The sequence below is a fragment of the Taurulus bubalis genome (genome assembly GCF_910589615.1).
Source record: "Taurulus bubalis genome assembly, chromosome: 2".
NCBI classification, from domain to species: Eukaryota; Metazoa; Chordata; class Actinopteri; order Perciformes; family Cottidae; genus Taurulus; species Taurulus bubalis.
The window spans coordinates 41,878,681-42,092,469 of record NC_136590.1 but is presented as its reverse complement, the minus strand read 5'-3'; the positions used below and the strand labels follow the sequence as shown (position 1 = coordinate 42,092,469).

Sequence of the window (213,789 nt, the reverse complement as noted above, 5' to 3'; positions counted from 1 at the left end):
GCTCCCAACTTACTGATAGTGACACAGCAGACACAGCTCCGACAAAAAGGTTGTGATCATTTGTACTAATGCACAAAGTGTGTGCTATAATCCAGTTGCATTCACTATTACAAAAAATAAAAATGTTTAGGCTAGACAATTCAAATCAAAATGACAGCTGCCACAATTTCCCAAAGTTTTACTCCAGTGCAAAAAAATATATACAAAAAGAGGCAATACGTTTTCCAAACCGAAGCCAGTGTTACCGCTTTTATTTAAAAAGACTTCTCCAGATTCAGATTATGTTTCTTTTGCTAAACCAATCTCTCCCCTCCTAATAAAAATGAAATATCCCTGCGGGTCTCCGTTTACAGCACCGTCCTCTCCGCTAGCAACGTCTCCGATCTGCCGAAATACTCGCCTCCCAAACGTGGACGTTCTCACTTCCTACCAAGTATACCTCAGAGCACAGGACACGAGACCACACGGCCAGCAGGATCAGCCAGCAGGACACACTCGCCTCTTACCATCTCTTTCGTCGGCTTTGCGTTCCACTCGCTTCCCTTATATTCTTCTCTCATATACACTTTTTTAGCTGTACATACGTTGAGTTAATTCAGTTCACTTACACAAGGATAATTCCGTCGCAAAATTGCTTTCCTCGGCCTTCTGAAGGAATTTCACTGCATGTCATTTCTTATTGAATAGATTCACACATTTGCATTTCAAACACCTATGACGAACCACTAACGCGGCGATTCACTTACTTTCCATTACTCTATAAAAATCATCCAATTGCTCCAATCAGCTGCTCCGTCTTCAGCTTCTCATCCCTCATATAACGGTTTGCACTGGAGGAAAACCTCCATTTTACTCCCACGTGTGTGTCCGCTTCTTCACATCGCCACTTCTTCTACTTTAGGTAGTGTAGAGGGTTCAGAAAGAACTATAGTTATGCCAAAAACTATTCAATTAAAAAATATATATAAAAAACAACCATACGTAGTGGAGGGTAAGATTGTGTGCCATAGTATATTATAGTATTTTCTTCATACATATTAGGGGGCATCAAAAACAATGGCCTCGTTCGGCCTTAATGGAGCTTCTGATTGGTTGCCTGCTTCACTTGTGTCTATTTTTTATTTCTACTTATATATATATATATATGTTTTGTTATTTTATTTGTTTGTGCGTGCTTATGTAAGTACCCGCCTCTTTGTATTTTGTCTCTTTATGTGAAATGCTGAGAGGTTAAGAACCCGTTAAGAACTGGGTTTGTGGCATTGAGGGAGACAAAGTGAGCCAAACGCACTTTTGTTTACATGTTTTACTTTGAAAGACTCGATTCAATTTGTCAAACTGACATTGAACCATGGTCGCTAAAGGGGCAAAAAAAAAATTGGGATGAGTACAGGAAGTGCCATAACATCAGAAACGCAACTATATCACCCACTGCACATGCAGCAGCTCAGTCATATTTTAGATTCGGGTGTGTACTGTAACAGTTGTATTGCTGTTTTTCCAGTTTTGCTCAAAAGGTGCTGAAATTCTTCAGAAGTTGTATTCATTTATAGACGTTACTGTAACATATCTCGGGTTCCTGATACGAACAGAAAGCAGTGTCCATGTTCTTCTAAAGTGTGTCTGGAGTGGCATTGCTCATGACTTTTAATGCATTTATTTACTTGTGTGATTTTTATTTTTTATTTATTGTGATTTCAAGCAGATTCCAACTCCAACTTAGTTTTCTATAATCCACCAAATTCTCATTGACTGAACTCGGTTGCTTGATTAAGATATTTCCACAATGAATGCTGTATCAAGATATTTAAAAACCTCTGACCTCTCCTCTCATATTTGATATTTAGAATGCAGGAGAAGTGAAGAAGAGATGTGATGGGATCTATTTACATAAACACACTATCACACATTCATAGCACTGACTCACGGCCATATCCAGCCCACTGGAATCCAGTTGATGAAGTCATCACACACACACATTGGGGTTGCTTTAGTAAAAAAAAAAAAAACAGCCTTTTTAGTAAAGAAGCTAGTGCCTTGAAGATGGAATTATGATGTCTGCAATCGTTGAGCATCTGGTCGCCAACAGTAAAGAATGTGTTGATATGACGCACTTATTGTGGAAACAACTTTTATTCAACTGAATTTAATGTCAACATCTCTATGTATGGCATAAGAACCGTGATGTCGCAGGCTCTCTGGTGCGTAATGTTCCCCAAGACAAATATGGAACTGTACTGTGGTGCTTTTGATTATCATTGGTTTTATGCCATTTATAGAGCGTATTATGAGTTGAAAGACCGTTGAAAGACCTCGGACCCGCTAGAGGTTACAGAGGACGTGACGGTTAAGACACGGTAGCACATGGCCCCAATAACTACTAGAATTACTTTATTTACATCGCTTAGAAGTTAACAACATATTGGTGACTTCCTCCAATACGAGCAGAACATTGCTGAAAAACAATCTCAAAGCAATCTCTCTTTTCTACCAATGAGTTTTCAGAGTGGAATAAATATGATTAAATGTCCTCAACTTCCTTAAAATTGTTTAAATTAAGAATTTAAAACAAAAATAACCGTATTAACATTAAGGACAGTATCAACATATTATCCCAATATACATACCAATAATATAGTTTTTTGCTGTTGAGGAATTAACTTTATGAATTAGCTTTATGAGTAAATTGCATATATTGTATCTGTGAAACCCTCACCGGTGCAGAACAGAACAGCTGTGGGGAAAAGACCTAAATAAACACAAGATTAACTATTGAAATGTGTAAATACAATTAGTCTATATCTTGTAAAATGTAAAAAAAAAGAAATAAGAAATCGAATATTTTAATAAAATTGGGCAATAATATGCATGCAGAAACAGAAATCAATCTGAACGATATACCCATTAATTTGAATATGAATGAGTTCCTCTAGGCGAGGCTGTGAGTTGACCCTCTGAGCTCAGTGGAGGTTTAGGTCAGTGGAAATAAACGGCGAGCCCCCAAAATGATACAACAACCCAAATGGAGCACTGACGTGCATCATGGGATTTACTTTTTATGTTTCTGTTTGAATGTAGAGAGCACAAACACCTTGAGTACGCCAACAAAGCCCCAAAGCCCTCGAGCTAAATGGAGGGGGGGGTCCCTTTGTCTGCAGGTGTTACCAAGGGCTTCAATGGGGCCTGTAAGCGAGGACGGTGTGAGCTGGATGGACGAGAGCCCTGAACAGTCAGAACCACTGTATACCTCTTCATGCGTCACTCAGAAACATGTACATAGTGTATAGTGGAAGATATTCTTTGCATGGTATGACATATTTGAATGCTACTGACAAAAAAGGGGAATCGCTACTTCCAGAGCAAACAGTCTGCCGTTGTTATGTGTAAGAAAAGCAGCACTCTGTTTGGTCCCGAAGATTAAAACCCAACTCAATGGAAGAGCGTTGCTCAGCTGGACGTTAAGGAGAGCAGAGAGGCTGTTAAGAGGATCAAATAATGGGGAAACTACTCAGTAAAAGCAGCTGAAGGGGAGACACTGCAGAGGACGGGCTACTAATTTAACTAATTGCTACCAACATGAAACTTATTCAGTATATTACTTACATCAAGACAATTATTTTTCTCTATTGCAAGTTTTCTGAAATGTTATGTTTAAATAAGCAAATGAGACATTTTCTAAATTCAGGTTGCTTGTTTTATTTTGTTAACAAATTAAAGTCAAAGGTTTTCACAGAGAGAATTTTGAATATATCCATCACCCTCAACACATCAGAAAGTACTGTCAACAGCCATAAAAAAATCTATTTCAGCCATGTTAACGTTATAAAATGTTCAATAAATCAGGCTATAAATCATATATGTAAAGGTAAAAACCTTCAGAATATAAATAGGAATGAATCTGGGAAGTGTGGCGTGTGAAAGTGCTGCTGAATGTATTCTGGCTCATTAGAAACATCCTTTAATTACATTAACTACAGGTTACAAGGTACACAAATGATTACATAGAGACAAGTTATGTAGTTTTATCAACTGTTAGGTTCAAATATACAAATGAAGCGTTATTTAAATGTTTATTTTGGACGTTTTCTTCCCACTAGTCTGACAGAAGACATGTCGTGGAAGCAAAATAGACCAAAATCTCTCAATTGACCAGCGCATGGAAAACAATGTTTTTTACCAAGAGTGTCTCCCCTGCAGCAAAAGCATTAACATGCAACAAAAGAACCTGCGATCACTTTCAGTGGATTGGAAGCTGCAACACCCAAACAGAGTCAGGATGATGGGTGATGAGGACGTGTAGAGGTGCTCTTTCACTGCTTCTGTGATGTCTATCACTCACATTGATATTTGTAAAGTACGTTTTAGGTGAGCGGGACCTCACACACTGTTAGTCTGGACTAAAAAGAAGCCAAGTCGAGTCCTGTGGTCCAACTGCAGTCTGACTGGAGTCCAGTACATGAGATCTTCTTTTGTACCGTAATGAGGTCACTCTTAGACGCACACGTATACTGTAGCTTTGTCAGAGATAACAGCGACAGACAACTGTACAAGACATAGTTATGTTTGTGGTGACTGAAGAAAACACTTTTTTTGTTTTATCACTCATTAAAAAAATAGTTTATTAGGAATATCTCAGTACTGTATCACACCTGAGCCGAGGAGAAGCGGACGTTCTGCTCTGGCTTCACATACTTTAGATGCACTGAGAGAGACTCATCTCTGGTGCTAACGCGTGCTGCACAGTTTTAGTTGTCACCACATTGTAACCATATTCAGTTGCTCTTGAAACCTCTCTGAGCTCACTGCATCTGATGCCTAAAACTGCCAAATATTATTTATTTTTATTTATTTTTTAGCCCGAACAAGCAACTAATGTGTGTGTTGTGAAATGGGCTTTAGTCATATCACTGAGATCCATGAGATTTCTGTAAATAAATAGACATATTGCCAGCGGACACACTCACGATGTTCTTCAACTGCAAATTGATACAACGTAATATGTCACACAAAAAAAAATGTTCCTCTGCCATTCAAATGAAATGACAGCTCGGAGGCCGGTAAAATAAATTAATAACAATAAACAACCTGATTGTCAGAAAAAGATGGAGACCTTAATCTAATGTAAACGTGATAAGGGAGGAGAATTGAGCTATGAGGTATCTTTTCTCCAAATTTGAGTGTACAAATAGGCATTACATTTGAGATTTTACGAAAAAACTACAACATTTTCTTACTCTGTGTAAATAATATCTCAAATAGGCTTACCTTGTCATATATCTATTTTTTGTAGAAGAAAATATGATGCACATTCAACCCTATTGAAGACTGCTTCAGTGACACAGTAACAGACCCATCACTATCTTCTAAATGCTAGAATTTAGTTCAAGAATTTAATATCCTAGAGGCAGGAAATATAGATATATAAAAAGATATAAATATATTGTCATGGAACCAAAACGGTTATATATATATATATATATATATATATATATATATATATATATATATATATATATATATATATATATATATATATATAGGGACAGTACTTGTTTTCAAGAATGTATAAGTCTATATTCTATTATTTTTATATCCATTTGTTGCTCTTTATGTAGCAATCACACAAAGTAGAGAAAATGCGTTTTTTAGCCTGTGTGCAAAACAAAAGAGAATGGTGCACCAACAGCATCACTGTGCTGTGTATCTCACCGTCCATCACACAGAAACCGGTGCAGCAGACTAGTTATTATAGCAAATATGTCCATTTGGTGTGAATAGCAAATGTAATTGTTGCATTATTTGTGGGCCATCTTCTTACCTTTGCTACCTAGTCTATATATATATATATATATATATATATATATATATATATATATATATATCTATATACATTATTATTTTTATTTTTCTATCACCAGGCTGGCTTCTGCAGTTACACATTCATCTTAAAAAAGAAAATTATAATTATGATCTTTTTTGGCATGAAAGACTGGCGAGACTCTCTTTCCCTACTATGGTGCTCCCTTGCGATGTGCATCACAGCAGAGCACACGATCATAAATGTGTAATCCACAGATAGAAACCTCTATATTTACAGTATGTGTGTAACAGGGCGGAGGCTTTATGTTGCTGCTTTGAACTGACGTAAAGGGGTCCACATGTTTGTTGTAAGACGGGAGCACGTGTGAGCTAATGCTAACGCTAACGTTTCTCCCAGACATTCAACTCAGTGCTGTACATTGCCAAAAAACAAAAAAAAAAAACACGTCATATACATTCTGACAACTGGTGCTATTTAAACACATCTGTGGTGCTTCTTTTCTCTTTTTTTTAAGTTGGATGTTTCCTTGCTTCAGACAAAATGTAGCTACACAATTCTGTACTGTACTGTACTGTATGGTCAGCGTTCGAATTTAGATGGTTTGCTTTGACTGCTCGCTGTTTCAGGGAATACACAGATCGGACGGGGTTGACATTTTAGAGTGGCGGATTTAAAAAGCAAGGAAGTCGAAACAGGGCAGTTCATTCAGATACACGTGTCATGACGGTTGAGTTTACAAGTCTCTTGTTCCTTTTTCTTCTATTCTTTTTCTTCTGATCTTGCTTCAGTCCGATATATTGGTGGCTGCAAATAGTGTCCACACTTTGTGTTTGGTGCTGAGTGAACAGATATGCTCACCATGACTTTTGATACGGTATTTCATCCGAGACATTCAGCTCCCTCTCTAGTCTTTCTATCAGGTCTGGACAACATGCTAACCCAGATGCCCTTCTATTGAACAGAAGACGCAACATCATCAACCAGTTCTTCTGCGACCGAGCTGCTCCAAATCCCACCACTAGGGGGAGGTTGCCGCTTTTTTACGGGGCCTGTAGTGTTACGATGTTCGTAGACCGGAGGGAGCATTGAAATATAGTCTCTTGAAGATGTGTAAAAGTAGTGAACGCTCACATTTTTTGGAGCCTCTGTCCATGAAAAACGTCATGTTTCATCACAAAATGCAATATGTCTTCTATTCATTGTTGTGTCTTCCTGAGATGTGTAGAACTGGTTTGAGTTTCAGACTTTTTTCTTTTCATGACTCCTCTGGTAAACCACAAAACAAGCGTGTGAGCGTGTTCACTGTTCGTTACAGGCGTAGACAACTCAGTACCTCAAATTGTCTCTTCATGGAAAACTTCAGTCCAGATATGTAACCATTCAGTTTATTTTCTTCTTCACCATCTCGGAGAAGTCAGTACACATGATGCTTTTTTTTAAATATTTGTTGGCACAAACACTAACAAGAATGTATGGCTATTGTAATTCCTGCTCACTCCCACTCTTTCTAAAGTTGAAGCTTTTCAAGCAAACAGTTGTTTTTTTTGTATTTCAAATGTCTTGGTATGCTTGTTGTAGTTGTATATTCATAATGGTGTATATTACATCAGTTTTTATTTATTAAAATGTTTAAATTTTCTAAGATGACTGTTCTTGTTATTGAGCAAAGTAGCCTCCATCATTGAGAGACACAGAGAGGTGTTTACGCAGCACTGTGTTAAAGAGCCATATCAGTGTTTTTCTTTTCACGATAGTTTCAGGCAGCTAGTGATTTCCATTCATTGCATATGTCTACATAGAAAATACAAATATCTAAAACACAACATCAAGATCTGCAAAGTTGTTCTCATCACTAAATTATCAATTATTCAGAAGTGTGTATTTTAAAGAGTGTATAAATACTATATGTTGTAATACAGTGCAGTGCGTACAGCTGTGATATGTGCTCAAAGTAAAAAGTATATAATTTGGAACGAAGTTTTGAAAACAAATGCCACGTTTACACAACATCCACATTTTGTATAACTGTAATATGAAATGCTAGATTATAGACTATTAGCCTCACGTTGTGCAATGAAGGTTACATCTGTTAACAAAGATATCTTGTGTGGTTGATAATAATAATAATAATAATAATAATAATAATAATCCAAGTTTATTATATAGCACTTATTAAAACCAGCAGCAGATACAAACTTCCGGTTCTGGGCCTGCAATCCCAGTCAAGTTAGACACATTACATTATTATTCTTACAAAAGAGTTGTGTGTATTAATGCTGAAATAATGTCATAAATTACTCAACAGCATGTGTAGCGAATGTCATTGGGGAAAAACTACATCAACCACAATGCCCAGTCGACGATGACGTCAGAGGAAAAACACCTCCCACTGTGATTGGTTGATGTGCTCCTGCTGCACGGCTGAAGGTGAAGTGGGTGCCAGTGTGTGTGACTCTCACAGTCCAGAATGTCATCCAGTGGACTTTTAACCATGCGCACGCACTTATGCAAACGCCTGGTAAGTGATAGCGTGTAATAAAATACGTTGTTTGTCTGTTTTAGTCCTGCAGAGGAGCGCTGTAGCCACGGCCTGTGGCTCACTTCGAGCAGCTCAGCTAACCTGTTCGGGTCGCCCTTGACCAAAGTAGTGAACACACCTGAGAAGTCAAAATGGCTCGAGTGTTCTCATGGCAACGTTTTAACAGCAAAGTGTATTTCTCTACAAAGTAAATGTATTAACAATTAAAGCAACAATAAAGCTAGCTTAAGCGAGTATTAAAACAACAACAAAAGAGCCGAAAGTTGCTATTTTTAACGGGCGACGGGCACAAGTTTGACCGACACGACCCCGGGCTTCCGTAGCTTCTTCTTCTTCTTCTTCTAGAAGTTTAACGGCGGTTGGCTCCGTAGCTTTTTTAGCCGGTGCTCCGTGCTTTAAGTGAGCTAACGCCAGCTGCTGGCGTGCGCCCTTGTTGTTAGCAATAGCTAACGTGTTTCTCACGCTTCTCTCGCGGTACTTGGGACAGCAGACTTGACTGGGAAGTTGTGATAAAACTTGGGAACGCTCGCGTGACTATAAGAAAGGTGCTTTATTCCCATCTTTGTCCTGCCCTTGTAGGCTCACAAGTACCTGTCGAGAACCTACACGTCTCGACCCTCGCTCAATGTGAGTACAGCACCTGACATATTATAACCTCGTCACATTTAAATGTTTGGACTGCAGACTTAATAATGCAAACTTAATAATGCAGACTTAATAATGCAGACTTAATAATGCATGGTTTCAGGAAGTCGTCATCGTCAGTGCGGTCCGCACTCCAATGGGCTCCTTCAGAGGCAGCCTGGCAGCGGTACCAGCCACCAGACTGGGCTCCATTGCCATTGAGGGAGCCGTCGACAAAGCAGGTATGTTCAGATAGAAACTGTTCTCCTTCATTGAGGCCACTGCACCGGCTGTATGCAAGCATGGAGGAGCTAATACACCAGGTGAAACAGATCCCCTGTATGCATGAGTACATGAGTATGTGTACAGAGCGCTGCATCAAAAGGGAGAGAACTGTGTGTGTATATTTAGTGAGTTGACCTTGTGTTCCTTGTGTGTGTGTAGGAATCGCTCCAGAGGAGGTGAAGGAAGTCTACATGGGCAACGTGCTTCAGGCGGGAGAAGGGCAGGCCCCCACAAGACAAGCCTTGCTGGGAGCAGGTATCGCCCTCGTTCCAAAGATTTGCATCGCAGCAAATTATCAAAGAAATGTCTTTGCAAATCGGAAAAGGATTGCACTTAAAGCAGGATCGTCATGGCGTTTGCCTGTCGGAGCTGTATATCGTCTTTTAATGGAAACGTATCGTGATGGAATCATGAATGAGATATTGCGATTGACAATTACATCGTCGTAATTATGAATATGCGTATACTGATTCTAATTTCTCTAGAAATCCTTCTGCACTAAAACTCCTGATAAAATCTGAAAAATACTCAGTACTTTTCCTTTGTCAAGTATTTGATTCACAGAAGAGTATCCATAAACATGTGGTTATTTCATTTAGACTATTGATTTATAAAATGACCGGAAAACATGCTACACCTCGATTTATCGTTATCAAGATATGAAATTACCTATATTGGGAGAGAAGATTGAGACCATCCCTATCTGTGAGCAGCTAATGAGTTCTGGTTGTCTTTAAATTCCTCACTTGAATGCTGCCCTTCATGTATGGCCAAGGCAACAATATATTACATTTAAAACCTTGCAGCTCAAAGGTGTCACAAGGTTTATCTCCAGCAGTTTAGAGAGACCTTGTATATCATTGTTGATATAAAAGATTAAAGTACGGTTGAAAGCTAATGTGACTGTTCACTCTGAATAATATCATACCATTATGAAATATACAGTTCTCATGTGCCAGACTGACGGGCAAATGCATAACTGAGTGAAGGTCAAGATAATGTTAGTGTTATTTATACATTTTATGCCAATACAAATACGTCTGTTTGTACCTTCAGGCTTGACACTCGGCACTCCAGCAACCACCATCAACAAAGTCTGTGCCTCCGGGATGAAGGCCATCATGATGGCAGCCCAGAGCCTCATGTGTGGACACCAGGTAGCGTCACATTGAATACGCGCTCGCTCGAATGAAAATATAAACACAAATCTCATGGCAAGATCCAGGAAAGCTTTGTTCTCCATAAGCTGCGATAACTTGCACGCTGTTACAGTGTTGTCATCATAGACGGCACAGCTTTCAGTTCAATTCGGTTATGAGAACAAAAGCTGCTTCTGCATATAAGTGTCTGTGTGATCTAAGGACGTGATGGTGGCAGGAGGCATGGAGAGCATGTCCAACGTACCTTACGTGATGACCAGAGATACCCCGACCTACGGAGGAGTGAGGATGGAAGACCTCATTGTCAAGGATGGACTCACTGACGTCTACAACAAATTCCACATGGTAACTATCAGGCTCCTGTTTAATTTCACCATGTCAATGGCATATATATTTACTCTTCTTGGAGATGTCGTTTGAATTGAATGCATTGGAAAAAAAATAAAAATAAGTATATGAAGTGAATCTTACTTGCATTTCTGGTTGAAAAAGAAAAGTTTGGTTTAGATGTAATGCAGGAGGTGACCATGGAAACCAATGAAAAAATAGTGTATAAGTAAAGGAGGCCAGTTTCATTTGGATTTTATTTGAATTATTTTATTGGGAATCGTTGTTCAAAACTATATTTTTGCTTATATATTCAATTATTTTCTTGTATATTTACATGAGACATTTGTGAAAATGTATTTGTGAGTTATATATTTTAAAATGTAAATGAATGATGTGTATATTCTACCCTCATAGCTGCCACATAAATGTGTGTGGAACAAAATATCTGTAATTAAATGCATTGTGTGTTTACGGCGCGCGAGGTGGAGGAGGATCTATACATCTTTACGTGTTAATATTGATTTTTTTCATCACTGAAATTTGATGTGTAGTTTGGTCGGTTTCAAGTTTGATCTGTTTTTCTGTTGCTTTGGCCTCGCTGTCTTTAACAGGGCAACTGTGCAGAGAACACAGCCAAGAAAAGCGGCATCACCAGGGAGGAGCAGGACGCCTACGCCATCGGCTCGTACAGCCGCAGCAAAGCGGCCTACGAGTCCGGCGTGCTGGCCAAGGAGATCGTGCCGGTCAGCATCCCCCAGAGAGGTACAGCGAGTTGGTCTAGGGCCGGTGAACGTTGGACGTTTACTAAATATAGCAACGCGTAGCTGACGTGGATACGGCTTTGCAGGAAAACCTAATGTGGTCGTGTCCGAGGATGAAGAGTGGAGGCGGGTCGACTTCAGCAAAGTTCCCAAACTGAGGGCCGTGTTCCAGAAAGAGAATGGTAACAATGCTCGTTGTCTTTGCTTATTTCTGTTTTGCACATTTGTAATTGTCGTGCTACTCATTAACAGAACCGTTGGGACTCACTCAGGTCCTCAGTAATGGGAACCCACAGAACACAGTTTTGTTTGAAGTTCAATTCACGTATTATTTATGACGCACACAGTACAAATAAAACGAGGTGCGACCGGTATTGTTAGACAACAGCTTCCTCAACACGTCACTATAAGATGGCTGGCTTTGGTCAATGGCTTTTTACAATGGGAAGTTAATCTCTGCTTTATGCACATTTACAAACATCCTTTTTGTTCCAATCAGAGGCTCATAACTCTTTACAAAGGGCTTTTTATAAGGAAGTCATGTCTCTTCCGTTATCTTCTATGATTCTGTCGTTTATGGTATTACTTTTCCATTAATGTCAGTTCAGGTGCTGTACATAAAACACAAACACAGTTATTCTCCAGCTCTGAGCTTAGCCCAATTAGCTCAGAGTAGACAAATACCACATATAAATCTTTAAAAAAAAAAAAAAAAAAAACACACAATTCTGCTCCAGATATCCTCATTCGGCTCCGAGTCTTATCTTAACACTAGGCCCTGTAAACTTTCTCGTAACCATCTCCCGGAGGAATTTCACTCACACACAGACATCCAGGACGTGCTCTGGAATTACGCTTTATGATCTTCAACCAATCTCAAAGCAGTTTAATTTATTTATCACTTATGATCTATGTATAATGTCAGCGGACTAAAAACAATAGTTTTATCCACAATTATGCCACAATCCAATCAGAATTAAATGAATTAAAGCACATTACAATTTACACTAGTGGGGTTCAATAACATGACTACTGAGTGGCACGTCAGTCTTACGGTGATTTTCACAGTGGTACTTTACGCATGAAACAATCTGAACACAATGCTTAATATTACGCATTATTATTATAAAACATTTTCCCTCCACAATGTACATTTTGCTCTTCAGGCACAGTGACGGCGGCCAATGCCAGCACGCTGAACGACGGAGCAGCCGCTCTCGTTTTAATGACGGCAGATGCTGCGAAGAGACTCAACGTCACTCCACTGGCCAGGATTGTCTGTAAGCTTTACACACACACACACACACACACACACACACACACACACACACACACACACACACACACACACCTGTTCTAGCTTAACTGAAAATGAGGTTTTGACACACGGCAGATCTACAGATGAAACGTAAAACTGTTGGGTTGCATTTATTCTTCCAGTCCATAGTCCTGGAAGCCGGTATGCTAGTTGAAAGCAATACAAGGGTTGTTGGATGTGAGTTTAGGCAGTTAGAACGGTGTGTGTTATCTATTACCACATCGTTAAACGGGACCTTTTTATTCGTCAGAGTAATTATTACATTGCAAGATTGATATGTAATGTTTCCCTTCCAGCTTTTGCTGATGCTGCTGTTGCACCCATTGATTTCCCCATTGCTCCTGCATTCGCTGTACCAAAGGTGAGTACATGTAAATAGTAAGTTTTCGTAATATTGGGCCTGATCCGATACTTGTATTTACCTAATGTTAACTGAAGACGCACACTGACTGGCCTGATTCAAAACTTAGCTATTGTACAAAATAAGCTTTAGCTATTGACATGATTTGGATGAAAGTTTAACTGAGAAAATATGACTCTTGAAACTGATGTGATTGGATCTGCTAGCGAGAAGATGCATCCTCATACTACAGAATAAAGGAATTACTACGGATTACAATAAAAAACTATAAATTGATCGTAATGAATTTCCATTATCATGATAATTGTGGTTATCCTCATGAGGGACATAAAAAAAGCTGTGTGGCTCCCTATTATGGTCGAGAAGTGAAATAGAACCTTATTTCTAAATATAGGAATTATCACGTAAGAACGAACAAACCTGGACAATGTTCTTTTTTTAAATTCTTTACTTTAGGATTGCCACTTTAGGTACCATTCAGGACCAACCTTTAAGGATGGTCTGATTTACAATTTGGTGATCAAAGGTCACTTAACTTAAGAATTCTGTAATTATGACAATTTCAATTTTTTTTTTTAGGATTAAATGATTATGCTTTGGACATGGATGTTAACTGCAGCTTGACTGGTTGGCGGAGGCGTACAACCATGAGGCGATAGTTTTAGGTGTGTGTATTGTTGTTAAACATGCACGAAATAAAATCATAAAAATAATTTTAGAATCAAGGTTTAATTACTATTAATCTAGTTCAAAACAGTGGCATATTTTATTTAGATGATGTTGTTTTTTACATTTAACTCTAGCTAGATTTGTTTTACCAAAATGACAAAGAAATATGCGCCCAGCCTGAACCACAGTCCTGTTCTAACAACATTCATAACTACTTCCATCATGTGTCTCAGGTCCTGGATGCAGCCGGGCTGAAGAAGGAGGATATCACCATGTGGGAGTTCAACGAAGCCTTCAGCGTGGTCGTGCTGGCCAACATCAAGATGTTAGACATCGACCCCGCGAAGGTCAACGTGAACGGTGGAGCCGTGTCACTGGGACATCCCATCGGGTGAGCAGCAGAGAGGGAGACTGGGGGGAGACTGGGAATGAAGAGAAAAGAACAAAAACACACCACTTGGCTTCTCCCAGGAAGAGAGGTGTTCTCAAAGTATCTCCTCTGTGTATTCCTTTCCTCTGACGTAGAAACAGATTTTAGTTTTGACATATTTTTTTATTCTGAGGAGACAAACAAAGTTCAGACAAATTATCCCAAAAAGTACCCTTTTCCAAAACGTACACATTTACAGTCCAGGCCTGTTTCCAAACCTAGCCCAGAACTCTATGGACGCTTGTTTTGAACCTTTCTACTAAGTAGGTTGTTGGTTTTGAAGAACGGTAGCACATTTGCATTTCTTTGTATTTTTTTTCCCGGAACAACATTTATTTTGTACTTTTGCTAAACTCTGTTTAGTTGTATTTGCCTTTGGCTGACTACTCCAACAGCTCAATTTTTGCTTCAAAATGTCAGTATGCACGCTTTTTAATTGTCAATTATATTTGCAAGATATGAGTGTGTATACAGGTTGTTATGGATCACTAATACTGTATTTTTGCTTTCTCCTGTCAGGATGTCTGGGGCGAGAATCGTGGGTCACATGGTGCACAACCTGAAGTCAGGCCAGTACGGACTGGCGGGCATCTGCAATGGAGGTGGTGGAGCTTCATCCATTCTGATCCAGAAATTGTAGGACTCTTGAAGGGGGAACTTCTCTCTCGCTGAAACACCTTGTGTTCAACTGTGTTCACTAGCTGTCGACTCCAAATGGTCAAGGCATCTGTAAACTCCCCTTTTTAACTGTGAAGATCGCTTCTGTTACAACTGTAATGCCGGTGGCCTTACCCAAGCAGCAAAGTAGGACTCCATACTCCACATGACATCACGACTCCAGTGTGTATAACACTCCTTTGTTCAATGAAACATTTATTCATATTTAAATTGAAATGGTTAAATAAATAGTTTTTATGAAACCACCTTTTTGTGTTATTGATTCTCTCTGACTAAACGTTTGACCTGCATTAATAATAATTCACTACATTACGTTGTGTTTTTTTCATAATAAAATAGGTTAAACTACAGTAATATAGAGGTGGCGCTGTCATTTTAACATTGGCCACTAGGTGCTGCTGTTTTCCATGTGTGTGCAAGCGTGTGAGCAAATACAAAAACGCCTTCAGCAAACTAATGCACTTTGTTTATCCAGTACTGTACAAAACATACCCATCAAACAAATACTCAATATATTTCCGTGGAATTCATGGTGAGTAGGCGATAATGAGCAAGTAACTCATTTATTTATAATTGAGCTTTTTCCCAATACACAGGTAATAAATAGCTGGTAACTTCTTTGTCATACATTTGCGTGATTATAAATGCATTAGTTCCTTGTCTGCAGTTTCCTCGTATTTTGGTAATGATTAACTTATTTTAAAAAATCTTAAAATTCCCTTAAATTGTATTGAAAAGTGTTATTTAATATTTAATGTTTTTTTTTCTGAAGTGTATGTTTCTCTTCACAATCCCCTTCACTCTTATGTGTGAACGTCTAGTTTAGACCATATTCTTGCACAGTGAAGGGATGGGAAGTGAGGATTTATTTTAGATCAGACCCCCCCCCCATCCCACGTGGCGGTGATGTCACTCGGTAGGACTCTCTGCTCTCCACAGGCTCTTAGTGGACGACTTTGTTAAATATTAGCAGGGTCTGAAAGTCCCTCGGCCAAAAGTACTTTTAAGCCGTTACTGATTAAACGGTCAGTTATTTCTCGTTAGCAGGACGGACAATAGCGTGCATAATGTAAGAAAGTCGTTTACACCTTTTCCTCTTGACTTGTTTTTTTCTTTGTTTTGTCCTATAGGGCCCCATCTGAATGACGCCTCATCACCTGTTGACTTTGCCTCTCAAGTCAGTGATTATATCGTATACAAAATGATATATATAACATGTTTCATGACATGTTCTGGAACATTTACATTTCTGTGCAGTTTGAAAGAGCACCCACATTCTAGACAACGTTTGTTATTGAACGTCTGGAATTTAAAGAGAAATTCTGCGAGGTTTCGTGCTGCAAGATTAGATTTGTGTACAGACTTTTTTCCAACTGTTCCGTAACATCCGAGGGGGAAACGTCATTGGTTCAAATCCCAGTATATGCACATTACTCAGCACAGTATTGAGCTCCTAAATGAGGGTTTCCCTGTCACAAATCAATGGACGGCCCGCTGCTCATTAATCTCACTTTTATTCAGTTTATCTTTAGCCTGGCTGTGGACAGAGGATAATGAGTATCCGTGCGGGCCTTCGTCAATATTTGCTGTTTGCTCGTTTCACTTTTTTTCTGAAGTGTTGCCTATAGGTCAAGCGGAGCACAACAGGATGACTTGTGCACACAGTGGATCGGCGTGGTCGTAACTGTTGATTACATGAAGGACTGGAGGGGGGGCATGAGGCAGAGAGGGAGGGAGGGAGAGAGGCAGAGAGGGAGGGAGGGAGAGAGGTAGGTAGGTAGTGGAGGGACAGACAGACAGACAGACAGTCAGTCTGAGTGCTGAAAGGAATTTGTGGAAATTTCAAGGTCGGTGGAAACCTGGTGAACAATATGAAGACATGGCTTTTTAAACTATTAAGTCAGCCCAGCCCACTCTGGTGGCGTGTGAGCATTTTTTAGCATTGTGATTTTGAAATTTGGATTGTTTATTTGTTAAAAGACCTAGGAATTATTAGTGTTTTGGTAGTATTGGTAGCGGAAGTAGTATTTCCGCTATGTACTTTTTTTGTTCCGTCTTGTGACCTGACATTCTAATGAGCAAGTTGCTCAATCGAATGGTTTTGTTTTCTGAAAGTTTCTGTAATTTATGCTACAGTTTAGTCGTACAGTAAGTCATGTGCACTTAATTTGTATTAAAATGTGTTATAACCTTTTCAAGGTCCGATAGCCTCCCTCCAGTGTAACCAGGGGCAATATGAACGATCAGGTAAATTCAATTTCACAGAAAGAGGCACAATCTCCCTTGTTTACATAGTTTACTCTTTATTTATGTGAGTAAATCTAGATCACCTTGTGTTATCTATAGATTATGTTTGTATTCTTTAAATCTATTTACCTCTATCTCCAGGCAAGCGGCTCCACCTATGACAACGCAGGGTTCCAGCATGAGGACGGGAGACCCCCTCCGACTGTCCCGCAGAATGGTCTGTACCCTTCCTTCCCACCAGCCACCCCCAGCTACGTTGGCGTGTCTCCCAAAACCATCAACACCCACACCACCGTGACGCCTGGAGCGCTGCGTAACATGGGACGAAAGACAGGTACAGTGACAGATGATTCATGCTGCGTCACAAGCCTTTTGTGAAGCGATACCGTGTGGAATAAAAAGGTGGGTCAAGTCAGCCAGAAGGCAAATATCCAGAACAAAAACATCTCATTTAATCATTAACTTATTTGTATATATTCTGCAGAAACAGAAAGTCTGCCTTTCTTAAAGCTCGCCTATATGACTTTTAAAATAAAAAACAACATATTCTTCCTTTTCCAAATGAAAGGTTGAATTCATGAGCGATAAAACAAACTGCTGCAGACTTACTAACTACAGTCTTACTAACTTAGTCTTACTAACTCAGCTAAAGTGTATGAAAAGTCACATGGTCCAGCTTTAAACCAGTGTGGCTCTAGTTACTGAGATGTATACACTGAATTACCTCACAAAGGTGCATTTGTTAGAATAAAAGGAGGGTAAACTAGTAAATAGTTTGAGCGATAACGATGCTTCAAGCGCTTTGTCATCCCATTGGTGACGAGTGCCGTGCGCTGTGGGGCTGTGTGTAAGTGATCGGGATGGGGAAGGCAGCTGAACCTTATGGTTCACTCTTTAAACTAGAAGTGCACTCAGTGGAGTGCAAATCTAGAGTCTTCATCTCCCCTCCAAAGTCACTCACGGAGCCTGTGAGGAGTCAGCAGTCAACGACGCATCAAAACAGGCACAATAGGTTTTTCAAAAAGTATGAACCTTTGTATACCTTTCCATATTTAGGACCTCGAGAGGTCCTAAATATGCAAAGGTAAAAATATTCCCATCAGTCCAGCAGTATGTGGAATTAGCCGTGGACGGACAGAGCGATGCACACTCATACATCTCCCCACAGGCCTTCGACCCACCGACTATGTCTGCTTTATGTAAATGAAACAAGAATTTGTAGATAATCCACTGAAGTTTACATTCATAACTATGGCGAACATACTGTAGAATAGTAATGGGCTTAAATATAATGTACAGCTATAGGAGCAGAAAAATATCAAACACCAACCCCTGCTCTTCCAAAATGATGCTGTACCCTCTCTTCAGTTTATTAGGCTGCTAGGATTCCTTTGGTTTTCATCATGTTTATGAAGGTGTTATAGTTTTGAAGCATGAAGACATTTATGGAAAGTTATAGGACAATACAGTAAGATAAAATAAGATAATCCTTTATTAGTCCCGCAGTGGGGAAATTGCAGGATTACAGCAGCAGTGCACACAAGAGACATAGTAATGCAAATTAAGTAATATAAATAAACAGTAAAACACTAATAAAAACGGTAAAGAAGAATACAATAGCAATATTAAGTATACAGACGGAATAAAAACAAGTATATGAAAGTATTTAAATGTACAATATATTGCACCAGATAATGAACGTAATCAAAGTGGCCAAAAGTGATTAAAGTGTTAAAGTGTTGTAAGTGTTTATGGTCTACTGTGAGCTCAGCTTGTTATGCAGCCTGACAGCAGCGGGAAGGAAGGACTTTAGTTTTTGTATCTGCTAAACCTATTTACATTTTGAAGAGCATGCAATTTGTATTTGTGTCATAAGTTGCAGGGATGAAGAAATGTCCGTGGAAATACGTCCTGTGTGCATCCCTGTCTCTGCTTCTCGTCCTGACGGTTCTCGGCGTCTTGCTCTGGTACTTCTGTAAGTTCATTCACAAATGCTTTGTAGCCGCGTAGATACATCACATGTCATCGCACAAGTTTGGTTTCCTGTACGCTGTACACGTGTGTTTACAGTGTACTACCAGTGTTTTCTGGGGAAGGCGTGTGCAAGTGGTGGGAAGTGTTTGAGCCACTCCCAGTGGTGCAACGGTGTGAAGGACTGTCCTAACGGAGAGGATGAATATCAGTGCTGTGAGACATTACCACACACACACACACACACATACTGTACATACATACATACATACATTCGGTCAGTCAGTGAACGTCATGGCGGCTAAATAGCGGCGTCTTCTCTGCTTCACAGTCCGCCTCCACGGGACCAACTTCATGCTGGAGGTTTACTCATCAGGAAAATGGCTGCCGGTGTGTGCTGAAAACTGGGACAACTACGACGGGAGAGATGTGTGTGAGCAGATGGGGTACAAGAGGTGATGACACGCCCCCGTTCTGCAGAGACTAACTGCCGCACAACACGTACTACATACATTGCAACTGGTGTCTTTGAATTTCCACGCTAAAACTATTTGTCGGCTGTCTGTGTCACACGAAGCTAAAAATTACCATTGAAAAACAAAATGATTTTAAGAATAATAATAATGACTCTATATGACCTACTTAAGTAAACGACTTGCTTGTCAACGGTCGGACCCTCCTGCAGTACGATGAGGTTTTCTAAAGGGACTCTGGTGCTACACAAATTGAAAGTTCCTCACAGCAGCTTTCAAGAATGAAATTCCTTGATTCAATGAAAATAAAAATAAAAAATAAAAGGAAAAACATTGTGTAGATTAACATATTTTTTTATAGCTGCAGTCTGGGAGTAACTTCCGTCATGTCAACATTGCTAAACATCTAAACTGTGATATCTAAACTCTTTTATTAAAGTGTGTTGATCTTCCCTCGCTGATCCCATGTTTCCGTCCCACAGTCCGGATCTTTATCCCTCCTCCCAAATCAGTGTAGATTCTTCGGCCTCGAAGGGATACATGAAGCTGAAGTCTGGAAGTTACTATGGAAATATACTTTCCCAGCTCGTGTACAGGTACAACACCCCACACTAAGTATTGACCCGAGACGCAGTATAAACTGACTCTGTCTTATTCCACATGGTGTAAATGTAGAACTCCTAAATAAGTGTTTTTTTGTCTTGAATATCAATTTCTGTCATCCTTTCCTTTGCAGCCAAAAGTGCTTTGTCAGAGCAGTCAAGCTTCAATGTGTTGGTAAGATATTGCTTTACCTCGGAAATAACTAAGATAAGAAAAGATAATCCTTTATTAGTCCTGCAGTGGGGAGATTACAGCAGCATTGCTCACAAGTGAATAAAAGATAGAAAATCAAGTAATGTAAATAAACAGTAAAGAAGATTATTAAATATACAGACTGAATAAAAAAAAAAGTACTTAAACGTATTGCACGTGTTGGATACAGTTCTGAAAATGAGATTTAGCCATCCAGACGGTGGTGCTTCCTCTGAAAATATAAAGTTATATATTTCTATATATATACATATATATATATTATATAAATCAAGCTTTCCCCTGTTCAGAATGCGGAGTGAGTTCAGCACCCTCCAGTGCTCGTATTGTGGGTGGTACGCAGGCAGCCAACGGGGCGTGGCCTTGGCAGGTCAGTCTCCAGATCGACGGTCGACACGTTTGCGGAGGCTCCATCATCAGCCCTGACTGGATCCTATCGGCCGCACACTGCTTCCAAAAGTGAGTGCCTTTTCTTTACGTTATGGCCCTTCATATCATTTTGTTGTTCATATTTTTTTTACTGTCTTGCGGTAGACATTCAGAAAATAATTTTCCCCACCTCTGACTACTTGAACTCTGGGCAGGAACTCCTCCTATCCTGGAGTTTGGACGGTGCGGTTAGGCGACGTGAGCTTGATCCAGATGAGCTACAACTATGACAGAAGAGTCAACAAAATTATCCGTCATGGAAAGTACAACACGCGAACTAACGACTATGACGTTGCTCTCCTGAAGCTCAATTCGTCTCTGAGATTCACAAGTATGTATTTGCAATCAAAAGGTACATTTCATCATTTGAATGATCATTTCTTCATTGGTCACGGCAAGAAATGTAAGACATGTTTATGTCTCAGGTAGGGTGAAGCCAGTGTGTCTCCCCAACAGCGGCGTGGACTTCTCTGCTGGACGTCATGCCTGGATCACAGGATGGGGAGCACTACAATCATCTGGTGTGTATATGTTCCAACTTCCCATAAGCACTTTCTGAACTTTTCATTCCTCCTCTGTAAATTATTTGTCCAAAAAGTTTCAGGGTTTAAGGCTGAACGGCCCAGTCAGGGATCACATGCTTTTAACATTCTTGACTGAGCTAACTGCGGGTGTGGTAATCATTGATATTCTCTCAGGAAGGTCCCCGGACAGACTAAATCAGGCCCAGGTGACCGTCTACAGCAGAGAGACCTGTAACAGCCCTCAGGTGTTGGATGGACGAATCACTAACTCCATGATCTGTGCCGGCGAGCTGCAGGGAGGAGTCGACACATGTCAGGTCAGTCTGCGTTCGTTCTCTCCATCGCCCAGACACACACACACACTGACCTGAGATATCGTCTCCTGCAGGGTGACAGCGGAGGGCCCCTGGTGGTCAAGGATGGAGGTTTATGGTGGCTGGCAGGGGACACTAGCTGGGGGTTCGGATGTGCTGCGAGAAACAAGCCAGGAGTCTACGGCAATGTCTCCTACTTTATCAACTGGGTCTATGAACAAATGCAGGTACGGTATGCTTATGCAATAGATAAGTAATTCTCTGTATTCTGTACGAATGGGATTAGAATTGCTCAAATGCATTGTTGCTTTTGAGTAATTAACTCAATTTGGTGCCTCGCGGTTTCCTCCGCCAAACCAGTCAAGTTGCAGCTCTCGTCCGTCCAAAATCCATCCATCATTTGAACCTTTTCAACATTTGTGTGAAATCGTCAAAATGAACATATGCATTCTTGAGTTATGGCCACAAATGTGTTATGTGAGGTCACAAACCTCCAAATGAGTTCATCCTTGAGTCCAGGTTGATGTTTGTTTGTCAGATGTAATGAAATTCCCTCAGGGCGTTCCTTAGATATCACGAGAACGGGACGGATTTGAGGTCACATTGACCTTTGACCTCCAACATCGAATCAATTTATCCCAGGTGTGAAACTAATGCAGAAGTGTCTTAAACCTGCATTATGTATCATGTCCAGCAGGGGGCGACTCCTCTGCTGGATTGTACACATTAGTTCATGGTCTCAATCTATAGTTTCAAGTCTTCTTCAATGATGATGTTAATTTAGTAAATTATGGACCATAAAGCAGGGTATGCTTTAGGGCGGGGCTACTGTGATTGACAGGTCGGGAGTCAGCTGTGTTTTGCGTCTTAGAACTTCCACAGAGTATTTTCAGTTTCATGAAAGTTAATCGAACCTTCCGGTCACCTCAGAATGTCTTATCAAGCGTTCAGTTGAATTTAGCTCCGCCCTCTTGTGTCACTTCTCTGTTGCAAAAAAACAAGATGGCGACGACAAAATCCCAAACTAGAGGCTTCAAAACTATAGTCCACAAACTCATGGGTGACGTTACGATCCTTGACTTAAAGTGGAACTTTGGGACAATTTTGATGAAAAATTCAGGGATATTCCATTCATTATTCTAGTCAACAAGTTCATTGTTTTGATTCTATTTTTTTTATCTCCACAGAATGAGTGAACCCGAAGACGACCCTCTTTCTCTCTCTTCCTCGATCACACACCTTGCACTTTAAATCTGAAGCTCCGGGGAACTTATTGATCAGGAAGATTTTCGTAAAACAAAACCAAACGGCTGTCTAAACAATGATGTATCATTTCATTATTTTTATAAACTTATTAGTACACATGTAATGTTTGTATTTGAACAAATAAATCAAGCTATTTATTTGTTTTAATAAAACTAATTTTGCTCAAAGAGCAGAGTTTCAGTTTGATGTTGTGTGACAAATGTCCTGTAGACAGAAGTGGAGAACAGAACTCACACTCAACGCTACTCTACACACATCCAAATATTTTTCTGCAAGAAGATTAAAAGAATATGTTTTTTTCATGAATATTTGCATTTCATCGTGTCTCCACAGTGAACGGAGAATCCCAAAGCTGAGTAAATCTTTGATGAATTGAAATAAATTAAACAACAGCAAAACTATACAAAAAAATTGTGTGGAATTTGTGTGGAATTTTCATCATTATAATCCCGTCCTCCATTACCGTGGTAGAGAAAGTGTTTAAAATGGTAGGATTGGCAAGTGAGCATGCAACTTGATCAATGAGAGGCATGCGAGAAGTTTTATTCCAGAGTTGGAGGTAACACAGGGAGAGTCATTTGATATACAAAGCATCCTTTTGTGGAGGAAGGGCCCCTTTTTAAACGCTGCTTTAATCCGTGCTTTGCCTGTTGGCTCTCACCTCAGCACTGTGCCGTCTGCTGAGGAAGAACAAACTCTCACACTCTTAGAACATTGTACCCGGATGTAGTTCACTTCTTGTCTGCGTCATGTTTACAACTAAATGACACTTAATGCCTTGTGCTTCACTACAGTAGGTCACTGTGTCATTGACAATAAACATGTGATGCTTCATTCAAGGTTATCTGCTGACACACTTTGGAGACAAGATTATCCTCAAACTATTTCCTCATTCTGCTTTCAGTAAAGCCCTTTATGTCAATTACTATGTATTTTTGACAATGCACTTTTAGACTTCAAATACCTTTTGCTTACTTGATTTTCCATGTTTTCAATCATGCTGTGTTTGTTCTTCTATCTTATTGCTTTTTATCTCTTCATTATTGTGAAACCCGGTCAAGGACGTCATTTCTAGGTGATGTATGAGTCTGGTTAAACTTTTACTAAAGAATGGGGCATGAAAACTATGGTCTCCCCATAGTTTTCATGTTGAAGTCCTTGAGCAAGACCCTGAACCAAGAGCATATGACGACGTAATAGAGTTGAAGTTTGTTGTTTTTTTTTATGTTTTTTTGTTTTTAAGTTGAAAACTTTGGAGCCATTTGGGGTCTATGGCAGATATTGCTATTACAAACTGTATAATTCACTTCTTCATTTACTCATAATCAGTAACATATAGACTGATATTTACACATACTGAACACACAACTCACATTGTACTCTTTTATTATAACACCAACATTATTCAAATAGCCCTAGTGGTTGCAGAGATATACCTTTTTTAGTTTGGGTATGCAATTTTCGAGGCATAAAAATATTTTTTTATTTTTTAAAGTAACGATTGTGTTACTTTTGTAACTGTGAATGTTTTCTGCAAATAGGAAGTTTGATGTCAAAAAGATATCTTGCAAAACACAGTACTACAGATGTCTGGTGTTTTTGTTTATTGAATTCAATGCCAAACCATCCAAGTTGTAAAAAAAACAGTGAGCAGATGGTGACAGCTTCGTGTGTGAGAGAAATGAGTGAGATGAGCTTCCAAACTCACCGGCACGGAGGAAGCAGTCGATGACTGTTTCTTCAAGAGGAGGAGAACACCAGCTGGAATGGGCTTCCTCGGACTGATTTGCACCCCCAGCTGCCCCAAAACTGCCAAAGAAAAAACAATTGTAGTTTCACAAATTGCTCAACATCCTTCAGAAAACGGCAACATATAATTGTGTATTGTTAAATGAACATTATGAATACATTTATTCTGAAAAAAACATTTGTCTTTTCTTGGGTTTCCATCATACACTGAACTGGTTTACATGCAGTTGTTTGAGCTCTCAGGGTGACTGTAGTCTCAAGCGGTAGTACTCGTAAATCGCCAGCAGAAGGCGCTGTTGCTACGTGGCCTCAGAATGTAAACAGTGAGCAGTTCAGCGCGCGCGATCTAAACTGACGGCGCGAGCAGCCGGGGGGAAGGCCGGAAATGCAGCTATGGTCAAACTAAAACAGGACTTTTACACGTACTCAGGTGAGCTTGCAGGTGACTTCAACTGTCTGCCGTGTTATAAAAATGTTTCTGGCTTTATTTTCGTTGCTTTATGTCAGTATCCTGTGCTTTTATTTGGCAAAGTTATTGAGAATGAATATTGGTAAGCTAGTAAACGGGCCTGTTGTTGTGTTAACATTAGCTGAAGCTCAGCCCTCATTGTCTATTCATTGAAAAATTATAATGTGGTGGTGTAGTTACATTTACTCAAGTAATTTCCACTTGTGCTTTACTTGAGTCTTTCCATTGTATGCTACTTTATAGCTACTTAAACTCCACCACATTTTAGAGGCAAATATTGTCACATTTTTAACTTGCAACATTTCTTTAACAGTTTAGCTAGTTACTTGTGAACGTGCAGATTTACAGTAGATTCATAATACAAAATACAAATCAATTAGTTATGTGTTGCAGTATTATTGACTCAACAAAAAACTAACTTTGTCAACTGCAACATTAAAGTGATGAACACATTGATGAATCAATCATTATAATACAGTGATTTCATACATGTGATTCTGAAATGGGGCATTCTGCATAACAAGTGCTTTTACTACTTCATTAGTATTTTTTGCTAATACATTTTTTACTTGCGATCAGTGAGCAAACAGGCATGATAAATACTCAACTATGTGGCCTGTAGTTTAATTGGGACCAGTATTGTAGTGTTATGTGTGCATTTTTGCGTCGTAACTGTTTAATGGCAACAATTCCAAAAAGTCTTGGATTGGTTTGTCCTCTCAGGTGAGCTCGCTAAGGCAGATCAGGAGCTCAGGGAGTCTCCAGGGTCACAGCGATGACACCAACAGGTGGGTTTAAATGCCTTTCACTCTTAGTATTTTCACTGCTACTTTAAGTGAAGAGATCTGAGTACTTCTTCCACCACTGCGAGCTGATTGGACCTCTTTCTTGGTTCACTAGGACACCTTCTGTAAATGGAATTGGGCCAAATCTCTGTAGTAGTGAAGTGAATGGTATTCAAACCTCAAGCAGCTAGTAAATCCCTTTTTTGTCCATGCCTCCATTGCCTGGACATGAGCTTTAATCAAGCAAGCAGGTAAGAACACCTTTTCAAGCTGTGTATGAGTCACAGAAAAAGCATCAAACTGAAACTTGGTTTTCACATCAATTAAACTTGTGACTTCAATCTCGACATGTTTGGACGAGCCAGCCAAGAGGAAGATCCAGGCAGACAAACCCAAGATCAGCGTCGGGGACTGAAAGGAATCTTAGAGCGGTTGCAGGATGAAGTGACCCAGGTACCTGTAGTTTATATATAGTTGTAGTGGGTTGTCTTTATTTTGTCTGTTCACAAGTATTGAGCAAATACTGTGGATCAATATCTTTATTGTGGAAAGCTAACCAGCAAGACGTTAACAGTCTGAAGCCAATGTTTCCATCCGTTTTCCAGTCTGAAATAGCTTGACAACTTGGATTGCCGTAACATTTTGTACAGAGATTCATGGCACTCAGAGGATGAATACTATTACTGTGATAGAAAATCAGTGGGAGACACGATACTGCAAGACGTGAAAGAGACGGGTGCTTTGTTCTGAAAACCTCATGAAATCCGGTATTGTAGTTTGGTCAACAGTTGAAAGACATTTATGGAGTGACAAGTTCCATCTTCAGATTACAGCTATAATAATTAACTTTGCTGCATTAAAATGTCTAAAAACCACTAGACCTATGTTACATATGTTGTTGAGAACATCCCATTATATTGACATACATTTTCAAACCTAGAGAAATCCCTAATTTTAACCACGGTAACTGTCTGTTTCATTTGGTCACCTGTCAACCATGTCATGCGTCAGCCATGTTGTTTGTCTGCTAGAAGCTGTCATTAATTCACGTTTTATTCCATTCTTTAGATCCTGGTTGTTTTTAACTATATATTTTAACCAGAGGACATTTTTAGTCATCAGACGTCTGGATCTTAAGTTATCAGAGACACAAGCTGATCAAACATTAGCTGCATCTCGGCTCGGTACGTCCTGTGTCCTGTGGTCAGTTATTAGTACGATAGAGGCAATTCTTTAAGTTTTGTCACACTTAAGTGCAGGTCAGGATGGACTTGATTTTCTGTTCCTGACAACTTATGGTTGTTATATACAGTATATGGTTATCAACCCTCAGGAGGGCGCCAAAGTTCACAGGGGTTGCACCGGGATTTGTCTAAAATTAAACACTTGGGCTTCAAGGCAAAAATAGTAGGAACCGCAGCTCTAACTGGTAGCGAACACCTTAATTAAAGGACATTCGTTCAACTTTTAGTAAAGCAAAAAAAGTTGCCAGTACATGAAGTGCCATTTAGAAGGACTACCATACATATGTAAAGTTGAGTAGAGATTTGTACTAAATGCTGAGCGTTTCTAAAGCGTTTTCATGCGTTTCTACACGTTTATTGAGCGAGTAGGATCACGGATCCATTTCCTGGACAGGTTGTTAGTTGGTATCAGCAGCTGCCACCAGGTGTCAGTGTTGCTATGCGTACGGCACGGCTTGATCCAATCAGACGATGATGATGTCTGCCGAAGTGAACACAGAGGGATCTACTTTTGTGGTCGCATGAGCAGCACTCCAACTGTTTGGTATTTGTCTGATCTTGAAGTCTGGCTTTTCTTCTGTCTGGTAAATATGTGCTGTGTGAGGAGGAAGGTGCTCCATTTAAATGAAGCAATGCAAAGAGAGTTGCTGGTCGAAACTCTTAAAAGTTGAGCTGAGGGTAGGGCTGCAGCTATCGATTTCTTTAGTAAATGAGTATTTTACCAATTGTTCTATTAATGACTCAAGTACAAGGATAATAAATACTTTTGCTTTATTAAGGAACAATAGTAACTATACAAAACAGATTTTTTATTTTTTTATCTACATTTTTATTGCTTAAATCGCATACTAAACTTATTATTTGCATAAAAACACACAATTCAAATGATTGTGTTCACATTTAAATATTTGCTTTGACTAAAATAACAAAAATACATTTGGATTTTATTTTATATTTGCACGGTATTTTGCAGGGTACTGTGATTCCGTAAGACCATAAATAATTGCTGTAAATTACTTTTGCAAAAATACACTGAGGGGACACAAATGACCTGGAGAATGTTTTTCATAAGCAAAAGGTACTGAATGCTGTTTCTCATATGCAAAGTGTTCGGTTTTCCACACGTTCCCTTCTTCTCCTCTCCTCTCTCTCCTCTTTGATCTCTCTCCATCAGCTCGCCTGTCTAATCACTGCTCATGGAGGTTGGCTCACTAAATGGCAGATGCTCAAACCCAGAGTCTGCATCTGCTACCTGTTTGTACCAATTAACAGGCCTGTGATACCGCTCTGACACCTCTTCAATGGGTTAACAGATGCCACAATTAGCCACTCATTTGAATAGCTGCCTGCTTAGCGAGAGGACCCTTGGTGCATCATCTCCAACTGCGGGGCCCGCCTTTCATCTATTTGCCTTTTTTCTTGCTGCCTCGCAAACGAGGCACGGAGAAGCCGGGGAACCCCGGTGTGTTGAGCAAACAGTCTTTTCACCAGATCCCCAAATTAGCTCTCCAGACTCACTGTTGCAGCTGAAGGGGTAGCTGCAGAGTTGCATGGCAAAATGCACTACAGACATGAAAGGGCTGTGCCCAGTGGTCCTGCATGTGATCACATTTGGCTCTCGTCTGGCGTGCTGTGCTTCTGCTGGTGGGAACATGTTCTGTCTATTGGCATGAGGTCCCCGGCTCAGGAGACGATACTAAATCTGTGTTCCAGGAAGCTTCGCGCAAGAGCTGCTGCAGCAGTCCTCTTGATCGGTGAAATCACTTCTGTAACGTTGATCTTTTTCATGGCCCCCCATCGCCTGCTTACTAGAGTAACGCAGACAAAAGAACAAGATCAAGTCTTCTTCAGCATTGTTTGTTTCTGACACAGTTTCACTGAAACCTTCGTGGTTTTTCACACACAGTGGATGTGGAAAAGAAGCAAACTCAAAGCCTGCACAGATCCTTGATTGTTGTTTTTTCTTTTTACAGTTGCGACTGGTTGATTGGTAGCAGTGAGCAGGGTGTCCGTATTGTCGGCGGCAAAATAGACATGAAACTAATCAGGAAGCTGAGAGTGGTCCTGGGATGAGTGCAACCATTACAGCTGCGCTCGTTTAGGACTATAAGTGCCCCCTTGTAGAACCATAGTGTCTCCATATGTATCTGAGAATTATGAAACACTTAAGGTCTGGCACATAAAACAACCTAATAATCACAACTGTCAGTAATTATATATATATATATATATATATATATATATATATATATATATATATATATGTATATATATATATATATATATATATATATATATATATTTGATATTTTGTCTGCATATTGTGATTTGTAAGTGATTTTGATCATTTTTAGATTGTTCAAAGATTCATCTCCAGAAATGCTTGAAGAGAAGCTTTCCCATTTCAGCAGATAAACGTGAAATCAGTGAAAGAAATGAAGCTCAGTTTGCACGACGGCATCAAGTAACAACAGCGCAGGGAGACTTTAATGAAGGTTTTAAAGTCATGTAAATGTTTTACATTTTGACATTGGCTCATAAACAAGAACATTTCAAATTCCTATAAAATAACTTTAGCTCTATTTATATTTTAATGAATTGGTGTCTTCAGGTTTAATAGGAATATCAGGAAGTAATGTGGTCAGCTAAAACTCAACCGTGTCTAGTTTTTATAATTGTTCTCGATTGTCCTCAAATTTCAAATGTATGAAAAGAATACTGCAACTTTGACAGACTTGGAGCACTTTTCAATCACGTCTTTTTTTCTCATAAAATTGTCAACGTGCAGGTGGAATCTCACAGCTCCTATAGAGCAGGGATAAGATTGCAGTATACTCATTTAAAATGCACTGAGTAGGTTCAGTATATATATATATATATATATATATATATATATATATATATATATATATAGGGACAGTGGACATGTATGTATGTATGTATGCAATTAGTGGATTCATTCATTAATCTACAGAAAAATATAAATTTCTTTAATAAAACAAAACAGTTTTCAGAAGCCGCTGTGGGAAGTTATAAATGTATTCTATATTTTCAGACATTTTATATAATAACTATAACAACGTCCATGTTAAAGTGTTCAGCCTAAATAAATATCCTTAGTTAAAAGCCGGAGTGCTGTTGTGAAAAGCAGCCATTTATTGAAGAGGAAACGGTGTTGACGTTAAGTATGAACCACGGTGGGTGACGGGTAACAACAAAATGACAGCACTGTTACTGTGAGCTAAGTGCTAATCTTGGGAGGGGGAAGAAACTGAATTCTCAGAGGATATTTAAGTAAAAAAAAAGAGGCTTACTGGTGTGGTTCTGCCCTAGTTCTCACCAACACTATGTCAGTGTGAGAAAGTGAGATTTGTGTGTTCGTGTAATTGTACGCACGCATGCAGGATGGTGATACGAGTGTGTGTTCGTGCACGTCTAAGCCTCAGACCGTGCATGCGCACTCACAAGCTGCGGTGTGTGTGTGTGTGTGTGTGTGTGTTTGTGCGCGTGAGAGCGAGCATTTACTGTAATCCTGCTTGCGTGTGCGTGGATCAAAACCACATGTGTCATTTTTCGCACAAAGAGTATGATCAATGCAACGTTCTTCAGCAGCCAATGAGGAGAGAGCCCTTGTTACCGGGCAGTACTATGTTTATTCCCCCCCCCACCCCTGTTCTTTCGTGAGGTCGATGTCACGCGTCAAGCCTCATAGACTCTCAGATCAGCATGAGTCTTTACGACACACCAGGGTCCTGCGGTTGTGATGAACATCAGCACTCTCACTGGTTTTGTAGGTCAACCAGTATTGAGCTACGGGTGCAGCCCAGCTCACAACACATGTACTTGTGTGCACGGCTTTTATATGCAGAGCAAAGGTCATGTAGTAAGCACTATTCTCTAAAGTCCAGGACAGGTACAGGAGTTGGTGAAGGAACATTTCCATAGATTCTTTTTTTTTTTTTTTTTACAATAATCTGCAAGTCTAATTTCTAAATTCTGATTTTACTTGAGGATTATCGTTTCTCCACCTTTGTCGGACAACGTCATATCATAATATGTCTTTAAAGGAGAAAAAATACATCAATACTTCCTGAAAGGTGTTATTAGTTTTTGGTTAATATTGTTGAATAGCCGGGTCCTCGCCCCTCGGTGTCCGCCGTGTTGCACCACCATGTTTCTACAGTGGCCCAGAATGGACAAACCAAACACAATTCGTCACGCTTGTGAAACTGCGGGACCGTGAGCTACAGAATACAAAACTGCTTAAACGTAAAGTAGCGCTGTTATGGGGAGGATGGCCTCTGAGCGAGGCGAGCGGTTTGGCTCTGTGGTTCTTTAAAGGGGGCCGTGGGCAGAGGGGTGTTCAGCTGGTTGCAGCCTCACTAGATGCCTCCAAATCCTACACACTGTCTCTTTAAGTAAAAGCATGTAGCTTACAGTATTAGCACACGTACTTATATCACCGATGCGTTACTGTAATGTGCAAACAGAATTCAAATTTTATTGCTGCTTGAACAAAAGTTTGTTTCAACTATTTTATTTACTCTTGGCTGATTTAATCTATGACAGTGCGTCACATTTTATAAGATGATCATGTCTTTTGTTGGACTCAAACAACAAGTTGAATAGTTAATTAACAAAAATGTTCTATTCTTAACATCAGTAATCACAAAAATGTGCTGACCACAGCTTCTCAAATGCTTTTCTCTGTTTTGTATCATTGTTAATTGAATATATTTGTGTTCAAATTAATTTCATATTTCATTTTTTCGAGTTAACTGTTGAATTATCGTTTGGTGCCGGGTATGTAATCTTACTATTACATACTATTTAGTCTACTATTGTGACAATCAGCCTTTAAAACCACAACATGTGTGATATTGCAATCTTTATGTATTTAAAACTCGTGAATTTCCAAAATACTGGACCTCAGTGTCCCCAATGGCAGTAGATGTATACGGCGCTGGCTTTGGGAACTGTCACTATTTTCTAACATTTTATGATCGAAGAAAATCATTAACCGATCTGTCAATAATGAACTTAACAGTTAGTTGAAGTCCTAATGTTTTGCATGTATAAAACAAAAAGATGTCCTCCAAACTAAACAGCAACATGTAAGTTCAATAAAGAGAATGGAAGTATAAAATAGCATAAAATGGAATTACAGCAGTAAAGGATAAGAACCGCAAAATGTATTTGATGACTGCAATATGCAGTAGTGAAAAGGAATTAACATAAATCACAGAGAGCATAACAAACCCGAGCCAATGCCACGGCCTTCAGTTAGTCTTTTTAATTGTCAGTCCAGTTAGACGGCGCTTGTCAAATAAGACGGACACAAAATGAATAACGGGACGTGTGACCAAACTGATTGCTTGCATCAATCTTCCAATCAGCAGCCCTGCTTTTTGATATACAATTGTTAAGAAAAATCCCAAGTGCTTAATGCTAAACATATTTTATGTAACACGAAAAACAATACATTCACAGTTATAAGGTTTCAAATATGGACCCAATGTAAGGAAACTAACACACATGCAGCCTGATTTCCTCAGTCAGTCTTGACATTGCAGGAATGATATTGTGTGTGTCCTCCCTGACCACATGGTGGCATCCGTCCTCACTGACTCCATGACTTCAGCACCACGGATGAGCTGAAGGGAGAGAAATCCTCTTTACTGGAAGGGTTAAACTCTAATCTTAACAATCTCTTTTCACCCTTCATGTGAAAACCATATGGCAATAACAATAAGGCTAAAACATCTGTCTCAACCCCTCAGACAAGTAAACAAGAGGAACAACAAAAGGATTTACATATAAGCCAGCTAGTTTACAATAACCTGATTATACATGGACAATGTCTTCTTTACTGAACATAAATACATGTATTTTGTCCACATAAAGCGTCGGCTTTATTTGTGGTTCTCCATGGTGGTGAACCTGTCCTATGAAATATTAAAGGAAGCCTTTAATTCTCAGGTGAGGTATTTGAACCGATACCGTCTTTGCAGAGTTAAATGTCCGTGTCCCCAGTGTTCCTTTTTGGTTGGTCAGTGTAGGTTTGCTGTTGACAATTTTGTATTTAGGTCAGTGTGGCCCCCTTAGGGTCTGACAAACCACTTTCTCCCTGACTCCCCATGATTGACACGTTTTCTTATGGCAAATGAAGTCCTGCTCCTCCGGTTTTAAATTCTTGATGAGTAACATGTTATAAAATACAACACTAAACGCTGCTGTTGGTGCACTCTTCATTTAGATATCACTGAATACCATTTAGTCGTCCCCTGGACAGCATTGGTAGTATTACTAATAATACTGATGATTCTATTTGAATTATCTGACGGTCTATCTGTGCATTGCATTGCATGTATCGCTTTATTCTCTGACTTTTAATCCCATCACTCCGTCATGTACTACAAACAGACATATGTCCCCTCTGGGTCTTGAAGATGTTGTTTTGCATAGACTGCACCACGTGACTCAGCCAGCCGAGATGGCTACCTGTTGTCCTCTGTGCTGCCTCTCATCATCACCACTCCTAGACAGTGTGGTAATAATCAACAGCCGGGCAAAAAACAGAATTACCAGGACATCCTCTAAGAACATAATGCCTGTCTTAGACACTGGGCATCTGTTGGCATTTCCTCGCGATATGCTGGATGCGGGGGGAGGGTGAGGGTGAGGTGAGGATGAGGATGAGGAAGGGAGGGAGGGAGGGAGCTTCAGGCAGGGATTAAGGGGGAGCTGAGAAGGGGGTGAAGAGAAGGAGAAGAGATGACCTGACCACATGCTCCATCCGTAAAGCGCTTTTCTTCTGCGCTGGCCCCAAGCCCTGGACAGCAAGTCCAGGTCAAACCCAGAGCCCCTACCGGGCGATGCCCCATGCTGCACTCAACAGCCATTGTGATCTGCAGGTCTGCCCAATCGGCCTCTCTAGTCCGATTGATTCAGTTTGTGGAGGGTCTCGGGAAGTCTGCAGCTTAATTCTAAAGCGCTAAAGCATTGTCTTGAATTTGAAAACATGACGGTCAAAGATTAACCCAAAAGCAACAAAACATACTTTAATTACAGACTACACCAACGTGCAGCAGTTTTAGGATTATTTACAGTTTATTCTTGTTTGATCATTTTCAGATGGGTTGCCCTTAACGTTGACTTTCTTTCGAGATTGTTTATCAGAGTGCAGTCCAGAGTGCATTCTTCTGATTTCTTGCCATCGGACTTTTTACATGTTTCTACACAGAAAAATACACATTAAATCTGTTTGGGCGTTCAACAGTGGGCTCTTGGGTTGCTGCCATGACAGCCACCGACGACCCGATGACCACAACTTGTAGCATCCACCTCCTCAATAGAGTGTGGATAATCGACCGTGTTTGGACATCTATATGCAAATGATGTTCAGGTGTAAAAATAATGATGGACCTGTGGGTATGTGACGCTTATCAGCTGTTGCTTCACCTTATGTTAACTGTGTCTAGTTCGGGTTGGTTCAAATTGTCTGTGAAGTTCGGTTCAGGGCTCGGTTGCTACTCTCTTGGACTGGTTTGGCTCGGACAGAAATAGGACCCATTGAGATGCCACATCCCCAACGTTCTCCCGGGATGCATGAGAAATTCTTCTGGAGGTGCTGCGCCTCACACAACGCATTACATTTACAACTTCTTTGGCTTCTAGCTGAGTATAATATGACAAAGAACAGCTAATTAGATGATTGTTGAGAGACAGCAGCATTGAACGTCACCAGAATCGGGCTAAAACTTAGGAAAGCTGTTGCCTTGGGATCAATTAGTTAGTTGTTTTCCTTCCACTGACTGGTGCATTCAGCTCTCACTGCAGCATTTGACCCCCCCCCCTCTTTCAACTACTGTGAAACTGCCCAGAGAGTACAATGTTTTGCGCAAGGTGACTTCCAACTCCTGACAGGCTTTCTGTCGAGTAAACGTTGAAGATGCCCCGGGGCAGAGTGCCAGCACCGAGGCCAGATGGGAGCCACAGTCTATACCTGCCGCCCCCTCCTCCCTCTTCCCTCCTCCCTCCCTCCACCCTGTGCCAGTCCCCTGACACCCCCTTCTGCCATCTGTGCCGACCTGCCCCTAGCTGTCAACAGTTCAAGAGCGGGTGGCGGCGTCTCCCGCCTGTGCGTGGCAGCCGACAACACAGCTGTGCAGATGTTACCGGTTAAAAAAAAAAGATGGTGGCGACAGCGAGGCCTAACATCTGTGCTCCCTGTGGGAACAACAGAGCAGCACTTTGCGAGGAAGCCGGGCGCTGTGATACGGTGTCAGTGAGCTGACGGACGTGGTTCTAAACGTCCTGTGTAGAGTCATCGGCTCGTAAAGGCCTCGGAAAAACCCCTGCGCAGACGCACAACAGTGCCGTCACGGCATAATACTTTGTCAGTCCCATAAATATGTTCTGGGGATTAAATCCAGATTAAGACGCTGTAAACTAAACAGATTTACATCAACTAAGTAGATCACAGGGATGATACTGAAAACACCCATATCATAGATTACACAACTCATAATCCAAATATCATTATGTTCCTTAAATCTGCATCCCTTGTAGGTTTACAAAAATAAAAATAAAAATGTATCTTCAGTGGCATTATAAAGATATGTTAGTGAACGTGAAGCTGCTCTCACTCCTCCGCTGTTTTCCTGTCACTGGATGCTCTCCCCCACTTCACCTCCTGCATGCTGCTTGATGCAGTCTGTGGCATGTGTCAGGTATTCCCTTCATTACCACCCTGCTGCTAGCTCTCACACACACACACACACACACACACACACACACACACACACACACACACACACACACACACACACACACACACACACATAGATGCACAATGCGTGTGAGGGAGAGAGAGAAAACAGAAGGCAAAATGAATAAAAGGACTTCATACATTTTTATGACCGCACCGATAAGGTCAGTCATGTGCTGTGGTTACTAAGCAACACTGCTACCCCATGTTGGACAGTTACGGACCAGAAGAGTCCGACTCAAATATGTTTACTATTGCTTTGTAAATGATAGTCAACCAGCCTCTCGCTTCCCAGATATATCTTGTCAGTGTAGTAGCAGTCTCATGAAGATGAGCACAAACATAAACTCATTCCAAACCTATATTGCACCCACTTATGGAAATACATCTTTACAGCTAAATGTCTCCAAATGATCCAGTGATTTCATAGATAGATTAGATTACATTTCATTTAGCTGACCCTTTTATCCAAAGCGACTTACAATAAGTGCAATCAACCATGAGTACAAACTCAGAACAACAAGAATCAAGAAAGTACAATTTCTTCAAGAGATTTAAACTACAAAGTGCTACAAAGTATTCGAGTGCTACTAAAGTGCTACTAAAGTGCTACTACGGTGCGACTTTCTTTATCCAAGGTGTAGTCGAAGAAGATGTGTTTTTAGTTTGCGGCGGAATGGCACTAGCAGGTAGACCTGCCAGATGTAAAAGTTCATCAAGCTAGACAAGCAGCATCAAACATTTTCTAAAATCAGTGCAAGTCATAGTCCAATGTGGCTCACGTAGTGTAAATGTTGTATAATATTAGGTGGGACCATAACGATTTTCCTTTTGGTAATCATATAGAAAACATTTGCAATGTGTGATGGAAATGATTACATTTAGGTCCATATTTCATACATACACATTGGCCATATTGCTCCATTGATATGGCCAACACGTTTATTTGCTTCTCTCTGCAGCGCCATCAAGAGTAACTGACTTTTTAAATAGCTCACAAACAATGCCATGTAATGTTTAATGAATACAGAGTAGCTGAAAGTTAACTGTTCTCCTTTCTTTCTTAATACTTACTGGATCCCGACAGTATGCAAATGTATTTATTTATTTAAATAAAGCATCTTCATATTGATTAAACTCTAAAAAAATCCAAGTTTGAATCATAATTGCCTAAACAGAGACTTCTTAATGTGTTTTGCCTTCAATTTTCTGCTAAGATTTGTTCTCTACTCGGCAGGACGCAACCTCACAGCTGACTGCGCTTACACATATTCATATAGACAGACATGTGGGGGCGGGGCTGATGGGACGAATAGGCACGTTGCTCTTTCATGCAGTGGTCGCAAAATGTACACGCATAGTGAATCGCAACTTAATCAAAACAATTTTATTAGAATAATATTAAACTAGTAAATTTCCCTGTAAAAATCTCAGTCATTGCTTTTTGAAAACTGTCCATTCATCTCTACCCATTAAAGTTCACTTCCATAGTTCCAGTTTTTGTGGATTAACACACCAAATGATATTAACCGGAGAGGAATGTCCTGTATGTACAAACATGGAATTTTATGAATAAGTGCCTTAATAAATACACCCGTTGCCAGTTGTGAATTTTGCTACTTAACTTCCTTGAAATCATAGAATTACCTCTGGATGACCCTGCTATCTACTCAATCAGGACCGGACATGAGTGCATTGAGCCAACAGATGCAAAGTAGTCAATGAGTGTGATCAATGTATAGATCCACTAAGGTTGGCCATCAAGGAGCTCTGCACTGTCCATTCAATTGGTCACTGCCTTACAAGGCAAGGTGATTATGGAAACCAATGAGGGAGAATGGGGGTTTGTTAAACTAGGGTTCTACCAGACGTTTAGTTAGTTCTCTATTCCTGAAAAACAACAGCCATGCATATTTGGACTACTGTAGCTAACATATAAGGAAAAATAGGTATAAGTCCTTGCGTTTGTTTGTGTTGTAGTCTAATGCCATGGTAGCCAACCTTAGGGTCTGAAATGTGAAGCCGGTGTGGAAGTGCCTTAAATTAGCATTCTTCCTAATGACCAGCACTCCTTAGGTTGCAAATAGAAGTCAGATTGTATAGAAGTCTATGAGAAAATTACTCTACTTCTCCCTTGATTTATTCCCTCAGTAAACATGAGTTAACATGTATAGTTTTAAGTCTTCTTAAATACAGCATGTTGTTCATTTAGTAAATTCTGGTCCATTTAGAGTAAAACAGATCATAAAGCATGGTATGCTTTAGGGCGGGGCTACTGTGATTGACAGGTTGTTACAATCATAATTAATCTTTTTACCGAGAGACATCCCAGCATTAAAAGATTTCCATTTAAGTCTGATGCTCCAGTGAACAGGTTGGCAACTGTTAAGTCTATATCCAAAGACTTTATGACCAGTCAAGCTTGACGTTTGTAAGAAATGAGCAAACTGCTTCAAATTTCTGCTCCAGCAAACATAATACAAGACAGACTGTACTAAATAGTCTCAAGCTTCAATCATAACTTGATTATGAATTAAGTTATGATTGCATTTAAAATTCCATTTTAACTATGAATAATATTTTACAGAAACATGACACGCAAATACCACATTCCACCTTCTCTGGAAGATATACGTATTTGATGTATGATATAAGAAATCATATTAAATTAACATGTTTTTAACTCAAATATTCTGCTTCAATCCATATTTGGTGCCATTCAGCCTTTCAAAAACAAAGTTTTCGCTGCGGTCAAAAACACAAATGGAGGCACGCACCTGTATTAACAGGGCGGTCTATCAGCAAATGAAAATACCTTAACCTCAGATATACTGTATATACCGCTGCAGATGTGTCTTTTTCTTGATTTGGACGAACATCAACAGATCGATGATATCAACTGTTGAAGTATCCGAGGCTGAATCCGTTTTTGTGTGTAACCTTCAGTGGAAAGCGTATGGCACATATCTTATTTTCAAGCAGACGCAGCACTTTCCACCCTCTAATGGCACGGTATTACTCTCAAAGGGGAACACTATTTCCACATTTCTTTATTCCTCGAGACATGTGGACTCATTAAACTTGAATTGTGACTTTGTCTCCCGTTCCGTTCAGAGTTTATGGGCAGAGAGCAGGATTCAAAGATGATCTAATGAAATGAGCATATCAAGATGTACGTTAGACTTCTGTTCTCCATTTCTACCTCGTAATGTGGTTTGAATTATTCAGTAGCCGGACGCGGGCAACAAAGCTCCCTTATTTCTTAAGAGTCACAGATTGAGATTTTTTAAGACCTTATTATATAAATATATATATATGCATTTTTTTTTTTTTTATTGGGTTGTTTGAATATTATCAAAATGTAGAGTATTTAGTTAATAAGAGCCATAAAAGATTCCCTTGGGGTATTCGGCTCTTTGTAGTTAAGATTAATGGCTATGATTATAATGTACATACATTAGGTTGTAAATGAGCTGCTACAAACCTTGAATCTCATGGAATAATTGAAATAAACAGGAGAACATTAATGCACAAATAGCTTGACTGAACATTATTTTGAAACTGCTGAATATAAAATTTTAAATTGAGAATATAAACCTCTCAAGATGCCCTCCATGACGAGCAGCTACACAGCTTCGTTCTCTATTCATTACAACTGTAATGGAGTTCCCAAACTTGACAAGCGTTTGCCACAATGTGTGCTGTGTGTGTGTGTGTGTGTGTGTGTGTGTGTGTGTGTGTGTTTTTTTTAAGGTCTTGCTCTGGTCTCAGTGTTTAATAATGAGCACAGACTTCCTGTTGTAATCATATGTAAACGTTCACCCTTTGGGCTTTGTTTGTAACTCATCAAAACCCCTCAGTGCCTGGAGCACATTGGACAAGTGTTAGCTGTGAAAACTAAACAAAACTGTCAACACAAACAAAGCATTATTTCTTTACATTTATTGCAGATCAGTGGGGGGAGCATAGTAGCAGCTGTTAATGCCGGTTGGCAGCGCTCCCTCTCCCTGGTGTTGTGTTTCATTTGCTACAATCGGTGGAAAATGGAAATTGGGCTGAAAGTTCAAGCTTATAACCACAAAAAGCAAGAAGGCCAAGAAACCGCAACTTGTTCTGTCCGTCTGTCTGTTGATCTCCTCACCCATTAATTCCGCCATATTAATTTCACAGCACAGGCGCCCCAGGCTGGTTTCTTTCAGCGTTCGTAGGTATATCTAACTGAGTTTCCTGTGAAGACAGAGGTTTATTTCGGAAAGACCGTATGCATGCATTGAGCGGAAATTGAAAACGTGCTGCTGTCTTTCTTTGCTATCTTCTCCTAAGATATACATGAGGATACATAGAACACACTATTGCTCTGCTGTTATGTTTTTATTTTAGTTTTCATAGCTCTTGGATTCTTTTCCAGCAAGATACAGCCCTGACCTTCTTTATTCTATATTTCTCTATCTGGATGTCAATGTCTGCGGCTTGGTCCACCACATTGCTCCAAACTGAAACATTCCTATAATCAGGTGGCTTGGTGCGACGTTCATCAGTTCCTGATGATGTATCCTAGGTGATCCTGTCACTTATCCTCCAGCACCTCTGTGAGGTTGACGTGTGGTTCACGTTCATCAAACCTCAAGACGAATTGTAATACGTGAGTTACTAGGTCCAAAAAGAATCTGTCCAAGGCTTTAGTTTATGGCCAAATACCTGCAAAACTATTAGCGTTCCCATCAGCCCCAGCTGTACTTCGTGCTAATAAGAAAATCTTAGAACGCTAACACACTAAACTATGATGGTGGACAATATACAGCTTTGTGTAAAGAATACACACCTGTAGTCAGCAGTGGAAAATAACATTTGACACTACACTTGCTAAACATCACTGTCACTGTGAGCAACATTAGCATGTAGCAACAACAGAAATACATTTCCCCACACAACAGCGGGTAACATGACATGTATTCTCAGTAAACCGCAGTGTGGAGCATCATAACTGCATCATAAACACCTTCACCATCTTACTGTATATTGTAATACTTTACTTAATCCTCCTGTCATGTTCGTTTCTTATGTACAGCAATGATGTTCAATGTGATCTGGTGCGTGTTGAATCATCCAAAAGTTCTCAGAAACCCCAAAATCCTAATAAATATAGTTTGTACCTCATCACCAACACCATTAATAACAATTCAATCAGTTTTTAGTGGAATGGAGTTATTCACCCGTCCATAGATCAGAGTTCAATTAGGCTAACTCGCTCGTTTTAATGAAAAATACATGTTCAAACTATTTTTTAGGTACATTGGGAAAACCTAGATATAAATTGCATTAGTCTACCATAACATATATTTTTTCCTAAATTTTATTTTTATTTTGAAATTTTATTTTTTTCATGGGCTGATGTAGATAAATAGAGATGAGACACCTCTGCTGTTCAGGCTCATATTGACCCGCTCACTTAAAATCAAGCCGAATGAGTCATTGGGATTTATATTGAAAGTAAACTTTATTTATGTTTATTTATAGTGTTAAGAAATCTGAATTGACCTCAAGATGGTCTTCATCTTCAGACACTTACTCCTCTATTTCACTGTCGTGATCAAGGATGTGCTCCAGAGCCTCCAGGGCCGTCATCCTTTTGTTTCTGTTGCTCATGCTGTCTACAGGAAGCTGCTGAGTTGTATGTATCTGCAGACTGTAAAGTTGGTAGAACTCCTGAGCAACCCCTTTGTATGTTTCACCTCCCCTGCTGAGTGTGGGCGGAGTTTTACCGCGGGAAAAAAAAAGGTTCCCGTCAAAATAGTATCTGTATTTCTCTCACAGGTGGGGTAGTAAGTCTGAGATTGGGATGAAATGTGTGTCACTCTCAGTCAGTGTCTCAGTCGGTCTATTAGAAATCCTATCGTACCATATTTATTAGGCGAGACATGAAAGAAACCCTTACATTAGTGTTCCCGGTCCAATAAAGATGAAAGTGAAGCAGGATAGAGATGGTTCCCATAACAAACACCTTTTTTTTTGTTTGAAGTTTGAAATGTGTACAACTGTGTGTGTGTGTGTGTGTGTGTGTGTGTGTGTGTGTGTGTGTGTGTGTGTGTGTGTGTGTTTACGTTGATTACACCAACTAAGGCAAGCAGAAGAAGTTTCATACAGAAAAAGTACTTTAAAATATGTTTCCTAGATGTTCAAACTTGAAAACATTCACAGAGTTGTCATTTCTCTTTTAAAATGTATTTTGCATGCAGCAGTTTAAAAGTACATTCAACTTTTCTTTTTTTCAGCGAAGCACACTCCTTTATCAGAGCAAAAACAGAAGCAGGTTTTACTGTTTAAATAACAGAAGGGTTTAAAGAGGATAATACCTTTTTGATTTGATCATAACCTCACAACATATCATGGAGTTAAAGCGGGATTAGAGGAATAGGGATTGAGCTCTTTATGACCATGCAGAGCAGTGATTTTAATCCAATCTCTGCCCAAACATTGAAGAGAATCATTAACCATATGGCTGAGTGATTGGACACAACAAGACCAAAGAAATAAATAGCCAATGAATCAACAAGACTGGTGAGGAAATGGGTCAGTGCCAAGTTAATCGTGTGTGTGTGTGTGTGTGTGTTTTGCCAACAGCACAAAGCAGCGACTGTGTGTCTGTTGTAAATAGGTTACATTTACTTATTTGGATTTCGTTCCGTTCTCATGTTGTGGCACTTAAATATGATTATCTGAGTTTTGCTGTTTAGTTTTAGTAACTTTTCTTCACTTCCATTTTGGAATGAAAAATAGACGATGCAAATATGGCGATCCAAGAGTACATGACATGAAAAGAAAAGGACTTCCTGCAGACAGTCTGATTCGGTGCAACTGCAAGCAAAATGTGTTTATGGTTTCTAATATTAATTAAAAAAGGTTGTGGGGTGCTGTGAGTGCCACGCTGCTGACCAGTGCTGTACAGCGGCGAGTAGAGGAGGGCGAGGCGTGAACATTACAAATTCAACAAAAAATAAATAAAAACGTTGTATTGAATGTGTGTATTGGGGGTGGGAATCCCACCGCCTTGGTTTGGAATGGTTGGCCTCGGCGATAATGATCTGTTTTATTTCGGGGATGCCTGGCTGGAAGCGCCACGCAGGGCCCCAGACAGGCGGTGACAGGTTCCTGTATTCCTGGTGCAGAGCTTGCTCGTGTGCGGGGTCTGTGATGTGGACGCTAAGTCTAAGAGACAGACACTGCATCTGGGCGTGAGGGCGGGGGCGGGAGGGGGTGAATCCCGGCTCGCCCAGATACTGTATCTGAACATAAATGGGCCATGCTAAGATTCAAACCGTCACATGGCAGTGGATGTCGCCGCAGTAACAAAATCATTTCAAAATTCAGCACAAAAAGCCATTGTGACTTTGTTATCCCAACACTGTTGGAAAAAAACACCACATGGATTTCTGAGCTCAATTCAAAAATGTATTGCATGCATGCTCCACTCACATTTCTTTCAATAATCATGAAAGAAATCTGCAGGTTTAATGCTACATTTTAATACGGAGGTCACACCTCATTTCAAATGAGATGTATTGACACTGTTAAGTCTCCAGCGCGGGGGGGTGCTTTAGTTTTCACATATTAATCCGCTGCCTCCTCCTGTGTGGCTTGAATGGGGGGGCTGTGGATGTCTGACATGGCCGCTGTTTGATGCCCCCTGGTGCATTGGGGGGGTCGCTGCTTATAGTTGTCAAGGTCAATTAATAAATGCAGGCGAGAGGCTGTCAGGAGTCCCCCCCTGAAATGCCCCCAGGGCTCATAAATTATCCAGAAACACACATTAAAAGACAGGATCTGATCTCCTCCAATTAAGATAATTTAGCATTTCTTTTCCCCTCACCAAATGCTTACACCGTTTCCAGTCAGGTGTAGCCTACATCCCTCCCTCCCTCCCTCCTTCTCCGTCCCTCCCTCTCCCTCCCTCCCTCAGCATCCATCCTCCAGCTCGCTACAACAGCACCAGCAAACCACAGAAGGATGTCCTGCATGGGCTAATTCTCTCCTGCTTATGTTCATGCACACTTCCCCTCCTCTCTCTCTCTCTCTCTCTCGAGTGGGACACCTTGATCCTCCACCTCAGTGTTAAAACAATAGAGAGTTCTTCTATTTTGTGTGTGTCTCTAAACGCTCCTTCAGAGGCTCAGCTGTGCGCCCCCTCAACCCCCCCACCCCTGCACCTTTAAGGCAATGGAGAGGGAGACAATCGGCTGCGGAGAAGGAGGCAAGGGTTTATTCCACGGCGCTCTGAGGCAGGGCAGGTTGTAAGCGCGCGGACCAGTGTGCGCAGTTTGTGTGTGCGGCTGCGGGGGGAAGATGCGTGTGCTTGTTGCTCGCCGGACGGAGAGAGGCGGCGAAGAGAGAATGAGTTCCCAGCGCAGCTAACAATCAACTCCACGCGCTTTTTAATCCTCGAGAAGAAGAAGAAGAAAAAAATCCAACTTTTACGCATTTTCTCCCCCCCCACCGCCCCACATACCTGAGATGACATGCGCGGCCGTTTTCCGTGCATAGACTTCTAATTTATTTATTTATTATTTATTGATTTGTTTTCCGATTTTGGAGCTTTTTTTTTTTTTTTTTCTTCTTCTTTTAATTGTTTAACCGTGGAGTTGCGTGCGCGCAGAGGCAGTTTGTCCTATGCGTCTCCTGCCTCTGACTCAGCAGCAGCAGCAGCAGCAGCGGCGGCGGCACAGCAGCTCACCTGGACCGGAGCGCACCGAGCCGAGCTCCCCCATGATCCACGCAGAGCCGCGCTCCGACACGGGGAGACGGCTGCACTGAGGCCCGGCGCGGTGCGGGGCGTCCACGAGACACGGGGACACGCGCAGCTTGTGGATCATACAGCGGCTCCCGCCGTAGCAGGAGACAATCAGCAGCAGCAAAGAAGCTCAAACCGCCTCCTCTTCATCTTCTTCCCAACGTGAAGGATTGAGAGGGAGAGAGAGAGAGAAAGAGAGAGGAATAGAGAGGGAGAGGGAGAGAGAGAGAGAGAGAGATATTTGCAAGCTCCCCTTTCTTTCATTGCAATTGACTTGTTGAAGAAATAAAAGGAAGAAATAACAAGAAGAAAGAGTGCAGGGAGAGAGAGAAGAAAAAGCATAAGCTTGGATATTGAACGGAGCGGGGCATGTGGATATTGGCTCTTATCTTTTCCCAGTGCATCTTGAATGGTAGGTGATGCATTTGTGCACGTTAAACAAATGTTTGTTCATTTTTCCAGTGTACAAAGAATGTCCTAAAATAGCCTTGTAAGAATTTCCATTTTGAAGATATTGATTTTTGTATAATTTTGTTCCCCTTATCGTGGAAATTTGGAGCAAGAGCAGGATGATGCCATGTCCTGGCAGGCAGTGGGGCTTTTTGTGGGGTTCGATAGTTGTATCTACATTAACCTTTATGTATGAACGCTGAACCAATCGTGTATTTTTTTCAACATTTGAGATAAGCCTTTTATGAAACGTAGACACACCACATACAGAGGGAGAGAGGAGAACTGTAGGTTGAGTGATGGGTCTAGCCTGTACTGCATGAGGAACAGGGCATTTAAATGTGTTTCTTATTTTGAGTGCAATTTGTTTTTGTTTTTTTGGGAAATCCTAGGCCCAAAAATGAAACCTCTGAATTATTCTGTTTCCCCCTCAGCTCGTACCATGAAGGGTTATTTATCGTTCCTCATCAAACTGCATTGGGCCTCAGCCTGGGTGCATTTTCCTACAACATTTTTTAGATGCTTCGTGTGCATATTAACAGTTTGACTTTCACAGTTTCACACGTGTGTCTTATTAAAAATGATCCTTCAGTGAATCATTTAGTTGTAACACATTTACACCCACACCTGGTGTGTTCACCATGTGTTCGTTAAACATCTTCAAACCTGCCTGTGAATTACATGCATACAGAAATTCACTCAATGAAATTGAAATAATTTCTTTGTGGACATAAAACATATTTTTCAGTTCAGAGGTCCACTCCAAACCATGTTAATGCCAAAATGTAGTATCTTTACTTTCATGCATTAATATATTAAGTACGTGTTTTTAATATGTATATATCATTTAAGGTATTAAATAACTTGCACAAATGATTGCATGTTTGCAAGCTTTCTGTTAGATCTGTCGAGAGTGTTCTTCGAAAAGGTTTACATAGGTTGGCTGTGCTTTTCTTTTTTTTCTGGCATTGCACCCGCCATATTAGAAGCACAGACATGGAGTCATTTTGGATTGGAGAAAATAAATAAATAGAGAAGCCATTATCACCCTTGCCCAACTGCACATCTCGCAGAATGCATTCAAATCCTCTTTTGTGCGCAGTGAATTCCTCTAAAGATTGGTTTGATGGGGGGCAATTGTGTTTGTTTTTGGACTAAGGGGGACTGATTTTTTATTTTTTTTACAGCGGATACAAGAAGGGTGTGTGAGGAAGGGGGGGGGGGGGGGGGGGGCAATGAGGAGGACAGGGGGCTGTGGGGTAGGGGGTGGGATGTGCGCGTGTTGGGGGGCAGAAATGAGCTGGAAAGAAAATTGGGGGTTATTTAGAAGACCTTTTAAAAGGTAGAGGAAAGCGAAAGGCGTTTAAAAAAAATCTAAAGTGGACACAATGTAAACTGAGAGTAGAGGGCGATGCGTCAAGCTGGGATGACAGGAAAAACCATTTTGTGGCCATGCTAGAGGGTTCAATGAAGGCAGTGGTTATTTATAGGAGAGAATGGAGCCAAAGCAGCGACTGTGGTGTCGCAAAGACCTCTTTTCTGTCACCGAGGCGAGACAATCTCAAGAAACAGAGGACACCAATGTCCATTTCACTGAGTGCTGTGCTGAAATCTCTGTTGGCTGAGCGCGATCCGCTGCTTTGCTTGTTGAATGGCTTTTTTTCTGTCAGTCTCTTTGGTCCAGGCAACAGCGTTGCAAAATGGCTGCTGCTAGAGACATCTACATGGCAACTTTGAATGGCAGCCACGACACTTGTGATGAATGCCGCGGCCGATGCAGTGCCGTCCATATATTGACAGACTCGGGGCTCATTTGACACTGACCTTTTCTATTGATTCAGAGATTTAAATGTTATTATTATTTTTATTTTTTGTGGCAGCAATTAGAATTACCCAGCGTGCATTATGACAATCCTCTCTTTTGTATTACGCTCTTTTCTGCACCACGCTAAATCAACTGCAGGCAGATTAAAGGGCAGCGATTGCTGATCTTAGACGGTATTCTCTCTGCTGCACATCCCCCCCACCCCCGCCCCCCTCAAACAGACCTGCAAAGATTAGCCTTAATGAGCAGCTTCCATCAGAAGCGATGCATTTTGCACCTCTCCTGGACACGTAGCTCCCTGAAAGGAAGGCTTTTAGGGCTCTGGTCCAGTGCGGGCTGCTGAGGTTGTCTCTATGGAGACCTGTAATGAGTGCTGCTGCAGTGTGGGCTCTGGGCTTAAGCAACACTGCACTCTGTTCAGGTGACCCTGGCAATGCTTCCTGCCACACTCTCTCTCTCTCTCTCTCTCTCTCTCTCTCTCTCTCTCTCTCTCTCTCAATAGTTCTGGGAGTCACGTTTCATTTCAACACTTGGAGTCTGATTGAAAAGGCTTGATTGCTCAAACGCGTAAATAGATTTTTGTCTGTTCAGTGTTTTATGAATGTTTGTGTTGATATTGATGTTTGCGTTGCCGTAGAATATACCGGTAGACTACGACCACGGCTCCGGCTTTGCAGTGGTCATTTATGCAGAGTATCAACCGTGCAAACTCCATTTTGCTCTGAATTGGCGTTTGCCAATTTGAGGACACATTTGCAAGCTCATCTACAGTAGATATAAACAATTCACCGCTGTAGAGAGTAAAATCTGCTGCAGAGTTCACTTCAGTGGTGCTTGAGCTTTTAAAGTGCTCTGGCAGAAGTGTCTATTAAAGCCTAAATGGAATGGGAACAACGTATTCCAGTTATGCAGAGATGAAATTGGGGGAATGGCATAATGTTGTTTTTGCTCAGCTACGCTGGGGGGTGGGGGGATCTGACACATGCTCAATTGGACGCTATTAAGCTGTGTACATAAACAGCAAAGCTCCTCAATTGGCTCTTAGTATCGTTCTGTGCATGTGTATTTTTAGCTTGCCGTTTAGGATGACGAGGGGCCGGCGGAGAAACGGTACCTCCGCTTATTAAAGCATTAGGATTTTCAGTATGACTTGATCCAGACATCAAACTTGATTAATGTGGGAGCAGAATTTTGTTTCTTCCCCCCACAGTTCAGATCTTCATAGCAACAAATCAAAGGCAGAAAACAGTGGAGCGCCCGCATACCTGTCCTCAGCAGCTCGGCTGTTCACTTTGATCAGGAGGAACTAAGGCACGCCGCTGACCCTGATGAGGACACAGATTAGAATCAATTAAGCACAGAGTTTGCGATGAAGATATCGCACATGTGGCCTCCATTCAACGGTGTGTATCCATATAAGTATACCACTTAAGGGCAACTGATTGATTTTAATATCTGCCTGCAGTTCACTGGGTCTGGAAAGATGGTGAAAAAAAAAGTAAATAGGGATTTAGAGCATGAAGTTTGCTCTATTAAATTCAACCAAAGCTGCAATCTTTCCTAAACCAAAGTGCTTTTGTTGTCGAAAACTAACCGTGAGTCGGCGAACCCTGGTCTCCAGTGTCAAAGTCCACCCACCATCCACCCAAACACATCGTTATGACTTGGGTGGGTTTATACAAAAACGTAGCGGCGCTTTCGCTCAACGCAAAACGTTGCCAGTGAACATAATCCAGGCACCGATTGTTTTTCCCTCAAAACCTGTTTGGCTAGTTTACAGTTTACTTCCTCAAACTTTCATTGAAATGCCATTTGGGTTTCAGCGCCACATTCCTCCCCACAAACCAGAATCTTGTGAGTTTGACCATACGACGATGCTCACAAAGGTTGCTGCCGTTTCATCGTTTTCGGCCAATTACCGCCAGTCAAAGCAGCGTTGCTTAGAGGTCACGTTGAGGCCAGTGGGAAACTAGGTCCGTGCAGACTGGTGTCCTTTGGTATACATCTGTCACTTCTCATAGAGACAGGATTGGGTTGACGGAGTCACGGCAACACAAATCAGCAAACAACTACTGAGCTCAGCTCCTCGGCCGCACATTTATATCAGCACACCAGTCACCACGATGTAGGCCACCGGAAATGCTGAGATTCTTCTTTTTCTGTAAATCGTAGGGATGTCTTGTTTCAGGGCCGACCAGACGACTGTATTTATGTGTGTTCGTCACATGAGGATTGTTGACAAGGGAAGAATATCCATATATGCATTTAAGCCGCATTTTTTAGCATTCCATGTTATGATAATATTCAGTCACCACAGGCAAGTATTTCTTCACTTTAATACAGAAAAAAACAAACACAGAATTCAACTTAAAATGCCCTGAAGATTTTAAATGATGTCATATGAATTTCACAAAGAATTAGTAACGCATGTATTAATATGTAATCTGATTGTTTGCATTGAGCTTTAAATTCGAACACTTAAAGGCGTTCGAGTCAAGTTTACGTTTTCTCTTGATTATCAATTCATGTTATGCATCAGGATTAATATTAGACGGTATTAGTGACATGCTGTTTTCACAGAATCACTATTCACACCAGGATTTGCCAGTGCCATCGGGTCAAGATTTCTTTGTGCCGCTCCACTGTGTGCGTGTGCGTGTGTGTGCTTACGCCTTGGCCGACGAGAGTAGACTCAAGCATATGTTAATGGTTGCACATTGAACTGTTAAAGGTTTCATTTAACCCAGACGGGAATGCTTAAGGAGATGATGGAGTGTAGTGAGGCAGAAAAAGAGGAGGAAGAGAGGGTGGAAGAGGGACAGCGAGTCAGCTTGTGTTATGCGGTATCTAAAGCTCAAAGAATCACATCAAATCAGCCTGGTTCCCCATGCAGAAACCAGGCTATTTTAGACACTTCCATACGTATTCGACAGTCGTATTGTTGTGCTCCGATTAAGACTCGGCAATCTTTATTGTACATCCAATCGGAAAAATAAGACGAGGCTTCTACTTCATCACTTGGTCCAGTTCTAGCTCACAGTGCCACAATCTACTTTAATTGGTACAAGTCTTTGCACTTGTACGTATGTAAGGTTAAATAACGTCAAAACAATGCTCTGTGCTGGTTTTCGCTGACGACAATCCGTGATGCAATGGACAAGAGAACAGTGTGATGATTTATTCAATGTCAGGAAAAATATGAAGTTGAATTTAATAAGGTCAAAGCAAATGGGGTGGAAAAACGCTCTGCCATCATTAGAAAGCCAGATACTAACAGCTATTAAGAGACTTCCAAGCTTGTGAATGTTTTATAGATAACATGGCCATTGTAATAGGAGCTTACCAGAATGTAGCATTCATATACTGTACATCGGCCACGTCACATGGATGTGGTCTTTAATTTGTGAAATACTCATTAACTGTGGCCGATTTTGCATCCAAATCCAGAAAGCACATATATTAGATAATAGAATATTGCTTTAGGTTTGTTTTACCTCTTCTTTTCGAGGGAGGCAGTAATTAGTGAGATGGCAAAGTGTGTGACCAGTATTACTTTGAAGTTTTGCGGGACATGTATTGCCAGTGTTCTTGCACAGCGGCATGTGTACTAGTACAATGGGTGATACAGTAAACAATTTAGTTTTTTGGCGTCCGTTTGCTGAGCCCATGACTTAACAAGATAACAATTAGTTGTGTTGTTCGTGTCTGTAGGTTTTCATCGTGAAATAGGGCAGTAGGTTAATGCGGTGGACTCGCAGGTACAGCAAGACATAAGCGAAGTTGAGCTCAGGTTCTTCGAGAAGTCAAGGCCACGGCCAATGCTCTTACCGCATTGTCTAGTTTACACTTGATGTCAACATGATGGATGATGGTGTACCGGCAGGCTAATAAACAAAATGTTTTGTCTAGAAACTAAAAAGCAGACCTACTCAGACTTTTCAGACATTTCCGGGCTGGTTGGCAGCTCCAGCTCAGCTGAAGACGACCCACTGCAAACTATTTATTCAACAGCAGAGGAAGCTCTGCGAGATATAGGATGAAGACTGAGCTTTCTGCACATTATGCACGTTCATACACAAGTGATTTGCAATAATAATTCATGTTTACTGGCAGTGCAGGCTCAGAAGCAGGGTGACATTCAGAATGTGCCGCGAAATGGGCAAACACTTCACTCCATAGATCAGGGTTGGTGTTGAGTCTTGCCTCGACATTTACATATTTAACCAGCACATTTCTTTCCCCCCTTGATCTGACCAAATGATTTTACTTGCCTGAACCCTCATCACGCTCCAGCTGCCTCAAGCTGATTTTCTTCAATCAAAGCCTCTATTCAAGGGAGCTACGTGGAAAATGCTCAATTCTGATGGAATAAAACATTGAGAAATGTTGGTGCATTGGCAAATGTAGATTTTTTAACCTTTTGTGATTGCTTTTTCCTTTTGAAGGTGATGCACATCTGCATGCACAGACAGGTCAGCCTTATTTGTGCCCAATGTTTTACTTTGTCTGTATATCTCTGAGAAGAAGAAAGTAAAGTAGTGACTTCTCTGCATGTTCAAGTACAGCTGCGTCCTAGATGTACAGTTAGATGGTGCTATTCCTCGACATAAAAACCTTTAACTACCATAATAATAACTCTGTGATATACAAAAGAAGCATATCTCACATTGCGGTGTTTGCCATCATCTTTTTGTATACTTCCTATCGTAAATATTAGTTTTAGTTATCAACTTATCGTACGATATATGGACATAACCAGAATTAATTTTACATTATCAACTTATTATACCATATATGGACATGACCAGAATTCATTTTACGTTATTGACTTATCGTACGATATATGAACATGACCACAATCATTTTTACATTATTGACTTATCGTACGCGAGATGGACATGACCTTGATCACTTTTTCGATATTGCCCTTTGTGTTTACATGAGTGTTCGTTGACATGAGAATGTCACCAACACAAGATGATGCCAGAATAACCAGCAAGGCATTTCCTTCCATTATAAGATTTGTGCATTGTGCATTTTTGTTAACCGAGCCCGAGAGTCCATTTTATTTATTGTTTTGGGTTTGATTCTATTTAAATTGCTATATTAATTTACAATAAAAAATCACATTACAATTTCAATATTCTTTAAATTTAGAGGTTCATTGCTCTTTGAAAGGGTGTACTTGCATTATTTTGTTTCTATATTCTAATTATATCAGTAGCCTGCGAGATGTGGGTCTTACATTGCAAAGATTAATACTAAACCTATTTCCTTCAATTCTTTAGAAATCAAATGTGGGAAAAATATTTCAAAAATACTGTAGTCTTTAAGAGGGCTCAAACAACATGTAGTAAATGTGACATTTAGTAAATTGCTACTTGTGTGTAACACATACTTGTTTATAATCTTTGTTCCTCAATTACAAACTTAAGACTTAAGACTGACCGGGGAACACATTGGTTAAAATACCAGTATGATGCTCTGCGACAGCTGGATGTGGCTTCATCGGGTGGAATAGAAAGAACAGGAACCAAAAAATAAATAAATTGAACATTAAACATAATGATGATACATGTTTTTTCTTTTTTTGTGAAGGAAAAACTGTGAAAGCCTTTCCTTGGAAAAAAAAATAGATAAAATTGTAGAATCTGGATCTCACTTTGCAATTTCTTCCCCCTGTGGCTGACTGCTGGACGGGTTCATTAGGCGTAACCAAACCGTGCTGATTAGCATTCGAAACCCAGCTCTGTCCCTGTAGCCCCGAATGTGTAGCATTTTCAAACATTATGGCGAATGTTTCATTAAAGTGTTGCTCGCTCCCAGCTCCATTCCGCTCCAGTCTCCACTCTATCAGGCCTTCCCCAGAAGTGATTATGCTAATTGCTGTTTGATCAGATGATTAAATTATAATTTGATTAATCCCGGGCACTAAACGCTCTGAATACATTGATGTGTGTTTTGCTGCCTGGCAGTGTTTGCACTGAGCCCCCCCATCAGCAGCCAAGCTGTCTGCTACTCACCGTCCAGGTATGGGACAGGGATAAATGTATGAAGCTACACAGGGACGTAGTTATGAACAGGAACGAAACACAGTTTTTTTGATGAAAACATGCTGATTAATAAAGGCTCACTCTCGTCTGTGTAGATTGAGTGCAGCTCTAATGCAGATCGCTGCCATTCTCTTCCCCATTGCCTGTCTCTGTTACTCTCAATTGGCTGTGTATCCATCAGGGTGATTTATGGTAGCGCTGCATGGACGGGCTCCTCTAGGACTAAATAATGAGGGTCCTATGCTGTAATGCCCACTATAGGACTCAATGCCCCTCTGGCATCACCCGCTGTATTTTTAGTTTTGACTATTCTGCTTTTCCAGTCCAGTTATTTTCATTTTTTTAAATTGAAGGGTTAAGGTAAACATGTTCTAATATAAAAAAAGAAAAGAAGCAGAAGTACATCGGTTCACATCTGAATGGAGTGGCTCACTATGTGTTTGCATCGTAGCAATAAGGGAGGGCTCTCTTACTGAAGATGAAATACTCGCCTTTGAGGCAAATGAGGGTTGTTGAGGGGAGTGGAGGCAGGGATGGGTGGGGGTGGGAGGGCGCAAGAGGATGGCTGTGGGCAAAAAGACAACCGTGTCTAGTCATCTGACCCACAATCCCATTTAACCCCAGGACTTTGAGTTGCCCTCCACTGTCAAATGCTTATTTCGCCTCTTTGTGTCTCTCCTGCAAATGGCTTTTTATTCTCACCACCTCGAGATGATGCAAAATCAACACAGCAATTCCTACCGCAGCCTTTTACAGAGCCACAGGAATACCAAAAAAAAAATATTTTTATAGTCCTGCATTCTTTTTGTCCATTTTGACGCATTTCAACCATAACACTGCAATGATAAAGATGTAAGCACACGTATTCTACATTCTTCTCGGTAAATCCTGTCAATAAATCGAAGCAAAACAAGGGCAGCACTCACACTCTTGCATACAGAAAAAGTCTATTTGCATGGACATTTCATGTTTACTGGTAGTGGTACTCGATGCACTGCAAAATACAAATGTTCAATGAGGCCTTGGTGCACTGATCGGAAGAAAAATGTCTGAATGGACCCCCATCTGGCAGAGATGGACAGTTTTTTTATTGAACAAGTCAAAGTAAACAACGGCAGGCAGCCTGAACACATCGAACTCCAGTAAACATTTCCCAGTCTCATATCTCCGGCCGGTGGTTTGCTCACCAGCCATGTTGCATTTTTAGCTCAGTCAGGCATGTCAACATGTTTCGTCACCGCTCGCCTTCAGTCATGTCAAATCGAGTCAAATTTATTTATGAACAAGTAATTTAAGGGAAAAAAAACATTAGTCATGAAGCGCATTGCAGAGTGCACATCATAAGAAAAAGCAGTAAAAGTGTTTTTTAACGGCAAAGACCACCCTTTAAATGTAGAATTGCTTTAAAGTTATGGCTCCGCTGCGATGTTGGAACCCTCACAGCAGAAATGAGTTCAAACTCTGCTCGGATTTCTATTTTAATATTGTAATTATTCAAATCGTGAACCGTGTGTATCGGCTATAGGCTCCTGTGCCGTGCTATAGTGTGATATGTAGACGATCCTCGAGCTGCCAGCCTTCCTCCTTCAGCTAATCTCCTCGTTCATCCCTCCCCACTGAGTTTAATGTCCTCTCTCTCAGCTCACCTGAGATCCAGAGCCTCTCTGCCTCTCTCCGTCTATCAGCTCAGTCACAGTTGCACTTGACAGTACTGCAAGCCGGGGTGGGAAGGAATTTCAGCAAAACGGAAATAATGCCTCTCCTCCAGTCTCTGAAAGCATGCACAGTGGATATTGTGCTACAATATATGACATGGAAATCTAAGTCAAGTGCTGCAGAACTGTTCAGGCAAGAAAAGTCAATAACTAACAGCTCTAACTAAAAATCCTCTCACTAAAAATGTACTCCAGCACTATGTCGTTTGAAGACCAGCACTAAAAATGTGCCATAAGTAGCTATATTTTTTATAGTTATGTAAAAGCAGAAAGGGATTTTTTAAATGCTCAAGCTGAAGTATTAGTCAACATTTACTAGAAATAGGCTTATTTGATTTCTTGCAGAGCGCTAGCTCTACTGTGTAAGAGGATTGATATGTCGTCCTGCCTGTATGGTAAATATGAATAAAAGGTGAAAGGAACTACAAAATCAGCACCTCTAAGGCTCAACATGGGAGAGTAAACTCTTTCTCCAGGCAATGCGGGTGTCTGATGGGACTCGTGAAAAATAAATGTGATCTTTATTAGGGATGCCCCCTCTGAATGTTTGTACTCAGATGGCCGATTAGTTTTCTGATGCTTTAGAAATAGGAGGTCTGAAAAATCTTCATTTGAGGTCATATTTTTCCGGCCAAATCAAATTGTTTACAGGATATTCAACCTTTGTTTCTTTCCAACGCATATGTAATACTTTACTTCTTATATGTTAAACCTTGCTTGTTTAAAACCAAAACATAAAAACAGCACATTGCAGTTAGCCGGGGGTTAAGTTGGCACAACAATGCTTTCAACTAAACGCTAACATTAGAATAGTAACAGGCTCACACTGTTCTCTATCGCGACTATCTGATATCTGAATATGTGTGATATTTCAGTCTGGATCATAGCATGGCTTCCAACTGTGATTACTTATGATTAGTTTGTTCAGAAGATTTCAATCCCAAAGGCCGAAAAACAGTGTTGAAACACAGCCAGACATGACCAGGGTATGTTATGGGTTTTAACTGGCTCTGTGATACAATTTGTGCACTAACTTCTGTGGCTCCAGCGCTCTGGAAGGAAAAACCAGCGTCTACATCAAGCTCTGATTCACACTTTGATATTCATGTGGAATACATATTAGAAGTTCGGGAACATCCTGTCATTTCAACGCCGTGTCTCTTAGGAAGGCTAATGGAGCATTATGAACGTCTCATATGGTTGTGTTTGTACCTCTTGCTTCTTTCCCTTGATGTGCCTTTGCATATTAGCTTCAGCGGCAGCAGCTCACATTTGTTTACTCGCTCGACTTTCCCTCCTCAGCCGTCTCTCTCTTTTATTTCTCTCTCTCTCTCTCTGTGTGTGTCTCTCTCTCAGTTGATTTGTAGTATTAGTCCATTTCCACCTCGGTGATGTAACTGATTAAGGTCTTCAAAGTGCCCGGTACGTGGGAACTCCCTCCTCTACCGTTTGGTGCTCATGTAAATGAGCGTTCATATGCATCAACTAACCCACTCCACGCGGCGACTCTCATCTCTCCCCTCCGGAGAGTTGACATCAGAGGAGGGTATCATTGGTTTTACATAGCGGCCGCGTGGCACTGAGCGCGCGCCGCTCAACATTATTCATGAGGGCAAAATGGGAGCCGGTGATTTGGGAGAGTGAAGGGGACCCTGCTCTAAGATCTGCGCATCTCAGATCAGCACTGCACTGCTCTCTGCTGATTATTGTGTAAGCCCCTAGGCCAGGAGAGGAGGGGGCTCGGCTGCTTACGCTGTCATTGCGGGGCCCTCCCGTCTTCCACCCTCCCATCCTCCACCCCTCCCGTCCCCACTACCCCTCCCACTTTTTGCGACCCTAGCCCCCTCTCTCCACCCTCCCTAGGCGGTCTCTGCAGAGCTCTGCCTTAATTACCTGCATCGGCTGCCATGAGCTGTCAGTGTGGCTCAGTGCTTGTTTGCCCCTGTGGAGTTGCCCTAATGTCTTGATGCCCTGGTACCCACCGTAGCTCCGCAGAGCTCTCAGACCCGACGGAAGCCACACCGTGGCCCAGAGCCAACTGGACTCTAATGCTTAAACACACCAGCGACATCGGGCGGGGCAGACGTGCCCCGGCTAATGGCTAACGGCTAATTCCATGTGATAAAATCGGGGGAGAAAAGGTGAATATCAGAAGGCTGTCGCGGAGGACAAAACGGTGAACGGAGCACACCATGGAATAATGGCAAAGCACCAAATGAGTTTGAGTCATTTTCAACAAGAAAACAAGAAGGCGCCCGAGCCCATTCATCCGTAGGTTGATTAATGGTGTTTGGTTGAGGTAAACAAAGGCCAAGCAAAAAGCCTCTGACACATCAGCGGGCTAATGCAGGGGCTAATGCAGGGGCTAATGCATAGGCCTATTTATGGTGTGTGTTCGTGGGGCCTGTATTGATCACACATTTACTTAAATAAATTGCCTGGGTGATTTGGAAGCAGCCGCCAATGGGCACCGTTGGAGCGGAGGTTCACGGGTCTCACTGAAAAATAAAAGGCTTGTTTGTTATATTCCTATGGAAAAGGGTTATTATTGAGTATCTCAGCAGCCGGTGCCTGCTCTCACACCACTAGAGCATCAACATCACCGCCTGCATTGACTCCTCACCGTCAGCCATGTCAGCCCTCTATGTTAGTGGGGGCTTCCAGACCTTAACCCTGCATCCCCCACCTGCCCCCCACACACACACACACATTCCTCTGACACGCCCGCATGCACTCTCCATGACCGAAGTGCATCAGCAGAGGCTCCGCAACGGAGGATCGCATTAGGAGGCACCTGCAGATCCACCTTTGGAGGCATCAGCTCGCCCCGCCACCAATAGGCGCTGACATGTGGGACTGGGCCAAGCATTATTTCGCACTGCAAGAAGAAGGGACCTTCACAAACCCAACATGACCCCTCCCCTCCCTACCTCCTCCTCGGAGCTTTGCTAAGACCAAAAACACAGGGAGAAAAAAAGAGAGCGCATCTATTATACATGTGTGGGATTCATAATTGAACGATATCACTTTTTCCTCTTTGTGGTTTTGGCTCATGGAAAGCTGATGTCGATTAAGACGGGCTCTGGCACAGGCAGGCATATGGTGACTGCTAGTGTGTGTGTGTGTGTGTGTGTGTGTGTGTGTGTGTGTGTGTGTGTGTGTGTGTGTGTGTGTGTGGGGGCATGATAGGCATGGGAGTGCGTTGGTGTTCGGCATATAATTGTAACGTGATCGATGCCAAAGCCGTCCCAAGAAGACAGATAGAATAACTCTGAAGGATTTGTACAGTTTGTACATTTGCTGAATTAAATATATAGATAAGAATGCAGCAACTTGTTTTTAATCCAAAAAAAATCTTAATAATATATTAATATAAAGGAAGTAAAGTAGTTTTTTCGGTGCGATAAATAAGCAGCCGAGACATCTTTAGAGAATAATTAATTTCTAAAGTAAGATTAATAAAACCAGCACTATGAGACATCCTTTGAGGACTGCAGCCTTAATCTGCCAACCGGGCTGACGGCTGACCGACTATCGATAGGGTCCACGTAAATCTTTCATCTCCCGTTTCAAGACTCAGCCTGCTCTGGTTTTGATCTCTCCCAGCATTATCAATTGATCCTCAAAAGTGCGGCCTCTTCAGTCTTCAAAAACAATGCATTTCATATCTCCGCGATGCGCATTTGTATGTGTTACATCTTACTATTCTGTGACAGCCGTTAATGAGATTATTATTTAACGGTGCCGTACACAAACACACTTGATGACAGCCAACAGCCACCCACACACTGTCTCCTTTGCTTGCAAGCAGCCGCATGATAAATTGTGCCGGTTTGTCTTGGGCTATGAATTTGCAGCTGAATATTCATGCGATATCCTGGCGAAATGCAAAATTCTGTTTCTGTCATTTCTGCTTTATTAGATAATTCTCCGTAAAGAGCGAAAGGAAATGAAGTGCGAGGAGTCAGGGTCTACCATTAAACTGATTTGAATGCACGATTGGATAAGTGGTCCAAGTCGGGTAACGTCTGATTTGTTTCTGAAGGTGCTAAATATGAGATTGGGAGCATTTCTATTGCCGCCAACGGCCTTGTGACGGTTAAGCCGGCTTCTCGCAGCTAACTGTGATAACAGCGGGAACCGCGCAAACAATGGGGAAAATGCTAACAGTTTATCTCCAGTGTATCTGTACATATATAATACTTGTTGCTGCTATATTAATGCTCTGAATAATACATTTAGCACCTTTTTTAAATCAAATCACTTTCCCAGACCGAACCTTTTGCTCTTTAACCAGGACGCAGCCGAGTGTATGCACTGTTTCCTTCAGCTGTATTTGTCTGCACTGCTTTTTCAGTCGCATGTGCCCGTGAAGGTCCAGCGGCTGATAGATTGAGATCGGCAGCAGAGTGCAGTGCGACCTCCTCTCCGGCTCTCCTCCCTTCGCACGCGCTTGTTTGTTTTGCACCTGCATCCTGGTGTAAAGGTGGAGCGAGTCGGGACGTGAGAGACGGGGGTCAGAGGAGCGTGAAGGAGAGATGAAGGTGACTGAAGAACGCCGACAGACAGAGCCGAGCTTGGAGAGAAAGAGAGCGAACAGAGAAGGAATGAGGATTAAAAGTATTCATTTGACGGAGGCTGTGGGACGGAGCATGTCTTTGACCTCCCGTCATGGCGTCTCTGATCCGTCTCCCTTTTCTTTGCATTCTCTTCCAGTCCATCTCTGGTAATAGCAGCCCGCTCGTCAGTGTCGGAGTGCTTTCCAGCTTACCCGCCTCCCCACTCAAACCCCGCCCTCGCTGTTTTCCTTGGCACTGTGCTGAAAAATAAATGCACTCCCACTGTATCTACGTGAACCGGTGGGATCTGGCGGGGTTTTGTGTCCATCAGGCTTTCTAATCTGAAGGAATCAGCCACCCAGAAATGGGTGGTGGTGGTGGTAGGTGGGGGGTCTCAATTTTTTATGAGTCAGTGCAAAGCGGATCGAGACAAAAGCAGTTAGGAGGCAGCCTCTCTTCTTCGCCCAGTCACCTTTCAAACACACTCAGACCGGAGGCTGCGTGATGGTTGTTTTTGTTTTGGTTCACAGCCTCAGCTTCTGCAGACACCGTTAAAACCTCCTTCATTTGATCTCTTTTTAAGGGTGGTGGTTCAAATACAAATCATGCATGATTACTTTATGCTTTGAGGCACATATTGTACATTTACATCACTTCATTTTCACTGTATGTTTTTTCTTTACTCTAAACTGAAAGAAAACAACCTGTTTGTGGAACAAAACAGATAATGGCTCAACGAGATGTGAAATACTAATACACAGGTACACAACTGATTGCTACCAACCCATAGTTTCACTGTGACACATTTTTACTTCACTAAAACAGAAATATGAAGACATTATTTTTCTTGCCGTGCATATTTTATGAACTACAAGTCTTCAGATTATAGAATTTGTGACAGTGGCTGTCAAAATCGATAAAAATCCGCTACCGCCTAGTATAGTTTGGTTGATGTAGTGTATTGCTAATTACCTGTAGCTACAAGTAGTCACACGGTGTCACAACAACAGCTCTGTCTGTTATGTAGCAACATTCGCACGGCAGCTCCCTGCTATTCCTAACAGATGCTGCGATTTTATGATCATCTTGATGGCAGATTTTCCTACTTGAGGAAACCGCTGACAAGCTGTTCCTCTGTGTTTACAAGTGAATTAACTCACTATAAGCTCTTTATGTATCATTATGGGTAGTGAGCCGTTTAAAATGTTTTTTTTTTCTTCTTTTTTCGCTTGTACTTCACAATTTATGGCGTTTTCACTGCTGCTTTTTCTTGTAAATGTGCTGCATTAGTGCAGCTGTGTTGAACACCGTTCGTTTAGCAAATGCATCATTTTGAGGAAATCAGAAATAATGATCAAAGTAATATGAAGGTTAATGCTCAGTATGGATCCACCATCTCTTGAAATGCATTCCAAAGGCACCCTTCAAACTGACGATTGATCTGTGGAGCAGCAGCTCAGTTATTGATGTGATGTCATGTGACGACAGACAGAAAAAGACCACGCTTGTTTATCAGGATCCACTGTCACAATGTACACACACAATACAACCTCACGTGACTCGGCAGGTTACTCATGTATTGGTAACATGACACTGAGTGTTTAAGGTTCAGGTTCTCGCGCAGCCAAACCGGAAATCAATAATAAATAACAAAAATCCCCCAGAACCTAGATGTGTCATGGCTCCTCTGCCGTATCTCTCCTCCCCTCGGACACGGCGCTATAACCGTCTGCCTCTCAACACCTCCGGGCCGGGCCCTCGGAGCGCCGCACGTGTGAAGTGAGTGCAGCAAGAAAATGTGCGGAAACATGTGTCCTGGGCGCTGTTTGTTTGTCTTAACAGGTTGAACGACCGGTGGGTGGAAGTGGCCGGTGATTTGAGCGCTCGCTCATTAGGAATTTATGAAGCGCTAAAATGTTGGGTCTCCGGGGAGGGGGGATTGGCAGCTGTCGCGCAGGCAGCAGGATGGCGACGCAGAGAGCAGAGGCTGCAGAGGCTGCAGAGGCTGCAGAGATACAGTGGAGGAGCCTGAAGCATTCACAGAACGCCACTGTTGAGCTTGAAAGGTCCACACTGTACATCATTTTATATTGTAAATAGGACCTATATTATCATTGTTTGTTCAGCGTGGAATCATCATTTTGAAATTAGCGTTTTTTTTTCTTTGGTTTGCCCTGCAGATGTAACTCATTTGAATAATGTGGTTATCCATGAGACACACTTTCATATTTTCATTGCAGTACCAATCAACCATTAACCTTTTATGGCATCATTAAGACTGAATTTTCGACTTGGTAGCTGAAATAGCTTTAGTGCTGACCGTGCTGCAGTAGACAACTCTACATGGGGTCAGTGTGATCGCCCTGAGAGACGTCTTAAGAAAACACATGCAAATAGAAATAACACGAGGAAATGAAGAAAACATATCTAGCATTTAGGGAAAAGAAACTGCTGCAAAGAAATTACACATTAACCAAATACACTGATTTACATGCAGTAAATGTAAAAACAGATATGAATGAGGGCAGATCATTGTCAATATCTGCAAGCACAGATATCTCCTTTGCGAGGTCAGAATATCAGAATCATTTTCACCTGCTCGCTTGCCAAGGATCTTTCTGTTCTGTTCAGTGGTGGTGAGGCTATAAATGCAATCAAATTTATGAAGTACACATAGCTAAAACTTCTGCAGTCTAATACATATATAATTACCCTACCTTCATTGCCATAATATATCAGTGAAAAAGGAACACTATAACCTTCTAGAAGGTTATTGGTGTATTAGACTGCATTGCCGTCAGTGAGGCGAACCGACTAAACTGGCTACTGTGTTTATTTGGAGTGTACCGGCTAACAGAGCCTGCATCATGCTCAGGCGAAGAGTCGTCGGCCATGTTTCTTTTGTTTTGAAGCACAGTTACTTGTGTTTTCTCTATTTGCTGCTTATTTCATTAAATATGTGTAGTTGTTCTCTTGATTTGATTGTCTTTTTGTTCCACATGTGTCTGCAGAAATGCAGATAAATGTCTTCTTATAGCCAGCACACAGTTTTCATTGTCATTGCAAGTGGAATGGATGCGATATATGTTCAGAAACTCAGATCTCAGCCATTAAGTCTTAAATGGTTATCATAGGTGATAGAACATTGTTTTATAATGATGTGGCTTGGTTTTACTGCAGGTATTTTTTATTTTTTTGCTTTTACATTACTGTAGTTAGATGTACGGATCTACAGTATCGGGATAATGATTGCTAAAGCTATTTATTTAGTCGGTCCATAAAAAAAAAAAAGATTGATTGCGTTAGTTACCTGTCAGTCAGAAAAGAAGCACCTATGAGCTCACTAGTTTGTGCAGTGAGGAGGAATGCAGTTTGAAGGTTGCTATCCTTCCTTGAGGTGGAGAGACATTCAAGATATTAACTACTACAATGGTACACAAAGAGTCTTCCAAACTGCGTATATATAAAAATATGCCACAAACACGGAGGGGCTGCAGTGATCTTGCATTGTTTATTTTTCATTTTTCTCCACAACTCAGACACAACAGGGAAAATACTCAAAAGGTGGTGGATGTATTAAACAAGTCCTCCACCCTTCCTTGGGATCCAGCCAGTATGCATACCCTGGCTCCGTGCCAACAGTGTGGGTTGTCCATTACAGCAAAGAGTTGCACTGTCAGTTTTCTATCCAGCACAGTAACTTACTACAGGGGAAGTGCATCGCATTACATAGACGCGCTTCATTAGTTAAGATGACTTGGAAACATGCTCTGCTGCACACTGTGCAGGTGAACATGACAAATAGACTGCATATCAGCTCTTAAGACCTTTTATTTTTGTAGCCAATATCCAAATTGCAATTGTGGAAACTGATTCTCTGTGAATGTTTGACACCACGGCAACAATGTAATTGTTAACAGTGATAGATTCCCTGTTTCGATCCAAGATGAAACCTTTTTGGATGCAACGGAAGCTGCATGACAGCTTTTAATTCGGATGAAAGCAGAGATGCAAATGAGTTTGTCAAGAGAGAATGTATGGTTGTTCGGCCGAGCGAGGGCAAACACAAGACGATAAATAACGCCTCAAACACCTAAATATCTGCTGAACATTGTTGCTCACACTCCGGGACATAGCCCCTTCTATTATACATGTGTTCAGGACGCTTGCTTAAGCTTGAATAGTAATGCGCTTCTACTCCATATGTTTACCAAGAAATGCCTCTGTTGTTGAAAATGACCCCTGAAGCCACTGAGAACTCTGTGGTGTTGTGTTTGCCCTCAGAGCTTTGTGCTCAGCGCAGAAAAGGATTGTGGATATGTATATTTGTGCGTAGTATGTTGGGCTGATAAATCAGCTGATTTTTTTAATATATATTTTTCTAGATATATCATGAACACGTCACTTCTTCAGTGCTTGTGCACATTCATGTGGGTATCTGGAGCGCCTACCAACCCACAAACTGTGAAATAAGACGAACCAGTCAGTTTATTTTGTGTATTGCTTGGATCATAAAGCATGTGATTCAATGAGCTAATCAGATTTGGCTCCCCATCATATCGATGGCCAAAGAGCAAAACCTCATATCTGAAAAATTCACTTTTTTGAGAATACAAAAAAAAAACTTGTTTTCTTGCAGAACGCTATTCGTTAAGGATACCCAATACATAATACAAAATACAAAAAAAATACACAAAGTGCAGATAGGAGGTCCTGGATCTTTTTTGCAGAGTTTTGCACTTTGGCCATTGACATGAGTGAGATACCCACGGCCTGAGAACTACCTTTGCAAAGGTGTGCTATGTTTTTCTACCAAGCCAATCAGAGGAGACGGGGGGGGCGGTTCCAGGAAGGGGGTCTTATAGAGACAGGTGCTAAAACAGCGTTTCAGACAGAGGGTCACCACAGGTATATTCAGACAGACAGCAAGTATGAACCTAAAACTGAGCATGATATATCCCATTTATTTGATTAACAGTTGACATTGTCACATGTCGTGTTTTTGTTCGACCAACAGCCCCAAAATATTCACTTTACGGTGATATAAAAAAGAGAAAAGCTATAAATGTGAGAGAATGTTTGGCATTTTTGAGGAATGTTTTCTTGAAAAATGACCATAACTAGATGATCAGAATAGATGCTTCATCAATACATTGATTAATTGCCTCTCGTGATCTGTGTGGTTTTCACACATGTGCATGTTTTCGAGGGAAGGTGTAGCTACAGACATGCATGTTGTGAAGACGGGTCTGGCGCTCTGCCAGCTCTGTTATTTCACATCCATCGCCGCTCTCCCAGAGCTTTGCTGCAAAGTCTCCTCATAGACAACCAGAGACGCTGCTGCAGCCTCGCTCCACTGCAGTGAGCACAAACACAATGGTCAACCAGGGAAAAACACACTCGGCCTAAATTCAAAGAAAAGCAGAGATGCAGGATAGCACAATTCTGTCAGATTGTATGAGAGCTACTCTGTTTTGTGGTGGGGTTTAACAATAGCGGGTACAGTTTGTCAGTTTAATTATTTAAAGACGTCTGATATACAATGTTCTAGTTTTGATAAGAAGTCAAATAAATAAAAAACTGTCTCTAACATTTCTGTTTTCAATCTCATTTCTCTCCCCGCAGTTTTCTGTGAAGATCTACGTTCCAGCTTATATTTTGTCAATGCATCTGTGCAAGAGGTAGTGTTTGCCAGCACCACAGGGACATCGGTGGCCTGTCCCGCCGCAGGCGTGTCCCCTATCTCACTGCGCTGGTACCTGGCCACCAGCGAGGAGATCTATGATGTGCCAGGGATCCGCCATGTGCACCCCAATGGCACCCTTCAGATCTTCCACATCCCCCCTTCCAGCTTCAGCAAGCTCATCCACGACAACACCTACTATTGCACAGCGGAGAACCCCTCAGGGAGAATCAGGAGCCAAGATGTCCACATTAAGGCGGGTCAGTTTCTCTGCTTGTAAATGTCTGCACGACTGCTTAGTAGCAATCATGGTTTCATAGCGAGTAGCTCAGTGTTAGCAATGTTGCCCGTCTTATGCACATCCCCTCTCTGTCCCCTCCTCCCTAGTCCTACGAGAGCCCTACACAGTCCGGGTGGAGGACCAGAAAGCCATGAGGGGCAATGTGGCGGTCTTCAAGTGCATTATCCCTTCCTCAGTGGAGGCCTACATCACTGTTGTGTCCTGGGAGAAAGACACACTGTCAATCAACGCTGAAAGTAAGTCGGAGCATCCCTCTTCATGACAGCAACTAAAGCATAATATCTGAATGTTCAAATTTAAGAACATTTATGGTAGTTTGGCGTCGGTGTTCAGTCGCCGATGAGGATTTGTGTGGAACACAGTGACAGCGGAGGTGTGCGTGGTCTGAGCTCCCTGTACGAAACCGGCTGGGCCAGTTTTGTGTGTGTCTGCACATCCACGTCTGTCTGACCCAATGACGGTGAGGTCCCGCTCCTCTTCCTCTGCCCGGTCTTCCACCAGAGTGCAGGCTGCCAGCCATGTCACTTAGTCTCAGTGTATTGACCCATTTCTCCGGTTGATAGGAAGCACCGCAGCACTCCGATCATTCAAATCACTTAAATGGAACGCTCGCCTGCGTGATTGGTTCCCAGCCCTGGGGGGCAAATTCACTTTATGTGGGGCATTTAGCAAACTCAATAGACAAGGGCTAATGTCATTTTGCTTTTGGGTGGAGGGCAAATGCTGGCTAGTGACCGCTTTCTTTTTTCTTTTTTTGTTGACGTTTCACATTTGTCCACTGATGCGAAATCGTCCATGTTGAGATCTATAGCAATCTCTTAATTGTTCTTAAATGGATTTGCCGCGAGCGTGTTTTCAGATATGGCTATTTAACAGCGATGGAATGTACACTAGGTTTTCTTGTTTTTAATAAAGTTGTGTGTTTTGAACTTACTGAACTGTTCAATAGTTTTACATTGTGGCTGCGAGGTTTGAATATGTTTGGAATGCTGGATCTTCCAGAGGAAAAGAAAGGAGGAAAAAAAAGGGTCTGCACTGTCAAAACAAAGTGTTTATCTAAAGCCGTAAAAATCCTCACATCTGTAGCCATCAGCCATGTAAACGCTGTCAGAAAAATCAGCCAGCCACCAATCCACTGCTCTTCTCCACACTAAATAATGGATGACGGAAGCCTATGAATCCATGAGCAAATGGTCTTTATTCACGTCTCAGTGCACGCATCCTACTGACGCACCGTCCATTCCCCTCATCCTCTTCTACACACATTTTAAGTGCACTGTGTGTGTGTGTGTGTGTGTGTGTGTGTGTGTGTGTGTGTGTGTGTGTGTGTGCATGTCTGTGAGTCTGTTGGCACACTACAGAGACTGACAGCTCAACGCAAGATGGCCTGACCCCTTCATCTCGATGACCGAGCTTCGATATTTAAATTTTTCATGAACAAAAACAATATCAACACTTGGGCCTCAAACAACAAAAAAAAGTGAAATATAGCTTTTCTGTCTTCACTATGAATAATTGAATTAGCTTTTCGGTTGGGAAGGTGTAGCGTGGTGTGCAGCGCCCGACAGACAGGCCCTCTGTAAGTCTCACTGGACATGGGCCTTTTTGAGCTGTGCAGGGCAGACTAACAAAGCACCACTTACAGACCCCTGGTGTCCATTAGAAAAGACTCGGAAATTATGATGAAAAATGCATTCAGTCAGGGACGTCCAATAAGAGTACCAGTGCGGTATAGCGTCTGATACAGTGTTATAATAGTGGTTTGGTGTTTTAACAGAACCGATGTGGAAAATGTTCAGTTCATGCTCTTGACTCTGGAACTTGTTTTATCTGTGGGGAAAAAAGATAATTTCTTCTTATGAGACATTTTCATTTTGCATAAAAAAAAAGAAGTTGAATTATTTCACCAAAGTGGACACATTTTCCAAATTTCCACTCATACAGTACTAAACTGTTTTGTATTCTGTTCTGTGCAGCGACTTAACCAACATATGTGGAAACAGGGATTAGGCTAAACTCAGTTTCAGTAGCTACGCCTGTACAGAAAAAACGATTCTTGGACGCGTGAATCACTTTGTCCAATGAAATCACTTTAAAATTGTGTTTGGAGTAGAAGTGGAGGTACAGAGCAGAAACATGTCTGGGTTGAAGCAGTGACCAGTTGGTACCAGCTGTGACTAACTACGGTATGAAAGCAGCTGTGGGTCTTTCATTTATCTGTGTGAGTATCAAGGCGAGTGGGGAGAGTGCATCGATTCAAAAGCTGCAAACTGTCCTGAAGAAGAGGATTTCAGGATTTCAGTTCAGTAGAGAGGGAAGCCAATCAGGACCAAGTCTGATTGTGATGGATTTACTGGTTTACTATGATTTATGGACACAATGGAGAGACAAGGCTGTACAATAAGGCTGTTAAAGATGGCTCATCATCAGGAGAGATGGAAATGGAAAATAGCAACGTTGACCCCAGTTTGATGTCACTTATAATGCACACATGGAATAGCCTTTGTAATTGATTTACTTAACTGACAATACAATAACTACTGTATTTTGTCAACAATAAATGTCACATAATATAATATATGTGATAATATATAATATAATGTAACACAGTTCACATGATCCTCTTACTGTTTCTACCATGGTTGGTCGGGTTGTACCGAATAGTTTTGTGCTTCAAAGCTTTATTCACAATGTGGACATTCAAATCCAAATTCAATATTCAAAAGCTTTTCTATTTCTTTGAATTCTGTTTAAATTCGGTATTCTTGCACAGTTGCAGATAAAGATCAGACTACACTAATATTATAATAATTATGCTGTTTCTAGAATTTAATTTCAGCGATTGCTGTGGGATCCAAACATATCCAATAACTCAAGAGAGTTTTAAAGGCCAAAAGTGAAATAATATTGAAAAAAGACAGATTTAATGATTTCCAAAATTAACAAAATGTCTAACAAAATATCCTGCTGGCATTTAGCCTTTCAAAAACAACATTTTCACTGAGGTAAAAAAACAGTTTGGTCTCCAGCTTACCGCACACAAATTATGTTCATTAAAGAAAGTCAATTTTGATTAAAAAAGACGACAAACTCATTAAATCCAATTTGTTCAAGGATTTTTATGTATTTTTGAGGGGGTTGATGTCATGAAATAGGACAACAGACATTCAAAAACCTCAATCAAAGCTTTGAGAGTAGTAAAACATTGTGCATGTGACTAATAAGAAGCCCAGAGCACAAGCATTATTACAGGAACCAAACTCTGCATTAATCAGTAATCAGAAGTTGAGAATTGAATGGGTCAGTGAGGAAAATGAAATGAAACAGGTCGTCAGATCGGTTGTTTTCCATAATTTCACAACAGAAGGAAACCTGATGTAGTATTTTGAAACGTGAGATGGCTATCATTAGCTTAATATCTTTAATATCTTGATTCAATTTCATTTCATCACCTGTTGTAATGCAGTTAAACGCTGAGATTGATTACATTTGAAAGCTGCTTGCAGTTTTTCTTTCTTGTTTTAGGTCATTAAGACACCACCTGATCTCCTAAGAATTGCGTTCCCATACAAACAAACTGCATTGTCAATTTTTCACGTATCACAAGTACGTTTCTAGTCGTAGTCCACGGGCGTGAGTGCCGAGAAGTCGTTGGGGTGGATGGTTCCAACCAACACAGAACCTTTCCATCAGTAGACTGCTGTGTCTAAAGCTGCTTCCATAATCAGGGAGAAAATACGCTCCCCTGAATGGTAACGTAATTTTGTCGGAGACATGGTTGAAAAAAACCTAAAAAAAAACAATGAGAGGGAATGAATTTGAAATGAGCTAATGTGTTTTGTGATTATTTCCGTTTTCTACATTTTCTACATCTTGATCACATGGGAGGATGTGTAAGAAATAGCACATAATTGTGTTGGTTCATAACACTGGTTATGATATAATGAGATGATGCTGAGAAACTACACAGTATGTGTATAGTACGCCAGAGCTGTTTTGAAAAAGCTGGCATTGGTAATGGTGGATTGAAGCGGAAAACGTGTGTGTGTGTGTGTGTATGAAGGTGTTTGTGTGATGACCCATGTCCTACATTACAAATGTTTGACTTGCCTTTAAAATACTATATATCTTATAGCACCATCTGCTATGTAAAAATTTAAGAAGGCCCGGATGTGAAGGCCCACCGTGACTACATTTTGTGTGATTATCATTTTCATTAAAAAAAATAAATATGAAAAACCTTGTGCTTTTAGTTATGGAGCATGTGTGGAGGAAACGCGCGCACTTCCTGCTGGTTGCTCTTTGGGTTGCGTGGTGATGGACTGTGCTGCTCTGCAGGGCCCGTCCCCAGGTGCAGCCTGCGCTGCAGTCACTGAGGAGGCCTTGTAGTCGTTTGCCTCGGCCTGACGCTGCTCTGCATTCAGCACCAGCAGGGCTTAGCGGGGGCCGACTCCCCAGCACCACTGCAGAGACTCGCGCACACACACACACACACACACACACACACACACACACACACACACACACACACATACTGGGGCTTCTTTTCATTCAGCACACGAGCTGAAAACAAGGGCCGACGGCCATCACACAGATTCTCTTTGCTCGGCTCAATCCTCCCTCATCTCTTAGCCGTCTTTTTTCTTCTTTTTCTATTCACTATCTCATGCACACATACATGAACTGGTAAATTGTTAAACATGCCTTGAACGCGCCGCTATTTCTTTGGCAAGAACACAAGATGAACGCCAATGATTACCCGCTTAATATATCAGCCATCCCCAGAACTGCCAGGTTTGGTTGCATGGCGAGACGGTTCGTTTAAGGATATTGCAGACCGCTCCAACGCTTTCAGTCCGGCCATTTGCTGAGCCATCTTGTCCATTTCACAGTTTCTTTCATGTTTGTTGACATTTGGGGATGTGTGTGTGTTTGGAGTTATTTCTGCAGCCAGCCTTGATTCCCTGCAGCCATCGCCCAGAGGGAGAAGAGCCAGCCACACTATGTAGGTGTAATTGGCTGTGCATAATTGAAGTAAATATCAAGAGTTTCCATCCAAAGGCTGCTGGACATTATCATGTGTTTCCACACTGCCCACTGCCACGGTTTCCTCTCCAGTCCTTCTCCTCCATTTTAAGCCGTTTAATGCCGGTGGGTTTAGGGTCACACAGTTGATGACCGCAAAAACTAAGCTGATCTGTGTGCTTTCAACTTGCCAGTATGGATCAGGCGGCAACCTCCGTTGCATCCAATGCAGAAGTGCTTAAACTTGCATTCTTTCTACTTGCCATCAGGGGGCGACTCCTCTGGTTGTATAGAAGTCTATGAGAAAATGACTCTACTTCTCTCTTGATTTATTCCCTCAGTAAACATTGTAAACATGAGTTTGGTTTCAATCTCTAGTTTCAAGTCTTCAATACAGCAATGTGTTCATCTACTAAGTGATGGTCCATTAAGAGTCAAATAGACCATGAAGCATGGGAGGCTTCAGGGCGGGCTTACTGTGATTGACAGGTCTCTACCACGGTGTTGTCCGGGAGTTTTTGTTTTCTTTTTTCGTCTTAACTTTAATCCTTTTTGGTCCCCTAAAAATATCCTATTCAGCATTCGGGTGTACTTAGCTCCACCCTCTCGTGCCACTTCTGGTTGCACAAAAACAAGATGGCGACAGCCAAAATTGCCATACTCAAAAGCTTCAAAATGGCAGTCCACAAGCCAATGGGGGACATCGCGTCGACTCCCTCCACTTCTTATGGACAGTCTCTGCTGTGGATACATGCAGGTCGCTATGAGATGGCCTGAGGCAGGCGTGTTGGACCGCGCTGTGTTGACACTGAAAAATGTTATCAGCTAACATAAATGTTTCATGAACATGCAGCATAAATTAATATAAAAGTGAGGTATGTTACATTGAAACGATTTTCCTTCCTACATCCCAGCAGTGTGTTTTAGAGGGACTTACCAGCATCACTGCTGCCCTACTGTAAATATTTGTCTATATAAATAAATATATATATTTGTATATAGAGACATACTGTGTGTTGTAGCCAGAGGTAGCGTGGTGTAATGAATGTCTTTTGTTGGGAGCAGCCTTGAAGCTCGCTCGCTATCAGTTTTGCCCTTTTTTTAGCATGCTACGTAGGAAGCGCAGCCATTGGCGTTGCACAACCTTGAGCTGGGGGCTGGGCTGTGTGGGTAATGGTTTTACTGGTCCCTCTGTGGTGGAGACGTAGAGGGAGAAGGAGGGGAGTCAAGGAGGGGGAGAGAAGAGAGAGGATTACTAACTCTCTCCCCCTGCCTGCCTCTCTCTCCATCCCTCGCTCTGTCGACAGGCAGGGTTGGGACTCTGACGTGTGACAGGCTGGATGTTGAGCCTTCTTTCTTCCAGCACTCGTCCATTCCGTCCGCCCATGATTGGCTTGGGGTATTGTTATTCACACAGAAAAATGGGTCAGGTGGCCTGTGGAGAGAACATTGTGTTTGTATGGACGGACGGACGATACAAATACACACACGTGCACATGCATACCTACACATGCATCCCACACAGAGCCCGGATTATGCTCTGCAGCAGAGCGGCGGTGGCAGATAAATGGCAGATAAATGAAAATAAATCCACCTTACGTGGTAAGCGTCTCTCGCGTTGAATTCAGTGTGTGTCCTCTCACAAGCTGCGAGTCGGTTCTCTCCTCGCACCCAGTGGCAGGGGCTTAGCGAGATAAATAAAGGGTTGCAATGAAGGGAGAAAAAACAACAGCAAAAAAAACTGGGAAGAAAATCAATACCTGTGTGCATGAATCTGGCTGCAGCTGCCACAAAGCATTATGGGAACATGGCGGGTAGATACACTTGGGCTGGGCAGGTTGCAGGCAGCATAATAAGCTATTGGGGGAAAAACAACAACTACTGAGCCTCATGAAAATAATATATGCTTTGCATAGACAGATAAATATTCATATGTTACCATTTTGTAAGGATGACCACCACGGTCACAATGCTTTTTAACTTAACCTAGGCAATAACAGTTTATAGATTTGAATATCATCTTCAAAAGGCTTGATACAAGAAATATAATAATTATTGTATTCATTCATTTCTAGAACAAAACAAAGTCTAGAAAATGTATAGATAACAGTTTGAAAGAATACAAAATGAATCAGATAAAAAAAAAGAAGGTTTATTTGTGTGAATTTAAATGTGGGTAAATCGTGTAATAACTATAACTGTCCTCCCTCTCCACAAATATAATATGAGTGGCTTTCTGGAAGCGAAACATAAGTAATAGTTACTTTGCCTCCCTGATTAAATGTCTAATAAGTAATAATAATAATAAGTAACATGATTGTGTCACATTTCACAATAACAATATTTTGAATTCTGCAGTGCAACATTGCAGGTAGAAAACCCGGCTGTGTGTGTGTGATGTTGCACTTCTGATGACGGGCTTCTCCGGGGTCACAAGAGTCCCCTTAAGCGTCCGGCAGCATGTAACACGTCAGCGTCAGATTATGCTCTCACTGCGTGCTCTCACAGCCTGCCGCTGCAGCCCGGAGACTGACAGAGATATTAGTTACATCGGCGGATGCCCTTTCCGTCTCCGCACCGCACTGGCATGCGATGATCACACTCCCACCTCCGTACTGTGTTGTTTGCTCACCAATAACCGCAATTTGTTCTTTATTAAACTCCCGGGGCTGGGAAACAATTAGGGTGCGAGCTGGAGGTGGTGTGTGTGTGTGTGTGTGTGTGTGTGTATATGTATATGTGTGTGTGCACGCATACATATATCTGAGCACAGGCAGTAGGAGGAGGAGGAAGAGGAGGGGGCCGGGGGAGAGATACTAAACACTGCTTAATCTTTGATAAACAGTGAGGTCTCCTTTGTGCCGCCGCAGTTTGGCACATCTTCTCCGGGCCGCTCAGCGCTGCGCCGAGGTTACAGCTCCCGGCTGCTTCCTCCGTAGGCTCCCAGACCTGGATGGAAGCCAGGTCATGCGTGGCTCCCTGCCAAGATACAGATTAGCTATAAGCGCAACACGAGCTAATCGCGGACGGAGCCGGCAATTAATTGGCACTTAGCCGGTCCGTGGACTGTATGGATCTGGGGCCTGGATGTTATCAGTGGATCTGCGTGATCGGCATGGATGTCACTGGCGGTTAGATATGTTCACATGTCCTATGTTTGAGGGAGAAAAAAATATTTGATAAGGCTGCAGCTGTATGTAAAGCACAAGCTTGAAAGCTGGATATTAAACAGTTGAGAGTGCTGAGCTGGGCCAGGTTGTGTGTGTGTGTGTGTGTGTGTGTGTGTGTGTGTGTGTGTGTGTGTGTGTGTGTGTGTGTGTTGGATCACTTCCTGTCCAGGGGGCAACGTGACATGGATGATGCATTCAAGCGTTAATGTGTTTGGAATGCAAGGTGACATAATGCAAGTAGCGGTTTTGGTGCATAGACGCTGATCAGAGATAGTCAAACATCCCGCTGTCATTATGGGACGGTGATTTTTTTTCATTAGGCATTTCAGACCAATCCGCTCTCTGCTGTGAGATCACCTGAGACTGGCAGATACAAAACAAACAAAGCTAGACTCGGTGGCGAAGAGATAGATGAGCGTCAGTCACGTCGCTGGATTGCTCTCTGTAAAAAAACAAATAAGAGAAAGGTGATCTCCCTCCCACCCCTACCTCTCCGTCTCATCCATGTTCAAGGTTTGCGGGGAAGACCTTTGACTGGCGGCGAAAAGGCGGCTTGAAATCTCAGCATCTTTGTAGGAACCTGCAGAGAGGCCGGAGTGCATGTAAACGTGTGTGTTGTAGAGAGACAGAGATGCTATTGGTGTGTGTGTTGGTGTGTAGGAGGAGGAAAAAAGGGGAGGGGGCGGGGGGTTTGACTGTGAATGGTTGCTCTTATCGCGTGCATGCAGCTGCTGCAGTGTCTTTGAGAGACAGAGGGGCTGTCCATGCATGCCACTCTGCCTATTCACAGCCTCCCTCCCTCTCTATGTTCCTCTCTATCTCCCCCTCTCTTCTCTCTTCCCCTTTTCTGTCCCCGTCTGTGCCGTCTATTTGACGGCGAGGAAGTGAGCAAAAGAACGACTCAAGCTTTAATGCAGACTCATGACATGCGAGCCCTCCACATCCTCACAACAAGCAAGAAATTACATGTCGGTTTTAACATTTCAATAAATCCCGGTTGTTTACGTCAGCAGGCCTCAAACGTAGCTCGTCATTTGAAGATGTCTTTTTCCAGTTAAACCAGATTGTTTTCTCTCGATGAGAAGTACGATGAGATCCATGTGTTGCATAAGAATTAAGATCTAAAAAGCAACTAAAAGCCAGACTTGCACAGAGGTAAAGCCTGAGGTTCCAGCCTCAGTCAGAACATAATAGCGATGAAGATTCCTCCCCCTGCTCCCGCCACGCTAATCAAAACTGCAAATAATGAAGTGAATTCATTCCAGTGCCAGTGTATCAGTGACCTGCGGAAAGGTGCAACCAAGATGAGTGGCCGTGGGGAATCGCCTTGATAGATGGGACGTCTCAAGGCGCCGACATCCCCCATGCGCCGCCCGTCGCTTCATCTTTGCCCAGGTGCCCTGTCATGTATCGCCACAGTCCTGCAGCAGTGTTTTCTCGAGCTGTGATGCGTAACCTTGACTCTGGAATACATAGTGGAGGAGCAGATGGTGAGAACGGGTGATTAAGAATCGGTTTGGAGCAGCAGATCTGGGAGGCCTTGAGTGTTTATTTCAGGTGACTCAGAGGCAGATTTTCTTCTAACATTTCTTCACCATGATGGTATTTATTTATTTGAGCTTGCATTTTTTGGGTTTTTTTTTTCTCTCCACAAATTACAAGATTATAAATCAAAACGGGCAATGCAGATTTTTTTATGAACTATCTAAATTTAAGTTTTAATATTTGATAGTTAAATATATAATATATTTTTCTTTTGAATAAAAAACAAACAAATTTGTGACATATTACAAGGCCAAAAATAATGTGCAAAGCTGCATATTTTCAGTTTTTTATAAAATGTAGGATTATTAAACCAAAGAAAATATTTTTTCGATCTTTATTTTCTTGTATAAAATAAAACCTTATACAGTACATGTATATGTATTGTAGAGTTAATTGTTGTTTATTGTTATCATACGACCGAGACCTTTCTTTTATTTAAATGCAATATTTAAAATAATTATGCATGATTTCGTTTTTATACATTTGAGCTGAACGGCTTGAAATAATTTCCCAAACTCCTGGTGTTGAAAGCGCTAAAATAAAACTGCTCTATTGGTCGCCAACCCGCTCCTTACATTATTTTGTCTAAAGTGAGGAAACCTAATTTTTTGGAAATGCTTGCATAATCCTTTAGTTCCACTTGCCGACTATAGAGAGAGGTACAATACGGAGGGAGTCTGAGTAAAAATACTTCTGAGGACAAAGAAATTAAAACTGATAAGTGAGCGAATAAAAGGTCCTTTGCATAATCCGAGTTAATTCACAATGCAGAATACGCAGTGAGTCTTCCGGAAGCTCAGGAAACACGTTTCATTTGCATGTTTGCTGTTTTGTTTTCTGCAGCCGTCAAAAATCTCCCAGGTTTAGTTTTCACACAGCTTTGCCTCCGACTCAACAATAACAATAAGAGTGCCGATGTTTCAATGCAACCTCATGAATCAAATACAAATAGTATGTACACGCAGAAAGCAAATTGAATGCAACCTTTTTGTGCATGTGGCTCGTTGGACGAGCAGTGATGAACCCCAAATAGATTTTCTTCTTGCATACAGTAAATAGTCATGTTGTTGCTGAGGGCCTGAGTTGATGCTGTGAGCTCAGCCTGATTGGCTGGAGCTGCTATGACTCGTCGAGCGTTGGGCCAATACGGTTTCTGCTCCTCTCCCCCTTTTCCTTTTTCCTTTTTCTTTTTTTACCCCCACCCTAAATAAATTGCCTGGAGAAATTTAACAAAAAAAAATTAGAGAAAGGGAGAGAGCCTTTCATCTAATTGAGAAGCTCATATTAGCTGTGGTGGGAAGATAAGCCTCCTCTCTCTCAGCAGCTATTAAGCTCACCGTGTGTTAGCCAGCTTCTTCTATTTATTTATTTATTTCTCACTTTAGTCTTGATTTTTCTCAGCTTGCGAGGTCTAAACTTATACGTGTAGTTAACGGGCACACGTGCGTGTGTGTATGTTTTATCTCTGTGTATCCCAGGCATGTCTTGACAGGCTGCTGTACCTGCACACATGCACAGCACTCCAAAATGGAGGCCAGATCACGTGACCTTGTGCATCCATTTAGACACACGGGGGGGCAGACACAGTTTTCTTTACTTCATCAGGAGCGTTTACCCTCCTACACTTAGGAGCACAAATGTATTATGAGCATTTATATATACATATATATGTAGACTGTGTCTCATTATCAAATATCCTGGGAGTTTAAATTGCCTTTCACACGATCATATATTCATGCAATGACTCTATATATATTTGTATTTATAAATAAATGAATATTAAAACCTTCTAAATGTACAAAACTATACAAATTAAAAAAGTGTGCGTTGTCCTCGGCATGCGTGAGCGAGCCGACATTCAGTAAGTGTGTCATGCCTCAATTAATGTGTCCCAACATATGTCCTCATTGACGTCGTGGATAAACCTCTGCTTGGACTTATCTTGCCGTCTGATTCTTGGGGTGTAGACGTTCTCCCTGATTACATTGTGTCCTCTAGCCCCTTGATCCCTTTAGCCCCCCCAAAACCAGGATTACAGTTCCACTGTGTAATCCCGGTTGGGCGGCAAGAGGGTCACACTGCTGCAACCCCCCCGATATGTCGATGCTGTGGGACTATTGGAGGTGTGGAGGGGGGGGAATCAAGTGGTGTGCTGCCAATTTGTCAATCTTCCCTCAATAGCAGTGAGGAAAAAGGGAGACCAGTAAAAGGTTTGCTGTGTCTGCTGCTGCTGCTGCTGCTCTGGCTCGCTGCCTCTTTCAGTCCAAGGCAGCCATTTTGTGTCCGTCAGTCTGTGTTGCTAGAACAGTGCCGGCTCTCCTCAGTTAACACTGAAAAAGACGAGCTGACGAAAACAGCACAATTCTTTTTTTCTTTCTTTCTTTCGAACATGGCTTCTTTTTTTTAAGCTTGGAAAGAGGACATTTAGAAGACTGTATTATTAATGTGGTGGAGGCCCCTTAGAAAGCTGTATAGAGAAAGGATGAAGTGCAGCGAGATGCTTGGGTTGTGTCAGTCTTGTTATATAAGCTGTTGTTGATTTTAGTTGCTGCTTGGGATTTTAGTTTCCTTTTTTAAAATGAGCGAATAATGAAACAAATAGCATCCAGTGTGTCCTGGCAGCGTTTAGCTGCAATATATTTCATGTTACAGTATCAGGTCTGTATTTTGAGCCACAAAGGGACACACACCTATCCTCTCCAGTGGCAGGTGCGCCGCTCATCAGCAGCAGTCATTCTCCTGAAGCTCAAACAGTTCCTCCCCTGTGTGAAAGCAGCAGCGGCGCCTGAGCAAACACGGCGAGCGTGCACGCGATCGGTCGGCCCATTCAAAGAGGCCCCATAATGGCCGGCTTCTCCCAGCCTTGTTTGCTCTGTGTTTTGTGGCTTTGGCGTCTGGCAGATGGGCCATCGGGGATTATACCTTCTAATGAAGAGGGGTGGAAGAGGGGCGGAGGGGCGGGCGAAGCTTTATTACGAGTTATGATGTGACCGAGCCGAGGGCAACACTACAGGTGCTTCCTGAGCTAATTGGAACGTGTGTGTTTAAAGTTGACAGTGTCTATCTTCACGGTTTATTTAGTCATTTTCAGGCTGTTTGCTTCAGAGCTTACGGCGTCTGTGATGCAGATGGCTTCGTCGTGTGGCTCTGAAGGGAGTTGCAGAGAATCTGATCACAGTCTCGTTGGCGTGGCAGCATTAGCAGATTGAACAAATTCTCCAACTAACACGATGCAACAGCACAAAACATAATGCTGAATTCATGCTACGTGAGCTAATGTGTCTATTATAACATTTTATTTCTGTCCATTTTACATTTCTATCTGCTTTGTATTCGAATGTAAAGGGGCCATTGAGATAGTGACGTTGTGTCCTGGGGCCCGCGGACTTATACGGGACACAGAGATGCACAATGACCAGCCTTTCCAGCGTGATTACACGCAGCGTATGTCCAGACATGATGGCCTAATCCCTGACACCCGCCACCCCCCTATGTCCCTCCTCACATCTCCTCAACATATGGAGATGGGAGGAATTAGCGCAGTGGAAGAAAATAAATGAGTTAAAGCGGCCAGCAGCTTAGAGCCCACCATGTTTGTTCCTGGATGACGCTTTTGTGAGTTTCTTAGAAGTGGTGGAGCTCGTGGAGGACAGTCTCTTCCTCCTTAATTTAGCTCAACAACAATAAAAAAACAAACACACACTCTCACATTTCAGTTCCCAAGCAGTTGAAATGCATTCATGTCGGGGATTACGGAGGAGCGCAGGCAGAGAGGTGTGGTGTACATTGTGTTTTTTAAGATGCTCAGTGTCCGAGGACCACACCTCCAACAAAGCCACGGCCTGACCCCGCCGCGCTCCTCGCGTGACCCCCAACCAGCACGCCCCACCCCAGATTCAGCCCAGATCTCTGGTTAAATAGGATTAGGCTGGCTACCTGCCATTCAGTGGCTTGGACAGGACTTCTTATCTCTTGTCTTCAGATGGCTGCCAGGAACAACAGAATGCACAGCGACCTACATTAAACAATGCCACCGCATGCTGCGTCTCTGCACCGGGCCTGTATCGTAGTATCGTAGTATCTTAGTATCTTTGGTATTATCTTGCCCATGCGGATTTCTATGCTGAGTGTCGGTCACCAGGTCAATTACGTGCCTAAATGTGATCTCATGGCCGGCCTCTGCTAAAAGAAATTCAGGCTCAAGCCAATTAAATGTTTTGGTGCCGGCCAAACCAGTCGTGTGTGTGTGTGTGTGTGTGTGTGTGTCCAGGTTCTTAATCGAGCAGAGGTGTCGCATGGTTACTTTGTAAAGCGCGTCTTAATTCCCCCCTCCCCCGCACTAATGCACAGGGTTTGTCTATGTATTTAGCAGGATCGGGCCACGGTAGACACTAGAGAGAGCAGCGGAGTCCACGTCCTCCAAAGTACATGTGACGTGTGTCGAGCACCCTCCCATTCTCTCCCCCTCGAGGCAGGGACACCAATTCAGCGGCGTAAGAGGCTTTGTCGCCAAATCCCCAGTTGATCTTCATAAAGTTTGTGTCTTACAATTAAGTACAGATGGTTTGCAGCTGGTTGTAAGGCTAGTAAATAACTCGGTCCTCTATTTTTGCCAGGGATTTGGTGGGGTAATCCCTCTCTCTGACAGTTTACCAGATTCAAATCAGTCTGGGCTTTGCTTTCCTTCCTCCACTCCTTTGACCTTTTTTCTTTTTTCTCCTCTCTCCCTCCTATCCCCCTCATTCCAACAAAAGCCCCTTATCCTCATTTGAATACGCGATCATTTAGTGGGAGCACACACATGACGTGACTGTATCTAAGAACAGGGACGTGGGGGATTCAAGATTCTCACTCAATTACCCCCTAAACCCCCCTTTCAATCCGAAAAGCCTGGAGCGTAGGGTGGAATCAGTGTTTACGGGACTGTAGACAGAAATCCAGGGACAGCGTGGCCCTTGGGAAGATTAGCAACTATTATGGCAGATGCTAATGACAAGTCAATAAGATCAACAAACAAATTGCAAGCTGCCATGTTTACACATATATAGTACTTTTACTAATAAACAGAGGCTGCACCTTTTTTATTATTATTTGTGACATTCTTTCCTTAAAAAGTCTTTTCACTGGATCTGACTATCTAATTCTGTTTATCCCAAAGAAGCCAAATTACTCACAGGAAGCTAAAATGTCTCACACAAGATATTCCCCCCCTTGAGGAAGACCTAGCATTTTAGTGTTTAGAGTAATGTAATGTAATGTAAATGCTCACAGCTTTATTATAATAGCTTAAAACGCTCACTAAACCGGTTTTATAAACTGTACACTAACATCGTGTGTTGCCTCTTGATTACTGAAGCAACTGAAAACACAGTGACATTATCATTATTGCTTAGAATCGCACCACATCTTCAGAGCTCCTATTATGCATGTCGGTGTGCGTGGAGGACCCGTGTTAAGCAGATCTCTCTCATGGGACGCCGGGGAAGGCCGACCCTAATGAGAACGTAGTTACTGCGCTCGCACATCCTGAGAGAGCTGTGATCATCGGATGGTAAAATAACTAAACAAGCGCTCCCTCGGAAACAGCCTGACCCCGCTGCTCCTTGTCCCCCCCCCTCCCGTCCTGCCATTTCTATTATTCAAATATATTTATATCCTTATTTATCTGCTGTTAGCGGAAGGAGGCGGCCCAGCAACACCTCATCTGCATAAGACAGTAGCTAACTGCCCCGGTAGCGCCTCGGGATACGAACAGATGGGAGTGTTTAGCAACCGTACCCACCTACCCCTCCTTCCCCAAAACACACACGCGTACCAGAACCCACACCTCTTCCCCCTCACATCTCCTCCACCCCTTTTTCCTCCCCGCCAAATGTTCAGTTAACCTGTCAGTTCTCATCGCCCCAAATTCAAGATGCCATATGCCTCGCTCTGACTTCTAACCCCCCCCCCACCCTCCTGTCTCCTTCATGGCGACATGAAAGTCCCTCCTTGAAACACGAGGACGTCTCCGCGCCGCCGTTTGATTCGCGAGCGCCTGGCTGAGATCACAGCGATCGCAGGCGTGTCGCTTGTCTCGTATAATAAAAGCAGTCACTTAGCGCCGCGCCACGCAGTGGGAGCGCGTTCGCCATCGACGAGACTTTTGATGATCTACCTGGGTAACACGACAAATAACTCATGATGTGCCATCCTCGTTTTGTAAGAAGTTGCGTCGCGAAAGGGAGAATCGACTGATGTGCGCCGCATCTAACGCTGGTTGGAGGAGGAATCTAAACGTTTGGCAGATTATTAAAACGAGAGCACAATAAGAAATGAACAACAAGCATGCGTGCCCAGAAGCTTGTGCTGTGTTACAACATCTAATGACTGTCTCCTCTTGGAGCCCTGGCAGCCCTGTCCAGTGGATTCGAGGCCATTTGCCCTTGCACAGAGGGCAGCTCCCAGCAGGCCTGGCCATAGTGACAGTTTGTTGTTGTTTATAAGGTCATCCCCACCATAGGGGGCAGCATATTCATTACACACACCCCATGGCTCCGTTTGTCTCTGGCAGTCTGTTTCTCTGTGGGCTCCTGTCATAAGGTCAGAGGCTACTTACTATCATCCTCCCCAGCAAAGTCATAACGCCTCTGGAAGGAGGTGAAAAAGAAGGGAAAAAAGGTTAATTGCCCTTATCTAAGCAGAAATGGAAAGTCTGCATGACAGATGGTCATCAAATTGTCCTGCATGCGGATGTAGCAAAATCTGTAGCAAAGTGTCTCCTAGATTGATAGGAAACCAGCTACTTCTTTTGACCATGAATTAAACGTGTAACACAAGAACAGCCATGGCTCGCTGTATACCGACAAACACAAACACCAAGTTACACGCTATTAGAATGCATTGATCTTCAAGGTACAAGGTCCTTTCGTTGTAGTACCATGTTGTGGTATCTCTATGCAACAGTCGCATCATCTCAGGACACACCGCTCAGCCCGGGAACGTCTACGCAATCAGACTCTTCACTCAACGCGTGGAGCAGGTCTAATCTACATGTATACAGCCCGTAGTGAAGGTTAGTCTTTGGCTCACGATGCAGCCCTTTAACGCATCGAAGTAGACAAAGGTCGTTGCCATAGCGTTTATCTTAACGAGCAAAAAGAATGGTGCGAAAATGGTCGCATTGTCGGGGGTGTATTGAAACATTCCCACTTCCCATCACCCCCTACACCCACCTTCAAACTCGATTTCAACTGCACATCTCTAGAGTTTCTTGGCGACGTCTTGCACGTTCTCGCAGTGACAAATAAACCGTTTGTTCCACAATTGTCACTTGAAGGCCACCGTAGTTGCTGTTGAACTAAAGTCACATGCTCTTGCTGCAAAGAAAGACAATGCAACTGTTGTCGATCAGTGACATGTGTGGAATAATAGTAACTGCTAGTAGTTTAACGGTAGCACAAGAAGACTGTGGCTCTACCGTCTCAGTAAGGCGGCACAACTCCATGATTGTTTTGAAGGGAGCGATGGTGCATTCACTTGATTTGGAAGAACGTGATATTTCTTCTCCCAAAAGCTGCCCTGGTTATTCATCAAAGGAAAATAAGAAACTTTCGATGGTTCCAGCCTCTCCAATGTGATCATTTCCTGCTTTTCCTTCTCTGAACATTAAAGTGAAGTGAATATCTTTGGATTTTGGACAATTGGTCGGACAAAACAAAGGAATTCATGAAAAAAACTTTGGGTTTTTGGTAAATTAGAAATGGTTTTCTCATGTTTCATAGAATTGGAGAAAGTAATCAGCAAATTAATTAAATATGAAAAGAATTGTTAGTTGCAGCCCTAATTGAAATAATTGACAATTGAGTCCAAACGTACACAAGTGGGAAGTTTGTTTTATTAATTTTAAAGCTCAAATGGTTGATTCCCACCAATTAGCAGCTGTATCGGTAGCAAATTTCAATCTGAGAATTCCATGAATAGACTGAAGCGTGTATGGTGCTCTGAAAGGAGAGGCAGAGGCAGAGGGAGAGGCAGAGTGAGGAAGTGTCTGGGAGTGGGAGCAGCAAGCTAAGTGAGGTTGTTAGGAAGAAGCGCTGACAGTCCAATCCAGCGCAGCGACCATTCAAAAGACAGCTCCCTTTTGTTTCTGCCTCCCTTTCTTCTGCCAGGGTTAGAAAAAAAGAGAGGGTGAATCTCTCTGTGTGCGCAGTAACCCACTGACACCTCCCTCTGATCTGCCTCCTGCACTCCACCTCCTCCACCCCGAGCCCACACCCTCCCCCTGCTCCATCCCTCCAGCAGCCCCCCAAATGCATATGCCATTGCAAGAGTCACTCTCCTGGTTGCCACAGTAACCAGCTCACCTCTCTCTCTCTCTCTCTCTCGTCTTTCTCCCTCTCACAATGCACCTAAACAGGAGAATCTGTCAGAGACAGAGCAAAGGGAAATTAGGGGTGGGAGGGGCATATTTCAAAGAAGATTGTTGCAGAATTGTCTTCCTTTCTACAATCCTTATCTACACACAAGACAAGGCAACGGAACAAAAAGATTCACTTTGGTTCCCCAAACACACCATAGGGAATGCAAGACGTGAAATAAAAAAAGAGAATTGTAAATAAGAATAACCACGAGACCACATGTGTACAAACCACAAAGGTTTTTTTACATTCAAGGACCAGTAGCACGCCCGCTAACCAGCGTCCTCCACCTGCTCCAGTCATATCTCCCCATCCCCCACCTCTGAATCAGGCCCACCTCCTCCTCCTCCTCCTCTCTTCTTTCTGCCTGGTCGTCTGTGAGTGGCACTCAGGTGGTGGTGGTGGTGTTGGAGAGCCTGCCCATACAGCGTCATCCATTTTTAGACAAGTCATTCAGCTCCTTCTCCGTCTGTCTGTCCGTCTCTCTCTCTGTCTGTCTCTCTCTGTGTGTCTGTCGGTCCGTCTGTCTCTCTCTCTCTCTCTCTCTGCCTTTTTGTCTGCGAGCATCTCTCTTTCTCCAAATGCCCAATTACACTCTCATTACCTCCTAATTACCCTGGACACAACAGCAACTGGTAGCACAACCACAAAGAGAGCAGAATGTAAATCAGCGACATTCGTTCCGACATTATTTGTGGGGCTTTTTTTTTTTCTCCCCCTCCACTGGGTGGTGGCATGTTAAATGTTCCCCCGGTGATGGTGGTAATTTAGAGCAATATGGTAATAGGGGTGCTGATGGCTATTTCTGCTCTCATCAGACGCTGTTTCAGTCCTTTCACGAGCTGTTGTCGGCTAAATTACATCCAAGGTTTAATTGGCTATTTTAGATCACAGTTGCTGAATTCAAAAAAAAAAAAAAAATCAGCTCAGTGATCACTGATTATCACTTTTCAGAGCATGCATCATAAATTAGACCATCATTGGCTCATGCTGTTTTAATCATATACGCTAAATAAGACTAGCAGGGAGCACTTGCTCTTAAGGGCAGACTGAGTGGAGTAATAGATATCACCAGGGATCTTCACCAGTTGATTACTTCAAGACGATCATTTCTTTACTCATGCTTAATTTAAGATAAATCTACAAATGCAAAATAGTCAAAGTAGTTAAATAAACACCTAAATGTGTATTGTAGATGTTTTCTTTCCCCTAGTCTGAAAGAAGACATTTTATGAAAGAAAGAGAGATGCTCTCCACCATCACTGATCTATCCATTCATTTAGTTTGATTGATGGTAAAATACAAATAAAATATACTACACACAGCTCAGAGGAAACATGTACACTAACCATGTGGCTTTTCGTACATTGGACGTGTGTCTGTGTTTCATTTAAAAGATAGAAGTCCAGCACATCTCTGATGACGTACATTTATTTGGTGTGTGTGTGTGTGTGTGTGTGTGTGTGTGTGTGTGTGTGTGTGTGTGTGTGTGTGGAATAGTCTTTAGCTATGCAGCCTCCTTTTAGCCTCCACATCCCCCTCTTGGCAACAAGTCTTCCAAATTAACCAAATATCTGCTCCCAAAAAATGACACGTTGTTATTTGACGGGCCTCAGCAGGACACCGTCTGTCAGTGTGTTCTCAAACTGTTACATTTAAGGTGAAGAAATAGACGGTATCATTGAAAACCATGATCCATTTAGCGTCGCAGCTGCTGCACCTGCCCATGCGTGTCTTTGTCCTTCTCTTTGGCTCCCCTGTTGTCTCAGAAGACACTTCCTGATTCGGTCAAGTTTCTGTTTGAGCGCACCGACATGAAAGGTTTTTCACTCTGCCCACACACACACACACCAATGCTCTTAATTGCACGGTTACACACTACTCTCCTTCTGGAAGGCTGCACACACCTTAATGGGTCTGGGGGAAAAAGAATCAGAAGAATCAGCTGCTGCTGGTTTTAGTCATCCTTCATCTTCTCCTGTTTTTTTATCGAGAATAAAATAAACATTGAAGTCCCAAGCTCACTGGCAACAGCAGAAGCTACATAACGCCACTTATTTAAAATGTTTGTTCTTCGGACGTGCTGCATTAGGTTTGAAATCTCAGACGCTGACGATACATAAGAGATTTTTAGCCACAGTGACTCTACCGAAGGCCGGTCTGTTGTTCTCCCGATCAACCGCTGTGGTCAAGACTGAAAGATCGAAACAGCGATTGGAAATTCAAGTTCTTCAGAAGATGAACCCCAATAATTTGAGTTATCCTCCTGACTTTCAATCGAGCACCACCAGCAAGGTTTTTATTTCTTGACTACTTGATAGATTGTCATGTAATTTGGTCAAATAAATACTACATTGGGCTTAGACTCTCTCAGAATCAGAATCAGAAACCGTTTATTTGCCACGAGGAATTTTTCTCGGCGGAAGGTGCATACATTAGACAGTCAAACTCTTTAAAACACCAGTCCTTCTCCATCCATCCATCCATCCATCCCTCCTTCCTCCGCCCATGCAGGCAGGCGTCTGGCGTGCACGGGGCTCCGTCAGCGGGCAGGCTTGTTTAACGAGGGCAGGGGGACAGCAAGGCACTAATTGCTGTGTGTGATTTATACCAGGCTGGGACCAGGCAGGAACACAGGCAGACGACGGCACTCCGAGAGCAGCTGCTTTGCCCAATATTTACTTAACCTTCCGCTGGCGGGCCTGGCACTGGTGCCACTGACGATGGGTCTGTGGGGAGTCATTTCGCTGCTTAGTGTTATGTGTAGCAGCAGGGTTGGGGCCATGTTGGGGGGGGGGGGGGGGGGGGGGGCTCAGAGTGGGGAGTGTGTGCCGTATGGGAAGTAGATTGGAGCAATTAGAAGGAAGAGTGTGATTGGTCTCCTGACGGTTTGGCCATGCAGGAGGAAATGTTGCTAGGTGATGTAATCAAAACCTATTTTCAAAATAGTAGGATTATTTTTTTTCTCCAAAATGAGTTTTTTTTCTTACTGGGTTCTAATAACCAAATGCTAAATATAAAAGAAAATAAAAGAGCAATAAAAAATGTGTTTTGCTTCCTGGTTGCCTACTAATAACCAAATGCTAAATATTTAATAAAATATGAGAGAAATAAAATGTTTGTTTTCCTTCTGCATGGATGACCAGAGGAGTCCTTAATGGCGATTAGTAGCGCTTTGATTGCGGTCCTATATCGAGCAGCACGATTTGTACAGTGCTCACTCTTCTGTCATGTGTTAGCAGTGACAGACACTTCCATCCCACGCCTGTCCACCCGGCTCATCCGGAGTGATAGTCTGAGACATCGTCGGGTTCGCATCCGCAGCTCAATTATTCACACCTCGAGTAAATTAGCAGCGAGAGGTGCCAACGTATTCTGCTGTGATAGATCAGCTCCAGATCTGAAATGATACCTCGGTATTCGCACCAGGATCCCTCCGCAACTGTGGAGAAACAAACAAACAAACGGAGGCTCGTGCTCAGTCCACTGTCAGCCACATGCCAGACTAAGACGACGGAGAAAAGGAGGGCTGGAAAATAAAGGAGGGGGAGCTTAATTCTGTCTCCACAGCAACATTGATTGATAATCTTCAGGTGGAGCAGCTGTCAAGCGGCCTGACCACTGCAAGCTAATGCTCTGCGGGGAGAGAGCGACGGGGGAGGAGGAGGAGGAGGAGGAGGAGGGAAACACCATGAAAAGAAGGCAAGAGAAGAAAAGCAAGGAGACTGAGGGACAGTGACGAGGAGGGGAGGGAGATGGAAATTGAAACGCCATGACATGAAGGGAAGGAGAGAGATTTGTTTGTGTTGTGATTTTGAGCCATTACAGGAAAGGTGTAATAATAATAATAATTTGATTACATGACGGTGGAGTCGTCCTGTAAACGAGGGGCGTGTCTGCCTTTAGCTTTGGCCGACATCTCTGAATGTATCGAACATATTGTAGTCCTCATATTTGTTATGTACTTGTCCAATATCACTCTTATTAACAGGACTCAACATTAACTTTTGAAAGTGGTTGCCAGCTTTTGGTTGACCAATTTGAAAATGTTTTTTTTATTTATCAGTTATAAAGAGTATGCAGTTCAACGTCAACTAAAAAATGAAAATGTGACTTACAAGAATAAAAGCGTTGTTACAGGAACCGAACAAAATTCTGACTGTAACAGCAATCTTTAAATATCACTAATGCAACAAATATCTGAAATGTATTCATTTCGGGCAATTTGGCTATTTGCTGTCCCTATTTCTTATTTATAAGAAAGTATTTTTTTATATAAAGGTATTTATAAAGAATTGGTTGCCATTTAGTTTTAATTACCCTTACTGTTAAGCCCTTTTTACTTTTCTTTGACTATTATGATTATGGCCAAATCGTGAAACCAAATTGTGTCCTCAGCTTTGAGTTGTTCAGGCCTATAGGTGTCAGAATCCCGATTAAAGGATGAAGCGCTTACGTTCACCAGAGCTTTGTGTTTGATAGTGAGAGTGCAGGTTCCTCTGAATCTGCGTAGCTGGGCCGTAAATATCCAGCTGGACAACTGAACGCTAGCCTCAGTGAAGCAACCTGGCAATCTAAACGTTGCCACGGAGGTTGGTCAACAGGCCAATCCAATTTTCAAGTAGATTCGTAATGCGTTGTCTGCCAGGAATTGTTTATCAGTTCACATCTGCAACCATAATTACTCCGACATGTATGTGTAATTGATGTTCCAGGAGATGCTCATAAATATTGTCTGTTTTGCAACTACAGGTTGTCATCTTCATTAATCAGAAACATGTTGACGCAGGTAAACCAGGCCGCGGTTTGTAGAAACAACATAATAAGCTTGATAATCAGCTGCTCTCGCTCTTGCTCTGTCTCGCTTTGCATCATTTTTATGAGTAATAGAAAAGTGTGTACATGAGTTTCGTGAAATAAAGTACTACTACTACTACTATGGGAGATAAAGTGCACATATACACTTTGAAGCACAAAATCCTTTCTTCAGTCCTAAAATATGCTGTGTTTATTTAAATTTGGTTAAATCTTATTCATTTTTTTTGGGCTTTGGTGAAAGCAAACATAAATTGTATTTGAAGTGTCTTTGCATGTGTCAGTCACAGGGTTCATTTATCATGATTTACCACTGGTGGAATGTTTATGAAGTACATTTACTCAAGTGTTGTAATTAACTCCAGTTCAGAGGTTTTTGTACTCGATTTGAGTATTTACATGTTCTGCTACTTTATAATTTTACTGCACTTATCCGTCAGCTGTAGTTACTTAGCAAATGAAGATTTGTAATCAGCATCAGTGTGTTGTTGTACATAAAACGAAACCAGCCATCGGTACATAAAACAACCAGTTAGCTTCATTCATGACATTAAAATACTGCTCTCATGTTAATGATAACGCTCAGTATGATATATTAGATCCTCTAGTACTTTCACACTGTCAGCTGATTCTACATGAAGCCGTTATTTTAACTAAAACATGCACTATGGTATATGTACTACTACACATACTATGCTGTTACCATAAGTTACCCTGCAGCTGCGTGGACTTGTACCTCGATTGAAGCAAATATGATGATAAAGAAAGCTATCATCTCATGTGGCAACATTACCTAATGGTACTGAGCTCAATGCACCAAGGGAAGTTTTTAAGTTTAGTTTTATTTCAGCCATGCTCCGAATGTTAGCAAGGCTACATTTGTTGATGAAATGAAACATGATAGTTATTTGAACTACAGTTTCCACACGCTTCTCTTTGAACGAGCAATTGTATGCTTTTCATTTACTCATGTCGGCACACGGTGGTAATTAGTTTATAGTTATTAATCTGGCCTCATTTCACGTTAAAGTCAACTCTATGCACTAATGACTAATTCATCATCTTAAGTCCACCCCCCCCCCCCCAAAAAAAAAATGTCAATGCCCTGATTTACTACACAGCTTTAACATAAGTAAACATTTTGAGTGCAGATTTTTTTCTTTTTTTAACAATAGCTACCTTCCCATTGGATCCTGCGCTTCACTTACTGCGCAATTGTGTGGACAGGAAATGCATAGCAGTGACATGGAAACCTGAAAAAAAAAAAAGATTGCATGTAGTCTTAGAAAAGGATAAAACACCTTGCAGAAAAGTTGGCAGCCTTAAAGTACAAAGATACATCACTGACATCACCATTCAGCCAGAAGGCCTCTTCATAGGATGTTTTGTGTTCTGTCATTTGTTAAAACATTTTGTGGGTGGAAATATATAGAATAATCTCAAAATAAATTTCCCCCACCAAATATACAAAACAAAAACAAAAAAAGTAGTCAATTTTATGGAACTTTATAGTTCCACTCCCCTGCTACATTTTAGAGACACATTGCACTTTTTCCTCCACTACATTTATTTCACAGCAATAATGACTTATTTCTTAATTTATAATGCTATTAAATACTATTTTAAATACAAAATATATAATCAACTTCTAAGATATGATGCACTATTACAGATTTAAGACCCTGCATACACCCACACCGGTGGGTTTTTATTATTGAGGCAGTGTGTTGTGATGTAAGTCAGCAATAGGAAACTCTTTGCATAAGAATGCTAAAGTTGGAACTTCTCCTTCACCAAAATAAGAGCACAGAGAGGGAGATGTCAATCAGGCCCAGACTGTGCACGCCCACACAGCCTTGAGAAAAGGTCTAATCAGGCGAAATAAGTGACGACACCTGTGGTGGTGCTCTCACGACTACCCATATCAACCAGCTCCATCGTAAGCATTTTTGATCATATATATAGTTGTATGGGTTGTCAATAAATTAGATTATAGTTTGAAATAAAGCACTTGCATGTTAGGACCAGAATAAGGTCACTGTATTCACACTAAACCCTTTAAACAAGCTGATTTGCATATGAGGTGATAGAAATGATTTTGCTCAATTGGGAGACTTCTAATTTTATGACCCGAAAAAAAGTCTTTAACGGACTGAATACCAGAGAAAATGTCATGTCAAGATGTAGTTTCTGCAGTGTTGTGGAGGCTGCAGCTCAGACAGGGTGACTCATTAGAGAGCCGCACTCTGTCTCTTCACTTCCTTCTCCATAATCACTTTAATGTGGTTTTACAGTCTTTTCATTTGTCGACTTTCCTACCCACAGCATGTCAGAGTGGTTTTTAACCTGTCTGGAGTTTTTAGACTAGTTCCATTAGTACGTAAAACAGTTTGATCCACTAATAGAGCAGCACTGTCAGTTTAATACAGAGCAGTTTGCTCAGTTTGTGAATACAATTGTCTGTGAATGAGATTTCATGATTAATTGAACTGTATTCTGTCCACAAGGCCCATGCACAGTCCTGCTTCTCATTGGTGAGTTAGTTGGTTCGGTAGTTCCAGCTTCCTGTTTGAGTTGGTCCGTTGCTCCGCGGCATAGTTCAGCACCACGGAGAGCTCCACTGCTCAGGTCAATAAGGAGGTCCGCTGGAGTCTGGTTCAACCTTTTAAGATTTAACACGAACACATTTCATTTTAACCACGGGTTTCTTCTTTCTTTCTTTTTGTTCAATTTAACTTAAATAGTTGTCAAGGACACCTTTTTTATGTGTTGCTTTTTAGGTTTTACTTGGTTGCTTATTTAGCTCAATGGTCATAAAGAGATTGTTTTGCATCACTTAAAAATGACAAAAACTGTACACATAAATAGAGGTTTAATGATTTACAGTAGTATTAATTTCTATAACTGCAAATGTGATCGGACATTTCTCTTGATCAACCAACATGCATTGCTGCGATAGTGAGGTGAGAGAAGACGTAAGTTTGATTCTAGTTTGATAGTTTTCGCCTCTCTCCCAAATCTAGACATCGTTTTACATTCAACGATATTCACCTCTTTATTTTGTAATTGTAAAGTGGATACTTTAATTATTATTTAAAATGCACTCAGTGGGCCTCCGTCCTGCTGGTCACGTGGCCGCTCCCGGGATTTACCAAAAACAATGACACAAACGAATGTGTTTACTGGGAATGCTGCATCAAACGTTGCATATAAATAATGTCCATTGTTGCTGATGTCAAATGAACCCAGGCTGTTTCTTCCACTTTGGCTCTTTGTAAAATAAGGACCTGATGTCCTCCTTCTTCTGCGTTTATTGAGGCATTTTATCACAATGATAAAAAAGTGATGATTTCAAATTCGATAAAATTGATACGTTTTAACTGTAAATACCAATTGCTTCATCTCCCAGTGCTGCAATCAGCTAACAGCCCGCCGGGCCTAAACGGTTACCAGAACATTCCGGTGGTCTTCCTCGCTCTTTTGCTCCTTATTAAAGTTCCCTCTCCAGGAAACGCACAAACCTGGCAACACTTCAAATGACGCCATCTCACGGTTCAGTAGCGCCTTGACATTTCCCCCAAATCTGCACCGACGATGTGAAGACATCCAGCCATTATTTGCACACAAAAAAATCCCCCGTTCAGGCTTCCTTAATAAATAAAACAGGGGTCTTTCTTCACAGCGGGGATCAAAGTACATCTCGGTCTGAATCTTCGTCAAGCAGTGCACACAGGCCTCGTCTCGCCACAACTTCCTCCCACTCGCTCCTCTCTGGCTTCATCCTTCTCCCTCCGCTCCCTCCCCTTCCTCAGCGTGGCTGCTGAATATTTAATAAGCCTGAATTACCGAGGCCCTCAACCGTAATGACGGGGAAATCAGACAATTAAATCAGAAGGGCTCCGGCTTTAAGTCTCACCTCCCCCAGAGGAGCCAGAGATTATTTAAAGTGGCACACTGTTTGATTATCTAATCCTCCTCTTGCCCCCTCTGCTTTACTCACAGAGAGCCATCGCCTGCTCCACTTGCCAGCACAAATTACCATGAAACACCAATGAGCACTGTATTTAAGTCCCTTTCCATAATGTGGGAATGTGGTGCCGTGAAGTCCCAATGAGAATGGCAGTATGGGAGGAAACAACCACAGTGAGATGCGGGCAGTTTGCGTGAAAACCGCTCGTCTTTGTGTTGGAAATGGAAATGGCAGAAATTTCATTTCTGAGCGTGTGCCGCTTTCTCTTTCCCAGGCGGCACAAAGAGTCAAATTCAACCCTGAGCTTTCATCAAGCATGAGTGAAATGGGGGAAAGCATGAAGTATGTTATGTGTGCAAACAAACAAAATGGTGAGAACAGACTGTGGGGGACCCGCTAAGATGACCCTGACCTGTCACGGTGCTCTTTTGAAGTGAAAAGCTGCAGGAAGGGATGCAGGCGGCGCTCCCGAGTCTGAGGATGTTTTGTTTGGGTTTTGGCGATAAGTAGAATTGTTTTCAGCTTTGACTTATCATCCAGACAAAGTGACGGATTGTGATTGAGTAGATAGTAATAGCTTCCTTAATGCCTGCCAGTGCGCACACACACACACACACACACACACACACACACACACACACACACACACACACACACACACACAGAGGTTCTCACAGACAGAGAGATGAATATTCATGATTATACAGCTGAGGCTCAACACTGCTTCATTTAGTGTTGGCCAGAGAGAGGCCAATGATAGCATTGTAAACACACAACCATCGGGGGTTTAATAGCTTGACTCCAGTACCGGCTAATTACGACACACACACACACACACACACACACCACACACAGATTTGAAAGCTATTGCGGGTAGAGATATCTCTCCTCAGTTTTGACTTCAGCAGACAAACATTTGTCTGGTAGAGAAAAGAAAGTGCTCACACAGCTGCCTGGAAACCGTCTGGTGGAGAATCGAGACATGCTGTCATCGTATGTCAAATAAGTCCCGTACAAATAAACCCCATTCTTCCACCGAGCATTGTTTGATTCTGTTTGATGAGATAGAGTTCCAGTCAGGAGCCGTCACACATGAAGCTGCTGACAGCGACTTTAATGCGGAATTTTACACATCCAAGTGTGACGGGGAGTACTTCTCTGCATAGTGGAAATAAACTGGACGAGGCCTGGTGTGTGTCCAGAGTGAGCTGTGTGGAATTTGATAAGTGGACTTGGGTGATGTCACTGGTCTGTTGGATCCGAAAAAGTTAGAAAATGTAGGCTCAACCCGACTGAGTGGTTTTGTTGCCTAAACCTAGCTTTCTGTGCGGGTTCTAGGAGGAGTGACGCACGTGATCTGGTCGGAGGTTGCTCCCTTTGCCGTCAGTAGGGAACACCGACGGGGAAGCAGTTTAGTGTAACACGGCCTCAAACAGGAAACAATTGTATGAGGAGAACATCTAGCGTGAATCATTACTGAATTGTTATTCCTCTCCTTCTGGTATCGCTCCGTGGTGATCTGGGACGTCTCGTAGAACATCACTCCGGAGACAGACAGTATCTAAAATCTCTCTTCCTTTTAACACGACAGAGGAATGTGGAGCAACGGCGAGGCCAAGCGCCTCAGGGTCTAAGCTTCCCTGTTGCCTCCCCATTTGAATATCGTTCAGCGTCCATTTGCATCTACTTTCTAATAGCAGTTTATTCAGTCAAGCAGAAGATGACATCTTTATCTGTGGTTGACATATGAGGCTGTTAGCCTCAGGCTAGCGTGTGTCTAGTTAATGAGCAGAGCGATGCTGCTGCTGATTGGGAGCGGCAATGGAGGGGAAAGAAGATTCTCAGCTTTCGACTCTGAGTCAACTCTGTAGCGAGCAGATCGGGTCCCGACGCCAGAAAGGCTGCTCCCAGTTTGTAGTCCAGGTGTGAGGAGAAATTAGGGCATGGCTTGGTTTGTGTGTGTGTGTGTGTGTGTTTCTGTGTTCCTGAATGTGAGCCGAAATGTACTGCAGACTCTCTCTTTTTTTGGAAGGGAGAGCGAGATTAATGGCATTTTATGGACGAGGAACAAGAGACATCAGGAATAACCACTGAAGAGGAATCCCTGTTCCAGAAAGAGTAGACGTGCAATAGATGCCAAATAACAACACAATAGTATACAAAATATATGTTTTCATCTAACTAGGACAGTTGATAAAACACATCTTTATAAATATATTTATAGCATGTGTCTAAGCATTGAAACATTTGACTGGACTGTGTATGTGTGTGTGTATACGTGTGTGTGTGTATGTGTGTGTGTGTTTCCACCTTTCTTCACCTTTTACAGTACTGGGAATATTGCTTGGTAAGCGAATGGTGGCCGGTGCGTTGCCATGCCAACCCTCAGCAGCTGTCAGCGGGCCTCCTGTAAGAATGACAAATGGTTTTTATTAGAGGGGCTCCAAATTGGTGGGATCCCCCCTCTCCACGGAGATGCTTATCCCAGCCCGATCCGACCGCAGTCACTCTGCCAATAACTCCTCTCGGCCTAATTACAACACGGCTCCTCCCGGCCTCATCACACACTTATTATTACTCACTGCTGGGGAATTCAATTTGACGACGCCTTTCAAGAATTCATGTGGTACATTTGTAACTGTGACACACACAAAAAAATAGGAAAACATCAGCCAGTTTGTTTTTTTATATATTTGTTCCCCCTTGTGATCATATTAATAAATTAAAAACTCTCAATTCCGTTAAAAATGCGGACGCTTCAGATGCTGTATCGCCTCCTTAATAACGCGCACTGTACGAGCAGCAGGCATTATCTTTATTTATTTATTTTTTGTCAAGCTGTTTGACCGTTCCAAGGTCACGGTGACACCGCGGGCCCCGGCTGTCTCCGGGGGGGAGCACACACACACACACACACACACTCCACTCACTAATACACTCCAAGACAGTCGCACAGCGGGGACACTGCCAGCAGAGTGATGAGGAAGCACTTTTTATTTTTTTTAACCAGCTTTGTTTAGCTGACTCCGTGGGTTTCCTGTAAGTGGCGTCCAGACCGGCGGCGTTGATGGGTCGGACGACTCAGGTTGAGGTGCTCAAGGTCACAAAGGGAAAATAATTTGTGCGTGTGTGTGTGTGTGTGTCCTAACGTCCACATGTTCTCAAACAGCATGATAGAATAATATACTTAGAGGAGTGCGCTGCTTGCAGAGACGTACACGTTTGGTTATGTTCTCATTGTGCAGTACTTGCTTTTATTTGAAGAAGACGACCAGAGACCGAGGCAGTGGGTTCCTGTTGAGATCTGTCAGACAGTCAGGGCTGACAGATCTTCTTTTTTTTAATAATTACTCTCCCTAGCCATGATCTGTATTAGCATATGAAAGTTGTCTTGCCTTCACTGGGAGCGCATAGCTGTAAGCTAATTTGTAAGTCATTTCAGATGACAGAGAGTGGTTGTATCCCAGAGGTGCTCTTTCTCTCTTGATCCTTTATTTTCTCTCTCTCTCGCTCATCTCTCATCTCTCTCCCTCCTCCCATCTCGTCTTTCCACCACTCATGTCTCACTTATTAGGATTTTGAAATGACTCTAAAACCGATTTAACTTTCTCCGCCCGTTTTGGGGCAGATGGTCGCCCGTCGAGCGCCCGGTCAAAGTGCTGAATGTCACGGCGTGTCGTTGTGTTCGACCTTATCGGAAGTCCTTAAGTCCTTGTCACGGGAAAACCTGCGCGTCCTGCGAGTCAAACTGTCCTCGGTCCAAAAGTGTAACAATAGCAGTGTGACACGGACATGATTCAGCCGTTTCTCTCTGTTTTCTATTATGTCTCAGAGGTTTCAGTAAAAAAAAAATAAAAAACTACAGAGCCGATCCCCATTTGAATGAACAAAGAGTCCACTAGCAGGCTCAGTGTGGCTTATGTGGGGATTAATTGTAGCTATTGAGTGCGGTGGACCCACAGAAAGGGACCTGTGTTTGCGGCACAGTCGATGCCAAAGCAGCTGGGCGGGCCCCGAGGAAGGGAAGAGGAGACGACCCGCAGTCCAGCGGGGCCACCTGCGATGAAGTGAAGCCATAGTTTCAGAAATATACACTAATAGCTTTATCCCACCGAAATTAGCGCGCTTTATGAGTGTTTTTTAAACACGGAAGACCTGCTAAAAATATCTTTTACCATTACGAGTATGCTGTGCTGTTGCACTAGCCTTTCTGTTTTTGTTTTTAAGTCACGGCTGCAGGGTTATTAAACAGTGACCATGTTACGGCAGTTATTTCTTCAGTTTTTTCTCCTTTAAACTCTCAAACCACAGCTGGTGATGCTAGAACAGTGGAAAGAATAACAGATAACGACAGTTTAGTTGAGTTTTGTTTCTGTCTGGTTTGAATGAAGCGTGTTTCAATGATCAGGGAGGGGAGATGACCGTTTTCTGACTGGAGTCTGGTGGCTTTGAGGGGAGCATATCAAATGTATGTTTTGTACGTTAATAGAGTATAATAATGGTCCCAATTGCTGTTGATTTTATTCATTATATTTCACTTCAACGTGCATCATGGCAGGAAATGAGCGCGTCTCCATCACTGGCGATGGGATCTGGAGCCGATAAATACCTGTAGCTGAGTGATTTGTCACGGGAATGAATGCCGATTGCCACCTTTCCCGCTGAATACAAAAGCCGGATGTTTGTGGGTGTTAAGTGTTTTTTTTTTGTCCTGTGAATGGGTTTTACTGCATCAGGTGTGGACACAAACGCCTGCTCATGTGTCTCGCATGTTAACACCAATGCACTGCAAGAACAGCGGAGGCTGTGTCTCAGGCGGCGTTAGTATGCAGTAGGTGGAGCAGAGAGGAGCGGGGAAAAGCCTTCGATCGTTGTTATTGACCATTCCTCCATGCAGCAGTGTGCTGCATAAACACATTCACACACAAAGACTTTAATATACAGACACACAAGCCAGTGGGGTTGGAGATAACTGCAGTGGTACGAGCATAACGCAGAAAATGCCCTCAGCTTACAGTACAAGGACATGCAAATACAATACAGTTCTGCAGTGAAGCAATCAATGCTGTTTGTTTGGGAGGGAGCAGAGACTGGCTCCGGGATGAAGGAAGCTCATCCAGAATGCAGAATGTAATCAATTGCAAGAGTTGTGGATATTTTTGAGATTTTAAACCACCACCACCTTCTGTTCTCATTGCAATGGTCTTAATAGAGTCTTGTCAGTTCACCTCCTGTGAACAGATGCACAGCAGTGATCTCAAACTGTAAAGGTGCAAATCTGAAACGGGGCATTTAACATTTCTAGCATTCTAAACACAAACGTCTCCGCTAGATTTCTGGATTTGTTCGCTGCTGCAGGGGAACGCAGACAGCAGCCAGAGGCTGTACACGTGTTCTGGAGATCAGGAAGTGGCCATCGTCAGGGATTGAGGATGATGTACTGTATTTTCAGTGTAGGAAATGAAGTGAAAACCAGTACCAACATGCTACTTTACTTGCGCATACCAAAAGTGTTAGTTGTCAAACTCCATTCTGAGGAGCAGCGTAGCTGCTGATGTTCAAACACACACGTTTTCTTTCTTGCCGAGTTAGACGAGAAGATCGATCCCATGCTCGTGTTTTTACACTAAATATGAAGCTGACACCAGGAGACGGATTAGCCGAAAGACGGAGTGAACAGCTAGCCTCGCCCATAGTAGATAATCCACCTCTAAAGCTCGCTAATTGATGAATTCTATCCCAAAAAGCAAAGGTTGGGCTTTGAGCTGGAGAGCTGCTCGTGGGCAGGTTATTTTATCATATTATAATAGTGAAAATATGCAACATTGATATCAAACATGGGCCGACCTGTCATCCTCTGACTGAACTTCACTAATCATCCAGATGCATGTAAACACGCGTGTCTGTTTTAACATTCTCTCCCAGCCCGGGTCTTTTGTCCCAGTGACAGCCAGTCTGCTCTCATTCATAAGCTGCCTTGTGAACGTCTGATGCCAGACAACTTTCAGAGGGGGAAGAAGATGGAGGGAAAGAGACGCCGCTTTGCTTTCCCCCTTTGATATCTGCTCTCTCTGAATTGTTTCCTTCCCTCAAAATGAGGTGCATATGCAACCAACAAAAATAACAATGTGGTATTCTTTTTGCTTGTTTGTGGTTATATGATGGTCAGTCACACTCTAGATTACCTTGACCTCAAGCTGGGGGGAAAAAAAGCCTTCAGGATATCAAATCTATGGGTTCTCATTTCTAACTAGGTCATCACTTGCTCACAATAGCATCCACACCACCCTCCTCTGTGTATTCCTCCCTCTCCTTCTCTGTTTCCTCCCCGCGCTCTCATTCATCCTTTCTCATTGCACCATTACTGGGATCTGTAAACATGTTGGTAGTCGTTTGAAAGTCGTTCGTTTGTAACTGGAAGAAGCTCAAAGATGGTTTGCATATCGCACCACAACTACAGAAGGCTTTGCGTCGATGTGCAGAACAGATTTCTTGTGGTTTTCAAAGCATTAATGTCGAGGCGGATGGTCACCAAATATATTTTTGATCGTGTTTAAAGTTGTGACGATTTGTTTATTATTGTTTAACTCTTCCGACACGGCCGTTTTGACAGTGTCTACGTTTTTAAAATATTAAAGATCATAGATTTCACTTCACACCTTTTTTCATTGTGTTTTCCGGCTGGAGGGGTTATGTTTTCGGGTTTGTCTCGGGATAGGTCAGGAACTCCTGGAGGGAATCTCTTCAAATTTGGCATAAAACATCCACCTGGACTCAAATTCGGTGGTCAAAAGGTCAATGTGACCTCTACAAACACGTTTTTTGACCATAACTTAAACATTTGTATGCAAATTATGACAATTTCAGACAAATGCCCAATCAAGTCAAAATGATAAAGTGGTGACACTTGCGACAGAGATGGATGGAAGCTGCAGCCTGCTGGTTTTGGTGGAGGCTTTCAACCGTGAGGTGGCAATTCCGGTTCTAGCATGCGCTGTGCCAGCAGCCTTAATCTGTGTTAAAGTGTCGTGACGAGACTAAATGAGAGTAATTCAACAACACATAAAGTGTGCGGGATGATATCTCTACCAGAACCCCCCACCGTACGGCGGGCCCCGTTTGATCCCCGTCTCAGATTGGCTTCTCCATCATCTCTGACATGAAAATACCTGCGGCAGCCGGCGGCTACATCGCACATCACTCCTCATAAACACCGACTGCTTCTTTCTACCTCCGTGTGTTCACGCAAATTTGCATAACATTAGCATGATATTAGCACAACCGACCTGTGCAGGCGTGCCTTATCAAAGCGCTCTGTGATCCCTGGCTGCCTGCACTTTTTGCTGGAGCAGAGGGAAAGAAAGAAAGAGAGGGAGAGACAGAGAGTTCCCCCAAGAGAGAGCGAAAGAGAGAGAGCGATAAGCTACATGATAACGAGCTGTGTTACACTGCTACACAACACACAGCCGTCACAGAGCCCCAGAGCCGCGCGGAGCTAAATGGGCTGCAGCAGATGTTTGGTGACTCCAACCACACAGAGCTACGTACCTCACTTGACTTGCAAATATTTGCTAAGAGACTTCAAAATTGGATTTTTGTTCTGTCTCGTCTCCCCTTGGAGTGTGTAAACTAGTGATTCCAGTGCGTACGAATGAATACACACAGTGTGACTGTAGAATATTGTTGTAAAAATGTCTCCCTTGATGAAATACGGAGGCAACGGGTCCTTTTGTTTGCTCCTTCAATGTGTCACACGTGCAGCGTTGCAGACGTTTGTCAAAACGTGGAGACTCGGTGCGCTCCATCCATGCGGGCAGACTCAGGGGTCGATTGAGGTGTTGTGGGGGGGGGGGTGACGCTACAGTCAGGACGTTTGTGTTACTGTCCGGTCCAGAGTAGTCTGCCTTCATCAGGGGGAAGAAATATGTTTTTTAAGTGGAAATTCTGTTATACAAAGTAAGCACACCACACTAACCTCTTGTTGCATTAGACAATTAAGGTGAGCGTGTAGTCAGTGGGGACTAACTAAATGAGAACAAATGATGGATCCTGCACTCTGTCCACAAGGTTCCCTCTGCAGGCTGTAGACGCTCTCTAATGTTCTCTTTGTGGAGAATCTGCAAGCTACAGATAGCTTTTCCAAACACCACACGTATTCAGGTCGCATAAAGGTCACATATTTGGTGCCGATTGGCCCACAGGCAGTAACAACATTCAGGCGTTTCATTGTTCCTCTAAGACTGTTCCTTTTGTTTCAAAATTGCGCCATGCATCGATAATGATTTTATTTATTGATTTGTTTGCAGTGTCACGGTTTCTCATCACATCCACGGGAGCCCTGTATATCCTGGATGTGCAAATGGAGGACGGGCTGTACAACTACCGGTGTATGACACGCCACCGGTACACAGGAGAGACCCGACAGAGCAATAGTGCCCGCCTCATCGTCTCAGGTAAGAAGAACAGCAATCTATGCAAACCTTAAAGTTGTACTTCAGCAAAAACATTGTATTCTCTGCTGTAAAAGACACAAGACAAGTTAACAAATGTGCTATACAAATTCTGTCCTCGTAAAAGATACATGAAACCCTCTTTTCTTTGGTTTCATTTAGCTTTTAGTTCAACTGTTGATTTTGGTTGGTTTCAAAGATAGTGCAAAGTGACAGAGGACCATATGGAAATAAATCTGTGCTTGTGAAAAAAAAGGATCTAGATATAGTGAATAGAATGGAGAGTGACAGGAAAAGCCCATGAATTAAAGAGGAGATGGCATGTGATAAAGGTCAGCAGACCCGTGCCAACACAGTTTGTGGCGGCGGCTTCAGGACAGAAAATCGCCCTCCTTTACCCCGCACCATTTAAAAGGGACAGATTTTACACATGAAGATCAGTTGACTTGTCGCGAGGATTAGTATTCAACCTGTGTCGGAGTCATCTCAGATTGGGTTTAAGACTACCGAAAGACCAGGGAGGGTCGAAACAAAGAAGCTATTCTGTTGCATCATGAATTGTGGGATCCAGTGGTTTGGGAGCTTTAATCAGGACTACAAATGTCCCTTTTAAAGAAAGGATGTTGTGCTCATGCAAAGTATTTCTGTAGGACAACCCACCAAGTGAAATGAAAGATTTTGATCAAAATAACAATCAAAACAACGGGTTTAAAGTGACTTTAAGCCTTCATGAATTACGGGGATGCCATACCTGAACATGAGCCGCATAGAAACTCACAATACAACACGAGTGTTTGCCTCTTTACACACTCCGCCGACATGATGACCATGAAGCATTAGACACACACAGTAGATATTTTAGACATATTAGCTTTTAGCCAGAAACCAGTAGAAGTGGGTAAATAAAAACACAAACAGGGCTCAACAATGAGGATTGCTCAGGGCGAGTAAAAGACCACGTCGGCATCGTAAATCTAGCAACTCGCCGGATCGGATAGGTGGGAAAACGTTATGAAATTCATTGATTTTTCCGCAGCTGATGATGAAGGTAGCCAAGGAGTGAGCCACCTCTCTTCCTTCTCATCTCTGTTGAGCGTTGAACAACAGGATGTTAGGTCAAACTATGTATTGTGCAGTTTGCCGCAAGTTTGAGAGCATTTACTGAAATGAAGATTAAACATGACAATTCCTGTAACTTTAGTCCTTGTTGTTTTTTTGGGGGGGTTTGACACTGTTAAATGAAACAATTTGTATAGGGGCAAGAAAAAATATACTTTGGTCAAATGTTTAAAAATGTGTTTACGTTTCACCGAGTCTCAACTCCACATATTACTTGATAGGCATCAGAACTAAGGTTTGGAAATGGTTCAGAAGTGACAACAGAAATAACTCCAACCTCGACTACCCCCTATTTACCCCTTGCAGACCCCGCCAACTCAGCCCCACACATCCTGGACAGCTTTGAGCGGCGCGAGGTGATGGCGTCTCATCGGGTGGAGTTGCCCTGCAAGGCCTCCGGGCACCCCTCACCCAAATACCGCTGGCTAAAGGACAACCGGCCGCTGGAGCCCGACACTCGCTTCAGACAGAGTGTGACAGGCCTGCTGATCGAGAGAGCGCAGTCCAGCGACACAGGGACGTACGTGTGTGAGGTGTGGAATGGCTACGGCAATGCTGAGGTGGCCGGCATGCTGCTGGTAAAAGGTCAGTATCGTGGACTGGTGGTCATTTAGCTTGACTTTTAGCAGCTGTATAATGTAACACTGGCAAGCTAGGAAGCTAAAGATGCTGATGATGTATGGTTCTACACGTAGCATTTTTAATCTTTCTCTAATGGTGCCTTGTGATATTCAAAAACAAATAATACCAACAATTCCTAACCTGCAGAGCTACTGAAGGTCGTGGTGAGCCCGCGGAAGGTGAAGGGCAGCGTGGGAAGCCAGGTGTCACTGTCGTGCAGTGTAACCGGCTCCGAGGAGTACCAGTTGTCCTGGTACCGCAACGGAGAGCTCATCTACCCCAGTAACAGCGTTCGCATGACAGGCCAAAACAGGGAGAACCTGGTCATGGCCGGCATGGCCAAGAGCGATGGAGGAGCCTATCAGTGTTTCGCCAGACACGCCAAGATGTCCGCCCAGGACTTCGTTCAAGTCATACTGGAAGGTCAGAATTCACAGTCATCTTACTGGAGATGTGAGCGGGAGCAGTAATCATACAGTACTTTGCATGTACAAGGTTTTTGGATTGTGTGTTCATGTATTTGTGTATGCATCCGAACTGTGTGTCTGTGTGTTCATGTTCAACTCCAGACAGTGTACATGTGGTACTGAGTGCTGCAGCACAGCTCAGCTTTATTAGATTTTCTGGAAGCGGCTTGCATAGTGTTACACAAGCCAGGTTGCTGCAGTGTCTGCTCCCATGACCACGCCAATGTAAGGAGAATATTGATAATCAATGAAGCCGTGGAGCCAGAGAAAGGAGCTCTATTAATCTGTTTTACACTCTGATTTAGCTTTTCATGCAGCGGACATTAATGTATTGCCATGAAAAAGAAATCTGAATAGAGTCATTTCTAAAAGGATCTATTGTTAGGGCTGGACTGAATATCTTTCCTTTTAAACATTTGAATCTTCTATTGAGGTTTTCTAATGACACTTTGAATGTCTGCCGTAGTGTTTCATGACATCATCACCCTAAAAGAATCGGGAAAAGATAATTGTATTAATGTTAGATTGCTGCTGGACCACACTGTTAACACAGGTGCTGGCTCCCTTTTGTGTGCAGCAAGCAGGAGAGTGAACCGCAGTGAAAATGTAGTTTTTTAAAGGAAAATGTGGATTGAAGCAGAATATTTTGTTTGATGAAAACAGGTTTTGAATTTCTGAAAAGATCTGTCTTTTTATTAAAATAATGTGTCTTTCGTACTTACTCAGACACCATTGGAATCTAATTCTACAAACAGCACAATACTAATAACTTTAGTGTAATCTAATCTATATCTGAAAGTGTGCAGACATACCAGATTTAACCAGAATGAATAGACGTGTAAAATAAAAGCTCTGCAGAAGTTTTCTTTCAAAGTTGAATATCAACATTATAAATGAAGCTTGTGTATCTCCTTCCACTACCCAGATGGCACCCCCAAGATCCTGGCTTCGTTCAGCGAGAAGGTCTACAACATCATCGAGTTTGTGTCGCTGTCGTGCACGGTGAAGGGCACGCCGGAGCCCCGGGTAACCTGGACCCTGGACGACGATCCCGTGGTGCGGGACAGCCGCCACCGCATCTCCCACTACACCAACGGCGAGGGCCACGCGGTCAGCCACCTCAACATCAGCCAGACCCAGGTGCCCGACGGAGGGGTGTATCGCTGCATCTGCAACAACTCGGCCGGCACAGTTTCCTACCAGGCGCGAATAAACGTAAGAGGTGCTTGTCAGATCAACTCTTCCAACACACCATCACATATACACAACATGTCTTGATTTATTCTGTTTTGAATTGGCTATGTTTAAAGTGGGCTGTGCAGATGTTAAAAGAAGGCCTGACTCAATTTGCCAATTATTTTTTATTTTTAGTCATCCGCTGCTAGTATTTCCCCTTAGAAACTTGATATTGGAGCTTCAGTGCTCAGAATGCGACAGATACTTGGACAGCCTCCTGCACTGGATCCTCTTATCATCAGTCACTGCTGTCAGCGTTGACTTTTCTAATGCCCCGCATCCTACCCAACACCTGCTGATAGCTTTATATTGGGGCGCCATTAGGGTGATTTAGTGTTAGCTCCCGTGTATGACTGTAGTGCTATCTGTTCTCTACAGGGACATGGTTGGCTGGGTTGCTTGTTGTCATGTAGCGGTAATACCGGGATGCTAAAGCTTTGCTGTACTTGCTTCAAGGCTATTAGTATTTCTCTATTACAGATGGGGAATGGCACTTTCTGTGCACTGATTGGTTTAATTTGATTGTGTTCACTCTTGCATGTTGTAAGGCTAAATAGGGCGATCCTCCAGCCCTTAAGCGAGGGTCCGTGGATGCTGAATGCAGCCAAGCAATGAAGATAAATCTCCACAGGTGCCATTGCAGAGAAAGTGTAATGACTGTTTCTCACATCGTTGGCTCCTTAATCGTGCTAAAGAGAGTAGCAACCCAGGATAGGCTTGTGCTCAAAGTACACTACAGAGCCTAGTTAAACTGTCTTCTATAGTGCTTTAAAGAGAAGCCTAATAGTCCATTTCCCTGATAGACACTGAGCTATGGAAGCCCATTGGTTATTCTGTTGGTTTTTCACAAGTGTGTGCGAAAGCTGGCAACATGAGTAATGGTTTTGATAATAGCTTCATGAGTGGAGAGAGGGAACATTCCACTCTAATGCTTGTCAGAGGCAATCACAGGCGGCACCGAAGAGGTGGCAGCGCAAGGTAATATTCACTACAGGCTCGAATAGAAGGGTACATGAGTCCCTGGTTCTCACAAGGCAAATGGAGGAAAACAAAACAGAGCAGAGCAGAACGGGTCCACTGGTAATGATTTCCTTTTTCTTCGACTTCCCATGATGAATTCGTAGTCAGGCGGTCTGGAGCCCCTTTAATCAATCGAGGCAATGTTTTGATTTGTTGCTGTCAGAATGAATCAAGGCATGTAAGCGGCATAATAGTGGTGTCCTGAAAACACACAAAACACAGCACAGCTGTCTTTTATAGCACCCCCCCCCCTGCCTCAAAATCATTTTAAGAGAGTTGTCTCTCCAATGTGTCCTTCAAGGGCCTGCCAGCATCAGACCAATGAAAAACCTCACTGCCATCGCTGGGCGGGACATGTACATCCACTGCCGCGTCATTGGCTACCCGTACTACTCCATCAAGTGGTACAAGGACTCCAATTTGCTGCCGTACAACCACCGGCAGCGGGCCTTCGAGACCAACGGCACGCTGAAGCTGTTTGACGTGCAGAAGGACGTGGATGAAGGCGAATACACGTGCAACGTGCTGGTGCAGCCACAGCTCTCCACACACCAGAGCGTCTACGTTACTGTGAAAGGTATGAACCTCAGTTCCAGTTCATGACTCAACGCGGGACTTTATTTTTAGAAAAATAGCATTAGATTTAGGTGGCTGTGTGTAGTCATAATACTCCATCAGGATTATTATCAACCTGAAGTGTCAAGTAAGAAGCTTAGGGCCATTTATTTAAGGTGTACGGCATCATACGCCAGTACCTTCATGTTTACTCCATCATTAATCTCTTGGATACCAAGACAGAATCGCTTTATCAGTCCTCACACTGACACTGTGTCTCTCCATCTGCCGTACAGGCCGCTCATCGCATTTAAAAGACACATTAAAGCATCGCCTTAGTATCTTTACATTTCCTTGTCGCAGAAAACACAGATAGACAGACGGGTATTTGTATACTCACAACCTGTAATGAAAACACACTCGCATCACTGATAGCGAAGCGCCATCTCCATCATCCCGGCCAGCTTATCTGGGACTCATCTGAATATGCAGCGGCGCTCAGCTGAGCCCGGGCGATGATGACCTCAGATGGCTTTCTTTCTTCAATGACGCTGCATGATTTGAAATGTCGGAATGGGCAACACCCCCACCCTCTCTCTGGCGGGTCTTGACGTGCTAACAAGTGTGCGGGTGGGGGGGGGGCACACGGCGTAGACAAAGCTACGCCGCCATTCCGCCTCGGCTAATTTGCCTCTCGGCTGCTTAGCATTCCAGCGCTGCCGAGAGGGAATCCCCAGGAGCCTATTATGCCTATTTTGTTGTGAATTAAATAAGCGCTGAAGAGCAGCTTATTCCAATGTTATTTTAAATAATTCATTTTCCAAAGCATCTGGTTCTCACGATGGCTACGGTGTCCCCAGAGAGCGAAAGACCGTGAGAGAGATTCCATGCATGTTGTTTGAGTGAGAATTCAGCCGCTCCACGTGGGTGGAGGTAAAACAATATTTCTCTCGTTCCTGAAAAATCACAGCATGAGGAACTAGGTGGTGAAGAATTGTGACTAATGAGTGTGATTTATTATATAGTGTTTTTATATGTACATTTGACATAAGTCACAAAGTGCTAAACAATGGTATTATACCAGACAAAAGAAGTAAAACTCAATACGTTTTGAGCCACATTTTCTTTTGTTTAACCTAAATTGAACGTATGCTGGTCAAACTCCTGCGATTTTAATTTGAACGTCTCATCCCCAGTTCCACCGACCATCCACCCGTTTGAGTTCCCTCGGTTTTCCATCGGCCAGCGAGTCTTCATCCCCTGCGTGGTCATGTCCGGTGACCAGCCCGTCTTCATCACCTGGCAGAAGGACGGCCGGCCCATCCCGGCCAGCCTGAGTGTCACTATCGACAACATCGACTTCACCAGCTCCCTGCGGGTCTCCAACCTCACGCTGAATCACAACGGCAACTACACCTGCATCGCGCGCAACCAGGCCGCCGCCGTGGAGCACCAGAGCCAACTCATCGTCCGAGGTGAGTCAAGGGGAGGCGGGGCAGAGAAGCGGGTTGGTTAGAAGGTATAAGCAGAGACCCTTGTGTCTTTTTGCTGCTAAGTGGTGGGTGTCAGTATCTAATCCAAATGACTAGTTCTTCCACTATTATCTGTCAGGTTTATATTGGTCCTTGATATTTCTGCCTGAATACAATGACAAACACTTATGACTGAGGATTGGTTTGTGAAAGACCTCGAGATATTTCTTTCAAAGTGAGCTGTTGGTAATCAGTGCATGTTGTGATAAATAAGTGTAATGTAACGTCTACTTGACTTGCAGTTCCTCCCAAATTTGTGGTGCAACCGAAGGACCAGGACGGCATCTACGGAAAGGCGGTGATACTCAACTGCTCAGCTGAAGGCTATCCTGTTCCCACCATCCAGTGGGAGTACTCTAAAGGTAAGCGTACAGCGCGACACACGCATGTACATGTGCCTTTTCAACACGCGCTCACACATGTATTACATGTGGTAACACACAGCTGTCCCTTCCAGGTATCGGTGAAAGTGTTGGACGTGTTTTCAAAGTCTTTTAACTGGATAACTTGTCTTTTGACAATCGCGCCGGATTATATGTTCAGACTTTTTTCCCCTGTCCTACGGCAAGCGTTTTCTCCGTGATAGATGTTGTTGTTTTTTAAAGCCAACACAACAAATATAATGTCCACAGCCTTGAGGTTGAACGCATAATAACACCCACCTTAAGTCCACACAAGCACTGTGAGATGAGAAGCAAGAGCTTTTCTGTTCTCCGGGAGAGAGATTATGTAACTACTCAACTAACATGATCCCATCCTGGCTGGACACAAGCGATTCTTGAAAACAAAAAGGATCTGCATTCACATGAATATTCATTGCTTTCAATGTACTAGCACTGTTGGAAGGGCTGACATTTGATACACACATTCATGTAATCCTGGTTTTGTAATAACTTTAGCGATCCTCTGACCCAGCGCCATCATCAGGTCATCATCCGTTCACTACTATGGTTCATGACCAAATACTTGCTAAATTATTAAAGGTTTGAATGCTAAACATGCTCAACAAAGATGGTGACCAACATTATTCCTGCTAAACATCAGCCTGTAAGCATTACGCTCTGTGCATGTCAGCTTGCTGACAATAGCATTTAGTTGTAAGCACTGTGTCTTAATTACAGCCTCAGAGAGCCACAGGCGTGGACGTAGACATCCATTACAACCTCAACCCACCCACAGACGCTATATCTCCACTAATGAATACATTGTAGTAATATACAATGGTAAAACACAGTTTACAAGGTTGGCATCTGGTGAATATCTATTGTAGCTTTAACCATAAACTACTAAGGATATACAAAGCAGTGAGTACACAAGCAGTGTGATGCAAAAGAAGTTCCCTTGGTGAAACACGAGAGCAGAGGTTATGAATGACCATGTGAAATTGTAGTAGTGGCAGAGTGAATATAGTGGAAATATTGAATCGTATTTTACTATTTGTAGAGTTATATTCCAGTGGTGAGCGCTTAGGATGGTTTCCCACTCCTGTGATTTTTCCAAACTTACAAACTTGATTGGATAAAAAGATAATCGTATCCAAAATGTAATGAAATATTCTGCCTCTGTCCATATATGTTGGCGTTTAGCCTTTAAAGAAAACGTTTCCACCACGGTCTAAGAACTGTTTGCTCCCCCGCTTACCACATACAAAGAGTTATACTCATAAACTAACTAATTTAATCTGATGAGGCACTTTATGTATCCTTTATATTAAGAATTTTGTTCGAGGTTTGTCTGTGATGAAGGGAGAAAAAATGTAACTAGCCGGCGTATGTTTCCCTGTATTTTGGCCTGATCCTGATCGACTCTCACTCTGTGCCCTCTGACAGGCGCCGGCGTCCCTCAGTTCAAACCCATCGCCCTCAACTCAGGCTTCCGCATCGAGGTGCTGGTCAACGGCTCTCTGTTCATCAAGCATGTGCTGGAAGAAGACAGCGGCTTCTACCTGTGTAGAGTCAGCAACGACGTTGGAGCTGATGTCAGCAAGTCCATGTATCTCAATGTGAAAAGTAAGTCTCACCACCCAAAACCTGAGAACGTAAACGTGAAACTTGTCTGCATTAGATTGTCTTTGTGTGTAGTGTACTCTTAAGGCCAGCTTTGCACAACTCATTTTATTATTTTTCCCATGCTCAATGCTGCCGGTGACATTAAAGTAAAAAAGTTAACTCTAAAGCACAAAGGTTAAGTGAGTTGAGTCGGCTTTGTCCGCGACAGTCAGGCCACCAGCAAGATGCCGTCACGGTGCCCGCTCTGTGCTTTCTGCCTGAATGAATCCCACGAAAGCAACGTGCATAGCCAGCGCCACGGCATCTCTCGCAGAAAGTACAGCATTTATCCGCTGTGTGGCCAAGGACTTAGCTCCCCTCCATTACGCCTTGAATTCTGCATGGAGGCAGGAGCTGCCATGTGGAAAAGCGGGCTGAGGGATGGAGGGGAAAAGGGAAAAAGAGGGTTAGAGGAGGAATGGGTTATCCATGTTCCCTACATCTCTTATATATATATATGTATATAGATATATATATATATATATATATATATCTATATACATATAGATATATATCTATATATATATCCTCCTCTTTGTGCCTGAGCAACGTTATATTTGCAGTGTTCTTTTTACCAATCACATGATCAAAGGAGTGGAGCTAACACTCATCACCCTCACACATACATGCAGCACAGCTATGGATTTATCTTTTCAAGTTTGAACTAATAACGGATCATGACCAGGAACAACAAAAGACTTTTACGGTGATTTTATCGAGCTCAGAACTGTACAATCAAAATCACAAGACAGAAATCTTGTGCTTTCTTTTGAAGAGTGGCTTTCAAAGTCATGCAATTCTCTTGCTTACTACAAAGTGATTTTAATAAGCAAACCCTTTTTGTCTATATGAATACTGCCCTCCTCAGGTTGAAAGAGCACTTAATAAACCATGGGAGTCTAATACATAATTATTTGTGTATGTTCCCAAAGAGAGACGCTAAAAGCATAGATTTAACCGTCTACATCCTTCTATCTGTGAGAAAAGGCCGCGTCGCATGTATTTCTGAGTCTGAGCTGGTGCCCGTGCTTGTGGATTTGCATGTGCGAGTGTGATCTGGAGCCAGTCCGCCGGGGCCGGGCGCTCATTTTGATCAGTCGCTGCGAGAAGAGGCTTATGCCCCCGTGGCTCTTATCAAGCCAGAGCAGAGCTCTGCTCCCCTGCTGAGTGTCTCACTGTCTGCCAGCTGCAGCCAAAATAGGCTACCACTCCTTCATGACCCCTCCTGTCTGACGATCACGCTCCCTCACAGACAGACATGCTCAGAGTCTCTCAGTACATTCTCTTCAGACAATCAAGTGGGATTTACAATCAAATATCTTTTGAAGGTTCCCACAGTAGGATGCTACCGGTGATTAGTCCTCCGTGGTCTGAAGTTGTTGTAAATCCTTACCTTTGACTGGAGAAAGAGCTTTTTACTCTTTAAGTCCTTGCTGATTAGCAAGCTTCTAAATTGTATTTCTTCCTTTCACTTACATTTAAAAACATAAAATCGCTGATTGTAGATTGAATCCGATGTACTCCATGTTGCTAACCTCATTTTTATTTTACCAAATTCTAAAAGTTAGCTTTTCTCACTTGGTGCTCCATCCAGTCGAGCGCAGTTACTGCCGAATGGTGGGGGGATCATTTACAAAGCTAATTATTTTCATATCTAAATGTGCTCAAGAACTAATTAAATACTAGTAATTCAAACAAAGCACAGTTTCAATGACCCATTACGTTTGAATGTAACCACGGCAATCACGGCAAATGTCCAGGTAGAGACTTGCGTCTTTAGCCACCGTTAGCTAGAGTCAGCGGCCCCTTTTCTGACCCTGCGCCAGTAAGAGCTCCAAAGCATTTTGGTGAGGAAATACGAGTTTATTAAATGCAGATTCATAATGGCAGGCAGTGACAGGTCATTGAGGCTTTAAATGTTCACAGCCCAGTTTATTTTCTTCTCCTTTTGTCTTCATGTTGCGCTTTTCTCTTTGAAAAGGTGGTCCTCGGAAAACAATGAGAAAGTTACAGAAGGTTGAGAACACCTGGTGTACACTATTGCAGCCCAACAGTCAGCTGTGGCGTTTCATGGTTGATAAAACCACAGAACAGGTGGAGAGCCACTTTATGGAAAGAAAAAAAAAACTTCTTTGTACCGTGCTCAGAATAATTAGCATAAATTAGCTTACAGAGCAGATTGCAGCCAGTAAACTAAAAATGTGGTGACATTTCTTTGTTTTCTATGTTTACTTTTCAGTGTGAGGATTTACTGCTCTCCTGTCATGGTAATCTGATTACTGCACAGGCAAAGTTTGGTCACTCAATGCAACTGCTTCTGCATTTAGATTTTGAGAACTAGTTTCACTGGTGTGGCAGACGTGTACACTAACCAGATCCCTGTGTGGCATGATCCTGGAAAAACAAATACACTACGAGAGTCTTTTTTTATGCACGCATTATTGATCTTTGTCTCTTTATGTCTTCGGGGCTTTGTGTTTGTGCGTGTCAGCAGTCCCTAAGCTGCATGCTCTGCTCCTGAAGTGTCAGGTTGTTGTTGTGATAGTTGTGCTGTCCTGATTTGTGTCTCTTTGCTCTCTGTGGTAACCCGAATCTCCCCGGGCGCCAGGGGAGCCACACCTCATCCTGCCTCCCCTGTGTGTGTGTGTGTGTGTGTGTGTGTGTGTGTGTGTGTGTGTGTGTGTGTGTGTGTGTGTGTGTGTGTGTGTGTGTGTGTGTGTGCGCGCACGTGTTCAGACAACAAGCTCAGGAACCCTTTAAAGCCTCTCCATGTGCTTAACAGGCCGAGCGCTGAGCAGCGTCCGAGGCCGTAATGCTCGGTAATGTTGGACGCGGTGATGTTCTGTACACTCTGTGCTGGGGTTTTTCCGTTGTTTATCCAGGCCAGCCTCCACCACTTGAGCAGCGGCAGCTACTTAAGAGGCTTAGGAGCCAATTAGGGAGGCACACGCACGGCGAAGTCCTCACGTGATGGATAGTATGATCTTCGCTGTGTATTATTGGCTGTCCGAGTGGGGCTTGATGCATGAGTAAATAAACAGTGGAAGAAAAAAAAACAATAGATTCAATCTATTGATTGATGTGCGGTATAGACGCATGCATGCCGAAGAGGCTGTCGGGTCGTGTGTGTGTGACACAGGTGAGCGGGCGAGGCCCATACGCACACACAGAGACACAAAGCACCACACGCGTCGATGCAAAAGGCGTAATGTAAAGGCACAGATACGGGGGGGGGGGGACATTACAAAAGAGTAATGAGCCGCGCGGCTAATGCAGCGCTTCAGATAGATCCCTCTCCGCCAGGCTATTGTGGCGGACTCCCAGGGAAATAAATTGCCGCTATTGTGATGTCCTAGCTTGGCACTTTCATTGTGACGAGCGTCTGCGCTTCGGCTGGTGCCTCGTCATAATACACCATGCATCATCCGCCAGTAGAAATGGCTTGCACCCACCGCACCAGGATGAGGTTGCGCTTCTTTATAGGAGGAGTAATCAGCTTGTCTTGACACCAGTTGCAGTTGGGGGCTTAAACAAATGGTTTTTTTTTTGGTGCAATTTCCAGTCAAGTAGCCCCACCGCCGAAACAGACGCACTTCAGTCAATTCATTACCAATCCACAGCGGATGCTATCAGAGTCAGTCAACAGCCACTCAATGTTTATCAGGACCAATTAAGACCAATCAAGCCTATTAGACATCATAATGTTGGCAGACACAGGTGGGGAGGGCAGAGCATCTAATGAGGCTTCACTGAAGAGAAGGGTTAAACGTCCTTGTGGTCACTGAGCGGCCTCCGGAGCGCGACGTCCTTCAGACGAGCATAAGGAAGTCCCCTCTTCCTGTGATCTCCGTTTCTTTCATCCTATTTACTCATCTGCATCCCCCGCCCCCGTTTCCTCCCTCCCACCTCTCCACAGAAGCCCGCCCAGTGTGTTGGTATCATTGGTTCATGCTCCACGTCCAAGCCAATTGTGCAGCTAAGAGAATTATTTCAGTACATTGCAGGCGGCCAGTGAACCAGTCATCTCTGTGCTACTGCTGCAGAGCGCCCGCATCCCATCCACACCGTCTCCTCCCCAGCCCACTTACAGTGTGGCCCCGGGGCCAGGGAGCTATACGCATCTCGGCTCGTCCGGCCCCTCGTGGCCCCGCCGAGCCACAGTGCCCTGTGGCGAACGCTGGCCAGCCAGGCAGTCGGTGACACAGTGTGGGATGAAATGTAGGCTCGCATGCCAGCGCGCTCAACGTGGGCGATACTGTCATGACGCCAGCTCATCAGGCGAGAAGATGGCACACCGGAGGGGTGTTTTTGTTTTTTGTTTTAATTAAAAAATGTCAGCACTTTGTAGGGTTCAACTTTGACCGTCAGATACGGACGATCAAGAAAATAGTGCATTACAAACATCAGACACCTCGTAACCTCATCTGACTTCCAAAATGGAGCTTGATGAAGTCCTTTCCTTTTGGTCGTTATTAACAATTAAGCTGCCTCAAATGATGCCTCGTAAAAATACAACGTAATCCCTTTTCATCCCATCTCATTGAACGCGTGAGACGGTCTCTCTGCTCTCGTTCTTTGATCACAGATGAATTGCCCCACACTGAAGGAGTAGCCGTTCTGCTGTAATTACGTGTTGTTATTATTCTCCTGACTCCTCCATTTGACTAATTCTGTTTTCCACATTACTACCACCACCAGTTAGAGACACTAGTAACATTTTCTTTTTGTATCTTTTTTTTTTTTTTGGCCCTGCATTGCGACATTCAGGGCGTGATTGTGTAATCATCATCATACTCCTGTGAAAATCAATGGCAGGTCCATGTTCTATTCCTGGCTACTAGAAATGGCCCTTTTTTCAAAGAGTGGAGACTGGGGAGAGAGAGAGAGAGAGAGGCAGGAGGGAGGCGAGGTGGAGAGAGGAGAGACTGTCCGACGCTGGTTGGCATGGTAACCTGGCCAGGTGAAAGGGAGCCTGGGAGAAGGGAGGGAGGGAGTGGTGCTTTTGTCTCACGGGAGTAGCCTATCAGCAGCCAGCCTATCCCCCACAATCCCCTGCAGGCTTAAGCGTATCATCACTGCCCTCTGGGTTGCTGTGGAGGAACAGGGCTCTCCTCACCTCCACATGAAACACACATTGAGAACGCACATCGCTCACTCTGCTTGGTATTCGCAGGTTTTCCAAGCGCTGTATTGTGGATGTTTTCTCTCCTCTTTGCCAACGCAATCTGCGGATAAAGCCCCATATTTTCCAGGAAAATAAACGTGTTTGTCATCCGCCATCATCCTCGCTTCTCCCACCATAAACACATCACACATTGCTTTCTGAAGAGGAGCAGTGCTGTGGCAGTGAGCACTATTTTAGTTTATTACAGTGCTGCCTACTTATGCTTCATCTGAGCGTGTCAATACGTCTTATAAAGGAGTATTTCTCCAGACGTGTGCACACAGCAAGTTATTAATATTACAATGCGATATATGAGCAAAGATTTCAACGGTGAGATGAAGGCGAGATGATTCAAAGTGGCTCACAGTGCTGAAATCCCCCTTTTCTGTCCGGCTGTGTGCTTTGCTGTGCGCTTTGCCCGATATGTTGTGTTCAAGGCTGAATTAGATGTCAGGGGAGCTGATGCCTAATGAGACGGGGGACTCCCTCTTTCCTCCCTCACCTCCTCTCTGCCTCTTTATTTCTTTTCTTTCTCCGTCTCTCGTCACTCCTCCCCGTCGTCCCGTTCCCATAATTCCACTGGATATTAAAGAAATACATCAAACACAACAATTACAGGGCCACAACGTGCGCCTCAGGGCTGGCTCAGCTGGGCTTCTTGCACACACACACACACACACGTTTATACACACATGCATATACATAGACACAAGCTGACAAACTGCGTGCGCCTCGTTTCTGAGGCCTCTTCATGTTGCGTAGACACCCTCACTGTTTGCATTTGCGTCTCCGCCTTCCTACACATTCAAGATGTCGCGTTGTAAAATAGATTTAGTTCGATGTTTGCGTCACATTAATTGCAGGCTCACATATTCAAAAATAAATGTGACTTCAGAAGTCAGAGAAGCACATCACATGATATACAAACCTGCAAATTGATTTTTTTCTATATGCTGATGTCTGTAACTGATTTAGAAAAAAACAAATGAACAGTGGTGATGATCAATGATTGGGATCAACAATAAATTAACATTTTCTCCAATGGTTCAATTTCAGTTTTTACAGTTTCTTTTTCAACTTAATTTATTTTACCTATGTATCGATCTGTCCTTTAATGTACCGAGGTGCTCAAGTGTGGATTTGTTGTCACTTTCCTACAATGATATAACGCCTGCGATGCTTGTGTCTTGTTTCAATCAATGAGATCTATTTTTCTCTGCTGCCCCTCCCAACTAAAGAGCTCTGTATTCGGGCGTGACCGGCAGCGAGGAAGACCCACCGCGTTGATTGGCTGTGAAATGAAAACCCAACCCCCATCACTCCCCCCTCAACACACACACCGATTGGTCGACACCAGTTGGTTCAAATCACCAGCTGATCATGCTCAGACTTGCCCCTTTGGGGTATTATTGTTCTACACACATGTAGGAAAAAAAACATGTAGGGACATTTTTTTATTAGTATTTTGAGCAAAGAAAACATAAAATATCACACTATCTATTTCTAGATATGTTCCTTTTTGTAAATGTTCACTCAACGGCTGTACTTCCCCTCCAGAGCCTGGATGCTGTGAGACATCCTCTACAACGTGTAGCGTCTCGATCTTCTTCGTCTTTGCTTTTTGTCGCCTCGCACGGTGTCAACAACATCGCCCTGTGCCACCTCTGAGCCGCTCGCTCTGCACAAATGAAAAGCAGCTGTGCACTAAAACGATAACGTTTAAATAAAGCTAGAGCTTCTTCCTTTTTTTCCCTCTCCCTGCTCACTTTTCCAAATGTGTCTCACAAAAAATTCATACTTGTCATGCAAAATAAATCAGCGTTCTTTTTCCGTAGCCGAGCCCCAAATGGCTGCCGAGTGAATAAGAGATGAGGCTTAAATGTTTGCAACCTCTTGCCTGACACTTCCCATCACATCGCTGAAGTCACGCTTTGTGTGTTTGTGTGTGTGTGTGTGTGTGTGTGTGTGTGTGTGTGTGTGTGTGTGTGTGTGTGTGTGTGTGTGTCTGTGTGTTTAAATGCAAGAACTCACATTTGTATGCTTGCACTAGCGTGCGTGTGTGTGTGAGTGTGTGAGTGTGAGTGTGTGTGATCATCTGGGAGCAAGGGGTTGTTATACACTCTGCTGTGGGTGTAATGAGGCATGCATGTCGTTAGTGTGTGTTTAGTGTGGGGTCTTCAGAGTGTTGTTAAAGCATCAATGTACCATTTAGGGCCCTTAGATACAAGATACACGCTGAAAGGGAAGCTGTACGTTCAGTTACATTCTCAATGCTGGGAATACTCTATTGTTGTTGTTTTTTCACGCAGCTGCTGTAAAACATGGAACAATTTAGACTTTATTTTAGACAATTAGTCAGCTCCTTTTTTTGCATTACAGGACTCAACAACATCTTTTAAAAGTGGTTGGCAACCAGGCAACCTGAGATTTGTCAAACACTTCACAAATGTAGTTTTGCCTTCAGATTCATCTGGTTCTTCTGTCAGTTGTGTATGCTCTGAACAAAGCTGTATTGTAGCTGAATTAAACCATTAAATGTTACTCAGTAACTCTGTATTAGCCGGTTAGATTGTTGAACTCACTAAAAGAGAAATTTGAGTTCATGATGAACAAAGAATGACATTGAGAAAAATACAATTGTTAAATAAAAGCAGTCTTTTGAAAAAATGAGCATTTTGAAATAATAATGTGTAATCTAAATCTTTTAGTAATGTCTATAATTATTTCACAATTTATAAATTTATATTTGACTATATATTTTTCAGGATTATTTATTTTGTAATGTCTAATTTCTTTATTTAATATGGACCCCCTCTGGTATGGTCATCAACTATTTGAACTGGAGAAATGGGTCCTCTGCTCGTCCTTATAACCTATAACCATCCAGATAATAGATCTAACACCATATCTCCTTCTCTTCCTTTCCTCTTCTTCCACTTCTGTCCCCAGTCCCTGCCATGATCACGTCCTACCCCAACACCACGCTGGCCACGCAGGGCGAGGAGAAGAAGATGAGCTGCACGGCCCACGGTGAGAAACCCATCATGGTACGCTGGGAGAAGGAGGAACGCATCATCAACCCTGAGACCAGCCGCTATGTGGTTTCTGTCAAGGAGGTGGGCGACGAGGTCATCTCCACCCTGCAGGTAGGAGGCTGTGACACTTGGAAGTGTATAACTCAATTCAGGGCTATATATTGTATTGTCTCCTTTTACACATTATATATATATATATATTATTATTATTTATTTTGTACTTTATTAGAATGTGTTTACTGCTCATTTAATTGTTTTTCCATGATTGAAATACAATATATCAGTCTTCACGGAAGCCAGTGACCAGTGGACACCACCTGCATAGTATTTCTTTATGTAAACTCCTCTCATTGGTCGGCCTCCATCAGATCATGCCCACAGTGAGGGAGGACTCCGGCTTCTTCTCCTGCCACGCCATCAACTCCTTTGGGGAAGACAGAGGAATCATACAGCTCACAGTGCAAGGTATGACTTCACCTTCCTCAGCAGACAATGCCGTTTTTCCATTCTGCCCGTCTTTACCTGCCATTTTGAAGTTCATTATCACTGAAATAACAAAGTGTCGATCACCGTTTTTCCCTGTAGAGCCCCCGGACCCCCCAGAGGTGGAGATCAGAGAAGTGAAGGACAGGACCATCGCACTGCGCTGGACTATGGGTTTTGATGGCAACAGCCCAATCACAGGCTTCGACATTGAAAGCAAGAACAAATCAGGTACCAGAAAAGACATTTATATCAAAGATTAGACGGCATGATCATACAATGCGTTTGATTGAGATGTGTTTTGGTTGATTATCCCTGCTTTCACTTTGTCCCGGTGATGTGATTTGATATCACCCGGCCTAATACACTTAGCTTTGACATCTCCCATGACTTCGGCGACCCCAATAAACCTCGCCCCCTCTCCCCTTCACAGCCTCCTGGGACACCGCTCAAAAGACCAAAGATGTCTCACCCCAGCTCAACCAGGCCACCATCATCGACCTCCACCCCTCCTCCACCTACAACATCCGCATGTTCGCCAAGAACCTGATCGGCAAGAGCGAGGCCAGCAACGAGCTCACCATCACCACGGACGAAGCGGGTGAGGAATGAACTGACACTGTCACGCACACATGGTTCACACACTCGCTGTTCACTCTTACTCTGTGGTGCATAAACCATATGCAGGTACACTAACGAGAGTAGATTTGGTACTATGACACGACAAATCAGAGCAACAAAAAGCTTGTGAGCGAAGGGCGAGTGAAAGACGAGAGGCAAAAGGAGGTGAAGGGCCAGCTGAGTCGATTCATTAACAGCCTGGTGACATCAGCCCCGTTGGCTCTGTTGCATTATTGAACACACGCTGACCCCGCATTAAAAGCAGAAATTGTCAATTAGCGGCCTCAGTAGTAAATGTCACACTATAGACTGAGGCTGGACCCCCTTCCTCCCCCCTTTACCTTCATCTCTCTGCACCCTCACCCCACAGAGAACGTCTCCTCACCCGCAGAAGCCACCTATAAATACAACCGTCACATTTGTTAAAGAAGCCAAACTCAGACTGTTTATTTCAGAACAATGTTGTTAGCCTCTGGAAAATAGTTGAGATTGTTGAATGTATCCAGTTTTATAATGTGTACATGTTGGCGAATGTGATCTCAGCTCCTGATGGACCCCCTCAGGAGGTGCAGCTGGAAGCCCTCTCCTCCCAGAGCATCCGAGTCTCTTGGCGGGTAAGTGGATCCAACCTCGAGGCTTGATCATGTGTGTTGGGTCCAGAAAGGTACCATCAGGGGTATGTGTTGCCATTATCAGTCTTTATTCTCATGTCTGGTGGTTCAGCTGAGGTGAGGTGAGCCGTTTTCTACAAGTCTGGTTTTCACATTTTACTTCCTCCTTCTCATTCTGTTTTCTTCATAGAACATTTTTGGGGTGGCTCTAGTGGAAACTACCAGCTTTCCATGTGTCATCCCATTATCCAAGAGGCATTTTATTGGCAGATGCTGTCAGGGTCATGTGTGAAAAACAAAAGAGCACTCAGGGGAAGACAGACAACATAAATAATGTTCAAAGAGTTCTTCACAAATTGGTACAATTTAAAGCATTCTCTCGCCTCTGTGGTAGAAAGTGATTAACGTTTGTATGAAAATTGCTGAATCATCTCTTTTAATTACTTAAAGAGGCTATTGAGACCTTTAAGCACCCGTTGACATTAGAGTGGATTGAGGCTGCCCAGACAGAAAGAGTATCAAACCAGGAACCAAAACCAGAAATGAGACCAGTCTCATTTCTGAAACCAGACAAGAGAGATATGAAGACGGTATTGTTCTTGTATCAGTCTCTGGGGGTATATGTATATCTAGGTATATCTAGTCGTGCAGGGAGTGACCACAAGCTAACACCATACCGTACTGTGCATTATGTGTGGCTTTATGGTACCAGAATGTAATAAAATGCATTCATAAAAGTGCTACGTTTTCTGTCAAAGAGTCAATTGTTTTAAATTGTCTTCTGATACTTTTGCATTCAAGTCAAAAATAAATAAATAAAGCAGGAACGTTCAACCCCATTGTCTCAAATTGCCATTCCCTCATCAGGCGCCTAAGAAGCACCTCCAGAACGGAGCCATCAGAGGCTACCAGGTGGGCTACAGGGAGTACAGCTCTGGTGGGAACTACCAGTTCAGTGTGATCAGCGTGGAGACCACAGGGGACAATGCAGAGAGCCTGGTGCTGGACAACCTGAAGAAGTTCACCCAGTACGGAGTCGTGGTGCAGGCCAGCAACAGCGCCGGGACGGGGCCGTCTTCCACGGAGGTGGCCTCCACCACGCTGGAAGACGGTGAGACAGAAATACGATATCAAACTCTGTGATGTGCAAAATATACCGAACAAAAGTCAGACACAACAAATATATCTATTTGGTATAAGTCAACACAGGTATTCTATATTTGAGACGTGTTCAATATGGATTTAGATTCCTGTTCATGATGCAAGCACAACACAGAATCCCCTGTTCTCAAAGAGAAGAGATGAGTGAGGATCTATCGCAGCCTAGTGGAGATCAGAGGGTGCTGCCTCATGTTGTCAGTCCAAAGGGTTCCACTGTTTCTGACATCTGTCTCCTGGTTCTCCGCCCGCAGTGCCCAGTCGTCCTCCGGAGAACGTCCAGGCCACTGCAACGTCTCCGGAGGTCATCTCCCTGTCCTGGCTGACCCCTCCCAAAGACGCCCTCAACGGCAACCTGCTGGGCTTCAGGGTCATCTACTGGGCCAACCTGCCCGATGGAGGTACACATTTACGTCTGTTCACTTATTAAAAACAATGAAATGTTATGTAAATTGTCCTCGGGCATCTGCATATATATAAACTGTATATATACACATGTATATGTTGTCATCAACATATTCAGAAATAAATTGAGAGCTGCTTTATTGCATTTTTAATAAGGAATTGGAAGTGTTCTGGAAATGCAACAAACAAGCAATGAATCACATGTTAAAGAGTATATTCTACAGCTTCATATGGCGTAGAACTATTGTGGTACAACATCTGGTGTGCACTTGGGTAGAGGCTCACTCGCTGGCACATGATCGTGTTTACCTGAGCAGCAGGGAGGGTGTCATATTCTGCAATTATTGAAAAGATATTGGATAAAAGACCAGAAGCAAATGCTTTCTATTTGAAAATGTCTATCAAACCTCCAACATCGCAGCTCCAGTTACAATGCACATGTGCCTTAACCTGTAGCTTAAGACGGAGTCCCTGCCTTCATTCAATAGTCTTGTCCCAAACAGGGATGTATGTGAACTTACATTTTGGTGAATAGCACTGAGTGTAAACAACCTCTACAGCACCCCTTTAAGAGTCAACTTTCAGACTGGACCAATCAGAGCAGAGCTCCATTACGCTGTCTGATACTCCTATACAGGATACACACCACATATGGAAAGGGGTAAAATAGAGTTAAAATACAAAGTGTAAAACATGAGTCACATTAATTATCCGAAAAGGAAACCATGAGAATAATCATTACTATTACTACATAGAAAACAAAATACAAATATTAAGCTTTATTATGCTTTAACTGGCATTTCAGTCATTATTGTATTCCTGATGAATGTAGAAAACCACTGCAGATTTCCACACAGAGGAGGATACAGAGAGCAACTTTGGTGTTTCAACTGTGTGAAACTGAAACTTCAATACATCAGATTGGTTTGTTTGCTGACTGGCTGAGGTCCAGTATTTATTCATCTCTGCTGAATGCAAAGGTTAAGAGCTAAAAACGGTGAATGCTGTGTTTTTATAACGAATAAAGTAATAAGGACTGCCGTCGATGCTCATCAGTAAACGACAGCTAATAGTTCCCAGGATGCATCGCGTTGTATCTGGGTAACCTCCACGACGAGCCGAAAGTCTGCGCGGTCGTGTTGAAGTCAGACAGCATGCCATGCCATTGTCACATGGCGGGTTTGTGTCCGCCGGATTGGTTGTGACAGCGCGATTACCTTTGACCTCTGCACTGTCACATCATGTTGGCCTGCCTGCAGAGCATGACCGCTCCAGACTTGACAGCCAGGACTAGTTTGCATGGTAACAGTCTGCAGCTCCGCGGGTGGGAGCTCAAAGTTCAATTTCAGTGTTGTTAATTATAAATGGTTTGGATTACATTGTTTGTAATATGACATCTATAAATACAGCCTCTTTACACTTAACGTGTATCTTTTGCAATGAAACTTTCGCTACTCTATGGATACCTGTCTATTTGAGACCAGAGCCGTTCCTCAGTATGAGAGCTGTACTGTCATTGACCAGCAGAGGGAGACACGAGCCCCTTCTAACAAACAGGGTCTTCTTTTGTAGACGGTTACAGTTCAGGGTTTATGTTCATGTCACACTGAATCATTTCCTGTGAATGGACTGATAGACACACAGGTGTAACTTGCATTCATCCATTCATTCTCCAGAAAACTCCAACCAGAGCCGTGACAACAGATTACAGGTCCGTTTTTGTCTCCACTTCTGGTTTAAATTTACACAAATCTTTCTTGTCACTTGGAATAAGACCTGTGAAGTTTAATCGTGAAAGAAATCCTCTAAATGTACATCTAGGTCCTGCACTGTCCAACACTCCCCAACTATACCGAGACTTGTGGCTGTCCGTCACACGTCCAATGAGACGCCCAGGTGGAGCAGTGCTCCCCATTTTATCTCTGTTACCAAACAGACACAAACGGGCTTAAACCTAAGCATCTGAAGCAGGAAATAAAGACAACAAAGTGAGGCAAAGACAACAGAAGCAATTTAAGTGGTGATTTAATTTTTGTATCTGAACAGCATTTCAAGACACGAGGCAAACACACAATCACGCATGAAAGCATTTACTGTGCGATCGGTATTCCAGGCATTTAGTTGCAGCTGGCCTCCTTGATCTCTTGAGAAGTGAAGAGAGAGACGGGAGGAAGAGGTATGTTAAGCAGCGATATGGACAGAGATTGACACATTAATGTAAACCCTACCGGTCAAGGCCGGCCACCGCAGCAGACCTTGGACGCAGGGTTGTTTAAACTTGGTGATTGAGTACGGCATCACGTCCAAGGCTGTGCTATGTCAACCTTGGGCCTGACATCTACTTTTATGTCTGTGATTTGCTGTATAATATATATATATGAGTCCCATGTCTGGACCAGCGGCACCTTTTCACATCGCTGGGTTTATTTACAATAAGAAACCTGAGGCGTCGTCACTAAATCTTTACTTTTACTCCCACCATCTCTCCTCCTGTCCGCTGTTTTCTGTCCGCTAGAGCTGGGAGAGATCAGGAATGTGACGACCTCTAAGCCCTCCCTGGACCTGGACGGACTGGAGAAGTACACCAACTACAGCATCCAGGTGTTGACCTTCACCAGAGCTGGAGACGGCGTTCGCAGCGAACAGATTTACACCCGCACCAAGGAGGACGGTAGGAAGATGAAGTCACCTCTCCCAGTAAAATCACAAGGCAGCGGTCACATTGCACTTGTCACGGCGTGTGCCGAAGTGTGTGTTACAGTATGTCTGGTCTTAACATAAGATGGAGAAATGTCAGCGGTTTTTCAGCACCAAATGTGGTAAAATCGAGGCAAGCGAGCAACAGGCTCTTCACTTCTCAATAATAGGTTGTAATTGTCTGTAGAATATTACATTTGTCCATCTGTTATCCTGCTTTATAATCAGTGTAAAAAGCCCCATAAAAATCCTCTTGAGTACCAATATGAGGCTTAATGTGGGAAATGTATCAACCAGATCCTCTTTTCCTCTCAGTTCCTGGGCCTCCGGCGGGCGTGAAGGCAGCCGCTGCATCAAACTCCGTGGTGTTTGTGTCCTGGCTCCCTCCTCTCAAAGTGAACGGCATCATCAGGAAGTACACCGTGTTCTGCTCCAACCCACACCCCACGGTACGGTGCCTTGAGTCGAGTGGATTCCAAACCAACTGTTCACTCCCTCCATTGAGCCATGTCACTTAACTAGCATGACTTAAGGGATCTATATTTTTGTTATTGTCAACAAATCCCATGAAAAGACCATTTGCCCCTACCCTGTCTGTGGCGCTCAGCTCCGAGCTGTTTGTTACTAAAGTTAAGTATTTTCCTTAAACAGGTGGACACTGTAGTTTTTAACACACATTGGTTCAAAAGCTAAAAGCTCAAAGCAGCTATAACCAATATTTCCATTTCAATTATTGTCCCTCTAGAGAATGATCACAGACTCTGCAGTTCCCCTGAGCTCTACTGAGCTTCAGAGTGTCTCACAGTCCTTGCTTTAGTATTCTGGCCCCTCTGTGCACTACCTTACAGCGCCGAACAGCAGACAGGCTGCGTTAGTGACGAGCCAGTGATCATAGTGGCACAATGAGCAGCTAAAGATGCCAAATGAATGCTGATATGAATCTGTAACTAAGTTATCAATTGTTGAAACACCAGCTGAAAATCTTGGCTTTGCTGACCCCCAGTGGTTTGGCTTCTCACGTGCTTCAGTGATGTAGACAGTTATTCAAGTGTCAGTATACCGTGACATCACATACAGCCCCAACACCGCTGGAACCTTCAACCAGAGAGTAACCAGGCTGGTCGGTGGAGGCGGGACTCACCAACATAGAACCACATGCCTCATTGATTTGTTTTTTATAGTTATTGGACAGTAGACTTCTAATACACAGAGGAAAAAAAGATATATCTGGTGTTGGATACACACAAGCAATATTTGCTAGTAGGATACCTTTTTTATTTTTTAGGGATTTGTTGAAAATGACAAAAATGTATAACATCCTTTAATATCCTTTAGCTTTACTTACTTATATCGGTCCAGTGATAAACATGTTTCCAGTCCAGTTCCAGTCCAGCCGTTGCCACATCTGTTTGTCAGTCCCTTCATTTGTATTAAGTCAGCATTGAATGTCTTTATAGAAAATGTGTTGATCTGCAGCAGCAGGTTATGACCCTCCTGAATGTCTTCCCTCGCCCAGGTGAGCAGTGAGTTTGAGGCGGCCCCAGACGTGTTCTACTACCGCATCCCCAACCTGAGCAGGAACCGTCAGTACAGCATCTGGGTGGTGGCCGTCACCGCCGCGGGCCGTGGAAACGCCAGTGAAATCATCACCGTCAAACCCATGGCTGAGGGTAGGTGGAGCCCATCTTTGGTGCAGTTTGACAGTCAGTGTTGAGTAAAACCGAAACCGTGTGCCAAGTTTGGTCTAAAGGCAGATTGCCTGATGTATTGGTAAACAAAAAAAACCTGAGAAGTAACCTCCTGATGGTCTATACAGGGTTCATACGGTCATGGAAAACCTGGAAAAGTCATGGAATTTTAAAATGGTTATTTCCAGGCCTGGAAAAGTCCTTTAAAAAAAAAAAAATTACGCTGAGTTTGAAATAATTAATATGTTTTTAAAAGAAAGACGCTCAAAATATAAGCAGACATACGCTGAGTATATCTATAAATGTTTATTCTTTTAATCAAACTATTGTCTCTAATTCATTTGTGTCATTTAAGGTATACTGTATGCTTTGGAATTCTCATTGTTACTTTAAATGCTACCTTTTCTCACTTTTTTATGTATACATTGAGATTTCACAAAATGTTTGGTCATGGTTATTTGGTTTAAAGTCATGGAAATACAGTGGTCAAAATGTGTATGAACCCTGTCTATATTCAGCATGTAAAAGGCAAATGGTGTCCTTGTCTACGCGCCTAAAGGGACTAGCATCTGCCAGCATATCATATAAAGTATACCATGTTACTGCAGTAGGTCCAGTTATGAACTTTTACTGCCATGTGTTTTTTATGAAGCTTAGTGCAGCAAGTAAGTTCAGATTCATCAGGATCCCTTGTCTGCTTCCTTCTTATTCCTCGTACATCCTTACAAGAAGACTGGAAAGGAAGCATCAGCTGAATGTAAATAACTTGTGTTTGACCCTTCAACACTGAACATGCTTCGTTGAAACCGATAAGCTGATTGCGTGTGTTGATAGACCCTCGTGGGGTCTGGAGTCAGGACTGAATGAAAGGACATCAAATGAGGAGAAGTCATTTAGAAAAACAACAGCGCATGTGTGTGTCACTGTGTCCTCTGTGGGCTGATGAAGCATGTGTGGGTTTCTGCAGCTCCGGCTCGGATCCTGACCTTCAACAGGACTGTAACGACCCCCTGGATGCGGGACATCGTGCTGCCCTGTAAAGCAGTGGGTGATCCATCCCCAACCATTAAGTGGCTGAAGGAGATGTGAGTACGGTGGGCCGTGTTGGTGGAGATGAATAATGTGAATAGGGTCTCAAACAGTCGTCTAAACCCATCTATGTTTCAGCAATGGAACCCCAGCGCCTGTCGTGATGGACAGCCGGCGCAGCGTCCATGGCAACGGCAGCCTTGTTATTCGCACGGTGAAAGCAGAGGATTCTGGGAACTACACTTGCGTGGCCAGCAACAGCTTTGGCTCGGACAAGATCGTCCTCAACCTGCAGGTTCAAGGTAACACAAACAACAACCCTTAACTCATCAGAGCTTGAAGGACGTTTAGATCCTGTGGATTCATGCTTTGACCAAATAGTAAACGCTCTTTGTGGGCTTTTGTCTTTTCTCTTTGCTTCAGTTCCACCTGACCAGCCTCGTCTCACAGTGACTAAGACCACCACCACCTCCATAACCCTCTCCTGGATCCCTGGAGACAACGGGGGCAGCTCCATAAGAGGTCAGGCGACTACACTACTCGTCTTTTTCAGTATCTGTTGTTCCTTAAAGTAATCGTCTCTCAAGATAGTAATACAAAATGCAACGTGTTCTTTTCCAGGCTACATTCTGCAGTACTCGGAGGATAACAGCGAGCAGTGGGGCAACTTCGCCATCAGTCCCAGTGAGCGCTCCTATCGGCTGGAGAACCTCAAGTGTGGCACCTGGTACAAGTTCACACTCACAGCCCAGAATGCAGTGGGGCCGGGACGCATCAGTGAGATCATTGAGGCAAAGACCCATGGGAAAGGTAGAAGCAAACAAGTTTTCTCTTGAGAGGCATATCATTTACTGACTTTATTTAGTGCCATTGAGATTAGTGCTTTGTAGTCATGTGATAAACACGATAAGCATAGTTTTCTAGTTATTCAAAACATAATATAACGTCCCTCTAAATGAGAAGAAAAACGCCTGTTATGAGATTTAATTATGATTTGATAGTCATTTCTTTACACACATGTTCCTTTTTTCTTTCCCAATTATGTCATTGATTATTAGATGCACCAAGATACTGCAAAATATAAAGTAACATGATTGTAAACATGGTACGTTACAGTCACATGTTATAAGAACTGAATAATTGGAACAACTATTTTGATTTATCGTTATCAGCCTTTTTTATTTACAAAATAAAAACATCTTTAAAATGATAATATCCAATCTTCAACTTAATTTTTGGTTCCAAATGTAAACTTTTGCTGGTTTTCTTTGCCTTCTACATTAATGGATTAGGTGTAATATTTTATAATTGATTAATTGAGTAAATAATCGGCACATTAATTGTGAATGAAAACATGTGTTAGTTGGATAGCTGCTTACTTGTGATTATTATCACCACTAAGCACATCTGGCCTGGTCAGCAGGTGTTTACTTCCCTAACACGCTGAGGCTTTTCGTCCCTGCTCTCTGCAGAACCTCAGTACTCTAAAGACCAGGAGCTGTTCACCAGCATCAACGCCACGCGGGTCAAGCTCAACCTGAACGGCTGGAATAACGGCGGATGCCCCATCACCTCCTTCACCCTGGAGTACCGGGCCGATGAGGCGCCCGCCTGGACCACGGCGCAGCGCACCTCCCTCACCAAGAGCTACATCCTGTACGAGCTGCAGGAGGCCACCTGGTACGAGCTGCAGATGAAGGTCTACAACAGCGCCGGCTACGCCGAGAAGAGAGTCAAGTTCTCGACACTCAGCTATGACGGCAGTAAGTTAACGCACCGATACCGTTTACGACTCATTTATTCGCAGGGAGCGGAGCCACTGAAATATCTGTCACGGCCTGCTGGAAGTGGCAGGGAAGTGTATGATTCACCGGCTGCTCCGGAGGTAGTATAATAGGAGCACCGGCAGTCTGACGGCTGAGCAAGCAGAGAATCTGTGACAAAACACCCGTGTTCCCAGGAACTGGAGCCCAGTGAGTCTGGCTAACAGTAGTGGTTTCAAGCAAAGAGGAATACATCCCTTTTTCTGTTAATAGCAGAACTCAAGGTGATTGAGGCTTCCATAACTACTACTACTCTGCCATAACCAGGTCTGAAGACCAGCTAACTCACTTCAGCAGCTTGTGTTGCATTGGATAAATTCAGCCGTTCTCATTAAATAACACAAATCAAATGCTTATATTTTTGCGGTTCCTACAACAACGCTGTTCTCTTTCATGTGAATAATGTCATAGAGCACCAGTATCTGTCATAAACCATATGACCTCCCCGCAGGTACCATCGCACCGTTGGTGAAGGCGCCCAACGTGAGCGAGGACCACTCCGGGGGCGGCGAGGGTTTGAAGATGATGGTGACCATTTCCTGCGTGCTGGTGGGCATCGTCGTCATCTTCATCGGGCTGCTGGTGCTCAGGAGGAGGAGGAGGGAGCAGAGGCTCAAGAGGCTCCGTGGTGAGAAGAGAGCGATCATCCAACCGGAATCATTTAAAGCCTCTTTTTGTCCTCGGGTTCAACTAATTTAATGATGTTTTCTCCGTTTGTTTTCCCAGATGCAAAAAGTTTGGCTGAGATGCTCATGAGGTGAGAATGGTCGACAGCTCTCTGGCCTTCATGAATACCGACAGGAGATTCCGTAGTTAAGTGGTGTTGTTGTTTTTGTGCTCCCCAGTAAAAACACACGTCCAGCAGAGCCAATTAACAAACAGCAGCAGACGCTCCGCATGCACATTGACATCCCCAGAGCCCAGCTCCTCATCGAGGAGCGAGACACAATGGAGACTGTCGGTAAGCCTCGGCACCAGAGAAGAAAGTCACCAGTAACTCACACAGCAGATGAAGATGGCTGTCGCAGTGCTGAGCTTCTTTTCTGTCGCCGTCCCACAGACGACAGGTCCACTGTGCTACTGACTGATAACGACTTCGGGGAGACCCAGAAGCAGAAGTCGTCCACAGTCACCCACACAGTCCACTACCAGTCCCTGTCCCAGGCCACCGGTCCACTGGTGGATGTGTCCGATGCCAGACCAGGAACCAGTAAGTCCAGTACGGGTTTTTTTTTAGGTTTTTTTCTTCATAACACATTAAATAAAATACATGTTTTTTTTTGTTTTTTGTGTGTCGTTTTCCCAGATATGTTCCCAAGCAGTGTTTTCTTTACCTTTCTGTTTTTACTCTGTTTGTTTACCACCATATATATTACATACACCCCTGGGATCATTTCCTTCCTCTAAAGAACATTTGCAAGGCCGACTTTAAGTTTACGTCCTGCACTGTTGCGTTCAGCTTCCTTTTTCTTCTGCCTTTGCTGGCACATGGTTGCATATTTTAGCATCAATACCACCTGTATATACGATAGTATCTTTGGTAATGTCAGTCAATAGCTCCATGTGTGTCCAGCTTTTTGTTATATTTGCCGGTACCACTGCTACCGTGACGATTTGATTCATTAACACCCTGCGCTCGCCTCCTCCCTCTCAGACCCCACCGCCCGCCGCACGGCCAAAGCCGGCCCAGCCGCTCGCAACCGCTACGCCAGCCAGTGGACCCTGAACCGCCCACACCCGCCTGTCTCCTCCCACACTCTCAGCACCGACTGGAGGCTGCCCACGCCCAGGGTGGCGGGCTCCGTGGACAAGGAAAGCGACAGCTACAGCGTCAGCCCATCTCAGGACACGGGTAAGCAGCCCGTCAGGACACGCCGCTCTACTCGTCGTCTCTAACAGCCAATCAGTGTCTTTAACAAAGTGACATCCCAACAATTCTGCCACTAACTCTCGACACTAATCCCCTCCCCCCACTAACGCCGGCCCCGTGTCCAGACCGAGCACGGAGCAGCATGGTGTCGACGGAGAGCGCGTCCTCCACCTACGAGGAGCTCGCCAGAGCCTACGAGCACGCCAAGATGGAGGAGCAGCTGCGCCACGCCAAGTTCACCATCACCGAATGCTTCATCTCTGACACTTCCTCAGAGCAGATGACGGCGGGCACCAACGACTACACGGACAGCCTGACCTCCAGCACGCCGTCCGAATCGGGCATCTGCCGCTTCACCGCTTCCCCGCCCAAGCCTCAGGACGTCAGCCGGGTCATGAACATGGCCGCGCCCAAGGCCCACAGACCGGGTGAGGCCCGAACCCCCCCGGCGGCACGCTAACCTTTCATTTCAACTGGCCTCACTATGCCACTAATCCCTAAACTTCAACTTCCTGTCTAATATTAATATCCAACCCGTAACTGATACCGAGCGTGAATCCAGATGAAGAGCGGCAAAATGTATTCAAGTTAATGATTGTCTCGGTTACACTGGGATCAAAGTCTTTAAGAAAGAAACTGCCGAACCATAAAAGCGAAAATTCAAACCGAGTTAAATCAAATTGGACATTCCAGAATATTAGTAGATTAATATTTCACACCGCCGACTAAAATATTCATGAGAGCTCAATTCAAATCTAAGGATGGACCGTGTGGATGCTTTGTTCAAACTGAATGAGAAAGTCAATTTATTTTCTTTATTTTACCAACATGTGTGATAAATAGAGCTGCTAATGAGACGCTGCATCCAGACAATCCTTAGTTTCCTAGCTATAGTTCTGTAATAGTAATATTGTAATCGTGACGGGATGAAGGCTGAAGGTTACATCTTCCAGTTAAACTAGATGAGGTCCCTCACAGAGCAAGGACACAAGAGACAGCTGTAATGGTCCTACTGAAGGAACACTTGATTTATTGCTTAATAAGATGATAATAAAGCTGTATTTTCATCACCTATGAAGGTGAATAATAAGATGGGCGCACATTATGAACAAAGTCTTCCAAAACAGTCAGCAAGTGGAATGTTAGCTTGTCTTTTAACAGCTTTTTGATGCCATTTGGATTCTTACATTGCAGACTGAAGTTATTAAATACAATCCAGGATTGTGTTCCTCTATGTCTAATAACTCTGATCTGTGTGCGTTGTCCCGCAGGCGGCGAGCTGGTTCACCTTCCTCCGTACCTGCGCATGGACTTCCTGTTGAACCGAGGCATGACCTGCTCCGGGTCGTCCAGGGGGACGGCCAGCGGGGAGCGAGCGGCCATGGGTCAGGCCTGCCTGGAGCCCCAGAAGAGTCGCTCGCTGAAGCGGCCCTCGCGCATGGCGCCCCCGACGCCCACAGAGGCCCCTCAGGCCAACAGGGACCCAGCGCCCCAGTGGCAGCCGGGCTCCGCGGCCACACTCCCCCACAGAGAGGGCTCGGAGCTGGCCCAGGCCGCCAAGCTCAGCACCTCCCAGGAGTCCCTGCTGGACTCGCGAGGACATCTCAAACCGAGCAGCAACCCCTACGCAAAGTCCTACACGCTGGTATAACAGCAGGGGCAGCGAGGGCGGGACTGGGACTCGAACACTGGACTTAACACTCAAGTGCAGTAAACTGACTTTCACCACGCAGTTCTGTATATACGCCCCCCCCCTCTCTCTCCAAGGGCGGGGTCACTTTTACTAATCTCCTTTTATTTATTTTAGAGCTTTCTTTTATCTCTTGTTTGTATTTCTTTCTTTTTTTTCGGTTTTCTTTTTTGTTTCACTTGAGAAAAAATTCACTCATCGGAAACAACTCTAGCCGGAGTTTTGCCAAACTAATTGAGTAACGAGGGAGCGTTATTTATTCTTGATTATTGTTAATTCTTTATAATTAATCAGTGATTATTAATTGTTAGTTGTCAGCTATTAATGATCATTAATTATTGATTACCAAATGATCTATTATCACCATTACTACAATGTTTTCATAAGAACCCGGACATCCTTTTTTTCTGGAGTGGAAGATGACGATTTGGAGTCATTTTTTTCCTATGGAATATCCTTCTGAAACATTGAATGAAACTCGGGAGAAATCTTGGAATGAAAGCAATTGACACCAGTCCAAACTTTTCAGCTGCTCTCAAATTGTTACTTTTTTTGAAGAAAAAAAAATCTATTTCCTATGGATGCATGGGGACTGACCAATTAAAAGACAATGAGGATTACGATCGCGGCTGGACAGCCCAGTCGAGCATTTTGTCACACTATGAAATGATCCAATGTGAAGATTTATTATTCTTATTACTATAAATATATATATAAAAAGAGAAATCACTTTTATTTGTGGATATTACAGGGAAGAATTGATTTGGTTAATAAAGTCCTTAGTCATGTTTGCACATATCTCGTTTTAATTAGGAAATGGAGTCTCTGTTGATCTTTCTCTGTGTCCCATTCTCTGATGGTGCAATATGAAAAAAGATATGAAAAGTATATGAAAACTATTGCTCTATACTGTACTGTAATGATGAAAAATAACTATGTTGTGAGTATACTTACAGGGCCGGTCACACTCCAGCTATGTATTCAGGTGTAGTTTGCCACTGCTTGTTTGCCAGGGTGGTGAATGATGTTAGCTAGAATAGGGAGGGTTTAGAGAACTAATGGTTTGCACTTCACAACACCCCGACTCAAGTGTGTCCAGATAGATCCCCTTACTCTCAGTGCACTAGGTAGAGTCTTCAGGGCTCTCACTCCTCAGTAGATTTACTGTCGCCGCATCGCAGCGACGCTCCTCTACAGGGAAAGGAAAAAAAGAATCGTGAGACAATCCAGCAGAATCCCCCCTTCAAACCAAACCTATAATGTCTATGGGAAATATCTAAAAAAAAAAAAAAATGTGGATATACGTAAGAAGCTGTTTTCTGTTCCTGTCTACCCTGGCCCGTTTCTGTTCTTTCTGTTTCTTTGAGTTAGCCTGAAGGGAGAAGAGTTTGATCCAAAATGCTGTGAGGTCATTATGTCAGTTTCTATGATTAGTTTCTATGATTGACTGTCTTCATTATGATTATACATTTTAACGAGAAAAAAAAGGAAAAAAAAAAGATGTCACTTTTTATTTTTAACATGAGTGTTCACCATGGTGGCACTGGAATAAAGAGAAACTAACACAAAAGTTCAAATTTGATTAATAAAATGGCTGTTCCCCAAAGTGTCCTCCACGGGTTTGACATGAGTGACTGATGGTGGTGTTGGAGGCGAAGCGCTGCTCTCGGGCTGTTTGGTTCAAGGTCTCGGGGGGGAGAACCCGAGTCCTCGCTGAATGATGAATCCTCCTCCATGTGGGTCAGTCGGATGGGACGCTCCTCTGTGGGGCTGCAGCTCCCCTTCCCGCCTGCAGGTGGCGGTGTTGTATTCACTTTCATCCCAGATCTCCTCGGCAACATAAGTGTGAAGTGTGCTACTCTGTGCAGACTGACACCTTTAAAGGTTTGCAGTGAACGAATACAAAAAAACATATTATTTTAGAAAACCTTTTTGCTGTTTGGAGGTGATTTAATTTGTTTCTCTTCCCGTGTTGGGATAAGCTCCAGCCTTCCTAACCCAGAAGAAGCAGATTGAGGGAAATTAAAGAATGACTGAGTAAGTTTGGACAACCTGAGAAATCAGTTCCCCCTAATTAAGCCTCAAAGGACCAGAATGCAACGCTGGAGACTCGTTAAAGCCATGCGGTCAGCAACATTTCTGCCGTCAAAGGTTATTCTAACAGAAGTAGGCGATCACAGGATTAAGTTTATTATAAACTGCTGAGCAGCCAAACCCATCGCTGTCTAAGGGTCCATCATCCTTTCATGAATTTAAATCTCAACGCTTCTACAAACGACACCAATATCTTCTGAGGATTCGCTCTAAATCTCACCAGAGGTGTCAAGTGTGCAGTCACATCATTCTGAGCATTATAAAGACTTTCCTTCTTAAACTGTGTTATTATCTGATGACCCTGAAGCGTCACATGTCCGGCCTGCTGGGTGACTTCCATGCAGACAGGAGGAAGCGTTACTCAGCATCACACACGCGTCTGCCACCCCACCTCTGAAGTCCACAACAAATCCATTAATCAGGTTCGGGTGAAGTAAACTCAACTTCTGATCAGCTTGAGAAATATGAAGCGGTCGCTGGGGAAATTACAGCGAAGATGACGTAATAAACACGTGCAGAGCTGAGCGACGAGGACTCCTTTCCTGAGCAGTGTGCAGCTGACAGCAGGCATTGTTTGTGTTTCATTCATCAGAGTCAATCTGGGCCTTTTGAATTAATACATGAGTGTTGACAGAGGGACAGGAGATCTTGTAAGTGCAGTATGGGCTGTTCATCTTCAGTCGGTTATGAAAGCTTATATGTCAACGGATCTTATCAAAGATGACTGGAAAAACGAGATCAGACCAAAAATGATGGATTAATTCTTAGGTATTCATACATCCTATTTCCACAGGTGTATTCATCTGCATTGTTTTGGTATGCTGTGTTTAGAGCCACCGTACGAATGCAAACATCATCATCTAAAATGGATTAGTAAGTAAAGTAAAGAGAACAGGGATTTTACATTAGTTTGGACATTTTATTAAATACTATACAACAAAAAATGTTATGGCAAACTATACTATGACATTTTTATGGCATACTAAACTTACTAAACCATCACAAAGAAGACATATGAGCTCCTTAAATAGGCTGTAATGTCTCTGGACATCGGAGATAAACATTCATGGGAAGTAAAGGACATTGAACGAGGTCTGAATGTGCAGACTATTACAGACCACATCCAGAATTTCAGGAATTTTCAAGAAAGTTGTTAACAAACTAAAGATAACAACGCAGCTGGTAATGCTATTAATTATTCTATAGCAGAGCTTCAGCACAGAGAAGATATTCTCTCCTCTTCTTCCATTGAGGCCGCATATCTGTGTGTGTGTGTGTGTGTGTGTGTGTGTGTGTGTGTGTGTGGGTGTGTATATATTCATGTAGATTAATTGGCTGATTCAATATCTTTCATGACTTACTCACATGTCTCCTGAATCCATTCTGGTATGATAATGATAATAATACTCTCTGTTCTAGAAATATGAGTCTTCGTTGCTGAGTTTCTAGTTCTGTTTATTTCCAACTCATTCACAGTCAGCTCACCATCAAGGGTTAACGCTTTATTATCTGTGTCCTTAATTACATCAAGGTTTTCACTTAGCACTTCCTCTCTTGTTGCAGATCGTCCACTTGTCTCACCCTCTGACCCCGGGGTCTTTCTGTACCTTCTGTACCACTCGTTTTCTTTAGCATTGGCAGGAAAGTGTTGTCCATCTTTAGCAGTTTGAGAAGTTTGAATATTTAAAAAAATAAAATGGTATGACAGTAAAGTTAAGGTAAATGTTATACCTGCCGGAAGCTAACAGAGTATTCTGCTGCAGCGGTTGAGATTCTGTTTTCACTAGTTTCCAACTGTTTTGCATGAAGTCAAGTTAAATGCAACCTTTCTCTATGATCACTATTATTACTCTCCGTTTCTTATGTTGGAGACCACTGACCATGCTATCAGAGGATCATGTCAGGGGTCCAGCCCACCTCCATGACGGCTGGCTGCACCTTCTCATGGGATTCATTCGGGCCGGTGGAATATATTTCTGTGATGGAATGCCAACCCAACGGTACAGTTCTCTTTAGAAAGTAGTTGTCGATATATTCCAGCTGTATCATGAGCTTATTTAATTGATGGATTCAAAACGGAAGATTGAGTTCATTGCAAGGCCAAGTTCAGTTCAGTTAAATAATCCAAAATACATATACAACCTTTTGTTTGGGTTTAAAAAAAAGAGATAAATGGTCATAAATAAATCCAGTCTAATATGATCTACCACACATACTGTGTATAGCATAATGGACAGTGTCCATTTTATTTATCTGTTTGATATATTTTAACTTTTCATATAGAGAAGACTGTTATTATATAGACTGTAATTTACAGAGACCTCAACAAGTCACACCGGCTAACCGGAACAATTTGGTTAAAAATAAATCCACTTGCACTCCTTTACAATGTCTTTATTTATTTATCTGTATGTGTGTGTATCTGTGCAGGGTTGCATGCAAACGTGTGTGCAGGTGTGTGTGTGTGTGTGTGTGTGTGTGTGTGTGCTTGTACAGTTTCACATGTGTGAGGCAACTGAACAATGCCGTGGTTTAAAATCACGTTGGAACAACAACAATGGAAACGAAAACACAAGCACAACATCTAGCGTGTCTGCACAGACGCACAGCTCAGAGAGGTTCACGGCATCGGATGAAACAAAGTGATGGAGAGGAGACCTCCGACGTCCCGTACAATCAGACATCGCTGTGATTTTAAAAGCATCAGTCATACGCCGTGAAAGCACTGGCAGCTGTGTGGGATCATTTTACCGCCATTAACAGAGCTCCAGTGGAGCCGAAACATCTTTTGATGAGGACTCTTGATGAAACCGTGACCCGTCAACGTGTCAATCACAGCAATGCGTGTGGCTTTATATTCCCCCTGATTTATAGATAATCAGTGTTTGATAATTGATGAGAAGTCTTAATTCACCTTGTTGTTAACATGGGTATATTACACTGATTGTGCTATCAGAAAGAATATTCAAGTTGAAGCTGCAGCTACACTGTGTCATCGACGTGAAAACCAGAAACAGCTAAATTATAATACAAATTTCAATACACACACCCATAATTGTATATTTTTTGTATATCATAGTCATTATAAGTTTTGTAATTACACACATACTTTCACAAAGTTAACATTTAGCCCCAGACCCACCCTCCACCCGCCTTCAGGAACCCCACCCCCACCCTTCCTTCTCAGTTCATGACGGTGCAGTTTGATTGACATGCAAAGGCCACGCCCACATCGAGTGACGGCGCTACGCTCTACGACTTCACATCCTGCTTCTTTTTCTGGAATCTCCTGAACTGCGACTGGATGGCCACGGCGGCCTTCTCCGTCTCCGGGTTGTCCATGTCGATGTCGAAGTCCTGGGGGAGGTTGTTCTTGTTCTTCTCGTCTGTGGAGAAGAGAGAGAGAGGGGAGTGGGACCATGACCTGAGGGCCGACTGTCCTTCATGCTAACATCCACACCCAGGGGCGATCTAGAGCAGCGGCCCCCAACCACCGGGTCCCTTGGTACCGGGTCGCACAGAAAGAATGAATGAAGAAAATGTTGATTGATGGTCAAGGTCAGAAAGATGTATTATTTAGAAAAATGACCGGATCCATCCGATGAGCCTCCTGACGCATGTCAAGAGGTCACGTGATACGTTACCCCGAAAATTAAAATGAAAAATACGTTTCAACTCTGCTGCTGGTGTTCTGGATTCAAATCAAGGCAGAATATCCTGAGATCGCCAAAAAGCTCTGGAACCTGCTTCCATTTCAACATCCTGTCTTTCTGAAGCGGGTTTTAAGTTACGGAGTAGACTGGACTAAAGGTTTAAATTAAGGAGTAGACTGGACTAAAGGTTTAAATTAAGGAGTAGACTGGACTAAAGGTTTAGGTTAAGGAGTAGACTGGACTAAAGGTTTAGGTTAAGGAGTAGACTGGACTAAAGGTTTAAGGTACGGAGTAGACTGGACTAAATTTTTAAGTTAAGGAGTAGACTGGACTAAAGGTTTAAGTTAAGGAGTAGACTGGACTAAAGGTTTAAGGTACGGAGTAGACTGGACTAAAGGTTTAAGTTGCAGAGTAGACTGGACTAAAGGTTTAAGTTAAGGAGTAGACTGGACTAAAGGTTTAAGTTAAGGAGTAGACTGGACTAAAGGTTTAAGTTAAGGAGTAGACTGGACTAAAGGTTTAAGTTAAGGAGTAGACTGGACTAAAGGTTTAGGTTAAGGAGTAGACTGGACTAAAGGTTTAAGTTAAGGAGTAGACTGGACTAAAGGTTTAAGTTAAGGAGTAGACTGGACTAAAGGTTTAGGTTAAGGAGTAGACTGGGCTAAAGGTTTAAGTTAAGGAGTAGACTGGACTAAAGGTTTAAGTTACAGAGTAGACTGGACTAAAGGTTTAGGTTAAGGAGTAGACTGGACTAAAGGTTTAGGTTAAGGAGTAGACTGGACTAAAGGTTTAGGTTAAGGAGTAGACTGGGCTAAAGGTTTAAGTTAAGGAGTAGACTGGACTAAAGGTTTAAGTTAAGGAGTAGACTGGACTAAAGGTTTAAGTTAAGGAGTAGACTGGACAAAAGGTTTAGGTTAAGGAGTAGACTGGACTAAAGGTTTAAGTTAAGGAGTAGACTGACATACAGAACACACGTCAGGTGTCGTTGTCTCCATCACCCCGAGATGAGACCGGCTCGTTGCAGAGAAACAAGCTCACAGCTCCACTAATTCGGCGTAATGGTGAGTTGTATTTGAATGCACTTTATTATTGTATTTATGCCGGTCGTATCATTTTATTACGTCATATTTATCGCCCACATCGTGAAGGCCGGTCCGTGAAAATATTGTCTTACATGAAACCGGTCCGTGACGCAAAAAAGGTTGAGGACCGCTGGTCTGGAGTCTCTGATCAACCCAACTTGCATGTCTTTGGACTCAAGCAGTTTTTATGTTATTATGATGACACCATTCTTAGCAGATTGCAGACGTCCCTCACGGTGCCAAGCAGGTATTTATACTAATATTTCCATCCCAGTACTGTACCTGGTGTGTAGTGCCGAGTAGCACATGTAAACATGTTAACACACTAAATGAAGAAGCTGAACATGATAAACATTACCTGCTGAACATCCACATGTTAGCATGTCGACGTTAGCATTTAGCCAAAATCACTGCTGTGCTAAAGTACATCCTTTGTTTTGACGTCAATATCCTCCCATATATCCAACCCCTTTATTCTTTTGCATTTGCAAGAAAAAAGACTTGACGGATGAAGTCTAGCTGCACTAAAGAGCAGCGCGGAGCTGCTTGCCTGCACTTTTCTCCAGGAACCGTCCGGGGCTGCGTCCCACGTAGCGGCTGAGACGCTCCCAAGAGGGAAGTTGTGCTGAGGATTAGTCTGTTCTATATTTATTCCTTAGTTTTGATCCTTGTCAGGGTAAAAAAATAAAAATATTGAGAAAAAGTGTATTTAAAGAGAGGGTGAACTCATAAAACATGCAGAGAAAATTGGGCAGTTTTTTTTTCTGTTCAGTTGTATGGTGACCTCATCATATCTGACAGTCAATAAAAGGACAGTACAACGAAGGCTACCTGTTCTCCACAGACTGAGGGAGCATTGTTCTTTAACGACATGAGACAGACTCCTCTAATCATTTATAAATAGCAGCGTGTAGTCAAACTTTTAAATATTCAAACATGTACAACACCATCCTGTATGAAGACGGTAAGACGAGCCTCGTTGAAATGGGAGGAAAAAGAAACAGTGCAGATGAAAAGGTTCCATATACAACAACAAAAACACATCCTCAGCGCTTAAGTGCCCAAACAATAAGTGTACAGTTGGTGCTCACTAGTGAAACACACAGGAAGCAGAATAAAACAAGGGGAAAGGTTCTGCTTTATGCAGTCTGAGTTATTTATTTGGAGCTCAGTTGTCATGCAGGACGGCGCTGACCCGCTGAGCGACGTGAGCGCTGTGCAGAAACACACATTATTTTCCAAGTGGCCTACTTACGTTTGGATGGAACCTTCTGTTGACCTTGAGGCCCTTGGATGACACGTGTGGCAATGAAAACAAATTCATATTTTATGATTGCAGAAGCTGCACAAACTCTCTCTGTCTCTCTCTCTCTCACACACAGACACACACACACACATATACCTTCTCTAAAATGACACCTGCTCCACAGCGTGGATGACCTTTACACCACAGAGGGCACATCACAGTTTCAGTAATGTGTCGTGCTGCTGCATGAATAAATCATATTGCCCCAATGAAGGATGGAAGTATTTCCATAAGAGGTTTGCAAAAGGTCACGGTCAAATTGGTTCCTGTGAGACTTAAAGCAACCTAAGAAGATATGGCCTATGATTGATGACGGCCCGCTCTAAAGAACACTGAGCAATAAGCCACACAATGGTGAAGTCAAGCATGGAAACCGAACCATGAGTTTTACTCCGATATATTAACAAACTATGAGAAAGAATGGACGTATTCCCTTAAACTGAACAAATGTGTCCACAGGAAAAAGGGTTGTAAAGTTATTGATTTCCATTCAGAGATGATGTCCCTTCAGTCCACCCCAACAGGTCATAACAGCAATCCAGCTGACATAATATTAATATTCATTAAATGAAGATGTTTGGGAGAAAATGTTTCTATGCTCTCTTTCTCTTTGTAATGAATTCAAAGAGATATAATATTATATTCTGTGAATTTTCCGGTAAACACAAGTAACTGAGGGCTAGTGTGAAAAATGTGTGCAAAATATACATGTATAATGTATGTCTCCAATGTTTAATATTGTGATAATGTGTTGAATAAATATATATGATATGAATGATAGAAGACACTTTTACGAAGCTTTCCAACACTGTTCATTTATTGTAGTGAATCAGAGTTCATACCTTCCGAAACCAAAGAGCAATATAAAGTGTGGAAATGAGCAAATGTGGAATGAATGCAACACGCGCCTCTACCAAATGAAATGAAGCTGCCTGGAATCCCTCCTGGTCCCTGTTGAGATGTTTCCCTGAGGACTGAGCTGAGCTGCAGAACACTTCATCATCACAGAAGTTGGGACAGAAATCCATTCCAACCCGGGGTCGTAACGCTGTTATCAGCCGGCCCAGAGAGAGGAGGAGGCGGCTCCGGGTCTCCAGCTACACAGGGCGGCTTTATGGGCTCAATGGGGCCACGGAGCCATTTAGCAGGGAACGGGCTGCTATTAACCTGCTGCATCCATTGCATCCTGCGTGTATTGTACCAGCTGCTGCCGTGAAACCTCATTTTGTGGATGTGCAGACTGCGGAAGCCACTTAAAAGATATGCAGGATCCTCTTGTTGAAAGTAGGAGACCAAGTAACAGGATACGACCTGCTGGATGTATAGTCATCATGATATTAGTTGCTTTTTTTTTTACAGCTAAATTAACATGTGGTAATTCTGCAAGCCAGAGAGGAAATGTCCGGCTGATTCACATTCGTCTCACCTGAGCTGAAGTCATGAAAAAAAATCATAATTCAGCGGTATGAGGTTCATTATAGAAACATGTGTTCCAACACAGGCCTTTGTTCTTGCATACTTGAACTTTGTCAGGATGACAGTTCTGCACTTAACACCATTTATGAATTTCAAAGGATCCTGCCAAGTACCGCAGGCCCCGTTTTACCGTTAATAACTCAAGGGGTTTGATTTACATCATTATGCGCACAGGGCCGGCAGAGGAGAGCTGAATATCTACCATGGTGGAGCCTTTCTACCACCAGGAGCCCTGTGCTATGTTGTCTCTTATGTAAAAAGCAACATTACATTTTTGACATTAAATAAATCAAATTGTCCACCGGTTTTTAAACGAACAACAAAAAATAAATAAACGTGTGTAGTTTGGTCACAAGTTAAGTGCAGGCTTTGCTTTACATGTGGAAGCAGTAGGAGGAGGAGAGGGTGTTGACATTCAACGTACCCTTTGCTTTGCATAAACTTAAAACGACCATACAAATTTGTGGCGCTTGGGTTGGAGATTTGAACGTGTTCATAATTGTGTCATCTGCAAACAGATGAGTTCTACAATCATCAAGGACTGATGGAAGATCATTTATGAATACACAAAATAAAAGTGATCCAAGGATTGTCCCTCACCTTTGAATATTGTCTCCATGCCAACTAATGCATGCTTGTAATTACGTTTTGGTTTCACTGTGATTGATTGTGCTTGAATTAAATAAGGTTTTATTTATATATAATTCTACTAGAAAGACATCAGACAGACAACACTCCCGTCATGTTGTTGATAAAGGGCAATTTCCTCAATATACTTTGTTATTCAAATCAAATTACAATCAGATGATTATAGTTTCCATTTGAGTTTGTGGGGTTTTGTATTTTATTGAACTGCCTCCGCATCGTACAATAAATTGGTGAGAACAAAACATTAGTAATATTGTGTATTTCTGCATTGAGCATGATGGGGATACAATACCTTGGGCAGCAGATGGTTTGCTGTTTCCAGTCATCGCTCCAGATGCTTGTCTCTGCAAAGAAAACAACATAAAAACCAACAGTGTCAATAGTGGAATACAAATAACTTTTTTTTTTAGATATTGTTCATTTCTATATCGCTCCACGAAATGCTAGTTTAAACATCTATATTCCAAGACATTCCTCCTGCTCCCCACAGAGAGAACGTCCTCGCACTAAACCCCGTCATAATGAGCACGTCTGCTCGGTAAGATGTGGATCTATAATCCACGTTTCTGCTGTCGGGCCACGCTCGCTCTGCATGTTCTCCCCTGACGGGCCGCAACATCACAAGATGCTCTCGGCTTCCACGTGCAGAGACACGGCAGCTTTGCTGCAGTTTCACCGTTCAGATCTTCACATTTTCCAATTATTCACTTCACATCCTTTTTGTTATCTATGCAAGAGCAGAGAAGTGTTGTGTGATTTCATTTAGAGAATTCTGTGTTTCACTATTCCATCGAACAAAGCAGAGACCATCTCTCCATCCCTCCATCTCGCCGTGCTCCACCTGAATTATTAATCCGATGAACTTCAAATGCCAAAGCAGTTTCGATGCGTGCGACTCAAATAAAACCCGACATCTTTCTCCTGCGTGTCCCCTTTTGTTCCAGCACGAGAGCCCGTGGAAGAGAAATCAGTGTGGCCATCTGTTTCTCTGTTTACACGCGAGTCAATGCCGCCGGGATCCCCAACGCCACGCCGACTCTCCTCCGCTTGATGTGCTCCGGTATTCATCGGGGTGGAGCGCTGCCACGCAGTGATGGCACCATACATCACACCTCCACCCAGCGGGACGCCGGCAAAGCATCCCGGCCTCCGGGAGCAGAGCGACGGCCACGTTTGAGTAATTGTCTCGAAAGATGCGCCGCAATATCGAGAAATGAAGACAGATGCCATGTAAGCTGAGATCAATAACCAGCTGCGACTCTCGTCGCTTCCCTCTGCCTCCATTTTCATTTCCTTTTTTTGTTTCTCCTGCTTTAGCCTTTAGCTTCAATTAGCCTTCTCAGATGGACACCAACAGATATGAAGCGGAGCTCATTTAAGTTCAAAGAGTTGGACTTCTTTTTCCATTTTAAGGACACATTTCAGCTGTAAAGTATTTGCAGACTTCTTGAGGGGGCTAAAATATCTCTCTGATCACACCATGATGACGTGTGTGTGCTATTTGTGTTCGGTGTTGTAGATAAAAGATCTCATGGGGAGTGTGATCATTCTGAAATCACAAGGTAGCCGGTTCGATCCCTTGTCTCCCCATAGTTTACGTGTCTAAGTGCCCTTGAGCAAGACACTTAACCCCTAGTTGCTCCCGGGCGCTTCACGGCAGCACACTGCTCCTTACTTACTAAGGATGGGTTCAATGCAGAGAGCTAATTTCCCCAAGGGGATTAATAAAGGATCATTTCTTCTTCTAATTTAGTCTTCAACAGTGACCGCAAAACCCAAAAGTGAGGACTTAAAGCAACAATAGCGTGACCATGTTCTCATACAAACACTGAGGAAGTGAATCCCCTGCTAAACAGTACTTAGATCATCATCATTACCCCTCCCCTCAGTCTCTCCTCTGTTCTCTTTCTGCCTGGATACAGTCGGCTTACATAACGGCTCCAGTCCTCATGTGCAATGGGATAACTCTCCACTCATTACCACAATTCCCCTGTCCATCTCACTCATCGCAGCACATGCTTTGCTTGAATTATTGTGCTTGATAAACACGGAGGGGAAACTGTGGGAAGGCATTCGCAGAAAAATCCATTTGAGGATTTTCAGGAGCAGCGAGTGAATTTCAGATGAGATGTTTTCCGTGGCTCATCTCGAGCTCGGCGCTGCTCGCTTCCCATAACTTGTTCGCGTTGGCAGCTGAGGAGGTTCCGTCTCTCTGTTTGCCAGCAGCATTTTTAACAGATGACTCAAAACCTCACCATTCATTTTAAGTAGTAGACGAGAGCGGGAACAGCCGGGCTAATGTTTGCCCATTTTTTGAAGGTGACTTTAAATCAAATTCACTGGAGGACATCACAGCTGAATGAGGTTCCCTCTCCCCAAACACAGCACAGCCGCTGAGCCTGAACTCATGACAAACTGGCCAAGTAAAAGCTTCGCTATGTTGGAGGTGTTTCCTTTATGTCTTTCTTTTTAAGGCAAGATTATGTAACTTTTCCAAGACCAGTCTTCTTAAAATAAACCTAAAATTACTGCCTTGTGGTTGTACGCCACCGGCAACCAGTCAAGTTGTACATCAATCTTTCCCCATTGAGTCCAAAAGTCTGATGGAATAGACTTTCGGACAAAAAATAAATTGTGACCTTTGAACAACTAAATCTAATTAGTTCCTACTTGAGTCCAGGTTTGGACGATATCACGTTCCCTAGAATGGGACGAAGGTATCAGACGGACAACCCGAAAACCTTATGTATATATAAAAATGTCAATAATAAAAATGGAATAAAAAAAATCCCAAAGGGGTTTTGCTGTTGAAGCATTACTTGGGATGGCATGACTTGAAGCTTATGGAGCCTAATGTCAGCTAATGCTAATGCTAGCTGACATCACTGAGTTAGTTCACTGACTTTATGACTCTTTTCTACTTGTTTTGCCTGTGATTGCACCGTGTTTTAAGCATTTATGATAAACTTGAGGCCAATGTTACGCAAAGGTTAAAACAGCCTCGTTTAAAAAAAAAAAAAATTGTGAAAAATGGCAAATTAACATGAAAAACGGTGACAGACATAGACAGATAAGGATAGTCAAAATGAGTAAACATCTTCTTATCCATAATGCTGTCCTTACATGTATGAACGTATATTTGAGTTATACTGAATCGTCATTGTCAGTTCAGGGATCAGTAGCTTTTCTCAGTGGTGACTGACAGAAGGCAGTACGTATCATAATCATCATAATAATCTAATGATTATCAATAATGTCACCCTTGTAAACGGTGCATAAAAAAGGCCGCGGTTTGGACTGAATGAACCGCTACGGCCTGGACGAGCAACAGGCTGAATCAGAACCAGCATGAACGTCGCGGCGCTTTGATCAGCGATGCGTCCCCTTGATGCGAGCTCGTCCTGAAGGGCCTTTCAACTTGAACTGAGATGACTCGCTAACCTCTCTTATCATGTAAAAGCACACTTGACCGTTAGCTCGTATTATCCGGCAGAGCGTTGATCGAGGTCTAATTCATTCATTTCTGCTTTGTCTTCCTCCTCCTGATCTAATAGTGTTCGTGGAGACCAACGGTCCTCTACAGCGCCGCTCAAATATTCCCAAATACGTCACATTACAGAAGCTAAAGACACTCTAAGCGCCCTTTCACTGAGACTTTAAAGGAATTGGCGACAACACAACAACAGAAATGTATCTTGGAAGGACAAAGCGCTCCATGTGCCACCATCTTAAAGTAGCAGTTAGAGTAGACTACCATCGTCTGGCGCCTGCAAAGATGCAGTACATGGATGGAGTCCTTGTGTGAGTAAGCACAGAGCAGTCAACTGACTGAATGATTCAGACTAATGCACGGCAGCGTCATTGTAGCGTCATTGTAACCCATCTGAACTCCTCTTTCTCGGTCTGTGGCTGTCCCCTTTTCATTAACCCTCACATCTGCCCCGCCGTGACCTCAACTTCATCACATTTCTGGCGCAGCCTGCTATCGCGGTGAAAAGCAACTGGCAAAGAAACAGGGTCCACGGGAGCTTTTGCTGTATATAATTAGAAAGACTGAAAAAACAAAGAAGGGGAAGAATTGTATTGCGGTGTTAGAAATACGGCAATCTGACACGCTTTACAAATCAGAAGTTAGGTGAAACTAACCCTAAAAAGAGTGTTGAATTGGGGATTTGTCACTGTGAGCTCTGATGGCAGAGGACTCTGTTTTTTTAAAGCAACATTTGGGAGCAATCAGTTGGGAGGGACCTACATATTTTTAATCTAGGCTTTGGAGCAGCCAGTAGGAACCTGCCTTGGTTAAAGGATGTATGATGTAATGACATGCCAGAGCCGTCCATGCGCTAAAGCTGCCCAAAGCAGCTTGTTATGTAAAGACACCAGCATCGTATCGGCCTAAATCACCCGGTGTGACCACACAACAGAACGGCGTCCTGGAGGATCCCTCCAGATTAATTTCGGGGTTTGGTGACCATCAGAAAAGCCGCTCAGCGCTCGGGATGAATTAATCCCCGACTGTCTCCTAAACAGAGGTGAGTTACCACTCTGGTGTAGACCAGCAGCGGCTCACAACAAGCTATGTCCACTGGGGAGCCACCACATAGTCCAGTATTCAGTTATTGTGAAATAAATACCATGGTGTTGAGGTTTATGGCCCATAGTCAGTCTCCTCCTGAGCAGTGGGTGAGTACCACGTTCAGAGACACGTCAACGCACCAACAATGTAAAACATTCACCTTCTGCACCTTCATCTGCCATTAAGAATAATACATTTCATTTACTGGGTTAGACACATGTTTCTGGGCACTAATGTCCTCACACCTCTCACCAAAATGCAAACTGTTCATCCATCATGGCATCCTTTCCTTTCTAGAGCAGCTTTTGCTGTGCAGTATTGCAGTAAAATCTTAATTATGCCAAATACAGAGTGATACTGTATTTGTGCTCCAGTTGGAATCTGAGTAGCTGCACCATACAGGTGTATTAGACACAATCCAAACTATATCGCAGCTGCTGAAACAAACTATGTGTGCTACTCTGGTTGTAAAAGGTTAAAGATCTCAAGAGCCCGAACGGTTGAGAGACTAAAACAAATGAACTCCGGCTCGTTGTTGACTGGGTTGTGAAGATGAAATAGACACTTTTTGGACTCGGATTTTTGGTCTAATCCCAGACCAGGAACTAACTCGATACATAACATTGACATCCACCTGAAGAAAACATAAAGTTATGAAGCAAGCAGCTGCATATTTACACGCCCGGCAGTTACGGAGTAGCTTGATCAATTATTTGGAGTTGTGTTTGTGGCCACACAATTAAAACTAGTCCAATCCTCACTCCCCCTCTCGCCCTGCTTTAGTCTCCTGAGGTAAATATATCCCTCTTTAGCTGCTAAATGCTCCATATGCGCTCCAGCCTGTCGGTAACTTGGTCTGTCTGCTGCTAAGTGCTGAGCGGGAGGCGTACAGTGGGGTTTTTAGAGCTTTTTACAAAAAAAAGAGACACTGATGAGAGTGTGAGAATGAACCAAAACGTGGCGTTGTAAAGCCCAGACGACGGGCGGAGAGGAACTGCAGAGTCGGGTGATGACATGGGATCCACTGTTAAAGCCTCTGTGCACCTGAACAGGTGGTTTCAGTTATTCTGGCTTTGATGGGAATTCATTATGTCAATCTTTATCTACCAATATTAAGGATGAAGGTGTAATTTGTCCCGCCCTAATGGGTATGACAAAGCTACCCGGAGACTCAGGAAGATGTCAGTCTTCTTGCCATTTAACCACTGCAGTTGCTATGTGAAGATATTATAGAACATTTAAACAAATTAAATGAAAATGATGAAACCAATACTGATTCTCGTCTAGTGATACAGTATTTAACAACCTTGCTTTGACAGGGTTGAGCTCACTGAACACATCCAGGCTACAGATTACTATCTGCATTGACCATAGCAGTGATCACACTATCGTGCACATTTCATACTTGACCAGGCTGCTGCACAAACACACAAACATCAACACAAACAAAAGCAACAGACTCTCCTCCGGGCCTGCCGAACAGCACGGCTCCTCATTAGGAGGCTGGACGAGGGATCGCGGGAGTCTCGCATGCCGTCAGTGCCAATAACGTGGCGAGCTCCACTGAGCCGCTCCCCGGCGCTGCCAGCTGGTGTTTGAGCAGGGCTCGTGCGCGGCTTGAAGCGGAGTCCCGGAGGACGAACCGCCTTGTTTGCTTGCACCCGGTCCCATATGCCGGAGACGAAGGGAGCTTGACAAATGGATGGCAGTGACGATAATTACATTGCTAATGATGATGTCCTTCTGCACAGTGTATGGGCCACATATGGCTCCGTCTGCCGCGGATGACTAACAATGTGCAAAGCTTGATGAACACTAGAAATTATGATTTTGTTCTCCCTCGAGCTACTGCTTTTGTTTTTTAAATGAATGAGAATACAGTATCTGTCCTTTGAAATTATCTTTAAGTGATGTTTTGGATTGGAAAAAACTGAAATAGATGCATCCAAACTATTGCATTTAATAGTTCAATATGTTTCATTTTTTATTGTTTTCTGATTTCGAACAGAAACAGCAATACTTGGACTGCTATTCCTGCAGAGTGCTTCCATACAAATGAATTACGCACAGCTGACGGATTGTATTTTGCAGTATCAGCAAAGGCTCAAATGTGCACCCACAGAGTCAGGATGAGTTGAATTGCTGCGGCTTCCGTCACCGCATCCTTTTGTGATGCTCATATGTGTTGATGACACGGAGGGTTGGCGTGAACACGGAGGGAATTGGTGAAATAAATAAATTACCTTCCCAGTGTGTGGGGGGCTATTTTTGGGTCTTATGGCAGCTCGGGCTCCCCGGAGAGACTTCATGCTGCACTCAGGATCTATTAACAATTTAACGAGGAGACAGCAAAACTAGGTCACAGACAGCTCATCCCAGCATCCCTGCAGCTCCTCAGCAGCTTCCCCACCAGCAGACATGGAAGAGTGACACTCTGAGGGGTGATGGACTGACTTGTGGTTGTACGCCTCCGCCAACCAGTCAAGTTGCTCATCAATGTTTGCCCATTGAGTGCAACATTCTGATGGAATAGACTTTTGCATGAAATTGGCATATCAATTCTTGAGTTATGGCACAAAATACAAACGGTTGTGAGGTCAGAGTAACCTTTGACCACCAGAATCTAATTAGTTCATCCTTGAGTCCAGGTTTGGATGACATCACGTTCCCTAGACGCCGAGCTTTGGAGGCAGCTTTTGGAGATGAGCAACAAGTTGCCTTTCTTTTGATGATGTAACACACTCTTGAAGAAACATCGTCACAGTGAGATATTTTCAGCGCCGGCACAACTAAGTTTAAAATAGAATCTTTTTTGTAAGTGATTTAAAACATTTCTTGAAACAAAGCCCTTATTCAAACAAGACTCCTTTCACACTGGACCAAAAAAAACCTGAAACACCCACTCACATCTGGCTATGGTCTTTAGTGGGAAAAGTTACAAGCATTCATTCCTGCGATAAATAATTCTGCATTAGTCACGGGTATTTATCAGCTCCAATCGGCAGTGATGACACTCGGGTGGAAGTGCTAATTTCATCCCCACATCCTGTCCGTCTCCGTCCAATCTGCACTCAAGCATCGTTCCAAATTAGTCAGCTTCGCGTTAGAAGAGAGACCGAATAAGTAACAGGTTTAAAACAGAAGTAACCAACATACCAGTTTCACTGGCCTCCATGTTGCTTTCTACTGTTTCAAACCCTGTTTACCCGCCAGGTCGGTGACACCAAAAGAAACACATCAGAAGAAAAGGACATCTTAAATGTATACTTGTCTGCTGGTAATGGGAAAGGGGTCTATTGCCTATTTGTTTTGTCTTTTCTTGTTGAATGCAGCCAGTGTGCTGGCACAGAGGAGGTGACAGCCATGAATGCAGAAAAATTAAGCTAATGCATAAGTGCCAACAACTGCAGTTCCTCAAATGGCCACTTGAGGCCGGCTCTAATGGCCGGTCAATCCTCAGACTCCCATGGTAAAATGTCCAACCAAATAAAAAATCAACATGTTTACATTTTGGTACAAAAAACGGTTTGGGTCTCTTTAGCTAATGACAACTGTATGGGGTTGAATTTTTATACAACACATTAAATTCATATTAAGGCTTAAAGTTATGCATAATTAAGGGTGTGTTGTCAGTGCCAAGATGGGCCCACTTTGAGCTTCACAGCTGCTCTTCAGAAAGGTGGAGGTCAAGGAGACAATGTTCATAGACTGTATAGGAGGTCATGCCAACGCAGGTGGCTCTGGGGATTTTTTTTTTGCCGTCACCCAATGTGACATCATCCGCGATTGCTAACCTATATCCTGTCAGTTTTTTTATGCCATCTTTAAACACACATTAATTATTTCAATGTCCATCACGAGATCCCAACCAATCAACAGTCGAGCCTCTCTCGGGGACATCTTGAAATGACGAGAGCAGATGGATTACGAGACATGAAAGTAAATGCCAACACTCTTCAGAAATATACATAGCAGTGCAGTGTGTGACGTCTGTCAATGCAAAGTTATTACATTAATACTATTGAATAATACTGAGTTGCCACATTCTAACGATCTCACTCGTGTAGTTTAGGAAACTGGCAGTGTATAATCAGTGCAACTCTAGTATCTCCAGCTCGGTAAAAAAACTTCCTAATGATCACTGGACTCCAGATCAAAGACTTCTTCTCCTGCACGAGTCCAAGACCCTTCAGTCCCCAACTCATTACCTGTCCACATCAAAGCAGGTCCTTCAGTCATCTGCTACATTAATGTCAACAATACAGAAATAATGAAAGCCAATTCAGATTCATTACCAGCCCTTCAGGAAAATATATGAACTGAAAGTTGGTTTAATGTTGTAAAATGCCACCCCACCCCCCAAAAAAAGATGGATGAAAGAGGATGTTTATGTTGCAGTGGGATAATAAGAGTGTCCTCTTGTTGTTTTAGACAGAAAAGTCAGAATATGAATTCTGGTGCGACTTCCTTATTCATCTTTATCTGACGCTGACATATCCACTAATTAAAGTGAGTGAGTTACACCCCAGACTTCAATTAAATTGGGAGTATTAATCTTGAAGACAGCTTTCGAGAGGAAGAAAAAAAAAAAAGAGTAAAAAGGAGTGACTATTATAATGAATCTCAAGTGACTGATAAAGTTATCATTACCATTACTCTCTCTCGCCTGAAAAATGGCAAATGTTTAGATATTGTATTAATGCTTATACTCCATGTAGAGTTTATTATTACCTTTAAAAAGTGTGCTGTTTAAGTGTTAGACAAGGCAAAGCCAATGCAGAAGTGGCTTGAACATGCATTCTTGCTACTATCCACCAGGGGGCGACTCCTCTGGTTGCAAAAAGAAGTCGGATTGCAGAGAAGTTCATGAGAAAATGATCCGACTTCATTATTTATTTTGTCATTTAATGCTGTGAGAATTACAAAGAAAGTTCCATTTACTTTATTAGTGTAGAGGAAGAAATATAAGAGACATATAAAGAGAAAAGAACAGCTGCACGATACATACCACTAGGTATTAGTGAGATTTGTTGTTTTGCAGTTTGGGTAAAATACCCCTTTTAAATCTCAACATATCTGCGAGAGGAGAAACTTTTTTCAATCCCCTAAATATACAGCATCATTACGTATGAGGGAGGTACAGTTTGCCTTCCAGCTGGAGTTATTCAAGTGAAACTAATGGCATAGCAGCATGGTTTCCCCACAGAACATTAGCATGCATTAGGCACATGGCCCACCCACTAGCATACATCAAACTGCAGACTTCTCCTTCTCTTTATCTGTCAGAAAGTAATTGAAAACACTCTGGAGGGCTTAATTAAAATGGCGAATGAGCAACAATGTTTACTGCTCTGCTGCCCCAAAGCGACCGATTATAATCGATCCGCAGATGTTGACAGGGATCAGATCCAGGTCCAAAAAAAAAAAGGGACAGATGACACGTGACTGGAAGGCGGCGCGGCAAACCGATCCACAAAAAAAAAAACACAATGCATGGCTCGAAAGCCCAAACTCATTTTAAAAAAAAGAATGAGGAGGAGGTTTTCAGGTGCGCCGCATCATGTGTTGTTTCCGTGGGATGAGCGCTCCAATGAGCTGGCTCACTTGAGTGTGACTTTATAGTTCGTGTCAGTTGCAGGCAGCCACAGCATGCGGAGACAGAAGGGGAGGCGAAGCCTGGGTCAGCGGAGGAGGCATCTTTCCTCCTGGTTTAACCTGGAACAGCTTCACACATCTATTGTTGTAATCCTCACTCATGATGAAGAGGCATATGGATATGTAGGGTATATATGCTGCTGCAGTCAGTGACATGAACGTCCTCGTGAGACTTTCCATGCTACTATAGCGCTGCTGTGGTTTCCTCTGGTGTGAACCGCTCACTCTTCTCTCCTCACTCGCCAATGTTTGGCGTTTTTTTTCTCCGCAAAGCCCGCTGACCGCTGAGATGGATTACAGATTATTTCAATGTTTAATCTGTGTTCATTGTTTAAAGCGGGATTAGGGTCAAGTGTACGAGCCTCGCAACCAATCACAGAGAATTTGCGGATTTAAAAGTGTGTTTACTTTTCGGGTCAGTAAGTGAGAAAAGGATCCCATTAAAATTCAGCGCGCTCCGAATGGTATTAGAGCGTTTCCCCCGGAGTTAGAGGGCCTTTTCTCTCTAATCTAATCACCGCTCTGGGACGATTGCAATCATTCTGTCAGTCTTCAGTCAGCGAAAAATAAGTTTTAAGGAAAGCCATCCCTGATTACTTATCCCCATCTCAGCATGCTGTCCTTTTTTACATTGATCAGCAACTTTGAACACTCTCTCCTTGATTTGATGAAGAGAAAAGGGCTCTAGTCCACTTTGGTTGATGAAACAAACGGCTTTGCCAAGCCGTCACCATAGCCACCGCTCTCACTGTAATTACAGTGCGTGGTGGGTGAACGCAGCGAGAGGACCACTTAAAATGTTGATGCATTGATTGAAGGACAGGGTCGCCTGTGGCCGTTTTCAAGCAGGCCTCCTTCATAATTGCGTTTTCAAGCAGATTTGCACAGATGACTAACAACCCAGTCGCCGGAAAATATTCTCCCATTGTGCATCCGTAGATTGTAGACGTTTCTGAACCAGGTGATGAAGACAGATTTGGTTTTGGGCGTGTAGCTAACCTGCAACGGGCTACGGAGGAGATCATTGCCGTCTGCTGAACATCTGAAAAGTGGAACTGACATATCTTGGCAATCGCTTGGCATCTGGCTGGAGCCTCTCCACCGAGTGCCATCTAATTAAAGTTGTGTTGAACAACCTGAGGCCCGAGCAGAGCAGGGAGGGGAGGAAGTCTCCAGATGATCATGTGAGCCAAATAGTACACAGCAGGCACAAATGACAGCGTGAATATTCACATCAGATGGGTTGAGAAGATGCTCGTTTCGTTACATGAAATCAAAACGACACAATATCTCCAAATCGAGGCCGATGTCACGCTGATGAGCGATGCTCTGCTGTCAGCTGTGAGAGATGGCCACACAAATACTAACATACGGTGAGACTCCAAAGCGGTGTGAGCGTTGTCATAATTTGCGAGATAGTGCAGCCGGGGAGCGATGAATTGTTCATCGCTATGACGACAGTCCACCCATCTAAGCTCCCGTCGCCACAGGAACCTCAAACTGCTGGATGTTCATGGACACGGCTGGAGATGAATACCAACCAGAGACTCTGTTACGGCCCCATCGTCCTCGCGCAATATAATTATTCATTGGCCGATTATATTGATTTGTGCAGAAGCAACGATAGATATTGTGTGTGTGTCTTTTTTTCTTTATATATTTTGATTGTGAAGCAGTGTGGTTTGAGTGGATTGCTGTAATCGTTACTGTGAAACATGGCTTTTTATAAAAGTGATTATTAATAAAACACCTGATGATACTCTCAAAGCGTCCCTGGAGAAACGAGCTGATACAAAGAGCCAGAAAGGCAAGTGAGCACGATTTCTCCCTTTTGTTGAGACAAATACTCCAATCTGGACATCTTTATGATTCAATGGAAATGTGCACTCCCCTCTGCTGCTCTGTGGGAGTCTGAGCGGAGTTAAGGTAAAGCAGAGCAGTGGAGCGTGGAGGTAGATGGAGCCCGCCATCGATTTGTAGTTCATTATTCATTCAGAGCAACGTACACTTGTCTCGGGCCTCGGCTCCTTATAGGCACATGAATCCATCACTGACATGAGATGCAACCCAGTTTTGTTTTTCTCATGTGTTAATGTCTTATTTATAAGACTTCACTCCGTACAAGTTGCTTGTGTGTGTGTGTGTGTGTGTGTGTGTGTGTGTGTGTGTGTGTGTGTGTGTGTGTGTGTGTGAGAGAGAGACAGTGCACAAAAAGACATCGCAAGTCCGCGCTAAAAGATTCATAAGGACTGAAGTGGCAGCTGTTGTTCAGTGTGTACGCTCTCTCTCTCTCACACACACACACACACACACACACACACACACACACACACACACACACACACACACACACACACACACAACTTGTTTTACTTTCATTGCATATTATTGAGGAATGTCTCTGCAGTTTTCTACATAATGAGGCTCCCAACAGGACTGGGCCCCATCAGCAGCATCCAGATTCCCGGAGGACTACTAGCTCCTTCGGGGTGAACGAACTCATGATGGGGTCTTATTGGAGAACGTTTTATTTCTCTGAGTTAGCGGCAAGCCTTGAATAATTCAGTGCACTCCTTGCCAGTAAATCATCTTTAGGAGAATACTCTGGCTGGGGGTCCTTTCTGATCCCCACATGGCTCGGCCCCCAATGAAATGGTGCATGCACTAACCGTGTAGGTCAATACTGCCTCTGCTTCATCCGGCATGTGCTCATGCTGGGCTGAGCTTTAGTTTGAAATGTCACACAGTAACCCACATGGACGTGCAGTATATATCTATAGTCTCCTGCGCGCCACGCGCCCTGCCCTGACTGTCATCTGAAGTTTCAGAGTTGACAATCATCTCTCACACCTGCTGCCTGCTTCATTTACTGTCGGCCAGTCAGCAGGAGGGCACTGCACATCAGTCGTGATTAACAGAGGGATTCATTGTCAACTGCCAGGTTTGATTTAGTTTGAGTCCGATGGCACAAGTGCAGGGGAAACAATATTAATAAATAAACTGTTACTCCAAATGCGCGTCACGGTGAAAATGCAGCATGCACAGGAATCAAAAGATCAATCTATGACAAGTTCAGTTAGTTTAAACACATCAAGGCGTCTCTGGGAGGAGGATTCCTCCACCAGCCCAACACGCGCATCACATGTCACCCGCTGCTGTTGAACTTACAGGTGCCTGGAACAGCGGTTACCGCGAGACGCAGCACCTACCTCACTCATGGCTGCGCGTGTTCTCTGCGTGTTCTCTGCGTGGCTTCTGCGTGGTTTCCCGGTGATCCGTGATGCGCACCTTCCAGCTGGCTGAAGGAAGCTATACAACTACAGTCCTCTCGAGCCGCTCCGCTCGCGCGCTCTGCTTTTATAGCCCGCTCCTCATCCGCGTCTCCATGAAAACCAATGGGCACGTGGGTGGGTCTCTCTCTCTCTCTCTCTCTCTCTCTCTCTCTCTCTCTCTCTCTCTCTCTCTCTCCTATCTCTCTCTCTCTCTCCAGGTGCTTGTTGGCAGTAGATTGGTGGTGAAATACTGAACACACATCCACCGTTGGGTAAGGAAGACATTAATCCGACCAAATTGACCACTGGGTGTGAAATTGTGCAGTCTGCACATGTGTTAATATCCAAACAAGCCCATTGAATAAAGCATTCTTGTGGACCTTCACAGCCTGTGGCTATCTTTTGTTTTTCCACCTAACCCCCCATACAACATGTTGCTGGACATCTGCATGCAGACACCCCCACACGGACTGACTCCATGTTTATAAATGGAATCATCCTCACTTGGACTTCTTCGGATGTTTTAGACCTGTGAATCACAGTGGGTGCATTTAGGATTTGTGGAACAGCGATTTTAATCGATCTAAATTCAATATGGAGTAAACATGAACCACACATTAACTCTTTAATGTGACACAGAGTGAAGTCATGAGGAAGGAAGCATGTCCACCACACGTGAGAGAGACGGGCGTTGTCGTGAAGGAGGCCGCCGGGATGTGAGGAAGCTGCAGGATTCCATAAGAGACGGGAGGGATGCTGTGCACGACAACCGTTGCCGTAGCGCTTTACCGGGTCGAAGCTCAGTGGCCCGTTTGAAAGGAAGTGGCATGTCATCGGGGCAGGTGTCCGTCAGGAGGCACGTGGGAGACTCATCATCCTCATCAGATCCCCAGGGTGGCATTTAACCCAGCAGGGTTTATGGAAGCGATGGTGACGGTAGCAGCATGATGATGATGATGATGATGATGGCGGTTACGCTCTGCGGCGGCGGGCCCTGGGAAGCTTGTGGAGGTGGAGCGGAAATGAGTACATCAAAATGCAAAGAGGAGTAGATTGGTTCTCCCATCAACGACCCCGAGCATCAGGACTGTCTGAGCTCTTTTGCAAAGAAGAACTTTTGGGAAAAAAAGAGTGTAAGGTGCCTCTACTATTGACTTCACTGGAGCGAACACGCCGCTATTATCTCAAGAGGCTGGTTTTCTTTTCTTTTTCTACATTAAACCATACGGCGGCTGCTGTATTATCTTTTTATTATTATTGTTATCAGCAAATCCAATTAAAGACCTCCCAAGAGAATAAAAAAAACTCTCCTGAGAGTAAAAATGCTGAGCTGTCACAGAATAAACAACTCTATTTATCGTGATGGAAGAACACGTCCGACAGTATGCTCTTTTACACGTTTTTAATATTTTATAGACCACGTTAGAGTTCTATAGCAGTGTATGACGGTTGCTACACACACAAAAGTCTTCGTGGGTTTTTGTGCTCACATATTTTGTCCCTCAATGCAGTTCTCTTGAAATGCTTTCAGCAGTTTGGCGGAGGACACGCCTGTGTGTGTGTGTGTGTGTGTGTGTGTGTGTGTGTGTGTGTGTGTGTGTGTGTGTGTGTGTGTGTGTGTGATGACAGTCATTAATCAGGCCGAGTTTGGCACACGCTAAGTCACATTTTAATCAGAGCACTCGGCCGTTTGGAGATCCAACAGAGCCGGTGTCCCTCAGGAAGCGTGTTCGGGGCCTAATCGATCACCAGCCACTCCGAGCATCGATTCGTTTGGATTGCCCGTAGACACGGAATCTCATCAGCTACTTGAATTAAAGCTCCGGTCTTCATCACTTCACATTATTATTTCATAAATAAGTTGCGCCTATTTATCAGTTCCCCCCCCCTCCCCCATGATGCATCTCATTCAGATAATCCCTCGTATTATTTTCAAGAAATGTATGTATGTAAACACTTGGTGATGACAGTGTGGAGAAGAAATGTGAAGAAATGAGTGCATTCAACGCATACTCAGTTCCCACCACAACAACAAAACAGTCGGAATATTATTTGAGTTTTTAAGTCTTTGAAGTTATTGCTCGTCGAAAGCATTTAAGACGACTGACGCTTTCCATTCTAGTAGAAATGATTCCCCTCCAAGCAGCTCAGGGGGCTTTTTGTGTAGCGCTTAAGAGAAGAGAAGCTCCAGCATCTCTGGACGGGCGACCACAGTCACCGCACAGCGTTTCATCCTTCAGCAGATTGTGTAGCACTGACAACATCTTCTTACATGACCGCCTGCTAAGCACCGTTGGATTGCACTGGGATAAAGGAGGTCTATTTTGTTTATGATTCAGTTCATCACAGGATATTTAAAGCTGCTTGTTAGGACTTTAACACAAGGAGCAACATAAAAAAAGAAGAAAACTAAACAAGGCGTCGGGGTCTCCAAGGCCCAAAGAACAAACAAAAGAACCCACACTAACTAGAAAATAACACCATTATTCTACTGAATCAAACAAAAAGAGAATATTAATCCCCAGAGAGACAGGAACAAGAGACTAGAAGAAAGAAGTATACAATAAAATAACTGAAGATTGCTGAATGAGATTCAGGGTTGGGTGATCAGGCACGTGGCAGACCTGAAACACAGGGACACAAGAGGATCATCATGTAGTTGTTGGTGTCTTTCAGCTCACTGGCTTGGTTTTCCGGCCTGCTACTTCACTGTTGTGGTTGACTCTCACGGCTCTCACAGCATCATTTTTGTCCGTCATCAAATACGGCAGCTTGGTCATACGCCCACGCTTCAGACTATGATGCTGAGTTCCCCACTAAAGCTTCAGTTTCGCAATCAATACACACATACTCTGGCTTTTCAACATCAACTTCTGTGTTTAAAATAAGTACCTTTGTTAACGTTGTTTCTCAATGTTGAGGTTTGGGTTCACACTGGACACCAACAGCGGTCTCGTGGAGGTTAAACCTGTGTTTCTTTCCCCATCTATCAACCCTGATCTCCTCCCTATGTGAACTTTGTCTTTGTGCGATGTGGCCTAACTCCTGCCTCTACCCCCGTTTGAAGCTAGGCCCACTGACTGGGCCGTATTTCATGCCTTGGGAGTGACAACAGGCTCATCACATACATGCAGGTGCATAATCCTAGTATTTCTTGGTTGCAACAAAAGATAAAATAGTTGCCTGAACCAAGATTTGTTTCTGGGAACATATTCCTGTTGTAATCACCTTTAGCCTGATGATTAAACTGTAACGCTGAGTTGTAGGTCTGGAACTAGGCAGATATCTATTTTTTGCTGCATCGTGAATACAATTATTGTAAAGACACACATAGGACCGCGTGCATATTAGTGAGTCATTAATGCTGCTGGCAAGAATCAGAAGCAATCACGGCTCGGACATGTTTTTATTTGCAGCGCGTCGATCGAAGAGGTCATTAAAAGAGCTGCGGTAGATAAGAATGTAAAATAATGATGCAAACGCGGCTGACAGGAATCTAGTGTCATGAGTCACGGCTCCGGCCCGTAGACAGGCCACTAAAGAACATCTATTCTTGAGTCAGCGAGGGGTCATTACGCTGCCATAGTTTAGCGACGGCATTCATGATCACATTCATTCTGAGCCATTAGTGCAAAGAAACAGACATTCGGGTGCAGCCAGTGGTAGAACATGTCGGCTTCTGCTGGGATCAAATCTGCAAACTCTTTCTAAACTCTAAAGCGCCTGCCTCCGTGTACTGAAGACATATTGACAATCTGACAAAGTGAGCACTCAGCTGTGCTGCAGCTTTCTGCACGCCAAGTTGCAGGGTTATTCATTACTAGATGCATGGCAAGTACCCCCCACCTCTCTGCCTGTCACCCAGCTTCACTCCGGCTCTTATAATGTTGCCGAGGCATTTTTAGATAATCGCTGCTACCTTAAGACCTGCTATTTTTGGTATTGCTTCTCTGAAGAAGCGTCTTAGAAAAAGGAGAGGAGGGGCTTTCTTGTGACAGTTTTGATGAGTGCATCCCACTGTGTGAGGTCTAAATCAGTCCCATCTGCATTGCTAATGTGATAAGTCAGCATAACCTCACAGCATGATACAGTCAATTCCACCTTCAAAAAAGATATACAAAATTGTATTAAAAGAACAGATTTTTTTGTGGCTATCACTCAAACAATGTATCCCATTGTTGTCCCTTTTTTTATCTGAGCTGACCTCAGCCACTCGATCCTGATTATATATCATCTCCACCCCATTTCTATGTAAAGTGTGTGGTGATGAGTATTGTTAACATGTTGTCAATGCTGCCCTTTACTTCCCGCTCTCTGAGAGCAGACGAAGAAAGAAGAAACATCTCCATAGCAACCATCATCAACCAACCTGGATTTTTGTTGCCTTTGTTCAGTGTCATTTATGACTGAGAGAAAACCTTAAATACTTATAAATAGGTTAATAATCAAACATTGCATTAAGGAACGACAAGTTTTATAGGTGCAACTGCTGCTTTTTATACAGATAAGCATTAGTAGCAGCCAACATGATAACTAATTATAATATACTGGTCAACCTACAGTGCTTTTCCTTTGCATTATGATCTGACTCGTGCCAGCAGGAGGCATGCGTGTCATCCCGGCTCCCTGCACAGAGCAGTTTGGTGATTTGGGAGATTCATTTGCCAGACATTCCTCATGTAATGATAAAAGTGCTTAGGGAAGGGCCCTGAAAGCCAGCATGACTTGACAAGCCACACTATATATGGCTAATCAATAGTCATTACTACAGCTCTATTCATTCATTTTATTAGTTGTTTCATTAGGAGAGCCAAGAACGTTTTTTTTTCATCTCAAAGCATGATCACATTATAGTGCTGTATAATATTAACATCAACACGGCAAAAAATGCTATCGCTTGACCTGAAGTCATTTCAAACAATGTTAGTTTTTGAGTAGAGATACTATATATATTAATAACATGTATCCTGTTTGTAACATAGAAACACAAACAGAGCAGGTTGGTTTCTCTGACTTAAATGGTCCTCATGTAAGAGAAGAGCCTCACTCAGTGAAGACAAACATCCTCAGCATGTCAGGCTGACACAGCAGCACTCTAATGTGCATTACTCCCTTCATTTGTTCAGACACGGCGCCGCAAAAGTGACATTATGCTTACAGTGGTCATGTCTGCATGCTGTACACTGAGTGATGGTAAGGTCCTGGATCCATCCTTTTTCTGCCACTCATCCAAGTCCGGTTCACTGTTGCTAGATGCAGCAGGACGCTGTTTTCTAAAATAAATAAACTAAACTCAACTTTTTTTCTCTGTAGTTGGTGGAGACAAAACAGAGCAAAAAGAGAGTAAATCTTGCACTTAAATTCACCAGGAGATCAGAAACATAACTCAAAATACATAGTTGCTCTGTGTCTTTATAAGTAGCCATGTGCTTGCTAACAAGTCAGCCAGTAATCTTAACAAGTGATAATATGTCAATGTTTTCCAGACTGGTTCTGCTGCCCCCAAGTGGCCAAAGAAAGTGATAATGCAGGTCTCGTCCATGTTAAGCCACGCCTCCCACCCAATGCAGGTCACTCTGGCAGCGCTGCACAGCTCCTTCAGTCACCGGCTGATTCACCCCCGGTGTCTGAGGGAGAGGGACCGAAAGTCCTTTCTCCCCGCTGCCGTCAGGCTGCACAACACACTGAGCTCTCAGTAAACCATGATCACTTCATCACTTTTGGACACTTGGTCACTTTACTCACTGTGGACACTTTAATTGTACTCAGCTGGTGCAATATAGATACGTTTAAGTACTATATATATATATATATATATATATATATATATATATATATATATATATATATATATATATATATATATATATATATATATAAATACTCTTATTCCGTCTGTATATTTAATTGGAAATCTATACTATATTCTTCTTATTGTTTTACTACTGTTTATTGTTAAAACCCAATAAAAATAAAAATATTTATACTACTTTTTTACTATGTGTCTCTATTGCATGCAAGGCTGCTGCATTCCCGCAATTTCCCCACTGAGGGACTAATAAAGGATTATTTTATCTTATCTTATCTTAAATAAATCAAGGGTATACTAATCTAAAAAAAATCTATTTAATAAACTATAAGCAAAAAGCATTTTAAGCCTATGAAACTATTTCTGTCATCGTTACACAATTGGATAACTTCTCATGAATAAAATCCTATTTAAATCAAGCTGATTCCATTGAATGAATGACCTTTAACGATCCATCCAAGCACCATTGTTGGACCACCAACAATAGATGTGTCCATGTCCCTCAGTGAGCCTTGAACAAATGGACACCTGGGGATGACACCTTTCCAGTGTAGGAACCTTTCCAGGTACCCAGGGAATCTGCTGACTCAAGCCTCCAGGCTGCTGTGTACTGGTGGAAGCAAACTTATAACCAAGAGGCAGACCCGCAAGATTTCCACTCAGACTATTCGATAAAAAGATAACATTAAATCCAATCACCAATCAACCAATTGAATTAAACACCTCATTAACTGGCCTGATAATGCAGAACTCTGCCACTGCACATCATCATCTAATTGATCCACTGTAAGAGATGCCATCGCTGGCTTGCATCTGATCCCAAAGCTCAACTCGGGTGAGCTTGCTCCCTGCCGGTGCATCTGGCCAACAAGTCCAGTAATTTGTGTCCTGGCCAAGTAAAGGTCATTGGGGTTCAGCTGGCTCAGCAGCGCAAAAAGCATGCTGACTGGTCAGACTGAAACGGACTGCCATTCGACAGAAGAGAACAGAATGCATTTCCATGATAGATACGCTTTGGATCAGTGATTCCCAACCTCTTCGACCCTCCATCACCAACTGCATCAGTCTTTGAGTTCCAGTTCTGGTGTTATTTGAATGTTGAATCAAATAATCAAGTAAATCAGGTTAAAAAATAGAAAATAAATCTGAAAATAACATCCCAGTCAAAACTCAAATTGAAAATCTGATTATTTAACTCTCGTAAAACATCCTTCAGTATATAGATAAGTAAATGTATGCATTGAACAAGTAATGTAAGAACGCCTTCTGAGTTAATTCACATTTAATTTGTGATTTTTGTTCAGAGAAACTAGTCTAGAGGTGGCACCCTGGTAGCCCCTGCATCAGTGTATGAATGTGTTAAATGGATGAATGGTGACATGTTGTGTTAAAAGCGCATTGAGTCGTCAGAAAACCCCAAAAAGTGTTATACACAAAAGTCCATTTCCCATGGATCACTGTTAGCTTCTAGCCTGCGGCTCAGCTGTCACTATATCGAGAGCTGCATGGAGACAATAGATATGCTCTGAATTCCATATTGAGCACCTTTAATTGTTATGTCGTGGTAGCAAAAATAGGACCCTAGGGCCAAGCAACGGTTAAAAAGTACATTTATTTTAACAAAGAAAGGCAAGACAAGGATTAAAAAAATAACAAGTCACACACAGTACGAACTATGGAAGCCCGTTTCCGCCACACACAAAAAGTCATAATGGTCATAATTATGAGATAATAAAGTCGAAATTATGAGATAAAAAAAGCTACATTAATAGCAGTGCTATTAAAGACAGCACAGATAACAGGAAGGAGAAAAGCCGGCGTCACTGAAGTGCATGCGCACTTACTATCTCATAATTTCGACTTTATTATCTCATAATTATGACTTTTTTGTTTGTTTTTTTGTGGCGGAAAATTCCTTAACGAACCAACACTGGGGCAGGAGACAAACAGGGTTTAAATACAAGAAAGGGGAAGGTGCAAGTGACTGGACACAGCAGGAAACAATCAGGGACAAGGCAGACAATCACAGGGGCAGGACACATGAGACACGGACTTCAAAGTAAAACAACCCGATATTAATAAATTACAAAAAAAAATGTAAGACGCGCTAACAATTCATACATGTGAATAGTTCATTGTGGTGACTATTTCAAACACTATGTGAAAAGGTTTTAATGGTTAATTCATTATTTCTTCACATCTTAAAAATAGGCCACTGAGCGGAGAAGCATTACATTTAGGGAGGATTACATTTTAAGACACTTAAAGATGCGAGAGAACAAAGTAGGATTATAATGGTCCCTTTTGAACATGTGATTTGAATTACATAACTCATAAATACAAATATATGGCTTAATATAAACTGCAAAGCAACAAAAATACGGCCTCTGTCCCGTTAAGTCAACCACATGAGAACAACCGTGGTTCTCAAATGGGGGTATGTGAGATTAAAAAATATATTTATTTAAAATGAGTATCCATTAAAAAATCCTTTAAAAATAGTTATTTAATAAATATTCAATCAAATATAAGTGTAAGTTCATAAACTGAATTGTACATATTCTAAATTCTATCAGAAATTGATGGCACAGCGCTGTGTATTACATATTTGTTTCAACCAAAAATGCTTTGCACTGGTCAGGGGTACTCGGCAAAAAAAGGTTTTTCACAGGGTGACATCACTGAAAAAAGGTTGCGTTGAGTGTTAGCAGCCCTCATCTGGTCTGTGATGATGCTGCTACTGAGGAGGAATACATGTCCTACAATACATACAGTTTACATTCTGCACATACAGCTCTATACAGGCAGTGCACTGAATGAAAATGTCCTGCATGTCTCCTCTGCCAATGGCTTTTAGTCTGGGCAGATTCAGTCCTTCTTTCCACCTTTCTCCAATGTTTATAGATCAAAACCAGCGAAGCTTAGAGGTGCTGTTCAAGTCTGTTCCCACTACTTCTACAAGTTGTGGTCCTCTCCCTGTCCTTACACAATGGTGACATGTCTGTGTTTCCTGACGCCTGGTTCGGCACTGTAGACATTTCCTGCCTGGTTAGTGTTCCCGGCCACCTAATAAATCAAAAGCAACACACATTTGACTTTAGTAATGCATCTAATTTGCCACCCAAAGATAGCAAAGACTTGCAGTTAAAACTGTGCAGATTCATATATCTTTTTCCTCCTTGCGATTTCAAATCAAAGTTTATCGAACTCATAAACTGTAAAACTGTATTGCTCCACTTGAAAGGCAATCACTTTTGGAATTACTAAGCTGTAATTGTGGATTTGAATAATGTAGTGATTTGTTTATGAGGTACCTCATTCATCACTGAAATTAGTTGAATCAAGCAATGAATTATCCATATGTACTGTACTGTGCCATGGCTGATGAATGCCACTTAAAATGATTAGCATCTTTATAGTTAAAGATAATAAATGCACATGGCTGGTAATTTATTCATTTATAAGAGCCATGTTAAGCTATATAGATCTCCACCTCTCACACAGCATAGAGGACGGATCACTTTTGAGTGTTTCTCCGAAAACTCTATTTATTGAGAATAATGTATGCAGTGTGGGGCAGTGTAGGCAACATTGTAGATTATTTTTTTCACTTCTCATGTGAAATATCTCAAAAATCCCCTCACAATGTCTGTCTCAGTTGTGTTTGTTCAATGTTAGCATGCTAACACACTACTAAAGTAAGATGTTGAACATGGGAATTATGATTTCTGCTAAAAGTTGTCATATTAGAATGCTGACTTTAGCATTTAGCTCAAAGCATTGAGAGACACATCCCAAATGATGCCAATTTAGGTAATGAGTGAAAATGACTAGGGCAGGGAAGGGGATTAAAACCTGTATTTCAGTTTTCAAAATTCCTTACAATAATCATGAACAAATATATTGATGCTCCACATCAAATTAAACAAGAGAACCTGGGCTACAATAATTAGTCAGCCATTTCAATACAACTCAAACACCAACTAAAATAATTATTAAAATAAAATAGTTATAATTTTGTCACGAGTCAGCCCACTCTGCATGTCGCTGAGTCAGCAAATTTTGAAGTTTTTTGGAGAAAATAGCAAATAAAAGAAAAAATGCATTTCCCTCAGTAAATCCCCACTATTACAAGTTTATTGAACACCATAAGTCATATACAAGTAAAATATAAGGTTTGCTACATGAAAAAATTCAAATGTCACAGATGCGCGAAAATATGCGCAAATGTGCGCAAATGGAGATTTTGGAAACCTCGCCTGAATTCTCTTTGTACTTCACCTCTCTGACTTTGTTCTGCTTCACTTTTTCAAGTGAAAACATTGCAGAGACACTGTTCACATATTGTGCTATGATTTGGGAGAGATTCAGGCTTAGTGAAGCATCATTTCAAGGAGATAAACAGTGCTTTTTTTATAGGCGGACCTGAAACTTCTATTTTTTCTGTGTTTCAATCTTTATTTACTCTTCGCCAGCAACATACATACTAATATTTACACATCTGACCAAAAGCTCACAGGGGTTGCCTTTATTATAACACCAGAATTATTCAAATAGCCCTTGTGGTTACAGAGATACACCCTTTTTATGCTATTTCGAGCTAAATCCTAAAAAAATGCCATAGAGCTTAACGGGTTAATCTAATTTAAACCTTAATGTATTGATGGTATAACTTTACCACCAATGGCCAACTAAGAGTTGGAATTAGCAATTAGCACAAAAAAAGACCTAACAGGGTCCATTGTACACCATTTTCTACTGCCACTGAACAAAGTTACCTCATGAACTCCGGAGGTGCTTGCCTGAGAAAAGCCGCTGTCAGTGAGTTTGCTGGGAGCGACACCTGTGAACGGAGACGAGAGAGCTGTGACTTTATTGTGCCACATACCAGATACCGGCTGCATGGTAGCAGATGGTGATCGAGTGCCCATTTGTTAAAGATTGTCATTTGAAGCTTATGCGTGTATGAACATGTCTCACTTGTTTGATCCTCTGCTGCGTATCCTGCGTTCTCTTGACCCTGTCTCTGTCCAGCCGCATTGCCACCGCTCATCTGGCTCTGCGTCCTCGCTCTGCCACAAACAAACAGAGGGTTTTGCGTGGAAACATGTAGAAGCACATGCTGTTACGTCGGGTAAAGAAAGGTTGAATGAATAAGTATTGACACAAAATTGATCATATCTGGTGGACTCCTACCTCATTTCATCCTGGTAGTTGGGTTCTGGGGAGGATTTTAAGGTAGCAAATTAGTACAGAACTTTTTGCTGAGGACTACATGTGAGTGGTTTGATTTTGCATTTGTGAATTTGGACATACGACACGGTGTACGTTAGACTGATGTAATGAGAGCCTTACGCTTTTCTGCCTTGCGCTTGCAGCAGAAGATGATTCCGATGATGAGCAAAACCAGCAGAGCGAAGCCTCCGATGGACACGACCACCGCTATCAGCACGGTCCAGTCAGCAGGCTTGGGAACTGTTGCAGAGAAGACAACCGCCGTTCAGGGGACACTCCAAGACTTAAGAGCCGCCAACCATGGCCAACATGCAGGTTGCAGCTAGTCAGAAATGACTATTGACTCGTCAGCCTGCCTCTCAATGTTATCCATGTTATCAGTGTGCAGAAACCGTACACTCGGGGGTTGTTGCTGTTCATGGAATTTTTATACAGCTTGTGTTGAATGTTTTTTATTTGCATTTAATTCAACTAAAATAATTGCTTCATCAGATTATTCTTCAGTAAAAGGGGCCATATGTTCAGGAGTGGAGAGGGTCTATTTGTGGATTTTATTTCAAGACCACAACTGCGTTAATTCCACTAAACTGCCGTTGCATTGTCTGATTTACGAGTTTCCACCAATACTGTGTTTCCAATACAAAGCCTTTTGATTATTTCGTCAGGACCTTTGTCATGGTACACTTATAGAAACAAAGGTTGCATACAGCACATGGCAACAAAAGAGGTGAATGAGGAGAAGAAAGAAATGGCATGCTCCCCATCTTATTGTAAGTGTGTCATGCAGCGTGGGACTGGTCTTGGTCCTGATCGGTCTCAACCCCTTAGGTCTTGGTCTTGTCTCGGTCTCAGGTATACTATGGTCTTGGTCCTGATCGGTCTCAACCCCTTAGGTCTTGCTCTTGTCTCGGTCTCAGGTATACTATGGTCTTGGTCCTGATCGGTCTCAACCCCTTAGGTCTTGGTCTTGGCACCATGGACGACCACGCCTCTGGAACCATCTCTCTGACCACCTTAGGGCAACTCAGACACTGAACTCTTTTAAGACTGGCCTAAAAACCTTTTTATTCAGGAAGGCATTTTTTACCTTGTGTTCGTTCATTGTCAGCTATTTATTTGTCTTTTTTTAAACTTTTTTTATTAGGGGTTGCTTTAACCATGTTTTAACTGTTATTTTACTATATATATTGGCTCTCTGGCACTCTGAGTGAAGAAAAGTGCGTTTAAAAATGAAATTTATTATTATTATTATTGTCTCGATCTCAGGTACACTATGGTCTTGGTCCTGACTCGGTCTCGCTTTGAGTGGTATAGTCTGGAGCCATGCTGGCTGTGTGGCTTTGGATGTTTAATGCTAATTAGCAAATATGAACATGCTACGCTAACATGGTAAACATCAGCATGAGACAATTGTTATTGTGAGCATGTTAAATGGATCTCAAACTAAGCTGTGCCCAAATGCTGCCCCACTCTGCCCTCATGGTGTAGCAGTAGACCTGGTCTTCCTGAACCTTTTCACATCCTACATTTGCGTTTAATGGGAAACTAACTAAGCAGCTGAGAAGAAAGTTGTGGAAGAACTTCTTACCAACCACCAGGAAGACAGAGCTGGATATCGGGCTTGTGAGCGACAGCACAGTCGCCCGACACTCCACCGTGGTGTTGCTGACGGCCTGGAACCTCAGGACGCTGGTGGAGTTGAAGGCCACGCTGGTGGAGTTGAAGGCCTCGCCGTCGGCCACGCTGGTGGTGTTGTACAGGCTGCTGTTCACAGCTCGGCCGTTTCGGGTCCAGCTGACGGTGGCGGTGGGGAACCAGCCGGATGTCACACACTGGAACTCCACCTGCTGGTCCTGCTCCACCGTCACGTTTCCCCCCTTGATGTTGACCGTACCGCTCTCTGGAATAAAGACAGGGACAGAGGAGGTTGAATGATGACCGTGGTCGTTGAGTGATGAGAACATGTGAAAGCAGTGCAGAGGGACACACACATGCACTAACATGCACTAAAAAGCCCGCGCAGTCGGCCCAACTATATCATTAAGTTTGAGCCCTGGGGGACCTTTTTATTTGAGGTCACAAGGTACAAATCAAGAAAAAAACATGGTATAAATCCAAAGAAAAAAACATGTTAGGTATCAAATTAAACTTAAAAATCAGGGCTACAATAATATATAATCCCCATGCACAACCTCTAAACACAACTCAAACAAAAAATAGGATTAGGGGTTAGGGTGAGGGTCTAAAGGGCTGCAGCAGATAGACCCTCATATTACAGCACACACACAGAGGGAGAGTGACTTCATTCTCTACTCAGGTAGACATTACTCCACCCGATGTCTTTACATTAACATTGTTTGCTGAGTTTAATGAATCTGAATCTCATCCCTTGATAGAAAAGCAAACCAACGTGCTAACCTGGCAGGGTGGGCTTGGTAGCTTCGGGTAAAGGTTTTGCAACATGCGAGGAGACTGTCTGAAATCATTGAGGTCCTAATCAGCTGCATGAGATAGAGCTCCGTCACTTAAATAATCAATATCCATTCACAGCTAGATTGGAGCCCAGATGTTTACACAGAGACCACATTGAGGTCAGAGGTCAAAGTACAGTACCAAACCGAGCCCAAAGTCACTGAACAACAAATAAGCGCTGCCTGATGACGCCCCTACCTTGCACGTAAAGCTGTGCCGTCTTCGGCTTGTAAATCCCGAGCACCGTGCAGACGACCGGGCCGGCATCAGCACTGCGGTTGACGTTATGGATGGTGAACTCCACACAATGCTTGTCACCACTGGAGCAGAACCCGGCGGAGAAATGGTCTGAGGACGTGGTTATGTTACCGGTGATGGGGAAATTGAGGACCAGCAACCCTCCGACTGTCCAGGTCATGACCTGAAAGCCTCCTATCACTGTGGCGTTGAATCGCGCATCAGAGCCCTGAAGCACTGTTGAATTCAGCGGCTCGAGCTGGAACTGTCCCGACACCGCTGGAGAGGAAAGAGACGACATGGCAGGCAGCAATGAGACGGAGTTTAGAGCTGTGGATGTTGTTGCTATGGCACAGGACTCTTCATGGGCATCTTGCCCTCTTTTTGTATGAAGGAACTACTAAAAGACGTGATTTGGGTTTAAATGATAGACTGAAAAAGCATATTAATGTATAGACTCTGATTTTTCTGAAGACTCAACTATCTTTATTTGTAACGAAAGAAAATCCCGAACTTAATTTACCTGAGATGTTTGCCTGAAGATGTTTACCAAAGTAATTATTATTTTAGATTTGAATTATTTTTTCTATTATTATTATTTCTACTGTACTATTCATATTTAACATTTATAGTATATGATTAATATAATTCATCATATATAATATAAATAAATAAATACTATATAATATTATACATTTTAAATATAATAATACATTTTATAATAATATATAGTGATAATAATAGTAAATAAAATATAGAAAATGAAGAAGAAAAAAAACATTTGTGAAGCCCAAGTTGTAGTCCACTACAGGTTCATGTGTGATTGCAGCACATTGCAGTTTTTCACATATCACTGCAAAGTAAAGCAACATAATGAGTTACGTCTGCAAAGGAATGCAAAGTGAAACACAACAAGTCTGGCAACACTGGCTGAGCTTTCCTCTTGACTCTGGACAAAGAGAATGTTATGAGGCACACGTCGCTCTTTGTTCAAGTCCGACATGTTTGAGTTTGCTCAAGGTGTGTGAACACTAGAGGTCGTGGATTTTGTTTTGTTGGTTCTCGACAAGACTGAAACTCAAACACGGCATCGACCTGGACTGATCCTTCACGTGTCGAGCGTCAAAGCTGAGGCATGTTTCCTTGGAAGTGTTCTTGCTGTCTTTGCATCCCTCAGAGGAAGCAGAAGGAACGCAAAACAGTTTACATTTTGACGAGGACTGATTAGACCTGCGACAGCTTGGTTTGGTTCAGCTTTCTTTTCCCCTCAAGGCTCCACCGAGGGTAATAATTCATCTCTATTAGGAGCACCTAGAAAACCTGCGGCGCCTGCTCTTGTGTTCAGAAAGTGTTTCTCTGACTAGTCCCTGCATGATGAAGAGCTTCGCAAAGGTTCAAGACGGACAAAACTTTTTCAGGTTACGTACAATAGCACTGCTGAAGTCACACTTGTAGTTGTTGGTTTAGTTAATTCTCTTTGGATTAGGAGTGGATATAAGTGATTAAAGCAATGTAATTTCCCCGCAGGGATCATTTAAATTTAATCTAGTCCTCCTGTAAGGCCATTTATCTCACTGCTCTGCTGTTACTAAGGGCTGTTAAATAAGGAATAAGGAACAATATGTGGGAAATGACGCAAAAGTAAGTATTTGGCTGACACATTGCAAGAATCTAGAAATAAATATTCCTCTGAATTCTGTCCAGGTTTTGACAAACCGTATAGTCCTATTTGAAAGGTGAATGCTGACCTCCAGTTGCACACAGTAATAATCCGATGCAGAGGAGGCCGGGCCTTGATTTCCACGGAACAGTCATGCCAGTGTTGTTGTCCTGAAAAGACGGAAGAGACACAGCTGTGAGAACGCTCAGTCCGTTGTCCTCTGACAATGTTCAGAGAGGTGGTAGCTCTGCAAACAGAAATCACACACGTATGTGCACATGTTTTGGTTTGAATGATCTCAAATGAGAGCTGGAGGACAATCTGAAGTGGGCGGTTAACGTCTGTGAAAGTGACAGCAGAAGACTGTATTATGATGAATTTCCAAGAACAGACGTCAAAAGAAGTAGAAAACTCTTTGGCGGGGAGTTAAACCGGAAATAAATGACACAAGAACAAAAAAGGAGCCTTGAGAAAAGTTTCGATGACGTCCTCAGTTAGCCGCTTAGCTTGACTTTAGCATGGAGGGAGAGTCGTTCCCTTTTCTACATAATATGTAATGTGACCTAAAGATTGCGTTTGTTTGCAAGAAATCTACAAGCTTGTTTCCTAATCCTGTTCTTTCACGAAGAGAACTGGTCCGAGGTTTCTACGTCATTTCATAGTTCATTCGCACAAAATGAATACATCGCAAAAAATGATGTGATCCATGCTGTCGTCACGCCTTCATAGCGTTTGAACACTCACCAGCGTTGACTCTCACTAATGGTCCCCGTGGATAAAAATCCTTGCCTTCGTGACCAAATATTGCTCAAAAGCAACCACATCTTCCGTTTGAACAAACTTACTGCATGAGAGCTGTGTGGGACTGGATCAGAGCTTCATTTCCTGAAACAGCAGGTGAGCAGCAGGGCTCCACCTGAGCCTGTAAACGACTCCCACAGGGAGCAAGGTCCAGGTCCGGCCGCTGAAACTCAGACCCTTATCACCTTGGGTCTACCTGTCAGTGAGTAATAAAGCATGTGGCTGTGGGTGTGAGGCTGACGTTTCCACCTGCTGAAAGAAAAGACATTGGTGGCTGAGTCTTATCACAAGATTACTTTCAAGGCGCATTCTTTGTGAGTCAGACGGCTTATGTCTGTGTTTATTGCCTGATACTCTCGGTGAAATATAATATTTATAAGACATCTTATGTAAATATGTTTTATTCATGTCCATGTCTATCCATAATTTAAATTCTTACCCCATTCCATCTGGTGTAATTCTTCTAAAAAATGGATCATCAGTCCACTCCAGTTGGGCTGTTGTTGAGTACACAGACAGAAGGGGGAAACTAAATTAAGACAAATGTGAAATTAAGGACAAGGGAAAAGAGCAGAAAAACATTCTTTGACCGAATACATTTTCTTCACAGATTTTATTGAGGAACTCTCATTACCAGCTTGTTTCTGCCTGGCGACACAATCACTGTAAGACGCTTCAGAAGGAGTTTTGGAGAATTCACTTGACCTGTAGAGGAGCTTATAGTCCTTCAGCAGCATGGGAGCAAATCCCCACTAAACCAAACTGCCCGTCACTGTGTGCTTTGAAGCGCACTTTTAAATGCAGCACAAGAACATTTTACTGCTCACACTTGAGTCGCAGGATGTTTATTTGCCGTGGTGTTTTACTTCTGGTAAATACATTTCTGGTGAACGGGAGTCGTGTTCTGACACTTAAGCTTCTCCAGAAAAAAAGGAGATAAGCCCCCGTCCTAGCTCCCCAGACTCAAATCAGGCTTATTTATAGCCTCACTTTTTAAAGACATAATCACTATAATGAGGGGAAAAGACAGCACGCGTCTTTCAGTGACCTGACCTTTGACCTCCCAGAGGACAGAAAATAAAAAAGAAGGTAACCTTTAGTGTTTCTAAACTTGTTTTTTGGAGACCCACTTTAAAAAAATGACAAACCATCAATGCTCCTGACCATTTCTACTGCCATTCCTGCATCACCTTATAATATCTTGAATAGGTAAACCAGCCATTTAGAAGTATTTGGGTGGAGTTAATGTTATGCTAGCCTTTCATGTTAGAGTCAAAGTTATAATAGGCGACTATTACGAGAACAATATGGACATTCAGGCTCCATCATGTGGCTCAAAGGTGCAGTACACATATAAATGCTCAATAAATGATGAGAGGAATTCTACTCATTTATTTGGCAAACCCAAATAAAATTTCCTTCGACCCACCTGTGGGTCCCGACCCAGACTTTGGGAAAGGGAAACCTATTCAAACTTTTCCAGCAAACCTGCATTTCCCCTAGTATCTTAATTTCTCATGAATCCAGCAGTTATCGAGAATGTGATGATTACATCTTTGTGTTGGTTGTAATCACATTAAATGCAATGTTTTACTCATTACCGATACGTTTTATACTGTCTTTATAGAACGAACAACCAAACTGGAGCACATTTTGTGGCAAAATAAATATGAAACTATTCCCAATTTGAAACTTGACATGATTGTAATATACTTGTACCAGTTGGCCAATCTACTGTAGATTATTTTCAATCATGGGGAAAAGAGGGACTTTAAAAAAAAAAATATCACCACCAAAATTGTCTTTTCTCCGACATCATTGTTTTAATCATTGGATCAGAAACACACGGGATCTATCTCCGGGTCATGCTGTGGCCCTGCAGCAGGTCTGATGAAGGGAGTGTGTGTGTGAACCAGAGTTCACACTCGTCCTGTGGACCTGTGACACATTCTGATGAGTGTCAGTGGGATGGCTGCGGCAAGCTCATTGCCACCAAGGTCATCCCCACCAAGGTCATCAGGACAACACAGGCTGAACCACCCTCTGCAGAAGATACTGACTGAGTTTCTCTTTTTTACCACCAGAGGTCGCTGTAGGATCACTTTTACTTCTACAAAATGTGTTTTAGTTATGCAGAAATGTTTATATGCAGGCGTTTTATATGCATTTGGATTTGATCACATCTGTTTCTCCACGAATAATTGAGGCATAAAAAACATATTGTGCTGAAAAACAAAATCAAATGGACAATTATAAAATACATTTTTACAAATGTTTTCAACGCGACACAAATTGTGATTTACTTGCACAGTAATAGGATGAATGACTCTGTTCATGTTTCCAACAACAAATGTGATGACTTTTATGATTCAGTTGCCATATTTTGTTATGTGGAAGTCTGTGTGCATGAAGACCGAGGAAGTAAAATGCACTAATAAAGCATGCACATAATGTATGCCGTTGTGGAATAAGCATTCAGATCACCCACTTGAATAAAAGAAGTAATACCACACAATGATCTATTGTCATCATCAATATCATTTACATGTAAGCAGTACTTTAATGTAATATTTGGTTAATTTAATCTATGACAATGCGCCATCATTTATGAACTGACCTCATGCTTTGTGTGTCACATCTTAATCTGCAAAGTCTCAATAGCTGTGATATAAATGTAGAAGGAGTAAAATGTACAATTTGTCCCAATGAAAGGTGAAGGAGAGTACTAGTACTTTAAGATTGTTCTCAAGTAGTACTTGAATGAATGTACCTTGTTCCTCTCCAGCACTGACTGCGTGTTTGAATTGGGCTGGCAGTGAAAATGGATGTATCGTGTTTTTCTTGCAGTAAATTGCAGATTTTAAATATGTAGCAGATAAAATGACTGAACCGCCATGCGTAATCACATTGTGACGATGCTAATACACATCATATTTCAAGTTGTTTTCCTCTCTGTTTTCCAGTGTGAAACATGAAGAAAAATATCAAAAACTGTCCAGGAACTACTTGTCGGCCTAAAGCCTTTCAACAGTGGAACCGCCTCCTGATAGCAGAGCTCCTCTGATCCAGCAGAGAGGATCCACGCGATCCCCCCTATATACCACTCTGTTTATATAGGCTCCTTTGGCCCACAGCCGTGGTTTTATGAGGGAAGCAGCGTCGTATGAGCGGGAATGTCTCCAGACACAGCTGGTATTGTATAGGCAGAAGCGAGCAGACAACCATGAAAAACAGGAAGTAGATAGTGGGGGAGGGTCAGCAGCCCCTCCGATCCCCTGCACACGGCCGGCCATGGAAGTGATTCAGAGGGCCTCTTCTGCCACCCGAGCCGCTGTGTCAGAACTCATCAGTCATAACTCATCGTCTTTGTCTCTGGGCCTTTGACTTCACGGCCATCCCATTGTTTCATTTCATTGTTTGCAAACACAGATTAGTTCCATTCAATTGCCACCTTACGTGAGAGAAGAAGATATGAGCCCACAATGGAGTGCTTTCTATACATCAAACGGCCCTCCTTCAGAGCGAGCGTTGCTTGCCTTTGTGGGACTTGTTTTTGTTGTGTCAGTTGTTGGCTAATCAATGGTTAAAGCCGACTAAGGTTTATTGTTACTGAGCTTATTAGGCAGCGTTGCCACTGGGACCAGCCTCCACCCTCTCACATGTAAATGACTGCGTTAACGGCAGGTCATGGGCACTCCCCTCTTTACACTGCAGCACTTTGTTGGCTGCTGGGTGGACAACTATATGACTCATTTTGTCACATTATTTATTTATATTATGATTTATATATAGATAGAGAGAAAGAGAGAGACACGTCTCTGATCACATGTCCTCCTTGTGAGGTGCTACATAAAACAACAAAGATATAGTGGAGTGAAGTCTACCTGAGCAGAGAATGAAGTCATCCTCCCCCTGTGTGTGTTGTAATCTGAACTTCTCTGAGCTTTGTTTACATAGCCTGGCCACACGTGCCTTGAAGTGCATGTTTGTGCACGTGACCGCGTCCCACGCTGCACTGCTCTTATACGGCGGTTACAGTTGATAACGACGCCGTGGTAAACATTGTTAGCTTTTTTAGCCTTTTGCTGTAGTTTGCACTATTAGCGCGCTGAGCGCCGCAAGCTCGGCCATGTTGAGAACCGTTGAGAGGCAATCGAAATGCTCCCAATTTTGTATATAGCATCTTTACGGAAAAAAAAGGCAAATTCTGCAAGTTTAGGAACTTTATAATATGAATGATTAAATATCTAATTAAGACCACAAAAAAATCATGGAGATCACTACTGCGCTACTCTATAGCGTCAAGCTATAACGTGTGTCCGTCATGCTTGTGTTGGTTCCTAATGTGAACTCTAGTGGTTCTGGAGCCCCTCTCACACATACTAGTGTAATCTGGCTTTACACGCTGCTCCATATGGGAAGGCTGCATTTGCTGCATGGGAGAAATCCACTTAGCGAGAGAGAGAGAGAGAGAGAGAGAGAGAGAGAGAGAGAGAGAGAGAGAGAGAGAGAGAGAGAGAGAGAGAGAAAGTCTCCTTACATCCAGCTGATCTATTCATGGTCATATCTGTGCTTACCTGCCTGCAGCACATGCTGCACCTGACCAATGGTGGTGTGTTTGTGGTTTGTGCAAAACACAGCTGCCCAGCCACACCTGTTCCTGGTCTACAAGACTTCACCAGCAGCTACTGACCATTTGCAAATATGTGCGTGTGTGAGTGTGTGCGTGTGTGTGGAAGAGAGAGAGTGAAGAAGATAAATGAAGTTGCCCTCAGTCAAAGAGGCTTTGCATGAGGTCACCTTTACCTCATCCTGTCACACTCCCTTGAGGATTATGGCAAGGTCTCTGTTCCAGTAACCTCTGAGACAACTCTGTGTTCCATTCATTCTTTTATTAGGCCAAACATGTGCATTATGACTTCCCTCTGTGAGTCAAAAGAAGAAGAAGAAAATGAGCAGTTGTCGGAGTCGCAGTCGTCCCCACAGTGTTCTTACGACTCCCGAGTTGAAAAGGAGGGAAAGGACAGCAACAGGCAGCAGCTGTGAGGGAAGGGCTGCCCCGCACTCAGCACAACAAGAGTATTGTTATCTAAGACCAACCTAACTCCTCCCTCCACCCCTCCACCATGCATATACAGTATCTTGACAGACTCCCGCAGCGTGCTGCAGGACATTCTTTTGCAATGTGCTGATTTTCAAGTTCTGCAAAGCCAGTTGTACGAGACAGAGTGGAAAAAAGTCAAAGTTCAGTGGTGGAACTTCCATGATAAAATGATATGGACAGGTTTTAGCTAGTTTGAAGCCATAGATAACACACTTATCTTAGCAACCTTGTTGTACCTTGATACTCCATTTTGAATTTTGCCTGCCATAAGAGAAAATCTGATTAAACGGTAAAGCCGACTTCATGTTGTTCTGTTGATCACTTCTACTTATGATGCAGACATTTTCTTCCCCAGTATTTTTTTTTAGCTCCTTGTGTCACATTTTCTTCTATGTATTTCTTTATTTTACCAAATTAGAGAATTTCTGTTTCATGTACTACACAATCAGTGGTGGAAGACATAAAGTACAAATACCACAATGTAAATAATAAAGAGAGAAAATCCATAACTATAGTAAAAGTCCTGCATTCAACATTGAACTTGTGTAAATGCACAGAGGTATGAGCAGAATGCACAGCATCACAAGTAAAATAATGACAGTGCTATTATATTATTATATATAATATATTATTATATCAGAATGACTGCTACCTTCATTTGTATGAAGCATTGTTTATGCTTTACTATTGTGTCATCTATAACATTGTAGCTTATCACAGGGTTTGTACATACAAACACACTTACTGTATGAAACAACTAGTATAGCTGTTGTATTAATATAGTATAAAGCACAATATTGCCGTCTCGCCGCAGAAGCGTAGTGCCCCCCCTTTGGTTCCAACTAAGGTAAACACTTTTAGCGTTGTTAGCGTTGTTAGCGGTGTTAGCGGTGTTAGCTGTTTGAGCCGTTGATGTTGTTTGCACTGTTAGCGCGCTTGGTAATGTTGTTGTTTGCATTGTTAGCTATGTGAGCGCCATTAGCTTATAGTCGGCGGTTCAACTGCCGCCATGTTGAGAGCTGTATGGAGGCAATATAAATGCTCTGAAGTCCGTATTGACCATCTTTAAGTTATTGTCCTTAGTTACATTCCACAGCTGTATATATAAAATGTTCATTCCCTGCTCATGAGATGAAGGGATAAAGCAATAAAAAAACTGAGATATTGACGTATGTTCTCCCCAGCGGGAGGATGCGTAACTATAATACAGAGTTTCTACATGTTTAAGTATAAGTGTTCTGTCTTGTGACTTGGAGCAGCACACAGCTTGCTTTACACCTTTGTGGTACTTGCACAACCTGTCTTTTTAATACATCAGCTGTAAGATAATGTTTATAACAGTGATACATCATAAACCAGCCCTAAAAGGCCCATCATATTTATTATGCACTAATCAGTATGCACACTTCTGCCATTTTTTCCTGTCTCACATATCTGTATCACTACACACTTCTGTGTCATGAAGGAGAGATCATTTTGCAGTCAACTTAGGAAATAATTTCGCCCTATACACTGGCATATTTTTATTTATAAAGCTATCTTGGGTCTGCTCCCCCACTATTTATGCAACTACATCTCTAAATCCCAGAGCAATTACTGCTTACGTTCCAATGAGTTTTATTTATTAATTATACCCAAAGTTCATTCTGAATTTGGTAAGCACTGTTTTAAGTTCGCTGCACCTGCTGCTTGGAACGCATTGCAAAAAACTTTAAAGTTGAAGGAGCTTATCAACCTCGAAACTTTTAAGACTCGTGTGAGGGAAATTGGAGCGGCTTCATACCGCACTTGTTGTTCTTGTTTTGGTATAAATCCAGAGTTTTAGTCCTGTTGCTTTATCTTTTAATGTCTTTTATCTGTTTTATGTGATTTCTGTGTGTCTTGTGTATGTTGAAACTTTGTCTATGCTGCTATCTTGGCCAGGCTTCCCTTGGAAAAGAGATCATTGTATCTCAACGGGACCGACCTGGTCAAATAAAGGCTAATAAAAAATAAATAAAGATTATGTGCAAATGTGAAGGACAGGACCCCAGCTCTGTTTTCTCCCCTGAAGCTCGAAAACAAGTTAGGATTGATACCTTGTGTGCGTCCTTACTTTGCTGAGTTAAGTACTCAAAGACTATAAACAGCCAGCAGAACTGGTTGCTGTTATAGAGGTTTCTACTACAGAGGATGATTCTGCTGATGCTTCGCTAAAGCTTGTTGCTTTGAGTGCTAACAAGATATGCAGGTACCTAATTCATGCGCTACCAACTCTGGCCTTTTGTTTTGTCAAATGGACCAGTGGAGTGAAGTAAACTGCCGGTGTCATTACCATGATTATACTGGCAAGCATCACCATGACTAATTGTTTACACCTCTCTGCCCATGGGGATCTGACTGAAACCTTTTATTTGGATAAACTGAGTGAATCTACAGGGTGTTAAATGGGGGAGGGCTGCTTGTTTCTGTTGCCAATTTGCAACCCTCTTAACAAAGATGAATGCATTTCTACATTATACCAAATGTAGCTTGAAATCTGTGACTATTGCATCTTGAGCTACATCCAGACAGGTTCCATTCCATATTGTTTGTTACGTTTATACTGAGCGTCCACACTAATGCGGAGGTTTAGGGCACTGAAAAAGAAGACGTTTGACAACGCTCCCGAGGCCGGATAACTTTGAAAACTCCATAGTTACCTGGTAGTGTGGACAGGCGTAACCGCATAAGTTTGGAAACGATGACGTAGACACACGTGTTCGCAACTTGATTGGGTTTTTCGCAGTCCAGTGTGTCTTCCCTGATTGGTAACGCACCTATCACGTGACCCTTTTCCAGGAGAAAACAAACAGCCAGATCTTTCAGTGACTCATTTCAACGTGGATAAGGGATTACGAGGGTTACTGACCTCGTTGTCTCGGCTTGCAGATGTTGTGCAGTTAAATTCTGCATTTTATAATTCTACTACTGCCGAAATGCGGAAGAAGCAGCTGTTAATGGAGCGATTAGCGAGAAGCGTGTCCAGTGGTGTTATCAGCCCTACAGACCCGGTTTACGGGCTATGAGGAGGGGAATGGACAGAAAACGGAGGACTTTTCTTTTCTCATGAATGCTTATTTTGTTCTGCACAACTATTGGGACATCCACCTCAGAAACTGTAAACAAACAAATGCATAAATGCTCTCCAGTACGACAGGGACTTCAGCCACATGGCAGAGCTGCGTGTGAGAACAGACAACAACGGAAACGTGTGTAGACCAAATGTATTGACCCGTAATCTACTCAACTTTGATTTGTAAGTGTTCATTTTAAAGTAAATTGGATGTATGTGAGAGAAAGAAAGACTTGCCGCCTTGTAACTAAGTTTGAAAAAGAAAACTTGATTTTTTTTTCAATGATATTTCTGTCTGAGTGTAAAGAGGAAGATTATAGAGGACGATCTTACATATCAAGCACTATCTTTTATTATTAAAGAGTACTATAATACTGTCGTATTTTCTGTAACTAAGCAACTAATTATACTTCCTGTTTACACCGGCACCATCATGCCCAGTGTCCATGAATAGTCATGTGATTGTCATTTTCAAGGCAAGCTAGTGTGGAGGGAAATCATTTCGTCAACAATGCTCCCAAATTCTTGGACGAAAGCCCAATATCAGCAGAGTTTTATTTAGAAATTTGATCTACATGTATTTGAGCATTTGTTAGCACTAAAATGTCTCAGGCAGTTACTCCAAACAAAAAATTATCTAATTTGATGTGCTCACAAACTGCTGTCGAAATGTTTGATTGTGTTCATGCCTGATGGAAGAGCTGGTCCAAGGGGCTTCACCTCAAACGGTACTTTATTTAACGCTCTTGGAGCGATTCAATGAAAAGAAGTCGTGACATATAACTGAATGGAATTTATTTCAATAAATGGCCTAGAAATAACCATGTGGCATTGTTGAATGAAAAGCAACATTAAAAGCAAAAGGCAGGGTTTTTCAGTTGTTTTGCTAGTTTAAAATAATTAAAAAATATCCTTGTGCACAATCACTGCCTTACTAAAAGACAGAACAATAAATATGGCCTTGTGAAAATGAAAAGGGAATAGCATGTTCTGGCATAAAACAATAATAGTGGGCTGAATGCTGCATCAACCTGTAGTTGTTTTAACCTCAACCAGTCAGCAGGATACTGGGCCAAGTTTGCATTTAAAAAAGATTGTGTGTCCTTGGCTGTTTAGGAGCACATCTTTTTTTTCTTCTCGCCTGATTTGGAATGCAAGTAGATGAACGTTAGACTTAAAGAAGCTGATTGTTGAGAGCATGTCGCCTCCTTAATGTGATGTATTTCCTGCTAAAACAGGATGTTGTGCTGTCCAAGAGGCAGGGAGGGATCATTTAAAATCTCTACTGATTTTGTGGGTTAATTTATGCTTAAGATACTGCAAATCATCATTAACATCCGCTTATCTAAACATGCCAAATATTTCAAAAACACAAGAATACACCAGTTTAGAATATATCTACTGTCTTTGTTCAAATTTCATAAACCAAGGATTAATATCACAAGAAAAACTCATTACAAAATAATAATTTCCCCCATGTCCAGCTAAATATAAAATATAAAGATAAATTATTGACAAAAAAAAAATCTAAGTGAGCTATTACCTCACCAACATGATAACGGGCATTTGTGAGTACAGTCACATAGGAGGGGAGTAAATGATTGTATGCTTCTAAAAGCACAAAATATCCAGATTTTTATAAAATACCAACATGAAATGTGCCTCTCTTTTTTTGTTTGCAGTGCGTTAACTGCTACCGTAACGAGCAGAGTGCTCGGTGTTGTTTTCTACAGGGTAAATAAGAGGGAGCCCTGTCAGGGTAATGTCTGTCTCATCCATCGAGGGGGAATTAATGCACGTCTCCGCGCCGCCGAAATGTCTCAAACGACTCCTTCCGACACACTAACTAACGCTGCAGCGCCGCCGCGGTTGTTTCCACTTGGAGTCACATTTGGACCCGCGCGCCCTCAATGCGGCGAGTGGACGGTTGACAACACTGCGAGAGGGTTGCACGAGAGCACACATATGCTCGGTAGCTGTACCCTGTCGCCATTCCCCCCCTCCAAGCTAAAATACAAAAGGCTTGGTTGGGGGAGCACACACACCCCTCTCTCAATCTTCTGCTAAATATGCCCACAACGAGCCACAGTTTATATTTCATCACTCGTGATAAAATGCCACTTTCAGCATCTATAAAAAACCGAACTCACGCGGGCAAAAATGGCGCATTTTGGTGGGAAATGCAAGCGATTTCTGAGCGAGGTGGAAGTCAAGATTTAATGACATTTTTTTTGCCTTGTTACAGCAGATGGCTGCACAGAAAGACAAATGGCTCGCCGCGTTTGTTGAGTGACGCGTGACCTACCCACACAGGTAGGAGCCTAGATTTCAAATCGCGTTGCTGACCACTGAGTTGTCCAATCGCCGGGGAGAAGGGGCGGAATATAGCCCCGTCAATCATGCAGGAACTATAACGGTTTGAATAGGGAGGGAGGGGGAGAATCCAATCCGGTTTGAGCTAGTTCTTCTTCCAATGGAACATTACCGTCGCGCTGCGCTGTATTAGACTGTACTGGTACAGCTTTATCCAGAATATACCACTGTATTTTTCTCCTGTATTGAGCAACATTAAGCGCTCTTTTCTTTAGAAAAAAAAAAAAAAAAACACCCCACACAAACCAGCCATGCCTAAAAGGAGCACAGTGAGTAGACCGACATCTTTCATGCATTCAGTAATACGGCGTTTATAACCCCCAACTGCAATTTGTAAAACGGGCTCGCTACAGCTAGCGGTCAGAGTTGTTCAAAATGTTGCTACAAATGTTGCTTTTTCGGTTCCGAGTGAATGTGTAGAATGTTGCGGCTTGCAGCCCGGAGTTTAGTTGGCGTGTAGGGTCTGTTTTGATGTTGTAAAGTGTCCGATTCTCGGCGCTGTCGCTCTCTCGTGCAGTGATTATCTTTGTGGTGTTTCAGTGTGCCGGGTTTTTTTCTCTATGTACTGCAGAATGGTGAGATGCACGGTCACAATTTTGTATTACATGATTTTACTTGCAGTGTAGGGCAAAGCGGGTTCGTTTTCTCTGTCGACGGGTTGCTTTTTCTGCAGAGAAAGTTGGCGGCATATTGATTGTTTCCTTTGGGGGTCGTCGCTCTGGCTACTAAAGTTTCGAAAACGTATACTTGAATTAAGCGGCTGTTATTTAATGGATGTCTGGCTTTCAACGCTAATCTGGTGGTTGTCGTGTGGGCTTTTTTTTTTTTTACGGCTTTCTTGTGCAACACATATATATATATATATATATATATATATATATATATATATATATATATATATATATATATATATATATTACGATAATATGCGAATGTCCCTTCCCCAAACCTAACATGCATGTGTTTGTTTTTGTTAATGAATGGCCGCCTTTATTTTCAACGGTGAAAAAAAAAAAAAAAGCATTCTTGGAAGGCGTTCGTCGTGTCAGCTGAGTGTCTTTATGTGTGTTGTCGGCTCAGGCCAGTCGTAGGGTTATGCAATGGCGAGCCTCCGTCAGCAAAGCGCCCGCTCTTGTTGCTGGGGGTTCCAGTAGATTCTGCTACCGGATCGACAGAGTCGCGGCTGAGCGTCTCGGAGTGACTCTCTTTTTTTCAAATTCGTGGCGGGAACCGCTCGCTACACCAGTCGGTTTCGCTCCGTACACTGGCAATCCCGTTTATTACCAATGAATGGATGTGTTCGCGGGGAGGCGGAGTCCACCCTCCTCTTCCTCCTCCACCGGAGTTTTTACAGTACAGACAAAATCTCTTGCAGGAGCTCGGGAGAGCACGACCACAGGCCGCCGTTTAAACTGCACCTCTGTGTATAAAGCAAGTCAAAACGGCACGTCTTGTTCTCTTATTGTAGTGTAGACAGATGCACTTCCACGGTGATGTCTTGCAAAGTGGTATTTCTAATCGGTATAATATATGCTGATTGAGAAGTGAAGTCTTGAGCTCTTCCAGGGTTACGAGCTCCATTGTTCGAAGATTTAGAACATATCTCAGCCAATCACAGCGGTTGGTCTAAGCTAAATCATGTATGAAGCTAGCTGCTCAGCCATAGGTTAATGCTCTGTCTGGAAACGCCCACTTTTGAGTTACATAACTAATACTTAAAGCCCATGACCCACTCCCCCCTCACCAACTCAACTCACCGTAGGCTCATTCAAATACAATTCTATTACCTGATTTATCTTTTTTGTTGTCTCTCACAGGCAGGAGGAGAACCAGCGGTGAGTACGAATTTAACTTTTTTTTTTTTTACCTGTCTGATTTTTAAATATTAAAAAAATATATATAACAGTTAGTCTGTTCGCCCACCAGGGGTCAGTAACACCCCACCAGTGAGCACGATTGGCTGATGTGCAAAATAGTAATCACAAATGTCTTGTTTACTCTCTCGACAGACCAAGAGGAGATCTCTCAGGTTGAGTGAAGTAAGTACAAACAAGCCCACACGGCCACAGACAATATGCACAACATTAACTGCATTCTTAATGCTAACAAATCTTTTTTTTTTTGTTCATACAGAAACCTGCACCTACAAAGGCAGAGGCCAAACCGAAGCCAAAGGTGGGTCTTTGTTTGGATTCCCTCCGATTAGACTCAACTCATGACAGAGTGCCTAATAATAAGGTGAATATTTTTGTTTTGCAGAAGGTAATTGCTAAGCCTAAGAAAGCCAAGGAGGTGGAGAAGGCCAAGCCCGAGGAGAAAGCACCAGAGGCCCCCGCTGAGAACGGCGAAGCCAAAGCTGAGGAAGAGGTGAGGCTCGCGGCATCATATATACAGTAAACAGTAAAATCCAACTATTCTCCGTGGTGATTAAACTTAAACACTTGCGTTTTCCAGGCACCAGCTACAGAAGAAGCTGATGAAAAAGATGATGATGCGGCAGAATAACATCTCTCAAACCACATCTTTTACCAGTGCTCCCTGTACCTCTTTTCTTGTACAATTCAGGGGAATATTTTTATCAACTATTTTCTAAATACAGGTTTTTTAGTAGTTTGATTGTAGAGAACACTTTTTTTTAATGAAAGAAAAAAAAAAGTCAATTTGGAGACGGGAATTTCGTCACATCCCACAATTTTGCATCGCCACAAAAGTTTGCGGTCATTGTTGTTACTGTCAGTGGATTTCATTTCAGTTTTAAATGTGAAGAGGGGAGGGTGCAGGACAGGTTACCGTGTCAACGCGCAAGCACGCCGTTCACAGGAGCTGGGGCAACAACCGGAGGAGCTTGTCTGTGTGGATTACATTCCATATGCTTTATAAGGGACAGTGTATGTAATCTGTGCCGGGGTGGGATGGACAAAGTCACAGGCAACTCATTGTTTTATTGTTTATAATGACGAACAGTGTTATAGAATGTTTGTAAGCTTTGTTCCTCTATTTTAACTCTTGTACTCATGCAGTTTTCATAATGAATCTGATCAATAAAGCTAAAATCCCTAGTACTGGAGATCTCCTTATCAGAACTGTGCATCGCGTGTGTTGGTTGTGTGTCTGTTCTGTGATAGCATCGCAATAAATTTGTATAGCTGCTGTGAAAAAAAAAGGTTTTCAATCTTTCTATATGCAGTGTTTAATGGTACATAGTAAGGATGGTAAAAATGGAATTTGTTTTCTTAGCCAGGATAATGAGGTGTGTAACCATAAAAAAAACTGTTGAGATTGGCGTCCTAAAGGCCAACAGACAAACTGTACATTTATTTGAGATGTCAAATGCAAACCAGCAGTAGCAATATTCATGTGGGTTTTAGATATCTGTATCAAGTACAAGTGTGCAGTTTCTTTTTATTTGTTTATAGATGTACCTGTGTAATGATTGTTATCAACAAACCAATAAAACTTGGTTGCTAGTTGTTGCGCTGTTTCATTCTGAGGGCTTGTTTGATGATAGAAGACGTAGAAACATTCCAGTAAATGACCTTGAAGCCAAAGCTTAAGAAGTTCAAAAGAGAAAATAAATCTTGCTAATTTGTCTTTGTAAAAAATACTATATTCTGACAAATAGCGTGCTGGACTCGCTGCAGGGTTCAGCACTGGTCGTGATTTCACTAGTTCAGTGTGCATGTCATTTGGTAAAGGCATCTAAAGCACAACAAACTGCATATTGTTAGTATATCATTTTCTACGTATACATAAAGCTGTATTAAATATTTGCATTTTGACCATGGTGTACCAGCCAATGTGTCTTCAAGGTGAAGAGGAGGAGTCTAGGTTCAGTCCGCGGGGTGGCTCTCCACCAGAGGACTGAAATAGCAACACAGCAGCATCGTAGCAGCAGAAACACGTGTACTGTTTAACTCCTCCCTGTCAAACCTTTTAAAATGTCGCCTATCGAGCCACTCTCTTTACAAACGATCCCAATAAAACCACACGAAGAAGAGTTTCAGCACCAGGGACAGCTCCTTCAGGTTCTCCTTATTTCCTCCGCTGCATTTCTACTTCTACCAGTTTCATTCACGTCACCGTCACGAACATTTTATCTACCTTCCGTGTTGGTAAACAACCCGATAACGTATCTCTGATGCAGTAAACCACGTGCTTCTATTGCTAAAATGCTAACTGTCTAGTACAGCTAATGAAAAAAGCCACAAAGTGATGCTTGCAGCGATGGGGTGATACAATGCACAGTCCTAGATGCATGCCTTCTGAGGTTCAACTGAAGCTAATGAAGTGAGGGTTCAGCCGTCTCTTCTGTATTTTGTAAATACAAATCTCACTTTGTTTCCCCTGCAGAGCGGAGAGAAACACCAAGACAAAATATTCGTAGTAAAGAGAAGATAACATCTTTCGTGTCACTTCAATGTCAAGGACTTGATTTGAACTCACATTGGAAGAGAGAGAGAGCCTTTCACAGCCAGAGGAACATATTCCAAAGGTCCACATGGATATGAATGTCACACCCTCGGGGTAGAGGGTCGGAGGGAGAGCAGTTCTCTCTCAAATACTTCTGTGTTCAAGGAATAACCCTCTTAACATCCAAATTATACCAGTTGCTCAAAAAGGCAAACCCACTTCCGTCATGGTTTTCTTCATTTAGTTTTATTGGTAAAATAGTCTGAAGCAATCTATACCCAAATATGCTTATTCTACATAAACCATAAACCACTTTAAATAAACTAATTCAATAAATTATTAAGTTCTTTGGTATTTCTGTCAAATACAGATTTGTGACGATCGGCATTGTCCAATGTCATGCCTTGAATGTGCTGTAACTCCGTTACGTTATTCATTCTGGCCACATGACATCTATTGCTTCTTCCATCCTCCTCTGTTGCTCTGCCTCAGGTTTCTTCCCCTTTTTTCCCTGTGAAAGGGTTTTTACTATCTTTATTTATTGGGGGAGTTTTTCCTGATCCGATGTGAGGTCCCGGGACAGGGATGTCATGTGTACAGATTGTAAAGCCCTCCGAGGCAAACTTGTATTTGTGATGTTGGGCTATATAACATAAACTGAATTGAATTGAATGTCTCTATTTGATCATGTGACCAGACGATAAGATATACGGTAGTTCAGGCGCGTAATCTGTCGAGCTGAACAAACACACATGCCTTTGAAACAAAAGACGAGGAGAGAGCAAGAAGAAAAGAAGGAAAGCCGAGCGACCGTGTGCTTCAGAGCAAGTTTTCTTTTTCAGAATTGGTGATAGGTGATACGTTTAACTACTGCCAGTCAAATCAAACAAAGTAAACTTCACATTTATTAATGTCCATGGTACAATCACCAGTAATTGGAGTTGTCAAAAGTCACAGATTTCTTTTTGGAGATGAGAAACGTATCGGTATACAATCTAGTGTTGTCAGCGGCAGCGATAACACACATCAGTGTTATTCTGAATCATGTGTATAAAAACAACATGCTCTCCTATCACTTCATTCGGTGAAATAATGAGCCTTTTAAGGTTTTGATCATACGTGTTACGATATTTTTGCACATACCTCGACAAAGAATGGTCTAGAAGAAACGGGGTCGTCATTAAACATTCAATAGGTTTCATCCAACTGACCTCAAGGCAGGATATGAGCAGCAGCGTTCACTTATCTCAACGGATTCAGCTCAAACGTTCACACCTTCATTCTTCTTAGTATACAGCCGTCTTACATGCTAAATGTCTTCACATGAAAACCACCTCTCGGATGAAGTAAGAGCAATAAAAGGACCGGCGTGCAGGATGTATTGGTAGAAATGTAACATCATGATTGTGTTTTTATTAGTGTGCAACCAACTGAAAATAAGAATAGTTTGTTAGCGGAGAATGAGCCCTTTAAATCTTGTCGTGTTTCTACAGGAGCCCCGTTACCTGAAGGCCCCCGTAGTTCTCCGACACGCTTGGAAAGGAAGAAGTGAGCGGAGGGGTGTTCAGTTGGTTGCAATCTGCAACTTCACCACTAGATGGCACTAAAAACTACACACTGCTCCTTTAAAAGGTTAGCTGGTGATGAGCCGCTACCGTCTAGCATCTTTGTGTTGTTAAATAGGGAGGCACCGATCAAACTTTTTTTCAGTCCCGATACCAATACTGATACCTGGGCTTTGGGGGTCGGTCCATACAGAGTACCGATCCCATAGCCGTGTTTAATTATGAGCTGTGTGCCTCACTGTGTGGAAGACTGGATTTTAATAATCATATCAGATACCATATGGTCCTATAATCACAGATTTCTAGCTATTTGAGTCAGTATCAGACCAATATCTGATATTGGGGTATCGCTAGGTTTTAAGTCAGGAACCGTCTGTGTGTGACGAAAGCGCCCAATCTTTTCCATGGTTTTGTTTGGCCTAATTGGCGTTGTGTTAATGTGCAGTATTCTGTATAAAGAGCGGGACCGCTGTCCGTCTAGTCACATGACAGGACGTCGCCGGTCGGCTCATTTCAGGACGTCGCATTAGTCCGTTTTCTCTGCGATCCGTCCCATCTTGGTGCGCATGTTGCGTACCAGGAAGAAGCCAACGGTGGCGACGGCCATTATCACCTCGGCGACCCAGAAGGCCATGTCCCAGCTGTGCTTCTTGGCGATGGTGCTGAAGGGAAGGCCCGCCATGAAAGCCCCAACTGCAACAAAAAGGAAAACGCTCGTTTGGTCACGTGAACGTTCGCGGGGTGATACGGGTGTCTCTGCTGGTTGACGGGAATTTACCATTCGCCATCAGAGCGACAACGGCATGAGAGGTTCCGCAAAAATTCGAAGGAGCGCTTTCACTGGCGATCACCCCGAACAAGGCGATTGGGCCATAGGAAGAAAATCCAAACATCGCACCGAGGAACAGGATCCAGATCTGCGTGCGACAATGAGTAAAAACACAGTGCTCTTCAACGCTTTCTTAAGATTCAGCACAGCACATTTTGTCCAGGACATTTTTTGCGCATACCTCTTTTTCTGATACACCAATGAGGACGGAGACCGGATGAAGGGCTTGGACCCAAAGAGGAGCCTCCTGTGCCAACACAAAAAGCTCCTACGATACATTTCAAGCTTTTTAACACGAATAAAAGAAGAAATGAAGTCCCAATTACCTTCGGCATCTCAGGCGTGATGGTGACCCTGAAAAGGTACATGGACACACACATACCGGCCATCATGAGAAGGAGCAGGCCGTGGCGAGGGTTGCCGTGGGTGCCCAAGCCTCGCTGGAGGAAGTTCAAAGAGAGGATGGTATTGAAAACCCCGCTCAGAAATCCCAGCCATGTTTTGCTTGATCAATCCCAGCACCCTTTACTCACCCGAGCTACGGCTCGATCAGAGAGGAACCCGGCCGCAAGGCTGCCCACGAAACCTCCCACCTCCAAGGCGCTCATGTAGGTGCTCCCTGTGGGAAACAGAGCAGCACCCCTCACCAGTCAGATGGAGGGAAAAAACAGTGAGGCGGAATGGATCATTAAAAAAAAAAGCATACCCATGAGAACAGTCTGGCCTTTCTCCTGCATGAGGAACAGCTGTCCCCAGTCAGTGGCAGCTGTCTTCACCCCAAACACCACCAAGTAGCCCAGAGACAGCACCCACAGGAAAGGGGAGAGGAGGAACTCCCTCAGGGTGCTCTCACCGTTGCCTGGGGGGGAGATAGACGTTGGCAATGGGTCGATACGCAAATGTACTGGTATGTGTGGGTTATAAAACTATTGTAATAACTGACTCCACACAGCATGCCAGTGATAGTCAACTCATGGCCCTCTGAAAAGGGGTCCGGGGGCTCCTTTTGTTAAACTCACAATGAAAATAGTTTGATACAGTGGGATTTTTAAATTGTACTGAATTTAACTAAGGTGGCAGAATGCATTAACAAGCCATTTTTATTTCCATTTACAATTTAAGGGCAACTGCAGCTGTTAAATGTAGTAAAATATCAGATTTATCCGTCATACGGGCCGAGTGTCGAGCCTTGTGCGGCCATGTTCATTTAGTTAGTTGAGTTATAAGTCAGTTAATTTGGATATAACACGAGTTATGTACTTTTTAAAGAAATGTTTATTCATTTTATCTGCTAAATATCAGGAATGTGTTTCGTTGAAGCGGCCCACGGGGGAAAAGCAAGTCCAGTGTCCCTGCAGCACGCTAGTCACATGGTGTAAATCAGTATTATATCTACGGAGTGTGTCCTGCAGTTATCTGGTGATGCTGGTGTATGAACGCTTGTACTGCACATCAGTTCTAAAAGATCCACTCTCAAAACCCTCATGTAATGTCCAGCCATCTTCTGCTGACAACAGATTGAGGATTATAAGATTACATTCAGGGATACTCAGGGGTCCTCAAACTAAATTTCCACAATGACACAGATCACAGAGGGATGGATTAGGTCAGTTATGTGTAACCGTGGACACAAAATTAGAAAGAGGTTGTTATTGATGCGGTCCTAAGTGCTCTGCCTGCATGTGGGAGGACATTATTGATGTCAGAATCACGAGTGTTATCAATGACCTCCTCTGCCTGATCTGCATAGTGACAGAGGTTCAGGGGTTACAGCTGGGACTGGAGTTATAATCCATCACACTCAGGTTTACTCCGTCTACTCCTGTGTAAATGAAGTTGCAGATTAATTCTCAGTCAATCAACCAAACAATAGACAAACATTTTTCAGCCAAAATTGAAGATACTGCCTTTCATGTTGTGTAGATTCTGCTGGTCCCAGTGGACAAAAGAGGTTGTGAGTCCCTTTAGAAAACCTCTCATTTGACGTCACTTTAATATTAACGTCAGTTTTACTTCTTGATCATTCATAGTTTAAAATAAAGTTAATTTGTGAAGATTTTAAAAAGAAGTTGTATTTAACATCCAGATCATTAATATAGCAGCAACCACTATTGTCTCTGTATACATCTAGTGTGGTAATGTCTACCTGAGCAGCGAAGGAAGTCACTCTCCCTCTGTGTGTCGTTATCTCTGAGCTTCTCCCCGCTTTATTGACATAGTCGGGACATGCCGTGTGTGCTTTTAGTCATTGTGAGTGCATGTAAGTGCATGTGAGCGCGCCCCACTGGTTAGCTCATTGTTGCCCCGCTGCTCTCATACGGTGGTTACAGCTGATAACGCGTCCACCCTCAGGTAAACAACGTAGTTTGCACTATTAGCGCCGTTAGCCGGTGGCTCACAGCCAACTCCTTTTATGTTCAGTCGGCTTCAAGATTACTTGTTTCATTCTCCTTCTTGTGTTTGTTGCTGTAACGCTGCACGGACAGTCCTACTTATATGAATCCTGTCATATTCATTGAATGTGCTGGTCACATGACATCTATTGCTTCTGTCCATCGGGGGAGAGGGATCCTCCTCCATTGCTCTCCTGAGGGTTTCTTCCCTTTTTTCCCCGTGAACGTTTTTTTTCTATTTTTTGGGGGAGTTTTTCTGTTTTTTTGAGGAAACACAACCAATGAAGCGTGCCGTGTACATTCGGGAGGTCCTAATTAATCACATGTGTCCCAGTGAACTCTTGTAAGTGCGCGCACACACACACACACACACACACACACACACCCTTTTAAAAGGCCTCTTTGAAGCTGTGGCAGTTACCAGACGTTTATCACACAGGCATTTGACTAATTAAAAATATCGCTCACGTGGTTGTTGGGTCGGACCCCCTGTTGGGATGTTGGGAGCCAACATGGCACCATGTGGCTTGACAGGCTTTGAGGTAAACATCCTCAAGCTACACAGGAAGTGGCCTCTGTTCCCTATAAAACCCTGCTGGCTCCCCTCTCCTCTCTTGGCTCACCTCCCTTAGTCCCTTTCTTGGCCGCGGCCTCGATGCTGGGCAGGCCCACGTCCTTCGGGTCGTTCTTTATGAACACCATACAAACAATCGAGAAGGAGGCGCAGAAGATCCCCGACATGGTCAGGATGGTCCTCCAGTCGTAGTACTGCAGGAGCACCGTGGCCAGGATCGGACCCAGACTCCCGGCTAGGTTCATACTGCAGGACAGCACAGACCACCATGTTCCAAACTGGGAGGGCTCAAACCACTGGTGGGAAAAGAGACGCAAGGAGAAAGCAAAGCAGAGGATGGTCAACTTTCCCAAAATCTTACAGTGAAGGCAGAGAATACGGATTTATTTAAATGTTGTCATTTTAATATGCATGTTCACAACCATTATGTACACATTGTCGGCTGCTTACCAAGTTCCTGAAGCAACACGGTGGTCAAGAACATGCATATTCATGCATTTTCAGCACTTTCTTTTGCCAAGATTTACAGATTCTGCTTTTTTTTTTTCCACTGCTGCTGGACAAATGGCATCAGAACCACACACTCTCATGATGTACCACAGCTGAAGGCAGCCAGCAGCATTCCCCACGGAGTAACCAGTAACTTGAGAATCTACTTGGCAAATACTTTGGCAGCCCTCAGCCTGAATCAACACCATGTCCAGCCACACTGTGCCAATGTTAACTTGGAGCCGCGGAACAGGAGCTACAGAAGCCGTGGCAAAACCAGGGAAGACTTGGAGCCATCATAAGATCATAAACTGTCTCGAGACGACGGAAACATCTTTTGGACAAAGTTGCTTTTCTTTCGGGAAGATCCGCTGAGGATCTTCTATAAATACTTTCCCCTGTAATCTGATCCCCTTTGGCACGCTGACCGCATGCCGAAGCCTATTTATTCCTTCACCTTTCGAGCACAGCTACTTTTTTTAAAGGCAGCGTCTCGGGAGCCTCGGGTCGACCCCGAGCGCAGAACAGCAGAATGAGTCGGGGTCTCAAAGAGCGAGGAGTGTTTTCACCAGCTGCTCGTCAGACCTCCTTTTGCTCAGAGCGCTTCGCTGAGTAAGGGGACCCCGTGTCGCGGGAGGTGGCAGGTGGCGCGGTATTACCTTGCGCAGCACTTTCCCACACGGGGGCCACCCGCAGCCTTGTCCCAGGCCGTTGACAAACCAGAGCAGGGAGAATATGGAGACGGTGGAGGACCAGGAGAAGGCCACGTTGATGCCGCCCACCAGGAAGAGGCCGATGGAGAAGAGCCAGCGGGCGCTGATCTGGTCCGACAGCACGCCGCTGATGAACTTACTGATGGCGTAGGCCAAGGTCTGGCTGCTGGTGATCAGCCCTGCAGAGACACGATGAAGGTTGCTGGTAAAAAGCAACGCACAACGAGAGAGACTGTTGCTTTGTACCCATGAAAGGCAACCAAAGATGGATGGGACTTAAGTCATTTCACTGCCAATGATACAATACCACTCACCACAGGTGAGGGTGACTATTCCAAAACATCAAAGAGCTAATGCATTTGCACTGCGCTTGGATAGCGAGCTAAATAAACCAGATTTAGGCATCCGTTGCACAACAACGACCTCACCGCAGACCCAACGATTGCTTGGGAAAATACTAGTTCACCGAACAAACAAAAGTGAAATGCTGCCGTCTCACCCAAGTCATCCTTGTCCAGGTTGATCTCCTCCATCACGGCGGGCATGACGAAGGAGAAGGTCTTCCTGTTGAAGAAGTACAGCGAGTAGCCGAAGAACATGCAGAAGAAGATGGTTGCGCGGTAATAGCCGTAGCCTGTGGCCCCCATGGCTGCACTCGGTTCCCGAAAGCACAGACGCACAACTTCGGGGTGAAAATAAAGACTAGAAGTATTCCCTCTGGGTCTTGTATTTGGGTCCAATCGAGCAAAGAGTGTTGCGTCGTTGGGACTGTTCCTGGTAGTAGAAAAAAATAATAAAAAAGTACACGCTATAGACTACTTGTTTGCACTGGGACGGTGCAGACAAGGCAAAGCATTGGCTTGCTGCAAGGAGACGGGGGCGCTGATTAAATCTTCTCCATTAGGGCGAACACTCTTTGACAAGCTCTCGTCTTGCAGGCTGGAAGCTCCGTCTGTCTCATCTGCGAGGCTGCTGCTTGTAGAGAAGAGGACAGAGGTGGGAGGGGGGGGGAGAGGGAACCTTACACCGGCCTGAAAATAAATAACAGCAAATTATTACCACAGATATTTGTGTAAAGTGCAGATATTTAGCACATTTACACTTTAGTTTCAACGAGCGGGTTGAAAGATAATGTAATGACCTTATGTTTGGACACAACACATGATGTATACATGAATAAGAAGACACAGGTCTTCATGAATAAACAGAACACACTTTCTTCTCATAATAATGTGACACAAACACACCCACACACACACAGAGAGAGAGAGAGAGAGGTAATTGTGATGCCACAGGTTCAGGATAAAGTGAGGTGCCTCTTATTTTGTAGTTTAAACGGAAGTACGAGGACCTTAATTGGCCTCTACGTGTATCCTGTGCAGTCATAAATCAGCAGCATTCAGCTCCGGGTTCAATTTGAGATGATACACCGTGTACTCTCTGCCTGAGGCCCCACATGCCAACGCACTGATAAACTCGTTGAACAGGACCATGGCTGTGCCGCCGCTGGTACGAGCACACCCTCAGTTAGTTAACGTCACTCGTGGCAAACTGCGGTGCCGTTACGCGCGTGTCCTTCAGGGCTTTAACGCCGACATGAAGCGAGACGTGTCGACACGCCGGCTCCCGTCTCCCCTGACACGGTGACTGCGTGAGAGCCCGGAAAGCTGGTTACCTTTCATTCGCGTCCCTCTCGCTGGTCCCATCCAGGCAACAACAAAAAAAGAAAACTGACGACGCGCGTTCATGAATCCGCAGCTCGTGAGCGCGTCACCGTGACCACGAACCAGCGCGCACTGCTGTCGTTTCAAACGTTGCACCGCGGAATACCAACAGGAGTGTTACGAAGCTCCGTGGAAAATATGCCACTTTACATGTGTAATTCCTCACAGCCCGCCAACGCGGACTGCTGCGTGGTCTAAACGGCCTTTCTAGATCAGTTAGACCTGTAGAATAAACTTCGGCATAGTCTACTTTATTGTATATGTATATAAATAGGCGACAATATGCTGTAGATCTATTACAAAAGCTCCGCATTTAGCTCACTACTGCCTCCCTCTGGCGGTTTTGCTGGAGAAAACAAAGATTCGTTTATGTTTCGTGTTAAAACTCGTGAATAGTTTGTTTTAAAAGTCAAAGCAGGAAAAGGTCGTCAGATTCACTTCTGCCAGCTGGAGCGGTGCTGCATCAGGTCACCTTCAGAGCCCACAATCCAAAGCGTACAGCACTGCTGGAAGAAGAAAGGGCAAACTTTGGTCTCCCGTGTGTTTGTAAGGCCTCAAAAGTGGGATGTCCTCGAACGCAACATCTGGGGCCTGTCTGGCAAAGGAGGATTAATGAAGTTGGATGGGCGAACAGTGCTGAGAGGACAATTACAACTCCACCAGATATGGCACACAATGTAACAATTAAATTTTTTGAAAGGTTCCCAGGAGATGTGATCTTGGTGGCAGCAACAGAAGAATGCAGAGGAACTGTAAGAGTGGCTGTTGTTACCCTGCAACAGTCCTTGAACAAAGAAATTCATTGGGATGCCTTTACACTAAATTATAAAGTGTGTGTCATGTGACAGCTAGCTTAGCTTAGCATCATTTTCCAATTTTCAGAAGTTCTGCTAGAGGCTTAGGCTGCTGGGGAACATATTTGGATACACTGAGCTCCTATCTCCTCTTCTCTCTCTCCTTCTGGATGAATTAACGTCTCTTCAATGCACATTACTAACTATTTCTTTTCCTGATCCAAAGTGAGGTCCCAGGACAGGGATGTCTAAAGCCCTCTGAGGCAGATTTGTGATTTTGGGCTCTACAAAATAAACTGAAATGAATTGAATAATGACTTAGAGGCAGTAGTGCGCATGCCACGGACACGTTACATTATGAGAGAACTGTAGTGCATGCATTTCACGCTCAGAAGTTTGAACTGTTCAGGGTTCTTAAGGTCATGGAAAACCTGGAAAAGTCATGGGATTTTAAAATGGTTATTTCCAAGTCTGGAAAAGTCCTTGGAAAAAATAAAATCCCCAAAGTTTTGGAAAAGTCATGGAGATTTGTTATGTTCATATCATTCATTTACCCTGAGTTTGAAATAATTAATATGCTTTTCAAAGAAAGACGTTAAAAATATAATCAGGCATACGCTGAGTATATCTATAAATGTTTCTTCTTTTAATCAAACTATTGTCTCATTCATTTGTGTCATTTAAGGTTTACTGTATGCTTTGGAATTCTCATTGTTAGTTTAAATACTACATTTTCTCACTTTTTATGTATAAACCGAGATTTCACAAAATGTTTGGTCATGGAAATTTGGTTTAAAGTCATGAAAAAGTCATGGACATCCATTGGTTAAAATGTGTATGAACCCTGACTGTTGAAATGGGTCTTTAACTTAAAATGGCAAGTTATGGTAAAAGTTGAAACTGTGAGTAACAAAAAAGCAGAAAAGTGTGTTTGTTCGACGAGGTAAGGAAAGTTTTCTTGAACTGATAATGTAAAACAATTTATTTTAACCCGGTGGTTCAAGTTTAAACAACAAGGGACGAAAAGTTCACTCAACTCCGACAACCGCATTTTCAGGGCAGCAGGTGAACTTTCATTCGCAAAATGAACTGCCTTGACATGTTTTACAGTGTAGGTTAGTATATTACAAAGACATCAGAGATTCACACAGAATGGTGGAGGGTAAATATAGTGCACCAACAGGGAGTCGTTTCAGACACAGGCCAGGACCCAGAAACTGAAGCAGCTGAATGGAATCCACTTTCATTTTATTACTTACACCTGTGCTTTTCCTCCAGTGACCTTTTGAGACATGTCAAAACGTCTGCTGGGAATTTCGTTTGCTTGCATGTTTTGTTTGCTGCATTGCTCTCCCAGTGATAGCTGTTATACAGTATGGGGCTTTTAAAGAATCATTTTTTGATGATCATGTCATTTGTGCTCCGGTGTTTTTTGTGAATCGTGACTCCCACTTTGTAAAATGGTTTTTTATCCGTGATGGAGTTCCAAAAACTGGCCATCAAATACAATTCCTGAAGAAGTTCTTTCAGCCGGATACATGTAAGTTGCCTCCCGTAACCAATATGCAATATATAGCTAATGACTGATTCCTTGTTGGCGGTCAGAAGGGTCCCACACAACCACTGCCCACCCACACCCTCAGACCTGTGTCATACATGGAGTTTAGTGGCCGAACAAAATACTCTACTTAACTTTTCCCTGACAGGTCAAATAAGCCACAATAACAAAAAACCCCGGTACCGATGCATCACCAATGTAGGGAGGATTGTGATCTTGTCTTTACATAAACTCTTTGGTCGACGAAGGCCTTGTTTCTTCTCCATCCAGCAGATGGAGCTAAACGAACATGTGTTATTTGTGGTGGATGTTTGAGGTCGTGACAGAAGGACGTATTGATTTTTGCATATGTAATACAACAGAACAGGTGAATAATCTGGAAGAAAGTAGATGCACATTCCAGGAGGCCATGCAGTCGGCTTCACGCAGATCAAATGACTGAATCATGTTGTCGTCCAGAGTCAAAGTTGTGCTTGCTTATTTCCTGGTGAGAGGGTTTTTTTGTTGAGCATTTAAGTTAGAATCCAGCTCTGCATGTCAACCAGGCTTGCTCAATAATGTCATACATACAATTAATGTGTATCATATTAATCATTCACTTGATGACACTTGACATGTTGGCGGTATGTTCGTTCAAATATTAGTTTCAGTGTTATTCACTGTGAATGTGATCTGACCAGACATCTCTTTTATTCATCCACCCAAGGAGACAGCAGCATTTTGAAGACACAAGGTGATCCCTTTCCACTCGTCTGCTCTGTAACCGGCAGAGGGGATGCATTGATCGTCGGTGAGTGACAGCCAGCCCAAACCGCAGAGCGAGGGGTTCACTGCACCCCATCAAATAACACAGCAGTTGTTCTTCATAATACACAATATACACAATTGATGTGCTGGTGAATGGGGAGGCAACAGTTTTTTGGACACTATTGCAATGACACAACCTACATACCTCAGCCTGGTTTTAAATTATTCAAGACACTGCCCCATGGCTGTATTGTGTAATGAATTAAATATGTACTCCCAAATGACAGAAAACTGCTTTGGATTTAAAGGAAGAAGCACGAGAACATCAAAGCTAGCTCGGACAACGTCCAAGACCGGATGTTAGGACTGATGAGGGGACCTCATGTAGTTGCCTCAACTGCCTCGGCCATGGTGCTTTGAACATGCGATGTAGGTTTTTTTCGGCCATGCTTCCAACTTGGGAAACCAGAAGACATCACAAGCGTCGGACTTTCCTTGAACAAATTCGGCCTTGAGCTGTTGTGGCCGTGACTGGAGGAAAGGGAAGAGGTGCCACGACTTCCATGAGCTGATGGAAACTCTAAAAGTCTTTGATTTTTTTTCTACAGAGAGAGACACACACACATCTTCCCATCCACACAGTTCTGTTACAATGACCATAATCGAGGTTTGGTAGGTGTGAGTCTATGAGGAGATCCAGTCACCTTTGTGAGTACAGTAGAAATATAACACGCCACCGTTGAAATCAGAATCAGCTTTATTGGCCATGTGTGTGTACACATACATGGAATTTGACTTTTACACGTTGCTCTCGTCGTGCATATATACATATTATATACAATAAACAAGATAAATATTTTAAAAAAGACATTAAAGACAACAGTGTAGTCAGAGTAGTGCAAGTATTGCAGATGGAGGTGTCTGATTTATACATTTTGGGGATAAAACATTGTAAAAATTTGTATTGTAAGTTTTGAAAAGTCTACGAGCAATATAAGTTTATTGATGGCTGGATCTGTGTTGTATAACTGTCGCGGGAAAGACATTTTTTGTTTCTTCTCCTCAGTGCGTTGAGCTCCTGCATTAACAGTCTGCCTCCAAATGCTGCGGCCGTTTGCGGCGTCCTGCCATCCGTAAAAAAAGAGACATTGATCTCTGCGAGGCTACCTGGTTACAGGTGCTCAATACAGAGCATATGAAGCCTCCACGATGCTCTCATCATGGCGGCAGCTATCTTCTAACGGGGACAACAGCACGAACAGCGCAAACATCGGCAGCGGTGCTAGTTGAGCTAACGGTGTACCGGCGCTACGCTTTCTGCACTATTGTTTGGGACAACGTTTGTTGCTACATGATCTCAAATGAGCACCTTCAAATACAACTTAATTAATTATCTTTATGTAGACACATATCTGTATAAAGACTCCCTCAACATCACTGATACCTCGAATAACACACCAGCGTAAGAGAAGTAATGAGTCTGGCATCATGGCACCTGTCCAGAGGAACCACATGAGGAGTTACTCGTTCAGGTGACTCCTTCTAACAGCAGTTTCCCAGGGAGAGGGGCAGGCCACAGTGCAAGAATAAGCTCCACATCCCAATTAATGCATCAAACTCAGCCTGCTGCTGGGGACTTGGCAAGGCCATTACAAGTCCCCGTCCTTCTCTTTCTGCCTATCTCCTTCCTCTGGACCAAGATTCCATTCCCCACCCCTGGGGTTACACTTATTTCCCACAGATCCAATTTCTCCCGTGTGCAGCACTGCGTCAGCGATGCTGTCGAGAAAATGTCACGCGTTCTCACTTCTTTTCTCTTATAATCAATTAATTTCATCTTCATCGTGTTTTGGAGGGAATTGGTGCAGACTTCACAAGGTAGACTTCAAATATCCATCGGCATAAGGCGTGAGGGGGGAAATACACAATGCTCTCCTCTATGCAAATTGGAATACGAGGAGGTACGTGTCCAGGGGTGGGTTATGTAAATGTTTTGTTGAGAGCACTTTTTAATGTATCAAATAAAAAATAAAGAATCTGTGTTTCTGCAATATTTATGAAAAGTGATGCGGTTTTCTCGGGCATCAAAGGCAGATGGACTCACTATGCAATACTCTGCATGGGGTTTACCTCCCAAAGGCAGAGCCCACACCTGCACTTTACAACCCAAAAGCTGCGGGGCAGAGACCAACGGGAAGTGACGGAGCATGATCACAGGTGCCGAGGCAAAATAAATAAATAAAATACACAAGTAAAGATGGAAATTTAATAAAAATGTAAATTTCTCTCAAGAGTTCGAAGAAGCAATTTGAGGATCTGCAGAGCAACGTTTGAATAATTGGATGGTATAAGTGAGCTGATGGGCTGTGTTGATTGTGTATTGAATGGAGGCAGCAGGACTTGCTACTAGGTTGCTGAGCTATTAAACCCCGGCGTGCCCGCCCTGGACATGGGATGGCATACCAACAGATGACACGAGAGGACTGTCGCGTTTCTCTCTCGACGCAAATTGTAATCCACGATAAACAGGAAGCTCAATCGTGATTAGGCCGCCATCACTGCATAGTTGCACCATCATAAATTAGTTAACTATTGTTAAATTATGCAGAAGAAATCCAAAGGCTTGGCACAAGTATTATGTACATTTTTAACGGAATAAATTAATGAGTGGACCGGAGTGGGAGCGAAATGATAGCGCGGAATAATAATCGACACATCCACATCCACTTTTTCACACGTTCACCAAGCATAAGTCATAACCTTCTCTCATATCCTTTCAGGCGGCACTCTGTAGTTCCCCATTCGTGAAGCAGGGAAATGTATACGAGAGGAGTGTTTCCTCGACCCCGGTTTAGAAATCGTAAAGTACATTGCCATTGCTGTATAATTACCATGTCAGAGCGTGTTCCCATTACAATGATCGAACAATGACAGGGTACTTTAAATGACGTGCCATGTGGTGCCTCATACTGTTGTACATACAAGGGATTATGTTAGCAGTGCTGATGGATCTGAAAAGAAGAAAACATTTGAAAATGTGTATTTGAACCTATGGTGTCTCTCTGAACTCTGAAGTCTACAACAGCCAGGCTAGCGGCTCAAGTTAGTCATGTCTATTTGACTAAATAGCAACAGAAGACCTTTTTCACGGAGAGCCGGTCTAGACCATTCTGAAGGAGACACATTTACCCCATGAGCAAGCATTTGGGTGACTGCAGCAAGGAAAAGCTCTCCTTTATACATTAATAAAGGGCCTCTTCCCTAATGGAGCGTTTTATTTTTATTTTATTTCATTACACTTAGTCTTTCAAGAATAATGTGTTTTCACTTATTTAAATACTTTAAAAAATAATGTAATGAAACAGGTTAAATTAATCTCATTGAATAAAATAATCTCACAAAGTACATTCTAATACTGAGGCGTCTCTCATGTATCAGGCTTCGGGGATAACAGTCTGTCCATATGGGTGACATAAGGACGCTCACCCATTGATTACATTACATCCCAGCACATTAGTAAATGCTCAAGGTCAAAGAACAGTGTCAAGCCCAGTGTGGAATTTAATATACTCAATAAAAAAAAGCATTTACTCATTATTCACTTCACATTTCATCTTGGCAGTGTCTTCCAATCAATTTAAAAAGACTAACAAGCAAAGAGGCACAACAGGCACATTGCAAATGAAGGCAATCATTCCATTTTCCTCATCCCTATTTGTTAATGGTCTTGTGCAGAGGGAGCGCCGGGACAGCTGTTCACATGCCGCCTGGAAGTAAGAAGACCGAGTCATCATGAAACATAATGAGTGATTGTAACAGTGAATAACTCATCCGGCTTCACAGGAACACTGTTGTTCCTTCATTTCCTTGTCTTCCGTGTCGATCTCTGGTTCACTTTCACACTGATCTGTTGGCTTTAGCGTCCATCTCTATCTTTTTAACCGGTTTTCACTGCTGAATCAGTGGATAGCCCCTCAGACTCTTCTGTCTGCTTCACTCTGAAATAACTTCTTTGTTTCCCCCCCCCAAAAAACAAGTTAGTGACAGTGTGGGCTACGGCGGTAGCTCTGACAGCTTGACAGAGGAGCAGCGGGGGCGGGGCTTAGTGAAGGGTCAGTTATGAAGAAGCTGCCTGTTATCGACTGCTCGGTGTTCCACATTAATGAATACAAATTCACCTCACATTTCTCCCTGGCAGGCAGTTAAAGAAATATCACGATGCATCACTTAGAAAGAAGAAGGACACCATGTACTTATGCAGCTAAATTAACACAAAATGAATCACTGTGTTCTGAACTGATTTACAGCGTACGCATAGATTATCCAGTATGCTGATGAGCCTGCACCGTATAGCCAGCTGAGGGGGCCATCTTTGTGTCTTTCTGATGTAACTTTTAGAAACACAGCAATACACATTACAAAACTATTATACGTCTGCTAACGTTCTGTGAAATTTATATTTTTGGATTGATTGAAGATGTCGCCGTGGCTTCAGTGGGCTGCAGAGTCAAGAGACGGGATTTTACGGAGTCTTCAAACCCCGCCGGTGAGAAGACAAAACCAGCAACCAGCAACCCTCACCTTCCTGAAAGCAACACATTCACTGAACGGTGCAGTGACATCAGAGGAACTGGGTTATGCACATTTTCTTGTCGAAAAAATTAGAACTTGCGTGCGTGTGTGTGCATCTGTTTTCGCAATCTGCAGGTGTTCACAGCAGTTAATGACTGAAAATGTCATTATTAGTGTTTTTTGTGAAATAAAGCACTAAAATGCTAATTCTCAACAAACACACTTTTGCAATAGGCCGTGTTTGTCAAGGTTGGAGAGAGCAGGCAGCAGACAAGAAAGAAGGAAGAAACAATGCAATGATTGAAAAAATAAACAATAAATAACAATCAGGAGGTTAAAAGCAAACTGGTACAGAACCCCTAACGTAACTGAGGATAAACCAACGAAGAACTAAAGACTTGGGCTGTAGAAACAGGGACTGAGTGATGGGGAAGTGGGAACAGTGAGCAGGAGCCCAGGGCTAACGAGAGACAGGTGCAACTAACGAGGGCGGGGCAGACAATCACAAAGGCGGGAAAACAAAGACAGGAGAAAAACAAGACAAGGCATATGAGGAGATTCAAAATTAAAGCAGGAAACACTAAACGGAAAGATACAAGGAAAAAAACTGAAGACAAACAATGTTCTGGAAACCGAAGAAAATGACTCTATTTCTCTCTTGATTTATTCCTCTGTAAACATGAGTTTATGGTCTCAATCTCAAGTTTCAAGTCTTCTTCAATACAGCATGATGTTCATTTAGCAAATGATGGTCCATGGAGAGTTTGATAGACCATAAAGCAGAGTATGCTTTAGGGCGGGCTTACTGTGATTGACAGGTGGCTGCTGCTACCAGAGCCGTAAACGACGTCTCTACTTCACCCCGCAGTCCAAATATGGTAACTTCCGTAATCCTAGATGGCGACAGTGAAATCGCCAAACTCGAGGTATGTGAGGTCATGATGACTACGTCCACTTCTTATCTACATCCTATGGTCATCACTCTTGCTGTAGTTTGCACTGTTAGTACTGTTAGCACTGTTAGCATCGTAAACTGCGAGCCGCTGGGTAGTAGCTTAAATTTAGGGAAGAACAATCCCAGACAAAAAAAAGACTAAAAGTAAAAGTAGTGATTAAAGAAAAAAAGAATATGTTAAAAAAGAATACAAACAAGACAGCAGGGAAAATTAAATAATATCAATCTGTAATCCTTTATTATTTCCTGCTCACCTGTCAGTGGCAAAAGGCTTTCGGTTAAAGCTTTCAATGAGGGACCTATTTTGTTGAAGTAAAATGCCGCCCGCTGTACATTGGGTCTCCTTGCTGTGTACTGTGATGGACTCTTTGCATTAGCGGGAACAATTTCAGAAGCATCAGAAGCATCTTGTCATGTTAGAATACAGTCCTTGCCCTCTGGATCAATTCTGCTCCCATAAACAAACAGGAGCTCATTAATTTGCTGCGCTCTTTAAGTTGGAACCATACCAACCATACTGTGTTCTCTTTAGAAATGCAAAATGGCATTCAAACAAGAGGTTTTGTACACTATTCTTTCCCTGAATAATGTATTGACATGTTGTGTAATGTCGTTTTTGCCAGGTCAGCTCCACAATACTACAGGGTGTTAATGCCTTTCTTTTAGAAAGTGTGTATGCACAGAGACCTCATAATAGTCATCGCTTTATTTCTTCTTCTTTTTTTAAACACAAAAAAATACCACCACAGCGGGGAAACCAGAGAGGAACACGATTTCATAACATTACACAGGACACAAGTAACTTTGTCTCCTTTTCCTATTTCTACAAATAAAATATGTCATAACTTGTCCCCTTAAACAGCTAGAAAAAGACAGCAGCCTTTATAAGGTTGAGTGTGTAGGATTTGGCAACGTCTGGTGGGGAGGACCGCTCCCATGTCCAAAGCATGGAGAACTATGGCCGACGCGAAAACGCAAAGTGTGTTTGGTTTAATAATAATAATAATACTTTAATCGTATATATAGCGCTTTTCTAAATACTCAAAGACGCTTTACATAGGGAAGAGACAAACAGAACAAAACAAAACATAGAAAGAGCTTGGAGTCCTGTAGTGGAGGGTAGGAAGCAGGCGTTAGCAGGTGAAGGGTAGGAAGCAGGCATTAGCTGGTGAAGGGTAGGGAGCAAGCGTTAGCAGGTGAAGGGTAGGAAGCAGGGGTTCGCAGGTGAAGGGTAGGGAGCAGGCGTTAGCAGGTGAAGGGTAGGGAGCAGGGGTTAGCAGGTGAAGGGTAGGGAGTAGGGGTTAGCAGGTGAAGGGTAGGGAGCAGGCGTTAGCAGGTGAAGGGTAGGGAGCAGGCGTTAGCAGGTGAAGGGTAGGGAGCAAGCGTTAGCAGGTGAAGGGTAGGGAGTAGGGGTTAGCAGGTGAAGGGTAGGGAGCAGGCGTTAGCAGGTGAAGGGTAGGGAGCAAGCGTTAGCAGGTGAAGGGTAGGGAGTAGGGGTTAGCAGGTGAAGGGTAGGGAGCAGGCGTTAGCAGGTGAAGGGTAGGGAGCAGGCGTTAGCAGGTGAAGGGTAGGGAGCAAGCGTTAGCAGGTGAAGGGTAGGGAGTAGGGGTTAGCAGGTGAAGGGTAGGGAGTAGGGGTTAACACGTAAAGGGTAGGAAGCAGGCGTTAGCAGGTGAAGGGTAGGGAGCAAGCGTTAGCAGGTGAAGGGTAGGAAGCAGGGGTTCGCAGGTGAAGGGTAGGGAGCAGGCGTTAGCAGGTGAAGGGTAGGGAGCAGGGGTTAGCAGGTGAAGGGTAGGGAGTAGGGGTTAGCAGGTGAAGGGTAGGGAGCAGGCGTTAGCAGGTGAATGGTAGGGAGCAGGCGTTAGCAGGTGAAGGGTAGGGAGCAAGCGTTAGCAGGTGAAGGGTAGGGAGTAGGGGTTAGCAGGTGAAGGGTAGGGAGCAGGCGTTAGCAGGTGAAGGGTAGGGAGCAAGCGTTAGCAGGTGAAGGGTAGGGAGTAGGGGTTAGCAGGTGAAGGGTAGGGAGCAGGCGTTAGCAGGTGAAGGGTAGGGAGCAGGCGTTAGCAGGTGAAGGGTAGGGAGCAAGCGTTAGCAGGTGAAGGGTAGGGAGTAGGGGTTAGCAGGTGAAGGGTAGGGAGTAGGGGTTAACAGGTGAAGGGTAGGAAGCAGGCGTTAGCAGGTGAAGGGTAGGGAGCAAGCGTTAGCAGGTGAAGGGTAGGAAGCAGGGGTTCGCAGGTGAAGGGTAGGGAGCAGGCGTTAGCAGGTGAAGGGTAGGAAGCAGGGGTTCGCAGGTGAAGGGTAGGGAGCAGGCGTTAGCAGGTGAAGGGTAGGAAGCAGGGGTTCGCAGGTGAAGGGTAGGGAGCAGGCGTTAGCAGGTGAAGGGTAGGGAGCAGGCTTTAGCAGGTGAAGGGTAGGAAGCAGGGGTTAGCAGGTGAAGGGTAGGAAGCAGGGGTTCGCAGGTGAAGGGTAGGGAGCAGGCGTTAGCAGGTGAAGGGTAGGAAGCAGGCGTTAGCAGGTGAAGGGTAGGGAGTAGGGGTTAGCAGGTGAAGGGTAGGGAGCAAGCGTTAGCAGGTGAAGGGTAGGAAGCAGGGGTTAGCAGGTGAAGGGTAGGAAGCAGGGGTTAGCAGGTGAAGGGTAGGAAGCAGGCGTTAGCTGGTGAAGGGTAGGAAGCAGGCGTTAGCAGGTGAAGGGTAGGGAGCAGGCGTTAGCAGGTGAAGGGTAGGGAGTAGGGGTTAGCAGGTGAAGGGTAGGGAGCAGGGGTTAGCAGGTGAAGGGTAGGGAGTAGGGGTTTGCAGGTGAAGGGTAGGAAGCAGGGGTTTGCAGGTGAAGGGTAGGGAGCAGGCGTTAGCAGGTGAAGGGTAGGGAGCAAGCGTTAGCAGGTGAAGGGTAGGAAGTAGGGGTTAGCAGGTGAAGGGTAGGGAGCAGGCGTTAGCAGGTGAAGGGTAGGGAGTAGGGGTTTGCAGGTGAAGGGTAGGGAGCAGGGGTTAGCAGGTGAAGGGTAGGAAGCAGGGGTTAGCAGGTGAAGGGTAGGAAGCAGGGGTTAGCAGGTGAAGGGTAGGGAGCAAGCATTAGCAGGTGAAGGGTAGGAAGCAGGGGTTAGCAGGTGAAGGGTAGGAAGCAGGGGTTCGCAGGTGAAGGGTAGGGAGCAGGCGTTAGCAGGTGAAGGGTAGGAAGCAGGCGTTAGCAGGTGAAGGGTAGGGAGTAGGGGTTAGCAGGTGAAGGGTAGGGAGCAAGCGTTAGCAGGTGAAGGGTAGGAAGCAGGGGTTAGCAGGTGAAGGGTAGGAAGCAGGGGTTAGCAGGTGAAGGGTAGGAAGCAGGCGTTAGCTGGTGAAGGGTAGGAAGCAGGCGTTAGCAGGTGAAGGGTAGGGAGCAGGCGTTAGCAGGTGAAGGGTAGGGAGTAGGGGTTAGCAGGTGAAGGGTAGGGAGCAGGGGTTAGCAGGTGAAGGGTAGGGAGTAGGGGTTAGCAGGTGAAGGGTAGGAAGCAGGGGTTTGCAGGTGAAGGGTAGGGAGCAGGCGTTAGCAGGTGAAGGGTAGGGAGCAAGCGTTAGCAGGTGAAGGGTAGGAAGTAGGGGTTAGCAGGTGAAGGGTAGGGAGCAGGCGTTAGCAGGTGAAGGGTAGGGAGTAGGGGTTAGCAGGTGAAGGGTAGGGAGCAGGGGTTAGCAGGTGAAGGGTAGGAAGCAGGGGTTAGCAGGTGAAGGGTAGGAAGCAGGGGTTAGCAGGTGAAGGGTAGGGAGCAAGCATTAGCAGGTGAAGGGTAGGAAGCAGGCGTTAGCAGGTGAAGGGTAGGAAGCAGGGGTTCACAGGTGAAGGGTAGGAAGAGTAACTGATTCTGTGCTCCTTCAAATAATCAGTACAAGAACAAGTAAAAATGCCTGGATGGCCTGTGTGTGCGCATAAAGTTCACCTCAACATCTTCGTAGTGGCCATTAAGAAGCTTTCTGTGCAGCATTTGAAAGCCCGGGTACAGTCAGCACTGACAGTGAGGCGGTATCGCTGCCATGTGGGAACGCGTCCCACACACCTGTCGCCGAACTATTTTGCGTTGAAAGATGTGTTTTCATGTTTCCTCAGACCCCGTTGCTCTCCCAGTGTGCTCCAAACAACAGCGTTATACGTCAAGCGGGCATGAACGACAGTCAGGTGGAGAAGAACGGATCACATGTGTGTGTGAAGCTCGCACGTAATCTAGTGCCCCCAGATACACGGAGATATATGAGCTACACGGTTTGTCTGAATGACAGCAGTTTTGCTTGACCTCGAGTGTATTCCAAAGAAGCTATTTGTATTTATTAGTATTTGTAAGTTGATGCTGGGGGTCCAGGACAAGACAGTAACACATTTTTACTTTATTTATTTGCCTTTCTCTATTTATTTGTATTCTATTTTCCAATAGTGTCAGTATTATTTCTTTTATACTTAATAGTTCTTATTCTATTGTTCATATATCTTCATTCTTTATTCTCTTGTTTTTTGCTGTTCTTTTGTTCTTTTCATCTTCAAAGAAACTCTGGCACAATAATTCCCTTCGAAATTAATACATTTCTATCTTATCTTGTTTTATCTTACATACCGTATACAGTATTTAAAATGATCTGTATCATCAGTGCGTTTTTAAGTGTGCTGAATTCATAACTAAAGCCACCAAGAGACGTTGCACTGATTGTTCGGACCAGAATCTGTTCATCAATGCTGTATGAGAACATAATATGTATAATGGTTGTTTTTGCATTTGGACTGACGTAGTATGTAAAGCGGCTGTTATTGAAAGTTGCGTGGCGTAATAATGAGTCTAAAGAGTGATAAATGCTACATAGAGGGGTGGAGGATGGGTCAAACAAATGCAGGACTTTCACCCAGGAGATCGTGCTTCGTGTCCTGTGTAAACCAAAAGTAAATGTTGAGTTTGTGTTGAGTCAGAAGTGGGTGTCTGTTATTTGTTAATATTGTTATGGTTGTACGCTCTTACATTATTATTTGAACAGAAACTACAATGATTTGTCTAACCATAACCAAGTAGTTGCTATTTTTGCCAAAACCTAACCACGGGGCATTCTGCAAATCTGCAAGAATGATTCCAGGCTGATATGAAATTTACAAATTCAACGTATCCTGTGAGTTGCAGAAACAATGGCAAAAACAATTCTGCCGACTGTGTTATGCAAAGTTATACTCATATTAAAAGAGGTATAATGCACAATATGAGAGCTGCATGAAACGGCTGATTGTTACAACACGAGGGCTCATCAAGAAAAATACTGCGGATGGAATCATGCTAATCGATGACCGGGGATGTTATTGAAATGACAATTACAGCGCAACCTGTGAGGCTCAGTGGCATTAACCGTTTCCATGAAAGCTCAATGAGAGGAAGCCGGGGATATAAAAAATCCAATCAGCGGATGATGAACATGTGTTCCAGCAGAAAGCCGCATGCAGTAGGAGGGAAATGTCAAGTCGATTTCCGAACCCGCTCTTACCATTGACGGCAGAGCCATTTGCGAAACAGCAGGGGCTGATGGTCCTGTCAAAAGTAACCTGCGTCTCGACGGCTGATTTCAAGCCAACCTCAAGGTGCTCTTTCGCGAATTGCTCCCACCAGAAGGCTACCAATAGGGTTGTGTAAGTCTGGAGTCTAGCGCTCAAGGGGGAGAAAATACATCCTCATACTGCACTTGACAAGACTGCATCCTCATACATACATATAGAGAAACAACTGCTTTTCCTCATTGAAGGGCCCTGCAGCTGCCAGTTGTCCTGGCAAAAGGTTGAAGGCCTTCACCTGGCCGGGCTACTACATGTGCTGTCGAAGCACAATGATCACACCTCCCTTTTTTTGTTGGTATTCATAAATGTTCGCGGCGTCTCGTGATTTATTGCGCTCTGCCACGTTGGAGCCCCGGCACACACGTGCGCTCCACGCTGATTAACACCTCGGGAGTTGCAGCAATAAAAGGAACGGTTATGCACGAGAGCCGATTTGTCTCCTTCCACGCCTGCGTGATGATTAAAGCCATCGTAACGTGAAGATAAATTCAGCTTTTTTCCCCATTTTGAGTGACTCTTTAAGTACAGGAGAAGGACAGCAAAGTAAATTAAAACGTCGTGAAAAGAAAATATTGACGTTCAGTTCTGCGTTTAGAGCTTTTGATACAGGCGCTGTTGTTGGAGAGCGGGCATGTCAGACACGACAGCGCCGTCAATTTGGGCAGAGGAGGAGAAGGCGGGAATGGCTGTGGGAGTCTTCAGGAGGTCTCGCTGAGGAGTAACGCTCAGTTAATTACTGCCATTATTTCCCCAGCCTCCTCCCGAGATAAAGGTCCTCTTGCACACACTCCCATTATTAAACACGAGGTTGTTTGTCTCCTTGCGTTGTGGGAGGACGTGGAAATAAAAGCTGAGGGCTCCTTTTAATGTGGCGCTTCTTCATTTTGGGCATGTGCATAACTCAGGCTAGTTAAGGGCGAGACGCTTCAGCGTGTTTTTGTTTTTGTTGTCTGGTAATTAAGGGTGACGGCCGGTTGGTGCACCAGCTTTTTTTTTTTTAAAGATGCCGTGCAAGCAGTTTTCAACCCCTGATGTCAGGTGAATTGGGATTCTTTGCACCGAGTATTGTAAACCCATGAGGTGAAGACAGCTGATGCCACTTCCTCCCACTGCTCCTCCCCCTCTGCTGCTGAGTGCCTTTCTTTTATAGAGCAACGTCTGGCAGATATAAAATGTGTATAAGCAGCGGTGGCCAGTTAACATCTGTTATATGTAATGCAGTTAAAAGGTTTATGATGTATTGATGTTAGAAAGCAATACAGTACAGTGGCATCTTCAAACATGCATGTTCATGAATACAGTTTTATTATTTCTCGACTTAGATCCTATGTTGTTTTTGTGCCGAAGTGACTAATGGGAACAACACTTTTTGGAAATTGATTGCAGCAGCAGCCGTGAATCGAACTGCGAGGTGCCATTATAACCTAAAAAAACTCTAAGATGGTGGCAATCCACAAGCACCTTAAACACTTTCCTTCAAGACTGTGGCCTAGGTGCACACTTAGAGTGAGTCATGCAACCTCCTAATGCTGTGCTCTCTTCTATGGGCTCCATTTGTTTTGTTTGTTGCTTCCAATTTTTGGAATGGGCTATAACACACTTTCTTCTCATTGCGGCTGCATTTGATCTGCATTATTTGAACCTCTCCTAGTTTCAAGGTTGACCGGAGCTGCTTTCATATCCACCTGCTGAACACTGAATTATGAGTGAACCTAAAATGTTTCCTTAAGACAAAGTAACAAATGAATCCATTTGCTATTTAAGGTGCTTAATCTTCATTTGATCGCTGTATTTCAATGCAGGGCCTTCTTCAGCACTATTAGCTGAGCAATTTTGCCACGTTTTATGTCCAATCAGTATTGATGACAAATGTAGTCGATTGAAGCAGATAAATTCCTCGGTTTGTGCTATATTGACCCAGAAAGCTGCTAAATCTGTTGTTCTTCCTGCATCCAAGGGCCGTCATTTGACGTGACAGTGATGCAAAGAAGAAATAAAGGTGGTCTGAAGCTTCGCTCACAGTGCATCCTGGTACATGTAGTCACTGCTGGCACGACTCCAAAAACCTTCTCGTTCAACATAGCACACGCTGAGGAACTTCTTGCTTCGATTGGCACATTCACGAACAACGCTGATTAGACGTCCACATAAACAGTGACACATTGCTCCTTCCACTGTTTGCATGAATCTACGTCGAATTTTGCACAAAACATTCTGTTTTACAGAAAGCTGAATCAAACTGCATGCTGACTGTTTTTAATGTCTAGTTTTCTTTAAAAAATGTGATTCTCCGAGCCATGAAGTTGTGTGTAATTTTGGGAAATGAAACTGTTTAACATCTCTTTGCCACAATCCCTGGATTGAATAGGCCTCCATGGTAATCCTGCTATGGACACAGCATTACATTCTGTTTGCTTGGAGGCTTTGTTTGCTCATGTATGAGATTATATTTCCTGATTCCAGCACAAAGCAAGAACCATTAAGGTATGTTTTATTAATGAGTGTGTAAAAGTTAAATCCACACAAAGTGCCTGTGTCCACAGAAAATAGGACAAATGTGTGTTTACAGTGAATTTATATTACATCTGCAAACGCACACTAACTGACGTAGTATCAGTGTGTGAACGCTGCAGTGTTTCGCTTTATGCAGATGAATTATTAAAAGGCTGATCCAGTATGTAGTTTGCTGGGTCACTTCTCTTGCAGGACAGTATAATCCAATTCAGAGTTTCACCGCAATACCAGTAGCAGCTTTAAAACCCAAACATCCATCATCCATCATCATTTTCCAGGCATACAGAAATGCTGCTTCTGTTGCTTTTACAATACCTCTGCATTTTGCTGAAACGGCAAATAATCACAGTGGATATGTTGATATAATTGTTGCGTTAAAGTGTGATCAACAACTGGGATGTTAAAGGGAAGATACCGAAGCAACACTGAAGGAGGCTGCGGAACATCAACTATTTATGACCGCCAATCAATTATTAATAATGTTTTAGTGTATAATTTACATGAGGTATATTTGTATTCTACCAAAATGTAAGTTATGTGAGATAACAGAAAAAGTTAAATAAACATTGTATAAAAAGGTCAAATAAAAAATGCACCTATTGATAGGAAACATGCGTTTACTTAGTATGGTAATCTTCATTGTTCAGTTAATGAGAGAATATTTGTGAATGAAATGTTAAGATCTATAAATAATTGCTTATATTGTAGAAAAGGAGATAACTTAATAAAGGTTCAGTTAATATTTATGCTATTTTTAATTATATAGAACACAGAAATTACAGATGAATGGGAGACAGAATCGAGTCTCGGCACTGGTGAGTTCAATGCATGCATGTGCAGGATGTCACCAAATGGAAAAAATGATTGATCCAACAGGATATTTTCATGGAAGAGTCTATCAATTAACCATAATGATTATAAATATAAATACAAACTTGACTAAATCTCAACATCAGTAACTCATAACTTGCACTGAAAAAAGTTACTACATCAAACATACACAAAGCGCATGATGAGTGAAGGGTTTTAATTTGGAAACAAATGAAGAATTACTAATGGCATGCGAGTCACTCCACTGGTCCAGCATGACATGTCCCAACAGTCACTGGAGGATTACCATACCAATTTGTACAGAGATGGTACCCGGAGGATGAATCTTACTGTCATTGGTGATCCCCTGACTTTTGTGTCTCTACAACTATTGGATGGATTGCCATGGAATGTAGTCCAGACATTCATGTTGCTTTCAGGACGAACTGAAACTACTTCGGTGACCACTTACTCAAATTATTCCTGTTGTGCCATCAACAACCTAATGTAACATCACAAAACAACCTTATCTATCATAAATAAATAACAACCCCCCTAAGCTGACTTTAACATTATGTAACATGCGTGACAACATTACGTAGCAAGTGTAAAGTACTTTTGGTTTTACATAGGACACGAACAGCGGTTTCCTAGGGGAATGTCCTGTGTTTGTTTGCTTGTAGTTTTTAATGAATAAATGAAAGTACAATTGTACTATGCAAGTAAGGTAGGAAAAATGCAAAACAGCAACCCAATGAATTGAAAATTCAGTTTCTTTTGTTTTTTTGGTCAATAAAATATGAATTGTCCCCGGTGAGGGCTCGACTGGATTCTTAGAGGACCCTAAAACCATCACACATCAACATTACAAAGACAGTTGTCTTACACCATTTGTTAGTGAATAATGAAGCAAGGCCACGATTAGCTTGCAAGTGCAGAAGCTGCAAACAAAGTGGTCCAAGACAGGAGACAAGAATTTTGAAAAATGGTGGAAACTGGAGCTATAGAATAAAACCCAGTAATAGTCTAACCCAGTTGAATAATAGTGCTTAAATGTTTGATGCAATATAGTTTCAAACCCAGATTAAAACCGAAATTAGGCGTTAGTTCTGTGCTAATTGCATTGAAATCAATGTGTTTAATCAAGTTACGATACAGTAAACCTGGGGTCAGACAGCATCAGACAAAGATAAACTGTACACAGAGAGTGATTTTGAGTGGTTAGAGGCCATAGCTTATTTTACCCAATGGCCATCTAAAATTAGCAGGTGTAACACAATACTGACTATGACATAAACAAAGAGTACAACAAATCTAAAAATAAAATACGTAACACATTGCCAAACAGTTACAATAGTCACTGTTTGGCAAAAGAAGTTTTAAGATGACACGGCTAACATGGTAGCA

At 43.0% G+C, this 213,789-nt stretch overlaps 7 protein-coding genes across 10 annotated transcripts; 4 read left to right on the top strand and 3 right to left on the bottom strand.

The window, feature by feature from the left end:
- The first annotated feature begins 8,201 nt into the window (after positions 1-8,201).
- acat1 (acetyl-CoA acetyltransferase 1) lies at positions 8,202-15,221 on the top strand. The gene is made up of 12 exons (XM_079214046.1): positions 8,202-8,339; positions 8,940-8,987; positions 9,109-9,226; positions 9,429-9,524; positions 10,326-10,426; positions 10,631-10,774; positions 11,371-11,521; positions 11,607-11,702; positions 12,687-12,800; positions 13,135-13,199; positions 14,102-14,259; positions 14,818-15,221. Exons 1-12 carry the CDS (start codon positions 8,289-8,291, stop codon positions 14,936-14,938), a joined length of 1,263 nt encoding a protein of 420 aa, XP_079070172.1. The 5' UTR covers positions 8,202-8,288; the 3' UTR covers positions 14,939-15,221.
- A 1,990-nt stretch (positions 15,222-17,211) lies between these two features.
- Positions 17,212-44,838, top strand: LOC306754017 (transmembrane protease serine 2-like; the record flags this gene model as incomplete). The annotated part of the gene is made up of 12 exons (XM_079237929.1): positions 17,212-17,223; positions 17,365-17,557; positions 19,294-19,410; positions 19,526-19,649; positions 20,150-20,263; positions 20,404-20,444; positions 20,771-20,939; positions 21,065-21,240; positions 21,335-21,430; positions 21,608-21,750; positions 21,822-21,974; positions 44,719-44,838. The coding sequence occupies 12 exons, from the start codon at positions 17,212-17,214 to the stop codon at positions 44,836-44,838; spliced, it is 1,458 nt and encodes a 485-aa protein (XP_079094055.1).
- A 346-nt stretch (positions 44,839-45,184) lies between these two features.
- On the top strand, positions 45,185-131,608 carry LOC306754098 (cell adhesion molecule DSCAM-like; the record flags this gene model as incomplete). Of its 2 annotated transcripts, none has more annotated exons than XM_079238007.1 (33): positions 45,185-45,227; positions 65,043-65,360; positions 65,488-65,637; positions 100,632-100,778; positions 102,201-102,479; positions 102,663-102,938; positions 103,908-104,204; positions 105,540-105,815; positions 106,990-107,268; positions 107,568-107,687; positions 109,155-109,334; positions 117,487-117,683; positions 117,941-118,037; positions 118,158-118,286; positions 118,489-118,656; positions 119,220-119,290; positions 120,155-120,398; positions 120,700-120,846; positions 123,366-123,521; positions 123,863-123,996; positions 125,064-125,217; positions 126,203-126,320; positions 126,403-126,566; positions 126,688-126,786; positions 126,886-127,074; positions 127,737-128,027; positions 128,539-128,715; positions 128,814-128,844; positions 128,933-129,048; positions 129,148-129,297; positions 129,742-129,939; positions 130,083-130,385; positions 131,229-131,608. In XM_079238007.1, the coding sequence occupies 33 exons, from the start codon at positions 45,185-45,187 to the stop codon at positions 131,606-131,608; spliced, it is 6,078 nt and encodes a 2,025-aa protein (XP_079094133.1). The 2 variants fall into 2 exon arrangements, with proteins under 2 accessions (XP_079094133.1, XP_079094134.1); XM_079238008.1 differs by having other exon boundaries at positions 129,148-129,306.
- Positions 131,609-136,993: 5,385 nt separating this feature from the next.
- pcp4a (Purkinje cell protein 4a) lies at positions 136,994-155,442 on the bottom strand (the record flags this gene model as incomplete). Of its 2 annotated transcripts, XM_079214354.1 has the most annotated exons (4): positions 155,347-155,442; positions 142,199-142,250; positions 139,732-139,764; positions 136,994-137,127 (listed from the first exon to the last, which is right to left on the bottom strand). In XM_079214354.1, exons 1-4 carry the CDS (start codon positions 155,353-155,355, stop codon positions 136,994-136,996), a joined length of 228 nt encoding a protein of 75 aa, XP_079070480.1. In that variant the 5' UTR covers positions 155,356-155,442. The 2 variants fall into 2 exon arrangements, with proteins under 2 accessions (XP_079070480.1, XP_079070479.1); XM_079214353.1 differs by lacking the exon at positions 139,732-139,764.
- An 8,758-nt stretch (positions 155,443-164,200) lies between these two features.
- Positions 164,201-176,215, bottom strand: igsf5a (immunoglobulin superfamily, member 5a; the record flags this gene model as incomplete). Its single annotated transcript, XM_079237928.1, has 9 exons — positions 164,201-164,284; positions 165,997-166,061; positions 166,199-166,290; positions 166,415-166,439; positions 166,574-166,693; positions 168,042-168,353; positions 169,124-169,441; positions 170,911-170,992; positions 176,201-176,215. The coding sequence occupies 9 exons, from the start codon at positions 176,213-176,215 to the stop codon at positions 164,201-164,203; spliced, it is 1,113 nt and encodes a 370-aa protein (XP_079094054.1).
- Positions 176,216-182,285: 6,070 nt separating this feature from the next.
- Positions 182,286-185,664, top strand: hmgn1b (high mobility group nucleosome binding domain 1b). The gene is made up of 6 exons (XM_079237167.1): positions 182,286-182,463; positions 184,012-184,029; positions 184,204-184,233; positions 184,328-184,369; positions 184,454-184,561; positions 184,649-185,664. The coding sequence occupies exons 1-6, from the start codon at positions 182,446-182,448 to the stop codon at positions 184,697-184,699; spliced, it is 267 nt and encodes an 88-aa protein (XP_079093293.1). The 5' UTR covers positions 182,286-182,445; the 3' UTR covers positions 184,700-185,664.
- Positions 185,665-187,481: 1,817 nt separating this feature from the next.
- Positions 187,482-193,814, bottom strand: slc37a4b (solute carrier family 37 member 4b; the record flags this gene model as incomplete). Of its 2 annotated transcripts, XM_079213939.1 has the most annotated exons (9): positions 187,482-188,862; positions 188,948-189,086; positions 189,180-189,245; positions 189,325-189,438; positions 189,532-189,617; positions 189,705-189,857; positions 192,015-192,261; positions 193,114-193,346; positions 193,667-193,814. In XM_079213939.1, the coding sequence occupies 9 exons, from the start codon at positions 193,812-193,814 to the stop codon at positions 188,696-188,698; spliced, it is 1,353 nt and encodes a 450-aa protein (XP_079070065.1). In that variant the 3' UTR covers positions 187,482-188,695. The 2 variants fall into 2 exon arrangements, with proteins under 2 accessions (XP_079070065.1, XP_079070066.1); XM_079213940.1 differs by lacking the exon at positions 189,180-189,245.
- Between the last annotated feature and the right edge of the window lie 19,975 nt (positions 193,815-213,789).

Excerpts from the sequence above, each read along its gene's own strand:
- hmgn1b (XM_079237167.1), top strand. Across the intron at positions 184,234-184,327 it reads GATCTCTCAGGTTGAGTGAA|AAACCTGCACCTACAAAGGC; the intron begins GTAAGTACAAAC and ends TTGTTCATACAG. Across the intron at positions 184,562-184,648 it reads AAGCCAAAGCTGAGGAAGAG|GCACCAGCTACAGAAGAAGC; the intron begins GTGAGGCTCGCG and ends TGCGTTTTCCAG.
- acat1 (XM_079214046.1), top strand. The coding sequence starts at position 8,289 with ATGTCATCCAGTGGACTTTTAACCATGCGCACGCACTTATGCAAACGC. Across the intron at positions 9,227-9,428 it reads GGGAGCCGTCGACAAAGCAG|GAATCGCTCCAGAGGAGGTG; the intron begins GTATGTTCAGAT and ends GTGTGTGTGTAG. Across the intron at positions 12,801-13,134 it reads TCCACTGGCCAGGATTGTCT|CTTTTGCTGATGCTGCTGTT; the intron begins GTAAGCTTTACA and ends TTTCCCTTCCAG.